The following is a 253,218-nucleotide window of genomic DNA, read 5'->3' as shown; positions in this document are numbered from 1 at the left end:
GATGTTTGTGATTAGAAGTAGTAAGAAAATAGCTCCTCGGTTACAACAGCGCCGTTTTTAATCACTGATCTGTAAATTGCTATTATTTTATTCTGACTTTGTCTATAATTTAGAAGTTCTGAGTTGTATTGAGTGTGTTAAAGATACAAATGTGTGCGTGTATGTGTGTGTTTTTTCTATTCAAAGGCGGTGCAAGAGCGGGACCAGCAGATCAAGCTGCTGTCTGAGCGAGTGGACCAGTACACGGGCGAGATGGAGAAGAATGCCTTGCTCATCGAGGAGCTCAAGAAGCCACTTAAAAGGGATAAAGGTGTAAAATCAAATGCATTTTTCTCATCATCAGTTGCTTTTATTGGAAGATTAGTGACTAGTGAGATTTAAGATACTTTACCGTCTTTGGCAAGCTACTTTCATTCTAGTGTTGATTTAGGAAGGTTTCACCACCATTACAGCTGTATATCATACTCGCTATAATTTTTTTTTTTTAAGGTAATATGTCTATGTCCTGTATACCGCACCGGATATGTGGTGTACCGTCCTGGCCCCACATTAACGACCCACTGTGGATGTTTCCCCACAGGTCCCTGCTCAAACCCGCAGCAGAGGAAACTGGACGATCTGAGCGCCAAACTGCAGGCCGCGGAGAAGAGGGCGGAGCAAGCCGAACGCTCCGCCCATCTGGCCGAGTCTGACGCACACCACAAAGACCAGGAGCTGAGTGAAACCCTGAGCCGCATCCGGCTGTACGAGTCCGTGAGTAGAGTGAACTCATAAGACCTCGAACGTCAGAGCTTTCTGTTAAAGGGCTATAAATATAGTTTACTTTAATCACTATCTACTGCAACCGTAGTGTATGAATGATTACCACAAACACACAACGTGAAGGAAGTCATGTACTGAGGGAAGAAAGAGAAAATCTCTCGATGAGATACTTCATATCATTCAGAAATTTTAACATCTTTATTTGTAAATTGAGCTCTAGATTTTTATAAATCATACCTTTTTTGTTTCCTGCATAATAGACACGTAATACAGAAATCCCTGGTGACAGTTAACCAGGTTGCCATGGTAACAGCCCCTCAGTGACAACCTTTTTCTTTATTGATTTATTTCATGCCAATGATTTATTTCATAGCAGCTATAATAATCTGAATAAACAAGCTATAAAAAGAAAACACTCGCTAAAGAACAAATGTACCAGCTATAGATAAGAATTTAGTAACTGATGATGAAACTTATTAGCTGTAGACAGAATATATTCGCTATATAAAAACTGCACTAACTAAAAATATGAAATGTAAAATGCTTACTATAGGCAAAAGGTATTAGCAAACTGTAAGAAATATACCAACTGTTGATAAAAAAAAACGTAGTTACTATATACAAACTGTACTAGATAAAGACAAAACAACATACAGATACACCAACTATAGACAAAATATTTTAGCTGTTTCAAATTCTGATTATGTTCGTCACATACAGAACAATGAAAAAATTAAATAAAATAGAAACTTGCACTAGAAGAATACAATTAAATTGAAGATTGAATTTACAAATTTAGATGCATGCTGTAAAGAAATAAAAAATATATAGTACAAGACAGACCAGTTTTCAGATTGATCTCCTGGGATTCTCATAAAAATAGAAAGGAGTGAGTGTGACAAAGTGACCAGAAAAACTCATATTTTCCAGCAAGCTCAGTAAAACCTAACAACTGTTCTACTTATAAAACTGCACAAATTTGTGTCTAAAACTCCTGATTTTAAGCAATGAGTTTTCACTTCAAATATTGACTGTTTATTTTTTTGCTCTATATAGAAGTTTCTTTTATGCAGAAATGTTTTTAAAAGCATCTTTTGCTTATGCCATATTTTGTTATATGTCCAAGACTCTTTGCACAGTACTATAAGTAAAATAGTTGTTAGGTTTTAAGGAGTTAAGAGTCCTCAGACTAGGCTACTCTGTGTGTGTATAAATCATTTCTCAGAAGCATGGCATTTCAGTCTGGTCAGAACATGCACGGTTGTGTTCCAGGGCACCGACGGGCTGGTAGCCGCAGTAGCCGAGATCAAAGAAACCAAAAACCAGGTCAGAATCCGTGACCGAGAGATAGAAACCATGACCAAGGAAATAAACCAACTGGAGCTGAAGATCAACGACCTTCTGGACGAGAACGAGGAGCTCAGAGGGCGCCTGGGTCAGCCTCATGCTGTTTATAATTACACGTTCCTTGACTGGAGAGATGAGTTATATTGGCTTCTCTGTTAGCATCGTGTCCCACTGATTTATATCGCTGCTTGTTTATTTTTCTTTAGGTTTAAATCAGAAAGAAGAAGTGGATTTGACCGAGTTCAGGAGATCAAAGGTGTTAAAACAAAGGCAGTACAGAGCGGAGAACCAGGTTCTGCTAAAGGAGGTAGGCTCGCTACAGTAGATGTTCAAATTCTCAAGAAAATTCTTCTTCTAGTTTAATTAGTAAAAAAAAAATCAGCGAGGAAAGCGGGGATCATTTCTATTCTTTTTAACATTTAGGTTTTTCTCTTTACACACACTGGAGACCCACGTGAAAGTCTAAAAATGACTAAATAGGCAAATATTGTGTAACAGGTCCCCTTTAAACCAGGTATGAATGAAAAACTGGTACAACAGGAAAATGTTTGCACCGTAGTCAAGAGACCACATATTGTTACAGAAGTTTATTCATGCTTATTTTTCATATTAACCTCTGTTTCTGATATCCGTTCTTTCAGATTGAACGTCTCGAGGAGGAGAGGATGGAGCTCAAGCAGCGTATCCGTGACCTGGTGAAGGACAAGGGTAAAAAACAAAAAATGAACCTTATTTATTTTTTAAATGATTTTTTCCTTACCAACTAAATATTATTAAAAGGTGTATTCAAATGTGGCTTTTTTCCTGTAATCCTACTATACACCGGCTTGTTAGTTGTTCATTAGTCGTTAAAATAAACATGTTTTATATATAGTGGTTATGATTCGGTGTAAAATATCTTTCCACAGTAGTGGTATAGAAGTGACACTTAATAAATAAAGCTACTCCAGGCAGTGTACAGCTGTTTATCCTGACAGTAGAGTTGTGTTTAAAGGTATCACGGTAATCAGTAGCTCACTGCTGGATGATGAAACCATAGTGGAACCCAGAAGGTCCATCGGGGAGAGATCGACCCTCAGAGCAGCCGATGAAGACGACGTCAAACGAAAGGCAGGTTCAAACATGGCCGGTAACACAAACACATGATCCATGTGTTCACGTATTAGGACTTATCTCTCATATTTACTTACCAGAATGACTTCCTGCAGAAGGAACTGATGAGCAGAGAGAAAGATCTGGAGATGAAGAGAGCAGAATCCTTGCAGTTCAAAGCCAAGCGTGAGTGTGTACGCCCCTGCTTCTCCATTTCAGCTCGAGTCATGATGATTAGCCGTGCTCATCTGCTTTCCGCTGTGGTCTCTGCAGTGAATGAGATGCTGAAGGAGAACCAGCAGCTGGAGCAGGGCATGAAGGAGATCCTGCAGGCCATCCAGGAGGCGCAGAGCAAAGCTCCTAATCAGACGGCCATCAGCGCGCCCAGTCTGGAGAGACTCGTCAGGGTGCGTGATTTGAGCATTCGGACGTCTTAAAGCAGTAAAGTAAAAGTGGTTGTCAGGATATGAAAAGTGATTCAATAAGGTAAAAAAGGGATTAATTGAAAAAAACATGAATTAATAAGGTAAAAAGTTATTTAGTAAGTTAATAAGCTAACGTTGGATAGTACAAAATGCATTAGCTAAGTAAAAATCTTTTTTTTTTTTTTTTTAGAATTTTAATAAAGTAAATAACAAAGGAAAAGGAAATGGGTACAAAAAATTAATTCATTGTGGAAATATAGTGATAAGGAAAAGGTAAGAAAAGGATTTCAGTAAGGTAAAAAAAAGATTCAGTAAGTAAAACATGAATCAGTAAGGTAATAAAGTGATTCACTATTAAGGTAAAGTTATTCAATAAGATAAAGTGATTTGTTAAATGGACAAAGTGCATTAATACAGTTAATACGGTTAAGCAATAATTCAGTAATGTAAAAAGTGATTGAGTAAGGGAAAGGGAATATGTAGTATAAGTAAATCAACAAGGAAAACTATTTTGATATGGAATTGATTCAGAAAGTAATTAATTTATTTAGTAGGAAAAACATGAATAAATAAATAAATAAATTGATTACTTATGGTTGTAAAGTGATTTGGCAAGGTAATAAAGTGTAGTTTTTTAGAAACCATTCTGTAAGGTTATAAAGTGACCCAGTGAGATATTGATGTGATGCAGTTAGGTGAAATAATTTAGGAACATACTAAAGTGATGCAATAAGGTACTAGAGTAATTCCATAAGGTAAAAAGTAATTACAGTTAAACCTTGGATTGCGAGCGTAATTCTTTCCAGAAGTGCACTTGTAATCCAAAGCACTCGTATATCAAAGCAAATTGCATCCATAAGAAATAATGGAAACTGAGATGATGCATTCCACAATCCAAAAATATTCATGTAAAAATAATGAATACAAAATATAAAGTAAAAATTAAACAAGTGAACCTGCACTTTACCTTTGAAAACAATTATGGCGGAAGTAAGACAAGAGTTAAAATGTTAAACAGTACGCGCGTGCACAGATGTTGACTATACAAGTGAAGCACTGAGACTGAGCATGGGAAACGATTATGCACAATCCCACAGTGCGGGAGAGAGAAGAACCATTGGCTCATTAGTGATCACATGACGCTCAGCAGCTATAACGCATACGTACTGCTCGTATATCAAGACCTCAGTCCCCCCTCCCCCCAAAAAATAAAATTGATATGAAATTTTTGCTCGTCTCGCAAAATGTTCTCAGACCAAGTTACACGCACTGTGAGAGAGATCCCTCTAGAACGCATTTTGAAGCAGTGACTACTGTATGGGTTTATGTCCAGGTCTTGGAGATAAAACACTCGGAGGGCAAGGTTGATGTAATTACCCATCTGAGAGCACAGCTGGATCAGCTGACCGGCAGAAACGAGGAACTGAGGCAGGAGATGAAGGCAGCTCGAGAAGAGGCAGCCAACACACTGACTCAGCTAATGAAAGCTAACGAAAAGGTTTGTTGTGCAAGCTTCTTTTTCTTAAACACATTACAACATTTCCAACAACAAATTGAAGCGATTCAATCCATCAAACCACGAAATGAGGAAAAGTTCATGGGGTGAATATTTATGCACTTGTCATTTCTGATCTCGGATCTCCTTCGGTCAGGTCGCACATTTCGCCAGTGAGGTTGAGGCTTTAAGGCAATCAGCAGGCACTCCTGTAGCTCCTAAACCTCTCCTGCTGCCTGAAGAGATGACACCAACCAGCGTGCAAGCCATCAATTCGCTTAACGAGTACCTGATCCAGCTGTTACAGGTAAGCCGCGCATAAAACCTGGACAACCCTGCGCACTATTACACCAAATCTGCAACCTGTCTCAACTCTTTCCTATTTCCTGTTTTTTAGGAGATTAAAAATAAAGAAGAGTCAAGCAAGCAGCAAGGTCTGGCTTTGGAAGAGTACAAGAGGAAATTCGCCGTCATGCGACATCAACAGGGACTGCTCTACCAAGAGTACCAAAGGTTAATAATGAAGCTGAATCCTGATCCTTCTTAAGCATTACTTGCTCTACTAAATCTGCTTAATGTAAATTCAGATAAAAATGTTAATTTAGCTGATCAGTTACATTAAGTGTGCTAGGAGCTAAGGAAACACTGGAATGGTTTGGGCAGCGGTCCTCCAGGACCTCGTGTGAGGGCCACTGTTCCATCAGTTATCTTCTGTTTTCAGTGAAAAAGAGGCCTGGAGAAAGGAGAAAAGCGGCTTTGCAGAGTTGAAATCCAGAATGGAGGAGCAGAAGGAGCTGGATGCAGTGAAAATCCAAGAGTATAACGTAAGACAGATTCCCATCTTTTGTTTCAGCATCAAAGGTCACGAATTGAGGTTTTCATCAGTGGTTAATTACTTCATCTGAAATGCTTAAACAGGCCTTAGAACTCCCCTAAAGTGTGTGTGTGTGTGTGTGTGTGTGTGTGTGTGTGTGTGTGTGTGTGTGTGTGTGTGTGGTATCGCTCAAACTAAAATACTGCTTCTTCCTTCTGAGAACTATAGAGTTAAACAACAAGCTGGGGGGAGGGGCTTGTCTTATATGATGTCACAGCAGGAGATAACTCATCAGCTCATTTAGTCCCCCTCCTCATGTTCTTTGTTTAGTCAGATAGTGATGTCACTCAATGAGCTCTGTTTTTTTCATATGGTGTTTCTTTTTTTTTTTTTTTTTTTTGCCATTTCATGTGGTGCTGCATCGTTCATTCATGTATAGGTTTTTTTTCAGAAACAATAATTTATACATTTAGAAAACAACACAATTAAGGTGTTTGAAATCTCATGCCATAAAATCCGATTACTTTACCGAAGATGTTTTCATAACGCCAGGTTTAAATGTGGAGTTTAAACATAATTTGAATAGATTTTCCCACTGTGTGTGTGTCTGTGTGTGTATGTGTGGATTCTCAGTTCTGGCTGGAGGCTTTGCAGCAGGATCCGGCTGAGATCAGGAGGCAAGTGGCCGAGGCGTCCCGTAAGATGACGTTACTGCGGGTGAACGAGAGGTCCCTGACGCGCCGCTTCACCACCCTGATGGAGCAGGAGCAGCACCTGAGGAAGGAGAACAACAAGCTGAAGGACGACTCCGTGCAGATGGAAGCTGCCGTTACAGAGAGAATCGGCTACCTCCAGAGATTTAAGGTGCAGCTTTTATTTGTGTCTGACCTCTGAGCTCTTTCAATGATGTCTTTAAGTTGGTTTCAGGTCCATTGGTGGATTTTGCACTTTTTTTTTTGTTGGGACAAATATATCACTTTTTCCCTCGAGGTGGGCGTGGCTGTATGTGTCACTTAAGTGAGCCAATCTGTGCGATAGTTTACCGTGTACTCACAGAGCATGTAGAAGACAGAAACAACTGTGACGCATCTACAAGCCACACCGCAATCCTGTGAATTTTAATGTGTTTTAATACAAAACTTCATCTCTGTCCGATCTACTTTTTCAATTTTTCCTCTGTGATTTACTCTCCGATTACCAAATAGGGAGTGTATTTTATTAGACTGACGACGAAAGAAGTACAACATAGTGTAAACAAGGTGGAAGTGCTGTACAATTCTAACCCTAGCTGCAGACACAGAAACAGACAATAAAAAGAAACGATAACGATAAAATAAATTCTAAATAAAACAATATACAAAAATAAAAAGTCCACCTTCATTATGTAAAATAAGCAAATGAAACAGTAAAACAATCAATAAATAATAAATAAGCACGTAAATAAAAACTGGAAGAAGGACACCTCACCACTCTGTATTTGTATCTGGAGCTGCTACTAAAAAGGCCGTACTCCGAGATCATAAACTCATGTACGTGGGCTTTAACCTGAAATAATAATAATATCATCACTGATAACATTAAAGCTCATCAGATTATATTTAGCTTTAACCTTTGAACTCTTTCTACAAATTCTTTAACCATTAAAGATGGGTACTTACATTAGTAACCTGATAAACCTGAGAATCGTTTCTGCAGGAGATGGCGGCGTTTAAAATGGCGGCCCTCCAGAAAGTTCTCGACGACAGCGTCCCGTCTTCAGAGCTGGACAGAGCGAACAAGCAGTACGCCGAGCTCACGATGAAATACAGAGACCTGCTCCAGAAAGACAACCGCCTCGTTCAGAGAACCACCACGCTGGAGCATTTGGAGGTTCTTTTAATACCTTTTATTTTTCCTTTGGTTTTTATATTACTGGTAATGAGATGAGATAAATTTATCCCTGAGTCCCTGAATCGGGTTTCTGCTTTGACAGGGTGAGAACGCGTCTCTCCGTGAGCACATCGGGTCCATCAACAAGGAGCTGGAGATCACGAAGGAGAAGCTGCACACGCTAGAGCAGGCCTGGGAACACATGAACACAGCGGGTAAGTCCCTGCACACATTGGGTGTGGATTGCGTAAATATTTACCCCTTTTTAAAAAGTTATACTTTTTTTTTTTTGTAACTTAAAACCTTATATACAGTAAGGTTACCAGGCGCTTAATTAAATATCTTTTGATTAATATGAGTGTTTTGTTCTGGAGGAGAGAGCGGTACGGATAAGGCCGCGAAAGCTCTAGCGAACTCCGAGATCGTGTCCATCTCTAAGCGCATCACAACCCTGGAGATGAAGGAGCTGAACGAGAGGCAACGAGCCGAGCACGCTCAGAAGATGTACGAGCACATGAGGAGCTCCCTCAAACAGGTGGAGGAGCGGAACTTCGAGCTCGAGGCCAAGTTCACGGAGGTGTGTGTGTGTGTTTCTACATCATGCGGAACATTCCGGGATTAGCGTCATTCCAGAGGTGATGTAAATCCTGTGCGTGTATTCAGATGGCAAAGCAGAATCTGGAGGCACAGCGGATCGAGCGCGAGCTGCGAGACGAGCTGGCCGACAGCGTCAGCAAGGAAGTGAGCGACGCCGACCGACGCCGCGTCGCCGAACTGGAGAAGAGCGAAGCCCAGCTCAGGGTAGAGGTGTCTCAGTAAGTCCCCAACCGTTTTTTTTTTCGTCTCTTTTATTAGAAATCCTCCATCGGATTCTGATTAAGCGTGACGTGTTCAGGTTGCGTGAGGTTTCAGACGTCGCAAAAATGCAGGTGTTCGCTCTGGAAGCCAGGCAGCAGTCCCGGGAAAAGGAGGTGGAGTGTCTCCGGAGGCAGGTGCTTGATTATCAGGTGAGGTCATCGTTTGTTAGTGAAAAAAAAGGGGGGGGTTTGTGTACAAATATTTGTGGAAAAAAAAAACCTTGTCCCTCAGTCTCAGAGTGACGAGAAGGCCCTGATCGCCAAGCTCCATCAACACATCGTGGCTCTGCAGCTGAGCGAGACGGCAGCCGTCAGCAGGATGGAGGCCTACACCGACCGCTTTCAGCGCCTGGAGGCTCAGAGGCTGCGGGCGGAGCAGCAGCTGGACGCCCAGCAGCAGGCGCTCTGGCAGGCGAGGCAGGAGGGGCGACAACGCGCTCGGCACCTCCGGCAGGCCTTACACGCCCTGCGCAGACGGTTCTCCGGAGCGCTGCCTCTCAGCCAGCAGGAGAAGTTCTCCAGCACCATGCTGCAGCTGCAGGAGGACAGGACCAGGGCGCGGGAGGAGGCGCGCCGGGCGCAGGAGGAGCGCAGAGCAGCCGAGGGGAAGGCGCAGGAGCTGGAGCTCCGACTGAAGGGTCTGGAGGAGCTCACGGCCACGCTGAAGGACGTTAAAGGCGCTCAGAAGGTATGGCATGAGAGAGATATTAATATTTCAGTCTCAGATCTTAGAACTTGGTCTTCAGATCTGCTCTCCGACCCATAAAGGTGAGCGAGTGGCATAAGAAGCTGGAAGAGGCTCGTCTGCAGGAGCTGAGGAAGAACAGGGAGCTGGTGGCTCAGCGTGAGGAGATCAAGTATCTGAAAAACATGGTGGCCGAGCAGGAGAGCTCCATCAGCAGATTGGAGGAGGAACTGGTGCAGCAGAACAACGTAGATGATGATTTTTGTTTCATTATTAGACACAGAATATTAATAAAAGCTGTAGTTAGAAAGCTTTGTGTGTGTGTGTGTGTGTGTGTGTGTGTGTGTGCCACAGCTGTTGGAGGAGCAGCAGCTCTCGTGGGATCAGAGAGAGGTAGAGTTGGAGCGACAGCTGGACGTTTATGAGAAACAGCAGAACCAAATCATCGGATCCGCTCAGAAGGTCCCGTCAATACTCATCCTACATGGAACAGAACACTGACATAAAGATTTTATCCAGCTTTATATTTTTAATAACTTCTTTTATTGTTTTAGTTTACATCAGTGTTTTTATTTTTTTCAGTTTGAAGAAGCCACGGGTTCTCTGCCAGACCCACATCAGCCATTGGCTCATCAGCTGGACCATGCTCTGAGCAAAATAAAGGAGCACGTTCGCACCATTCTGGAGACTCAAGCCTCCTGCAGAACTCTGGAGGAGGTAAAGCTTTCTGTCATTAAAGGAAAAAAACGCCAACAAAGAATGAAATGGTTAAATTGAAACAGAAATTCAGTCGTTGCGTTGTGTTGCACTCGAACAGAAGCTGAAGGAAAAGGAGGCGGCGCTGTGGCAGGCCGAGCAGAACGTCCTGTCGCGCGATCGAGTCATCAACGAGCTCCGCCTCCGTCTCCCGGCCGCCGCCGACAGGGAAAAGCTCCTCGCCGACCTGAGCAGGCAGGACGACACAAGCAGCCAGCACGCGGTGAAGATCGCTCACCAGACCATCAGCAACCTGCAGTGTCTTCTCGACCAGAAAGAGGAGGTCCTTAAGAAGTACCAGAACCTCCTGGCCAAGGCTAGACAGGTACATAGAGAAAGGTTGTATAAGAGGAATAAAACACTTCAGGACGGCACATCATCGAGTTACAGTACTTAGATATTTAATAAGAGGTTAGTTTTGCTGTTTCTTGTTTTACAGGAACAGGAAGAAGCAGTAAAAAAGCACGAGGAGCAAGTGAGGAACCTGCACCAGCAGCTGGACCTTCACACAGACTCGTCCCTGGACCGCTTCAGACAGACGACCCTGGTGAGGTCACGCCATCTGTCTTGAGGACGATGGTCAGAGGGGCGGGGTGCACATACTTTTTTGAGTTTTTGTTGGGTTATATATGTCATATACAAAGATTTTCTCAAATATACAAGAAGAATAAAAGCAAAAGTACAGGCTACGTACATGTTATGGTCATGTGATTTGATTCCCCACATCTCGATACAGTGCGTCGGAATTTGCATACATTATGAAGACAAACGTCTTTACGTTTCCTATCTGCAGGAGCTGATGAAGAAACCCACCCTGAACATCCCGACCACGAAGCAGATGGAGCGTCTAGCTGAAATGGAGCAGATAGTGGCGGAGCAGGACACGTCTCTGTCATCACTAACGCACAGCCTGAAGGTGCTGAGATCCGAGCTGGAGACACAGAGACACGTCACAGCTTCTCAGGCCAAAGAGCACGCTGCGCAAACGGCGAAGTAAGTCTGACGGATGCTGTGCCACGCCCGGTGACACGAGAGGACTAGAGAAACGAGTTGTTTTTGTAAATGTGTCCTGAAAATGTCTAAAGTGTATTACCAAAAGAATACAGGTAGTGCCCGACTTACGAACATTCGAGGTACGAATTTGGACGGACAGTGGGAACAAATCACAGAAGTAGTTAACGAATATTGTACAAAAAATAGACACTGCATTGCACCAGATACCAATATTTACAAGTATATACAAGTTTTTTAGAGTGTAAATGCATGTATAAAATGTCTAAAGTCAGGTATATTGTATATGTGTGGGGGGAGGGGTGCGATAGAAATGAGTCTGCCTCATCAGTTTCAATGAATCAGTCCTGGAGCACGATGATAGAAAATGTCTATACTGTAAAGCTGTCCTAATGGTGAATAATCATAATTTCAGAAAATCCTCAGTTCACAGTGAAAAACAGCTCTGAGACAAAATAGCGTCCGGAATTCCTTTCAAGATTTAAAGGCCCAGAGACAACACTGTTACATTTGACATGTGTGAGATTTGTTTTCTTAGGGAACAGAGATTTAGTCTATGTACTATACTCTAGAGATTTAGTTTAGATTGGTATGATTTACATTGTTTATTCGTGTCAAAGGCTTATAAGGTTCATTTTGTCTGGCTTAAGAACAAATCTGACTTACGAACGTGCTCCAGGAATGGAACTTTTTTTTTTTTTTTTAAATATCGCGAACAATATATTGAGAAAAGTTCATTTAGAGTTACCAGCCTCAGAAATGACCAGTTAAAAAAACGTCTCAGTTTAGAGACATTATGAAGCTTCACAGAGTAGCAGATACATAAGCCTTTTGGAAGTTAAAGTAAAAATATTTTTAGCTTACTAATGAACTAGTACTTGGTCACACATAATCTGTAACAGCGTATTACTCCAAAGGTCGTACACTAACCAGAAGTAGGCGTGGTCTTGAAAGGAATGTTGTTGTTTTTTTTGGTTTGTTTGTTTGCGTGTGCTTTGTGCAAGACTTTTGGAACCATGTTCGATTTCTGCTCTTATTTACACCAGGTTCGTTTGGAATATTGGAGCAAATCTCTCACAATCGACGTAGGCCACATTCACATTACGAGCCACGTCATTCAATTCAGATTTTTTTTTGTTTGTTTGTTTTTGGTCAGATCGGATTTGCGTGTTATGACAGATCACACTCATAATTACTTATTATTCAGAACAAGTGACGCATATAATGTGGACGTGTCTGTCCTCACGCGTGCGACATCTGCTTTAAACATGTCACATTTGTGTAACCACTCATTCATTAAAAAAAATGGATGCGATGTTGGGGGGGAAAAAATCTGCTTGGGGGTTTTGCTCTGGAGGACGGCGAGCAGTTAGTCAGCTGTATGTGTCGAGGCCAGACACCTCACTTTAGCTGTTGTAGCATCAACTGCTAGCACTGCTATGAAATCCTGATGACATCAGCGAGCGCCCCACGCATGTGCAAAGGCAAGAATCACATGAAATCTGACCCCGTTCTCATGGCTCAAGTTTTGAGCCCAGTCTTGAGTCTCAAACTGATGTCCTGTGAACCTTTCTAGGAAGATTTCTACCGGGATAGAAAATAAATAAATAATTAAATAAACAAATAATACCACACCTACATTTTGCATGTCTGTTCGTCCATGTATTGGTTTAGAAATCTGAAGAAAAGAAAAAAAAAAAGAAGAAAAAACTCGGTTTACGCTGTAGCTGAGTTTATGGGACAATCTGATCCTTTTGATTCATCCATAATTCATCACAAATTTCATACACATTTCCATAATTTTTATTTCTGTAAATTTGCCTTGCAACAATGACTATTGTAAACAGCGCTATATAAGAAATACATTTTAATTTAATTGCAATTTTTCTCTATTGTTGCCCTCTAGTGGATCATCAGAGACCAGCTCTTTTTATTTTAACCTTTTAATTCTATTCCTGTCAGATTTTAATTTAGTTTAAAGCCAGGTTCCGCAGTTTTCCGAAGTGTGTGTGTGTGTTAAGTCAATGACAATCTGGGAGAACTGTAGCTGCATACGATTTGAATTTAAGCAGAAGTGACTATAAAGCGAAGCAGGAATCTGGTGTTGTGTCAGAAACCCCGCTGATTTCCTCCTCGCTGTTTTTATTTAGGCTGGAGGAAAGGCACGCATCGCAGATGAAGGCCGTGTCTAAGGAATCCGAGGAGCTGAGGTCGCAGCTGTCGCAGATGGAGAAAGAGCTGCAGTACCTCAGCACCGAGCTGGAGGCGCAGAAAGAAGCCAACGTTCGCTCGCCAAGCAACACCATGAAGAACCTGGTTGAGCGTCTGAAGGCCCAGCTGGCCCTCAAAGAGAAGCAGCTCAAGGTGGGTTCCGGAAAAGCACTCGTAATCGATTCCGTCTCCTGAGAAACTGCTGTTATGTGTCCCAACGTGTTTGTTCTGATCGTTCTGCAGGCACTGAGTAAAGCCATGCTCGAGTTTCGGGCACAGATGATGTCACAGGCCGAGCAGCAGGTCATCGCCAACGCGGCCCAGAAAGAGGAGGAGCTCAACGTTCAGCAGATTGTCGACAAGCAAACCAAAGAGCTTAAGGTCAGAGGTCGGACACACGTACACAGAGGTGCAGAGGGGCCCAGATGTATGTTTGTTAGCATATATAAGAGGAAACCCGGATTGATTAATGAACATCAGTGAACATCAGGTTCTGTATGAGAAGCAGCGGCTTATAAAATTGTTTTATTAGCACAAACCATCATTAATTACTTACTTTTTTTAACTAATTCGTATATTTTGAATAACTTGGATAAAAAATACCTGTATTAGTGTGTGATGAATTATATATCCAGAAATTTGCTAAGAGACTAAATATTATTGTACACAATAGTCTAATATTTATTATACACATACATTTTTATAAAGATATGTATTAATATTAATATAACTTTATTAAAGTCGTTTTAGAAGAGATACTTGAATACACATTAGTAAGGGTGTTAATACCTTTCTACAAAAAAGAAGAAGAAAAACTCTAGAAGAAGAACATCCTCTAACTTGTTTTAAACCTAAACTAGTGCTGCTCTTGTGCTAAAGGCTTGTGTTTAGACACAGTACACACTGAGGTTGTTTTAATAGTAGTCATACAGTACAACCCGAGGGAATCCTGGGGTACCAATAGTTTTATCATAGTGAGGCTAGAGGAAATGCAGCTCCTTTTATTTCAGATGCTTTTTTTTTTTTTTTGCACCATACAAGGACATCAGAAAACTGTCATGGTTTAGATGAAATATATATATATATATATAACTAAGCGTACTTACTTGTTGTATTATAAGATCAGTATAGCGTTTTCAAAATTGTCGCTGTGGGTCCCCTAGTGGGCCGTTAAGGTACTGCATGTGAGCAGTTAGAGGTCATTTAAAAATGTAAAAGTTTTTACTTGCTTTCATGAGTACATATTTTAAAACATAAAAAAAATTATCAGACCCAAATAAAACATAAAAAAAATTATCAGACGCAAATAAAACAAAGCAATATATTAAAACCAATGTGATTCATGTTGTTCTGTGTGTCGTCGTCATCATCAGGCCCGCGTCAAGGATCTGAGCGACGAGCTGCAGAGCTGGAAGGAGAACGTGAAATCATGCAAAGCCCGAGAGAACTCTCTGAAGCAGGAGATGGAGAGCCTAAGGCGTGAGCTCCAGAGGAGCCAGAAGCTCCAGAGCAAACTGCAAATCGAGAAAGACGATCAGGAAGAACAGCTGGACGAGCTGAAGCAGAAGGTGAAGAGACTCAGCAGCAGTTTACAGGTACAGACACACACGGGCCACACTGACGAGGTCCAATACTGAGACACGGTAAAATGCACGAGGAGCACCACCAGGGGGCACCGTCATCAATTACAAATACAGTACCGTGAAATCATTTAGATAATTCATTAAAAGATATTTACAATAAAATGTATAATACTCTTTCCGTGGAGGTCAGATATTACATTATGATTCAAGGAAGAATTTCTACACTACGTGGTGTGTATCACGTTTATCAGTTTGCTCACTAACTGTCAGCAGTACAAGAGTTAAATAGTTTGATGACGTATTAAGTGCCTACATTTTTTAGATTTAAGAATATAATTTTTAAATAAATATATAGAGAAAAATAAACACTGAAAAATAAAGAAAACTCAGTACAAAATTTTAACACCACATCAGCACATTCCAATCAGCTAATCATCAAAATCAGTAGTTTCTTACGTAACACAAGCACAAAGAGTGAAGTCGAGACTTTTCTCTAGATATTCTGGCTCCTTGATGATTTCTGGTAAAGTAATAAAGATACATTTTTAATTAATAAAAATAAGTCCAGTTATTTCCTTTCATAGATGAATCAAGGTGTTAAGGTGCCCATGTGTCATCTTGCTATTTTTGTAAAATTCTATTTTATTTATATAGCGCTTTTAACAATAGTCATCGTCACAAAGCTACTTTACCGAATAAATAAATATGATAATATTTACATAAATGAATATATACTATAATTATCAACTAATCAGTTTGTCCCTGGTGAGCAGGCCGGGGGTGACGGTGGCAAGGAAAAACTCCCTGAGATAACAATAGGAAGAAACCTTGAGAGGAAACAGACTCAACAGAGAACCCATTTCATCTGGTTGAAATCAGATCGTATAACCATAAATCACTCATAAAAGGTGCTTAACTTAATATTTAGTCCATGTTTGTTGTTAAAGACTCAGGTAAAAAAATATATATATATGTTCATGGGAATTTCAGCCCTAAACTATTAAATGACTGCAGTCACAAACCATCACAGAAAAAAACTGCCTGCATCAAGGCTATCTTCATTGTTATCAAGTGGAACCGTCCTCAGTCACCACACGGAACCCAAACAGAGGATTCTTCCATTCTACAAGTCAGGGATCGCTGGCAACTCAGGAGGGCCATGTGTAGCTTGACCGAGAGAGAGAAGAGTTAGGTACGCTATTAGTCACATAATATATAACTTGAATGTATGTTTTGTGCAGAGCGCAAGCAGGGTCTCCGGCAGGACTAACTATGACAGCATAACTAAAAGGAAGAGCAAGAAGGAAACACAGACATGAGGAAAGTAAGGCAACCAGTCACTCCACCGTCAACAAATCTGAGTGATCAATGAGAGTGGGGAAGACAGCATCTAAACATACCAGTTCACCGTAATACTCTATGTCCATAAGTCGCCCAGCCCACATCTGCTTCTTTACCTTAGTCAAACGTTTAGCAAACTGCTTGGCTGAATAAATATGTTTTCAGCCTAGATTTAAATGCTGAAACTGTGTGGAGGCTTGAAAATTAATTGGAAGGCTATTCCATAACAGAAGCTGTAGTTTATAATAATACAGGGTACCAACAAGAAGCCTGCATCCTTTCATTAAAGTAGGTCTGGCGCATCATAAAACACCAGTCTTTCACCCGGGTCCCAAGGTGCAAGACCATTCAGTGCTTTATAAGTTAATCGTAATATTTTATAATTAATGTTAAATTACAATAGGATATAGAGGTGATCTGCTCAAATCTTGTGGTTCTAGTGAAGATTCTCGCTGCTGGACTGACTGAAACAGCATGGCCATCCTTGCATCCATTCTAGCTACATGTGATCCTAATACCAGTACTTTTGTCAGAAGGAAGTTAATAAGCATCCAGTGTTTAATGTCTTTCACACCCTACCTCAACTCTATTAGGTTGTTTTTTCTTATCTGGCTTTGCTGAGACATATCATTAGCATAATAGCGGAAACCAATACCATGGTTACCAATTTTGTTCCCAGAAAAAGCAGAGAAAAGAAAAAATGGCAATGGACCTAAAACAGAACCTTGTGGAACACCAAACTTCGGTTGAGTACATGTACTGTAGAAAGTCATCATTTACATCTATAAATTGATAACGATCTGTCAAACAAGACCTAATCCAGGAAAGGGCTATTATATTGACATTTTCTAAATTATCATGGAGAATAGTATGATCAAGGTCAAGTAAGACAAGCAAGCAACACAAGTATGTTATTTACCACTTTAACCTGCACTGTGTGTGTGTGTTGTAGGCTCAGACTGAAGATGAAGTTAAAGGGCCTTTAGTAGAGGCTTTACAGAAGAAGATACGCAGGCTGGAGTCAGAACTGGACAAGAAAAGCATGTCTGTGTCGGAGCCAGTGGAGAAAAAAACAGTGGTAAAGGATGACAAGGTGAGCAAGGAGACGAGTTACCGTTGAAGTGAGTGATTATGTTTAAAGAATTACATTCCTTTAAATCTACTACAACACCATCTAAGAAGAGATCCTGAAAAGTGTGTGTTACATCACAGTGCCGTCAGATTTTCAGTCTGATTGGATGTTACATTTGAATATTATATACAGGTAGACCCCAAACGGACCACGTAAATGCAAATAAATCACGGAAGTAGCTCACATATATTGTACAAAAAATAGACACTGCAGTGCACCGATTTCAATGAATTAGTCCAAGAGCACAATGATAAAAAATGTCTGTCCTGTAAAGCTGTCCTAATAATGAATAATCCTATATTTGGAAAATCTCCTCGCGATTTAAAGGCGCAGAGAAAACACAGTTACATTGTGTGAAATTCATTTAGTTTTTGGCCACATAATGGCAATGTGGGGAAAGGGGACAGAGATTTAGTCAAGTGGATTGGTGTGCTTTACATCGTATATTCGTGTCAGAGGCGTATAAGACACACTTTGTCTGACATGAGAGCAAATTCAACTTATGAACAAGCTCCCTAAACTGAACTTGTTCATAAGTCGGGAGTACCTATAATTGTAATTTAAATAAATTTAAATAAATCTAAACAAATAAACCTCATTGATTTGGTGACTTTTTTTCTTTTTTCTTTATAAAAGGATATAAAAATAATGAGTTTTGTAGAAAATGGTTAGCTGTTTAAAAACTATTAAGCTGTTACACTTAAATATGTAATAATGTGTTTTAATTGTTCTTTATTATTTGTCGTGAATGATTGCAACGAGAGTCCTCTGTCCTTGCAGCCTAATAAAGAAGAACTAGTGAGGTGGGAAGAGGGTAAGAAGTGGCAGGCGAGGATGGAGAAAATCCGCAATCTTTTAAAAGACAAAGAGAAAGAGACGGAATCTCTTTCCAAACAGCTGACCACCCTGAAGGAGCTCTACGGAAGGTCAGACAGCGCACAACACCCCATGCCACGTCACGCTTTAAATAAGAGATTAAGTACGTTTATTTATGTGAGGTTTGATCTCACAACCTGCGCAGGCTGGAACAGGAGAAGCTGGGCCTGCAGAGAAAGCTGAAGAGTCGAGGCGTGACGGTGGATCAGGTGGTGGGCACGCGGGCCACCCTCGAGGCTGACAAGGAGATCGAGGAGCTGAAGAATAGGAACCGTGAGCTGGAGCAACAGATCGAGATCGTAAAGTACGCCTGAATTCTTAAATACTGACTCAGCATCATCATTGATTATAATACTGAATTGTGGATTTTTTTTTTTCCCTTTTCAGGCAGCAGCAGGCTTTACCTCGGGACGCTGCGATGGAGGACATGAACACCAGGAACCGCTACCTAGAGGAACGACTTCACTCTCTGGAAAGCCAGCTTGCAAAAGAGCCCTTGTCCAGGCCATCAGTACGTATCTGTTTTTTGTGTTCTGTTCCGAGAAGGCTCACACATCAGGAGCATAATGGCACTTATGAAATAATTACAAGCCTTAATCGTTCACTTTAGAATCTTTTTTTTAAATGAATAAACAATGTGTTAATAATGAATAGTAAGAATTTAATAATTAAGCACACTGGATGTGCGTTGGCGTTTCTTTTCTTGCTTAAACTGTTTTTCCCTTCTACCTTATCACCTTTTTCATCTTCCTTCCATTTGCTTACAAGGATAAAGCCATGGTTTCGTCTTCTACCGTGTCTCTTTTATTTCCTAAACCCCATCTCTCTATGACTTTTGAGGTCACAAATGACATTGAAGATGAAAAAGCACAGCTTTCCACATCAAGCAAAGACCAAAGATCCTATCAGGATGGAGATCACAAAGATACGTTGACTAAAACCCAGACTGAAACTGATACAGTATGTGAAGAAGGTGGACATCATGCAATGGAAGATACATCCATCGGTGGTCAGGAATTTGATTTAGGAAACAAGCCTGAACAGGAAACGCCGCCCAAGAGTCAAGATTCAGGAGAAGTGACAGAAGGAAAGGACGAGCTCCATGAAGGGGAGGTGGAAATCAGCAAAATGGCGTCTGTAACTTCTCAGACAAAGCTAGGACTGTTTGATGGATCAAAGGTCACCTTGAAAGAACACGAGGAACCAAATGAACAAGAATGTGAGGAGAAGGATCAGCAAAATGAGGGAGCAGACAAAGAACCAGCGTCTCCTAGAGATAAGTCTGAGCTGACTGATCAGGAAAAAAGTAAGGATGGAGAGACATCTAAAGAAGAGAAAGTTCTCCTGAAACTAAGTGCCAAACACCATGAGCTTGGACAGTTGGCATCACCATCTTCTACAGCAGATAAGAATGAACAGGAGAGACAAGACGAGGTACCCGACCCTAACGAGAAAGATAGCGCTGCAAGGCATCGTACAGTACCTCCGTAGTCTTCCCGCTTGTGCTCGTTTCTCAGTGCTTGGCCCCCCTCGCTGTAACTTACCAAACCCTGTTTTGTATGTCTGTACCAAATCTTACTCAGGTAGTGTCAACTGTTCGCTGTTGTTTTTTTAATTTCGCACTGCTTAGAAATGTCAATCTCTGCGCAGACGTCTGGCCGGGGCTCGGCAGGGACGCCGACACAGAGGGAGCACGACCTGCAGAAAGAGAACCTCAAGCTCTCCAGCGAGAACCTGGAGCTGCGCTTTCAGCTGGAGCAGGCTAACAAAGACCTGCCACGACTGAGGGTAGGCCAAGATCCTTCTCCTATCCAGAAAAGTAGATAAAAAAAAGAAATGTTTTATCTATTAAATGATAAATGTGCCGCGACATTTAAACAGGAATTGTAGTATAATTGTACTGTACTGTACATTACACTGATGAATACGAGAGAAAGAATTCTGTACTTCTGGAGCTCGGGAATGGTAAACTCTCTGTAATGTGATGTTTTCTTTAAGGGGTCACTTAGGCAGTTTTAAAAAATACTTAGGATGTCACTTAGGCAGCTTTGAAAAAAAATCTTGCAAGGGAAGATAAGGTAAGAAGGAATTGATCAACAAAAAAATTAATTTATGACATTATTTTATTTCTCCCTAGGCTCAGGTATCTGACCTGAAAGAAATGTGCGATGCTCTGAAAAAGGAGAAAGTGGAGGTGGAAAAGAAGCTGGGGAATGTCCGTGGGGTAAGACGTGACCGTTTTGGGGGTTTCTGGTTTTCATAACTGGGATGCATGTTGATGGAGTATTTTGTGTTCACTTCTATGCCGTCAGTGTGATTAACATTATATAGCATGTTGTTAAAGAAAACTACGATGATTTTTCTGTCTAAAAGTGTTTTATTTCACTTTATACACCACAGTAATTTGCCAAACTTTTTATTTATTTTAAAGAACATTGTTAGAAAGAACATGTTCTTAAAACTAAGTGCAGTGAAAGTTTTGTGTATCACACACATACACTACCGCTCAAAAGTTTGGGATCACTTGCAAAAAATTTTTTTGTGATTTATTTTCTACATGCTATTTTCTATATTATATATTTTTATGGAGCTATATGTTATATATTATTATACTAATAACACTATTGATCATATGACAGCAGTAACAAGTTGTAACTTAAAAGACTTACAAATCTCCAAGTCGTAAGACTCATGTTTCATTCAGACAGTGCTATGTACATGGTCCCTAACTAAGTGTCATCATCTGCAGGGTAACTGCTCATTTTAGTTAAATGTCTATTAAATAAATATACATTTTACTTTTTAAATCACCACGTCTTTAATGATTTGGAGCACAACTTGGTCCCTGATATCACTGACATTATAGCAGTCTTATCCTCTCTGTTTCTCTTTCTCTTTACAGCCAGCGCAGACCATACGAGGCGGAAAGAGCGTCCCTGAGCTGGAGAAGACCATCACACTGATGAAGAAGGTGGTGGAGCGGGTGCAGCGTGAGAACGAGACTCTGAAAAAGAGCTCGGGGACAGCGATCCAAGAGCAGCTCACCGCTCTACAACACGAGCACCAGCAACTCAAGGTCACTAAACCGTACAGCCGGACCAGAACAACGCTCCTGCGCTCATGTGTGTGTGCTTTCTGAATGGCAGGGAACTCTGGTTTTGTTTTTGTTTTTCTCAGGCTGAATACAACAGGATGAAGGAGAGGAATCAGCTGATGTCCAAACTCGAGTCACAGGCTAAAGGAATGGAGAAAATAGCGATGGAGAACGAGCGGCTGCGCAGGGACATCAGAAAGGTGACAGGACCGGACCGAGCTGAGACATGGTTCTCGTCTCTATTTATTATCTTACAAAAGAATGGGAGACATTTTATTATGACAGTAGTCTGAGATTTTTTTTCTTTTATACACGAATGTACAGGTAGTCTCTGACAAGTTATGAATTTTCGCAGATACGAACGTACAACGGTCCTACGAACATGCATAGATGCGAACAAATCATGGAAGTAGCTCACATGTATTGTATAAAGAATTTACACCGCAGTGCACCAGATACCAATATGCACAATTATATACGATATATTCAGTGTGTAAGTGAATGTAAAAAGGTCTTTCCTGTAAAGCCTGTCCTGATAGTGAATAATCCTTAACAAAACAGTGTTTACAGTCCAATACAGTGGAAAACAGCTCTGAGACAAAATGACGTCCGGGATTCCCCTCACGCTTTAAAGCCACAGTCATTTTCATAGATGCAGTTCCGGTGTTTGGCCACATGATGGCAGTGTGGGGAAAGGAGATAGAGATTTAGTCAAGTGGATTGTAATGCTTTATATTGTATATTTCTGTGAAAGGCATTGAAGACTCAGTTTGTTGGACTTACGAACGTGCTCCTGAAACAGAGCTTGTTCATAAGTTGGGGACTGACTGTATTATCGTTCTCAGCTTCTATCTATCTACATACACTCACCAGTAGCATCAAGGAGTCTCTGTCCTTGCCATTTTAGTGCTTAATTAGCAGATTACGGCTGTTAATTAGCAGATTAGTTAAATCTGGTGTGCTGGAAGCTGAGAAAACACTAACATGTGTTTAAAAAGCCTCTCCTGATGAGCAAGCAGTTCATTTCTCGAAGGAAACACATCTTAGCCTTCGCCCTCCATGGTTTGTGTTGCCTTGGTGGGGGAGCGCCATAACGACAGGCACTGTGGGAATCAGCCAAGATAACATGAGGGAGAAAATCTGAATGTTCCTGAGAAAAAAACTGATAAAAAAAAAAGTGAGGCGAGATTTAAGCCCACACCCTGGAGGTGCAAGGCAACAGTGCCAACCACTAAGCCACCCTGCCACCATTCTTGGCATTTATAGAAAACAAATGCATAAATCATGCAGAACTGAAATTAGATTTTATTTAACTCCTCCCACTTGGATAGAGATGAGTAAAGTTTAGCCAGAAGTGTATTTCAGGCTAGATAAGTATGTGTAGGTATTAAGATCTTGAGGAACAGACATGGCATAATTACCAAACCATAAGTACAGTGTATTTACCTTAATTAAATAATGTTGTGGTGTCAAAGCGTTTTAGAAGACAAATCAATTTAAAAAAAAACCTGATCCCCTCTCGTTTTTATCGTATTGATTCCGGCTTTCGGAATTTAGCTACATGTGATGCTTTTCTTAGAGCACCAGACATTTATATGCGGACGAGTATTAAAGTTTAATTAAACACTCCTCGGTTTTGCCGAATAACTGGAGATCAACACAGGGTCACATGTTCTGATTCAGGAATCAGAGGCTGCGGAGAAGCTGCGAGTAGAGAAAAGCAGCCTGGAGGTAAGAAATGAAAAGCTGAAGCTGGAGCTCAAAGATACCAACCAGAAGCTCCTGCTGGCTCAATCGAAGGGTCCACCTATAGACGGCGCCGACAGCAAGGCCTGGAAATCCAAAGTTGTGGCGAGGTACAAAACTAGCTACTCGTATCATCCACAAATACATCGATAACAATGTTATGTTGTTCAGTTGAAATCTTTTTCTGCAGGTTGTTTGAAAATAAAATGAAAGCGCTCGAGAACGAACTCTCCAAGAAGAACACGAGTCTCTCGGAGCTCAAAGTGCAGCTCGCAGAATCTCACGAGAGAGAGCAGACATCACGGCAAACCGTCACACAGCTGAAGGAACAAGTGGGTTCACATAAACATTACTGCCCGCTCGGGTTCGGTCTCTGATTTGTCAGTGATTGATTTGTCAGTTCTCTCTCTCTCTTTATTGTGTAGGTGGAGCTTCTGAAAAATCTTCCCAGTGATGATCTCGCTAAGGAGTTTAAGTCAGTAAGGTATCTACATCATATTTATTAACTTGGTTTTAAACTCACAACCTTCTCTTGACATGAGGGAACGGTAAAATTAATATAGAGGTCCGTAAACACGTTAAAGTCGCTTAGTGTGACATTCATCATTCAAGGTTGGCGAACCACCAGCTGGAGAAGGAGAAGCTTCGCCTAAATGAGAGGATCCAGAAATATGAAAAGCAGTTCGGATCCCATCTGGACGGACCAGGTAAGATCGACCAGGGATAAGAAACATATTGATAAACCAGCACTAAAGCTGAAGCACTTTTTTTTTTTTTTTTTTAATTAAAAGTCTTTAGAGGTCATAAGGTTATTTTTGCACTCTAGTGCACTATGTAGGGTATACAATCCCTTTTTCCAACAAGTAGTGACCTTGATCAGGGGTTAGAGAGGATTTTTTTTTTAATTCAGCTGTGTGTTAGACGCTATTTAGCTTTGTAGCTAACGTTAGCCGCAAACAGAACGACACGGGCGGTTCAGAGGCAATTCGGAACGACTTAGAAGTGATGAGTGCAGAAACTGCATGTTGTTTAAGACGACGTAACGTTATCAGATGTGTGTTCTCGCTAAAGTGCTTCTGTGACTGGTTGTGAATGTGGATCCGGCAGGCAGCCGCTCTCTCCTCAGTACTGCAGACCGTACAGACCTACTCTCATTTATACACACTTATCTGTATGATATTACATCATTCCAAATTGTTCAGAAACATCATTTCTAGCATCCCTGTGTGATCTCTCTCTAGGATACACAGAACTCCAGGCGCAAATCGAGGCATCAAGTGCTGAGAAGAGCCAGCTGCAGGTACGTGCACTTTTTAAAAATATCTCCAGATGTGTCCAAGTTACTTAAAGTAACTTGGACACATCTGGAGATATTTTTAAAGATTCCTCGTCAGATTATTATTATTTTTTTTAAAGGATGAAATTTTGGACTTGTTACTAAAGAACAATTTACCATAAAGACATTTTGTGAATAGCTGAGATTATGGCCCTAATTTTATTGCTTCATTTCCTGTAACAATACGCTTTTTTTTTTCTTTTTTTTTTATTATTAAAAGGATGAGATCAAAAGGATGACCAAAGAGCTGTCCAACTTCGACCCGACGTTCTTCGAGGAACTTGAAGATCTCAAGTTCAATTATAACGTAGAGGTAAAGAAGAACATCATCCTGGAGGAGCAGCTGAAAAAACTGTCTGAGCGCTTCGGTGTAGAAGTGGACATCCCGACTGACAGGTCGCTGAGTTAACACACACACACACACACACACATTCAAGAGCTAGTGATGTAAAGGTGTCCATGAGCTCTGGTAAAACTGAACCGAAGGACGAGTTTCATCAGACTTGAACGTGTGTCTACATTCTGTACAAGGTGTGTTCAAGTCAAACCGAGACTGTTTGTTTGCCAATTTTTTTTGCGGTGTATATATAGTGTACAAAGTATATTTATGAACAGTGTATAGTAAATGTTTTGACATTACTGCCTCAATAGTGATCTTTTTTTTTTTTAAGTGACAAAAATATATGTTCAAACCGTTAAACGTTTATTATGACAGCAATGTGTATGGTGCTTACACTTTTGTCTAAATAAATCACATTTACATCAATTACCTCCCATAAAATCGAGAGCAAGTCCGTCCATCATTTTCGTCTCATCATCAGGACCGTGATTAAGCGCTACAGTACAGACATAAGTTAAAGTTTTATAGAGAGAGTACTCAGATGAATGCTGTTGTTAAGCAGATAAAGAGGAATGTAGTGTAATTGATCATGCTTCGAGCCGGATGTCTTTAGCGGAGCTAAAACGGCGTCCGGTGAGGACGGACAGAGCGGCGAACAGGTTCCTCCGCGAGTCAGGTGAAGCATCGGGATCTAACGGGAGCCGGTCCACGTGAACCACCACGGGCCGGGAGTTTAAGAAGGTCTCGCCGGCGGGCCACTTCAGGCCGAAGTGATGTCGATGAACCTGCAACGAGAAGTAACAGATCAGGAGTGATGTGTATGAAGTGTAGGAACGAACAGAGAGCTGATTGTACAAGTACAAGATCTGTGAAAAAGTAATTCTGTTCAGTTTTTTTTTTTTGCATATTTGTCACACTTAAAAGACTGTTTAAAGTTACAATTTGTTTGATGATTAAAAAAAAAAAGGAAATACAGTGAAACCTCGGATTGCGAGTAATACAGTTTGCGAGTGTTCCGCAAGACGACCAAAGATTTTTAATCAATTTTGACTTGGAAAACGAACAAGTCTTGGTTTACGAGTACAGAGCATCATGTATCACGCATGCGCTTCTTGTTTTGACGCAGAGCATCACGTTATCACAACTGAACCAACGGTTTTTCTCTCTCTTGCGGAATTGTTACGTCAGCATTACGTCTTAGTGCACGTTTCTTACTGGTATGATCAACATCCGTGCACGCATGTACTGTTTACTACAACACTGTGACCACGTCTGTGTCTCTCACACACACACACACCTCTCCTACTTTTGCTTTCACAGACACACACACAAACACTCTTTCTCTCTGCTCTACACAGAAACACTGCTCTGTCTTCTGTTTTTGGGACTGTGAAATGAATAATTTAAGTTTCCATTATTTCTTATGAGAAAAAACAATTCTGCTCGTAATCCAAGGTTCCACTTTATAGTTGCAAGCAACAATGAGCGTGCCGAAGCACCCTGCACAAGCACTACTCAAGCACACTAGAAAAAACAGTGAGGCACACTGGGCACGTGCATTTATAGGCAACATTATGACAATTTTAGAAAAGGGGGGATTTTATGTTTAGCTTAATGATAACTTTTTCAAACTTGACACTGGAGACCCCTTTCACTTCTCCTTACAAAAGCATCAGTACACTACAGCATATCAATAACAACATCCCTGTTAATGAACAGAAACACTAAGAGGCTAAGAGATGGAAGACGTTACCTTGACAAGCGTACCGTCCTTACAGTGCCACACTATTCCTTCCACTCGGCCCTCATCACTTTCCAGAAACCAAGAGCGAAGCCGATGGTACTCCACCGCAGGAGCGTCCCGAACGCGCAGGATCCCATGCGGCACCAGGACGTGAAGCGGATTCTTCTTACTGCCCAAACCTGAGATTAAAACCAGTTACAACTAATAGTCAATAGTTGTAGTAGCAGAATTCCCACTACAAATACTACAGACCACTGTGGTGATATAATGCAACACCAGAATTGTAGTACAAGTACAGATGTTTGCTGTATTTTAAATGGAGTAAAAGTAAAAAGTAGTCTTCAGTGACACTACTCGAGCTGTTCCCTCTCACCTCTGGTTATGACTTCTTACAAAAATCTCTTTAATGTTTTAAAAGTTCAGACACACCAGAGCGATGTGTCAGGAACATCCTGTCATGATACTTGAAGATATTTATACATTACATGACCTTTTAATACACGCTTTGAATGTATTTTTATACTTTTTTTTTTTTTTTCATTTAATATCCACAAACTACTATAGAACAATTTAAATGTCCTATTATACTTAAAATGATCAAAACCTTTGTGGTATATTAAAAATTATTTTCCACGTAAGAAAAAAATCCACCTCAGAAATATGTCTAAGGACATGTATTGTGAGAATTTATCACCATTCTGGTACCGTATCATACGGTACATGATGTAGCCTTGGTGCTTACTCGAAAACCGCACAACAACAACAACTTTGTCTTTCGGCTGTTCCCTTTCAGGGGTCGCCACAGCAAATCATCTGCCTCCATCTAACCCTATCCTCTGCATCCTCTTCTCTCACACCAACTAACTTCATGTCCTCTCTCACTGCATCCATAAATCTCCTCTTTGGTCTTCCTCTAGACCTCCTGCCTGGCAGTTCCAACCTCAGCATCCTTCTACCGATATATTCACCATCTCTCCTCTGAACATGTCCAAACCACCTCAATCTGGCCTCTCTGACTTTATCTCCAAAACATCTAACATGGGTTGTCCCTCTGATGAACTTATTCTTGATCCTATCCATCCGCGTCACTCCCAAAGAGAACCTCAACATTTTCAGCTCTGCTACCCCCAACTCTGCCTCCTTCTTCAGCGCCACTGTCTCTAAGCTGTAGAGCATCGCTGGTCTCACCACTGTCCTGTACACCTTTCCTTTCATTATTGCTAAAAACCGCACACCTGAACACTAAAAATAAAGAACAAAGCATAAAAGAAGTTAATGGCGTTACAGACGATCCGGCGATATCCCTTACCGTACGGGTTCCCGTTCACGTTGGTCCCGATGAGCTCCAGCGTTTGTTCCATCAGCCCGCTCAAAGGAACGCTGGCGATTTCCAGAGAGTCTTCATCCTCGACGCTCGGCCTCAGAACGAGAGCCTCTCCGGCGTCGTAATCAACCACAGACGCGTGCCAGCAGTACTGCTTGTTAGAACCGTCCACAGGAACCCAGCCTTTAAAATAAAAGCAAAAATTTCAGGTCTCAATATTGCTCACTGCAAGATTTAGTGAAGATAAGCCCCGCCCACTACATCTAAAATGTTTTGACATTAAAGGTTTGTGCACAAAAAGCGTTTGTGTACAAATATATGAGATATAATACATGAAAGGATATAGCTGCGTCACTGAAACACACACATTTATAAGCTCCATCTATAATTGAATTATTTTGCAGCGTTTTTTTTTTCCTCGCGGTACGAGTGTGCGATTACAATTAAATGTTCAACTCTCCAGACTTGCGAACCTCAAATTTTTCAGTTTGTGCCTCGAGTTGCGTTACTCAAAGGTTACTTACGTGTGCAGATACTGACGCCCCTGTGCTACCATTAGCTGCGAATTGAGTGCACGGTTTACTCGCTCCTGCTTGTCACGCTGCTCCAACGTGTCAGGAGAAATATCATTACCTCACAGTATGACATAAAAGGTGATGATGATGCTGCTGCCTACAGTTAGACAATGCGGATCACACAATACCACCTGCTACACCACTCACCGGCCCGTGGCAGGCCAAACAGAATTTCAGTTTACAATACAGATTACTTAGAAGTAAATTTTGACCAATTTTAGATAAAGGTCCGACTGAGAATGAATGCGGGTTTAAAAGTGATTCGCTTGAGTAGATCAAATCAATTCTGAATCGAGTCAAAGGGCAGAGCGGTAGCACCGCAGCAATTCTGTTCTGCAGGTCTAGACAGACGAGATAAAAAAAAAAATAAAAAATGAGCAGGATGTGACAGACAAAATGTTTTAAGGCTAGTTATGTATTCATATAAGAATCTATTATAATTATTACCACAGATTAGCGATACGCAATATAAAAATTAAAAAACAAAAGAATAAATATGACTCTGATCTAAAAAGTCCCCACTGATTTATACAGAGCTTTAGGATGACATGCAGTCGGTCTTGTACAGAACATAAGGGTCGTTTACCCGGGATGTGTCCCTGTTCATCGGGTACCGGGTGTCCGCTCTCATACTGAACCCGACGGGCGGGAATCCAGGATTCAGGCACGGTCCGGAAATCTTCTCCCACATTCCATGTGAAACCTGTAGACAAAAAAGCACACGAAACGGACATCCTTCATGGCCGAACCGTAACACTCAACAAACCGAGTGATTCGAAAAAAAATAAATACCTTTACAGGTCTTCTGAGAGTATTGATATTTCTTAAACCTCTTGTCCGCCTGCTTGGTGGGTTTCCGATCCAGACGAGCCCAGAGGTACACTTCTCCTGTAACGCAAACCAAAGCAACAAGGTAAGATATTGTGTGTGGACTGAAAAACAAAAAGCATGCAGATGTGCACCACCTCTGTACGGCGTGACGTAGCAGCACGTGCCGTCCAGCTTCTCGGTGGCGAGCGCATGGTGGACGTCCGACTCGAGAGCCACGGGATTCACCGTTTCCGTAGCAACCACCTGAAAATTCTGATCACATGAAAGCGAAATCAGATAAAATCAGGAGATATAAAATTAAATCATCAGCTTTACCCAATTATCTTGTAACTTAGGGTGCACCCTGCAAGGGCACAAAAACAAACAAACATACACACAAATCATATAAAAGGTAGGGGGAATAAGGAGAAAAGCCAAGAATAGGCAAAGCATGCAGAGCAGAGCATGCAAACTTCTCTCTCTCTCTCTCTCACACACACACACACACACACACACACACGATTCAAACCCACAACCATGGAAGTGCAAGGCATACATATATAAGCTACTGTAAAATTGATGCAGTTAGTCTGTATTTAAAGGAAGAAAACATGAAAGACTGATGGAGGCATAAAAGGATGTTTATAATAACAATTACTGTCTCTAATGTACCTTTAATCTTTGAGCTCATAAACCACTTGAGAAATAACCTGAATAAATGATTAAACACTGTGTATACTGATGTTTGCTAATTAAAAGTAAAACATATGAATATAAGAGGTGAAAGCTGTCCATAAATCCCTTAATAAACAATAGAGGGCTAATAATCAGTGAGACAGTATCTGGGCGTGGCTGTGTCCCAATCCGCAGCGCCCTCACTACACGGTGCTCTACACACTGCTCTGGGAGCGCGCTGGTTTAGCGCCTACCGAGTGGACTCGCGCGCGGTTTGGGACCAGGCGCGCTCTCCTGTCTAGCTCACCTGGCCATCCCGCTTTCTGGAAGCTGCTTCTTCTCTCACCTCGGTGAGAAACACACACGGGATCTTCTGCTGCACGGACCCGAGACGCCTCATGGCTCACACACACACTCCGACAGTGTGACACTCAGATCCCTACACACTCCACACACCGCTCCGACATTTCAGCCGCGGGTTTAAACATTAGCATGTCTGCAGAGAGCTGTTTATCTGCGCCGAGAGGAGAAGGAACGGTGAGCTCTCTGCTGCCACCTACTGGACCGGAGTGTTAACTGCCCGAGACCTGTACTCCGACTGCGTTCCATTCCGAAGTGTACTTCACAGGGTGCTCCCTACTTCCTGCTACGTTTGTAGGGAATGTCGGTGAAGGGAACTTCCCTCGAAAAAAACTCTATACATAGCATGGTTACATAAGCACCTCAGATACATGTTGCTGCTGCTGTGGAAGTTTTACACAAATTTACAACATTAAATATTGAATATTTATTGACACAAAAACTGATACCGTTATAGAACATACAATTGAAATTTGTATTAATTGTAAATAGATTATTGATTAATAATAATAATAATAATTAATTAAAGATGTACAGAGATGTATTTCTTTGTACAGATTACTAGCCTATATAATACTAAGGATTTCCTGATTCAAGTAAAATTGACATTTTTGTGTTTTTTTAATATGATCTCATCCTCGATAATAATGATATGTATATAAATCCTTTTTATAAGTCCAGTTTTTCTTGACATTTTATTTTAATCTGGAAATCTTAGTATTATTTATGCTAGTAAACTCATAAAAAATATATAAAATCTCTACTTTTTTAATCAATTATTATTATTAATTAATAATTTATTTACAAGTTATACACATTTCAATAGTTTGTTTTATAATAAATATTCAGTATTCAATGGGCGTAGTGTAAAATGTTACCATGGTGACGCACGGAGAAAGTGACGTCTGCGCTGGTAACTTCGCGGGGTGACTTCCCAATGGTGGAGTTTTGTCGAGTGAATTTCCCTTTACTGACATTCCCTACAAACGGAGCAGGGAGTAGGGGACACCCTGTAAAGTACACTTTGGAATGGAACGCAGCCAATGATTCAATGAAGGAGAAAAGTGAATCAGTGAGTGGGGTAAAGTGGTTTAGTGATTTAGGGAGGGGGGTAAAGTGATTCAGTGAGTCAGTGAGAGGGGTAAAGTGGTTCAGTGAGTCAGTGAGGGGGGTGAAGTGGTTCAGTGAGTCAGTGAGGGGGTAAAGTGGTTCTGTGGTTTAGTGAGGGGGTAAAGTGGTTCAGTGAGTCAGTGAGGGGGTAAAGTGGTTTAGTGAGTTAGTGAGGGGGGTGAAGTGGTTCAGTGAGTCAGTGAGGGGGTAAAGTGGTTCAGTAAGTCAGTAAGGGGGGTAAAGTGATTCAGTGAGTCAGTGAGGGGGGTAAAGTGGTTCAGTGAGTCAGTGAGGGGGTAAAGTGGTTCAGTGAGTCAGTGAGGGGGGTAAAGTGGTTCAGTGAGTCAGTAAGGGGGGTAAAGTGGTTCAGTGAGTCGGTGAGGGGGTAAAGTGATTCAGTGAGTCGGTAAGGGGGGTAAAGTGGTTTAGTGAGTCAGTGAGGGGGTAAAGTGATTCAGTGAGTCGGTGAGGGGGGTAAAGTGGTTCAGTGAGTCAGTGAGGGGGTAAAATGGTTTAGTGAGTCAGTGAGGGGGTAAAGTGGTTTAGTGAGTCAGTGAGGGGGTAAAGTGAGTCAGTGAGGGGGTAAAGTGAGTCAGTGAGGGGGTAAAGTGGTTCAGTGAGTCAGTGAGGGGGTAAAGTGGTTAAGTGAGTCAGTGAGGGGGTAAAGTGGTTCAGTGAGTCAGTGAGGGGGTAAAGTGGTTCAGTGAGTCAGTGAGGGGGTAAAGTGGTTCAGTGAGTCAGTAAGGGAGTAAAGTGATTCAGTGAGTCAGTGAGGAGGTAAAGTGATTCAGTGAGTCAGTGAGGAGGTAAAGTGGTTCAGTGAGTCAGTGAGGGGGTAAAGTGGTTCAGTGAGTCAGTGAGGGGGTAAAGTGATTCAGTGAGTCAGTGAGGGGGTAAAGTGGTTCAGTGAGTCAGTGAGGGGGGTAAAGTGGTTCAGTGAGTCAGTGAGGGGGTAAAGTGGTTCAGTGAGTCAGTAAGGGGGGTAAAGTGGTTCAGTGATTTAGGGAGGGGGGTAAAGTGGTTCAGTGAGTCAGTAAGGCGGTAAAGTGGTTCAGTAAGTCAGTGAGGGGCAAACGTGGACAAGTAGTGTAATCAGGGGGAAAAAGTGCATTATTAGGAGAAAGTGCTCAGATACAGTTCTTACTAAAGATGGGGGAATAAATTGTTATGTCTTGTGATAATTTTTTGCGGCAATTCATGTATCGACACACTGACACTAAAACCATTTTTTTACATTTATTTTTTAAGTTATATATTTTTTCTATTTAATGTGGTTAAATAGTGCAGTTCCTCTCTAATCCTGCAGGTGGTGCTGTAAACGATTCACACTTTGGCAGGCAGCACAGCCTCCTGCATGGAAGGAGTTTGAGAATAATTTGCCAAGTTTGTTTAGAGCTGTAACAAAACAGATATCAGAAAACTGCTGGATATTAATGGGAGTGAGGAAAAGAAGAATAATTTCCACAATATTATAATTATTATATTATTATAATCAGCCCACATAAAGTACTACTACTCATGAATTCCTACTCTCAGTATCTAAACTTACAGCTATAGGTTTATAGAAAGACAAAGTCAGTGTGTGAGGAGGACAGCGTGTCTTTATGGTGTATTTGTGTGAATAAGGTTTAACCGTATCAACAAACACTGACATGCAGGAGAGATTTAAACACAAACATCAAACTGTGCTTTTTTATTTCCACTTCCTTTAATAAGAATCTGAAGCGCAATCAGTAACCCGGTTCACGCTTTAGACATCGCGAGCTGCAGAGAAGCGAGCGCTGATGTGTGAACGTACCAAAAAAACGTGACAGCTGTGGATGAGTAACATCAGATCCATTAGAGCAGTGAGTGCAAAATATCGCGACGTGCCTTTTAGAGACGCTCTGAAGCAGCACTGTTGAATACCTGTAAAATTCACGAGGTTTGTATTTACAGGGGAATTTAATAACGCTAAGCTGCGCACGTTCAGTCTCTGACTCTACATACACACACACACCCCGCTCTCTACTCAGGCTTCATGCTGAACGGCTCGAGGCGCTCGCTCTCGGGCAGCAGGTTGTTGAGGCGCTCCATCAGAGGCACGGTCTGGTCGATGCCCATCTGGATCCGCCGCAGGATCATCGACATCTCGTTTACCTTCTGGATCTGCTCGGCGTATTTAGCGTAGCGCTTCTGCCGGTCCTGCATGATGCTGAAGAGCGCCTCTACCGACAGGTCCATCTGCAACACACACACACACACTTTAAAATGCTCTCTAACATTAAAATGTTACATTCTCACATCTGCTTTGTCAGAACTTGTGCTTCTTTTTTCCAGACAGCAGTTTAGCCTCTAACCTTATTCACAGATTAGTCTTAATGCACTCATTCAGTTATCTTATCATTTTTATAGCAACAGAGAAAGAGAGATGGAGGGGGAACGCAGACAAGAAGAAAAGGAGACAGAGGGAGTGATGGACTGAGATTGTGAGAAAGAGAGAGAGAGAGAGAGAGAGAGAGAGAGGCAAACAGACAAAAGAGAGAGACAGAGACCCTGACAGAATAATAATAAAGTGAAAGAGAGACAGAGAAGTGTAAAGATAGAAAGAGAAGCCATACAGACAGATATAGGATAAATGTGACCAAATGAAAGAGAGATGGAGACCCAGACAGAGTGAGAGAGACAGAAAGACAGAGCAAGCGAGAGAGAGACAAACAGGAAGGAGTGAATATGAAGGAGAGACAGAACTAGACATTCAATTCTTTAACAGATTTTATCTACAAATTATTCAAATAAAGCTGTTTTTGAATTTGAATGATAGAGAGAGGGGCCGGTGAAGGAGCTCTTTATGAATGAGGACTCCACCGGTTTCGCTCAGTTTCTGTAAAACAGTTTCTCGGATTCGTGACGCACCTCTTTGATCCTCTTGACGAGAGCGTTCTGGTCGAAGGCCACGGCCTCTGCGCACTGGTGCAGGTGCTCCTGGTAACGCACACACAGCTGCAGCACCTGCACCGAGTCCAGCTTCTCCACGGACCCCGTGCTGGGGGACGTCTGTCCACTCAGGACACCTACAGCCAGTCCCAGCATACAGAGAGAGAGAGAGAGAGTAAACTGCAGAACTAAATGACTGTTAAATGTACAGGTAGTGCCTGACTTATGAACATTTGAGTTACAGATTTCCGCAGACATGAACGGACTGCGGTTCTAAGAACATCCGTAAATGCGAACAAATCACGGAAGTAGCTCACGTGTATTGTAAAAAAAATAAACACTGCAGTGCACCAGATACCAATAGTTAAATTATATACAATATTTTCAGTCTTTAAGTGAATGTATAAAAGGTCTAAAGTCTTGTATAATGTGCGTGTGTGTGTATGGGGGGGCGGGCAATGAGTGGGCCTCACCGATTTCACTAATCAGTCCAGGAGGAACGATGATAGAAACTGTCTGTCCTATAAAACTGTCCTGATGGTGAATAATCCTAATTTCACAGTCAAATACAGTGAAAAACAGCTCTAAGACAAAATGGTGTCCAGGATTCCTCTCACGATTTAAAGGTGCAGAGACAACACTCTTACACCTTATACCAATAAAATCTTGAATTGCGAGTAATTTAGTTCGCGATTGTTTTGCAAGACAAGCTAAATTTTAAATAAAGAAGAGGTGTGGTGTGGGGAAAGGAGACAGAGAACAAATCTGACTTACAAACACACTCGATCTTAAGTCAGAGATGAGCTGTATTTCTTTGTGGTTGGGTGTAAGAGCAAAAGGCCGAGAGGGAGAAGAAAAGAGATTGAAAAGGGAGAAAGCGAGAGCTGGTAAGAGAGAACGAGAGAGGGAAAGGTGGAAATAGAGAGCAGAAGGGAGAGACGGAAAAAGAGATAAAGGGAAGAGTGAAACACACTCTTACCCTTTAGCAGGGGCTGGAAGGTGGGGATCTCCTGCAGCTTGATGACGTCGGGGTCGTTGTGGATGTTCCGTAAAGACTGCGTTCCTTGAGCGACGACCACGATGTCGTCCATTTTCGCCCGGTGTTTCGCTGGCGAGGGCGCGACTACGAGGAACACACGACATTTACAGGACAAGTCGATCATTAAGTAGGTGAGACCCCTGAGGGTTCATGTGGATTCGTACCTGAGGCGCTGCTGTGGTCTGAATGCTTGTGCTCAGCATCGCCGCTCTGTTCCGCTCCCATCGTCTACTGCTGGTTTCTGTGTTTAATAAATAAGAGAAAGAGATCTCTGAACTGATTCACTTTCATAAAGACTTCATTATACCTGCATTAATGTAAAGAACTTCAGGCTGCATTTTAACTTTAACTTTAGGTTCTAGTTACTATTATGGATAAATGATTTCAAGTAAAACAACCTGACATGACAGAACGAATAAAACTCTAACTTACCGTAAATATGTAAAGATGTTATTTACTGTTTTTACAAAACACAAACACGCTAACTACCTAGCATTAGCTCGCTATATTTCATTATTATTGTTATTTATTTTAGTATAATAAATCTGACTGGAGGCATTTTGAATCCATAAACACGTCTGCTACTGAACAAATCACATAAAACTCAGATTTAACCCTAAAACCCATCAAGTTCCGTAAATGTTTTGGAAAGAAACCGCTAGCATCTTCCCATGTCAGATGACAAGCCGCGCGGGATGATGACGCAAGCGGCTGACGTATGACGCAAATACCCGGCGACGATAATACTCCTGTTAGAGTTCCATTTAGTTCTTTTTTATCTATTTTTTTTTTTGTTGTTATTTTGTTTGTTTGTTGAGTTATTCATGTTTGTTTATACTGTATATCTTGTACGGATATTTTTATCAATCAGTTTTTATTGTTCTCATAGTTAATTGTATAATTACTATTTTTGCACATGAATCTTGCATTTTATACTTTTATTCTTTCAATTTTGTAATTGCTATTCTTCTTTTTTTTTTTTTTAAATGCTCCTGCTAGAGGTTTATATTATACACTACCGTTCAAAAGTTTGGGGTCACTTGCAAATTTCTTTGTTTTTGTTTAGTGATTTATTTTCTACATTCTACAACAATACTGAGGATTTCAAAACTATAAAATAACACGTATGGAATTAGGTAATTACGTTACAACAACAAAAACAACAGTTAGTTGTTATTTTAACAGTATTGTCAAGTGGGTTTGCAAAATCCGTCAAGCACCATAATGAAACTGGCTCTTATGAAGGCCATCCCAGGAGGGCGAGACCAAAACCTACCTCTGCCGCAGACGAGAAGTTATTTTAGAGTTATCAGCCTGAAAAATGACTAATTAACAGCATCTCAGATTAGAGGCGTTATGAAGTCTTTACAGAGCAGAAGTAGCAAAAACATCTCACCATTAACTGTTCAAAGAAGATTAATGCATTTTTTGGATGACTTTAGCATTCCTTTACAATGTAGAAAGAAATAAAAATCAGGAACCATCATGGAGTAGGAAAGTAACCCCAAACTTTCAAGTATTATTTCTTATTATATTATATATTATTATATTATCTTATTCTTATATATATATATATATATATATATATATAAATATATATATATGCCTATCCCAAGAGATTTAGGGCATGAGGCGGGGTACACCATGGACACAGTGCCAATCCATCGCAGGCACGCACACAGACATTGCAGGCAATTTGGGAACACTAGTTGCCTTAATATACATGTCTTTGGGCTGTGGGAGGAAACCGGAGTACCCAGAGGAAACCTGTCACGCACGGGTGTGGGGACCTGAAAACTCCACATACACAGATCACCCCTGGAGGTGCGAGGTCACAGTGCTAACCACTATGCCACTGTGCCACCATATATTATATTACATTATATATTAATTTTTTACAGTTTGTCTTTTTTTATCCAATTAAATGGAGAGACACAAACCTTGTTTTAAACTTTCTAATGTAGCCAGGTATATGATTTGAAATGAATAACACATGCAAGTTTGTGAAGTTTATCCCAGGAACACCCTGGTGTGAGGTGCCAGCCAGAAACAGCCAGCTCATTCACCAAGCACTTCTGGACTCTATACTATACATTTATAGAAGCTAATTATATGTAATCATGCTTTCCGGTGTCACCCAGACAAGTTCCCTTTTGAGTCTGGTTTATTCCTTACATTGCCCAAATGAGCTTTTCCTTGCTACAATCACCTCTTGCTTATTCGGGATTAATCTACTGTATATATCTATATACAGTGGATTATATAATAATAGACTGTATAAATATAATACATTTCGGTTAAATTCACGCCTGAGGCAGTTTATTATATCTAGTCCACCTACTCTTATATTTTTGGAAGATGTGGGAGGAAAACCAGATACCCACATGAACATGTGTGAGAGAATGTGTGAAATGTTACACACACAGGAGCTCAGGATCGAATCGTGAAGTTAAAGTCTTTGTTAAAGTCAATCTTTGTTTAAGACAGTCATTATACACAATGGCACTAAATAAAAGAAGCGGAAAAGAAACAAATAGCGACAACTTATTAATTATAAAGAACAAGTTGGTAAATAATTACATGTTTATTACCTCCATGGTGTTTATTTCTAGGACTTTTTCTTTACTTCCAACTCCCATAGAAAATCACAAGAAAAAAATTCAGCCCTGAAGACAGACAGGAGAACATGTAAATATGCAAACATTACATAACAGTCAATGTGGTATTATACTTTATGTACAAGTTATGTGTTATTGTGCATATAACTATACGGTGAGACATTCATGAATTCAGACCTCTTGTATTGCAGAACCGTACAGGAAGTGCACACAGGGTGCAATCCATCTGATGACCCCAAACCACAAATCAGGCCTTATCACATCCAGTAAAACTTACACTCAAAGCAAAAGTTTACACCCCCTCAGGATTTCTGGGTGAACAGTTTATCATGGTAAATAGATAAAGGCAGATTTTTCCAATAGATTTTCAACTCTACATGTGACTATAAGGTGCTGACTGAAATGGCTGAGTATGGAACCGATGCCTGGAGAATGTGATAAGATGAGGTATTAATTTAACATTAATTGATTTTTTCATGGAGCCTGCAGGACATCAGGAAAGTTTTCAAGACCAAGGAGTTTCCATTTATAACAAACAAGAGTGTCTGATGAAGAAACGACGGTTTCTCGCTGCTATACTGCAAGAAGCAAGACAGTTTCATAGACGTCCACAACATTAAATCATGTGTCTTTCGTCAATGAAGTAAATTTCAAATGGTGTAAGATGAATATAAAACCTTAGAATGCACTATTATTAAAAGTGACTCTATTTTGCATGCGGCTGTATCATGCTACATTGTGATGTGAATGAGGATGGGTTTTCTGTTCAGTCTGGTCCCTCTCAAGGTTTCTGTCTATCGAGATTTCCCCCTGAGCACTGTCACCTACGGCTTGCTCATCAGGGACAAGACTCTGTGTTCAACTCCTGTCTCGTGTCTGTGCATGTCTGGATTGTGCATGTTGTCCCTGTGCTTGGTGGGTTTCCTCTGGGTACCGTGGTTTCCTCCCACAGTCCAAAGACATGTAGGACAGGTCTCCATAATTGGCGTCTCCAAAACTGCCCATGTGCTTGCGGCAAACTGTGGGCACGGCTTAAATCGACCGCTGGACAGAATTTAATTGATTTTTGCAGTGAAATAAAAATGTTTGAGTAAAGGCGACAGTTATGTGTTGGATTTAATAATCTACTTTAAAATAATCTACTTATGCGCTACTGTCTCAATGGAACCAAACACCTGCATCAAAAGACATTAATTAAAAAAAATAAACTGAATATTTTTACTGGGATTAGTTCATATTTTCACTTTGGCTGAAATAACAGCGCTGAAGTGGTATAAGTTAATTTTTACGAGTCGTTATGAGAGAAAACTTCAAAATCTTTATCCGATCTACATTTTCTTATCTGTGATTCACTCTCCGATTACCGAACAGGGGGTGTATTCGGCTGACGACAAAAGAAGGACAACTTAGTGTAAACAAGGCGTAAAGTTTTCTTTGTGTTAATAAGTCAGATAGAGAGTTGTGCCGTGTACGTGGGCTTCGGCGTGAAATAATAATAATATCATCACTGATTACATACAGACTATTTTAAGCTTTAAACTTTTAACTATTTCTTTGAACTCCTTCATACTTCAGCTCCTTTTCTTTAGTACTTCAGTTAGTGCACTACATAAATAAGTAAGATTAATATTTCATTTCCTTTTCCTTTCTGTTTGTGTGTTTGCTTAAGGCTCATTTCTTTGACTATCCCTATCATGACAATTTATAACAGTAAGACTTCTATATTTTTATATATTACAATCTAATAAAAATGTTATATCTCTCAAAAATCTTTTTTTCTTCTTCTGTAACTGCTGCTACTGTTTGCTGGAACCAACAGCCATTTCTTTTTTAACTGTCAGGCCCAGCCCTGTGCTCTGATTGGCCAAGACGCGCGTCAGTCATACGCTCGCGGTTCGGAAGCCGGGTGTGATTGGTGCACGGCGGTGCACGCGGGCTTCCGGACACGCGATTGGGTGAAAAATGTAGGTCAGTGGCCCGACGGAAGCAGAAAAGTAGAGCAGCGACTGTGTTTATGTCACAGCGCGTTCTGAGCCAGGGCTAGCCGGAGCGGCGCTTAGCACAGCCCGAGTGTGATGCTGTTTCACGGCTGGGGTGAGCTGGGTGAGTACCCTGAGTCTGGGCTGGGGTTATTATGTTTGGTTATGGGGTGTATTTTGTCTGAGAGTGGTGCAGATGTGTGTTTTTGAGCAGCAGGAGGAGGAGTTTTAGTGACATTTGTCTGGCAAGCATTACCTAAGCACACACACACACACACACACACAGCTTTCTTACTGATTTATTTTTGGCTTAGAGAAAGATATAACAGTCTGTTTCTATGTCTGATGGGAAAGTATAAATGTACAACAGCAGGACAATCTCATGAGGATGAAGGAAGGTGAAGTGAAGCCGGTGGATCTTCTGCGCTTGCTCTGGGTTCATACCAAAATTATTTATTTTTACTAAGATTATAACATCACGCACGGTACCGTGCACAAGTCTTAAACCTCTTCGTTCAAAAAAAAAAAAAAGAAAAAATTGCTTGGGTTTTACATAACATAACAACGTCAGCAGCGACCTCGTTTCCCCTCTCGTCTGGTCCAACATTCAGCATCAGGAGTTCGGTAAGTCCCCTACATACGAACATTGGAGGACGAGAACATGCGTTCAAGTTATATCGCATGTTCAGCGGACGTCGTCAAGATGTTAAAGTCAATCTTTGTTTAAGACGGTCATTATACACAGTGGCACTAAACAAAAGAAGCGGAAAAGAAACACAAGAAAATAGCGACAACTTATTAATTGTAAAGAACAAGTTGGTAAATAATTACATTTTTATTACCTCCGTGGTGTTTACTCCTAGGACTTTTTCTTCATTCCCAACTCCCAAGCGAGTGTAAAAGCTGGTACTGCAAAAAAGCACCGAACAAAGTTTATTGAAAAATTTAGTGAACATCCTTTGATGTGAATTGTTCAATTAATCATGTTAGCATTCTAGTACTGAGATAATGTTTGTTGCACTTATGAACAAATTTGACTTACGAATGAGCTCTCGGAACGGAACTCGTTTGTATGTTGGGGACTTACTGTATCAAACATTCTGCACCTGTTCTTCTTCTTTTTTGTTGTTTAATGGCAGTTTGAATTCTGGTAGGTGGATTAGATAAACTTTAGGTCTCCTTCTCCCTCTTTACACCCGACTTCTCACACAACAGCCTGACTTAATGTGTAATGCAATGCCTTCTTTCCTGAAATTGTCTTGTCTTATTCTGTGTCTTGAACTCTACGTCTGAACTCTTTTAACTTCCACACATTCTTTCTTCTCAACACATTTTCCTTTTAGTAGCACACAGCATCTTTTTCAGTTCTGTGAGTTGCATCACCATCACCTCTATCTACACTATATGGGCAAAAGTATTTGGCCAAACCTTCAATGACATTGTTTCCAAATACATATACTTCAGTATGGAGATGGTCCCACTATAACAGCTTCCACTTTTCTTGGAATGGAGGCTGTCCACAAGTTTTTAAAAATGTTTGTGAGAATTTGTGCCCATTCATTCTGTAGAGCATTTTTGAGGTCAGGCACTGATTGATGTTGGATGAGAAGGCCTGGCGTTTCCCAAATCCACCAGTTTATCTCAAAGGTGCTTGATGGGGTTGAGGTCAGGGCTTTGTGTAAGCCCCGGTCAACTTCCACACCTTGTTCACACCTTCAGTCACATGATTTTGAATGATTTGAGGTCATTGTGTGGCTTAACAAACAAACACAAAAAACATCCATCTGAGATTGCTCAGGTACAGTGAATGAGCGACAAAAACGTCCTTCAGGAAGCCTGGAGAGTCTTGGGAGATGTTTCTGGTTCTGTAGGGGTCAGGAGACCCAAAGTGCTCCAAGGATCTGAGGACAGGGTCATGGGCGAGGAAGGATCACTGATGTGTGCGGGTGCCCATCAGAACTGGAACACGGAGTAATGGGGAAAGGTGTCCTGGTCTGATGGATCACGGCTTGTTTTTACATCACGTGGCGTATTTGAGCAGGATAACGCACCCTGACACACTACACAGGTTGTTCAGGAACTGTTTGAGGAACATAAGTTTGAGCTTAAGGTGTTGACTCTGTCTCCAAATTCTTCACATCTCAATTCAATAGAGCGTTTGTTGGATGTGATGAAAGAACAGATGCTTGTAATGCTTTTAAAATTTCTTCTTGATTAAAGTTTACTTAAAAGGAAAAATGTTTTTGACAAAGTATTTTCCTTTTTAAAAAGTGTTCTATACGAAATGTAGCATTTGTTTTGTTTGTATTATTCAAAAATTAGTTATTAGTGCTAGGATGTTTTTGTTTGTTTGTTTTTTAAAGAAATATTGACATTTTTGTTCCTTGTTTTTGTCTTCTTGACCATGAAAAATGCATTAGTTTTACTTACATTTTAAAAACGGATCACTCATACACTTTGAATGTTTAGGGAACGAAAGTAAAAACAAGTTATTATATAAGCAGTTCTGAGTAATTGGGTTAATAGGTCGAGTTAATCAGTATAAGAGAGAGCTCATGTTCAGAGGTACTTCTGCTTTATTTTAAATGGGAAAAACATTTAATTAACTTTTAAAAGTTAAGTATAAAAATAGAAGTTTTACTCCGGCTGAATAAACTATATTTTGAAAAAAAAAAGAAGCAAATATTACAGTTATGTTTTCTGTTCTATTTCTCCTAATTATTTTAAGAAGTCCTAACACACACACTAGGTGACTTATTTATTGTAGGATTTTTTTTCCTTCTGATAGTAAAATGCTGTTTTTTTTTTTTTTTACTTTTCTCTAAAGTAAACCTATTAACAAATGACGCACAACAGTAAGAAAACTGCACTAAACCTTTTTTTCCCTTCATTTTGTTTATAGTAGTCGCATCATGACTAGAACGCCATGTTCGTGGTTATAATCTCTGACGCCAGCGCGCTCCGTCATCCAGTCAGCAGAATTTCTCTTTATTTACTGAAGGAGTTAAAATGAAAATATGGACTTCATCGATTTTTATTTTTTTTATTTAACAAAGAAAATCACAAGTAGATTTTAGTTCTTTACTGGAGAAATTAGGGAATGTCTACATTACACACACACACTTCCATACATAGTACGACATGCACTGAATGCTGTGACCAGAGAATTAAATTTAATAAAAATTTACACTGAACATAAATATTTAAAGCCAAAATTTAACCTTTTCGTGACATAACCAGGTGAACTCCAGTAGCGACGCCGATTTTAAACTTAGTTAGCTGTACTTTGTTAGCATTCCCTGATAACTGGATAACTGCATTATCTGATCGATTCACCTGAGAACTTTCACTGTTCGACTCGGACTCTGTGTCGTCGGCTTCTGATGTAGACGAGGCAGTGAATTAGGAAAAAAGTCATAAAATTATACTTTGGCCATTTAGTTTTATTGTTAATTGACTAACTTTAGCTAACCTTGGCTAGCTAGTTGGTTAAGCTACATCACATTATGTTAGTTAGCACCAGGGATCACCTGATAAAATATTAGATGCTGATTTAATTTGTATTGTTACAATTCTAAATACAAACAAACTAACAAACACAAAAAAAAAAGCAAATAATTTGCCCCTACTTACACAGGAAACTGTGCTGCCTGACCATGAGTGCACCCCCTGCAGGATTGTAGAGGAACAGCAATGTTTTGCCATCTGTAATGGAAATGTACTGTGTATGTAAATTTAAAATAACAAAAAATATATTTTGGAGTCGTTGTGGTGAAACGTAACTGAATAATAAGGTAATACAGCGGAACCTTGGCATACAGATTTAATTTGTTCAGGGGGCAAGTTCTTAAGGCGTAAACTATGAAAGATCACATACGTAGCTTTTGAACACCTGCTAAAGGCAACGTTGATATTGTGGGTTGACACTTTCCAAACAATTTTCACTGACTTAATACAATATATATAATATAAAAATAATAAAAATAAAAAAAACGTAAACTCTCTTTGCTTGGCTTTCAACTGATGCAACCAAGTTTTAAACGGCTCCCAAACATAAACACATTATGTCCCGCGGTCGGTTCAGTTCATTCATTAGTATAACATAAACGCCTCGAATGCCGATGGACAATTTCAGTCCTTAAGGGGAAAATTTTAAAGTATGTCGAGGTTCAACTGTAATTGTTTTTTCATCTCTAGTTCGAGAATAAATTGAGAAATTATTAACAACATTAAAACTAATTTCACATACTATTTTTAGAAAATACTATTAAATTAAATGTTTAAATGTATTTCTTTTGTTGTTTTGGAGTTCACATCACGAACTGCAATACTGCAAGTATTGTTAAATATTTTTTTGCACATTTATTTCTTCGTCGTCGAATAGTTTGACTTGTTAAATAATTAAAGCGAGCAACGAACATTTACAACCAACCAGCATTTTTAAATATTGTATTGAATTTTTTTTTTTCTGCAAAAAGGACACGTGATATGAAATAAAATTTTATAACACATTTCATATACGAGAGAAAAAACATTATGTAAAACCTTTGGGTGTACAAACTTTTGCATTAGATCGTCGTTTGTAGATGTTTAGTGGAACAGAGTTCTCCGTAGTGGGAAACTTTAGTATCTGTGGTCGTCATTAGAGGTTTAAAGCAGGAGGTGTGACGTCCCGGGAGTGGTGTGTGTGTGTGTGTGTGTCACTGTGACCTCTGAGCGCTGGAGGGTTATTAAAGGACCTGGAAATCACAGCTGTTTTTTGGATACAGGTGTGTGTGTGTGTGTGCATGCATGCAGTACTGGCTTGAGGGGACACAATGTTCTTGAGGCTTTGCCCATGTTAAAGGTGCAGCAGAGAGAGAGAGAGCGAGAGTGAGTGTGTGTGTGTGTGTGTGTGTGCACATTTATGTGCTGTAAAGAGCTTCAGAGTGAGAGTTTGGAGTGTAGCTCTGAGGGATTAGTGAGATTAGGAACGTACCGAATCTGCGGTTTGAAGTTTCACGTTAGCGAGTCTCCTTAGACATCATGAATTTATACAAACCCGAGGGCAATCCGAAACGTAATTCCAACTAATTGTGTTTTCAAAAACTTCCTAAAATCATTTGTTCATTTATGGATACTCAAAACCTTCCTTCAAACAGTGAAAATGATGTAAAATTGTTTAAGCAGTTTTTTAAAATTTTAAAAGTTATAAAAAATAATTCAGTTCTAAAAAGATCTCACGATAATCAGAAATGCATTTTGCGACTTTATCGCGATGTTCCGTGTATCAATATATTACTCAGCCATGGAGCTTTTTCTTCACCTTGTCCGTGCTTTAAACAAAACCTTACCAACTCTGTGCAGTCTCTGGATCTGATTCGTTTTCTTGATTTTTTTTTAAGAACAAGCAGGCCTATAGAGCGGAAAGAATGCGCCTTTATTTGTGTCTAAAGTTTAAACACATGTAGGTGGAACACGTGTTGGGGAGAACGCAGCAATCCTGACTTTGGGGAAGTTTTGCTTTTCCACAGTGTCTGAAATTTCTATTTAATTGTACGTTAATATATCAGGTTGCGTACTTGTTTTAGAATTTGCACCAGCAGATGGCGCCAATGCGTAACCGATGTGGATCGTTCAGGCCATTGCTCTGTTTTGTTACAATCTAGATCTAGTTTCCCAGTCTGAGATTTGTTCTAAACACTTACAGTGTAGGATGAGTTTCATTTTAATTTAAAACAATTAAAAAGCTAGTTGCTAGATCTGATAAAAGGTGACGAGTAGTGATACCACGACTTTTCCTTTTCCAGTAGCGCCATCGAAACGCTGCGTATCATCCGATATCACTCCTGATAATTCTCTCATAACTTTCAGTTTTCCACAGAAAATCAATAATTTGGCAAATACAGTATATTTACCCCCTCCCCCCTTATGAGTAAGGACACAGATATATTGACTACTGTGTTTATTTTTTTTGTCCCGTTAGCGTAAATGAAGTTACACTCATGTACAGCCTTTTAGCTAGCTGACTAGCTAACATATCCGTTCAAGGCGCTTCAAGTTGAATTCACTTCATATATTTTTTTTTATGCATTGTCTGGAATTTTTTGTATATTTAAGTAATTCGTGAGGTGATGAATAAATATTGGCACCCTAATGATAGTGTCTGTCCAGTTGTTTGGTGTTAGCCGAGATAAATAAATAAAAAAAATCAAATCTGTATGTTTTAATAATGAAAGATCGCAGTTTAAATTCGCAAAGTGAAGCGTCCCAGTTTTAAAGTTTCATATTTTTCCTTCTGATTCAGGACGCTGCTGCCGGAGCTGTTGGGGAACCAGCGTGGGTGTTCATGAGGTGAGTGTGTACAGGCGTGAGCGCATCCCTCACGTGATTGTCTCAACTATTACCTCAGCAATGAGTTAAAAAACAAAACAAATGTAAGGTCAAACATTGTGAGGATTTTATCTTCGGGTTTAGTTTATCTCCATGGCAACCGAAGCTGATGATCTTGTTTGTTTGCTAAGGGGTGGTGCCACCAAGGGGTGGTGCTTGGCCCCATTAGTTGCTTTTGATGCGAAACTAAAGTGATTTGGTCTTTTCTGTCTCTGTGTCTCAGATTATCTAATGGCGGACCAAAGAATGGACATCTCCTCCACGATAAACGACTTCATGTCCCCGGGCTCCACAGAGCTGATCAGTAGTTCTGTAGGCACGCCGGGCATGGACTACACGCGCAAGAGGAAGGGCAGTGCCACCGAGTACCAGTGAGCACGCACACACACACAGATTTTTCCCTCTGCGTTACTTAGGAGCTAAACTCGTCCGGTTAATTGCGTATCCTGTGTGGATGGAACACAATATTATTCAACATACAAAACCGTTAAACACGAACGTATCGCAGGCAAATTCGCAGATCATGTATTTAATGTAGTGTGTTTCTAAATATCATCTCCTAGCTAATGTTTTTATATATATATATTTTTTTTAACTTTGCACTTAGTACAATTTCCAGGTGGGAGGGGCATACCAATAGCATCATGTATGTAGAAGAGGGCAGATAGCACTGTTGTTAACGTACTTAACATTTTTTTTACATTTATTTACCCGGAACTTTCTTTTCAATCATTTGTTTTTCCAGAATCTATGGTTTTTTTTTATTTGAGTACATATAAATTACGTGTTTAGTTTTTTTTTTTTATAATAACCTGTACATCTAAGACTCGGTTGTTACCTGATTGTATCTCTGTGCTGTTCAACCCCCAGTGACGGCATGGACACGGATATGGAGAAACAGCTCGGAAGGTGTGGGAGACGTTTCCTTATTAATTCTGTCTCTCTCTCTCTCTCTCTCTCTCACCGTCCTTCTTCATCTCCTTCTCTCTCATCTTTAGACCACGTATCTCTCTAATCCTCACCCGCAAACATCTGTCACACATTCATTTGGTTTCCGTCACTCCCTCTCTCCATCTCTTTCCATCTGTCTGTCTGTCCTGGTCTCTCACCATTCACCATGTCTCCTCACATACAAGTCTGTCCGTCTCTTTCGACATCTCTCCCCATGTATCCATCTATCTGTCGTTCATACACGCTTTATCTCTGTCCATCACTCTCTCCATCTCCTGCTTTTGCTATTTTCTTCTTTCTTTCTCTCTTCATTTTCCCCCTCCACATCTGTCTCTCTCGTTCTCATTCACACATATTCCATCTCTTTCTTCTTTTCTTTCTCTCTCTGACAGACACTTTCTCTTTGTCTCTCTCTTGCTGTCTCTCCATCTCCTCTCTTTATCTTTGTGTCCTTTTCACTCTTTCTATCTCCACGTGTATCCATATCTCGCTCTCTTTTCCTTTTTTTAATAATAAATAATTTATAATAAAAATGAATTGACATGACGACGATGCTTTTCAGAGAAGACCAGCCGGGCCGGATAAAAAACGCCAGGTAGTAAAAATAAATTAATAATAAATAAAAAAGACAAATGGTACTGCAATTTCTGTTTAATATTACTTAATGTTATTTAAAAAAAAAAAAAAAAAAAAAAAAAACAATTACAGCAGCTTGTTTTAAAGCGGCGTTCTGTGTTTTCCAGGGAAGCTCACAGCCAGATCGAAAAGCGGCGCCGAGACAAGATGAACAGCTTTATAGACGAACTGGCCTCGTTAGTGCCTACGTGTAACGCGATGTCACGCAAACTGGACAAGCTCACGGTCCTGCGCATGGCTGTACAACACATGAAGACATTACGAGGTAAATTACTTTAAACCCTAACACACACACACACACTGCGTCCTGATTGGCATTAACCTCGGGCATCTCCTTCCCCTCTCAGGAGCGACAAACCCGTACACCGAGGCCAACTACAAGCCCGCGTTTTTATCCGACGACGAACTCAAGCATCTGATACTGAAAGTAGGATTTATCTATTTTTTCTTAAATCTCCTGCAGTGAAATCCCGTGGTGAATATTTTGTTAAGTGATGTGTCGTTCTCCTCGGCAGGCGGCCGACGGTTTCCTGTTCGTCGTGGGATGCGATCGGGGCAAAATTCTCTTCGTCTCCGAGTCCGTGTATAAAATTCTCAACTACAGCCAGGTAGCGTTTGGTTTCTCCACAGGGTTTTTTTTTCTCCTGTTCACACACGCCCGAGACTCTCACGGTTTCTTTTCTGCAGAACGACCTGATCGGTCAGAGCCTGTTCGACTACCTGCACCCGAAGGACATCGCCAAAGTGAAGGAGCAGCTCTCGTCCTCCGACACGGCCCCGAGGGAGAGACTCATCGATGCCAAAAGTACGACTTCACACGCAGTCACGTCACAACGTCAAAACACTCCTTCAGCTTCGATTGATCTCCCTTTCACCATTTTTTCTTTCTCTCTTTTTTTTTTCTGTCTTTTCCTTTTGCCTCTTTTTCCCCATGTGTCCGTTTCTGTCTTTCTTTCTCTCTCTCTTTTCTGTTTTTCTCTCTCCCTCTCTTCTTTTTTGTCTCCCCTGTCCCTCTCTCTTTCTTCCTGTTTACGTCTCTCTCTCCCTCTCCTTACACACGTCTCTTGTCTCTCTTGCTCCCTTTCCCTCCTCCCCCCTTCTGACTGTATGTGTCTCTCTCCCTCTTTCACTCATGTGCTCCCTCCATCATTCATTCTTTTTCTTCTTCTGTCTTCTGCCTGTTTGTCTGTCTTTCATTTTGTCTTTCTCTGGATCTAACCATCTTTCTCCTTTTTCCAACTCTGTCCATATATCTCTCTCTCTCGTCCACAGCTGGTTTGCCTGTAAAGACGGACATCACCCCCGGTCCCTCCAGACTTTGCTCGGGAGCACGTCGCTCCTTCTTCTGCAGGATGAAGTGCAATCGGCCGTCTGTCAAAATGGAGGACAAGGACTTCCCGTCCACCTGCTCTAAGAAGAAAGGTAGCTCAGTTCAGCGTTGGTCTAGAGAATCATATTTAATAATTAGACGTGATGGACGTTCTCTCTTTCACACACGTGATTGTTCTCTTCTAACAGCAGACAGGAAGAGCTTCTGCACCATCCACAGCACGGGCTACCTGAAGAGCTGGCCTCCTACCAAGATGGGTCTGGACGAGGACAACGAGCCCGATAACGAGGGCTGCAACCTGAGCTGTCTGGTGGCCATCGGGCGTCTGCATCCCCACATCGTCCTCCAGCCGGTCAACGGGGACATCCGCGTCAAACCCACAGAGTACGTCTCCCGCCACACCATCGACGGCAAGTTCGTCTTCGTCGACCAGAGGTGAGAGTCCGACCTCGTCCCCTTCACCGTCACCGTATACAGTAGATTAGATATTGTTTGTTCTGACACTTTGTCATGTGACCGTTGCATTTCCGTATTCGATAATATTCATTAGTGTCTGCCAAAGGTCACAGGGTCGGCCTTGTCTGTATTCAGTTATTTCTATATTTATTCAACACATTGCTGTAGTGACTTTATTGAATTATTTAACACACATCTTAGATATGTTTTAGACGTGTAAATTGTTGAATTATGTATAGTTTAAATCGATCTTTAAAAATGTATATGCAGGTGGATTTATATTTTCTTTCTTTGAAGAATGCGATGCTTCTAAAAGCTGCTGGTTTTATTGGATTTTTAATGGACCGTCCGATTGTTAACGTATCGCTCCTTTAAGACGTATCGATTCTCGGGCATTAAATACTCGTCTGATGTTCGTTTCCTTCCAGAGCGACGGCCATTCTAGCGTATTTACCTCAAGAGCTTCTGGGAACGTCCTTCTACGAGTATTTCCATCAGGACGACATCGGACATCTGGCCGAATGCCACAGACAAGGTTTGATTCCATCTAGTCTCCCGTCACACGTTAGGTTTGTTTCTGTCTAGTCTTCCGTCACAGACTAGGTTTGAGTCTCATCAAAGACAAGGTTCAGTTATGCATATTTTCCTGTCTAGCTTTTTGTCTAGATGAAAAGCTAGACAGGAAGACCCCCTTGTCTTCTGCCTAGTCTTCCATCACAAACGAGTTTTTGTCTAGTCTCCTGTCACAGACAAGGTGTACTTCTGTCTAGCCTTTTGTCTAGATCTCCATCACAGACTAGGTTTGATTTCGTCTAGCCTTTCATTTAGTCTCCCATCCCAGACAAGGTTCAGTTATAGTTATTTTTCTGTCTAGCTTTTTGTCTAGTCTACCATCACAAACTGGGTTTATTTTTGTTTAGCCTTCTGTCTAGTTTCCCGTTTAGTTTTCCATCACAGACAAGGTTTCATCCCATCTAGCCTAGTGTCTAGCCTTCTGTCTAGTCTCCCGTCTAGTTCTTCCATCACAAACTAGGTTTGATTTCCTTTCGTTTAGTCTCCCATCACTGACAGTGTTTGATTCTGTCGAGCCTTCTGCCTAGTACCCTGTCACAGACGTGGTTTGATTCCATTTTTATTTCTGTCTAGTATTACTTCACAAACTAGGTTTAATTCCGTCCAGCCCTCCGTCAAGTTTCCCGTCTAGTCCTCCATCACCGACACGTTTTGATAGTGTCTATCCTCACCTCTGCCTAGTCTCCTCTCTAACCTCTATCAGTGTAAAGCTCATTAAGGTGGTAACTCTGACTTCTTCTCAGTTCTGCAGATGAGAGAAAAGATCACCACAAACTGTTACAAGTTTAAGATCAAAGACGGGTCCTTCATCACCCTGAGGAGCCGCTGGTTCAGCTTCATGAACCCCTGGACCAAAGAGGTGGAGTACATCGTCTCCACCAACACCGTGGTCTCGTAAGATCCCTCCCCTTCTCCACAGACCTTTCAGTCATCATTAAATCTGCTACTCTCGCTGTGTCTGTAGGTCACACAGGAGGTGGTTAATTACCGCCTGTACGTAGAGACAGATGGGCTATAAAGTATTGGCTCCCCCCCCCGTTTCTGTAATGTAAATCAGTGGGCGGGAGATTTTGGGTGGTGCTTCGTTCTCAGCACAGACACGCGATCTCAACCGAATCATTGCTAGAACTTATCGTTCACATCTTAACTATTAGACGCCGGCCTCCCGGGAACCCTGGAACGGCCTTTTCCTTCAATAGTCGTTTTTCTCTCCAAAAGACACTTTCGTTTTCTTTCCCCTCTCTCTCTCTCTCTCTCCACCCCCGCTCTTCACCACAGGAGTACTCCAACAGATAGACTAATGGAATGATAAATTAGGAACACACTCGCGCTCCTGATCCCGCGCCAGCCGACAGGAGCGTCTCTGACGGAGCGATTGATTAAACACGGTTTAAAAGCTGCTATTAAACTCGTATCAGACGACTGAGTGCGTCTGAAATTTCACAAAGCGTTCCGTGGAGGACCAGCAGCCGACGAGCTGAAGACAGAATATTATTATCACTGAACATGACGGTGAATGGAGCACCACCCTAAGAATCAGAGAGAGAGGAGATGATGATGATGATGAGGTCACCACAGTATGCGTGTGTGTAATAATCTGTCAGCTTTGTGTAGCGAGTCTTGTAAACACAATGTTTTTTTTTTCTTTTTCTCAGAGGGAGCGTGCCAGAGGGGACGGACGCCGGGTATCCTCAATCCGCCTCCTCGCCTCAGAGCATGGACAGCGTGCTGACATCCGGAGACGGTCAGATCCCTCACTCTCTCACTCGCTCGCTTTAAACCTGAGAAGTTTGTTTAGATTAATTAGACAGAGAAAAAAGGTAAAAAGTCAAAACCATCAGCTGGAAAATTCATCAATGCCTACAGTTTTCTGAGGTTCTCAAGGGCCAGAAGTATTGGAACACGATCAGGAAAAAAAGGTTCAACAGTCAGCAGCGCTCGTTACAGTGAGACGCTTACTGAAGAGCTGAAGCCCGTCCACACTCTGAGGTGTTAAAGTGTCCTCGCTATAGTCCTGATCTCACTCCATCAGACTTTCACCCGTTTGGTCTCCTTCAAGCAGGATGGAGATTTGATTCTGATCGCTGCCTGTATTTTCATTAATCATGAATTTAATGAAGTCCAAGTGTTTTTGCTTGCTTGCGTGTGTGTGTGTGTGAGATTTAACCGATTCTGTTTTTGCAGGTGGAGGGAAACGTGCTCTCCAGACGGTCCCGGGCATCCCGGGAGGGACGCGAGCCGGAGCGGGCAAAATTGGCCGCATGATTGCCGAGGAGGTGATGGAGATCCAGAGGTGAGGGACGTCTCTCAGGACGCGTCTCGCAACATCTCTCAGTTTCCCGACCTCTCTTTCTCTCTCTGACTCGTCTTTCTCTTATTTTTCCCGTCCAGGATTCGAGGCTCGTCTCCGTCCAGCTGCGGTTCCAGCCCGCTCAACATCACCAGCACCCCCCCGCCCGACACCTGCTCGCCGGGGGGCAAAAAAGTGAGAGGAAATGGATTTCTCTTTCCTTTTCTCTGTCGCTCTATTCTGAGCGTCTGACCCAGATTCTCAGAGGAGAGAGCAGAGAGTCTTTTCTAACATGATGGTACATGTGAACCTGAGATCTGTGTCCTCTATTTAAAAAGTCTAAAAAAAAAAAAAAAAAAACCTTCAGGTTATACTCACAGACAACGTTTTACCTTTTCATTTGATTGTATTTTTTTTTTTTTAAATATTTCCTTATACCTCCTTTTTTTTTGTGTACTCGTTTAGTAATAACAGCAGGAGCAGTATTAGTAGTAATAGTGATAGCAGCAGTAGTAATAGTAGTAGCTGCAGTAATTAATACTACTAAGAGTAGTAGTATTAATAGCATGAATAATAGTAACAGTAATAGCAGGAGTGGTAGTTGTAATATTAATAGCAGGAACAGTAATATTAGTAATGGTAGCAGTAAATGCTGCCCTATAGCTGATTTAACGAGCCACAACTTTTTTTCCTTCCTCTTCATGTAGATTCAGAACGGCGGAACCCCGGACCTTCCCTCCAGCGGACTCGGCCCCGGCCCGGACTCCATAGGATACCCGTACTCCAACAACTCCATCATGAGTGAGCGTCTTGTTTAACGTCACCTCTGATTATTTAGCGAGTGAAGTGAGCTCCTGTAGCAGAGCGCAGCTAATCGGATCCACGGCGGGTCCTGTTTAACTACAGAGACCTGCGTCTCCCTAAACGCTCCTGTCCGTCAGATCCGGGACAAACTTACTTATTTATAAATGAAAAGAAAAAACATTATGACTTTCAGGAAGGGAAAACTAAAGGTGGATGAAGAGAGAAATAAAAAAAAAAAAAGGTGAGGGGACAAGGATAAATTGGGGGAAAGAAGATAAGTGGGTTGGATCAAGAAAATTAAAGTAGATAAGGTGAAAAACAGATTGGAGGGGTGAGAAATAAGGAATCAATAAAAAAAAGCGGTGGGGAGTAATAAAGAAGGGGTAACAGAATAAACAGAAATGTACATAGATAATGAAAGTAAGCCAGGCTGAAAAGGGATGAAGAGAGAGACTAAAGGGGATGTAGGAAAGACTGGGGGGAGGCGTCTGAAGTAAAGAATAAAAAAAAAAAAAGGGAATTAACATGTATAAGACAAAAACAAAAAGTGGATGAAAAAAAGTAGAAGCAAAGGGAATAAAAGATGATGTCAGAAGAAAAAGAATGAAAAAGTGGATACAAGGAAAGTGAAAGAAAAAAGAAGGAGATGAAACAGGATCGGAGAAAAAAAAAGAAAAACTGGATTAAATGGGGGAATAAAGAAAAGGGATGAAGGGATTTTACTGTTGAATACTTCAATCTGATTAGTTTTCTAGGACAGCGCATGTTTATTTTAACACCTGACTCCTAATAGTATTTTAAAATTGAGGTCGTCCACTAGAGGGCGCATCGGAGCCCAGAAGCTACTGTGCGTGTCGTGTTCGTGTTAAGAGTCGCACCATTACAGTAGGGAGGTTGTTCCACTATGACGAGCACCGTAGTGTGTGAGAGTGTGTAATAAATCTCGCTCTTCTCCTCCGCAGGCGATAACTCCCACCTGAGCATCGACATCATGGACGAGCCCGGCTCCAGCAGCCCGAGTAACGACGAGGCAGCCATGGCCGTCATCATGAGCCTGCTGGAGGCCGACGCCGGTCTCGGGGGCCCCGTGGACTTCAGTGACCTGCCCTGGCCCCTGTGAGAGACACGGACTCTGTGACCTCCTACCAGGGACATCACATTAAAAAAAGAAAAATGCTTTTGTGTAGTGGAGAACTTGCATCGCTGCTACTGCTGTAGATCCTCAACACACACACACACTCTTCATGTTTCTCTGTACATAGTGATTTCATCCTCATACAAAGAGACAGCTCTAAATCTTTTGTGGTTCATGTTTTTACACTACAGACCGGCATAAGTGTTAAATATTCTGCACACGGACTGACGCTGTAATTCTCTCTATCAGAAGTATAAACGGTAACGTGTATTGTAACAGCAGTGGATATTTTTAAAATACAAAATCACTCTCTGCTCGTCTCAGCGTGTCGCTTTATCTCAGGAGGCCGGGCCGGGCCGGGCGAGGTCACGTCTGGTCAGACGAGGGGCCGGAGTTCACTCTGATCCTGAGCCGCAGGGGGACTTCAGAAACTCAGACCTGAGTCACAGTGTGACGCCGCACGTCTCACTCGCGTCCTTTACCGTCTCGTCATTGGACGAGATATTTCTGTTCTGTTACCATCCAGAGAGCGGAGAGAAAGAATTAATAATGCATCACGGCACCAGAGGCTTTCTGCTTCACATAAAGGAAAGAAAGGGGACGAAGAAAAGAGAAAGAGACGGAATTGGAAAAACATGAAATGGGAACAAAAGGGATGATAGGAGAGAAAATGAAGAAAAGGAAGGATGAAGGAAGAAAAAAAGTTTTGGGAAAAATTGGGATGATAAAAATTAATACAAAAGGGGAAATAAAAGAGAAACACATATCCAACATGACAGCAGCAGCTTTCTACTTCATATAAAAGGAAAAAAGGGAGATGTTTAAAAATAAACATAACAAAAGAGTGAAGAATATTTTAAGAAAAAACTAAATGGGGAATAAGAAAAAAAGCAGAAAAAAGGGGCTGAACCAGAAAAACAAAAGCAGATAAAAGAAAAAGGGATAAAAAGATAATAAATTTAATAATAATAATAATAATGAAGTGGGGGGAAATAAGTTGAAGGGAATGAAGAGAAAGAAGCTGGGAAAAAAATATGAAAATAAAAAAAAAATTAAAAGGGAGGAAAAAGTAGATGAGGAGAAAGAAAAAAGGAAATAAAGAAAGAAATGAATGATGGAAAAGAAATAAAGGGGTGAAAAGGAAGGGGGTTAAAGGGGAGTAGAAAAAAGAAAGAAAAATGATGAAACAAAAATACGGGATGATGACAGAAAGAAAGAGACGTCCACCGTGACAGATTGACAAACCACAGCAATTTGTAGCTTTATTAAAATCCACACAGCTATAAAAACGAGGTGGAGTTTGCGACCGTGGGGTCACAACAGATCAGAGAGGTACAATTACAGGAAGTGACATCACGTGTAGGGGTTTAGATCTGACTGAGGATCTGTGAGGAGGAGGAGCGGCTCAGATCATCGCGTCGCTGCTTTCACTCGGTCCGATCTACATCACGCCTTTAGAGTTCATCGGACGAGTGACATCAGACTGTAACGCCTGGAGAGTCTGGAAAAGAATCGATCTGTAGTCTCCTTCACCGGATGAACAACACTCTGTGTGTTTGTGTGTGTGTGTGTGTGTGTTACATTATACCTGGTGAAACAGATTGTGCTGCGCTTGATGTCTTAACGTTTTGAGGCGTCTGGTTTGTGTTTGTGTGCTTGAACTCTGTGTGTGTGTGTGTGTGTGAGAGAGAGAGAGCAGTGACACACCAAGCCAACCGTAGGGGTTTTTCGTGGTGTATAGCCGCCACCGCTGGTGCTACACCTCAGGTTGCTGGAAGACGATGCGCGGTGAATCGGTGAAGAAGAAAAGTACAGCTACACCCGAATCCTGAGCGTTTACACTAAAATCCATGACTAGCGGTATAGCTATACAAGCGCAAGCCTAGATCAGACAACAGGCTACGTCATTTTTCCAGCTAACTAACGTCTGAGACAGTAAAGTTCAGAGTCAGAGATTTAACATTAATGTTTCTGTGCGCTAATTAACACTAAACGCTGGTGTTTCTTTTATGACTAGTTTAGCCATGTTTGCTTGGACTCTTTGAAGACGAATTTTTCGTCTTTGGCTTCGTTAAACCATGTAGCGCGGATAGCTGAGCGCTAGCTAGCTAGTTAATATGTTACAAAAACTTTAGTACGATTGCTAACAAACTTATGATTTGTCGAGCCTTGGGATTGCACCAGGCTTGGTGTGTCAGGGCTCTGAAACTCGCACGTCCTTATCAGTAGATGATCGTGGCGTGTTCCGAGGAGCGGTGTTCCGCGGCGTGCTGCCTGCGTCCAGACTCGTGTGCTTGCGTTTGTATTAAAAACTCATACGGCCGGAGGGGGAGCGTCTGGGTCGGGCTGATGGTGGTTTGGCAGGATGTCCAGTTCGTCCACCTGAGGCCCGGCGTGCAGCGCCACCAGCTGGTCGTGAGGCGTGTCCGCCGCCGCCGCCGCCAGGTTGCTGATGGATTTGCTCTTAACGCATTGGAAGTCGACGTGCCGGCTCTTCCCCTCCTCTTTCTCCCAGGACATGCGGATGAACGGTCTCTGCACGTAGTTGTAGATTACCTCGGGCCGGCCGCCGGGACGCTTCTTCACCTTCTCCTTGTAGGTCGGGTAACCTGAGAGAGGAGGAGGAGAGGAAGATGATGATCTCACACACACATCTAACTTCCTGTAGAACGTGCTAATGATTTGAACTCTTGTATTAATTGAGCAGACCTCCGTTTCATGACGGTTAAAAAAAAAAAAGAAAAAACTTTTTGGTGTTGAGTTTCAATAACGCACTGTTAAGAGAATTAACCCTGTAGCACAGAGAACTCTCTTTCCACTTCCTCGTAACTCGAGCTCTTACCTTCGATGCCTAATCGGATCTTCTTCAGTCCTCTTTCCTTTAACACGGACTTGGCGACGTCTCGGTTCTCAATGTATTTGAAGAAGCGATAGAGTTTGGTGCTGTAGATGACTACAGAGAAAAGATGGGTGTAAAGGTTAACGTGCCAACATAGCAGAGATTTCCCGTTAAACATTAATTACGTAATAAATACAGCAGTACCTCAGCATTAAAAAATTTAATCTATCCTGTGCCGGAGGCGAGTTCTTAAGGTGAGAATTTCCTATAGTGAAACACGTTTTCCCATAGGGAATAATGTAAATACAGATAATCCGTTCCAGCCACCCAGAAATATTACCAATATTACCAATTTCTAAAACTATAAATCATATTCTTCCATATGAAAAACAAATACATTTAGAAAAGACATGTAAATGAAGTAAAATATAAAATAAATAAACATTAAACCTCACTTAACCTTAATTTATGATTCCTCTTGGCACCGAAACTGAAAGTGGCTCCCTTTTTTTCTTGCTACGCACAGATTCATGACGCAGGGCATTCGTATGCTAAATTACCATGTGTAAATTATATACACACCACTAAATTGCCAAAAGTATTCGCCCTCACAGACATACAAACTTGGGTAAAACCTAGTTCTTAATCCATAGGGTTTAATATGATGTTGGCCCCGCCCCCTTTGCAGCTATAACAGGTTCAACTCTTCTGTGAAGGCTTTCCTAAAGGTTTAGGTTTAATGTTTATGGGAATTTCTGACCGTTCTTCCAGAAGCGCATGTGTGGGATCAGACATTGATGATGGACGAGACAGTCTCCGCCCGTAATTCATCCCAAAGGTGTTCTATAGGGTTGGGGTCAGGCCTCAACCCCATCGAGCACCTATGGGATAAACTGGAACGGAGATTGCAAGCCGGGCCTTCTCATCCAACATCAGTGTCTGACCTCATAAACAGCCTACAGAATGAATGGACACGAATTCCCACAGAAACATGTAAAAAATCTTCCAAGTAAAGAGGAAGCTGTTTTAGCTGCAATACTAGATATTGAGGTGTATGTACTGTATGTGGACACGATGTCATTGCAGGTTTAGCTAAATACTTTTGTGTATAGTGTATATAAATACACACATCGATAAAATTCACAAGATCAAGATTGATGATGATGCGTCGCTGGATTTCCGGCTAGCTATGTAACCCTGCTAGCTCTGCGCCAACACTTTTTTTGTATTTATGCTCATTAGAGTCAGCTAGCGAACTTGGATATGTGCGCTAGAAGCAGAAAAACAATAATAATAAAAATAATAATAATAATAAACTGGACTAAACTGGGCTCCTTCGACTTGAATCACCAAATCAATCATGAGTCAATGCGAATCTAAACTTGTGCGTGTTCACTTTCTTGACTTTTATTGTTCCGCTCTGACTCAGGAGGACCTTAATGATGCCGAGAAACCAGCAAAGGAGAAGTGTGTGTATTTCTTTTTTTTTTTTATTGCTGCGACTCATCTACACATCTTATCTAATTTGGATGACTTCATAACAGTAACTGTGTGTGTGTGAGAATAAGATACTGACTCTGAGAATACTCCTCGCCCATCTGCGGCGGATACTCTTCGTCCCAGTCCACCACGTCATCGTCGGTCAGCACCACCACGTGACACTCCCTCTCTCCGCTCTGAGCGCTCGCCACCATCAGTGGCAGCACCATCTCCTCCAGGTACGACTCGAACTGCCGCCGTGCCCCGTCGTTCGACAGCTCGTGCATCAGTGCGCCTGATTACATGGGGGAAAAAAAAAAAAAGGAATCATGTACTTGTACGAGGTCTGTCTAAAAAGTATTCAGGGATTAACGACTGAATTACATCTGATAAACTCCTGAAGACGCTTCTAGCTCTCGCACTTTTTGTTGGTTGCGGCCCGTACGCTTGGACACTACATGAAACGGGCAAATGATACAGATACATGATACAGTCAAAATGATCTGCACTCCGGTTATATTAAAACTTGTGTTGTAGCAGAAACAGATACCCCACTTGTGATGTGCTTGAAAGTAGAGCAGCGTGCAGCGGTTCGTTTTTGCTGGTTTTGTTTGTACCTGGTGCCGTTATTTATAGCAGACTTTGTGCGCAGTATGGAGAAAGTGTCCGGTAATCAGTCCGAATTTAGTTTGCAGATTTCTAAACCCTTCTGTGAGGTGTTTCGGCACCGGATACACACACGCACACAAAATAATATATATTTATAATTAATTAAAAATCACGAATCCCTGCACGCTGCTCTTCTTTCGTGCAAACCACAAGTTGGGCGTCCATTTTTTTGGTCCATTTCTGATAATGTTTACATTACTATTCCACTACTGCACTTTAAAGGTGGACAATATCGCTGCTGCTCATTTTCATTTCACACTCCATGACCTCTCTGTACTGCTGCTGGCTGCACATTCCACAGACTTTTAGCATTTTGCCTCCTTTTTTCCTTTCAAGGTCACAAACGGTCGTGTAAGCATTTCATGCAAAGCGCTGATAAGACGGTGCGGCCAACAGACATTTTTAATTACTCGTATATACATCTTAAAAAGAACAACTATATTTCCAAACCCAATTCTTATCCTCTATATTAGACATTCTTTTTTTTCTCTCTGATATCTGATTCACATTTTTTCCCCCCTTCTGAATACTGGATCGGTGCCATCTCGACATCTAGAGACTTGAATGTTATTTTTGTTTTTGTCGTCAAGACGTTTGTGCTGTCTGTATTAACACACACGCGCTTTACATTTAAAATCCTTGCAATTAACAAATGGCATAAGGGGGTTTTCCATTTAAAGTTTTAAAGTAGCATATCTTCTCTCCCCGTGGGTCGATTACGATGAAACAAAGCCTATATGTTACCTCAAGCTCAACCAAATAAACTTGTGAAAAACCTATTAAAATTTGTTCAGTAGTTTTTACGTGATGCGTGCACAGACAGACAGACAAACAGACAGGTGAAAATTTCAAAAACCATCTTGATGTGTTTTATTACTCATCTTGTGTCACTACAATTTTTTTCGCAAATATTAAATTTTTTTGCAAATATCTTTAAATGTACAGACACGCCCACTTTACAGTTTTATTATACGTGTATAGATTATCTCGACTCGAAATGGAAATTTCCGAAATGGAAATAATTTTGATTTAACTGAATAATAGAAAATCTGCAGTTTTGTTCAAGTTGCATATTTTTCTTCATGGTTATCGGTTCATGTGCAACGTTCCAGCATCGGTATCGGAATCTTGAATAAAAAAGTGTTATTGTGCCATATCTAATCTGAGCAGTTCACCGAGGCTGTTCCAATTAGCATTTGAATGCAGCGTCGATAACAAGCTCACACGGAAACGAGCATAAATTAACACCCGACTCGATGGCAACTGTGGCCGCTGACCCTTATCCGCCTCGCGCGCCAGAAACTATTGACCCACTTCCGTTCACTCCAGGAGCCGTCAATCAATCAGTCTCTCTCTCGCACTCTCACACAGATACCCGACACGCTCTGTTAACAATCCGATCCGCCCATCTTCTTTGCACATCGAGCAAACGTTTTTTTTTGTTTTTGCTTTTTTAAATCGACGCTTGTTAAATACTCACTCAGATCTCTGCACTTGATGGTGCTGTAGTCGAAAGAGATGCAGAGGTAGTCACATGCCTCCCTCAGCTCGGGAATGGAGATCCCATCGGGGCAGCGGATTATCCCTGATTTGTAATAATCCTGCCGTGAAGAGAGAGAGAGAGAGAGAGGGAGGGAGAGAATGAGTGAGAGATGCAGGAGAACAACAAACCGGCAGCCATTACTGCAGCAGCTCTGCAAAAACACGCACACAAATACCTCGCCAGCTACACGGCCCTGACCAGCTGATATAATTAAATCCTGCCCTGTGTGGAGTGCATGGCTGAACAACGCTCTGCTTTTCAAAAGGCGGCAGATGCCCCTCTGAGCGCGTCACACATCCGGGGTTTTATCCTCTGGTGCGAGAGGTGGTTTTTTTTTTTTTTTTTACGTCGCCATCCAAAGGATCTAATCATACTGCTATGGTGATAAAATCCTCCCTGCGACGCCTGGGCCTTAAATAAAAAGCTCAGTAGTGACTAAATATCTGTATATGTTCCATAATATCCAGGAAAGCCTGACTAATACTGAACGACAACAGTGGAGCTGATAAAAGGAAGTGAGAGAGAGAGAGAGAGAGAGAGAGAAAAGAGAGCAGTTATTCTCCTGCGCACTCTCTCCCCGCTCCATACTCACACAGTCCACAAACAAAAATCCACCAATATAATAATACAAGTAAATAATCAAATACAGGTCATCCCCGACTTACCAACAAGTTCTGTTCCTAGAGCATGTTCGTAAGTCAGATTTGTTCTGAAGTCTGACAATGTAAGTCTTGTACGTCTTTTCCTTTGACACGAACATACTGTACAATGTAAGGCAATCCAATCTGCTTAACTACATCTCTGGCCCCCTTTCCCACACTGCCATCATGTGGCCAAAAGTTGTAACCATGCCTAAGGAAATTAATCTCACAGTACAAGGTAATGCAAGTGTTGTCTCTGCGCCTTTAAATCGTGTTTTGTCTCACAGCTGTTTTCCATGAGGGCTCCGAGTGGCGCGGAGGTACTTAGTGCTCCCACATTAATCACTGCTCTACAGCCAATCAGGCTGTGAGCTCACGCAAGCGGAAGAAGCGGAAAGCGCTGTCCTCAGAGTGTGTTACGCCGCCCAAATTAGTACAGATTTACAGGAGAGACATTTTCTATCATGATTCATTGAGGCCGACAAAATTTTTCCCGCACACACACATACAATATACCGGACCTTAGACATTTTATACATTCACTTACATACTGAAAATATTGTATATAATTGATAATGTACAAGTGATTTATATTATATATATATATATATATATATATATACACACACACACACACATACACACACACAGATACGCTGTATATTATATATAAATAAGAAACCAAATCTAAAATCATTTACGCTTACTTCTAGACAAATTTCACAATTTCTTTTGAAGCGTAAACTTCTTGTTCTATAATTTAATCTAGATTCTAGCTAATATAGATTTAAACATTTATTTAATGAAAAGAAAAACTACTGGACAATATAAGTAAAAATCTACATTTAAAACATTTAGTGAAATTATAACTAGTATAAGATTGTTGTAATCATATATTAGGAAGATTCTGATAAATTCAACCATAGTCGAGATAGTTCCACTCGCTAAAAATTACTTTTTGCAGTGTAGAAGAACAAAAATACAAAATACTTTACAATACAAACTTTTGTGAAATTTCACAAAGCGCCATGTTCCACATATTGTATCACGTTTAGTAGTGTACATATTTCGTGTGTCCCTTTAGGGCTTCCATACAATCACAAAAATTATTCTATATAAAAAACAAAAAATACCATTAAAAAGAGATCCTTCAAAACATCAGAACCTGAGAAGTCGAGAGGAAACGCGAGCTCTCAGACGCGACTGAACCGCTGAACCTTCTGTACCAAATCTCGAATACTGCAGTTGAATTCAAAACCTAATCAATAATCTCTAAACGCAGCTCGTCTGTGATATATAAACCTCGTATAAGGGAAGGTTTTTCTGAAGTGCGGTGCACTCACCAGGATGGCTCTAAACACGGTGGAGCTGATGCCCTCGGCCACCTCGTACTCGCCCTTCTCGTTTGGCCGAGTAAAGTTGTACTCCCTGCCGGCTCCGAACATCCTAAAACACACAAAGGGTACACAGTGCACTTCAGTTCTGTTTAAAATACACCGTTAATGCTACACACAATCCCTTACAATTACAAATCACTGAGAGCCGCAGTGATCGTTGTCCTTCTAAAAGTCACTCCCGTCTCCACAGGGGTACTCAGGATCTTATTTATACTGACTCTTACATTCCTGCTTCTCTCTTCATCCTCGATTGCTCAGTTTGGTTGGGAGATCAGATCTGTGTAGACTGTTGGTTGTTCTAAATCCCCTTCATCTGAGAATGATGGATGCTACCGTGCTCTTAGGTATCCTTCCCCAGATCTGATACAGATGATTCTCTCGACCTTATGGATTTGTTTTCGCTCTGACACACTGAACACCATCTACCGTGAGACCTCATTTAGACAGGTACGTGCGTTTCCTAATTACATCTGATAAAGTCAATTAGTCACAGCTGGACTCCAGTCAAATTGTGGACGCATCTCAAGGACCACTGATAAGTGTAAGATGCACAAGAGACACCAGAACTCAATTGCATCATCACAAAGCGTCTGAATACTTGTGTACATGGGATATTTTTGTCTTTATTTTTGAATTAATTAATAAAAAAAAACTACAAAACAGATATAACACCTCTTTTTACTTGAGCGTTGCGCGTAGAATGATGAGGAAAAATGTGCAAAACTTTAAAGATTGAAAAACATGGCTCTCAAAAATGTAATTACATGTAAGAATGTGTGTTAAAATGAAGAGGAAAAAAAATAAAGTCACTAGAGCAAATACAATGTGTATTTGAAATAATAAACAGAGACGAGAGGTTGGAAACCCAAACGAGTGATGATTTTTTTTGGCGAATTCCATAACATTTTTTAAAAGTTAGCATTGTGTCTGGTTTGCTTTAAGGAAAATTATAATGTGGTCTCAGGTCATGTGATCTCAATGCTACGGGAATGGGGATGGGCCTAATTATCATAGTAAAAGTACAAGCTGCACAAAACTATTTTCAAGATTCGTTTTTTATCGAAAGACGTGCAAGGCTAAGACAATAAGAGTGTCGCTCGTCATTTTTATAATTATTTTCCTATTTATTGTATATGGTCCCTCATCCCTTTCTCTGCACTCAACATGCCAAGTTCCTAAAACATTACTCTTATTTATTAACATAATCATTCAGGAAACTTGTGTTTAAAAGAAAAACTGAAATGCCGAACTCGAATTGAAACACTGACCTGCCGAGCATGGTGTTGGGCTGAGCGGTGAAGACCGTGGGGTCGACGACGAAGCGTGTGTTATCCACGATGAGCGTCACCCTTTCGGCCGTCCTCACGCTCCGAGAGCCCTCCTTCGCGTTCTCGTGCACGTAGATCATGTCAGAGCTGTGAGGTTTCCCGTGGAGATCCGCACAGAAGGGGCTGGAGACTTTCTGAGGCCTGGGACTCGCTGACCTTGACCAAGACCCTGCCTCTCTCTCTCGATCTGTCATGTAATGATGAGATACGTTAAAGTGTACTGTATATACACAGAAAGGTGTGTAAGACAAGTGGATGAAGTGGCAACAACACGTATATATCATGATATATAGAGAGATTTGTATTATTGGTCCAAATATGTTATATGTTTCTATAGTAACAACTCTGTTACATGCTGTAACTGCAGTACACCAGTACCTCGGCATACGAATTAATTTTCGCCTTAAAAAACAAAATTTTGCAATAAATTTACCTCAGCATTTTCGACATACAAGCAAACGAACGCTCTTTAGCAAGAAGAAAAGAGATTCACTTTCTTCGGATTCGGTGCTAAGGGGGAATCATACATTAAGGTTAAGTGAGGTTTAGTGTCTATTTATTTCAAATTTTACCTAATTTACATGTTTTTTTTTAAATGCTTTAATTGTTGGAAATTGATAATATTAGTAATATTTTCAGGTGGCTGGAACGAATTATCTGCATTTACATTATTTCCTATAGGAAAATGCGTTTCACAATACGACATTTCACCTTAAGAACTCGCCTCAGGAACAGAACGTATTAAATCCGAATGCCAAGGTACCATTGTATTGATATTTTCCTTATTTATTAAAATCTGCTGATCCTAAGGAGCCACTGCTTTGGTTTAAGACTAGAGATTAAAACACTCTAACAGAGGTGTCGTGCGGTGTTGTTTCTCACCGCTGAGCTGCTGACGTGTGGGTGAGGTGACGTTCCTGATGCAGGGCGTGAGCTGGCCCTCGACCCGTTCGTGAGACGAGTCCCTGGAGCGATCTCCGGAGCGACGCCTCTCCCTGCAGTGTTCAGCTCCGTGCAAACTCATCCTTGCCACGCCGCTGAGCAGCTGAGAACCGCGCAGCCGACTGCCGCTGCTGGGGTGAAACACGCGAGAACGTGAGACACGTGCAGCAAATGTTAACACAGCTTTTTAAGTCTTTGGCATTTTAAACACTACGACCAGGTTGTCTCTGCTCAGTTCTTGATTCTGATTGGTCAGAGAGTTGCGGCTGGTACACGACCTCTCTGGCTAATAATAAACAGATGTAAAACTTTGTTACCTGAAGGAAATTAAGAAAATGAACAATACATACAAATATTAGGTTTGATAAGGTTTTCAGAAATTAAAATTTTTCATTTAATGCTCATGTAAGGAGTGTTCAGTGTCAGGTAGAGTAACAGTCAGGGCAAACACATTTTTCTAAAAACTTTAAAACTGTGGATTTTCTTGTTTTGGATTGACACACTTGGATTAGTCAAAAATGTCGACAGAATGAAACAAGTTCCTCACAAGAGTAGAAGAAATACAGTCGAATAAAATATGTTTGAAGAACATAAAAGGGTTTTACATGACAATGAACACTGTGCAAGTTTTCTTTTGATAGTAAAAATTTGTTTGTAGCTTTTTGAATGTCCTATTCTGCATGACTTGATCCCAACTATTGTTAATTAAAAGGAAATATATATATTATATATTGCTTCTTTGGCGGTTTTGTCTGCTTGCACTGTAAAACCGTGACTTCCTTGTTTCTCTTTAAATATCTTCGCTCTCAAATACCTCAATCTGTGTTTTTAGGATCCAGGGAGGGGACCCAGACCCCCAAATGACCCCTGTAGCCTTAGTGAAAGTGAAGCTTTTGATAAGGATGACAAACCATGCACTTAACAAAGTCGTTGTAACACAAAAAAGAATGCTGTAAGGTGAGAAAAGTAGCAAAAAAAAAAAAAGGCCAAGAGCAAACCAGATCTTTAGATAGGAGAGAATTTGCTCCTGAAAGCAACCACACCTTGTTCGCGGAGCACGTATCCTTTTAATAAAATGTCTCTCCATCTTCAGGGATTGCATTACCCGATATGATGACGCTGAAGTAAAGCCTCAGGGCGCACGCGAGAGAGAGTATCGGGGAGAGAGAGAGAGAATGAGACGAATCATGCTGGCGTTGTGGTTTGAGCCTTATCATCCTCACACAGAGTGATGATACGCAATACGTTCTGCCCTGGACGTACAGGCCTGCCGCAAACCCAGTGGAGCGTTCACATTCTCCCCCTCAGGGTTAAATAAGTGATGAATCAGCTGAAAATAGTGCTTGTGTTAGTTGGAAGTCTTTGTAAGCTCTGTAAAGATGAATAGCTTCCTCTCAGGTCGAACGTTACCTAACCTCACAGGGAGCCATCGGCTAGAAATTTAAAGCAAGACACAAAACCTAGCAACTAAAAACTTAGTGACGGGGCGAGACACACTCGTACACACAATGGACACGGTAACAGTGAGAGAGAAAGCACACACACTGCAAAAATATTCACAATACAAAAGTAACATATTACTGAATCTAGCCAAGATTATCAATAATTTCTTAAAATAATTTCACAACAAATTAAACATAAAATGATTAATCGATTCTGGTACAACGTTACAAAAATATGTATACTAAAGTTTCTTGTTCAATTGCTAGAGAACTTTGCTTATTTTAGGAAAAGACATCCTAAAACTAGCTAAATTATCTGAAAATTTCTACTTATTAATTTAGTCAAATTTTATGAGGAAAAAAAGCTTAATAATCTTATATTTGTTTTTATGTTTGTTTTAAACTTATTCTAAGTATAGACAAATTTAATTACACTAAAACTTGTTATATAAGTATACATACTTAACCTTTTTTTTTTTTTTTTGCAGTGCAGGTGAACCCTGATGATGTTGTTTCTTTTAGAGGTCAGGAATCTGTCTTTAGGTTATTAAAAGATGATAATCAAAATAAAATTCATCAAAGTGAAGCTACATCGAATCAAAGCGGATTTATCGGTACAGTCGAACATTGAATCAAATTATTTACGATATCAGATTCATCATTATCAATTTATCCAATATTAAATTGTTACCTTAAGAACTTTTTTTGGTACTCTATTAGATTCAGTAGCGTGATCCAAGTATCGGATTGTTCCCGTAAGAAGTGGAATAATAGCCACCGTATCAAATTCACCGGCATCGTCAGGCATCAAACTCTTCCTAAAGGATCGGTTTCATTGTTCAAGTCTAGAGTTGTGCAAGTTAATCGATCTTTTTTTTAAGGTCAGTTTTTAAACAGAAATGATTCACACTTTTTAAAATTAATTGGACAAACTTACAACCATTAAACAATCTAAAATTAATTAATTTCTTGAAACAGCTTTTTTTCAACAACCCGCTTCCATCATATCTGTGAACCCTTTGGAATCGACATGAGTCACAGCACAAATTTATTATTATTATTATTTTTTTTTTATATCCAGTCATAGGATTTCAAATTCATTAGTAATGTTACTTTTATACAATTCTAATACCTTAATTTTATTATCAGAAGAAGAAAAATTATATATATATATATATATATATATTGTTCACCTAGAAAAAAATTTCATCATAAATAAAGTGCGAGATGATTCATGGAATATCGACTTGAGTTCTAAACCAAAGTTATTTCCTCAACCCATAACTTGATACCTCCTGATCCACAGCATCGTGTTTCTTAGTTAGCGAGACAACAAAATACTGAAAACTAGGAATAACAAAAACTATAAATTTCTGTATTGTTCTGAACAAGATCGATCCCTCTGTTCCGGCTCGAGGGTTCCACCCTGCACTTTAGTTTGAGTCTGAAATATAAGAGAGGTTAATAAATGTTCTGTATGTATATTGTATATTGTAGCCTGCACCGAGGCTTCACTTACAACATAAAATCAATAGAGTGCATTTAACCAGAAATGTCAATTTATTTATTTATTTATTTATTTGAATGTTTTAAACATTCTCATACTGTGAAGAATTTTAGGCAACATTTTGATTTTCCTGCTGTTTGGTTTCACCTTGCTCAAAAACCTGGCTATAAAAAGTCAAATCATGTGATTAATCCTGGCCAGGAATTAAGAAATGGTTTAAAAGTAAAGCCTAAACATTTTTAGTTTAAGTTTTATACAAGTTGTATGAACTTTTTAATTTGTGAATTTACTTATAATAATAATAATTAATTATTATTATTAAAGTGAACTGAAAAAGGAATTTTGACACACAAAATGTTTTGTTTGTAAGACACGATGCATTATACATAATCATACGCAAATATCATACGATCGAAAACGCGGAATAATAATTTTTAAGATGAGTTACATTATATATCTCAAACACAGACTCACGGCAATTCCCGACCAGGCTCAATTCCTGTCTCCGTGTGCATGGAGTTTGCATGTTTTCCCCGTGCTTGGTGGGTTTCCTCTGGGTACTCCGGTTTCCTCCCACAGTCCAAAGACATGCAGGTTAGCCTAACTGGCGCTCCCAAATTGAGTGTCTGTGTGTGTGCCCTGTGATGGATCGGCACCCTGTCCAGAGTGTACCCTGCCTCGTGCCCTAAGCCTCCTGGGATAGGCTCCAGGTGCCTGCGACCCTGAATGCAGGATAAAGCGGTATAGAAAATGAGTGAGACTCTGTAGACACCTGACAGACCCAGGCTAGCTGTCTAATAAATATATGAAGGTGCTTTAGATCGGACGTGTCATGCTGCCTCTATTGTTCCTCTTTCCACAAGGTGTCAAACACACACATACACACACTAACAGCATCAGGTATCCTCCAGTGAAAGGTGCTCTGTGTGTGTGTGTGTGAAAAAGAAAGAGAGAGAGAGAGAGACTAAAAAAAAACGTTTAAAGCCAGGTAATGGGGTGCCATTATTTATGTCACAAGCCCTTCTTCTATCTTTGTGTGTCCGATAGAAAGAGAGCGAGAGAGCGCGCGAGAGCAAGCACGAGTATGCGAGAGAGAGAGAGAGAGCGCGAGAGGTGTACAATAGCAACACAGCTCCTTTGTTCTCCTTACCGGCGCGGCGTCTCGTGCGGCTCTGTGAAGACAAAGCAGCGCGGCAGGATGTGCGTGATGTGCGGGACGACGTGCAGGATGCACGCGCAGAGCAGCGCGTGTGCACCTTCACCGCACGCAGGCTTTCGGCACGACTCCGCATCCTCGGGCATTCCTATCCGACTCCAACTCCAGCATCGTTCCCGACCGAGAGAGGTTCTTCTTTCTCTGTGTGTGTGTGTGTGTGTGTGTGTGTGTTTGCTCCTATCTTTGTTTTCTTTTGTTTAGGTTGTGTGGCTGCTGCGTCGGGGGCGAGTCATTCACCGGAGGATGACAAGAACAAGGAGAAAGAGAAGGGGGGGGAGAGAGGGAAGGAGGGAGGGAGAGCGCGTGCGAGGCATGAATGGCTGCTCGGTGCCTTGCTGACGTAGCACGAGCGTTCTGTTAAAAAAAAAAAAGGAAACGACAGACAACACGTGCCACCGGAGAGTACGGTGACGGCTGATTCACTCGGCAGATGGATCGAAGCTTTTCTTACTGAATCGACTCCTTTTTTTTGATAGGAGAATAAATTTGATGTGTCAGAGCCTCATCACATCACCAGATTCTGTGTTTAATTACAATTAAAGCCTTAATAAAAAAATACTCAAGTCATTTTGTTTTTAGTATTATTTTAATTTATTTTGTGTCCTCATAAGACACTCACGTGCCCCGCCCACTATGACAACTCAGCCATTTTAAACTTAAACCGGACTTTAAAAAATAAAATGTTAATGTTAGTCTGACTAAAATCGTTAAAGCGGTTGCGATTCTAACCTCTCCAAACCCTTGGTCATCGCCATGTTGGCAGGAGTCGACTCTGCCTAAACACCGCTAATCAATAAAAGGGCAAATGGGCGGGGATAAGCTGTTGTTTAGAACCTGACTGCGTAACCCGGGTACCTCCCACATCCTGCATTTGATCGACCTTCTGTAAACGTTTCATTGTTTTTTAGAAACCGGAGGTTTAGACAGAAAAACAGACCCGGTCCCCACAATGGGCTTTGTCCTAGAAGTTGAACCAAACGCATAACAGCGGAAAGAAGTCGCTAACTATGCGACGATGTGGTCTGCACTCTGATAAAACTATAACCACGAGAGATAGCGTGTATGTCATTTGAACAAAAATTAAAACTGTAAACTTGCCCGGGTTTTTACCACATGATGTTCTACCAGGTTGCCGCTAGCTAACTTTTGTCGATTGTTTTGGTGTGTGACGTAATAAGTCACCCGGGAAATACCATACCAACAGTTTAAAGGGGGCATAGCGCCACCTATCGTAGCGGTGTTGGACATATTTTGATCAATAAATGTGCTTGGACAGTAGTCCGATTAAATGGCCAAGTGAGTGCACATACTTTTCACCACATAATGTACCTGATATAGTCCTTCCTGAAAAAGAAGTCTGGATTGTCTGTCATGTCTGGATTGTCTGTACAAGCTCACGGTGGTCTGTGTTACCATCTCTAACAAAGACAATTCTAACAAATGTACATCTTGTCTTTGTTCTACAACTGACCTTCGAACCGTGTGTATGGGAACGGATGCACGGCGTCCACCTGATGACGTCACTGATGGATGAAACTAAGGGAGGATAAATCTCTGGGTGACCGTTCTGTTCGAGTGTGTGGAGAAATGTAAGAATAACGAGTGGGCAGCGTGACAGACAAGTGATGAAACATTAGGGCTTATTGTAGTCGGCGAGACAAGACAGCGCAGACACACACACACAACCACACACGACTGGTAGGCAACAGAGGGTAAAAATAGCCTGGCTAAAAATAGCTCCATTCTTAATTTTAAGAGTATAAATGAAAACAGTTTTGCTGTGAATTTCATCTGTTTTTTCTTTCAGCTTTTATGTTGTATCTTGAGTTAGGAAGCATAAACAAGACAGAATTCAAATCCTACTTGCTCAATTTATTAAAACATCTGAAACGTCCTTAAGCCCTTTGGCTGCAACCGTTTATTGAACACATTAACATTCAATTATTAATTATTCCTTAATAATTAGTGGCGACAAGCAGGCAAATTTTTTCTTTTTACTTCAATCTTAATTTTATTTAAACTGTTCTAGTGGCACAGTCACAACTAATTATTATTACTAATGTGTGAGACAAAATAATAGCCGATAATGATAATAAATCATAATCAATAAAACACTGCTCTTGTCTTCATTCCAAAAACGAGGCAGCTAAAAATACAACTTCTAGAACTACGAGTGCACCCTCTTGTGGTGTACACTACCAGTAAAAAGTGTGGACACGCCTTCTAAGCTGCTGTTTTTTACTAAACAAATGAGAACACATCCAAATTATGAAAATAGCTCCTACCGAGTGATCTGATTGGATAAGAGGTGTTCCATAAATGACGACAATGGACACTAACAGCACTAGGACATAAAACTATACGCAACTGTCAGTTGCAGCATGGGTAAAAGTAGGTCTGTTCGTTCCGCAGTACTGAGTAGAGAGCAGCTACCTGCCAAAACCCACATTCAAACACAGTCACAGAAGAACTTTCAGCAAGAACATACAACATCTGAACATACAGTCAACCCCTAAAATTGGCGGGAGGAAAAATTTTTGAATGACTGAAGCCGTGAACTATGAACCTCAACTTCGTGGGGGGTCGAAAGTGCTTAATAACTGCTTCTAAATTGTTCCGGATTAATTTATACAATTCTAACTAATTTAAATCCCAAATCCCTCTCTAACCCTTGATTAAAGGCACCACTTGGTGTGTGGAACAAGTGATTGTTCACCCTACATAGTGCACTAGCTTTCCATTTAACACTATTCAGGATTTAATCCCAGAACCTGGAAGTTGATGGAGCTGATATTCTAAGGCGAATGAGTGGAAATATAAACGGAAACTTACAAGATTTACAGGACTGTCCATCACGTCCATGGTTTACTCTCCTCACCTTTTGACTACATACAGTAGTACCGATAAGAATTTATTTTTTTCTTTCTTTCTTTTGTAACGCAACAGCTTCTATTGCTATATTCATGGCGAAAGTCAGTTTTTGTTATTTAATATTAAAACTAGACAAAATGTTTAAAATTAGGGATGCACCGAAATGAAAATTCTGGGCCGAAAACGAAACCGAAATTTTTGGATGCACTTGGCGAAAACCGATACCGAAACTGAAAATGGTTTTATTAAAAAACATGTTTAAAATATTTTCTTTTTGTTTGTATTAAAAAAATGTTGCATATTGCAACTTTGCTGTCCTCATCTGAAACTTTGAAGTGCTTCCAAACCGCCGACATACTCCGTGTTTGATGCGTAATGACAGCGCGAACGAGACGGGAGGATGGGAGAGGCGTGGCGACAATTTCGGCTTTTATTTTCGGCGCTTTCTTACGTTTCGGCCAAAACCGATAATGCTATTTCGGCCGAAAATTTTCGGCGGCCGAAATTTCGGTGCATCCCTATTTAAAATTATTTTTTTCTAAGAACTTTAAAATTACATTTGGATTTACTTGTTTAAAAACTTTTTTGTCAACAGAATAAAACAAGTTTCTTAAAGGAGTAAAAGTGAGTAAAAGAGTTACAGTAAAATAAAATATGTTTGTTGGACAGCTGGGATCCTCATGATAAACATCGTGGGAAATTTTCTCTAGACAGTAAAAATGTGTGTGTAGTTATTTTGTCTCCTATCCTGCATTCAATAAGTATTTAAAATCCTTTCACCCCTGTTACGCTAACTGTCGGTCGCTGTTTGACGGTTAATTCCTCCAGGCATAGAAAGATTTGTTATAAAACTGGTTAAATAAAGAAACAAATTATAATCTGTTAATAATCAATGGTGTTTGTGGAATGGAATGCTGTTGTGTAAACTTAAGCAGTATCTCATTAGAGGGAGTGCTGTTGTGTTGAATATCAGCACGGCCGCAATGAGAGCGAGAGAAACAGTCCATCCAGGACATAAGGCTCGGTCCATCCGTGCAGGATCACTGAATCTACAGTATCTTCAAGTTCAGTCACGAATAAAAGAATTAAACTGGCTCTCATAAGGATCGTCCCAAAATAGCTAGAACTAGACTTTGACCTGCTTCGAACCAAAGAAGAAGTTGATTTAAAGTTCCCAAGCTTAGAAATCACCAATTAACAAACAGCTCCTCAGATTAGATCCTACATGAACAGATCTAAATCTCTCAACAGTTTAGAGAAGATTGTTTCCTATTTTGGAACGCTTTCAGTTCTACAGTGAAGAAAATATTACAAATAAAAAACGGTTCACGTCTCAAATGTTAGTTAAAGCCCTGTTCGGGTTGGATTAGCTTATCTCGTGATTATCTGTAATACATTGATATTAGTTGTTATATATGGAAAAATATATAAGTAGACTAGGGCTAAACCGATTCCTCGAGTAATTTGATTACAAAAAATGATCAAGGCAAAATCTTCTGCCTCTAAGCTTCATTTAATTAATTTTAAAAGCTAAAAAAGAAAGAAAAGAAAACCAATTAATCTTTGTTTCTCTTATATATTTTACATTGCTGTTTAATTAAGTAAAAGTAAATTTTATTCAATTACTCGATTAATCTATAATCTACTAAAATATTCGATAACTACAGCCCTAAAGTAGACCATATTGTACTTAAATATAAATATAAAATTCCTCCAAAACAGACTACATACATGCTAATATCTATTATGTTTTTCAATCATTCTCTTTATTTTTAGAAAATGTTTTTGCTTAATCAAGTGTGCTTGGGGGATTTTGTTTTATACAAATGCTACACTTACTTACATTTTAGAAACCAGTGAATTTTAGACGTTTCTACATGCAGCTCAAGTGTCCAAATGCTTTTATGAGGCACTATATGAATAAGGTATTAATAATTAAAAACTTGACATCCAACAGCTGGAACTATTCTAAGACTGAGAATATTTACCAGTAGAGACAAGAAACTGTTAACCCAGCTGATCGCTAAAGGTTTGAGAGCAGTGAACAGATTCTCTGTAACGTCTGATTAAAGAAATCCCCTTTCTTACCTGGAGTGTCTGCAAACGCGGCGGGGTCGGGTGCTGGATCTCTGCTCGCAGTTTTCCGTGTCGCTCGAGTTGCTGTCATAAGAAAGCGGCCGTGCAGCCATGTCCTCTAAATCCTACTGGGTTAAGCGACAACGATCTGTCTGTAACTCTCATACCCTGTCCAAGAATGGAGAAAAAAACAATTCAGAAAAACTACAAATGATGAAACTGTTTGGTAATCGTACAAGGGGGGTCTAAGTCAAAGTGGTTGCCGCACCGCTTACACAGTCCTGACCTCGCTCCAAGGCATTTCCACATGTTTGGGCCATTAGAGGAGTTCCTCTTTTGAGAAAACTTTATACCCCGATTGTATACCAAGCAACAGTGAACACTGGAATAAGTGCATTAGTGAAGGAGGAGATTATATAGAAAAAAGAGTTTTTACTCTCATAAGTGTGTTCTGTACAATCAAAAGCAAAATTTTCTGCCTCGAAGCTTCGTTTAATTAATTTTAAAAGCTTGCGTCATGTTTTTTTGCAATTATCTGTTGACAGCGCGCTTTTGACAAAGTGCGCTTCTGAATGTAAGCCGCCAGTAAACACCAATGAAGAAAAAGCGCTTACGTCACCCACAAAGCGGAAGGAGACGAAAACAGTTAGCTGTCGCGGCTACAAAATGGAAAGGAGCGATAAAATTACCAGCGAGCCAAAAGAAGAAGAAACCAGCAAGAGAAAATGACAGAAATTGTCAGTAAAAGCTTATGTTATGCCTGAGATGTAAATTTTAAAACTTTTAGTTTTGAAAGTTTGGTTACACACCTTGGTGTCTTTGTATAAATATTTATTGCAATGTGTGCCTTAGTTTTTTTGATCCTTAAAGTCATTTGAAATACCTTTTTTTTTTTGTTTTTGCATCCAAGAAAAGGCTTTAAAATTATGTATGGCACTGTAATGCGCTTAATTCATCTTAGTCAACTTTAATACCCCTATCTTATCTACGGGGTTTTGTGCGGTGGCTGAAAGCACCATGCATCATGATTCATCGCGAGTTTTGGCGCTGTGATTACATTTCCGTCTTTTCTGGCAAAAAAATAATAAAACATGCTTAGGCCGCCTTAAAAACATGTTTAATTTTTTTGGCGGACCTTGCAGAAGGCAGGCGAGCAGTCGCGGAGACTCACGGTGCCTAACACCGCATCTCACCACGAGTCAAACCACATAGGTGAGATAGGGGTATAAGGTATTCCTTGTATTGTAAATAATGACAATGTTAATTTTTGATAAAATGCTGTATGCAGTTAATAAATAAAAGTTGATTTTTCTAAAAAGAAAACCAATTCATTTTTGTTTCTCTTATATATTTTACATTGCTGTTTAATTAAGCAAAAGTACTTTTTATCCAATTACTCAATTAATCGATTACATTTTTGGTAGAATAATTGATTACTAAAATATTCAATAGCTACAGCCCTAAAATACATTGTTTACTATTGGCCTCCACGATTTCTGGTTGGACACTATGGATGGATGGATTATGCTATAAAACTGTCCTTACAAGAGTGTGTGATAGGACAAAAATATCACATCACAATTCTAGAAAACGTGTATCATGTATCAGGATGTCCGAGTTTATCCTGTATTTCTAATACATTTAAGCATTTGGCAGACGCCCATATATTACAACACTTTGTTAGGGACTTTTTTCTATGTTGATATCTAGTAAAAAAATTTTTTTATAAATTTATCCAACACATCATTCTGTTCTACTCAAATTTACTGCGCTTTTAAATAGCAAAAACGCATATACAAACGCCACTTCTGCCATCAGCTTGTGGGTTGATGCTTAGTATTGACAGTTTTTATTATTATTATTATTATTATAATAACTGTTTTAACTCACATATTACTCACAGATTTAATTTGATTTGCATAGCTGATTTAACAGTCAACTTGTGTCAGAAAGCGCTACCAGTGTTAAATCTATAGAGATTACACACTCACAATGTTAAAAACTTGGCACAAAGTGCTAGCAGGATGTCAGAAAATGCTACCTACTGTTAACTTACTATTCTTATAAAAAAAATAAAAATAAAAAAATAAACTGTATGTTGGAAATATTGATAAAGTAGTACAGAATGGCTAATTTCTTCTGGTAGCAAATTTTGACAGGGTAGGAGATGATGATAAAACACCGGAAACACTCCTAGCGTTTAAAGACTGCATTTAATTTGCATAATAACAATAATGATAACAAAATAATAATAATAATAATAATAATAATAGTAGTAGTAGTAGTAGTAGTTGGTATTTCCCCATAGCTGCAATATATATGATGTAGCTGGGTAAATAATGAACCTTATTTCTTCTTGACGCATTTCTGTTTATAGGAAAATTTTTTTCATTAATCACACACACACACACACACACACACACACACATATAGTTGATTAATTCCCTTTGAGCAGCACGTCTAGAAATGTTGAAACTTAATATCCAGTAAACCTACATGACTAGCTAATGATTAGCTTTAACGGTTAGCATTGCACAGCTTCAGACAAAACAAACAGAGCAAGCATATATAAATAGGTATGTAAGTAATTTCATAAACTTCTCACCAGTTTGCAGTTAAAATAAATTAAATCATCGTTGGAGTTTTCTTACTGTCTCAGTAACTCAGACTTAATCAGAATCGGATTTAGAGCGCTAATATCTTTGCTAACGCTAATTTGAATCCTCGGTAAACGAGAAGGCCCTGGCGCTGTCTCAAATAACTCTATCACCCCCTTCCTCACGCGCACTATTTAGGGATGTGAAATAAAAATCTGTCATAAAGCCTAGGCAACCTATCTAGTTGACATACCGTCCAATAGGAAACCAGCCAGGCTCTTGCAGAGCGCATGCGTGTTGGTAGCGTAACCGTGTCTATCTAAATTCAGCCATGTTTGAAAGTCTGTTAAAATATAATCGTTTTTAAGAAGTTTTTTAAAGCTTTATTTTTTTTTTTTATAAAAGTGAAATGCATATTATATGTTCTTAAGTTCTCTTTTAGTGTTGCAAAGTGTATATGAACCAATACTCTAGGTCTTATAATAACGTTGAGATCTAAATAAAATAAAATGAAAAATCAAACAAGTCAAAAATAAAATATGACAATGCTTTTAATATTACTCCTAAACTAAAAACATACAACATATATCAACATACATTTTCACAATCATTTCTGTTCAAAAAATATATATTTTTTATTTCTTTTTTTTCTTCCTTTTTTGCATTGCTTTAGGAAAAAAGAAATTGGTCCTGTTTTACAATATTTTTGGTTTCAGTAAACAGTATTTCAGCTTATAAATTAAAAACAGCGGAACCTCGGCATACGAATTTAATTCGTTCCGGAAGGGAGTTCTTAAGGTGAAAAGGTGTATCGTGAAATAATGCCACCTAAATGTAGTACTCATATTACCAATTTTTAACACTATACTCATAACTTTTTATATAAAAACATTTTATAAATTAACATATCAACATTCAACCTCACGTAACCTTTCACGCGATCCAAAATTTCTGACAAAATATATTATTTATGATTAAAGAATTAGTTTTTTCCACAGATGCAAACCAGTTTTGAATGGCTCTCAGATGTACGTGCATGCCGTTTCAAATTTCTTGCAAAAATTTTAATTCTTAAGGCAACAATTCTTAAGAAAGGGCATTCATATGCCGAAGTCTCGCTGTAAAAGAAGTAAAGGTGCTTTTTTATACAGCTACTTTTCTAAAGCAAAAGTACTACAAAATGTATATAAAATATTTATAAGACATTTATAACAAGCAGAAGTATTTTCTAACAATCAGAGTCCAAAAATCTATAAATCTATACAAATGCTTAAATATATAAATAGAAAAAAATAAATAGCAATATATTTAGGATGAATGTGATAAAGATGAGAAGTTGGAACGTTATGCAGGTCGCTCTCGTAAGCGTCCGTGTTTTATTGCGTATCCAGATTCTCCACTAAATCTCCGTTTTCTGAGTCTGAAGCAAAATCTTTGGATAACAAGTGCTCCAGGATGACGCGCTCGCTGCTCATTTTCCCATAATGCCGTGGGGCGGTGTGAATGTCCTGCATGTGCTCCTGCAGCCAGTCCTGTCTCTGCTGGATGTGTTTACGCAGGCCGACGCTGTGCATCAGCTGGACCTCGCTGATGGCCCTCCGGCTGTTGAGAAAGCATCGGAGGAGATGAATACACGTTAAAAGTGAAACAACAGAGTGTTCTTGGCATGTAATATTAGAGAACACAATATACAGTTACGTTATCAATAAATATTATTAACAATGTCCTTTTCTGATGCTGAGCAATTTCATGTTTTATATAAAGCAGGAGTTTCCGAATTAATGTGATCCAACGACTCGGAAACCAGAATGAAATAAAAGTGACTGAAGTTTTTGCAGTCTAACTAGAATGTTAAACATCATAAAACTAATGCTGTTGTTTAACAAGAAGCTATCTTGATGTGTCAGGATATTATCCAACAGTTTTAAATAAAAATTAAGTAAATCTGAAGGACCAAAGCAATCTAATCTATACAATATTTTCAAACATGTTTGACATTGGGAGAAAACCGGAGGACCCAGAGGAAACCCACCAAGTACGAGAGGAACATGCTCACAGACCCAAGGTGGGAATCGAACCCAGACCCTAGAGGTGTGAGGCCGCTGTGCTAACTACTAAGCCACCATACACAGGGCACAGGCATGGGTGTCACTCACACACTTACACACACACATTGAGTGTGTGAGTGACATGGGTGTCACTCACACACTCACTGTTTACCCAACCATACTCACTTATGGTTGGTAAAACAAATTCACTAGAATTTGTTTTACCAACCATAAGGAGAACTCGCAAATTCCACACACACACACACAGACCCTACAGGTGCGAGGCCGTTACCCAACTGTAAAACAATTTCCTTTACTAATTACTTTTTAAAAAATACAAATAGAAAAAAAAGGGGGAAAATAAAACGAAAGCAGCGATAAAATGCATAAATGTTAGGATGAAGTCTGATCACTAACCTCAGTGGTTTGCTGTCGGCCCTCATGCTGTTGTACAGAACACACACGCACAGAAACACAATGGTTTTATGCAAAGCTCTGATGGAAACCATGGTTTGTTTTTATTCTTTATACCTGTAATAAAAAAAAAAACAGGGTTAAAACTTTAGACTGAACCTGGACTTTCTCTTATGAGAAAAAAACTCAAGAGGAAGACAACAAACATCCTGCATCATAATGTATTTATTATACAGGTATAATGATTAATTATTATTTATTATAAAGTTACTCACTTGTTGCGGGGTCCAGTCCTGCAGTGTGTGTGTGTGTGTGTGGAGAGAGAGAGAGAGAGAGAGAGAGAGAGTGTGTGTGTGTGTAAGAGTCCAGGTTGTAAAGCAGAGATATCAGTGCTGGAGCAGACACTCGCTCCTTTTATACCAGCGGCTCATTGATGCGCGCCTTCATTAAAGAGCTCCGCATGGTCGTGATTGGAGCGCGCATGCGCAGTGCAAGCCCGGCCACTTATAGCGCGGGCGCGCGCGCACGAACGCACGCACACACAAACACACACACGCGCGCTTAACCCCGCTTTCGTCATTTTTTTTTTCGTCACCTGATTATTAATTAGGCTTTAAATCTAAACTTTAGCAAACTGAGTGAGGGCCGGAATAAAGCAAGAGAGAGAGAGAGAAAAGAGAATTATTATTATTATTAACCTTGCTTCAATCTTACTTTTCTTTTTTTAATAATGTTTACGTGTCTATTTATTATTGACTGCAGAGCTAAAATGTCTATACTCATATTTTATATACTTTTATATATAAATACTTTTATGCTATTATACTGTTTTTATCTTTTCTTTTTATTTTTGAATCTTGAGAGAGAGAGAGAGAGAAGGCAGGAAGAAATAGTAAGAGAGTCAAACAGACAGGTGGATAGATAGATAGATAGATAGATAGATAGATGTAAAGGAAGAATGTGTGTGAAAGAGATAATTAAAGGTTAAGATTTATCATTATTATTATCATTATTATTAAAATTAAAGGTTGCTTGTCCATACTTTCTGTGTCTGTCTTACTTATAACCTTCTCCGACATTACAATCCAGTTAACATAAAGCGCAGATCCTGACATCACAGCCTTATTAGTAGAATCAGACACGACCACACCACTCATCCCTGCGCCCTCCTGCTACAGCTCCAGGTGTCAAGGCAGCAGAAAAAAAAACACCCCTGTCCTACTTTTACAGAGTTGAGATGACTCAGGAGCTAACTGTGAGAGAAGTTTTCTAAATGCGGCGCAGGAATGACTGTCATGACAGACAGAGGAACCAAACAGCTCCAACCCATAGATCTTCCCTCATGGTCCGGTCAGGGTTTCTAGGGTTTCTCTCCAAGCATGAGAAGATGACGACAGAAACCTGGCAGTCCAGGGATGTCGTCTGCTGTGAATCCTATCACTGAGGGTTGATCTGATGGTGCTCATCCCGCTTTGCGGAGATGTAGCTTTCTGAATCTTGGCCACGGCACCTGTACTTGCACTTACACAGTGGTTTACAAGCATTCCATGAAACAAACTTTACAACTGTTGAGTAATTTAAGTTGTTCTTACATGCCTTATTAAGATGATTTACGAGCCAGCACATCACACGGCGCTGACAGACCCTCTGCAGACCCCCTGGTGGTTTTTTTCTTTTCTTGTTTAGGGCCTCATGCGGTCATGGCTTGTTTAGAAGACACCCACAAAGATATTGACCTTTGCCCTTGACATCAGATCCTAAACCTTTTCAGCATGCTGGTGAGCAGGATAGAGAAACTGTAGTTCTCATTACCTCATGCTTGACCAATGCGAGCCCCATCATTTCAGGTATGTATGTGTGTGTGTGTGTGTGTGTCATTCCTGTGTGAGTGGAATTAAAATAGGAGATGCATACACTTAAATTTGGGCATTGACCTGTGTCATCACAACAACTCCACAGATGTAATAATCTGCTTAATCAGTACCTTCAAGGTCATTCTGGTACATTCTATTAGAACCAGCATTAATCTTTTCAGGAACTTGAGCTACAGTCGGTCTTCTACCATCTGACTATCTGACCATTTTGATTCATACACATTCACATTCCATGCAAACTTAAATAATTCTTTTGATTGTGTAAAGCTGCTTTGCGACAATGACAATTGTTAAAGGCGCTATACAAATAAAATTGAATAGAATTTAACTGAATTCTATTGGATCAGACTAGACTACACAGGCCGGTCTTCACATCAGTCCCACATGCATCAGTGAGACTTGACCGCACATGACCCTGTCGCCGGTTCACTGGTTTTCCTTGCTTGAGTTCTGATAGAAAGGTGTCAGAACAGAACACACAGTACATTACAGATCTGCCAGCAAAAGGGGTGCGGGGGGGGGGGGGGATGTGTCACCATGATCTCTTTGAGTAAAAGCAATTTCAATAAAAGGGATAATTCATAATTCCAGAACAGTTGTTCATTAACAGCAACATGAACAACAAAAACGACAAAGTCAGTTGTTTTATAAGAACAGTATTGTGTCGAGTGCGTTTGTAAAACCCATCAAGCTCCATGATGGAAACTGTCTCTCATGAAGACCTTCCTAGGAAAACAAGTCCAAACCTGAGCTCTGCTGCAGAGGAGAAGTTCATTTAGAGTCACCTGCCTCAGAAATCAGCAATTAACAACCAGCACCTCAGATTAGAGCCGTTATGAAGCATTACAGAGCAGAAGGAGCAGATATACATCTCAATATCAACTGTTCTAAGAGGATTATTGTCCTGTATATTTTGGATAAACGCCTTCAGTATTGGTTTAAAATGTACGACATAAACAGACACACAGGGTTTTATGTAACACAAAGTACATAAACGAAAATATGTTACATATTAACAGTAAGTGAGAACTGTTTAGCTATTAATGTGTTATTAATGCTATGTTGAGTTTTCTTTAGTGATCTTATAGGCAACAACTGATCTAGGGATATAAGGAAGAGAGAGGCATTCTTCTCAACAGATTTAATTTTATTTCGATTACATATTATTTATTTAACGCTTTTAACAATGATCATTGTCACAAAGCAGCATCACACGTCACTCACTCATCATCTGAACCACTTTATCCTGTATTCATGATAGGAGCCTATCCCAGGACACTTAGGGCATGAGGCAGGGCACACACATACACGCACTCATTTACACACTATGGGAAAAAACTGGAGTACCCGGAGGAAATCCACCCAGCACATGCAAACTTCATGCACACCGAGACAGGAATCGATCCTGGACGTGCAGGGCGACAGTGCTAACCACTACACCACTGTGCCACCCAAACAAATTCAAAGAATCCAAAAAGGATGAAAATCATATTGAAAAGTATATATAAGATATGATAATTATATTTTTCCCTGACATCCTTTACAATAAGCAGCTTGACCACCCCGTGACTCTGCTGAATTTTTTTTCACCTTTACTTTAATTTTAAGATTTCAGGATTTGGACTCCACTTTATATAAACTGTATAAGGCACTAAGAATTTGCAAATTATCATGGATCAAGAGAAGTAAGCACAAGAGCAATCATACATGACAAAACCACCTGCAAACAGAATAAGCTTTGTCTGTAAAGCTTTAAACATTCCTACCCAGTTGGCAAAGAGGTATAAATAAAACATAATTTTCCTACATAATACTGCAGTTAGTTAAAATTTAACATATATTATAATATATAATGATAATATAATATGATATAATATAATATAATATAATATAATATAATATAATATAATATAATATAATATAATATAATATAATATAATAGGAAATCTCTCTCTCTCTCACCCACACACACATGTGTGTGTATATACTGTATACTGTATATATTGGCTGGTAAAGAATATTTCTAGACATTACTACTGATTTTAAGCTTAAAATTAAATTTTTTATTGACAGATCAGAATATCAGCATAAAGTGATATTGGACAAATTATATTTCTACCAGACCCGTTGTTCACAAAGCCAACATTTTTAGTAATAACACACATCTGACTTCCCTGAACTCTGAGCTTACTCACCAACATAAAAAAAAAACTTCTTGTGCTTTAGGTGAGGATATAAAATTACGAAGCATGGCTAGCAAAGAAATCGAAAGGATTCGTGCGTAAGCAAGAAGAAATAACATTATCGTGTCTGGAAACTTTCATTGCAGCTCCATTGCCTCTGAGTCAGCTCGGAATTGTTTTGTTTGTCCCAGACGATGTCAGCTCTAATGTGGAAAGACTTGTATACCGACGTGGTCTTAGTGTTTAACACACTACATAAAGCCCGGTGCCCAGTTACAACTTTAAGGTTAACTTTATCTGGCCTGTGAGTATAATTTTGGCACAGGTTTTACATCAGATGCCCTTCTTGATGCCATCCCTTTTCAGACTGGCACTAATTGTGCCCTGCACCATTGGCTGAGTTTGTCCTTAGCTGGGAGGTGAGCCCAGGTCTTCCACTGAGCCACCAACCCAAATGTAAGTTTTTTTTAAACCTATTTCTAAACACTTATTAGAGAATAGTTTCGTCCTATCCTTTAAATTGTCTAAATTGTCAAAAATAGTGATGCACTGTGTGTTCTGATACCTTTCTATTAGAAACAGCAATTTACCATTTTCAACAATTTAAGCTACAATTAGTATTGGATCGGGCCACACAGGCCAGTCTTCACTCTCCACGTGAATCAGTGAGCCTTAGCTGGCCATGACCCTGTCACCGGTTCACCGGTTTTCCTTCCTTGGAGCACTTTTGGTAAGTCCTGACCACTGCAGACTAGGAACATCCCACACAAGCTGCATTTTTAGTTCCAGTTGTCTAGACATTCGATACAATTGAATACAATACATACAAAAATACATAAAATCTGGCCCTTATCACAGTAGCACTAACCAGGAGACAATGCAACAATGTCCTCAGGCTAAAACACAATTCTTTATAAATAGTTTAAAACATAAATGGTAACAAACATTAAAAGTTTAAAATATTAATGGAAGCATGGTACACCAGGTTTACCTTATTTAGGAACTGGTTTCAGTATGTGGGTTTGTTTCAACTACATTAGAAACAAGCCTATAATTCTGACACAACTCCTACCACAGTATTGTGCACTGATTCACTTAATTGTTAAAATTGTTATACATTTTGTGAATAAACAACTGAAATCCTTTGGCTGGTTATTAAATAAAGAAACTCATTACATGTTTTTGTTATTAATAATAATAATAATAATAATGATAATAAGTAAAAAACTTTTTTTAAGTGAAAAGGAAAGGTCTTGCTGGGGCTCTCTCCTGGCTGGCTCGCCTGTTGTTATCAAAAAATAGGCCTTTTCAAACTTCAGCCACAACGATATTTATTGCAAAAGTATTTTTGATTTCTACAATTTTTTAAATATAAAATACATTTTTTTATATAAATAAAAAAAGTATGTTTTTATGTTATTCCCAATCCTCCTCATTTGAATTGAATAGCCTAATTTCAGTGTGAAAGTGAGGCAAGCTGTTAAAACCCTTTCTTTGTGAATGTGATGATTTTTCTGCCATGGCATACGAAGGAGGAACTCCAAGTTTAAAATTGTCCTTGAAAAGATATAATAGGCTTTTAGAAACTGAGCGCTGAAATGATGTTGTCTTTTAACTTTGCTTTTGGGAAATCTGGGTGGAGGCACATGTTCTTGCAGCTGCAAAGCTAAGGATGATATCATTCCTTTAAGTCTTTAGAACCGTTCACACTGAGGAGGAGTTCACTATTTCAAGTCTATGAGAAATTGGGTTTTTCTGTGAGGCTAAAGGTGCAGAGGTCCTAAAATTTAGCATGGTTTATGTTTGTGCATGATGGTGAGTAGCATGGAATAGCTCAAGATTTCATTCTCTTCTCCATGGGCCATTCCCTGGGAATCTAAATCTACATCCAAATCTTTATACCTTCTTTGAGATGAAGCCTATTGGTATATCTGTGACCCTCATAACAGTGTGTGTGGCCTGCTTCGAGAAGAGTGTAATCAAAAAGGAGTATGGAAATTAAAATGAGTTGCTGAAACAACGTCACAACGTCACCTTATAAGGGAACATTTTAACGGTCAACAGCAAAAATGGCATTTCTTTTTTTTTCCCATGTCTTCTGGGGGTTTCCTTTCAATAACAATTTAACAACCACTTGGAGGCAACTATGACGTTACACAGGCTGTAACCTTAAATCTTCCCGACATCACACACACACACACACACACACACACACACACACACACACACACACACAAAGCACCATGGCGATGTCCACCAACTGCATGGCATGAAGCCAGTGTGCTCCCAATAACCCGTTCACAATTCACACTTTTATCTATTATTATCTATTTTATGACTCACACAATTATCTATTAAGTTGTCTGTTAATTATGATTATAATCTAACTTCAGCTGCTATTTAATTTAAATTTTAACAAAAATTTAGTCTTTGAGTCAAATGTAATTTATTGCGGTAATCAAGATTAGAGTATTATGATTTCAAAGAGCTATATTTTCAATGTTTTATTGCTGATGTTTTTGTTTACTGGAAACAAAAAACAGTTTAAAGTACTTTTACAACCAAGAGCATTAAAAATGTAAGTTCGCTTTCTTGTCATTACTGAATAATGGTAATAAAAATTTTATATGTGATTTCTTTAACATAATAATTTGCTTACATTTTTATAATCCATGTTTGTTTTACAAGATTAGTTAATTTTCACTTGTGATGATTTCCATGGTATTTTTATGTGATTATTTTTTATTTATGTTTAAATATATATTATATTATTGTTATTTAATTTTTTTTAATTCATTAATTATAATTAAACACTGCTATATTAACAACATTACATAATGAGTTTTTCATGTGTAAGTCAGTAAGTCTTTTTTTCTCTCTGACTTTCACTTAAATTGTTTTTATGTGTAATTTTCACGTAATTAGTTCATTTACAAGTCTGACTAGTTTTTCATGCGTGATTTATAACTTGATATTCACACTGTTGTTTTGTTTATGTCTGATTTGCATGCAACTACTTAAGTTTGGTGTTTTTTTTTCTCCATGATTAGTTAATTTTTAACCTGTTAGTTATTCATGTATGGGTTTTACATGTGACGTTTACACTATTTATTTATTTTTCTATTAGTTTTTTTTTAGTATTCATTTATTTTAATAGATTTTTATATGATTGGTTTAATTTCCTCGCCATTTTCACAATTCTTTAAAGATTTTTTATTCATTTTTACATGTGATTGACATCTTTTGGACATACAATTTTATTTTCACACACAACTTATGCATTTTTATATGACGGCATACTGTGCGCATGATGCAAACAAGTTTACTCAAGGTCACATTTTTAACTTTAGGGCATGGCATTCTAAAAATTCACTTTTAAATTCTTATCTTAATATTAATCACATGATCACATGTTATTTTTTAAATTGGAATTAGAGAGTCTCACTATCATGTGAAATCTGAATTGATCTAATAGTGGAACCTTAAACAAATAAAAGTAGAGTTTATGAAATTACTGTACACACAGCTCTTAGAGTGTCTGCTCTATCTAATGTTTTCTCTAGCATTAAAGGTTTAGAAAAACAGATTATCATGAGAGCTGTTTCCACAAACCACAATCTCCCAGATGCCTGACAGGAACGGCAGTGGAAATCATGTCAGCTATTGTGGGTTGACGTGATACGACTTTAAGCTTTAAGACAGAACACACCACAACAAAGAGGTGAGTGCCCCCTTTTGTAAGAAAGTCACGTCTGAGCCTGAACTCAGTGACGCAGAGAGGAGGAGGAGAGAGAGACAGAGAGACAGAGATAGAGAGACTGACTCATAGGACTAAATGGAGATCATTTTGTCACCGGTCATTTCCATGCCAACTCTGCTTACCTAGAGACATGCAATTGAGCATAAAAGTTTTAAACCCTAAAAAAAAAAGTGGGGAAAAAAAGAATGTGACGTCAGTCAAAAAAAAGTGGCCTTTCAGAAAATTCACACACATTCAACACATTCTGATTTGTGTTTATGTGATTAATACGTTTAAAGATATGAAAAACTTGTGAATGTATTTTTTTTAACAGATTATATTGTAGGGCCATGTGAACTCATTATGTACTGTATAGTAAGATATGTGTTATATCAAGTATCATTAAGCTGTTTATCAATATAAAAAAGAAGGCAATAAAAAAGAGATATAAATAATGTTATTATTTCTGAAAGTATTGGTACTGCTGAGGCAGCATGGGGATCCATTTGTAAGAGAATCTGTGTAAAGAAAAGAAAGGTTTTGTCTGTACATTGGTCAAAAATTCAAACAGTCTCAGAAAATTGTTCTGTCTGTATGTCTGAAAAACTGTCTGGACAGAATTTAATGAAACTTTTGCAGTCCTTAGATCTTTGCCTGAAGTTTACCCTGCACCATAAGTTAAATCAAAATGTTGAGGAAAATCGATGTTATGAACAGTTATTTGTCAGATTTAATAATCTACTAATGCGCTACTGTCTCAATGTAAACAAACACGTGCACCAATAAATATTAATTAGAAAAGATAAAGTGAATATTTTTACTGGGATTAGTTCATATTTTCACTTTGGCTGAAATAACAGCGCTAAAGTGGGTTAAGTGAATTTTAACGCTCTGGAGTCGTTTTAAGACAAAACTTTATCCGATCTACTTTTTATTAGCTCAACAGCTTTTTTATTTAGTTTTAATCTTTCTTTAATCTTTAATCTTTTCCTGTCAACGACGGGTTTTTCCACTAGTGATAAATACAACAGGGCTAAAACAATAAGGGCTGACACCTGAAAAGAATACAAACAACCAGAAATCAGATATAAACTCAAAACCAAGTGACAAGACAAAGGTAATGTAAGGTCATTTACAGAATTATTATCAATAAAGTTGATCGGCAAACTGTAAAGATTCTCAATGACAAAAAGTGACCAAAAGTGAACATCGGCGCTAACGCAGTGGGCTGGGTATGACCTATCCAGTCTATACAGTATAAGATATCCATGGTCCATGTGTTTTTTTTATTGAGGAACAAGCAGGAAATTATTGAAATAATCAATGAAGTGGTTCAAAACATAGAAAAGTGCACCCCCTGTTGGTGTGGAGGGGACATGTCCAGAGTGTGAAGGGCGATCAAGTCCAACCAGGGCTTGTGATGAAATTTCTCATGAATGAAGGCATAAAAGTGAAGGCATAAAAATGTTTTAACATTTTAAAGAAGACAGTACGTCCGCAAATGATAATCCGGGCCAGGATGGCTCAGACCCCACTGAAGTTGTTCCTTGATCTTTATACCTTGATGGTACCCAAGCACCAGGGATAAGTGCATTAGTGTAGCAGCGGATTACAGTAGATAGAGGAATAAAGGGAGTTTTTAACTCTTATAAGTGTGTTCAGTTATTCTGCATAATCAAAAGTCTTGGTTTAACTTAAATGTCCCTGAAATATTGTGTTTTACTGCTGCACACCATCAACAAAACGTAAGAGGTAGACACGTATCAGGACTTGCACCCAGGTAGTAGGAAGAACTTGAATCGTTGTCACGGTCTGTTTTTACCCATCAACTGCATTAGCTACTGTACTTACATTACTTAAAATAAAATCCATTTCTTGTTTTTCCTCAGCCGGGTATTTAACCAGGCACTGAGCTGGAGTTTTTTAAGGTAGCTGTTCTGTAAATCACCCTGGATAAAAGAGCTTACAATATGCTGTAAATGTCTCTAGAGTTTCGGTTTTAAATCCCACACCTTACTTTACTTTTTGTTAATGGTTCTATATTATGTACATTTCTGTATACCTTTTCACTCTTGATAATGATCTCCTTAAAACACTTTAACTTTTTAGATGCTTATTCAGCTCTTTGAAAAATCAGCTTTTCGGTTTTTGTGCTGAGATTGCTGTTTATTTTTTTTTTACTTGAAGCTAACTGCCTGTTTAGGCTTTAAAAAAAATCTTCAAAGCAACATTTCAATCGCTTTAATGAGGCCCTGCGTCCTCCATCGATCTGTTGGCACAGTAGCGTGGACGTGAGTCTCGATTGGATGTGAGCCATAATCAATCCCACGGAGAGTTATGGTGGCCGTGAGAGGAACTTGATGTCAGTTTCTGAATAACTCAAAGCCTGGGCCACTTGTCCAATATAGTGACCTATTTAGATCCCAAACTATTGGCATCCCTGGTAAAACATTCTTCCTGGCTTCTGTTCTAAAAAAATTTTCTTCTTCTATTCTTGCTGATCTTCACATTGCGATATAGTTTTAAGTTTCTTCACTGTTATATTCAATTTTGTATATCCCCGTCCCCATCAGTTATCATGATATATTAAAAAAATTAGAAATTAAACAAAGTGTCCAGATTTATTTGTCTAAATCGACTGAAGTCGCTAAACTCGACCCATATCTTGAAGAGCATATCTAGAACACCTCATTTTCTCCCTAAGGAAGCTGAGCTAACCTACCACGCCACCTTCTGGACACTTTCTAATGTAACACTTTGGAAAGCATCCTGACTATAATGTATCTCACTGCTGCTTACTGGAGAGCATAACTTACAGCACACTTTATGTATACAGCATTATGTATACTTGCACTGAGTTAGCATTCTGCACCAATGGATCAGTTGCACCATCTGCCATCTTGTACAGAACTGGTATCCCTGATATACTATACAATACATAAATACACCACTACTGTAATCAATGTTGTGTTTACAGTACAGTCATTTCACTACTCTGCCTGCCAGATAGTGTAAATGGCAGAAAAGGTATACCAGTTACACTACAACTGTACTTATATCCTTATTTATTATGTACAAAAGTAAACATATCCATCTGTGAGAACTGTACACACAATCATTCATCAACACCACTTGCAAATTATAGGAGCTTGGCTGGGAGTTATTTCCACATTCCCTCTACAGTCCTGACCTCGCTCCAAGCCATTCACACATCTTTGGGCTATTAAAGGAGTTCCTGGGAGGCCAGTGTTTCAGACATGATTTAGACAGGCAGTCTGATCATGGCTCTGATGTACTGATAAAACTTTCTACCATGATGGTATTAAAGCACCAGTGAAATGCTGGGATAAGTGCATAAGTGTGGCAGGAGATTATATAGAGGAACAAAGGAAGTTTTACCTCCCAGAACTCTGTTCTGTTATTCTGGACAGTGAAACGTCCCTGTTTGACTTAAACACTGTTATTATTTTTATCGCATAACTGCAGTCATTGTTTCTTTTTCCTGCAAGATTCCATAAAACTCCCAAGACCTAAAACGCCTTGTGTAAAACTGAAGTGTAGTTTAACGAATTTCAGACAAAATTTCCATTGCTCTAAATAAAAATGTCTTGTTGCATGGTTGCCATAGGAAACAATAAACAGCTTGCATAATAAACAAAAAATAATAATAAAAAAAGATAATATCCTCATATAACAAATTTAATTCTGATTCACATTCAAATGATTAAAAGATAAATTTGGCAAAAAAAAAGCAATTTTGAATGCAACAACAACAACAACAAAAAAAAATCCTACATTAATTAGGTATAATATTAATAATTATATGGAAATAATATAATATAATAAGAAAAAATTATAATAAACAACAACAACAACAACAATAATAAGGTAACAATATAATAATTATATAATACCAATATAATATATTATTATTTATAATAAAAACATAATAATAATAATAATAATAATAATAATAATAATAGTAGTAGTAATAATAGTAATAATAATAAGGTAACAATATAATAATTATATAATAACAATATACTATATTATTGTTTATAATAAAAACATAATAATAATAATAATAATAATAATAATAATAATAATAATGCAAGTTTTAATATCCTTCAATCAAGGAACCTTTTTTTTGAGGGGGGGAGCGAGTGATGGGGTCCAAAAACTTTTGCACACGTGTCCTCTCGTTGACTCGACTGGGCATGCGCAATGACTGAGCCCCGCGCGCATGAGTGAAGCTGGTAAATTTATTTCCGTTTTTCCCGCGTTTAAACTCTGTTGCTGCTACTGTAGCGGTTTAGTCAAACTGTCTCATAAGGGACGTGTTTAATGACTTACACGTGGTTTTATATTTAGTGTAAACGTGTAAAAATAATAATAATAATAACAATAAGTAATTGTTCAACTTGCCAATCTTTATATCCGGGAAGAGGTGAGGTGTTGCGCTCGCGCCAAAATGTAATTCGTGTCAGACGGTTAAGAGGCAATTAAGTGTTAATTGTTAATTAATTAATTGATTAATGGATGAATTAATTATCAGATTCAGACGTCAAAGTTACAACCTGGCGTTACAATGTGTGTGTGTGTGTGTGTTACAAAAAGTTACACTAAACTATAAGTGTATAACTATATAAACTTTTCCCACTAGTTACTTTTTTTTTAATACCTTTATAAGGTTTTTTAATCTATAGAGATGCCTAATCATATATTTTTAAAGTAAAACCCCAGTTTGAAACTTGTTTATATTGTAATATTAATATTATATTGTGAAATTGAAGTGTATAGTGATGTCTTTTACCACTGGATATTAATTACATCCAGGTTTGCTGCTGTGTTTATCGTCAGTCCCGAGAGAAATCAGAGGAGTTTAAGAGATGGAGAGAGCGCTCTGATCACCACATGATCACGTCCTTTCAGGGAGAGCCTGCTGCCGATACCAAGAAACAGGAACCGTTAAGTGAGTGATATACTGTACCAATATGTTAAAGAACTGAATGTCATTTTAATCAACTACACCAACAAAAAATAAAACAAAAGACAAATGGGCAAAGAAATAGCACAGATTCATAAGATCAAATGCTTTATGGTTGTTTCGGGTTGTTTGTGAGTTTTATGTCATTCTCATATTCCAGTAGCAGCACAATTTACGTAAGTAATTAAGTACATAAGTAACGATAATTTTGTGTTTACATGACATTCACAAAACCCAAACTACACCTTGTGATGTCTGAAGCCTTCTCCATCGACACACATCAATAAGGACTTCCATATGATAATTTAGTTTTTAGTTTTATTGATCTGGGCTGTGATTCCAACACAGATCCGATTAAGGGTTAATCCTTTTGGATATTTCGAAGAAGAACCCGTTCACAGTGTGAAACTGTGTTTCTCTGCATAGCATGTTCAACCGTCAATACGCCCTTCTTATTCTTTTTTACGGCAGCTGGAATCCACTGCATTCACTGCCATTTAGGATACCGAATAAATCTGTGATCCCTCTGTATTGTGTCTTGGCTCACGCTAAGAGCTGGGCTTCATATGGTATACATCAGGCCCCCTGTCACACTCTGACAAAGACCATGAAGTTCCCACTGCATCCGAAAAGTATCGAAGTATCGTCTCTGTCAGGTTCTCACGTCACAAACTTTCAAAAGGTCTAAACATCAAAGCGGGGAAACTTACACACATGTAAAAGCAGAAAATACAACATGCTGTAGATGTTTAATTAAGTCAGTGTGGTTTTGTCTTTTGTACAGAAAGGAGATGGCTTCTATGAAGGTGTTCCGGAGCATCCCGTTAGCCGATACCTTTTTAGATGATCCCAAAAAACGCAAGAAGAAAAAGACTAAGAAAGCGAAAAAGGAAAAGTCGGATAATCAGAAATCGGGGCCAAAAGTTGGACAGAGAGTAAAGGATCATGCTGACATCGGTGACCTGAACCCCTATGAACAGTGGTCAGAGCTCAAGAAGAAGAAAAGGAAAAAGAAACAAGATGTCGGTTTGAATGAGGAGATCTCCCTGACGCAGAATAAAAATCTCAAACTCTCAAAGAAACAAGAGAACAACCAAAACAGTTATCACGCTTTGGAGACAGGTGCCATTGGGCGTGGTGTCCGATCATGTCCTGGTGCTCGGGAAGTGCTGCAGCCGATTTTAAGCTCGGTACAAAAAGAGAAGAAACATAAAAAGAGAGTCGTTTTTAACCTGTCACCAGTGTTGCTTGAACCTAAACGGCTTCAAACCCCTTATGCAGTGAGAAAAGTCCTTCAAGCACAACGCATTGACAAAAAGCCGTCGTTCAACGCAGGTGTACATCACAGCAAGCCAGCCGTGGAAGAACATGGCATGGAGTCTCAGAGTACGTCCGACGACATCAACAGCCAAGATCTATTCATCACGCAGAAGACCTTCTCAGATCCTTACATAGACCTCTGCAGCAGCACGAGTGCTGAGGAAGCTCCAGAACCTCAGGGTTATACAGAGACATCTCCAGAACCTCAGTCCAATTCAGTGTCATCAGGAAAGAAAGAGACATCTTCAGAACCTCCGTCTTATACAGTACCATCACAAAGTCCCGAACATCAATATTATACAGCATCGGGTCCAGAACCTCAGTCAATCCCGAAGAAGCCATCGTCATCATTAAATCAACCATCACACCATCCCAAACTCGACGCCTCTACACAGACGGAAAACTTCTTCACCTCTCCGGTCCTCGCTACGTCTCTCAGGTTCCGTCACTGGAGCATGTGCATCGAAGCGCCAATGGACCTCAGCCTGCCCAAAAGATCAAGACTTCATCAGCAGGGAATCGTCAGTAAGGTCTGTGAAGATCAGAACGTAACAGATCAGACGCAGAGCGACGACAGCGACTCGCATTTAAAGAGCAAAGCCGATCTGTCGCAGCTGAAAGTGGTTCAGATGCGGCTCAACGAGTCCTTCTTCTTCAAACTGAAGGGAGACCCGGATTCACCTAAACCCAGGTCACCACTTATGAAGTTGGCAGGAAGCGTTGAGAAGAAGAAGCCCTGAGGAAAAAAAATCTCAAAACATTCAATTTGTTGTTTAGACTTGAACGTTTAGACAAAAGTTCAGTTTGTTCTGGTTCAGTGTTCGGAGCACAACAGGAAACGTGTTTCAGGTTAGATGATAAAAAGTGAATATTCTTAAAAAGCGAAAATGTTCATTGGATTGACCGTTGTTTAAACTTGTTTAAAATATTAATCTTGATATATTTATCATTTCCAGGTAACTATTGTGTGTATTTTATCTGTAGGCTTAAGATCTTTAAATATTAAAATCTCAAAAACTCCTTCCTACGTTTCTCCTTCCTGCCGTTTTGTTTAGTCATTATTCAGCTGTAACACAAAGATCAGAACCTTTTACCAGACAGTGTATCTTGTATGTGTGTTTTTGTGGATTATATTAATTATACATTATTATATCATGATACACAGTTTGACTTTGAGTTTTAAAGCGTTTGCCTCTTTATTGTTTTTTTCATCCTTATTGTTTCTGTGCACTGAGATTGGAACAAACTTTATACTATATAATACTTATGTGAAACTTTTGCAGAAAAAAAAATAGTTTTCATCAATTCTTTAGCCAAATAAATTCAAGATACATCTGTGTTTTGGGAAAGAAAGCAAAATAGTAGAGATGAGGGGTGGGGCTGGGGGTTATACTGTAGGTACATCGTGATTTTTTTGGTGTGGCAAAACATGCATCAAAATACTGAGTGCAATTTTTCTCCTTTTTTTAAAACACATTTTTCATTTATGTTGCCATTTGTAGTAAATTGTTGCAGTTTTTTTTACAGTCCTACAGGTGGCAGTATTAACTTCACAAACTACTCACTAAATCGTGTGTAGTAAAAGCGAATTATTTGTGAAAATTGTTTAGAATCGTAACAAAACGTAAGAAACAAATCAAATTAGGACATTTATAAAATCATGATATTTATGAAAATTTGTGTACTGTGTGGGTTTTCTTGTATTATTTTGAATTGTATTTTGTTACAATTCTAAATAAACTTCACAAATAATTCGCTTATGCTGTATAGGAAGCTGCCTGTCAATGTATGAATAGTTTAGAGCAGTAGTTTAGACGCCTGCAGGATTATATAGGAACTGCACCATTTTACCATATCAAATGCAAATATATATATAAAAGTTATTTAAAAAAATAATAATTTGGATTAAGAGAATTGCAACACAAAAGAATTGTGATACTTTACTAAATTGATTACCCCCTGTCTTTAATATGTATGTACTCTGAAACATTCCATACAGACTGCACCAGTGTTAGGACTTCCTCTCACATTTGTCTCATCGTGACACCAGTTTGAAATTTATGACATACAGAAAGATTATTGGTGGATCTTCATTTTATTCAGTTATTTTCTCAGTACAAAATGTAAGGAAAAGTCTAATGTCACCCTCAAACACACACTACTGTAAAAGCCTGTGTTAGACCAGATTAAAGCATAATCACTACAAACCAGCTAAAAATATTTTAATTATTAGGTTTTAAACACATCAGGATGTGAGCAAGAATGCATGTTTAAATGTCTTTCATGTCAGACTTTATTCACATATCTCTAGTTGTGCCGGAACAGCTTGAGTCCCATCCACTTCCACAGATGGAAAAAGACGTACACAGGAATAGTGACGGGCAGCAACAGGCTGTAAAAGCACACGCTGGTGGTGTCGGTGCATCCCTGCGGGAAGTTCTTATCCACAGCCGAGGAGTACAGGAGGCCGCATAAGGACAGCACCGGGATTAGGACAGTGACTGTAGACAGAGGAAACGGCATTGTGGGTAATCTCGAATGTAGGGGGAAAACGCTCTAAGACTCGGGCGGTTTTTCAGTTTCTTCGGTTTTCTTGATCAGACGAGCATCCTGAGGAATCATATTCGGGATGCCGTCTAGTATGGGATAAGCGATACCAAGCTCTTCGTTGATTAGTTCGTTTGTTGTTTTCTCATATCTAAAAAAACAAACAAAAAAAACAAGATAAATAAAGTACAGTAGAGGTGTAGTTGAAAAGCATGTTATGGTATATTATGACTGAAATACAGATCAGCATCCTTTAGCTTTTAAATACATGCTGAGAAATATGATGTCAAAATTAATATCTGATTGTTATGACAGACTCAAAACTATGTGCACATCTGAATACCGAACATTCTCTTCATTCCAGTGAAGCTCTAAAGCTAAGACATTCAATGCAATTCTCTGCTTCATGGCAGCAATCTGGGACAAAACCATGAGAATAAACAAACTCCACTTTACCATGAGTACAACATACCAAAAAAAAAACCCGACAGATCATATACCAAAGGACTTCAAATGTTCTGAACCATGATCCCAAACACTTTCTGAATGAATGAATGATTTGGGTCATGGCACTGGAAGAGTATATTCTTTCCTCGGCCACTAGATGGCGGTAATGTACAATTAAATACAGAAGATAAATAAGCATTTTATTATTACGTTTTCAGATTTTCTGCTACTACGCATAATTTCTACCTCGACCTTAAATCAGACAGTTTATCTCAGACGTTATGTTGCGGCTCTAACTCGTACCTGAGAGGTTTCTTGGACAGAGGACACACGAGAAACTCGAGTAAAGAAACGTCGAAGTGTTTCTCACCCGCGTCCTTCACTCCACCGGAACCTGACAGACTTCTCACCGCAACCTGAAGCGGTCGCATAAACGTCCTGTTAAGACTACAACATCCTGTAGCTAACCTCGTCAGTGCATTCTGAGACATATCCGAAAAGAAAACGGCTAAAAACGAGTTCAACCTGTTTCTGGTTGTGTTTGTCCGTCTGCTGCTTCCGGTCGGTCCGTCTGAGAAATAGTTCCGGGTGAGAAACACCGCGCATAATAACGTTCCTAGATAGAGAGAGAGAGAGAGAGATAGAGAGATCAGTTTTATGCAATATAATATAAATATAAAAATATACATAAAACAAACAACTCAAACAATTCACTAAATATTAATATTGCGCATCTGTTTGTTAAATAGCAATTGTATATAAATGCTTATTTACAGACATTTACATCTTTTTGGATTGATTAAGTAAGTGAAAATGCTGCATGCATAATTTTAGCTAATTACTAAAATCCAGTACAAACAAATAAACACGCTATTCAAACTAATTTATTTATCTTTATCTTTAAGCGGCAGTTCCCTCTGTGACCGCTAGACGGCAGTGCTGCATATGTTAAAAAAAATACATTGTTGCCAAAGCAATTACAGAAGGTAGATTACATTATAAATAGCATCTACATGCATTTATAAACATATTTAATTTAAAAGACAAACATAGCAGGTAAACAATTAAAACAATAACAAAAATGAGCCTCAATATTAATAACAGTTACTAAACAGTATTGAAATTAAATTCTGACTATTTGGGTTTAGAAATATTTAATCTGTTTTACACTGTATGTTCTTTTAAACTACAACATAGGCACACTACAGAACCAAGGTGGGATTTGAACCTAGACCCTGAAGGGGAAAGGCCACAGTGCTAACCACTAAATCCACTGCACCACTCAGTAATGCTGAACTTGAATTGTTTTTGTTCACCAAAAAAAAAACAACAACCTAAGATTATGTTTTAAAATTGTTTTAAATTTTAGGCTTTTGTTTGAATGTAGTATATAATATATTAATACAGTTTTCTTTGTTAAAATTTTTGTCTTTCAAGGCCTTCCAGGTTTGTGTTTTCATATAAATAAATCACATGATTTGATTGTCTAAAATTCTTTTTAATCCGACACATCCACAACTTTATAACTAAATCCAATAGCTATAAACATAATAAACCTAATAAACCTGTCATTAGACTTTTTGGGAACGTGTGTTGTGTGTTTCGTCTGCTCTTTATGAAACTTTGCGGTGTGAAAGAGAAAATCATTTTCCAATCCTTGAAGTTGTTTTCCTTTGAGCCCAGAAAGAACACCAATAATAATGAAGATGTTCCCTTCAATAATTCACTCGAACGCCTCAGGGTATAGTAAGAAGTACAATTTACAAATATTTCCCAACCTGGGTTCATCTAACTAGTGCAGACAGACCCGTGGGCTCAGAGGAGAAGCTTTCACATACAGCTTGGAGGTATAAGTAAATGGGTCTGGAGCGTTATTAGATTGCACTCGGTGGGCCGTGGACGTGACAAGAACACTAGAGAAACTGAGTTCATATAAAAGTTTTCTGAGCATCTTCTTGATCTGGTTCTTGGTTTGCTTTTGTACCCACGGAGACATAATGAAGGCGTTGTATTGATATACAGCTCTGAGAAACGGCACGAAAGACACGAATGCTGTAAAGCAAAGAAAGTTGCAATAACGAAAGGAAATATTTTCTATATTTAAAAAGAATCTACTATAAAGCAAATTTGACCTTTAAAATACATTAGCATGTAATCTTTGCTTCACTTCATGCAGTTTGATGAGAACTCTGTCTGGGAAATGTTTCTGAGCATCATGGAGAGTCAGCCACATTCCTCCTGGAGATGTTTCCTCTCACACATGCTTCTGCTTTATGTAGATAATCCCTGATATTCATATTAGTGACTCAAGAGTGATCGATTATGTAATAAATTTTTATATATATGTTGACATTAAATCACATTTGATTTGTTGTTAATTTGTTACATGAGGCCGGTTTAACAGTGGCTCGTTGGTCTAGGGGTATGATTCTCGCTTCGGGTGCGAGAGGTCCCGGGTTCAAATCCCGGACGAGCCCAGATTTTAGGGCACTAGCGGCTCAAAAGGTTACTTCTCAGTGTGTTATTGATCGGATGGTTGGAGGTTCTATCCCAGGGACGCTGTATTCTGGCTGATCATTCACTCTGATCCCAGCTTCATAAGTGGAACATGTGGGGGAATAATAATATTAGTAATTTAATAAAATGTCTGTGAACTGTAACATAGTAAAATCTGGGTATTTATGTTTCTTTGTTGTATATACAGTACACTAAGTGGATTGTAGTAGGAAGTATTAAGGCAAAATGCAACCTCGGATGAACAACAATGTCCTATGGACAGATGAGATCACAGTGGAGTTTTTTGACCTTAATGTCCAGAACCTTGTTTGACGAAGACCAAACAACATTTCAGCAGAAACACCTCATACCCAGTGTTAAGCATGGTAGTAGAGGGCTGATGGTTCGGGCTTGTTTTTGCAGCCACAGGACCTGGGCACCTTGTAGTCACTGAGTCGACCACAAACTCCTCTGTATAGCAGGGAATAACTGGAGACAAAGTTGAGGCCATCTGTCTGAAAGCTACAGTTTGGTCAAAATTGGGTCATGCAACAGGACAAAGATCTGAAGCACATCAATAAATCTACAACAGAATGTCTAAATTATAAGTTAATCAAGGTTTTGGGATGGCCGAGTCCAAGTCCAGATCTCAATTCAGCTGAAATGCTGTGGCTGGATCTTAGCGAATGCTAATGAACCTCAGTGAAGTGAAGCAATTCTCTAAGGACAAATGAATTCTTTTTAGTAATAAAAAAAAAAGAAATCTAATCTTTAATTGATCATGACCGAGGACTTAAGTTTAGATTTTTTTGCTGTTAATATGTTTTATGCTGCTGGTTCACAGTGGCTGGTTGGTCTAGGAGTATGATTCCTGCTTCGGGTGCAAGAGGTCCTGGGTTCAAATCCCGAGTGAGCCTAGTTTTTGGGGCACTAATGGCTCAAAAGGTTGGAGTTCAAGCCCCAGCATCACCATTTCTTGATCAGAACCTCTAATCTCATCTGCACCAGGGGCGCTGTATCCTGGCCATAATGGCATGATGAAAAAAGTGCAAAGTTCATGTGAGGTTATATTTGCCTATAAATAAGACTTATGATCAGATTATTTGTATCATGTCTGAATTAAAAGAAGGGGCACTTACTTCTACACAGGACTGTGCATGTATGTATGTATTTCTCTTAGATTAGAAAGGACTGAAATTTGTCTTGAAATGATTCCAGATTGGAAAAATGAATAAACACCAGGACTGGATACACAGAATGTGTCACGTCAGAAAGTCAAATAAACAAGCCACGTTTTAATCTCAAAGTCTTCACGACTGTCCTGTTTTTTTTTTTTTTTACCAGCCTATAAAAAACCAAGCCAAATGGAGGCGCCTTTATTCTCGGGTTAATGTGATTTATGACTAGGCTCAGGATTAACGAGGCTGGCACGTAAATGAAATCTCTTGGTTAGTCATCAGTAAAACGCAACCTGGCGTGGAAACAGTTTACCACCATCATCCTGAGGGCCGTCAGGTGCGCTTTAGAGCACATTCATCACTAATGATGCACAGTAAAACAAATAACCTTGTCTACAGGAGGTGTTTCCGGGAATTAACCCTGAAGTGTTAAGAAAATAATAAGAAAGAAAAAAAAAAAAAATGACAGACTCTCTGGGACTGTCAGATGTCACCTTGAGGACCAATGAGGTAGGAAAAAGAACAATGATGTTTTAATGGGAAGGAAAGATTGAAATAGGGGATAATGGTGTCAGTTTGATGATAATGGTGATCATAGTGGAGCACTTATCAGTCGAATGAATAAAACAACTCCAGGGTTTTTTCGATACAGGGAGATTTGTATGTTCACTATTTAAGCAAAGAAAAATTGACTGCAGCTCGTGCTGTACAGTTCATGGTGTGGTGAGGAGTTCATGTATAAAAATGCCTCCTCGTGCTCCACAGTTCTGGTTTATGAGAGTCTTGGAGTACGTCGTACCCTCGTGGATGAAAAACTCCATAGATGTGATAACCTGGTGGTTCAGTACATTCAGGTCGTCAACTGACTTCATTTTCATAACGTTGCTGAGTCTCGACCTGAGTAACTGAGCAACCCCAGATCATAACACTGTCTCCAGAGGCCTGTACAGTGGAGACTATGCATGATGGGAGCATCGCTTCATGCTCTTCCCTTCTCACCCTGACACGCCCATCACTCTGGGAAAGGGTCAGTCTGGACTCATCAGATTGAAGCTGTAGACTTTTTTTTTTCTGATGAGTTTCACTAACAAGGGACTATTTGACCATTTTGATTCATACACATTCCATACTAACTTAAATAACTCTTTTGATTGTGTAAAGCTGCTTTGCGACAACGACAATTGTTAAAATATACAAATAAAATTTAATTAAATTGAATAGAAGATGAGTGATTGAGTGAATTAAATTGAAATCCTATGATTTCTCATCACAGTGTGTGTGTGTGTGTGTGTGTGCGCGCGTGTATGGAAATGCTCTTACTTGCACTATTAAACATAGCTCTGATTTCTACCCTCCACTTTTTACCATGCAACTTCACCAAGTGTTTAAGTGATTCAGTATTTTATTTTATTTTTTACTTGATGCAGGAAAATAATCAAACATTTTTTTAAAGTGCCATCTTTCTTTGGTCGGGCAGTGTACTATACAATTAGAAAATCAAAGAAAGAAATACACACTACCGTGATCGATCCTGATTTTTATTTCTTTCTACATTGTAAAGGAATGCTGAAGGCGTCCAAAAAATGCATTAATCTCCTTTGAACAGTTAATGGTGAGATGTTTCTGCTACTTCTGCTCTGTAAAGACTTCATAACGCCTCTAATCTGAGGTGCTGGTTGTTAATTGGTCATTTTTCAGGCTGATAACTCTAAATGAACTTCTGGTCTGCGGCAGAGGTAGGTTTTGGTCTCGCCCTCCTGGGACGGCCTTCATGAGAGCCAGTTTCATTATGTTGCTGGACGGATTTTGCAGATGCACTTGACAATACTGTTCTGGCAAGAACTATTACAGAAAGGCCGACCTCTGTGTCTTAAACTAACAACTAACTGTTGTTTTTCTTGTTGTTATTAGTAGTAGTAGTATTTTGTCTCAGACTGCCTCAAAGGTGATCGTATGTTGTTTGGAAGTTATAATAAAAAGCTGTTTGCTTATCACTACTTATTTTGGACCTTTGATCCCCCCCCCAGATTTTCTCCCTAATTTAGTCGTGTCCAATTCCTCCCTGCCACTAGGGGGCTCCCACATTAAGGCTACTACTACCACTTAGTCAGGAGCGCCAAAGACTATCACATGTTTCCTCCGAACCACGTGACACCAGCCGACCGCATCTTTTTGAACTGCTCGCTCACGCACGCACCGTTGGGGGCGGAGTAACACACTCAGAGGACAGCGCTATCCGCTCCTTCCTCTTGCGTGAGATCACAGACGCCCCTGATTGGCTGTAGAGCCGTGATTAACGTGGCTGTGGAGCCGTAAGAGAGCTCGGCCAATCAGATCTCTCTAGACCTCCAGCTGCGAGAGGTTACAGCATCACCAGGGAACCGAACTCGCGATCTCCGGATGATAGGGTGAGCACTTTACCACTGCGCCACTCAGAGGCCCCTTTGGACCTTTTCGACCTTTTGGACCTTTTGGACCTTTTGGATCCGATCTTATAATATTAAGTTTGAGTAACTTATGATCTTACAGTAAACATATGATCTCACAGTTATGTACAGTCTCACTGCAACTTACAATGTTAAATAGTAAACAATGCTCACAATCTTACAGTATTACGATAAGTAAAAAAAAAAAAAAAAAAAATTCCCTTTAACCCTCAACTGCTTAGTTGCTTAAATTAGATAAATATAAGTTGCTCCGGAGAAGCGACTTCAATCGGCATAAATGTAAATGTAGCAGCAAATACAGCATCATGGGAACTTATGACCTCATGGAATTTAACGGTTTCTCAGTAACTTACATTCCTACAGTAACTTATGGTCTCATGGTGGCTAATTGTCTCTCGTTATTTACTTTATCAAACACATGCACTTAGCTGTAGTAGTTGAAGTTCTCATTCAGATTCCTTAAATACAAATATGGGACACTTATTTTATGACTGACAGCCTTATCAATTTTCAGCCTTCACCTCACACACCTTCTGCCTACCGATAATTCATTCGGTCGCAAATTTGGTATAAACTGACTGGAAGGGTTAAACATTTGGGGCCAAAGCCACCCAAGACTCATCTTAGCTTTTTTTTTTTTTTAGAGGGAGTGCAAAAATTCATTTTCACGATCCTTGCTTCTATAACGATCTTTATGCTAGGCCGCGCTTGGGGAAGGCAGGTCGCGTTAAGCATACGTGCCGTGAGTAGATTTTGATTAATGCGGAGGAGTTTTCGCGTCCCTGAGAGAGAGAATGCGGTACTGGGAGGACGAGGAGAAGGAGGAGGAGGAGGAGGCTGGTGTTTTCACTGAACGCGAAATGACTTTGTTGGTGCAGTTAAGGAGGATCTTTAATCTTTGAAAAGAATAAACTTCCTTCTTGCAGCCGTCGACATGGAAACGTGTTCCAGGCTGGCTGAGCGGAGAAAGGAGCTTTCTGGATGACTCTATAATGGGCTCTAACAGCTGTCTCTGCCTGCCACACCCCACTATAAAGGCTTCATCTTTAAATATATTAATTTAAATACCTTAACCATATTAGTGTATGAATATTTAGAATATTATGAATATTAAACGTGCATGTTAATTCATTCACTTAAACAGAGAAAGTTGCATCATCCAAGATCATGGGAAGAAGAAAAGCAATTTCTCTTTTTGAATTCTGCCCCTTATTGTCTGTGATATTGACTGTGCTTTGGGTCATTGTCATGTTGGAGACCCAGCCACGACCCATCTTTAATGCTCTGACTGAGGGAAGGAGGTTTTTGCCCAATATGTTACAATACTGTACATGGCTCCGTTCATCCTCTTCTTAATACAGTGCAGACGTCCTGTCCCCTGTGCAGAAAAACACCCCCAGAGCATGATGCTTCCAGCCCCATGCTTCAATGTATGTATGGTATTATTGGGATGATACTTATCAATCTTCTTCCTCCAAACACGGCGAATGGAGTTAAGACCTAAATGTTCCACTTTGGTCTCATCTGACCACAGGACTTTCTCCCATGACTCCTCTGGATCATCCAGATGGTCCCTGGCAAACTTCAGATGGGCCTGGACATGGGCTGACTTAAGCAGAGGAACCTTTCACGCGATGCAAGATTTTAAATCTTGCATTGGAAGCCTTGGAAACGATGGTCCCAGCTCTCTTCACGGCATTGACCAGCTCCTCCTGTGTAGTTCTGGGCTGATTCTTCACCATTCTTAGCATCATCGATACCCCATGTATCTAGACTTTGGCTGATTGTGGGGGACACAGGTGTCTTTATGACAGCTAACAACCTCAAACAGGTGCTACTAATTTAGAATCATGTAGCTTGACTATTTAAAGCACAATAACACATCTTTGAGGGTCAGAAATCTGGCTGATAAGCAAGTAATCAAATACTTATTTGACACAGTAATTCACAAATAAATTGTTAAAAAATCATACAATGTGATTTCCAGATTTTTCTTTTTAGATTCTGTCTCTCACAGTGGAAATGCACCTATGCTGAAAATTGTAGACCCTCTATGATTTCTAAGTAAGAGAACTTGCCAAATCACAGGGTGATTAAATACTTATTGACCTCACTGTATAAAAATAAAGTAAATTTTTCATTGCATTTGTTACCTTTTTTGAAATAAATTTTGTGTTTTTGCTAATTCTTTTAATTTTTCTTTTTACAAACTATTAAATTATTTAATGCAATTAAAATCATATGAACAAATAAATAAATACATAAAAATTACTGTAAGTCAATACTGTAATTTTTTCAAAATAAGTTTCAAAAATGAAATGGCACTGTACTTTACTTTCACTGCACTGTACTTGTACTTCATTACTGAATACCATTTTCGCATTTCTTTCAATATTTTTATTAAAACCTTCTTATAAATACTGTTTTGCATTGACAAAATATCATTTCATGTCTTAAGATCATAAAAATGTTTTAACTTAGTATGCATCGAACAGAGACCTGAGACACACAAGAAGGAAAAAATCAGGGGAAATGAACTGAAAACGTACACATACATGCTACATAGTAGCAAAAAGATTCATTAATAAATACAATCATGATACAATCTAAAACCGATCAGCCATTACATTAGCACCCTGTACCATTAACATTGATTATCAGTTATATACCAGTACGCTGGTTACAGGATCATGGCCACCCAAGGCTCATTTATGCCCATGGGGTCCGAAGACCAGCCCGTCCGGTCCGATCCCACAGAAAAGCTAATGTATCATTGATGCTGATCCACGGAGACCCCACCCTGGGTAACGGTGCTCCCTGATGGCAGTGGCCTCCTTCAGCAGGAGAATGTGCTCCGGCACACTGCACACACCCTTCAGGAACGGTTTAAGGAACATGACAAAGACTTTAAAATGTTGACTCGGCCTCCAAATTCTTCTGATCTCAATCTGATCGAGCATCTGTGGGATGTGTTGGAAAAACACGTCTGATCCATGGATCGTAAGAGACTTAAAGGATCTGCTGCTCCCCGTCTGCGGTGCCAGACGCCACTGCACCCCCCCCCCCCCCAGAGGTCTTGTGAGTCAGAGCTGAGGCCGACACCATATTGAGCTTAATGTTTTCAGGTTTTAATATTATGGCTGATCGGGGTATAATGGAGTCAATATTTGAGAGACTATTTGAAGAACTCAAAGTGTAAATGTTGTCAATTTGCAGTTTTTTAAAGCCTTTGAGACACTACAGTGTTCTGTAAAATCCTAACAGAACAAACACTTTGTAAGGTTTTTTTTTTATGTTAAATAGAATTAAAACCTGTAAAAGTCTAGAGAGCCCACATTAAGTAACTTTGCTAAAACAAACCCGATGTCTCAAAAACCACTTCATCATCACTCAGACACGGCAAGGGCAAAACATTTAAAAAAGAGCAAAACATGGCCTCGTTGCTGCGGAAACAGAGTAAAGAAATGAAAAATGTAATCATCATTGTTATGGTAGTTTAGTGAATTGAATTGAACTCCTGCCACGATCCTCCGTTCTGGAGTTACACCGTCCTCCTGTCCCTTCACTTTCATTATTACCTCCTGTCCTCGTGTCCTATTGATGTCTTCAGCTTTGAAATGTTGAGCCGAATAAATTACTAAAGCAGACTTCAAATATTAACTGATAACTTACACACTCCAACTTTTTTTTACTGTTCTTTTCAGATTTTTGTCACATTAGGTGAGATCTCAGTAAAATCTTGCTAATCACCAGGGACGTCCCGGTACAATACTGTATTATCACAGTACCTCGGTGCTGATCTGATTTGTATTGTGATTCTGTAAGTATCACGATTTTATAAATGTGCCAATTTGATACAACTTTTTTTTTTTTCTGATTTTGTTACAATTCTAATCAAGCTTAGGTAATAATTTGCTCACATTAAGCTGTACTTTGCTGTCTGAATAGTTCAGAGTGCACCACCTGCTGGATTATAGAGGAATGGCAAGATTTTATCACTTGAAATGCAAACAAACATAAATTAAAAAAACGAAACAAAAAAAAAACCTCAATTTGGCGATACATGTATTGAGACACAAAAAGATCACGATACTTAACTAAATAGATTTTTTACGACCATTTCTACTTATTAGCCCTCTCTTCAGGTCTAAGGGAGGAAACCAGGGTACCCAGAGGGAAACCACCAAGCATGGAGAGAACAAGCAAACTCCATGCACGCAGGTCAGAATCGTATAAGATAAGACCCAATTATGGTTTAGTATGCAAATACAGGTGCACTTTTTTATCACCGAATAACTCTCTTTTTTTGTGGACGTTAAGAAAATTTTTGATGAGGACAGACTAACTATATTTAAACAATCTGAACACCGAGAATGCACCAATTATCAGCTTCATGTCTTTAACACAGATGATAATAGATAACATGGGAAAACTAAATAAAATAACATTAAAAAAGAAAAAAAACAAACTAAATGGACGGGTTTTAGTTAACACGCTATGGTGTAGTTTGTACACATGATTAGCATCCTCACAGCTATAGAGACTTTAACTGCTGAACATCTAAATCGTTATATGCACTGCATATAAGTAAAAAATGTCTAAATACAGCCTTTGGATATAAAGGCAGAGTTTCTTAGGGAGCAAAAAAAACATCCTCATGTGCAGTCCCGCAGGTGTCAGCGCCCCTCAGAGAGCTTTGGTAGTCAGTACGTTCGTAATCGCCCACTTCTGGGTCGTGCACGTCTGAAGGACGAGCTGGTAGCCGACCTCTACGCTCCTGCTCTGGACGAGCTCGAGACAGGAGCCTGACTCAGTGTTCTGGATCGATCCTCCCTGTGAGTGAGAGAGAAACAAAGAGGGAGGGATGTTAACATGCACGAACATCAATTCCTTATTACATTTACAGAATACCAAGGGATTAAAAAAAACAAAAGGACAAAATCAGACAGATTAACATGATACATGCCACTGTCAGGATGTCACTCCAGCTGCACGAATTGAAATGAGAGCAGTTTATATAAGGAAGGCTGATACAATTATCTATCCGACCATTTTGGTTCATACACATTTACATTCCATACAAACTCAAATAATTCTTTTGATTGTGTAAAGCTGCTTTGCGACAATGACAATTGTTAAAAGCACTATACAAATGAAATTGAATTGAATTGTGATATAATTACGATGGGTGTTCAAGTCAAACCGGGACTTGTGATGAAAACTGATTGACATTTCCAGAAGACTTCAAGCACAGTACGGTTTGGGCCATTGAAGGGGTTCCTGGGAGGCCAGCGCTTTATATGTGAAGCAGGCAGTCTGATCATGGCTTAAGCGTACTAAGAAAACTTTCTACCTTGATGGTGTCCAAGCACTAGTGAAACACTGGGATGAGTGCATTAAATAGAGAAATAAAGGGAGTTTAACTTGAAGCACCTTCGAGTTGAATCTGAGTGTAAAAAAAACCCTGAGATATTGTGCTGACTCAAATAAAGTGACTCAGACAGGAAATATTCCATGGAAGAAGTTTGCTTCACTGAGCTTTACAGCTAAAGAACGAGGTCAAAAGTCAAATTCAACTGGAGCTTGAAGTCATCCGGTGTTTAAGTTAAAGGCTGAAAATCGATGAAAGCAGAAACTTGAGATGAAACCTCTCCCTGATATGGAATTCAAAACCTGACACTGAGGTCTTTCTCCTGTTCTACTGTTTCAAGGACAAACAGGCTTCATTTAAACCTAACGCTCTGTACTGTGGCTGATTGTTTGATCCATTTGAAAAGTGAACCATTTCGCAAGTTTTGATTAGTTTGATACGGCAGGCATACAGTATGAAGGTGATCAGTTTCTCCTCTACGATTACGCGTCTTACACGATGATCTTTACAGAAGCCACACTTAGTTTTAAACTATTGTAATTGAAATTTTATACACAGGAATGTGGCTTTTCCGTCAGTACTGATGTTTATAATCTGTCTAAACTTTGTGATAAGTAGATTTCATGCGTCATGCAAGTGAAGTGATTGGAGCTAAAGAGAAAAAAAAAAACAAGCGAGGGGAAGAATGTTCACCGTACGACTTCATGCTTCATGAGATATGGGTCTAAACTGGAGACAGCTCTCATCTATTACCCAGTATCAGTACGGCGTGGAGTGAATAACGAGGATGGAAAGGATATCAGATCCCGTATCAAAGGGCAAAGATTGGAATCGGATTCGGAAAAAGTATTTAATTTTTCGAACTAAAAATGTTTAGATCTAAAAAAAAGTTGAGAGATTTTTTTTTATATTATGATCAATTGTATTTTATTTACACTTAAAAAATTTTTTTTCTTTTTTATTATTGTACAGATGTTGAGACACTGTTAGCTTTGGGTTAATTTTGAAAGTTTGAATGACTTTAGTGAAATGACGTTGAAACAACGTCGACGACATGACAATAAGATAACGTCCAAAGCACACTGTTTCAAAAATGATGTCATGAGCAGGATTCAAACTGTGGTCACTGCGGCAGGAGATTTGCATGTTTAGCACTGGACCACTAGGGGGCATGCTGTTGATGCTTGTAAAGTGTAAACAGAAAAATGTGCACCACAAACACAATATTACAGTCAAGAGGCACCGCATGGTAATATTTCTGAAAGAAAATGAAAATGAGAGCAGTAGTACGACACTATGAGATGCGTCACGTGAGACACGCGCTGTGTGTGGAAAGCTGTTGTGCCCGTCCCAATCTCTGTTTGGAATTCTAAACCGTGTTACAATCTTAAGGGACCATGGATGTGCTGGGATGTGGTGTGAACGCATGTTAAACGACAGAAACGCTCCAAATAAATGTTAGAAGTTGAGGTTGTATTTGTATAAGTTATGTTTGGTTTGTTCTTTCTTTTGGTTTGTTTCTTTTCTAACATTACCTCGAAATTATTTTATTAACGTCATTCTAACTTTTAAAAACAACATGCTTCAGATGATGGACGTCATCACATTCATAATGTCGATACAACTATATCATAACATCTATAAAAAAAAATTTAAAGAAAAAAAATATGGGCTTATATCATTCTCAAGGCTTCAATATTAATATCAGAAGTAAAAAAAATGCAACTGAATTATACTATCCATCTAGGAACCTCTGCAGTCCAACTAGGGACCGTGGAGGCCAATAGTGACTAGTGTATTTGTCAACATACACTGGTCAAAATTGCATTTTGGGAACACCCACTCACTCGTGGGGGGCCTGGAGCCTATCACAGGAGACTTGGGGCATAAGGTGGGGTACACCAGGGACAGGGTGGCAATCCATCACAGGGCACACACGCATACCCATTCACACGCTATCAGCAATTTGGGAACGTCAATTACCCTTATCTACATGTCTTTGGAATGTGGGAGGAAACCGGAGTACCCAAGCACGGAGAGAACATGCAAACTCCATGCACACAGAGACCGGAATCCTACCCAGACCCTGGAGGTGCACTTGGGCCTTTGGAACACTGTGGGACTGTGGGAGGAAACCAGTGAACCTGGAGGAAACCCACCAAGCAAAGGGGGTACATGCACACAGACCCGACGCAGGAATCGAACCCAGGACCTGGAGGTGCAAGATGATGATGATGCTAACCACTAAGCCACTATCTCTTTTTCCTGACTAGTTAAATAAGGTACTAGCTACACTTTGTACATTTTATATTTGTACAGGACTTGTTTAAAGGTTCCGGTTCGATCAGCTTCAGCGCTTTCATGTTATGTATAATAAAGTGCTTGTACTTGAACGTCAAAAAAAAAAAAGAAAACGTCAATCAAATGCTGCAAACAGCCAAGAAAATCAATTCATATGGAGTATTTTAACTTAACACATGTTCACAGGTTCATTGAAAGTGAACGCCCTGCCTCGGAGACAGAAGCATCTCTCAAATGGTGAAAGGAGCGTTGGGAGATATTCACACCACGCACAGAGGACACGTGCTGCAAGACCTCTATTACAGACAAGATTTAAATTTTCAGTGCGGGGCGGGGTGGGGGATGGGGGGTGGGGGGAGCTGAAACTCTTGTCCACGTTCGTCACATGTTAGACAGATAAAAAGATGAAAAGCAGCCTGGAGGTAACACCTGCTCACACGGACACGGACCTACTTCCTAATAACGTCTGAACTGCTCTGAAACAAGAAAAGCCTTTAATTAGAGCAGATGTGTTCAGAGACACCAGCGACAGGAAGCAGGATAAAATCCAAAATCTTAATATACAGCGGTTTAAACATCCGTGTAAGAAACATACAGGATTCCTCCACACAGGAAACTCGAAAAAAGAAAACTCACAAAGCTTTGGCCAGGTTTGGACGTTTACTAAGATTGATGAAGGCGGCGGTGTAATAATGAGCCGGCTCGGGGAAAAGCAGCGTTTAATGAGGCACCGGACTCGAGAAAAATAACGGCCTTTAACGTGCATTGGGTGCTGATGACCCTCTCGAATAAAAATAATGACTGCAGAGGACTGCAAAGTCTCACCGTTCACACCAAATCACGGACGCTGCATTCACTCGGGGCTATGGTTAAAAAATTAATTGCACTTCTTTAATCATAAGGGTTGGTGTAATAAGACGTAGGGTTAATTCTTACTCGAGTAATATTTGTATATTTAAAAATGTGTGCGGAAATTCTAACGCTGAAAAAATAAGGCATTCAAAAAAAAAACTTGGGCAATTTTACACACAAAAGAAATGAGAAGGATTACGTGACTGCTACAAACTCTGTACTAAATTAATGAAAGTATATAAAATAAGTGTCTAAAACCCAAAACATACGTTCAACCCCAACAGAAATGTCGTCATAACGCTCCCATATAAAAGATACACATGTAGCGGAATATAGACGATTATTTACTTTACTGTTATGTGATTTCTTAAATTGGATTAATTAGCATAACTAAAACTATATTTAAACAATATCACACACGAGAGGGAGTGCTGTTGTGCTGATTATCAGTGATTAGTTCGTAGACACGAAGGCGCAGCCCAAGTACAGAGAATGTCACAACCGTGCTAATATTCAGTACAACAGCACATACTGGCACAAACCTAGACATCTGTGTGTTTTCTTCTTTTTTATATTATTGGTTTATCTAAAGAAAATAAGTGCACCTTTTTGTGCGTTCTTCATGTGTTCCAGAAAATACGACCCGTTTGTCTCTGTTTACAAGTTTTATAAAAGTTTATATGTTTACATAAGTTACATTACTTATTCATTTATTTATCTTCTATACCGCTTTACAGGTTTACGGGGGCCTGGAGCTCATTCCCGGAAACTTAGGGTTCAGGGCAGGGTACATTTGGGAACGCCAATTAGCCTAATCTGCATGTCTTCGGACTGTGGGAGGGAACCGTATTTTATATATTAACCAATTTTATGTCTTTACTTTAAACTTTACTAAACTGAAAAGTTTAAAACTCATAAATCAAGACTGCGGTATCATATACAGGGAAAGAAAAGAAAATAGCATGATGTATATTATATTAATATAAGATTCATAATATCATCTTATTATCATATTATTACCGTATACAGTGTATCAATATATAACGCATAGCAATAAATTAAGGATTATTAACATTTATGTAAGTTTTTCTTTTCCTGAAGTGTGTATAAATTATTTTTGGGTTGACTCTGTATATATAAGCCTATATATTATAATGAACTTACAAGATAATAGGTCCAACTTTTACTTCTAAACTTTTTTAATTTTTTTTACTTTTTCAAGCTCTTCTATGTCAAAGAAAAAAATCCGTTTTTAAAAATGTCTTCTCATTCACTTGCCTTGTGGCCACGTCTCGCAGAATCACACAGAAAAAAAGTGTGAACCCTTCTTCCTTCCTCCTTTGTTCTTTGTACGTCTCTAATGTATACTCGCTGTGTCAGACAGATGTGTCAGCGCTGCTAACAAGAACATTCTAACAGGCAGGCAGAAAACAGAAAGCAGAATTTCCAAACCACTTAAACACTAGTGTGTGTGTGTGTGTGTGTGTCAGAGCATGAGATGACTCTTTTGTTCCTTCCAGATGTGAGTCGACGCAGGAGTCTCAGCTCAGATGAATTATAAGGAGAGGCTTTACTGAGCGAAGAGGCCACAGGTGAGCTCACCTGTTTGTTATATATTATTGTTTCATATGTTGTATCTCATTCATATGTGGATGAAGTTCAGTGAATTGTCTTTTCTGACTCGACCAGACTTTTTCTTTTTCTAAGACAACCAATCACACCTTCTCGAACCCTCCCTTATGCGGCGTAACAGCTGGAAGAAAGCGCTGTTTGCCCTCTTCCACATACACGAGCTCCAAGATGTCTAAAACTAGCAATTGTCATTGTGATTGACAGATGAGTGTGACTATGCCCCTCCCACACAGAATGCATGGGCATATTTTGCTCCCTCTGTGTGTTCAGCCCACTAAAGCCTAGTTTCGCCAAAATCATAAATGCTACAGCTAGACAAGACGTAGAATCCTTACTGATGTGTTGTATAAAATAATGCAGTTATGCGCACAATATCACATTTAAAATGGATTCTGGGTAATGAGCAGACCTGAGTGAAGAGCCAGGAGAGCTTCATGTGCTTGTTCCCGGCGTAGCTGCACTCCAGCAGGCGCGGACGCCCATTCACGTCGACCAGGCACTTGTTATCGTTGTCATCGATAGTTGGGCTCAAGACGCCGACGCGCAACTGCCCCGAGCTGGTGTAGTACACGTTCTGAAATGATATTATGAAGCATTTATTGAATCTACAGCTTAGAGCCACGACTACAGTACGCACAGAAAAGAAAGAAAATATGAGACAGAGATGCATTTTTTGGATTTGTTCCAGAAGGCATGAAATAAGCCAAGCACGTCTAGAAAAGCCTAAATACAGACTGCGTAAGAAGCTTATAGTTTTATAAAGTGACATCCGTTCTCAAGTATTTATTATTATTCCGTCTTTTCTTACAGCGCATAATACGCACATGCAGTGTCTTTCGAGATTTGTACTTTTATACATTAATTATATATGTATACTTTTTTCTAGGAGAAATCTTCATGCAATACAGAAAAAAGAAAAAAAAACTGGAGTTACATGACGAATTATTTCCTTTTGGCTGCACTTTAATGAAAGCTGTGTGCTGATTGAAAGCATTCTGTAAGGGAGAGAGAGAGAAAAAAGAGAAAACCAAATCCTCCAGCATTTGCTGCGGGTTTGATCAGGATCAGTAACGCATGTGTCTTTGTCCTGCTAAGCCCAGAATCGATGCTAAGACTTTAATCCACAGCTCTGGTGGAAAATTAGGCCTTTTTGGAACACTTTGTGTGAATGTATTTTACAGACACCTGTCCTGGCTGTGAAAGCTGTGTTGTCAGGTTGGCTAGATAAGTTTACATAAAACCTTTAAGCAGTTTTTGCATTCTTTAGATAGCCGTCATTTAAGCCACCACTGTCCCACTCACTCACTCACTCACTCACTCACTCACCTTCTCTACCACTGGACATGGAGCCTATCCCAGGAGGCTTAGGGCATGAGGCAGGGTACATCCTGGACAGGATGCCAATCTATCGCAGGGCACACACACACATACACACACTCACACACCCATTCACACATTACGGGCATTTCGGGAACGCCAATCAGCCTAATTTACATATCTTTGGACTGTGGGAGGAAACCGAAGTACCCAGAGGAAACCCACCAAGCACGGGGAGAACATGCAAACTCTATGCACACAGAGACGGGAATCGAACCTGGCCAGCGCAATCGAACCCGAACCCTGGAGGTGCAAGGTGGCAGTGCTAATCTATTAATAGAATAAGTTCTTGTTTCGACATATATTTAATCATCCAAAATACACTATCGGTGCTGATAATTTTTTTATGTTATACTTATAAAAACAGAAAATGTGTGGGGCCAAAGAAGCTTCTTTTGAAGTTTTTGCAACAATGAAGTGACCAAAATAAAAAAAAATATTTTAGCTTTAGCTGTTTTGGAGAGATGATGTGGCCCAAAAGTGGCCATTTAAGCATTATACGGTCTCGCTTTGAACAATAACCATTTAAAATGCTAATGATTCATATTTCTTTATGAGTATTGATACTAAAATTGGTGTAAGCTTCTAGAAGCATATAAACTGTAAAATTCTTGCTTAAATTAAAGCATTCCATGCAAAAATTTAGATTTTTTTCACTAAAAAACTCCTGTAGTGTCCGTAACCACGTTAAATTTATGTTGCAAAATCTTAACAATTTAGCATTTTAGAATAATACACTTTTTCAGGTTTATGTCTTTTTATGTGAAATCTAAATTGGCCAAGTTTCATCTGAATGACAGTTAAGACCGTTGAAAGATTTGAATTTAAAAAAGTAACTGACACTACAGACATAAAAGGGCATGAAATGGTATTGTATTTAGCCACGATATTTCTATTTAATGATAAAAATATAAACGTGTAGTATATTTACAAAAAACGAAGCATGGATCGGAAGATAAGAAACATTAAATATTATGAAAAATTATATGATCCTATCTGAAAATACAATTTTTCACCTAGGTTAGACACTTTTTAGCAGCAATACCATGTTTTAGCCAAAAATCTTATTTTAGGTACCTGAGGTTTTTTCCTTTTTCCTTAGCAGGGTAACGTTTTAAGGAAGTGATGTTAGCGCTGGTGATGTCTTGGGGTATTTTCGAATAGACAGATCTTGTCCCTTAACTGACACCCCCTCAACAGGGAGCAGAGAGTACTGGTTAAAGTGGAACAGAATGCAGCCAAAGACTTGGTACAGTCAGTCAGATGCGCAAACAGTAATTGTGTGAACTTGAGCATGTGAACTAGGAATTGGAGTCCATTATAGTCATCATGTTTGAGGACTGAGGTACACTCCGGGAGATGGAGTCAGACATTTGGCAGGCATGCTTATGCAGAGCGACTTACAATTATCGAATTATACATCTGAGCAGCTTGGTGGTGCTGGGGTTTAAAAATTTGACTTTCCAATGAGCGGTCCAATGTCTTAACCACTGAGCATGACGGAATGTTTCCTTGTTAACTATTCTTGGCTGGTTTAATCGTTTGTTCATTCACCAAAATTTGTTCAGAAGAGATTTTCTAGTCACAAAGATTATTTGTACCCTGGTTTTCTGTATTTTGTACACTAATGTACCAATCAAGCATGACATTAAAACCTCCTCGGTTTTGTGTTCCCCTTGTGCCCCCGGGGCAGCTCTGCCCCCCCTCGCAGGGTCTCTGTGGTGTACGTTCGTGTCTGGAATCAGGATGTTGCCGGTGAATTCTTGGGTGCTATGAGTTGTAGAAATATATATATAAGAAATGAAATATATAAGAAAAACAGCTGTACAAGGTAGATATAGATTTATGGCATTCTTGGGTGGAATGAAGTTAGATATAAATGGTAATAAAAATGGTAATGTCTAGGGTTGTGCAATCCACATATTTAAAGTGTCTTGTGCGTGCAAATATGCTTAAAAGTGATTTATTTTAAGTAGCTTGTGATAGATTTAACTAATGACCACAAAGTGTAGTTGTGCAGTGGCCACTAGTGTAAATGAAAGTCCAGAATGTCCAGAGTGAGTGCAAAAACCATATGTGTGGGTCAGTACCATGGCCATCAGTCATGGCCAGCATTGACTTTTGTCAGAGATTTGTGCTACATTGGCTTTTCTGTGCGATTAGACTGGACAGGCTCCATGAGTAAGCCTTGGATGTCCATGATCCTATCACCAGTTTGCTGGAATATAGTTGGTGATTAATGTGGTTTAGTTCACCTTGAAGTGGTGTTGATGTCATAGCTAACTGCTGTAAATTGGACTTGTTGGTATTAGCAGTAATTAATAAACGGTTTGAAAAATGTAATTAGGGTTTCAAATGGTTACTTGAAATATCATCATTTCGGGTTATACCACCAGTATTATCAAAATAACCATGGAAGGTATATCTCCACTAATCTTCACCAGGGAGCACTGAGGTCGTCCTTACTAACACATCATGTTGGTGTTTTTTTTTTTTTACATTTCCATAACAGTTAAAAACTTGCTTTATGCATCCTGTGTGAGGTACAGTAATTTGCAACGCAAAAACAAAGCCGGCCATGACGTTTCACCGTCATCAGTCTACAGGCTTTACTGAAATAAACTCTATCATTCTCACTGTAGAAGAGAGAAACGTTGTAACTGATACTGCCTCTGCTGCAATATTTATCAGGATGGTTTTTAGAGCTAAGTATCAAAGACACAAAGGTAAAAGGAAAAAAAAAGTGTGCTTACTAAAAATACAAAGAGTTATGTTAAGGCGCTGCTTTCTATATTCGGGTGCAGCACAGTTCCTGGTGAGAGCTCCCTGGTTTGACAGATCCGAGTCGATATTGATCTCGGGGTCGGGCGCGTTCTGTCATTCTCGCAGTAATACGCGAGAAATTTTCCAGTTATGACACGTTCAAATGTAGTCAATAACCAGGCTGTGAAAAAGAGACTTGAAGTTCACTTGACGTTTCCAATTTGAAACTTCACTTTTTGCCGACACAAAGGTTGAAAGGATAATTCAGAGGCAGAGCGACAACAGAAACTCCTTAAAGGCTGAAATAGTGTGTAAGAACTCCTGAGAAAATGCACACGGTTAATGGATGTGTTATAGGTGTTTTATAAGTGTGCAGTTTTATAAATGTGCAGTTCATTAAATGGCCACTAGGACATACTGACTCCAAAAGTGAGCCACTCCCCGTGTTAAAACCCCCCTACTTTACAACAGGAATAAACACTTTTGCAGCCAGGTAAAAAAAATAGATTTCATATTCATGACACCTGTACGGGGATGAATTTTTATGTCACTTGTTAGTTCAAAATTATATTAAGACATAAATTCTGTCTGTAATACATCATTGTAGCTAACCAGCTAGCTGAAATCATGGTAGTTTAACGCGACACAGGATGATGTGTAGGTGTCACGTACTGTTAGATGTTGGACTGTGGGCTGAGGTGTGGCAAGGCATAGACGCAAAGGGGGACGAGGTGAAAACAGGCTTTTTATGGTTAACAAAACATAAACGGGAACGGGAGTTGGCTTTACCTTGGAGCGTGCTATAAACAGAACTCTATATAACTCTATGTAACTAATATACAATACAGACAAGGGGTATAAATCTGACAGGACTAGACAAACTAAACTACCTTGGGGACTAAACACAAAGGACTATACATGCAAGGGGATAAACACACAAGACAGGCTTGGCCTACTAGCTGTTTTTCACATTAGCTGCTAAGCTAGATAGTAGCTAAACAGATTAATTGCTAAACAGTCTAGTAGCCAGAGACCCAAGAGACGGACAGACTAGGTATGAAAAACTGAGAACTCTAAAGGTTAGTGGCTAAACAGACTAGTACCTAAACAGACAAGAGGGGACTAAACAGACTAAACACATCTAAGCAGGTTAGTTGTGCACTGGTTAGTATTTACTGTATACAGACTAAGAACTAAACATGCAAAGGAGGTTACTTATAGGGTAAATATACAAGAGGCTAATTCTCCTAGAGGCTAATCCTGCTAGGAGACACAGAAACCAAAGAAACATAAACTAAACTAAATCAAGACAGATGCAAACTTAAAGAGCTCCAGAAACCAAATGCCAACTATAACTAAACAAACTAAAACAGACCATAACCAGACAAAACAAATACCCACTTAACAGAACTGAAATTAATGCTCGACCCAGTTTCCCAGAACAAACAGCTATTTATAACGAGACTAACGAGCTACCTTGGTTCAGGTGAACTCCCGCATCACCTAACCGAGGTGCCTTCTGGGAAACTGAGTCAAGCTACAAACCAAAAACAGTGCCCTCTAGTGGTGAACCCTTGCAGTAGGGTGATGGAGCTGTATCAAATGCAAATTAACATCAGCAAGTAAATGAATGTTAGACACCTTAGCATTTTAGCATTTTTAAATTGTGCTAACTGAGTGTTAAAAAAACAACAGCCAGGCGCTGGGTTCACTCCACCCATTTGCTCATTTATGGATTAACCAGGGTTTAGGTCGGAGTCAGCTCCTGCCACAATGCAATGACCCAAGATCCTACAGTTTCAAAACTGATCTTTAGAAATCCTATGGATGATGTCATCACAAGTTTGTCCAGTTATTTTTATGCAGTCTTTACTTTGTGCACACAGTTTTTCTAATTGTGGTTATGTTAGTTTCACTTTGAAATACGTTCGCTGTAAGTGTTACAATTACACAACTACATTTTTTTTTGCAAACATAAAATAAAACTTTTTTAATGTTATGATTCACACTGAATTTGACTCAATCGAAGATAGTGTAATTTTAAAAATAATCTAACCATATGACAAAACATAGTTACAGATTATGATGCATGTCTGGCTTGCTCATTAGGGATAATCTTTTTATTTTGATTCATACATATTCACATTTCGTAGAAACTTCCATAATTTCTTTTGATTGTGTAAAGCTGCTTTGCGACAATGACAACTGTTGAAAGCACTATATGAATAAAATAAAATTAAACTGAATATATACAGATTTTTATTTTTTATTTTATTTATCTACAGAAATGCAGTAGCTAAATAAGAATTTGATTTGTTATAAAGCATGGCAAACATTTATTCCAAACCAACTTTCTTTTTTTAAATTATTATTTTGTTTTTATAGACGGTTGTTTATATTATTTATATAGTATTGGCACCCGTCCGTTAAAATTTGTCGAAAAATAAAAGCGAATGAAGAGAAGGAGAAACATCTTGTACATTTTGAATTAGAAATAAAAAAAACTTATTTGAGTATATTTTATTGCACAGATTAGTTTCAGCCTGTTCTTTCTTATTCGTGAAGACAGAAAAAAAAAAACATCCAGTAGGCAAAAAGAATAAAAAAATGGAGAGGAAAAAACATTTACAGTAAGAGAGCTTTCACCACACAAACAGCTCTTTCCATCCTTCTGGCAGGTGCAGAGGAAAACGTTGGGCAAAGAAGCAAAACAGAACGAAATGAGCTAAAACAGAAGGCTGTGCAGAGACGGGGTTCAGTTCTGCTTCAGGGAAAGGGTTTAGTGCTCAGTGCTTTGCAGCTTTTTTGCAGGAAAGTAAGTGACACTGAGTGGGTGAAAGCTAGCTTCCTATTCACTGACAGAAGAAATCGAGATTAAACACGTTACACAGTGTCGCCCACAATTATTGGCCCCATCTAAAAAAAAAAAAAAGTATAAGAAATGATTGAAAATAAAATATTAATATTCAGACATCAGACATGCACATTACAGGCGGCTAGGTGGGATTTGTGTGTGTGTGTGTGTGTGTGTGTGGGGGGGGGGGTCGGGGTAACATTACCTGGTTTATCTACTGATAGCTAACTGATTTGCTTTTCTGCCGTTTTGTGTAAAAGTCTAATAAACAATGCAATAATAAAAGGGATTATAGCGCTATATTAAAACTTAGTTCATCCAAGTAAGGAATAGAAACTTAGAGTGTATTAAAGGAAAGTAAAATACAACATTAAGGGGAGTTGTTTTTATTATTATTATTATTATTATTATTATAGATTGACTCATCAGGTATTATATAGTTGTATAACATCAGGATTAACAACTGGGGGTCCACACACTGGCTGTGGATGTAAGGTAGTTGGAATTAAATATGCATGTTTAATATGATCATAATTACACACTTACAGTATTATATATATATATATATATATATATATATATATATATGTTTTTTTAATGCATATGGCCGGAGTGGGGCTAGGCTCAGGTGGGGTGTGTTGGTGCAGGAGTGGAAGGCGGGTTGATGCGGGGTAGGAGGTCCTTCAGGGTAAAGCTTGGGAATTACTGGTATAATATATATTTACATCGAACGTTATGCAGCAACTTCAGAACAAATTTCGTTCTCTGTCTCGTTCATGCAGCTTGTCATGTTACAGAGAAACTGCAAAGCGTAAACTCCTCTGTCCTGAAGATGTTAGAAAAGTCAAAGTTAAAGTTTACATTTACATTTACGATATCAGGCAAACTTGACCTACAAAATGCTTTTCCATCAATAAAAAAACTTCCTTACACTGGTTCACTGATGTGACTGTACCGTCAGTCAAACTCTTGGGGAGGTTTTCTTTTCTCACTTAAACCAAATACCTAAGTAACAGATAGGTCTTTAGTTATCACGTAAAGATTTCCAGTGCCTCGGCTGTACGGACGTCTAAAGGAAGCTCGATCCACCACCTTGGAGCCAGAACAGAAAACAGCCTGGATGCATGTCTTCCTCGATCCCTGAGAGACGGTGTGACCAGCTTCATCTCTGACTGTTACAAAACCCTGACACTCTAGATTCCTTCCATAATGTTAAAAAAACATCTTCTTACATAAAAGGTTAAATCTGTTTATGAGTAGTTAGTGCAGCTTGCTATACAAGTTCCCTTAAAATGAAATAATTTGAACGAGCATGTGATTTGCAGCTGAACTTCTGTAAGTTTTTAATGAGATAATTTTATTAAAAAAACAATCAGAAATAAAAAAAAAAGACATACATAAGAATAACAGATGGCAAAGGAAATGAAATGCACAGCTGACTAATGATGATGAAGAGGGATTCACTTATAGTAAGGGCAGATTTAGTGTTAATGTGACCTGTGCAGAAGGCTGTGATTTCAAATCCCATAAGACCCTAATGATCCACTCTCAATGGTCTCCTTGTTTTTTTTTTTTTTTTTTTTAAACCTAAATCAAACATATGAACAATGTGTTACTGTAGTTCACAAGAAAAGGCAGTTTATTACATTACTCTGAGACTGTGCAAAATGTTGCTGCAAAGCGTCAGCAGAAACGTTCCGGTATAACACTTGGCACCGGTATGTCTCCTCCTTTGAGAGTACCTAGTTATGATGTTAGCAGATGTGAGCGTTTCTGCTAACCTGAACAAAATGCTAATGAACGGTGCCAACTCAGATGCTTCACGTCTTGCTGATATTTTTTATGCTCAGCGTACTAGTGGATCACCGCATCAGTATGAGTACAGAGAGAGAAAGAGACTTTTTATTTTCAGATTGATGAAGATGATGATGTGGTGTGGATAAAGCATCATGCCAGAATTAAATCTACTCTAATTAAAACTTATGATAAAATCCATTTCATATTTTTAGAATTCATTTTCAGATTATTACGCACCACAAAACCGACAGACCCGAGCTCTCCGGATAAGCTGAGTCAAGGTTTATGCATTTAATATTTGGGAGGGTTTTGTGTTTTCTTCCCCCTGCAAATTTTTCTGAAACACGGCAATCATCCGTTTCGCAGAAACGCCAGCGCAGCATAATACAGAGCGATAAAGCTGTTAAGTCTTCACACCCAACACAATGGAGGGGAAAAAGCACCACATGACATGCAATTAAAGATTTTTCCATGAAACTACAGTATGAAGAAGAGGAGGATGCTGAGTCGTTTCTTTTATTGTTGGTCCGAATGACAGACTGTAGATTATTTAAAGGGCACGAAACACAAACGAGATTTACGCCCACATTCAGCTAGTTTTGGAAGGGAGCTTTTATTTCGACTGACTTATGAGTGCGACAGAATTACAGTCAGAGTCGCAGTATCAAATCTTAAAGACTTTGTTTACGGGCCAAGAGTCATAGTAGTAACAATAACAACACCATAAACCGCAGTCTCGCTCAAATTACAGTAATTAGCATTTTCTCCAGCAGCAGCTCTGACAATAGTGCAGCTGCAAATCACGGGTTTATATTAACCGTGCCTTATGGTTTCCATAGTAACAGCTTATATATAAGGAGTTGTACAGTACGTCCGATCCTTCACGTCTCCAACGTTCGATCCAAGACTGTGATTTTTTTTTTCTGTAAAAAGATGTTTATTGGAATGTATGGAAGGAGTCTCCAGTATCAAAAAAAAACAACTATGATTATGGTGTTGAAAATTGGTAATATTGGTAATAATTTTGGGTGGCTGGAACGGATTATCAGCAATTCCATTATTTCCTATGGGAACATGCGTTTCACATTACTAACGGATTTGCTTTTCTGCTGTTTTATGAAAATGTCTAATAAATGATGCGATAAAAAAAGGAATTATAGTGCTATATTAATAATCTATTCATTCAAGTAAGGAATAAAACACTTGATAGTGTATTAAAGGAAAATAATGAACACAAAGTGGAGTTGTTTTTATTATTATTATTATTATTATTATAGAATGACTCATCAGGCATTTTATAATTGTATAACATCAAGTTTACTCCTAACTATTAAGAAATTAGGAGGTGAGTTCAGCACCTTAAATACTCGTCTCCTAATTTAACCCCTTATTCAATTCGTATACAGAGGTTTCACTGCATATATAAATTAGTGAAGCAATTTCTCAAGTTTTTCTTAACTGACAGTCGAACACGATATCAATCAGTAATGGGTAGATGATTAATAATTAATGATAACCAGATGCACGTTCGCCCTCTTTATGTTTTATTTAAACAGTTCTAGCAGCACAATTTCGTGTTTCTCCCCACACACTGATTTATTTCTAGACGTCTGCCTCAGTATCGATGCTGACCTCCACATATTCATTTTGTATTTTTTTTAATTATTTAAAATGGATAAAATCTTATTTAATTTCTTACAGAGCATTGATTTGCTCTCACATCACATCTGTAGCCGCGCCTTCCGGTTTCACTCAAATGTACAATGTGTTCCCTTTTCAATCTGGTTCCTCTCAACGTTTCTTCATCATGGCACTTCAGGGAGTTTTTCCTTGGCACTGTCACCTCTAGCTTTCTCATTATGGAGCGATTGATAAAGCTATGCATTTACAAATCTTTACATTTCTTCAATTTAACTTTAAATATACAGTATAAATGATGTGCAGAAGTTTTGAGCCAGCCCTTCATTTCATCATATTGTGCTTCCAAAGAGCAAGACTTTCTTTGATGTTTTATGTAGTCTTGAGGAACAGTTCTCCAGGCTTCATAAAGGCTTTCATTTTCAATTCAGTCCCTGTACCTGAGCAGGTTCAGAGGAATGTTTTTGTGTTTGTTAGGTCACACAGTGACTTAGCAAGTGACACAAGCATAAAAAGCATCTAACTTATTGCATGAACCAGTGAGAAACAGGTGCAGATGATGACAGACGATCAGGCTGGTGATTAGTTAGACTGGTGATGCTGAATGGTGAGGGGTTGGAACAGATAAGAGGGGAAATGAGGTCGCTGCTGAAGTTGTTACATAAACAATACATCTTTAAGTTGTATCTTTAGGCACATTGCAGCCTGTTGTAGTAAAACATTTGTTCCAATTTCTTTTATTTTATCTACATCATTTCATTTAATATGAAAAAAAATGAAAAAATTCAAGCCTTTACACAGTACTGAATATCTAGATTATCTAGTACACCACTCGGTGGACATCATGGTACAGTCACTCACGGACACCACTCGGTGGACACCATGGTACTGTCACTCACGGACACCACTGGGTGGACACCATGGTACAGTCACTCACGGACACCACTCAATGGACACCTTGATATGGTCATTCATGGACACCACTCAATAGACACCTTGATATGGTCATTCATGGACACCACTCAATGGACACTTTGATATGGTCATTCATGGACACCACTCAGTGGACACCATGGTACAGTCACTCACGGACACCACTCGGTGGACACCATGGTACTGTCACTCACGGACACCACTGGGTGGACACCATGGTACAGTCACTCACGGACACCACTCAATGGACACCTTGATATGGTCATTCATGGACACCACTCGGTGGACACCATGGTACTGTCACTCACGGACACCACTGGGTGGACACCATGGTACAGTCACTCACGGACACCACTCGGTGGACACCATGGTACTGTCACTCACGGACACCACTCGGTGGACACCATGGTACTGTCACTCACGGACACCACTCAGTGGACACTATGGTACAGTCACTTACGGACACCACTCAGTGGACAGTCATGAGGAAGAGAAGAGCGGGAGCGCTAACCTGAGGCGTCATTCCGTGACACAGGTACAGGGTGGGGATGTTGTCCAAGTCTGGCCCCTGATCCACGCACAGGTCCGGCCTAAAGCTATTCCTCAGCTGTAGGATGCAGAACAGTTTAAAAAAAGATGAGAAAGAATTATATTATGCATTCAGAATGTGCTTTACTTTATTCGCTCTGCTTGCTAATGGACGCTACGCTTTCCTGTACACCCTGCAGCTCAGCTCGGCTATGTCCATAAAGCAGAGCTCTTAATCACGCTAATCCATAAACGAACAGCAATTAGTAAATTTCTCCACCAGCCTCTTGTTGTAACAAATTAAAAAAAGAGAGCAATGTTTATTTCTTTTATTAACATTAATAGTAATACAGTATAAGCTTCCTGGAGAGGGGAATGGAATATTTGTAGCGTCTTTAACAAAAGCACAGGAGACGGAAAAAACAAGTAAAACAAGCAATGAGGGGAAAATCTTTAAAGTATTAAAGGGAAAATTCACCCTGACCTGCTTGTGTAATAATCTGTAATAATTAGCACATGATCTTCAGATGTGTCCAAGATACTGTAGATTTTGTAATTAAATGCTGTTATTTGTGCTTCCTTCATTAAGTTTTCATTTATTTATTTTTCACTTCCATCGTCCACAGCTAAAGAGAGCACTGGAGCGGCGCTTAAGTCCTTTACTGTCTCAAGCTTCCTCACCAACTCATCATGTTCTCTGCAAAACTGATCAGCTCACGGCTTTCTAATTTATCAGGCCTTGACTCTTCACTAATTTACTGCCGTGCTTTTCGGGATTTTGACTCTGGCTTCTGTGTTGACATCCATTTCCACGACATCTACGATGGATTTCTTCTTAACACGACATCGAGTGCTTGGGTTGTTCACTAACCCTGATCCCTCACACCCTCATGTATAAGATAATACTTTTTTTTTCCCATTAAAACGCCAACATTCCAATAACAGAAAAGATAACGGAAAAGATCTTCTGAACGATTAGGGGTTCAGGAGCATGACGTGTGCGTGTTTACCTCCCCATAAGCGATGGTGTCAGCGTATGTTCGCATTTCAGTGTAAATATTCCTCAGGAACCAGCGGAAGGGCCGACACCGCAGCCTCTCCCTCAGGAGCTTCCTCTCGCTGATGTCTCCAATATCGATCCCTGAGTTCTATACACACACACACACACACATACACATATACAGTGAGAAAACTTTTGCCACTAAGATGCGAGAACATTCAACATTACTGATCTCAGAAAGATGATGTCATCACTATGATGTCATCAAGGTCGTCAGTGGCAAGAAGTTCCAATAAACTGGAGAACCCAAACCCTGAAATGATGAAACTTTCTCCAACGTTCTTCCACTATGAAACACTTTCTGTTATAACACAGGTTTAATTTTAATACTGTACGGTATGTGGTTGCTGTACCTGCAGTGGAACATTCCAGGCCATGTATACATGGTTCCTGAACTCGTCCATCCAGACCTCGGCCACTCGGAACGCGTTCCTTCGCACGTGACCTGCCAGGTCGTCCGTGTACGGCTTGTGTGCGCGCTCGATGTGAGCTATTCTGGAACAGGGGAGAACCTCTACACTACCCCCACACAGCCACACCTGAGAATGCACACACAGGAAAGTTTATTTTTTAAATCAGATTTTTTTTTTTTTTGCCTCAGTGATCACATTACACTTAATGCAGAATGTCTGAAACCGGAGAGGAGAAGATTAGATAAAGATTAGGTGATGTCTTTCCCATATTCAGCTGTCTGTTTTCAGTAAGCCTCTGCCTCAGACTCAGTTCTTGGCCGACAGGAGAGGAACCCGAAATGGTGTTCTGCTCTTGTAGTTCATCCACTTTATGCTTCACACTTCATCTTCAGATGCTTTTACACCACGGTTGTAAAGAGTACTTATTAAAGATCCCATATTTTACTATTTATATACCAAGTTAAAACAAGTCTCAGAGCTCCATTAAAGTGTGGGAAAGACCTCACATAATGTATTTTTACACAGCGCTACCTCTGCATATGAATGTATGCGCTCTTAAGGCGTAATTTCCCCATAGGAAATAATGTAAATGCAGATAATGCGTTCCAGCCGACCAAAAATATTAGCGATATCACCGATTTCCAACACGATAATCATATTTTTGCATATTTAAACATTTATAAAAGACATGCAAACAAAGTAAATCATGATATAAATAAACATTAAACCTCACTTAACTTTAATTGACGTTTTCTCTTGGCATCGGCTGCTTAAAAAAACAAACTGAAAGTGGCTCAGTTTTCCTAATAATCTCGGCACTGCTAACTTTCTTGGGACATATTGCCCTATGTCTTTGCGAAATCTTGCACAAAATATTAAAACTCACTTTACTTGGCTTTACACTGATAAAAACAAGTTTTGATTGGCTACCTTTAAGTATGTCTAACCGGAAGTATTAGTGCGACCGGCTCAGGCGCTCGTATGCCGAAAATGCTTCGTATGTTGTATAAAAAATTAAGGTCTTAAGGCAAAAATTTTCTCAAACTCCCTCTCGTTCACTCCTCTTCTGAACACCCCATTTTAGTGTTTATGTAAATGAGGTACTGCTAAGCCACGCCCCTGCAGAGCTGAGTAGCATGCCAGGGCATGAGGGCACTTTAGGGGAGGGAGGGGGTGGGGGGGACCTAATGTTGTTTAAAACCCCAATCCAAAAATGTAAAAAGGGACAAAAAAAGAACAAGCTATTTGATCAGAACGAAATCTTACAACAATGTCAGAAAAGAAATTGTAGGATTGTACGAGTAAGGGAAAACAATCCCACCCATCCCCCTCTTGATGTCATTATGTCGGTGGTTGTTTTACCTCTCTGAATGCAAAAAATCCAGGGTTGCTGCAGTAAAGTTTAAAACAAGGTGGTGAAGGAAGCATAAATCAGGCTCAACGGTAATACGGAGCATTGTAAGGTTGTCGTTTTGGCATTAACCTAGAGGAGATATCCATCTCACTAAAGAACTGAAGGTGCCAATTGCTCTAAATGTCACGAGTCGGAAAAAAACGCCCCGCGGTGGTCATTTATCACAGTTTATTAAGCTGCACAGACGAGATTAAAGCCTTTCGAGAAGGCTGTGAGCTCGGGCTACAAGAGAGGTAGACCATCAGGAGTGAAAGGAAAGATCAAAGTCATGTGTGGGATACACTCAACCACCCGCGCACGCTGTTCCTGGGATAAACACAGGATTCACGGACAATAAGCTAAGTCTTATTAAGAGTTTAATTAAGTATAAAGGTTCTATTTTGAACTTGAACTTAAGAACAGACTTCTTGCATAAACACAGAGCGGTACTGAGTCCAGCGCCACCCTCTGGCAGGCTGACGTCACTGCATTAAGTCATGCTAAAAGCTACGGAATGGAAATTTAAGGACAATATTAAAAACATACAGTATGACTATTTGTTACTTTTATTGTCCGTTTAAAGGAGGAGGAGTAGCAGCTTGTGTGTGTGCTGGGGTGTGTAGGTGTGTGTGTGTGTGTGAGTGTGTTCTAGGGTGTCTAGGTGTGTGTGCTGTGGTGTAATGGTATGTGTATGCTTGGGTGTGTTGGTGTGTGTGTGCTTGGGTGTGTTGGTGTGTGCTGGGGTGTGTTTGTGTTGGTGTGTGTGTGTGTGTGTGCTGGGTTGTGTTGGTGTGTGTGTGTACTGGGGTGTGTTTGTGTTGGTGTGTGTGTGCTTGCATGTGTTGGGGGGGTGTTTCCTTGCGTGTGTTTGTATTTGTGTGCTGGAGTGTGTTGCAGTGTGTGCGATAGTGTGTTGCAGTGTGTACCGGAGTGTGTTGGTGTTTGCTGGAGTGTGTTCCAGTGTGTAGCTAAGTGCAGTGTGAGCTCACATATTAAGGCATGTTTGAACAGGAAGGTTCTGAATTAGTATAGAGATGACTATTCTATAGAACACAATAGAAAAAAATTGTGTGTGTGTGTGTGTGTGTTCTGCATTTCTCTGATTTCCTTTCATCCACCCACTGCACTCCTCCTGAGTGTCACCACCAACATCCATCTTCCTTTCAATCTCTCTCTCTCTCTCTCTCTCTCACACACACACACACACACACATTTTCATTCTATCTCTATTTATCTCTTATTCTCTCTCATCCTCTTTCTCTTCTCCTAATTTTAAAAATTGTCCTTCTTTCACCCTCTGACTCTCTCTCCTCTCTATCTTCTCCTGTCTCTTTCACTCTCACTCCTCCTCTCTCTCTCTTTCACTCCTCCCGCTTTCTGTCTCTTTCATTCTTTCACTCTGTCTCTCTCCCTCTCCACATTATGTGTTGTATAAATGGAAGAGAAAAGACGCAGCAGAGGTTTGCGCTCTCTCACTCAGGGGCTTTTATTCACAGTGATGCACTCGTGTGCCGTCGATAGCTGGTGAGTCGAGAGAGCTGTGTAGAAGACTACCGACTAAAAAAGCGGCGGTATAAAAGATTAGGAAAGTTCACCCACCTCGGACATGCAAGTTGTGAAAAACTGGAATTAATGAGTGAATAAATACCTCACCAGTCACACACATACTGAACATGAATAGATGTGTCAATGATGGATGTCTGCACAGATGTGCACAGATCTTCCCTGGCAGATAAATGGAGTTCATCAATAATCCATCCATCCATCCATCCATCCATCCATCCATCCATCCATCCATCCATTCATTCATAAATCCATCTTTCTACCCATTTAGCCATTCATTCTTACATTTATGATTTCATTGATCCATCCATCCATCCATCCATCCAAATAGCCATGTATCTATCCATCCATGAATTGCTCTACCTACCCTTCTATACATTCAAAACTTCTGACTTCTAATGTGCATTGAAAACTACGGATCAACCTTACTTGTGGCATCCATCCATCCATCCATCCATCCAGCTAACCACCAATTCTAACCATTCATCAATATCTACTTAGCCATTCATATATCCCTCTATCTTTTTCTCCCTTACTCAATATTGTGTTCATTGTGCCATCCATCCATCTATCCATTTAGCCCTCCATTCAGCCATCCACCCACCAACCCATAAAGATCTAAAACGTCTAATTGCTAAATGTCTATATTGGAAAGTACAGATGACCCTCACTCATTACATCCATCCTTCTATTTATTCATTTATTACTTAATTCATCCACATTCCCATCTAACCTTCATTGTCTATTCATTTATCATTTAGCCATCCATACTTTTATGTATGATTTTATTCATCCATGCTTTAATGCATTCAATTCTCCCTCTATCCGTACCTCTACCCACATCCTTCTATAGCTCCAAAACTTCTAATATTGTATGCATTGCAAACTACAAATCAACTTTCTTTGTGACATCCATCCATTTATCTGTCCATGGTTTAATCTTTCCAAGCATCTATATATCCATTCATCCAGCCACAACATTTATTACTTTATTTATCCATATTTCCATTCATTCAGTATCTATCTATCTATCTATCTATCTATCTATCTATCTATCTATCTATCTATCTATCTATCTATCTACAGTATCTGTCCATCCATCCATCCATCCATCCAATAATATATATTCATCAATGTATCGAAAAGTACAGATGACCCCCCCTCATTACATTCATGCTTCTATTTATTCATTTATTACTTTCATACATTCATCCATATTTCCATCTGACATTCAATGTCTATTCATCAATCTATCTACATATATAGATATCTACATAGATAGATATTTCTATCGATTAATATCTATTTATTCATCCCTTCATCCATCCATCAATATCTATTCATCCATCTACCCATCTACACACTCATCGAGAGATTAAAAGCATCAGATAGCTAGATAGTGTCCATCGCAAAATACAAAAGAACTTCACTTTACTTGTAGCATCCATCCATGAATCCATTCAATTATCATCTATCCATATTTTTATCCATTCCATATCTTTTCATTAATTCATCAATAATAAATGTATCTATCCTTTTAACACTTCTGATTGCTGGTGTTTATTGCCAACTACAGCTCAACATTTATCATGTCATCCATTTATCCATTTTTTCTATCCATCCACCCACCCATTCAACAGCCTGTCCATCCATCATTAATCTTATATTACAGCCTCAAAATGTTATTCTTATAAAACTGTGATCCACTTTTTATCCATCATCACCTTCTTATTAAAGCAGTGGTCTTTTTTCTTGAAAATGTACTGTATGTAAGAATTATTATTAATTCCAAACAGTTTTCACATCTGCTTTAGAACCCGTTAACGCACAACGTAATCTTATCCAAAGACCAAACTCTCTAGAGAATTAATTGTGTTAAGAAAAGTTTTTTTTTTTTTTTTAATTGGCAGCTACAAGCAATTACAAGCATAATTATGATTCTCCAGTGCATCGTGAAATGCCTTTGCACAACTATTCAGTCAGCAATCTGTTCTTATCTATCTATAAAAGACACCAGCTTTGAGTTCGGAATCAGTGATCACAAAAGCATGTGTTGGTCATCTCCAACGTCTCCAACGATGGTGTCCTGTGCCACAGACCAACAGTCGGCCCATACAATAAATAGTGCCGCATCACATTTCCTCATTTTCACATGTGTTGAATAAAAGAACGGTTCCACCTGAAGACAGACAGCTGTTAAAGTTGTATATGACTGGACATGCATGTTATCATTTGGGACAAAGTTGCCGTCCACTGCTCTCTCCCTGTGAATGAATGATTTGCTAGACACTCCCTTTCTGTATATGCTGGTTTACTGAACCAATTCTTTTCTGCTCAGGGATAGAAGATGATGTGATAACTGACCATATGACCAGATGTCCTTATTCGAGACAGTGGATTCTGGTTGCCTGGCAATAGGAGCAGAGGACTGTTAGGGACGGATACACCATGCCAGGAGGAGTTACTTTAGTATGATGTAAGGGATAACATCAAATGCAATATAGATGTAGGAAGGAATAGACTCAATGAAATCATGATGAACGAACAAAAATAACTGTATCATAACTAATGTCTAAATTTGTCTAAGCGTTTGTTTCCCAGTGTGGGCCCCCTAGTGGTACTAGTAGGGGTGTTGCCGGTGGGTCACGAGTATATAATAAAACTATAAAGTTGGCGTGTCTGCACATTAAAGCTATTTAAGAAAAATAATTTGTGCGGATGTAAGATGAGTAATCCACATATAGTTTATTATTTTGCCTGTTTGCTTGTACACGCGTCACATAAAAACTACTGAACGAATTTTATTGGGTGACAATTTAATATTTTTTGTTGCATTTTGTGCAAGATTTAGTGAAGACGAAGCACTAGGGGTCCCAAAAATATTTACAAGGACAGTAGCAAGAAGAAAAGGAAGCCACTTTCAATTTGGTTTTTAAAGTAGCCGGTGCCAAGAGGACTCATAAATCATTAAGGTTACAGTAAGTAGGATTAAATGTCTATCTATTTCATATTTTACTTCATATGCATGTCTTTTCCAAACATTTAAATTGTTTTAATATGCAAAAATATGATGATATTGTTGGAAATTGGTAATATTCGTAATATTTTTGGGTGGCTGGAACGGATTATCTGCATTTACTAAGTTTCACCTTAAGAACTTGCCTCCAGAACGGATTAAATTCATATGCGATGTATTATTATTGTTATTATTATTATTATTATTATTATTATTGTTGTTGTTTTATGTCAGACTAGCCCTAAGCTTCAACAAAAGGATTACTGCCATAGAAAAGAATTTTTCCATGTGAGCGAGTTGTCTTTGTGTGTCTCTCTGTGTTGTATCTGCAGTCAGCACATGGCTTTGTGTTTCCTCAGGAGAACCCAGCCTGACAGCGAGAATCCACATTAACTCCAAAACAATGATCATTATGCAAAAAGCAAACAGGGAGGGGACGTATGTGCGGCGCTCTGATTCGCCAGCAGAATGGTTCGTTTGCATAATTATTGACAACAGTGCAGATGATCCGTGAATGAATGATATCTGTTTTTCCTCCAGCAGCCGGAAGCCTGTCTGGTTTTTTTTATGCAGATCTGCAGTCAGAGCCCTTTAATGCAAAAATAATCTGCTAGCTAAAGTGCGGCTTTGTTTTCTTCCTCACTGCATTTAAAACAAACAAACAAACAAACAAAAACGATACTCATATGCTAATTCTGTTTACACGGTTATACCTTTTTTCTCTAAGTATGCTTTAATATACTATAACTATGCTCTTGTAAGCACCGTTCTCTTATACACCCCTTTTATATATAGGCGGTATACCCCTACTGTTTGTACACTGTTATACACTGTACCTGTTTATAAGATACCTCTCTCAAAGACCTGAGCCCCGGTACAGCTGTACTGATCTGAGACTGTAATCAATCTGTGACACATGAAACTAATTTGAAGAATCTTCTATCCTGTTCTCTTAAAAGCTTTCGATGCCACTTTCTGCACCCGCGCTGCTTATATCATGTGGGAGGACAACAGAAATCAATAAAATTTTATCAAGTCCTCACTAAAACACAGATCTTTAAAAAAAAGGAGCTTTCTTTGATTTTTATCTCAAATCAGGAATACAAAAAAAAAAAAAACTTAAAATGTGTTATGTTTAGCAGCAAATAGATGTTCAGAGTTGAGTTTTTTCTCAAATCTGCAATGTCTCTGCTTTCCATTACGGGCTTTTCAGTAAGGTTATGACACTGATAACCAGTATGTGGTGAACCGGTAACCGGTAACTATATATACATACAGTGGAACATCGGATTGCAAGTAACGTGGTTTGCGAGTGTTCCGCAAGACGAGCAAAGATTTTTAATCAATTTTGACTTAAAAAACGAGCTAGTCTTGGTTTACGAGCACTAAGTATTATGCATCAAGCATGCGATTCTTGTTCTGGTACAGAGCGCAAAGTGATCACAACTGAGCCAACGTTTTTTTTCTCTCTTGCGCTGCGGAATTGTGGGTAACCGTCTTCCCTACTGGGTCTTAGTGCGCGTCTCATCAACATTCGTGCACGCGTGTTAAAATACTTAAAAATACTATTACACTGTGACCACATGTGTGTGCGTAAAACATATTTTATTTTGTGTTTGTAAGTGCGTGTGTACAGCTTATGTGCACTGTTTCTTATAACACGTGTGTGTGCACGCGTGTAAAGCAAATCTCATTAGAGAGGGTAAAGGGTTCATTTTCTCTCTCTCCCTGGGTCAGTATGCTGTTGTGTGTGTTCGTATACAGTATGTCAGGTAGAACAAAAGCCATAATTACTTTTATAACGTGTAAATTTGATTACTACCAGAATATGGAAATAATATAAAAAAATGTAGAACTCTCAAAATGAGCTTATTGTATATTTATATTTTTTATTAAAATAACAGCAAAACCAAACAAAAAATCTTACAAAAACAAAAAACTTACAAAAAATCTTTTTTAAAAATCTTACAAAAAAAAACGTACAAAAAAAATCTTACTGAATGCTTTAGAAAACCTTATAGAAATTTTGTTGCTACAATGTGACCAAAAGTATTGAGACAATAAAATTGAATAATAAAGAATGCTGCTATACAACAATCAAAATTTAGTATGAACCTACAATACGCTATAATACACAATATGTTGTCTTAATACTTTGGGCCATCACTGAAAATTTAAATATTGTTTATGGTTACACCTTTCATTCTTTTATATGTATTGTATGCTTGTGAAATTTATCATATACGTACTACAGAAGTTGCTACAAAATAGTTTGCATACAAATGTTTTTTTTTCCATTTTCTTAAATCTCTTCTAACTCTGTATTTTAATTATTTCCTTTTTCATAACTCAGTTAACACTTGGTGTGGCCTTTAGTGACTTTTAAAAAATTCTGACCTGCTGATTCCGCTCACTCTCCCATTCTCTCCAGCGCTTATCCTGTACAGGGTCAGCAGTGGCCTGGAGCATATCCCAGGGGACTCAGGGCACGAGGCAGGACACAATCTGGACGAGCTGCCAGTTCAACACAGGGCACAATCGCACACTCACTCACACACTACAGGCAATTTAGGAAGACCAATTAGCTCAATCTTTATGCATTTAAAATATAGGAGGAAACCAGTGTACCTGGAGGAAACCTACCAAGCACCGGAGAACATTAAAAAACACTGATTAGTAAACAAAGGTCCAATTGAAGGTCCTTTTACATCTTTTCCAAAACTGCATGACTTTCTCTAGGTTACTGCTCAGAGACTTGTTTTTGTACAAATAAAACCCAACTGAAAATTAGTACTCTCATGGTCAAGGCTATCACGTGTTTCCTCCAAAACATGCGCTTCCTGAACTGCTGCGTGTTCTCCAGAGGCGGGAATAAAGCACAGACACATATGATCGGCAATGACAGGAATGCACCTGTTCCGTTGAGAGAACCCAGCTAGACATGGGTCAAGATTAAATCCCCAAGTGACACAGAAAATGTGTTTCTGTTTTGCCACTTGAGCACAAAATTGGTTCTCTATAAGACTGCATAGCCAAGCACCGGTCATGGCCAATTAAGCGAAAAATGGACCGATTCCAATCACGGCCAATTCATCGATCGGCTCATCTCTACTTCATATACAACTTTAAGATGTGTTATAATTTAATTGTAAGCACTTAAGTCATGTGACATCTTGTGTCTCCTTTGATTCACATGCTCTGAGTGCTCACGATTGATGTTGAATGACACAAGTTATTTAATATATATAAAATAATGCGTGTCAGTTGTGTGTGCTCATGTGTGAAAGACAAAACCCCTGCGCGTGTCTGTGTCTGATACAGCAGAGTGATCAGATTTGATGCGCGGTGTTGTCTCACTTCATGGCAACCTTATCACTATGGTCTTCTGCTACTGTATGTATATCATGCCACATAGGTGTTGGATTGTGTACTGAGGTCAGGTAAAAATGTTTGCACCCCCTTACGAATCGTTTCCTACCTATATGAAGAAATTATTTTCCAGAGTTTGAGCACTCAGCTCAAAATTCACATTTTGTGAATGTGACATATCACAAGAAAAAATTTATTACAGAAACAATATTGAATAAAAAAAAAGTGTAGTTCTTATAATCGTTTTATTTTATTGCGTTGTTATTCATCACCTGCGATTTTTTTTACAAGAACGTGCCCTCTTTTCCTTCATATTTGCTTACTAGTGGCCAACAGTGGTACTGCACTACCACACAGTAAAACATGTAACCATGATGGTTATAAAAGGAAAGCCTCTGGAGTGGGGAAAAAAACAGAATAAATCATGTTAATGTTTTTAAATTTGTTAAACAATCCCTATTTATTGCAAGTGTTAACATCTTAATTTCGCAAGCCATAATGTACCTCTGTTAGACTCAGTGTAGTGCCATATTTCAGCCACTAGGTGGAGGGAGCAAAGCCCCGCCTTCCTCCTCGCAAACTCCTGCTATTGTGATTATCTCTTATTATTATGTTATAAGGCAACAGTCACCGATAGTCATTAATAGCTAGCAATTTAACATGGGTTAGCTTACCACATCGAGTATTTTTTTACATGCTACTGTAGCTATCTAGTTGGTTAGCCATCAAGCTTCCTGATTTCAGTGAAATCAACAAGGAGATGTAAGAAAGTTGGCAAATTGAAAAAAATATATACATTCAATTAACATAAAATTCCCTCCGGGGTTCTGTGTCCATTTTTTTGTTTCATGATTTTTTATCTTCTTCATTTTTTCCCTTTATAATGCTATAAAGATAGTCACCTACATTTAATTAAATAAATTGCCGTTTGTTTTAGTTAGCTCATAGTGACGGCCTGATATTTCCTTTTTTTTTCGCCAAATGAGCTTTTTTAAATACCTCTTTAAAAATCCTGGCCCTTAATACAGCTCATAGCAAGAAACGGCTAAGTATCTTACTCTGTTATAGCTAAACATACTCAGGTATTACTCTGTGCTCCTTGCTGTCAATATATTTGTAATGTTAAAACTATATCTATACAAATACAAAGCATTTACACTCACCTAAAGGATTATTAGAAACACCTGTTCAATTTCTCATTAATGCAATTATCTAATCAACCAATCACATGGCAGTTGCTTCAATGCATTTAGGGGTGTGGTCCTGGTCAAGACAATCTCCTGAACTCCAAACTGAATGTCAGAATGGGAAAGAAAGGTGATTTAAGCAATTTTGAGCGTGGCATGGTTGTTGGTGCCAGACGGGCCGGTCTGAGTATTTCACAATCTGCTCAGTTACTGGGATTTACAAAGAATGGTGTGAAAGGGGAAAAACATCCAGTATGCGGCAGTCCTGTGGGCGAAAATGCCTTGTTGATGCTAGAGGTCAGAGGAGAATGGGCCAACTTTGACTGAAATAACCACTCGTTCCAACCGAGGTATGCAGCAAAGCATTTGTGAAGCCACAACACACACAACCTTGAGGCAGATGGGCTACAACAGCAGAAGACCCCACCGGGTACCACTCATCTTTACTACAAGTAGGAAAAAGAGGCTACAATTCGCTCACCAAAATTGGACAGTTGAAGACTGGAAAAATGTTGCCTGGTCTGTTGAGTCTCGATTTCTGTTGACACATTCTAATGGTAGAGTCAGAATTTGGCGTAAACAGAATGAGAACATGGATCCATCATGCCTTGTTACCACTGTGCAGGCTGGTGGTGTAATACTGTGGGGGATGTTTTCTTGGCACACTTTAAGCCCCTTAGTGCCAATTGGGCATCATTTAAATTCCACGGGCTACCTGAGCATTGTTTCTGACCATGTCCATCCCTTTATGTCCACCATGTCCCCATCCTCTGATGGCTACTTCCAGCAGGATAATTCACCATGTCGCAAAGCTCGAATCATTTCAAATTGGTTTCTTGAACGTGACAATGAGTTCACTGTACTAAAATGGCCCCCACAGTCACCAGATCTCAACCCAATAGAGCATCTTTGGGATGTGATGGAATGGGAGCTTCGTGCCCTGGATGTGCATATCCTATTCTATCAATATGGGCCAACATTTCTAAAGAATGCTTTCAGCACCTTGTTGAATCAATGCCACGTAGAATTAAGGCAGTTCTGAAGGCGAAAGGGGGTCAAACACCGTATTAGTATGGTGTTCCTAATAATCCTTCAGGTGAGTGTACAACTGAATGAACCGAGACGAACCAAACGCCTGCTAAGTTGCTTGTACAGTATGTCCGGGAGCAGCCGGTGCCAAGGGGAATCATAAATTATGGTTAAGTGGAGTGTATCTATTTGTCTACATGTCTTTTATAAATGTTTTGATTGTTGACTAACATTCGGAACAGATTAAATTAGTCTACCGAGGCACCACTGTATTAATAATGTATATTTATCTTCTTTTATAACTCTAACTATATGTTGGTAGCTTACAAGCTTGAGCTTTATGAACTGATAAATTGTTGCTTCATGACAGTAATTGTCGCACTACCGTAATGAAATGTTCATATTCATGAGTTTCGTCTCAGACGTGCATTTGCAGTATCAGTATCAATAAGAGGTTTATTACTCCGTTGCCATTTCAGGCGAGTCACACTGCAGAGGGAGGGGTGAAAAAGAAGGAGTGAAAGTCTCTGTGCATTAGCGTTAATCAGTGGAAAGAGAAAGAGGGGTTTAGTGACACGCTCAGTTCCACCACAGCGAGAAACAGCCTTTAACTCAAGAGCTATAGGATGAAGACAGCAGATGCAGCTGGAGGCTTCCGCTGCCAAGGGTCATTATCCTCTGACTGCGCTAAACCCCTCCACACACACACACACACACACACACACACACACACACACACACAGAATTATATGCTTCATCAAAAATAAGCAATGCAGACACATTTGTGTGTGTGTGTATCCAAGACGTGTTTGTCTTTCACACAAAATGCCACATACTGAACCATTCCAAAGTCTCAGCATGTGTTAGATAAAATTTAAACAAAAACATTTGTAATTCTTTGAATCCGCTTCATTAGGTTGGAACTGCAGAGCAAAATTTCAGCCATATTTAGTCAGATTTTTCGTTAGAAAATTTGATTAAAACATTGAATTTCATTTTGTCTCAATACTTTTGGCCATTACTGTAAATTACAAGTTTGCCATTCAATACAAACACGTTCAGAACATTAGTGTGGAATTTGAACGTTCGTTTGGGTTACCCCTCTACGAGTGGCTTGGAGAAATGCGATTTTATCACGCCTCATTAACAGACCTCGCTCCGTGCTTCTGCAAAACTGATAGCAACAGCCTGCAGCGACCAGATGGCAGTTCTTTGTGCAGCATGATGTGTGTGTGTGTGTGTGTGTATTCATACTATTCAGACTGTGTTTGGTAATTATAGGGTCGGCAGGATGGATCAGCGATGCTCAACGTGTGTGCTAAAGGTTGGGAACGAGTTAGGTGCAATCACACCTCGCTCTAATCCATCCACGCACACAGAGAAAAAAAAAAAACCTTATAAGTCCTGATTTTGGTGCATTTCACTTGTACAACTCTGTCCACCTACACTTATTAGTAAAACATGTGTCCTTGAGTTGGAAAAATATATAAACTAAGTGCTGACAACCTACAGGGTGAGCTAAAAAAAATGTATACACACTTTAGGAAAATAAAAATAGTATGATTTATATTATATTATTATAAAATTAATACTATTATTATAGTATTTTCATATAGATCAATATTCAACATATAGCAATACAATTTAAGTAAAGTATTAAAATATTTGAAAAAGTTTTTTTTTTCCTGTATATAAATTGAATTCCCTTAAATTCTGTTCAGACAGTTCCCCCCCACCCCCATATCACATGACACCTACTGTACCTACCGAGCAGAAAGGGCTAATGCTTCATCTAAATCATGCTCAGCCAACAGACTGTATGTTTCTAAACTGCTCACTGCTTACACAATATTGTGGTGATGTAACACACGCTATGAAAAGCGCTATTCACCCACTTACGCCTGGGTGAGCTTAAAGACTCGCACCAGTGGCTAGTGTGGAAACGGATTCGGGAGTGAGTGTGTGTCACATCTCACGCCCTGAGAGCCTGGCCAATTTTGCTCCCTTAATTCCTAGCCATGGGAAGCTGTGTGGTCTCTGCATGATAGCGCTTTTCAGATGCAGCATTCAAAGTTAAAAAAAAAAAATAATAAATAAAAAAATCAAAGCACCACTTTAAGATGAGGAAGTAAAACTGATCCATTAAAACATTAGGATCTTTTTATGATCAAATCAGCAACAGTTCTGCAAACATCATAATCAAACTTACAAAAACAGCATGGTGGGTGGAAGCTGAGTCGCTGATACTACCCTGAAGCTGATTATTTCCTTATAACAGCACATGTCAGTGATTTATATTTATTAAAAAAAAATTATTTATTTCTACATTGTAAAGGAATGCTGAAGGCGTCCAAAAAATGCATTAATCTCCCTTGAACAGTTAATGGTGAGATGTTTCTGCTACTTCTGCTCTGTAAAGACTTCATAACGCCTCTAATCTGAGGTGCTGTTAATTGGTCATTTTTCAGGCTGATAACTCTAAATGAACTCCTCGTCTGCGGCAGAGGTAGGTTTTGGTCTCGCCCTCCTGGGACGGCCTTCATGAGAGACAGTTTCATTATGGTGCTTGACGGATTTTGCAAATGCACTTGACAATACTGTTCTTGCAAGAACTATTACAGAAAGGCTGACCTCTGTGTCTTAAAATAACAACTAACTGTTGTTTTTCTTGTTGTTACGTAATTACCTAATCCCATATGTGTTATTTTATAGTTTTTAAATCCCCAGTATTGTTGTAGAATGTAGAAAATAAATCACTAAACAAAAACAAAGAAATTTGCAAGTGTTTTAAAACTTTTAAACGGTAGTGTGTGTATACATACACAGTAAGTTCCTGACCTCCGAACGAGTTCCATTCCAGGAGCACGTTTGTATGTTGGATTCGTTAATAAGTCAGACAAAGTAATTCCTATACACCTTTGATACAAATATACAATGTAAAGTTAAAAAAACAAACAAAAAAAAAACAAGTTTGGTATTTTTGTTCCGCATAATACGCAGCATGATCAGCTGACCTCGTTTAAAGGGAGCCCGGGAAGACATCGGGGGAGGACAACGCTACATGGTGTTTACTGCATGCTTGAATGGACACCATTCTCTTTTCCACTGTATTGGACTGTAACCTCTGTTTTGCTGAGGGTTTTTCCGAACTTAGTATCATTCATCATCAGGACAGCTTGTACAATACACGTGAACTACTTCCGCGATTAAACTACAGTCCGTTCGTATCTCGAAATTCGTTACTCGAAAGTGTGTGATGCTACACTGCTACAGATGTAAACATCAGCAGTAATAATACACTGAATTGCTGGGATGTTTTACAGCTGTTTTCTATTTGTGTAAACCATTATGGGTGTTCTCTTAGCACAAAGATATATCTTACCCTGATTCCCAGCTCTACATTCTCGCCTCCGTACACCTCCATGCCTTCATCCAGCAGTCCGATCTCCTCAAAGTACCGCCGGTCCACAACAAAGCAGCCAATCAGAGCGGGGCTTCTGTTACAGACATTAAGATAAAAATAAAATGACAATATGTCTCTTTATGACAAGGAAAAATTTCATTATTGATGAACACCATCATGTCAACATCCTGAAACAAGCACTTCTGAATGTCTGCCTGAGAAAGACGATGCATTCACATCAGACTGCAACAAACATGATTCTGATCTTTTTTTTCTTTCTAAAACATACTGATTGATTATCGTCATAAAGTCTCAGTTAATCTACACTTTTGTACAGTTTTCTGGCCACAACCTTCAGCTTCAGGCTGCAATCAGAGTAATTAGTGTGCTTCTAAAAAAGTTATGACAGAGTGTTCGCTGGTACTATAGAAACAATAATGCATTATATTACACGCTATAGATTTTAAAGTGGGATTTTAACAGAAGTTACGGGAGTAAAACCTGAGCCATAATTAGACAGCTTGCTTAATGCCTGAAACCCTTACCTCCCAGGAACTCAGTAGAACATCAATAGAACTTTTCCTTTAATAGACTTATCAATAGATGTATTTGCAGGTCAGTGTAAGACCTCAAACTGGCCACTGTACCACTTTTACAGGAACTGGAAATAACTGGGAGCTATTGCTACTGTATGTCCCCCTACAGTCTTGACCTCACTCCAAGCTATTTCCACACGTTTTGAGCCATTGGCTCCAGCATACTGAGAAAACTTTCTACTCTGATAGTATGCAAGCACTAGTGAAACACTAGGATAAGTCCATTAGTGTAGCAGGGGATTATATAGAGAAATAAGGGGACACTCGTAACTGTGTTCTGTTATTCTGCACAATCAAAAGTCCCCTTGTGAATTGAACACCCCATTTATTATAGCCACAATAGGTAACTATTATAATCAAGACCTTCTCATGAATCTCCAAGAACCTCCAAGCACTTTAAATTTTTGTTAAACATAAGCGTTATATAAGACATACTGTATATACATTCTCTGCTGATCCTGTGGTACCTGATGGGCGCTGTGTGGTTCTTCTGACTCCACCAGCTTCTGGGCGGGTTTAGGTAGCGACACCAGAGCTCCCAGTCGAAGCCATGCGCTGAGAGAGGATACTCTTCCACCTCGAACGTGTCGTATTTAATGTTGTCGAAAGAGGGAGATATGATGCGCCGCCGGTCCTCCTGGATCCTGTGCAGGATGGGTTCAGCCCTAGAAAAATTCCAACAGACACGCACTACTATTTATATTTAAGGCGTTCGGCACAGGCAACTTACATTTATTCCATTATGCATCTGAGCAGTTGAAGGTTGAGGGCCTTGCTCAAGGGTATGGCACTACAGTTCACAAACATGGATCTATTTGGAAAGGCAGGATGTACAGTAGATGTGGAAGGTCAGCAGCATTTTTATTTTTAATCAGAGTCCTAGGTCGAATAGCCAAAGAATCACACAAAGAACTCAGACACGGTCAAAGCACAAAAGTAAACAGAATGCAGAATTATAGAAACAGAAAGTGATGAACATTAAACAATGATGAGACTTTGCAACGAAACAAAGAAACAAAAAAGTAAAATTAATACATAATATTATTTAAAAAAATGCACTCATTGAACACAAATGAACTCATAAATCGCAAGCAAAAACGATCAGGTGATCAAACATGGGTGGAGTCACGATTTACACAAAAACAAAAACTAAGATGAGCAGACTCCAACAAATGAAGGAAATCCCTGACGGTTTTTATTGCACGCCGTTGTGTTGTTTCATCCCCATCAATCATCTTCAGTAAGTGTTTTATCCTGGACATCTGTCTGAATCCCGAGCCGATCCCAGTTCCACTGAGCATCATTCTATTACCGGGACACCGGTTCATTACCGGACACTTTCACGTTCACACCCAGGGCCAATTTCAAGTCTTAAAGCCACCGGCTGCATGTTTTTGCATGAGCAGAACACAACAAGGGGAAGATAAGAAGAGTGAGAAACTCTGCACAGACAGCTTTTACAGTTCATTTGAGTCTAACTGGAAGTACATAAACGTTATATGGTGTTCGTTCGACACTCGAGGTGTTAATTGAATCCTGGGGATTTTGCCGTATAACCTGAGCTCAGGATTGAACGGAGGACCTTGGAGCTCTGAGGCAGCGATGCGACACACTGCATCATCGTGACACCCCGTCCTTAGTCTTGACCACCACAACATCGACTGTGCATACACGCCGAAAATAAAAGATAGACTGCAAGCTGAGGCTGGAAGCTTCTCATCGTCTCGTTTTGGATCCCGTTTTACACATTCACAGTTTTTTTTAGCAAACAAAGAAAATAATTACATACACGAGCCAGTAATCCTGAACAGTGACCAATTTAAACCACAATAAGCCATAAGAGAGTGAGACAGAGTGTCAGAGCTGATGCGTGTCTTTATGCTTCATTCCAATACCAGCCTGAAGACTGTTGTCTTAACATGTGCTGACAGCAAATCAAATTATCCTCTGTGTGTGTAAACATAAATTCATTCCTCAGCCTGTTTAATTTATTTACAAACCAGAAGTGTAACGACGTCCTGCTGAGTTGCAGATATCCTGCACCCACAGATAAGACTAGCAGGAATGTTAAGCTGTCACAAGAGATCTGCTTGCGTAGTATAAATGCTGTTCAGACTACATCATATCTTACAGCCACTCACCATCCTACATTAAACTCCACGTGGGCATCAAACAGAGCCACGACCGGCGCGCTGGCTGCTCTCCAACCGCTCACGCGGGCACGGATCAGACCCTCCTGCCTGGTGTGACGCACCATCTTAATGAAGTCAGGGTGCCGCTGGTTAATCTCCTCCACAAACTTCTTTAGGTTTTCCCTCAGTTCAGCTACAGAAGAAAAAAGAGAAAGAGAAAAAGAGAGAGAGAGATAATGAGAAAGAAGGAAATGAGATACAGACAGGGAGAGCTACAAAGGAATTAAACTGAAAATCAGGTAAGTTAATTAGCTTGAACGCATAACACAGCCCAGGAAATATCCAACACGAAGCCATCTCATGATTTTAACCACACACTCTATTTTATGTCTAAAATGATTCCTCATGCTGGGATTTTCCTTCAGGTCATTTTATTGCCCCATAACGTTGCTGAGTCCAGACCTGAGCAACCCCGGACACTACTGTATGCATGATGGGTGCATCACTTCATGCACTTCCCTTCTTACCCTAACACGCCCATCACTCTGGAATAGACCTTATCTGTCTAATCTTTATGCTCTGTAGCAAACTTGAGTTTTTCCTGATGAGTGTCCCATATCAAAGGTTTTTTTTTATTATAAACAAACAGCTGTTTAGTTCCAATCCCGTGAGTTCTCGTCACACCGTGTGTGTACGGAAATGCTTTTACTGTCACTATCTGGTTTCTACTGTGCATTTTTTAACCAAGCTACTTCATCAACCGTTTAAGTGATCCTTGATCATGCTCATTCATATATTTTTTTCAAGAAGTTAACAGTTCCAGTTCTTAACCCATTTCGTGACATTTTAATGTTTTCTTTGCCTGATACAGGCTTGGACTTTTCTGAAATGGTGCCTTTTTTGGCCATGTTGTGCAAAAACACCACATCCAAAGTGTGTTAATTTCTTACTTTTTTTTTTTGTTATTCCTTACTAATGTCTTCCCCCCAAAAAGATCAGTTTCTTTCCAAAACTTTTTCCTTCTCTCGTACAGAAGCATTAAAAAGCTAAGATTCAAGAATCATTAGCTGAATGAACTGTATGAACATAATTTAGTAATTTTTTTGGTCTGTCAGTGTATTGAATGTAATAACTGGCCAAATAAAATGACACCATATAAAGTGACTAGCTGAACTACAAGTTAATAAACTCGGTTCATTCTCAGAGGTGGCGTCAAAGAGAACGAAAATGATTCCAAAGTTTTTCTCATTCTTCTATTCACATCACTGCGGAAGTTTCCTCTCTGCACTTCCACAGTGACAGCAGCCTGTCTGAACGCTTTTATTACATTTTTAATTTAATTCCCAGTCACTCCCCTCAGTGCACCAGAGCAGTGTTTACCGCAATAAAGACCACATCACTCAGCCCTGTCTGTGACGCCGTATTGGTCTCTAGGTGAAGGCCGGTGATGGTTTCCCTCCTGTCTGCTCGCCGCACTGCTCATCTTTCTTCATTAGACAAGTGCCTATTATCCTGAAGCACAATGGCATGAAGATTCAGCAGCACGCGTTTAGCAAAAAGTAAGATATAAAACCCAGCCATGTGTCCTGAGATAATACCAGGGGAGACGAGGCGGAAGCAAAGTACGCGGCAATCTGTAGGTTATTTCCTTTTATACCACAGCGATCTCTCAAATTCTTTCTGCACTGCCAAGTTCTTTAAACTGATCGTTCAGATTGTTTAGGTTGATAGATGGAGTCTCCAGACTCGGTGCTTTGTAAGAGTCAGAGGGAAAGCTATAACTTTATTCTCAGGACACACGAGTCTAACATGACAAGATGCATTTTTCCGACTTAATACCTTCTAGAGAGATGATAAAAAAAAAAAAACAGGAACGACTTTTTATATCTGCTGAAATAAATTTCTCTTGTGTATATGCCACAATATTAAATGGAAATATAAACAAACAAAAAACAATATGGCATGACATTATTTAATAACTAAAAAAAAATGTAAGAGTTGTCACAAAGAGAGTCAGGAAGTTTGGAAGAGGGGTTACCACAGTGAACCGACTAATTTGCATAACAACCTGCCACAGGTTTTATGTTGGATGCCCTTCCTGACGTAACCCTGCCTTTTTATCCGGACTTGGGACCGGTACTGTATTCAGTGGCTGGGGTTTGGACACTGGCTGGGAATCGAACCCGCGCCTTCCGCATAATAGGCGAGAAGCCTATAAATGAGCCACTAATACTCTGACAAAGGATAACATATCATGTCAAAAACTGACAATTCATTGCATTTGTTAAGTTTAGTAGGTACTTTGTAGGTAAATAATTTAAGTTTGTAGACAGTTTGAATGGGTCAGCAAGAGTTAGAGAATGACACAGATATTATTTTTCACAAAGTCTGCTGCTTGAGTTTTTATGATGCCAATTTGCATACACTCTAGAATGTTACGAAGAGTTATCAGATAAATTGATCATTGCCATAAAAAAATGCTTAATAAAAAAAAAAAAATCCCATTAGTCATTGCATCTCGCTAGAGCGTGAAAAAAACAACAACCCTGGAACCCGAAGTCATTTGTTATCAGGGATGACTTCATATTAATAGAACACAATAATTAAAATTTTAATGTAATCATAGTATTATATAGGCTAGTAATCTGAAAAAATATATTCAAAATCTCTGTAAATCTTGTAAGTTATTTACGAGTTATACAATCTTGAATAGTAAATGTTTTATAATGGGATCAGTTTTTGTTTAAAAAAAATTCAATATTTAATTTCCACAGTGTGAAATTTCTGCAGCAGCTGCTACAGGTATACAGGTGTTCCAAATAGAAAACTTTTGGCGAGAGAAATTTTGGCGAGGGAAGTACGCTTAACTGACATTCCCTGCACAAGGAGCAGGGAGTATGGAGCACCTTGTAAAGTACCCACAGAACGAAGAAGGCTTCAAGTGCCAGAACTGTTTCCTAAAGTTGATTCAGCTGTCAGGTCGGTGCACCACCAGTGCAGAGCTTGCTCAGGAATGGGCAGCAGTGAGGTGAAGACTTTTGGATGTACGGGTGTCAAGAAGGGCAGACACATCTTTCCAAGAAAAACATCAGAGACAGATTAATGTTCTGCAAAAGGTACAGGCATTGGACTACTGATGACTTTCCCCAACCCAATTGTGAAGGGGCATCAGGAAAAAGGTTGCCACAGGTTGGTCCTGTGTCATGCCAACAGTAAAGCATCCTGAGGTCATCCATGTGTGGGGATGCTTCTCAGCCAAGGGAGTCGGCTAACTTACAACTTTGCCTTAGAACACAGCCATAAATAAAGAATAGTACAAATACATCCTCTGAGAACAACCATCCAATAACAGTTTGCTGCCGAACAATGCCTTTCCAGCATGATGGAGTGATAACTAAGTGGCTCTGGGAACTAAAAATGAAAATTTGGGGTCGATAGCCAGGAAACTCCCCAGACTTTAATCCCACTGAGAATTTGTGGTCAATTGTCAAGATGCTGGTGGACGAACAAAACCCCACAAATCTCGACAAACTCATCATCAGTCAGGATGTGGCCCAGAAGTTGATTGACAGCATGCCAGGGCGAATTGCAGATCTCTTGAAAAAGAAGGGTCAACAATGCAAATATTGACTTTTTGCATAAACCTAATGTAATTGTCAATAAAATCCATTGACACTTATGAAATGCTTGTAATAATACTCCCATATACAGTACTAGTGTAACATCTGACAAAAAGATTGTGAAAAATGTATATTTGTGTCTTTCTCAAAACCTTTGGCCACGGCTATAGTTCAGAGCTAATGCATAGCCAATTTGTAGGTGACTGAGCGACAGAGAGCCTTTAATTATTTCAGGAATGTGGGAAAGCCCTTTAGATTTTTTGCTTCACAGTCATTGATTCATTTCCATCACCATATGTACTGTCTGCTATTCTATTACAGTTGCTGTGGTCGTTTCTGCACACCACAGCCTATAAATAATCCTCTTATGCATAATATATTAAAAGTGACAAAATTGATTAAAGTTGACTGTTACGGTTGAAGTTACACTCCATGATAAAAATAGGTGTAAATGAACTTTAATATGAATCTAATTATTTTTCTTGTAAGAACATTCTGCCTAAACCATTATTTATGCTTGTTGCCATGGTTACACTCCAGCATGAGCACATAGGATCAAGAGCACTGATTTAAGACTGTGATTAAGTCAGACCTTTTAAGTTTTAAGACATGTTTTCTTATTTCCAGGAGTAGATTATAGAAGTATACAGTTAACCACACTGTATTTAGCTAATCTTACTTTTCATGGTTGCTAGCATGCTTGCCAAAAATTTACTAAATTGTACTCTGTGTAAACAAGTAGTCAAGGCTGCTTAACAAGCTAACTAACACAACATTATTTTTTACATTGTATAAGTAGTCATAGTTGCTAGTATGCTAGCTAACACTACACTAATTATTACATTGTGCTAGCATGCAGCTTGCTAACAGTACAACTACTGTACATTCATGTTGAATGAACTAGCTACAGTACAGTATAGCTACATTAGCAAGCTAGCTAAAGCTGACAGTAATGGTTGTTAGCAAGCGAGCTAACACTACACTAAGCATTGTTTTGTGTAAAACCAGTAGTCATTGTTATTAGCAAGGCAGAAAACATTACACTGAATATTATTTTCTGTACATAAGTAATCAAGGCTAGCACGGTATGCTAAGTATTACTATTTAATAGTTAAAGTTGCTAGCAAGCTAGTAAACATTGTGCCTAGTATTTTAGTATGTAAAAAAGTAGTCAGGGTTGCTAGTAAGTAAGTGAGCACCATGCTAAGTATTTCTGTTAAAGTTTCTTTCAATCAAACTACTGTAGTAAACACTATTTTAAAGATTAGTTTTACTATTAATACCCAATGTTGCTAGCAAATTTGTAAACACTATGCTTACTATTATTCTATGTAAAGAAATAGTCGAAGTTCCTAGCAAGCTAGTAAACACTATGCTGACTATTATAATATGTTAAGTATAATAATATTTAGAATGTAATGCTATTTTATGGTATATTCTTTGTAGAATGAATCTTAAATGAGCTATATGTAATAAATAAATAAAATAGCATGTATGTTGTTAAAATGTCACTCAATATTGCTATATTGATTTTTGTGATACAACTTACAGCCTCAAGACCTTAAAACCACACCTCAAACTTACACACACACACACACACATACAGACATACACACACATCTTGGCTCTCCTCATTTTTCATCTCACTGACAGATTGGGGAGAAAATTAAACTCCGCAAACTCGACTTGAGTTCATTTAGAAAGCTCAAGAGACAGCGGAGAACATAGAGCGGAGCAGATCCCGATTTCTCGTTACCTGATACTCACATACTGGGATTTTACATTCATACTACCGACAAGGAGCTCGGGGCTCACAGCATCACAGCAATTTGGAAATGCCAAACGACCTACTGTGCTTGTATTTGGACTGGAGTTCCTGGAGGAAACCCATACAACACATGCAAAATCCACACACGAATACACATACACACACGCACAAATACACACGCACACAAAGTGAAAACAAGATACAGACTTTAGAAAGTAAGTCGACAGGACAGTGCTAACCACTAAATCCCTGTTCAACCCACACCTAACATAACACCTCCTAATTATAGTTTATTAAGTCTAATTCCACATGTTTATCAGAAAATATGAAAATATTCTCCTTTATTTTTTGCTGCTGGCTTAATTTTTCAATGAAGAAAAGATCAAGGATTACAGTCTATTTGCAATTAAAAAGTAAACAAATATTCCATAGGGATGTCTGTTATTTAGAAAGGGTTGTATTATCAGCGCACATGGTGGCGTAGTGTTTAGCACAGCAGGCCCCAGTTTATGTGCGTGGAGCTTTAATGTTCTCCCTATGTCTCCAGGTATATCGGTTTATAGGGTTTTGTCCAGGTATATCGTTTTTCTCCCAAATACATGCAGATTATGCTAACTGGAATTCCCAGTTCGAGTGTGATTGCGTGTCTGTGTATGTGCCCTGTGATGGACTGGCACCCTGTCCAAGATGTACACCGCCTAGTGCCCGAAGCTTTCTGGGATAGGCTCCAGGTTTTCTGCGGTATAGAAGATAACTAAATGTCATATCATCAAATCAAAAATATAAATCAAATATGAATAATGCTGTATGTTTAAATAATTCTGGACAACGGCTTTATATGCCAAAGGATTTAAATAATCAATCAATCAATTAATCTATCTATCTATCTATCTATCTATCTATCTATCTATCTATCTATCTATCTATCTATCCACAGTATCTATATGGAGCACTGTTTTGGTCTGAATTTCAGTCTAAAACTAATAAGGATGAGTAAATACACATGTAGGATTTGAAAGACAAACATTTCTTCATTTCTTCATTACTTTTAAGTCCTTGAGCCTTTTCATGAAAATTGAAGACCATCTCGAGCATTTCCGCCTCCTCACAGCAGCTTTTAAACCATTTCCTATCTACACTGGAACCTCAGGTTTGTGAGTGTTCCGCTAGACGAGCAAAGATTTTAAATAAATTTTGACTTTAAAAAAACGAGCAAGTCTTGGTTTACGAGTACCGAGTATTATGTATCACGCATGCACTTCTTGTTTTGACGCTGAGTGTCACGTGATCACAACTGAGCCAATGGCTTTTCTCTCTCTTGCGCTGCTGAATTGTGGTTAAATCGTCTCCCCTACTGGGTCTTAGTCTCGAGTGTACTGTTTACTATAACACTGTGACCACGTGTGTGCGTAAAACATATTTTATTTTGTGTTTGTAAGCGTGTGTGTACAGCTCGCATGTACGGTTTATTATAACACGTGTGTGCGTGCGTGTAAAGCAAAAGAAAGTCTCATTAGAGAGTTTTTCTCTTTCTCTGTTGTTATGTGTGTACACGCACGTAATTTGACACCATGCCCTCTCACACACACACTCTCGTCTTTTCTCTCACCCACCCCTTCTCGGCTTCAGACACACACACACACGCACGCACGCACACACACACACACATCACACTCTGCTCTACACAAAAACACTGTTTTGTCGCAATTCTTTTTAAAGGTAAAGTGCAGGTTCATTTGTTTGTTTGTTTTACTTTATAGCAGTGATTCTGTTAGGTTGTGCTCACGCGAGTGTCATTAGCGATGTTTCTTGCAAATTTTTCAGACAAAACAGTCTTTCCGTTAATGTGTGTGTTTGTTTGTGTGAAATTCAAATGAGAGAGGAGAAAGGTTTACTCTGTAAGATGAGAAGGGGAGTCTGATTCCTCCTCTTACGCGCCTGCACGCATAAACGGAACCACCTATCTCTCAGGATTTATTTTTACCTCTTTTAAAGGTAAAGTGCAGGTTAATTTGTTCCATTTTTACTTTATATTTTGTATTTATTATTTTTATGTATTAATTTTTTGAAGCTGTGGAACAAATAATTTAAGTTTCCATTATTTCTTATAGGAAGATTTGCTTTGATGTACGAGTGTTTTGGAATACAAGACCACTTCTGGAATAAATTATGCTCGTAATCCAAGGTTCCACTGTATCTTTAAGTGAGTTTGATGAGGCCCTGATGAGGCCCCCATGTACGTCTCGACCATAACAGTTTCATAATACTGCATTAATTGAGTTCCTGATAGATAATAGAATTACCTTTAGCTTTCCTATTCAATATCTGGTTGAAACCTACAAAAAAATTACAACATTTATTTCTCTTTAAAACTTTTTGCCATCATCATAAACATTTAAAAGAAAATACATAAGACTGGTATTTAAGACTAAGCTTTAAACACAGAACACATCTATTTCAAACACTAATATAGTTGAAAAAGTGTTAATAACCTCCAATAGTATGTAAGTGCGATTAATGACACAACGTTTTTAAAGTTTGTGCGGTTAGTTTGGTGCTGTACTGTCTCTATTATTTTTCCTGGTATTGCGACGCGTAGATGTTTTGTGTCAATTTCTAAGAATGTGCACAAAGGATGCACACGGGAGCCATTTTGCACATGCATATTCATAACTAACAGCAGGTATAAATCAGTCTTTATAGTGCTTGTTTACACACTGCATTTCTTTTGTGGTGTCATGCAATGTTAGTAAATAACTGATGTAAGTTGAGAAATGTGACAGTCAGTGTTACCTAAAAATACTTTGCAATTAATTTGTGTACTGTATTTTCCCGAAATGTGGCAAACAATAACTTCCAGGACAGCTAGGGTCACTAACCTGCACTGACAACTTGATAATCCAATGCTAAGTGGAATTGATTCACTTGTGTATGTTTTTTTTTCTTGAGTGCTGCGTCATTTAAATCTATTTTTAACATCTAGTCCCTCGCTGTAACTTTACATCGAGACGTGTGCAATTAATCACTCGATATGCATCTGAAGGTGATGTAGAGAATGCAAATATGTACGTGTACGGCAAATCTCTATGCAGCGCGATCGGCAGAAAACACACTTCATCCTGCCACACTTGTCATCCTGATCCAACAGCACTGCAGAAGGATCCACATACGTCCTTGTGATGTGCGGCATTATAACACCTGTCAGACAAACACACCGCCCTACAGCATAGCAATGAGTTTGTGTGTGTGTCTAATATATGCACCGTTGCTGCTGCTGTCATCCACCAGGATGATCTCCCTTAGCAGGTGCGAGGGCGTCCGGCGCATTGCCGAATGGACAGAGCGAAGGATCACCGACAGGGCCTCGTCCACGAAGATGAAGACGATGCTGACCTGAGGCAAGCTGCCATGGTAGGAGATGTTTTTGCACCTGACGAGGAACAAAAGTAAAGAAGAATAAAGGTGGAATTCAATTTCAAGGGACACAGATGAAGCTTCAAAATTATTGGCACCCTTTATAAATATGAACATAGAGTATGAGATGCATAATCTATGATTATTTAACAATAACAGCAAGTTTCAAAGTTTCTTTTATTATACCACAGGAGTGTATTCAACTTTTTTATGGGTTAAAGAACAACGCAAGGTACTTTTTACAGCTTAGTTTCACATTTAATGCTTTGGAACATCGGTAAAACAGGTTAGTGCCTGTTATCTTTTATGTTAAAACATCATTCTCTCAGCAGACTCTCTTGTTTTTTCTCCCTTGAAGTAAATGAGAAAATAAAAGCAGTTTGTCATGTTACTAAGAAACCACAAAAACTTAAACTTCTGTCCAGAAAGACTTGCCTGCATCAGAAAATGTAATGTAGACCTACTACGAAAATAAATTTTAAAGTAATTTTTAGACATTCAGATGGGTCTCCAGTATGCATTCCCAGCTTTATGCCCTTTTTTCATTGTCTGGGGCTTAAACCCCAGACAATAGGGTCACAATTTCCCCTATTGTGACCTCATATAAGAAAAGTCCCTCCCCTGGTTTGTTCCTCTCTTGCTCTCAGCAAGAGCTCATTTACATACACACTGAAATGGTGCATTTGGAGGAGCAGTAAAGCAAAGGGATAAGAAGTACAATATGCATAATACAAGCAGTATTTCAACTGGATAAATAGCACATACACTTTGAGAAACTCTGAGACCTGTGTTGATTTGTTAAATAATAAAATATGGAACGATAAAATCTCTGATGCCGGGGACTTCTATACGAATTAACTTTCACGATTCCAGACCCCACGAAGTATATTTTGTATAAATTCCGGAAATTTGGTTCTGAAATCAATGTTTTATGTCTTAACAATACTGAATTTCCTTTTGAGGTTCAAATGGCAAATAACTATTGCTTTTATGTTTGTTTTTCATATTCAGAGAATGTTTCATAACATTCTAAAACATTGTGGAACATTAGAACACTATGGCATGGACAAATCAATTTTACGTAACTGGATTGTAATTTAGTGACTTTCACTGTAAAAAAAAGTTGTAAAAGTTTTCTTTAGAGATTTCTGTAGTTAGTTTAAATATATTTACTGATCTCTTTAGTTTAATTTTATTTGATGATTTTTACAGTTTAGATTTATTCAATGATTCTCGTAGTTTAGATTTATTTAATTAGATTTAATATAGATTTACTTAGTGATTTTTGTAGTAAATTTAGTTTCCTTTAGTGATAACCATGGTTAGTTAATTTTAGTCATCTCTGTAAATAAGATATCATGTAATTTCTGTACTTTGTTCAATTTATTGATTCTGTAATCAATAAATTTAGAAAAATGGCAACAATACATACATTCTATATATTTATTTAATGCTAAATTATCTACATGACTGTTGACTTCAAATTAATTGTATTGTATTTTACTGTATATTATTGTATAAACCCAGTGGGCACAACACATGTAATCCACGTGGATTTCTGGTGGATATTTGGTGAAGTGGTGGATCCACCAATTTTCACCTGATATCCACGTTGATTCCACGTGGTTTTAGGTACGTGGAAAACCTGTTCTAAATTAATGTGGAATCCACATGGAGTTTTAGTTCTACATTATTCTTCGTGCATTTCCACGTGGATATCACGTGGAAAATAATTTCGTACCACCTATTGATGGTTGCTTGATCTAATTTTGAATGCATATTTTGTATGTTTTTACATAAATGTGGAAATCATTAATTAAAAAACACACTCTAAAATAAAATGACGCATATGACGCGTCCAATGTGTTCTAAAGTTGAACACATGAGCCAAAATGTGTTCTAAAATGGCATTTTCAAAATGTGTTACTGATCGCCTAAATGCCACATCTGACTACAACGTACACTGGATTTGCAGACTAAAAAGAAGTTTAGAACACCGATGTGCTATCAGAGGCGACACATAGGCGTCGCTGCGCAGAGTGACTTTGCAGTCTAGCGAGTGGTACTGAGCATGCGCAGTGATCAGCCTTTCCTGGATCCCGTTTTTTTTAAGTGGAAGCGCGAAACATTTATAGCTTATAAAAAGAAATTAGAAACTTCGAAATTTGTTTAAATTTGTGGTCTGTTGAAGTTACAAAGTACCCGTGGCAATTGTCTTTCATTCAGAGAACAATTGTGTGGGTTGTTACAGGGTGAGCACTGAGGTAAGCAGTAATATTCTAGTATGTTCTGTGGCAGTTTGTGTAGGTTCTAACCGACGCGGTTAGCTTGATTATGAATCTATGTATGTAGCTAACGTAGGATTCGAAGCATAACAGGCAATTGCAAACGTTAATTTGTCAAAAATCATAAAAACAGGCTAGTATTTGATGAACAGGTATAATTTGTCATAAATGCAGCACCATCACCATGTATAATATATTATATGCACTGAGGAGTTCTGACAGTGAACACTAACATTTACTTGCAGAATATGTTTTATTGAATTTCTAAGAATAGAAGTAGGAACTTTTCAGTGTAACTTATGTGGTTACTCTACCCATTTATTTCTTTGAAGATAAATAGATAAGTTTGTTTACTTCTAGATTCCTTACCAATTCACTTATGTTTCAACTAAACATGAAGGGATCACGAGGGGATAAAACATCATTTGACAGCGCTGTGCAAATTAATAACTGGTAAGTAATTGAATAGTGCCTTGTGGTCGTGTCTTTTTTATATTAAAACAATGATTGTATCGATAAATTGCAGTCCATGCATCTAAATTATACTAAACATTTTTGTCCTTTGACAGACAGTGTAGTAAAGGCGCATGATGTTACAGAAGCCTTTGCCCTCAGCACCATTGCCAATAATCCTTGCACCTAAGAGGAAAGAAAGGCTGGATGCAGTGTCATTTATTAAGTGTTAAGTAAATGTTTTTGTAATTTTGTTTCTTTTGCTGTTTGAGACAGTTTTTTATCTTCTCTTAGATGTTTTGTTGGTTTAATTAGTCATTTAAGTATTCACATTTTTATGGTATTTTAGTATTATGCACTACACCCAGTTTTTATGTGCATTTTGTATTGTTTGTTTTGAAATATGAATAAATTATTGGTTATTACAACTTTTATGTAATTTGTGTCTGCTTTACACTTGATGTTGTAGACATTTTAAACTTTGCAGAATTTACGTTGAACACATGACGTATTTTCCATGGGCTTATATCCATGTCTTTTCCAAGTGGTAAAAAACACGTGGATTCCATGTGTCAAATCCACGTGGAATTGGACTTGCCTTTTACGCCTAAATTACCCGGCTTTTCCACGTGGTGAAAACACGTCTTCTTTACGTGGTTTCCACGAGTTTGTGCCCACTGGGAATAAAGTTATGTTTTATTTAATGAATTATGCAATAAAATTACAAATTGGTTGCTTATTTTTAAAAAATAATTATCCAAACATTGAAAGTACTGCAATTGTTTTGAGAAAATGCTTTCCAAAATTAGTTCCACCCCTGGAAAGAGTGACAGTACTGAGCACCGTCACCAAATAAACCTTATCAGACAACCCTAAGTTAAAAAGGGTGAAGGTAACTACTGATTTTCTTTGAATTACACTCATAGCTGCTGGGCTTTGGGCCTGGTATTACACACATGGTGACACACTGATCACAAGACATGGTAAGTTTGTTACAGTGACATCTAGGAGACTATGACAGGCCAGAGGTGACAATACGTCAGTTTCTTTGTTTTCAGTTTCTTAGTGACAACAGACAGAATTTTGAGTGCAAACTCTGTCACATCTCTACCAGAGCTCATATCCGTCACAGCTTGACAGAACAAGAACAGAAAGAAAGAAAGAAAGAAAGAGAGAAATCATCTCCACCGTGAACAGAATGGTGAAGCGCTTGTGTTGTTTTCTGAACAAAAGCTTTGGTTACTGTTTGAAAATACTGGCTGTGGTTTTCTTTTCTAAAATGACATCAGACGATAGCAATAGACCCATCACTGTGCTGCTGTTTTTAAAATCCAATGCTTAAAGTGGACCCACTTTATTATTAAACCATTTAAAGTCTTGGCATTTATCCCAAATCGCTTTCATCATGTTTCCTTAATCCCATATTCTGTAACCTTAATAACCTTATTCCTTAGTTTCATCATCACTGTGAATTAGCATGATTTCAATGAAATGATGGCAAACTATTTTGTAGTGAAGGGTGAAGTCTGGAACTATTACCAGGTTTTATTTATTACAAGTTGGCAGCAGATCAGTTATACGTAACAAGAAGTAAAAAACAATAATCTTAATGAGAATTGGTACAAAAAACAAAAAACAAAAAAAAAAAAAAAAATTAAAACTTCTCCATCCTGAGGATAAACATATATTTAAAAAGTTTTAAATCAATATGTGCATTTAGCTTATGAACTCTTTTATCAAATCACAATTTTACAGTTTTATCCCCTTATAATTATGTTTAATGTTTATAATTAGACAGAGGTTATATTAAGAGCCCATAATACAAGTCATTGTATAATTCATATTAGATTACTGCTGCATTACTGTCCTGTTACAAAAAAAATAATCAACAGCAAAATTTATGTGCGGCCGTAAAAGACCAAGGTGTGGTTATTGATTCCTTACACACTGCATTGGCTTCTAATGAAATTTCACAATGACTTTAAAATACTATTACTGACCTATAAAGCACTAAATGGTCTTGCAACACATCACCTTAAAGAGCTGCTTGTATTTTATGATCTGCCTCACCTGCTTTGATCTGAAGTTGCAGGCTATTTGTTGGTGCCTCGTAAAATGAAAACCACAGCAGGGGACATATATATATATATTTTTTTTACTACAAAGTTATGGAAAAGCATTTCACTTAACATTCAGGACACGGTCTCTGTTTACATCTGGGTTGAAAATGTGTTTGTTTAGTCATTTGTGTATATATTTTTTTTTACCTAAATAAAGGTGCGGATCTTTAGGACTAATGGATATAGCGTATTATATTCAACTGGTATGTTTGAATGCTGTCTTTCCCCACTGTTATTAATCAGTGGGGACGGTGTCCTTTATAGACCTTATGTCTGTATTTCCTTTTGGCCCTCCCTTTTAGTTATGCTGTCATAGTTGATCCTGTGGCGGCTTTGAGACAATTGTCCCTTGTTAAAATTGGTATACAGATTCAACTTTAATTGAACTAAAATAAATAAAACAGCAACAACTTAAAAAAGCCTAACTTTTGAGCTGTAAGCTGACACATAAATACTTATAAGCATCTGAGCTTTTTTCTTTATTAATTTTAATGACCTCATTTTAATCATTTTAAGTATATTCACTTATACTGTATAAAGTATATGGACTATACATTTAAAAATGTTATTTCCTGTATAGGGTGCTGAAGATATGTTTATGCATGAGGATTATTTACACAAACTGTTTAAATATAATAATATTAGTAACATAATGCCGTTATGTATATGTTATTCAGTAAGCTGGATAGATTTTTTTATTATTTCATTTTAAATGCCTTGTGCATTTGTAAATGTGCATTCTGACCAGCTAGAACCAAGTGCTCATGTTTACTTACATGCTTGTGTACTTACTGTATATATATATATTCCTTTCTGTTTTTTTTCCCTTCCTGTTTTGCTCAACCCTGTTAATCTGTGGCGTATTATTCAGTTATTCATCCGAAGGCATGCTATTCAGTAACGGCTATAAATAATTCAGACTTGACAGGTCTTGCGAGATTTATGTCGCGAGATATCAAATGAATTCTGCTTGCTTGACATCGCAGAGACGTCCGTGTACAAAAAAGGAGAGTTATGAAGTAAAGAAAAGAGAATCGGAGCTGCAGGAGTTCAGTGAAGCAAATGGTCATGAGTTTATTTCCAGCTGATAGCATGCGCTTTTTCACAGCGTTCCCTTGTGAAGCAAACTTAAGATCCTCAGAGGTAGAGAGTGTGAGCGCATCATCCATAAGTCAGTTAAATGGCATGACACCTGAGTGATTGAGAGAGACGGAGTGTTATGTGAATGAGTGCGTGATAAAAAGGATAGAGAGAATGAGTTCTGCGGTTCGCTTACCCGTCTGGCCTGAGGTCAGGGATGGCTCTGTGCAGTGAGAGACGGTCACTGAGGTAGGCATTGTATCCGTAGTGCTGGAACTTGTGCAGAGCGACGCGGCGGCTCTCGGGCCCCAGGTCACGGCCCCAACGCGAGAAGAGAGGAGAGTCTGAGAGAGAAAGATCAGCTGCATCGTCCCTGTCCTTCTGGGGCCTCTCTATACACGGGACAAGCAAAAACGGAAGCTGTTTATTGCTTTTTGTATTAGGAGATGCCATTTTGGTTATTAAGTGATTTTTAACATGAACGGTCCTTTGCTTTAAAAAATGCATCAGAAAATCAAGTAGAATACCAGTACAATGGTAAAAACAGTATAAAAAAACTGTAAATGTTTCATTTCTAATATTTCAAATGTTATGATCATCAAGAACCGCATGGCTGTTTGATGGATAATTGGAGTAATGTACTGTGTATTCACTCATCATTAATGCTTACCACCAAATAATTAACAATAAGTGCTGAATATGGTTATTGGGAAGAAAATGTCAGTAAACTGGCAAACAAATCTACAAACATAAACTAGGAAATCAATTAACTAGGATATAAAATAAGAAGCAACAATAAAGGATTACAACAGATAGATGATTACAGTAATGGCTTGGGCATGTCAGTAGATAACTATATTCTGAGTGCTGCTTTGCATTGGGTTTAAGTTTAAGTAGTGTGCGTGTGTGTGTGCTGTTTTTGGAGTAAAAGTGATTGTGTCCAAGATGGTAGCTGAAAGTGGCAGCTTGTATGTGCAGTGATTTGTAATTTGTGGAAGTCATGTGCAAAGCCACTGAGCAGACTGGGAACTGTGCCTGGTAATGCCATGTTTATAGACCATGACACATTCTGAGAGTTGTAGTGGTGCACCGAATCCAACACTCATATAACATTCATATGCAAAACTAATGAGTCAAACTTGAGAGACTGAAAAGATCTTGATGTCTTCACAACATAAGGATTGTATGGTAACATGCACTAGATGATTAAAAAATTTTAAAACCAGTTTATATACTGTATACGGATATAAAGAGTGTGAATTGATTCTGAATCAAAATCTGGTTCGTCAAATCAATTCATCCAAACGACTTACATACGGTAGGATTATCGGAATCACATAAACGGTTTAATTACACACCTCTAATATAAATGTGTTTCAAACATAATTTTGACTTGTTTAACTCAAGACACATCTTGTCCTGTAGCTCAGGATTGCCCGAGACACTAGTCAGCCCTGGAGCACCTCTGAAGCAAAATCAAACCTCAAGTCAACCTGACTCTGCAGAATAACAGAACACAGTTATGATAGTTAAAAAACTCCCTTTATTTCCCTATATAATTCCCTGCGACACCATCAAGGAAGAAATTTGATCAGACTTCCTGCTTCACGTCTGAAACACTGGCCTCCCAAGAACTCCTTAAATGTGAAAACGGCTTGGATGGAGGTCAGGACTGTACAGGGGATGTGAAATAACATATATAATAGCAGAGTTCCTGTAATGTGCGAGTGGTGTTGGTATATAATAGTGTGTGTTCAGTTCCCACAGACAGACGCGTCTCTTTCTTCACTCGCTAGAAGGAATGACTTCAGTGGGCTCCGTGCCACCTCGGACACACGGACGTGCAGCCATCTTTAAAACGTTACCCCCTTTAAATGTTTTTCTGTGGCTAAGAGTCTCATCACCGTACTGTGCTCGAAGTCTTCCGTAAATGTCAATGACTTTTCTGACTTCATTCACCAGAAATTTCATCACAAGTCCCTGTTTGATTTGAACACCCCTTGTGCTGTTGCTGAATGCTTACTAGATCTGTATTGTGGACACCTGAAAACCTTTGTGCTGTTTTCAAAGAAGCGCCATAGAAGGATAAAATTCACCTGTTCACTGATGCAGAACAGACTCTCATTTGCTTTTTCGGTACTGGTTACTTTCGGCTGAAAAAGGCTTTATACTGAAGTCAGCCAGTACTCTTTCTGGGCACAAAAAGCATTAATGGATGAGCTGTTTCTCATTAAATAGATCCGGACCTTTGCCTACTGTTTTCTCTACTGTTGCTTGAGTCACATTTAAAAGAAAGAAAGAAAAAAGAAAAAAAAGAATGAATGAATGAATAAGCCATCTCATCCATTAAAATTCAGATTTTTTTTCCCAAAGATTTTTTTGTTCTGCGGTGTTTTAGCACCTCAGCATCAACTGCATCCACACCTCCCCTGCTTAACTTCGTATTCCCAAAGCCAGCTGTCCATCCATTTGTTGCTTTTTTTTCTGTTCTGCTTCTTTTTCATTGCGATGTTCCTTCCGAATCATAATTAGGTAAATGAAGCTGTAATTTTCGCCGCCTCTGCAATCAGGGCTGAATTCTAAAGGGAAAGAGACAGTAACTAGTCCGGCGCTAGTCACCGTGATTATCTCACAGCATTTACAGAATAAATCCCACAAGAGCGGAGGGAGCCAAAGGGCGCTAACAGACAGCAGCGCATATCTGAAATCAGAGGCTCTAAGCGCTGCTGTTTGTGCTACGCTGGCAAAGGACTTTTACTGTATTGCTTTTGAGTGTGTGCAGGAGAAAGAATTTATTCCCAAGACTTTTTTGGGTCGTTTTTGTTTTTTCTTGCCAAGCCCTTAACTTTATTCAGCGACTTTAAACTCACATTAGAATTCACACAATGGAAAGAAAAATGATTGCTGTATTCGGCTGGCTGCACTGATTTAACTTGTGTGTGCGTGCACGTGTGTATGTGTGTGTGTGTGTGTATGCATAAATACACATGCACACTGATTTGTTAACACATCCACATTCCACTGGACTGGAAAATCAGTTTTAGTGACCTCACTGTGGCTTGGAGATTAAAGGTACACTAGTCATGATGATTACCAGGAATATTAAAAAGAGTCATGACATCACTTTCAAGGAACGGAGTACATGTACCACATTATAATGAAATTCTGCTAACGTTAATAATACTCACTACTTATTATAGCCAGACCCTTATTCAACTACTTGTTATCTGGCGTAAAACACTATAACGTTAAACTCAGCTCACAAACCGTTTGCTCAAGAGTGCTTTCGCTATCCTGTATTTCTTTGTAATGAACTCTCATGAGGTTTTCAGCTCACTATCACTACCAATGTTAGCTAGTTATCACCCTTAACACTAGGGATGTTAATAATTCATTAAAATAATACTTTCAATTAATTGCTGCGAAGAATTAAACGATAATTTTTTTTTGAGGTATAGTTTTTGGTTTGCATAATATTTCTCCATAGCTTATGTTTTAATAACTTGTACACCACAAGAGGGCGCACTTGCAGGGCAGGAGGCGTGCAGAATTTAACATTGCATTTTTAGTGCGGGGTTTCTAAACGAGGACAGGGAAACGAGCAGTATTTTCGACATCCTAATTGTTTTATTATTGTTTGTTAAAACTATGTGTGCTTCATTGTCTCTCTCTCACACATAAATTTATCATCATATATAGATCAAATATACTGTGCTTTGCTGTAGGATTAACCCGATTACATTCTGAAATATTGCATTGGTGCTGAGAGCGCAGACGAACAATACAGCAGCAATCAGGCTTTTGACAGTCACTGCTAGTCATCTGGGTTTATATCCATTCTTTGATAATTATCATCACATCACATTGGATGCAACAAATCGATCACATGGAACCAATGTAGTCACTTGAATCACCCCAGACAGCACACGCACGTCTGGCTGGCGTACGTCTCAGAGCGACACATCAGCCTCCTATTTATAATGTCTGACAAGCATCAGCGGATCTACTGATGTGTAGCGCTGCATATTCGAAGCTCATCAAACATCTCGGCTAGGTCGGCGTTGGGTCAGCCCACTACCGGAAATTGTTATCGCGAATATCTGTTATCTGTTTGGGCTGATTAATGGCTTTGCGTCTAGCGTAAGTTGGACGTGAGGTTTTATACCGTACTGTATGCCACTATACTGAGTCTTTTTGCCACTCTCTCGTGAGTTTAATTTAAAATGCCAGTGGGCTGAACTTTACTATCGCCACTATATTCAACACGCGTATTGGCGATTATTTCTGTACTGAAATATACTTTAATATTAATAGACTGTTTAAGTAACATTATATGTACAATTAAGGTTAACATAAAATCACACAAACATGAAAAAAAAAAAACTTCTATACTCTATTCAAGATTGTACACTAACCGCAAGATCCCACTAGTAGCAGCATGGATTTATGGTCGTTCCGCGAAATTAGAGAAAGATGCGAAAACTTTTGTTTGCGAATGCGCAAGTGAGCGAATGTAGAACAGATTCACAGGTAGGATGAATTTATAGAACACCGGATGAAGGTTTTTTTCCCTACTATGCCGCCTGACCTGATTGGTCAAACGGAGTCATGTGATTATTGTTGCTGCGTCTGATTGGTGAAGCGGTCATGTGGTAGATCCACCGGCTGCATGTGTCGAATAAAAGTTTAGAAAAGTAACAAGTCGAGTGGAGCCGAATGTAGCGGTAAAACTACTCATAAAAGTAATTTTTTTTCAAAAAGTAAATGTATCCGAGGAAACGTAACTTGTTACTACCCACCTCTGATTATGTATCAGTTAAACAAGTTGCTAGTGAAGCATGACTGGGTGTAAAAAAATGCACAGATGCCATCATTACCAACTTTCCTTAGCTAGCTAGATTAGCTAAGTCGTGGCATGAAAAATTATTTTAACCAGTTAAGGTATATATATATTTTTTTATTTTTATTTTTTCCAATTTTCTCCCCTAATTTAGTGGTATCCAATTCCACCCCGTCACTGGAGGCTCCCACATTTAGCATCTACCGCCAATCAGTCGGGAGGGCCGCAGACCGACCCACGTGTTTCCTCCAATTCATGTGGCGTCACCGACCATTTCTTTTCGAACTGCTCGTTCACGCACCGTTAGGGGCGTAACACACTCAGAGGAACAGCGCTATCCACTCCCTCCGCCTGCGCGAACTCACAGACGCCCCTGATTGGCTTGTAGAGCCGTCATCGATGTGGGTAAATTAAACTAAGTACCTCTCATCCCTCCCCCCTAAAAAAGCTCAGCCAATCAGCTTTCTCTAGGCCTCCAGCTGTGAGAGGTTAACAGCATCACCCGGATGATAGGGCGAGCGCTTTACCACTGCGCCACTCGGAGGCTAAGGTTTAAGCTAGCCATACAGTAACTGACGCGTTTCCAGCATATGAACAGAAATTGTAATGTAATTGCAAATGTAATTAATCTGGCTAAAAGAACCACTTCAAAAAATAACGATCTGGATTTGTTTCTGAAAGTAATGTGCTTGTTGCTTTTCTCCCATTTCAGGAAGAGAACAAAGAGAAGAGACAGTGTGCCGTCTGGGCCAGACTGTATTGTTTACTGTTTACTGTTCCTCTGTTTACTCGTACTGTTTCTGTGCTCCTTCTTGTCTTGAAGGCATTCAGTCTGACGTTAAAGTTTCTTAACTTGGATCATGTCTCTTCATCATACACGCACGACATTAGGAAGCTAGTTTTGGATGTCGTTTGTATCGTTTTTCACATTGAATAATATATTATATATCAATATCGATATATATATCAATATATATATAATTCCTACAAGTCTACCTGAGCCTCCAATAACTACCTGGACTCCATGTTAACATCAATTTACATCAACTGTTATGCTGAACTGCCTGCCAACTAACACACAGTATAAATGCAGATCAATTCCTGCTATCCGTTATCACCCAAATGAGGATGGGTTCTATAATGGGTTCTATAATGGTGGCTCTTCCATTAGAACACCTTTATTTGATGCAACCATTATAGAAAACCAACCTTTCGAAGAGTTTCTCACTTTACACAGATTGCATTTGAAGGTCTGTCAAGAAGCATCATCAGATACAGTATGCTGCATCCTCCATTCTGCATATTTTCTGCTAGGAGCAGTTTTTTTTTTTTTTTTTAAATCATGTTCTATATAGTGGCGCGGCACAGGGGTGTAGTGGTTAGCACTGTCGTCTTGCACCTCCAGGATCGGTGTTCGATTCCTGTCTCATGGAGTTGCATGGAGTTTGCATGTTCTCCCCGTGCTTGGTGGGTACTTTGGTTTCCTTCCACAATCCAAAGACACACAGATTAGTCTAATTTGCGTTCCCTCATAGTGTGTGTGCCCTGCGATAGATTGGCACCTTGTCCAGGCTTAAAATATTGCAATGCACACAACATTATGGAGTTCAAAAGAGGACAAATTGTTGGTCCCCGTCTCTTGTGATGCGTCTTTGTGATGTATCAAGAGCCACAGTATCCAGAGTAATGTCAGCATACCACCAAGGACAAACCACATCCAACAGGAGTAACTGTGGACGCAAGGGCAAGCTGTCTGAAAGGGATGTCTGGGTGCTAACCCGAATTGAATCCAAAAAACATTAAACCACACCAACTCACTGAAGCACTGAATGTGCACCTCAACTCTCCAAAATAATTCGTCGGAGCTCTACAGGGTCAATGTACACGGCCGGGCTGCTATAGCCAAACCTTTGGTTACTCGTGCCAATGCCAAACGTTGGTTTCAATGGTGCCAGCAGCAAAAATCTTGGGCTGTGGACAATGTGAAACATGTATTATTCTCTGATGAGTCCACCTTCACCACATCTGGGAAAGTTACGGTGTGGACAAGCCCCAAAGACGTGTACCACTCAGACTGTTGCATGCCCGGAGTAAAGAATGGGGGTGGATCAGTGATGGTTTGAGCTGCAATATCATGACATTCCCTAGGCTCAATACTTGTGCTAGATGGGCCTAGATGGCTTAAAATCCCACTGGCCACTGTGCGGGTCTTGTATCTGTCATTCCCAAGACAGATTGATGCTGTATTGGCTGCAAAAGGATGCCCTACACCACACTAATGAATTATTGCGGTCTAAAACCAGACATTTCAGTTTCATTGTCCCACCCCTGTGTGTGTGTATATACTATATAATATACTGTATGTATATATATATATATATATATATAATCAGCTATTGCATTACTTTAACTCAGCTAAGAAACAAGCTGGACTTGTTTGGAACAGAAATAGACACAGTAGAGGAAACGTCAGTGAAAAACCCAGCGTGAGTCTGTTGCTTTTGCAGAAAACTTGCTCCAGCAAAAGTAAAATACGCCTCTGCAGATGCAGGTGAGCCAGGAGTGGAAAAGGTCAAACTACGTGGGTGATTAACGGCGTACGTTTATCACGACCTACAAAAGACTGTCACAAATTGCACAAAATACTGCATTTAAAGCAAAGTGCATTCAAAGCTTCATGATTTCATCAGAAAACTAAGACGTACAGATGAAGCGTGTGAGTTTTTGAGTGTGTGTGTGTGTATATGTATCTGTGTGTGTATTGGAGAAATGAGACTGCAGACTGAACTTGTGATGGATGTCACTTGAAACATACACAGGTGCGAGAAGCTTGCATGAAATAACATCAGCGTCTCTTTTCCTTGAGGAAATAAGCAACATCTATTTCCACACACACAACTTGTACATATTGCATAATTCCAGAGGTAAGGAATAAAACTGGTTATACTGTAGGAAAATAAATCAGCGATATGATGTGATAAGGGCGAGTTGCTGTTACCATGGGAATTTAGCAGCAAATTTTTGCATAATAATATACAAGACATCATACTTTTTTTTTTATCTACTTAAACTTACATTTCATGTTGTAAAACAGGTTTTGTTACTGCATCATTTATACCTTATCTTTTTTTTTGTTTTTGCTTAACCTTAATAAAAAAATCAAGAAACTGCAAAAAAAATTGTCAGGCCCTTCGTCCTGTAAATTTGTCCTGCAAAACTTAAAGTTATAGCTTTGAAAATGTACTGTGACCTGACACATTTAGGGTCAAGGGGGCTCGATTTCCACCTGCGTGTGTGTGTGTGTGTGTGTGTGTGCAGTTTGCATGTTCTCCTCGTGCTTGCTGGGTTTCTTTGGGTACTCGGGTTTCCTCGCACAGTCCAAACACATGCAGATCAGGCTGATTGGCCTAATCAATTGACTGGCCATCTCAGTTTGTCCTCTGCCACATGTCCATATAAGGTTCTCCTGCTATCTCTATAGGCCGGTAACTTAAGTGTATTGAGTCGTGACTTTAATTTATTTTTAACCTAACACACATCAGTTGCTTGTTAGACCTTTGAAACATCCTGTTAATTAAAACATAAAATAAAATGAGCATAACGAAACAGCATAAATGAAGAGTTAGTTATTACAACCAATTAATTAAAAAACAGACAAAGACAGTTTTTTTTTTGTTTCCAGGCAAGAAACCATGTAAGTGTTTTTATTCCAGTGCGCTGCCGAATAAATCGCTGTGCTTATTTACTGCATGAGATGTATTACGCTGTAATATTGCCATTTTTATAAACATAATTGGTTGGATGGAGATGAAAATAACTTATTTTCAGCAATTTCTACAGTACTAATACTATGACGGAAATTGCTTCTCATTTGACTACTAATTATAATAATGTTAATAATGTTGTAGTGCTACTTGAGCTGTCAATATTACCGCATTAACGCATGTGATTTATCTAGAAATGTTAACGCCTTACTATTTATTTAATGCAAATAAATCATATGACTAAGTTTGACCCTAATGGCTTGCTATAATAATGTTATAATGATATGTTTAACTCGGATTTCATTATAAAAAGCTTCTAGATGGAGGTTTGGATAAAGCCAAAGTAGTGTGCTCGAACTACCTTTAAGGGGAACTAATTTTACCAGAACAAATGAACCATAACACGTGTAAGGGGTGGCTCAGACGGCTAAGGCACTAGGTTGTTGCTTTTCCGATCTGAGGATCTGGGTTCGAGCCCTGCTGTCGGCGGGTTGCCCGCCATACTACGCAGCCATTGTATGCTGTCCCATTCGAGAGTTTAAGTTAAGTTTCCTCTAACCAGCATTTGTTTGTTCCAACATTGCATGATTATATTACAAGTAAATTTGAGAATTTTAAAATCGTGACTATTATTGTCATTAACTAGATAAAAAAATTTAGCTGCACTAAATGCTAATCTACTGTACGTGGTCAAGACGTGTGACTATCAAAAAAAAGCCACACAATCAAAGATTTTATTAAGCTTTGATTACAACACACAATCCGGTGACTGCTCGCAGAACCACTCTTTTACAATTTGAGTCCTGGAATATGGCTGTGTTTTTTATGTACATATGATTCCGGTCAATCTTGTGCCCAATACTGCAATACTCACTTGCTCTCGGTTGACGTCTCAGCACTATCCTTCCATAAGTTCATAATGTGCTCAAGGGTCTGTAACCCAGATCCAGTCATTCACGCAGCTCTCCTTGTCTTTACTTGATGCATCCCAATAATTTGACCCTAATTTCACCCCTCTGTAATCACGTCCACTGGAGATAGTTGTCCTTTCGTAAAATATTATCAGAATATGGTACAAACTGCTGCCGTTTTAAAACAATGCGACACTTCAGGCTGGCACGCTAAAAGATATCTCACTGTCTTCTGACAAGAGACTCACTAGAGCCTGAAGTCACACAGCTGGCATCAGTGACTTCGAGCTAAACACCGCTGTTCAGTGCACAGTGCCATCAAACTCTGTTATATAACACACACACACACACACACACAAAATCTGTGACCCGGAGCATTGCGTTCAAGAGCTTATTCAAGACAACATTACATAAATGCCACCATGGTCATCGTGTTTTTGACAGAAAAGTGTGTGTGTGTGTGTGCTGTGTTTGAGAGTGTGTGACAGAGTAATAGATGTTGGAATCGCTACAATACAATGAGATTTCGATTCACTGTGTCACGATGCGAATATAAAACGATTCTCAGTTCTTTACTCCATTCATAATGGCTTTTTTTTTTTTTTTTTTTACTGCATGAATAATTTTTATTTTAAAAACACAAAAGAAAACGCCGACCTCGGCTCCAGCGTGCGTAACACTGAACGAAACCGTGACAATGGAAAGGTTTTACAATATATTTGCTTCTGTGTTGGTCTAAAACAGATTTAATTAAAAATATACTATATATTGGGTAAACATGCAGTCCTGGTGCAGTACTTATTTCTTTTTATTTTGCTTCCGAAGCTCCAGGTTCACAGCTCCATGTATTTTTAATGTATTTTTGACTTTTAAATTGTATCTTTTGGCACTTTGCAGCCTGTCTTATTTCTTTAGTTTAATTTGTGTCACTTAATTAAATTAAATTAATAGGAACAAATGTGGATTTGTGGAGACTCGAGACTTTTGCATGGTGCAGTAACTGATTGTCGGTGGATTGTCGATTCGATTCAGTTCAGTCTTTCAATTCGGGTCAAGAGCGCTTACGTTTATTGTCCGATTCGTCACAAGCAGCTAGATTTCTTATGAGTTTAAAAAACTTCCTAAAGTATTTATACTATTTGAGTTGTTGACTGTTTAAATGTTCTGTCTTTTACAAAGCGATAAACCTTCTTTCCTGGAAATGTTCTCTTCATGGTCCAGAGAATCATGGGATTCTAATTGTAAAGTGAGAAGCACTATATTGTATTTAAGTATTAAGAAGCTTTAATACAATAAATATTCTTAAGGGGTTCTTAAGGGCAAGATTTCGTACTGTGAAACGCATTTTTCCATAGAAAATAATGTAAATGCAGATAATTTGTTTCAGCCACCCAAAAATTATTATAAATTCTAAATATATAAAAAAAAGTAATATATATAAATATTTATAAATATATATATATATTATTTTATATATATATATATATATATTATATTTTATGTTTATGATATAATATAATATTATCCATATAATTTTATAAAAAAATTCTAACACTATAATCATATTTTTGCATTTAAAAACAATTAAAACATTTAGAAAAGATATGTAAATTAAGTAAAATATTAAATAAACAAACATTTAACCTCACCTCATAATAATTTATGATTCCTCTTGGCACCAGCTGATTTAAAAACCAACCTTGGCACCAACAATTTCTCAATTTTAGACCCTTTAATATCTGTAGGTTTACCTTAGTAATTATAAATATAAACTGTCGCATTAAAAAAACACTATTTAATTAACTGAACCGTATAAATAAAGTTTATTTATTATATATTTATTTATTGAAATTATTACTATTATTTGAATTGTATTTTTTTGATAAACAATGCAGAATATTTTAACCAGATATCTGAGAAAATAAATTTTTCACACCTCTAGAGAGACAGTGTAAGAAATAATCATTCCGTGTGCTTTGTTTGTGTGTGACGGAGAAGAGCGCAGAGGAAAACCAGGATACGTGCTGCAATCCTGATCAGGCTCATTGCTGATCAAACGTCTCTCCCTCACTCAGAATGACTCGAGACGCCTCTAGACAGGAACGGAGTAAACACAGTCAGCGGTGTCATTCCCTAAAAACTGCACAATCTTGTGCTGGGACACGGATTCGATTTCGAACAGTTCTGTGCCTCGCGTGATGAAATGATCTGATGCTGTCACAGGTTAATGCTATACAAAGTCGACTGTGTGCGAAAACAAAACTTTACTCCACTTTAATACACACATTTAGAGTTTCTTGAGTTTAACAGGATTTGGGGTAATTAGATGGTGACCGTTTGTGCTCGTTAAGCCATTCTAAATCACACTCGGAGTGGGAGTAGCACGACGGTATACAATCTCCCGAACACTACGCTGGCACACATATAGAGCCATGTACTACTGAAGTCAAAAAGCCGCTAAATAAATCTCATCATCTTCAGAAATAACCTTGTAATTACTAAGATACTTGAAGTACTACAAGACCTGTGTTATTGTCTGAAGGATAAAACCTGTCTGAAACTAGGAATTACTCACAGTCAAGTGATGGTTGTTGTGATATTAGATACCAGACAAATAGTTATTAATAAATCAACTATTAATCTATAAATGGAACTACAGGTTTTAATAAATGATCTAATTCGAAATGTAAAAGTGAGAAGTAGGGGGATCAGGTGGTTGAGGCTCTGGGTTGCTGATTTAAGAGCCACAGGTTTGAACCTACTTTTTGCCACTGTTGGTCCCTATGGTAAGGCCCTAACCCAATGCCCATACAGGCATCACAAGGGGAAGTGCAAAAGGGTTCACAAGACAGTGAAAGGAAAGACTGTGATCACTTACAAAGCCAACCATTCGGTCCATGGCCTACCCTCTCGCCCTATTATTCTGCTGTGGCGGATTGGCACCCCATCCAGGCTGTACCCCATGTCGTGCCTTAAGACTGGGATAGGCTCGAGGCTGATTATTGTGATACAGTATATTAAATAAGAAGTAGAAACTGGTGAGGACATACAGTAATGTTGTCTCTCTTGACGTGGATCTGCAACGTGTTCAAGCCTGAAGCAGTTAGATATTACTGTAGTGATGATGATTAGGGTCTTCATTGACGTACTACAGTACACGCATGACACAGATGGGAAAGACTGAATGGTGTTCTGACTGAGAGATGTGATTGGGACGTCACTGCATTGTTGCAGTGTTAATGCAGTTCTCACAACAATGTCTTTTTGGCTTGCTATGATCATGGAAGGTCCAGGCCACGTTGTAGAAGACCACATTAAGTTCATATTGCATTCTTCTCATGCTCACCATGTTTATGTTGCGCATGTATGTCATGTTTAGAAAATTTTCTATAAATACTGGATCCAATTTCCCACACCGGGACTTTGCGTTGAAAAGCACTGCACGTCCCACAGTATTTACATCAACCCACCGGGAACAAGGACAACATGATAAGCGCTTGTTAAAAGCATTGGGTAATCTGATTGGACATAGTAATAAGCTGGCGATAGGAAATTAGTGACAACATGATAGATGCATCGAGAACATGACAGGCATGTGGTAAGAAAGTAGCATGAACTTGATATCAATGCACATTTTCCTGTTTTGACCCCACTTTAAATGTATTCCTCGATATTTTTTAGGGCACCTTGGGAACTTCATGGTCTTCCTCGAAGTGTCACAGGAGCTAAAGCAAAGACTTGAAACATTAAAACATCCCTATCAGGTGAGGCACTTTGATAATGTACAGATGGAAAAAACCCAAAAGACACAAGGTAACACTCAACGACCAATGATAAAGAGGATAAGATACAAAAAAAGGACGTCCTAAAAGGGACAAAGTGCAATGCAATCGTCTCTGTTCCTAAAAGCTTTTTAACAAATTAAACTTGTCCGGAACAGGATACTCTGGTGAGACAAAATGAAAAAAGAACTCAATAGACTATACCAATACCAATGTTCTTTGTTTATGTTGATATTTATTCCCTCTTTTGTGCCAACAAAACTAAGAAATCTTTATTATAAAAATAACTAAACTGTTTTAAAGTCTTTAAATACTTCATTACGGTATCTCTGAATCACCACGAATTCAATTCTTTAGTTTATTTAAACATCCTTTACTATAATGTTTTTCAGATTATTATGACGGATTATTTAAAAAAAAAAAAAAAACTATTTAAAAAAAAAAACTCCTGTAAAGCTTGCTACCCAATAAAAAGAATTCAGTACTTACAGTACATAGCACATCAAAAACTTGTTTCCATCAAAAACAGAAATTAAATGCAAAAGCCAATAAAAAATTAAACTCTTGCTTGTAGTTTCTCCTCTTGAAATGTTTCTGGAACATGTTTTACAAACTTCATGAAACTGATCTTTCAAGTCTATAATTGGTGTTTTATTGGAAACACCCCTCACTTGTGTTAGACCTGTAGGAGGAAATACACTACCTGGAGGAAATCCTAAAGCCTATCTACACTATATGGACAAACGTACAGTATTTGTCCAAACCTGCAGTAACATTTTATCCTAATATATACAGAGCTGTACCCCCTTAAAATTATATCAGTTTCCACTCTTCTTGGAAGGCTGTTCACAAGATTTTGGAGTGTTTTGTTAGAGGGAAATTCGTGCCCATTTATTCTGTAGAGAGTTTTTGGGATCAGGCACTGATGTTGGACGAGAAGCCCTGGCTCACAATTTCTGTTTGAGTTGGTCCCAAAGGTGCTCGATGGGGTTGAGGTCAGGGCTCTGTGTTGGGGCCAGTCAAGTTCTTCCACACCGAACTTATTAAACCATGTCTTTATAGTCCTTGCTTTGTGCACTGGGGCTCAGTCATGTTGTAATAGAAAAGGGCCTTTAACAAACTGTTGCATTGTCTAAAATGTCTTGGTACAGTATGCTGAAGCATTAAGATTGCCCTTTACTGGGGATAAGAGGCCTGGTTGAAAAACACCTGAACACAGTAACTAACAGGTTTGGCCAAATACTTTTGTCCATTTAGTGTTTCTTGATTTGCTGCATTTAGCATCTTAGAGCAGAGGTTTCCAGGGATCATTTGGTCGCCTATGATGTATACCAGTGGAGGTGAAGTGGACATATTGGCATATAAATAAATTAGCTACAGTATACTCCAGCGGGAATTCTTATAATCATTGTAGAGGTCCTCCAAAGGTAACCACTACATTTACTCTTTCCTGTTCAAATAGGTTTCTCTGCTCTATTCCGGTGTGGATCAGCTCTCTGCACACAGCCCACATTATCCATCATGCCCAGGGATTTAGCCTGAAGGCTAGTCAATAGCTGCCAGAAAGGCTCACGGTCCAGAGAGGGCTCCTGCCCACGTACAAACCCACAATGCACCTGAGGACAGCCTGAGATCCTCCTCGACTCAAGTGGATTTAAAGGATATAACATGATTTCAGCTCCCCAAAATCACACTGTGCTGTTCGGAGACACTTATAGTCTTAAATTTATTGCATCTTTATTAAATAGATTTGAAACCTTCGCTGTTTATCACCAGGTTCATAACTGGTACTCCGCTACTTGTGGTGTTTAATAGCAAAATATAGCATTTTTCAAAACTCAAAACAGTTTATTTATTAAACCGTTCTTGATGAACTGCCTCCATACAGTTAGATGTTTGTACTTATTATGCGTATTTAATATTAAGGATAAAAAAATTATATTTGTTGGTTATTTAGTGTCTGGCAATATGACAGAAATCCAAAATTTTAAGTTTTGATTCAAATTTAAGTAAAACAACAAAAAAAATCTTCAATATTTTTAAACAATTACATTTTCTAATTATTGGCACCCCAAACATTTACGGTAATATATTGTATTTGTTAAAGCTGTAAGTAATAACAGGACTACCTGGACGTTCCACAGTATACCATATCATTACCAGTGTTGGGGGACAATACTTTTTAAAGTAACTAATTAGTTACAAAATTACTGTCATTAAAAAGTAATCAGTTACATTACAGCGTTACCTTCTGTTAAAAGTAAGTAGTTAGAGTACTTTTCAGTAAAAAGTTTTCCAAGTACTATAACGCGTTACACCCAACATTGATCATCACATACACTATGTCCTTTCTTAAGAAGTACAAATGTACAGCAAATGTTTGTAAAGTGTTGTGATACAAGAGAAATAAAACCCTGTTGGAGCAAACATATTGTAATCAGCTGTATGGAGGAAAAAAAAAAGGAAAAATCTTTCCAATAACAACGCAACACCGATTCCTTAAGTGAGCATAAAATGATGGTGAGAGTTTTAAACCATGCTTCATGCTTGATTTGTTTTTCCAAACCGCTGTTAAATATCATAAACAGCTTTACATTTATGATTGCTTTTGCACAAGTTATGTTATAAACGGTCTTTTATCATGACAAATTGCTCTGGCGGAAATCAAAAGTCCTGCAATCACCAAGAAAAAAAAAAGCACCTCAGGGGCTGAATTTAGAGCTTCTCGCTCTACAATTAGAATCCCATGATTCTCTGCTGCACAGTTAAAAAGTGCAGACCCATAAACATAAACCATAGCCTGCATTTCTGGGATAATTGGTGTTTCTGATTCTTTTGTTATCACAGCTGCTGGATTGTTCTTTGCACAGCAACACCAAATCACATTTAATTGTTGCCTCGTTAAACTTAGAGGCGAAAGAACAACACAAAACCCGAACAAAAACGTCTGTGTGCGAAGTGCGCCTTTGGAAAGGAACAGCGATTCGTTAGCAGCTCATGACGCTAAGTAAAGCTGAAAGACGCTGCGGAACGTGCGCTGAAACTTCTGGCTTAATAATAACACTGAAGGGTGTGAAGAGCAAAGTGAATGGGATTGCTTTTCTCAGCATTTCAGTCAGTACATCCTGAGTGAGGCCCGGAAGTTCACCACCAAGGACAATCACTCCCCTGGCAGTGATAGAGTAGCAATAGATGAGTCAGTGTGGGTGAAGCACAGACCGAGACTTACTGAAATCCTCCCTCATCAAGTGTGTGAGTGTGTAACAGAAGAGTGTGCTCTCGTAAAAAATGGATAGGTGACATAGGAATAGCTAATATACAGCAACCTATATATGGTATAAAAATGTAATAAATGTACGCTTATCCTTCCATTGCCTGTATACTACAGTACAGCTGTATCTCAGCGGCATAAGAATTTAATCCGTTCCGGCGGCAAGTCCCTAAGGCAACTTCTTAAGGTGAAATTTCGTATTGTGAAATGCATTTTCCCATAGGAAATAATGTGAATGCACATAATCCGCTCCAGCCACCCAAACATATTACCAATATTACCAATTTCCTACATTAAAATCATATTTTTACATATAAAAACAATCAAAATATTTAGTAAAGATATGTAAATCTAAAATAAATAGACATTAAACCTCATTTAACCTTAATTTATGATTCCTCTTGGCACCGGCTGTTTTAAAAACCAAACTGAAAGTGGCTCCCTTTTCTTCTTGGTACCGTCCTTGATAATATTTTTGAGACGCATGGTGCTATGTCTTCACTAAATCTTGCCCAAAATGCAAAAAAAAAAAAAAAAACACACACACAGACAAAAAAAGTAAACTCGCTTCGCTTGGCTTTCCACTGATGCTAAGTGGAATATATATGTTGTAGATAAATATATGTTATATATATTTATACTGTGTGTATTATTTTTCTATAATAGTACAGCAAAGTTTTTTTTCTTTTATATTTTGTTCTTATCCTTTATAGCTACATATATCTTCCATAGCTAAAGTTTTCTATATTTTATTTCTTATTTTATTCCATATTTATTTCTTATTGCTAAACTTTTTTAAACGTCATTGGCCCTTTTGAATTTTATGTTAAATTAGAAGACGTTTTTGACGAGCTCCCAGACACATGCTCAACTTAGCCGGCATTTTGGCTCAGCTTCGTTCGTTTGCTCGCATGTGAATATATATGTATGTTCGCTCTATGTATATATTAATATATATTACTCAAATTGATTAGATTAGCATATATTGCTATAATATATATTTTTAAAAGGCATGGCATTAAGTTCCTTGCATTTTCTGCTCATGTTTCTCTATATTAGGATTTATTTATTTTTGCTAATGAGAGTTTTGTACTAACATCAATTAGAGCTAGCATAATGTGATAGGCTACGTCAGCAACTAGCTAATGGTGATAATTTCTTAGACTGAGTAATGATTTCATACAAAATGGAGTTTTGCTTTTCACATATAAACACAATATAAAGAATTAATTACATTTGATAAAAAACTTTTTTTTTTACTTAAAAAAAAACACATATGCTTACTAACAACCTTTTGAACATATCCACCTTTACCTGACTAAGATTAAATGGTGTTTTATTTTTTACATTTTCATGTCGATTAATGATAAAGTCTGAGTGGAAAAACAAGCACTTTCTTCTGCAAAGAAAATCTTTATTTTTTAAATCCTCACATCCTTTCTTAAAAAATAAAAAATAAACCAAGGTTTCAAACATAGACATGAATAATGAATAATTTTTTTTTTTTTTTTTTTATAAAAATATTGTTTGCTAAACCAGGAACAAGAAGTTCCACTTTCCAATACTGCGGAATTATTGAAATCTCCATTGTCAATAACTCAGAGTACACAAGTGGCCATTTGCCAAGTAAGAAGAGGAGCAGACCTCATTCACATTAATACACTATGCTTTGTACATTTTTGTGCACAAGCTTCAGAATCGTTGTTGCTTATTCACAGTTGTGACTCAATGTGTTTTAGTGCAAGAGTTCATTACACCTCCGTGGGTGTAGGCAGGGGTGCAGGTGCAGGCAGGGGTGCCTTTACTTTGTTACTGTAATTAATTACATACATTAAGTACATCAAAAATCTCTCCAAAACAGTTATCAACTTTTTAGGGAAGCAAGATTGGTCACTTCCATCTCATATAAACTTCAGAAGTAGCTTCTTTGGCACACACATTTTCTGTATTATATGTATAATATAAAAAATAAATCAGCACTAATACTGTTTTTTGGCCGTAGGATTTAAAGGCATCATCATTTTTAATACTTAATTAAACATTAAGGTGAGCACTTTTGTACTTGTACTTTTAAAAGTCAAATTAAAGTTCTACTTTTACCGAAGTAATACTTCACGTGTGGTATCTCTACTTTAACTCAAGAAAAGGTTGGTGCAGGTAGGAATGAATGGCATCTTCAGGATCATATAAACTACAGACCTATTGGGGACATCTTCAGCACCACAGACGTCTTTAGAACTAATTTTAAGCGTCAAACTAAAGTCGTATTTATAACGACATTACAGAGTAATTAGTAATATTTTTATTTTTTTGTGAAGACTATGTACAGACTGCTTAAGAAGGGGCTAGTCTACATGTTCACTGGGAAGACTGAAAATATTTCCTATAAACCTGTTAAATTGGCAAAAATAAGCCTTGAGAAAATGAGATAACCATTGGGGTCTGCAGTCTCAGTCAAATTATCACTTTAGCAAGAAATCAGGTGATTCTTGGCAACATTTATGTAAAAAAAAAATGTCCAAGGACTGTAGAACAATAAATTAATTCACAATAGTAGAATATACAGTAGAAAATCCTAGCACAGCAACTTCAGTTTATAAAAGCTTGTTAAAGTTCTCATGTTTATTCTTGGCCTTTTCAGATTAATAGTATGGCGATAGTTGTCAAAAATGACTGTGCAAAAGTCTTGAGACTGAAAACGAGAGGCCAAAATTAGAGCCAAATAAGTCCATTTGGAAGCCTGGAGAACTATTCCTCGAGACTACATTAAAAATACAGTACAAGAAAGTCTGGCTCGCACCACTTCGGCACAGTACTGTATGTGCTGCTGCAACCTCTATGTACAGTATATGCAGCTGATTTTTATTCTGCACGTATAAAACTAAACTTCTATGAATTATACAACTATAAAAAAAGTAATGCTAATGCAGACGCATTTATAGATTTTATATAAAGTAGCTCCTTATATCATACCGAAGGTGTGAGATTTCTCATGTTTGAAGTTTGACATTCCCACTGGAACAGAAAAATAATCCATGGATTTGCTGAGTATGACAAAAAAATGACAGATTTAGAGCATATTTTGGGATTGCTGGGAACAAGACAAGAACGAACACACACACACATGCACACACACATATACTCACGCGCACAGAGAGATACCTAGCAGCAGCTTCATTACAAAAAAAGAAATCTTAGCAAGTGAAAATATCTTACATCTAAACAAATTTATCTACTGTATCTCATTAAAAGATTATTAAGCCAAATAATTTTGCTGTATTTTAGAAATTAATGCTTAACATCTTGAGACGCAAATGGCCTTGTATGAGGACATGACATTTTCTCCCAACTTCATTGTATCTCTCTCTCTCTCTCTCTCTCTCTCTCTATATATATATATATATATATATATATAAATTTATATATATCCTTGTACCATCTTGTTATGAGGATTGTTGGGTATACCTCTTTTGCCAAACTTCTTTCCCGGTTGAAGACACTAATTGAAATTATAGTTATCAGCTATGAATTTACATTTCTCATATACTCATATCCAGAGCGACTTACAAAAGTGCTTAAGTTTCCGTCATTGGATAGATCACTGGGTTACTAGGTTATTAACTAAGTACTATTAGTCAAACACTGTCGAGAAAGTAATTTTTTTTGGCAGGGGTTAATGGCACGCTCTCAGCAATTTCGTGCTGATCAAAGACCGCTTCCGCCTCTTGACATTTCCGTTCCAACGCTGTCATGCTCTTCACCACACGGGCTTGTTTTCCCATGCTGTTGCGTCACGTCCAACGCCCCCGGACCGCCCCGTCTGCACACCGGTTTCTCTTCCGGCTTTCTTTGAGTTTATAAGGAAGTGCAGCACGCCATTGCCTCGCCAGATTATTGAGTGCCCTAACCCGAATTTCCCGCGTTTATTTTGATAGTTTTCACGTTGCAAAGTTTATCTTGTTTCTCCTTTTTCCCTTTGCACACACCTGTTCATACGACCAGAGAACAGTAAGCGCCCTGCTTCTGCACCTGCGTCTGGACCCACCTTTACAGCCAAGTCAAGGAATCATTTTGAGAAGTTTTTTTTGTTATCAATAAATCACACGCTGCTCTGGTCCTAGGTCTCCCATGGGTATTGTCCCCAGATTGACTGGATCAAGCATGTTATCACGGGTTGGAGCCCCTCTTGCGCCACGTCGTGCCTTCACTCTGCGCTTCCTACACTCCCCACTCCAGCCAAACCTGAGTACACCCCGCATATCTCCAATGTTCCCTCTCACTATTATGATCTCCAGCAGGTTCTCTGCAAAACCTGAGCCATGTCACTTCCACTGTATCGACCATATGACTGCCCTATTGACCTCCTCCCAGACACCCCTCCGCCTAAGGACTGACTGTACTCTTTGTCTCGCCAAGAGAGAGAGGCCATAGACACATACGTCACCGAAGCTCTCGCCGCTGGAATCACCCGCCCATCCTTCTCCCCTGCAGGGGCAGGGTTTTCCTTCGTGAAGAAAAAAGATGGGTCCCTTCGTCCCTGTATTGACTGCAGGGGGTTAACAAAATCACCATTAGGAACCGCTACTCACTCCCACTCATGGCCACTGCCTTTGAGCTGCTCCAGGGGGCCACGAAACTAGATCTGCGAAACTCTTATCACCGTGTCCGTATCCATAAGGGTAATAAGTGAAAGACAGACATCAACCAACGCCCCCGCCGTCTTCTAATCCCTCATTAATGACTTCCTCTGTGACTTCCTTAATTCCTTCGTGTTCGTATACTTAGACGACATTTTAATATTTTCTTGAGGCCAGCACCATGTTTCGTTAGGTTCTTCAAAGGCTCTTGAAAAATAATTTCTACATCAAGCCAGAGAAGTGTGAGTTCCACACATCCTTCACTACCTTCCTGCGTTTTGTCATTTCCCTGACTGGCCCACACCAGACTTATGGCGATACGTCTAACGGTTCCTGGGTTTTGCCAACTTCTATCGCCACTTCATTTGGGGATACAGCTCTGTCGCCACCCACAAACCCTGCTACCCGTCTCCTCTTACAAGAATACCCCAGATACCGCGTAGGAGACAGAGTCATGCTTGCCACAAGGGACATTCCCCTAAAGACACTATCATGCAAGCTCTCCCCTTCACAAGCCCTCAGCCCCTTCACAATAACCAAGATAACCAACCCGTGCGCTGTCTTACTCTTACTTCCCTCTTCCATGCGACGCGTTCACCTTACCTTCCACGTGTCCCAGCTACGACGCATCATAAATTGTCCTCTGAGACAAGATGGTGGGACCAGCTGAACAGTGCAGAAGGATTGGAGAGAACGTGATGCGGTGTGTGTGTGTGTGTGTGTGTGTGTGTGTGATGAGAGCTAAGGGGTATGTGGGTGTTCGGCCGAATAAAGAGAAACAGTCAGTAGAAATTGCAATGTACACAACAGAGCCCAGGTCTCAGAAGGTTAAAATAACAAAATTATTTACCAATAGAAAAATTTTATTTTTAATTTTTAAAGCCTTTTCTCTTGCTTTTGCAAGGACATAGAAGATTCTGAAGGCAAAACCTTGAGCTAAGAAACATTCAAATCTGTCTTTCTGCAATAACATTTTTAGTCACTCCACTCTAACCTGTGTGCCTTTCCGGAACCAATCAGACCATATGAGGAAAAAAAAATCTTTAAAATGAGTCACACACCAAAAATGGACAACTTTAAAACTCAACTTGATTCGTAAGTCCCCCGACCCCGTCTCTCTCTCTCTCTCTCTCTCTGAACATTAGAACATGACAGAGAACATGACCAGACTGTGAAACGAACCTTTCGTCAGAGGAGAAGGTCACGCTCTCAGTAAGAGCTGTTATGTAAGCACCAGACCCGAGCTACAGAAATGAAAAAGACATCTGAAGGCTCTGCCCTTTTTAGAAGGAAATCAGAGGGTCGTTACAGAGTCCGCAAAGCACATAGTGGATGTTATGTGTCAGGGGTCAGAAAAGTTACAGGACTTTAGACATTTCAAATAAAACAACTTATTTCACCTGGGATATAAAAGGTCACAAAGAGAAAGCCTTCAGCATTTAAATGTGTTTTAATTGCACTCCCAGGTTCCGGCTTCTTTTTAATTAAATAAACAGACAGGCAGTCTGATCATGGCTCTGGCGTACTGAGAAAACTTTATATCTTGATGGTGTCCAAGCACCAGTGAGACACTGGAATAAGTGCATTAGTGTAGCAGGGGATTATCAAAAGTACTTGTTTGACTTGAACGCCCCTTATATAATAATAATTAAATGACATCCCACAGTCTTTTATGTGTATATTTGTCTGAAAACATATGTTACAAAAGGACATATTGTGGTGAGATTGGAAGATGCGGCTGGATTTCACACCGCTCCACACAATATCATGCAAGCTTGATGCTGGGATCCATTATCCTTAAAAAAATGCAAGAGGAATTTTAATGGTCATTAAATCCAGAATTCCAAGAACTGTTCCAGAACAGCTGACCTTAATGTCTTTAAATAACTGAGTGTTACTGTTGTTGTTACTTAATTACCTGATGCCATATTTGTTATTTCATAATTAAAAAAAAAAATCCAGTATTTTTCTAGAATGTAAAAAAATAAATCCAAACTTTTAACTGGTACTGTATAATTTATTGTTTGCCTGCTGCAAAATTCTATAGTTGCCGTAATTTATATTTAATAAGGGTCCATGAACAAGCACTATTAGGAAACTTTGGATGATCGTGTCAAATGCCATCCTGTTCAAACTTCATATTTCACAGGGTGTTGTCACTCCATCTGAACATGATTTCGGTGTAAGGAAGAAAATAAAAAAAAGCAAGACACTCCGACCCTGACAGATCTCATTCTGTCAATCGCACAGCGCGCTTTCTGACAACTCTTCTGAGAAGCACTCGAGCTGAAGCTGTCTGACCCGGGTTCATTAAAGCTCAGCAGAATCAGCAGGTAATCTGCAAAGAGCCTTGGGTGAGCAGCAGGAGGCTTTAACAAGCATCGGTTATATATTTTTTTCATGATTGAATTAAGCGAGTCAAGTCAGCCAGGGGCAAAGCTCGAGTTTATTTTATGCTGCTTTTGTCAAATATGTGGTGAGGAAGCTGTTTATTAATACACCATTAACGTGAAATAATACATAAACAAGCTCATACAGTTCTTGCTTAAAAGGATGGGTGATAATACAATGATGTATCACAATAAATTATAAGTGTAACCAACGAGGACAAAAAAAGAGAAATAAAAAAAAATGCCAAATTGAGTCATTAATCTTGTGACAAGACATTAAAGGACCCCAACTTTATTAAGTGTAAGGGTGTGACGGAGATATTTATTAATTCGTGTTGTGGTATAACTGGAGACAGGGATTACACGGAACGTGAGGTGGAATTACAACCTGGATGGGACACCATTCATCAAAGGACACAACACACACACACCTGAAGGAAATTAGACTCATGGTTACACCAACTGACATGTTTCTTAAAGGAACCCAAACAAGGAACCCAAAAGAACGCTATATAAGGCATAGGGAGAACCTACAAAACTCTAGACCTTAATGAAAATAAAAAACTTTAGATGTTGAACTCGGGCAACACTTCACTCCAACTCAAAGCAGAGGCAGGAAGTGTCAAAGCAAAGACAGAAGGACAAGGAGAACACCGATATCCTGAAGCAAGACTCTGACACGTCTCCGGAAATAATAGAGAACTGAGATGACAGACAGGTAGGCTGGGAGATGCTTTTTATTAACCGTGATTCAGAGAGAATGCCAAGAATGTTATATTAAAAAGTGAGCAACGATCATCGATCTCTCTTGCTTAAGCTTTCCCAAACAGCTTATGTAGATTTTGGTTTCTGTTTTCTTCACCCTGACCACCAGGATTCTTCCTTCAGTCCAAATCCTCCTCCGTCTCCTCCAGGCTTCATACGCTCTCTCACTCAGTGTGTCGGTCCTCAGAGAGAAGACTCTCAGTCCTCAGAGAAAAGCCAGGGAACTTTCAACCTTGTTTCAGAGCTTTTTTTTCAAAGCTGGGTTTGTAAATGTGGCCAGGGATGGAACCTCACTGTTCCTGGTCTGTTCCTTTGTTTCAGATTCTTCATATACTTTGGATTCACCTGAGCACATTTCCAATGGTATTGGCACCCTTAATGATAATGAGCAGAAAGTATTTATGTATTTTCCACCGCTTGGTTGAGCATGAAGGTGAATATATATGTGTATATAATATATATATATATATATATATATATATATATATATATATATTAGTGCTGTGAATCGATTAAAAAATTAACTAATTAATCGCACATTTTTTTGCAATTAATCGCGATTAATCACAATTAAAAGACTGAAACTTTTTGGATATGTAAATGTCAAGACAATAAAACTATTTAAATTAAAATATGATTGTTTATTGGAATTTTTGTTTAACTTGTAACACAGATTTTCTCATGTAAACAACATACCTGCAATAAACCATTAATATCCTCCAAATTAACTGTTGGCTTAAAAGCCATATTTATTACAGAAATAAAAACACAGGTATGTGCCATTTGTGTCATTTGAATTTCAAAACAATCAATGCAATTTACATTGGCGAGGCCCTGTAGAGATTGTTTCGGTGGGGTGTTTTGCTTTTAAGTGATATGTCAAAGACGAATTACTTCTGTGGTATTTAAATTCGGCTTTGCAAAATGTACAGATTGCTTTTGTTTTATCCACAGAACCATCCGGCAGAGTTTTATACTGAAACTTTCCATCTAAAAGTCCTTCCTTGGTCTTATCCATACTTCTTTGCACGTTGAACACACGTCGGCCACAACAGGAAATAAAAAAAACTGCAACCGCGTTAATTGCGTTAAATTTTTTTAATGCGTTAAATATTTCAAATTAATCGCATGCGTTAACGCACTAATTTTGACAGCACTAATATATATATATTTACTCAGGCCAGGAGTAGCTCAGTGGTTAAGGCAGTGGACTACGGCTCGGAAGATCCCAGGTTCAAACCCCACAACCACCAAGTTGCCGCTGTTGGGCCCTTGAGCAAGGCCCTTAACCCTCAACTGCTCTGATGTATAATGGAATTAAAAAAAAAATTGTAAGTCGCCCTGGATAAGGTCGTCTGCCAAATGCCTAAATGTAAATGTACTCATGCAACAAAGGGGCGGGGCCTGGACGGAAGTAGAACAGCTCTTACCATCCTAGTATCAACAACCAACTCCAGGCTGGTAAGTAAAATATTCTAGATGTGAGACTCAAAGTTCTTCTTCTCTGCACTCTCTCTCTTAGACCTGGGGATTTTTTTCAACCCAGGGCAAATTGCCAAAAAGAGTTCTGCACCTCAGCCTTGTTGTTTCCTCCTGCCCTGTCCGACGATTGCAAGACCGTTGTTTATGCATTTACAATGGTTACACCATTCAAATGTTTTACTGTGGTTAAGAGTCTCATCACTGTACTTTTATTGTCAATTAGTTATACATCTTCATTCACCAGAAAGTTCATCACAAGTCCCAGTTTCTATTTATGTATATATACAGTCAATCTATATATAAAGCCTGTAATTAGCTTTTCTGCTGGTTGTGAAGTTCTTCTCCTCTTTCCGTTTGTTGTTATTTGGCTCTGAAAGCAGGTCTACTTTATTTAAAATCTTACAACATGAGTAATAAATGAACTCTCTTAAACTCACTAAGCCTAATAAGTGAGTGCAGCTGCAGATTGACAGCTTTTTATAAAAAAAATAATAAATAAAATAGGTCAGTTTGGCTTACCAAATTGATTTGCGGATATTTGTGGTTACCGGGTCAGGAACGGGTTTCTAAAATTGGGCTCGCGCAGGAATCTGCTCCATTTACAACAAACTCTAGGGCTGTGTTCGCATTACACGTCCGAGGTGATTGTACGTGAGAGCGTTCATTAGGGTAACAGTGCATGGTGTGCATAGTCACACTGTTTGTAAGATATTCCCAGGCTGCATACGCTGTACAGTAGGAAACAATGAGATCAAACTTTATTAAAACAAAACAAAAAAAAAAAAGCACCTTAAGAAGTGCAGGTTTAAAGTGGACCCAGTCAAAGTACCTGAAACGAATAGGGAAAAATAATGGCACTAAAGAATAAAAACAAGCACGAATAAAAGTGTTTGGGGAGGTTTCCATGGTGCTGAAGCTGGACACTGAAATGACTACACATGATGTAGAAAAGTGGATAGCACTTCAGCTTTGTATTTTCACGTTTTTGTGGATCTCATACAGGTTCTTTAGTCTCCTTCCACCTTCAAAAACATGCCAAGAGATACTCTAGACTGATGACTTTGAATTGTCCCTTAAGGGTTTGTGCATGGTGTCTCACTGGCGTCTCAATCAGTGTTTATTCCCAAACTTGCTCTCTGTGTTCCTGGGAAAGGAGTCTGGATCCATCATGACCCTAACCAGGATGTCACATTTTTTAGTCTAACACTGTTTCAAGCTGAGTGGCTATCTATCAATCTGGATATTTAGATAAGATATATTTGTAACGAACGTTTTGTTGAAATGGTGAAGGCGTAAAAGAGGTTGACATTTACAGAAGACAGGATGAGACTCTAAGCCGCAGTAAAATCTGTGTGGTGCAAACACTTTAGAGAATGATGATCCTGATCAAGGTGGCTTGGAGACCACTCCCATGACCATTCTGAGAGTGGAATGCCTGATTCTTGAAAACTGATCCATAAATGAAATTGATAATTTAGGTAGTGATAGGTTTTAAATGAAGCTGTGTGTGTCTGAGCTAAGTTTTAAGCTTAGAGAAGAAGAGTTTTAGCTTGTTGTGTCCGCCGCACCTTGATACACTTACCGGTCCGGGGCCAATCGACCGGGAGAGACAAACACACACACAGGCATGATGTCTGAAGATCTCTGTTTATTCTCAGCAAAGAGAGCACATTTAAACGGTGCTACGTCCCGAACATCAAAAGAACCAGTCATTAACATGTCAGTCATAGAGGGACCCGGAGACAGACAGGTGAGAGGAGATACATTTGCATTCTCCTGATTAAACAAAAGGATTCTAGCAGACAGGAGCCATTTGGATGTCTCCTCGTCTGGATACAGGATATAGAAGGTGTTACCACAGAAGGCATGAGGAAGCACAGTGAGGGGTCTGTTCTCAGAGCACAGGAACCTTCTTATTAGATTACATTGTCTTACTACTTTATAAAACCTTACAGTTAGTAATTGATATTTGTTGCCAACGTCCTGACCTCAATCCGAACCATTTCCACATGTTTGGGCCATTAAAGGAGTTCCTAGGAGGCCAGCGTTTCCAGCTCCAGGGTATACTGAGAAAGCTTTTTATTTTGATGGTATTCAAGCACTAAGTGAATGCTGGGATAAGTGCTTTAGTGTATCAGGGGATTTTATAGAGAAATAAAGGGAGTTTTTACTCGGTGTTTAATTATTTAGCACAATCACAAGTCCTGTTTTGACTTGAATGCCCCTCTTATTTGAATAACTTCTCACATCCCTACGAGACCTCAAGAGAAGTGCAGTTTAAGAGATTTCATTTAATTTCTCTCCATCCTCATTAACTGTTTAAAATGGCTCCCTTTCGGATATGACTTTATTCCTTTCTTTTATAAATGTTTAGGAAAGGAAGCAGATACACACAGCCCTCGTCTTTAGGTCTCTAAATTCCTAAACGACACTTCCTATTTGTCACTTTACAATTTCTGATTGATCAGATGTGAAGTCTTCCTGAACACATGTAAGTTCAGATTAATGACTTAAACTGGAAAAAAAAAAAAGTTGAGACAATTTTTTGGACCATTATGTCCCTAAGGACACTGTATGTGCATGACAATGATATACAGTAATATATATATAGGGAATAACACGCTTGATCAAAGGTGTTAACACACGACTATTTGCCTGAAGTTGATTATTTTCCATTCACCGCATGTCCCTGCGTCCCATTTCTGCATGGACACAGCGCAGTGCAAGAGGCATAATACTCTGTAATTGATATTTAAATGTTTTGACTATATTCTTCGTAGGAAGTTTCCTCCTTGTGCCGTAGTGTGTATGTTTTATTTGTGCACAAGTATTATTTGGTTTTTAGGAGACAAAAAAAGGTTTAGTTACATGCCAGACCAAAAGTATATGGACACAACAGATTAGAACGACATGACTTTGAAATGAATAGCTTTCTCATGCCTCACAGACCCGACGTGCTCAGTGAAGCAGGAGTTACAGTACACTTCAGTGCCTCTAATTACTCCAGCTGATAATGCTGGAAAAAAGCTGATAATTACAGTTCAGTACAGTTCAAGCCTCATCTCAGGAGAATAACTCATGATGAGAACGCAGCAGTCCTTTGAACTGCAATCACTAGAGGAATTAAAGAAAAGATCTCGTGACTCAGTTATGCAGCGCGGGACATTTCCAAAGTTTGCAAAGAAGCGCAAGGTTCATCTGACTGAGCATCTTTATTCTATGATGAAACGTTACTATTCAAAAGGGCAACCTCGGGGAAAACTGTCAATCAAATAAAAGTTCATGTATTTCATATAAACTAGAACTGTGCGATTTAATAGATTATGCAGTTTAACCAATCTTTCGTTTACCAATTCAATTTATTTAAATGGATCAATGGATCTTTTCTTTTATTAGAATTGGTTCAAAGTTCTAAAATGCATGATTTTTAAAAAAAATATACCACAGGTGCAACATCGCCACCTGCTGGACTGGAGTGTGGTGCAGAAGTTTGCTCATAGACTGTATAAGAACTGAACAGACCCTCCGGGATGTAACCAAAAGGTTATCTGAAAAGCATTCTGAAACTCAAGTGTGGACGCTCCGATCATTGCCATCTTGGCAGGACAGGACTCTGCCTAAACCTCGGGTAACAGTAAGTCCCTGACTTACGAACAAGAACAATGACTCAAGAACATTACGGGAGCACGTTTGTAAGTCCGATTTGGTCTTAAGTCTGGCAAATTGAGTCTTATACACCTGTGACATGAATATACAATGTAAAGCATAGCAATCCACTTAACTAAATCTCTGTCCCCTTTCCCCACACTGCCATCATGTGGCCAAGAACATGGCATGGCGCCTAAGGAATAAATATCACACGTGAAATGTAACAGTGTTGTCTCTTTGCCTTTAAATCACGAGGGGAGTCCCAGACACCATTTTTGTCTCAGAGCTGTTTTCCACTGTATTGGACTGTGAACTCTGTTTTGTTAATGAATTTCCGAAATTAGCATAATTCTCCATCAGAATTATCAGGTTTACAGGACAGACATATAGATTCCCCCCATCTCTAGTTCTCTAGTGGGGATTGACTCAGTTTTGGAGCCTAGTGGTCATTTGATGAACTGCATGTTTTAATTCATTAGACACTTTTGCTAGTATTTAATACTCTAAGGTATATTTCTGCTTGAGACTAATCAAACAATGAACATTAGTGCTATTGATTCAAGTAAAATTGAAAATCGCAATGCTGCAAAACTGAATGGATGCAAATCGACAGCCTGCCTATGATTCACAGCTCTTACGTGAACGTTGTAGAGATACGCCAGCGCAAGGTTTTAAAGGTAACCTAAATAAAGAACGTGAGCATGATGTGTTGGTGAAATCTATTCATGCTTTCGTAAAGTAAATATAGACAAAGATTTAGTATATACAGTAACGAGGAGAAAAAAAAATCTTAATTTGGTTAAAATACAGATTTTTTAAATAATTTCTGGCTGTTTTCCAGACTTCAGCCATAGCAATAGCCAACAATGTTTTTTTTTTTTATTCACTCCTCGCTCTTGTTTGTGTTCCTGTCTCTCAGTGTTTAGATCTCAGCCTCTCTGTCTCCTTCCTCCCTTCATGGTGTGACATTCCACACTGCAGAGGCGGTGTGTTAAAATGCCACCATCTGTGATCCCATTTAGCTCTTTATGTACTATGCTAATAAATGCCCCTCCTTCGGCCCAGCTGAGACGATGCCAAACAGTCACAAACATGCCAGCAGCGCAAGAAGTTTCACCACTAAACCAGCAGGAGGATTTCAAGTTTTGGGTTCTCGACGTTTATGTTTAGGCTGGTAGGGAAAATCAGACGAGAGAATCATTTCTAACAGCCTTGCCATATGGTGCGTGAGTTTATTACAAACACTTTAACATTGAAAGCAATACAATTTAAAATGCTAACGCTTTCATCAGCTAATCAACCAAGTCATGTTTGGGGTCTAGAGGCAGGGTTTGCTTATTAAGTTTTTGTACTGAAACTAAATTTTTATCTGAATCACTTCAAACATTAAATCAGGTTATCTCTGCTTTGTTCTGGTTTTTTTTTCACTTTTTTAAAATAATTGCTTTGTTTCTGCTTTGAACTTTCAGTATACTGCGACGTGTCTATGATGCCAGATGTTTCACGTGAATTGAGCATATTAAAGACTTTTCATGCCTCAATCCCACTTATAAAACATGAAAGCAATAAATAAGAATCAGCCTCAGTGGTGTCACCTGTTTAAATCACATCGACATAAATTCTCATCATAAAGGGGTTTACAAGTGATTTGAGAATTATTATTATTATTATTAAGAATTATAAGTATTATTATTTATTTATTTATTTTCATATTCCCTGTTTAAAGTGTTGCCAAAACCAAAAGGCATACTTATCATTGTTATTCATTCTGAGCATGGACTTAATAGCTTTTTTTCGTTTTGCGCTATGCACTCTAGCCAGAAGCGGTATGAAATGCAGCACCACTGCGACGCAAACTAGATGCCATTAACGTCGTCGAAATAAATAAATAAATAAACGGTATTACGGGATCATTAATCATAGGGACTGTCCACAATTCTGCTGATCCCTGTGAGAGTTTTCTTATATGATCTTTTTAAAAAAAAATTATTTTGAAGCCTAGAGATGGAGTCTAACTCTGAGACATCTCGTACCTATCTGGCTCCTCCGGTAAAGATCGCATTTTATCCAACAAATGGGCTGAGATGAGCTCAGCCTTTCAGTAAGGTAATTAACCTATGGATATTTTTACCTTTAAAGGTCCCATATTTTACTACTTCTATAGCTCTTTTAGCATTATAGCATTTACGCCATTGTTTTGCTGTTTTTTTTTTTTAAGTAAACGTATATATAGCTCAGGATTGTGGAGTATACAGTGACATATCCTTTCTTTCCAGCACAACCTAGGCAATATGATGACCTTAACTTTAGTTCATTTTAACCAACTATACAAACATGACTGAGCAAAAAAAAATAGACGGATAGACATGGTCAGATGTTTTTCTGGTTGTTTTCGGTTGTTTATATGACTCAAATAATATTAAAACTAATATGCCCATTTTAAGAGTTGACATAAGTCATTCCTATATTCCAGTAGTGGTAAAATTCACATATTATTTACACCTATAAAGACAGTTTGATGTTTGAAGCCTCTTCGTTAACACACACATCAGCAAGGCTTCCATATAAGCACATATAATTATTTTAGTCGTCATTGTACCACATGAGTTTTAACTTTAAGGTTAACAAGTTTTTCTTTTCATGCCGCAAACTCCCTATTTCACTCCTCTCCCGAACGAAATGTTTCAGGGTCTATGTAAATAAGCTACTGCTGAGCAACACCGCTAACAGAGCAGCAGAGCTGGGCGAGGGTATCTTCAGCCCATCTTCGTGTATCTAGGTCAAATTAGGGGAGGTGGAATCTAACTGATTGATAACTTGGAGATTCGGATGTCTAAAAATGACTATAAAGGGAAATTTGCGTAATTGGTCCTCATTATATTACACAAATTTGTAGGATTGTCTTGTTTCGTGGCCCCCGAGTGGTGCAGTGATAAAGTACTCGCCCCATCATCCAAAGATCGCTGGTTTGATCCCCGGATGATGCTGTTACCTCTCACAGCTGGAGGTCTAGAGAGAGCTGATTGGCTGAGCCCTCATTCTTAACATTCTTAATGTACCTCTTAATGCAATTTGCACCTAGATAAATAGGTTTAAATACAAGATGGTACATTTAATAGTTAGCAGTAGTAGGCAAGACAAAAAAACAACAACAACAATGTTGCAGACAAGGGTTTAAAACTAGGACGTAACAAAAGTAAGGAAAACGGAAGGACGTAGCTAAAATTTAATGAGATTTTACAATGTGACAGTAAAAAAGGAAAAAAGAGACTTAGGAGAGCTTAAATTGATAAGCTAGTTATGAACGTACTATGTAACCGTGGTACCATAGAGATGAATTAAGAATAGATGAGTTTAATGGCAACGAGCTCAGACTGGTCTCATGACAAAATATTGATAGACACCAAAAATGATCAATTACATAAAAAAAATTAATTCATTAACCAGTGGGAAGTTGAAAAACTAACATTGATCTTGCAGGTCCAGCTCAACTACAGGAGCGTTTCAGCTAACACGGGTAGAGGAAAATGCTATACAGCATACAAACCATGGCTGTCAATCGATTAAAATTTTTAATCTAGTTAATCACAGTAATAATCTGGGATTAATCGCGATTAATCACAATTTTAAAAATACTCCGATTTACTTGCATTATAAATGTGCAGTGTTGGAATAAAGAGATGCATAAGAAACTGGTTAGAGGAAACATATTACAGTATGCATTAAATATCTCAAAAACATTAACATTTTAGCAAATGTTTAATTGAAATCTACTTCCACTTGAAGGTAGCTTGGACACATAACTTTGGTTTTATCCAAGCTTTCATCTAGAAGCTTTTTGGCAGTTTCCTTTCTCATCGTATTAGCCGTGCCAAACGTGCCATTATCACATACAGCCGCGTAACCGTGCTGCGATTACGGAAAGCCATTAGGGCCAAACTTGGTTTGCGTTAAAACTTTTAGAATAATCACATGCTTTAACAGCCCTTGTACAAACCTTCAACCTCTTGACCGCATCAACAATTAAGTGTTAGTGTGGTGTAGTGCCAGCACTATTGTCTGTTTTAGAAAATTAATCAACACCTTCTGACCAATCAGATTCAAGAAGTACATTCTCAGGACAGAGAACTTCATCCAAAACCTCCATTATAAAACCAGTCGCACCCTATACTGTATTTACTGTTACAGTGATTTATTTTCCATGGCATAAAGCATTATTTTTGATCGTATTATTTCCAATTTTAGTATTTCAGCCTCATGCAGAGACGCAACAATAAGTCAAAGTCAAACACGAACTCTACAAGGTTATCAGTGGCAGCCACTCGAGCCTCGAATTGACGTTTGCTCCGTTACACACACTCCTGCCGCTAAGAAGTAATTATACTGATCAATACCTCGGCAAGCGTCGGTGTTAGGATCGGGAGAATGAGGAATGAAAATAGAAAGCTAAACTACATCGGTGAGTTTCTTTTTAGGTGACCCCATTAAAGTATTTAGGAGGAATATGTGTGTGTGTGTGTGTGTGTGTGTGTCAGTGAAAACACAATTATCTTCCAGTGAACTCATGTGTAATATTCATCTGTGTGAGTGTAAGCAGATAGCTCCGGCCAAAGCCCTTCGCAATTTTCTCCCTGAAAGCACCCGAGTGCTTTAACACATATGGCAAGTCTGAATAGAAATCTTAACACACGTGAAGGGTTAATGCCGAGTTTTTTTCAGAGTCTCGTATTAATGCACTCGGTCTATTACATTTCTGTTTCTATAGCAACAACTAATTCACCACATAATCTAAGACTAATAACAAAAAACACTTTGAAAATGTGCAGGAGTAGTCTCTAGAGTCTCTAAATTGTTAAATGGAAAGAAACGTATAATGTGCTGCTCTTCATTAAGTAAATAAATTGATGGAAAATAACTATTGTATCAGAGGAGTAACGCATAATTAATAACTTTTGATTAATACCAGTGACTTGGCTTTATCCCGCTACTGTAGAGTTGATTATTTTCTTATACAAACCCATTCCTCATGTCACAAACAGTGCTGAGGTGGCATGTACAGGTCAACCACTCACTCACTCACTCATCAACTATACCGCTTTATCCTGTATTCTGGGTCGCAAGGGGCTTAGAGCCTATGCCTGGACAGGGTGCCAATATATCGCACATACACACAGTCACACACTACGGGGCAATTTGGGAACGCCAATTAGCCTAATCTGCATGACTTTGGACTGTGGGAGGAAACTGGAGTACCAGGAGGAAACCCACCAAGCACAGGGAGAAACTTCAAACTCCATGCACACAGATGGGGAATCGAGCCTGGACCCTGGAGGTGCAAGGTGACAGTGCTAGCCACTACACCACCGTGCCGACAGGTCAACCAAATGTTAACAAATGTTAAACGCAGTGAAGCAAAACATGAAACAAACCATTGTCACATGATCAGCAAAAATACAACATGGAGGACAGGTTCAAGTCAAAGCAAGACTTTACAGAATAACAGAACTCAGTTCTTAGAGTAGGAACTCCCTTTATTTCTCTATATAATCCCAGGCTACACTAATGCACTTATTCCAGTGTTTCGCTAGTGTTTGGACACCATCAAGGTAGAAAGTTTTCTCAGTACACCAGAGCCATGATCAGACTGTCTGCAACATTAACGTATGGCGACTCCAAGCCACCTCGGCGCGGATCGTCATTCATGCATGTGCACCCTTCTTTAAAACATTTGCACATTTGATTCCGATGTTTTACTGCGGCTAAGCGTTTCACACCGTACTGTACTGCACAGTAATGAAACTGCACTGTTCTGTTTTTATGCCCCCAATAACCAGAAATTTAATCACAAGTCCCTGTTTGACTTGAACACAAGAACCGATAAAAAAAAGTTTATGTTTTTGACATCACTTGGTGGCTGTGGGGTTTAAACCTGGGACCTTCCAAACTGTAGTCAAATGTCTTAACCCCTGAGCTAAACCTGACGTTACATAAGTACAGGATCATTATCAGCAAACTGACAAGCAGTTTATTTTTCACAAACTGTGCGCGTGTGTGTGTGTGTGTGTGTGGTGTCCTTTCCTGCTGTGGCTGTGTGGTTAAGTGCAGGTGCTTGTAATCAGTAATCAGGTGAGTTAGCGTGTGTGTGTGTGTGTGTGTGTGTGTGTGTGTGTGTTGGGAATTGGAGTCCTTGGCAGCCATGTAGGTCATGCTGTATTCTGGGAATCATCATCATTGTAGACTCGCTGTTATTTCTTTGAATTCAGGCTGAGCAACATACGATATCATCATTCGAGTATCATGATGAAGCACGCCCCAACAACACACTTTGCTGAGATTTTGCCAATATCATGCCTTTTTCCTGTCTTCCTGTAAAGGCGCCCCAATATGCAAGAATTCACAAACCAAAAATGTGTGAAAAAAAACACTGCCTGTTTGCCTTTTTTTCCTTTTTCTATTTTTGCATTGACCAGGGTTTAAAACTTCTAGTAAGAATTTGACTGTGGTAGGAAACAATACATTATCTGAGATGTATTTTAGCTGGAGAGTTAACACACCCGTGTTAACCTGACAAAGAATTTGTCAAATATTGAACCTTTAAATTCTGACTTGTTGAAAATGTTATCACATACACGTTCAGAATTAATATATATATATATTTTTGTAAATTCTTCCTCTGGATTTTTTCCATAATTTACTCGGAGCCAATTCCTACCTGTCATTATACCTGTTCTGGGTCTGATTCCCCTTAAGGTTTCTTCCTATTGCCATCTCAGGGAGTTTTTCCTTGCCACTGTTGCCATCACCCTTGGCTGACAATCTCATTCTTATCTAGTCACATTTTTCTCACACATACACACTTCCATAAATTTTCTTTTAATTTTTGTGAAGCTGCTTTGAGACAATTTCCATTGTTAAGATGCCCATAATTGTCTAGAGCTGCGATTGATGTAAGAGAGCCACAGTAGAGCACCTCCCATTCCTTCTCCTTGCCCAAAGCCGCATTATGCCACTCAAGTACTCAATCGATTTATATTCTAAGCTTTAAAAATAAGATTAATCAAACCCTCACTCATTCAGGCCTGAAGCCTTTCTGAGGGTACTTGGGGTGCTAGGTACATCCTGAACTGGGTGCCAGTCCATTACAGGGCACGAACCCTCGAGCACCCACACTAGGGGCAATGTAAAAATGGAAATTAGTCTAATCTGTCTGTCTTTGGACTGTAGAAGGAAACCACAAAACTCAGAGTAAATCAATTAAGCCCAGGGAGAACATGCCAACTTAACACACTCACACACACACAGACCCAAAAACAGGACACATCGCCTAAAAATAGATAATTTAGTTTTTTAATGCAATACTGCTTTGTTTTCGGCAAACTGAATACACTGAAGCTGTGTAAATCATATTGCGATGTGGCATTTGTTAATATGTCTCTCATTCCTACCCTTCAATCAAGAAGGACACTGGCTTTAGGGTTCTTGGCACATATCCCCCAATTTCTTTATTTGTGCCATCTCAAATTAGTAATATATACCAGATATAAAACTATCATCTGCTCTGTAGGCTGCATCAGATTGAAGCATCATATGATCTGCGCTGATTAAACCCAATCATGGGTGGTCACATGGGAAACGATTATCAGACCACCAATCTGATTACACACCTATCCTTCCTCTCTGGAGATCAGACGTGAGCCAGATAGAACCCCCTAAGTGAGTGTACGCTGTACACCTAATGAATATCAGCACTGTGTCTTCTGGATGTGATCCAATTTCACTTGGAGTCTCCTCAGCTAAACGCTTCATTAGACAGCAATTAATTGGAATTTTAAACAGGTTCAGACCTCCGTTAAATAGACAAGACGGGTTCCAAAGTGGTAGAAGACAGATCCCGGGTGGTATGAAGTTAATCGCTGGTAATAAGATCAACTTAAGAAACTTAAGAAGAAAAAAAGAATTCTGATAACTTCCCCACAGGCACGAGTCGTAGTTAGTGAACAGATGGTTTTAGTTTTTAACAAATGCCAAAGAATCTCTGTGGATCCTTCAAGCAGGATCCGTAACCTTCAACAGGTCAGCTAGATGCCTGGATGGGATTTAGCGTAACTTGATGAAGTTCAGCTGATAAGACTGTCTGCAACGCGTCTACATTTATTTTCTGTGATTCATGTTTAGTCAAACTCCAGAGTAATCGCTGACCAAACTAAAATTTTGATTTTTTTTCCTGAAGATTTATACGGGTCGTCATCCTGTCATTGGTGGCGCAGGGGTAGGTTTCTCACATGCCGTACAGGAGGCCTGGGTTCGAGTCCCACCTGATGCCTAAACCCCAGACCATGGATACATTGCTGGTCCCAAGCCCAGATAAAATGGGAGGAATGTGTCAGAAAAGGCATCTGGCAAGTTTTTCTTTGGCAACCTCACAGCAAAGGCCGTCGAGAGACCACCAACAACATGCAGGTTATCGTACTGACGGAAGAAATTCCCTTTCATGAATCTCAATTATTAGTGCAGTCACCTGCCCAAGCAACAGGACAAAACCACGCCCTCTTTATTTACACACACACACACACACACACTTATCGGACTCACAGACTATAGAAGTGCTTCTATCTATGGAACCATGTGGGCTAAGAATGAGCAGTTTTCCCAGGAAGAACCGTGCATCATTTCATCCCTACTTTATATTTTCTCTAGGAATTGTTTTGCACTGTCGCAGTACCTTTACATTTAGAAGACACCCTTATCCAAAGCGCATTACATTTTTATTTTATTATATAATAACATATAATAGGAAAGCAGCACTGCGGTTAGTGCTTTCCTAGCACTAGCACTTGTTTCTAGAACTATTTCAAATGTTATGCCTGGAAAATTCCACAAGACATCAATTTATACATGATGTACTGCAGAGAACGAGAAATAATTTATGGAATACTGGTGACTTTTCACACTGTATAGGGAGCAGCCTGCTGTACTTAGCAGAAGGGGTGGAGCCACCAGGGAGTCCTGAGCCTTAATTACTCCTGACACACCAAGCATGGATGTTTAATCTAAGGCGTGACTATGTCACAGAAGTCATGTGTGCAAGGTGTAACACACAACACAAGACCAAATGCTTTTCTTATGTGCACGCGTGAAAAATTCCCCCGTGACAATTTTCCTCGAACAAAAATTCTACAAAGCACAACGTTGTGTAGAAATCTGCTCAGCTGTGCAGATACAGTGGTAATAAATGAAAGCGCTAGTTGGCCGCTTGGCACAAGCATGAATAGGCAGGCCCATATTTTTTGCTGCAACTGATTACCTGGAGCAGGTGCGTAGAAAAGAAAAATGAGCACCAGCCTTGAGGACCTTGAGGGAGGAACCGCAGATCTCGGAGTTTAAGAGACCATACATATTAGATATGCTCGAGCAAGACATACAGCGCTTCTGCCCAGCAGGTCACCTCTGCACCATAGCTTTAGAGGATGGGAGGTTTAATATTAACCCTGGGTTCATTATACTGTAGCAACCAAACCTTGATGAGGATGATGATGATGATGATGATGATCATATTGGATGATCTAAAACACATTTATTTACCACCATCTGATTCAGCAAAAACTTTGGCATCGACGATGCATTGCTCAAACGGACTGAGGATGTTACTAAAGGAAAAAACGATTAGCAAAGGGGTGATGTGATAACGCAGAGTCACTCCTACCACCCTGAGGTTGATCACTTTCCATTAACAGCAGTACCTGTAACAGAAAGTGTTTAATTCCACAACAGGAATTTCTTAATTAGATGTTGTTAAAGAACAAAACATTGTACTTTTTTTTTCAAATCAGTTTCTAGTGTAAATATTTATTGTTGTGGAAAGTCAAAGAAACTATTTTTTCTCCCTGTTCTCACATACTGTATATTATAGAAGATATAAACATCTGTTCTCTCACTCTTAGGCTGCGTTCACATTACCAGCTTAAAGAGACTTAAATCAGATTTTTTTAACCCTATTGTGACACAGATCAGATTTTTTGGGCTGTCTGAACGCACAAATCTGATGTTTGTCTGATCAGATCGAAGTCACTTCTGTATGTGGTCCTAGATCGGATACATATCCAATACACGGTCATGCAACCTGAACGATAACAGGCCGATCGGAATCCATGTGACGCATACGTAGTGCTCCCGCTGACATCCGTTAGCAACGTTAGCAAGGGGATTTTATAGCAGTGCTAGAAATAGTGGCTAAAACTGCTAAAGTGAGGCGTTTGACATGCAGTGTGGGATAATTGGTGTTTCCAAAGTGCCCGTAGTGTATGACTGGGTGTGTGAGTGTGTCCTCTGCCCCCTATCCAAACCAAAACAATCAATACACATTTTCTTTTAATTCAAAGCCTTAATCAATCAATCAATCAATCAATTAATCAATCAATCAATTAATAATTTATTTACATAGCACTTATTAACAACTTCAAGTTGACCAAAGTGAAGAAAACAATAGGAAAAAAAATATGAAACTAGAAGAAGATTAAGAAATAGATACGGACCGACATTAAAACAGAAAGCATAAAACAGTATATTAAGAATATGGCTCAGTCAGAATTAGGAATATAGATCAACATAGAATAAAAAAAACATTCATTATACAGAGACAGCCAAAACAATGTATACACACTTCAGGAAAAGATTATCTTTTAAAAATATTTCAATAATAAATTTATTACTTTACATTATATATTAATATATTGTATATTTTTCTTTCCTGAAATGTGTATAAATTTTTTTGCCTGAATCTGTAATTCCATGCGAACAGGTGATCACTATAGATGCAATAACGACCGATTGAACGAGCGAATTAATATAAACCTGTAACACGGAGCTGCACTACTGCAATAAACAATTAGAATTTAAAAATTTTCTAAAAAATAAATATTCTAGTTATTATAGTTAATGGTTGTCATGAAGTTCCCCACGCTATGCCTGAGCGTGTTAGGTGACTCAGCCATAATCAGGCGCTATAGTAGGTACTGTACTTATTCGCATACTGTTTCTGACTCAGCTCAGTCATTAAAGCGTTTCCAGACAGAGCAGCAGAACCAATGCACCAGGTGAGCTGCACCGAATGGTTCTGTCCTGCTTTCTGAAATAAAGATTTATTCATTACTGTTGAAGCAAAAATAAATTTTGGTTTTCTGGCAGTTTTTTTGTGGACGATTTTATTTTCTCTAACCATCGTGCCTTGACTGTGAATAACCACAAGAGGTGCGAGTTTCCAGCACTTTTCACTAGATAGTTTTGTTATGATCTATTAGATTCCTTAACAGCTTTTGCTTTATGCACACTGAGGTCAAAGCACTTCTACTAGACGACTTCTACTAGAGCACAACTCATGAACAGCGTCACAAATGGTTCATACTGGCAGAAATCATATAAATAAAGCAAGTGGGTTTTATTGGTTCATGTTCGAGACACTTTACTATAAGCATATACACCAATCAGCCAAAAAATATACTAAATAAATTCAAACCACTGATACATAAATAAAAACATAAACATAAATAAGATTGTTTATCTTATTGTTACACGTTGAGGACTGGGAGACACTGTATTGGACACCAAGTGAACAGTTAGTTCTTGTTGATGTGCTGGAAAAGTTGATGTGCTGAAGTTAGAAAAAATGGGCAAGTGCAAGGATCTGGGTAACTTTGACGAGGGCCGAATTGTGATGCCTAGAAGACCGGGTCAAACCAAACCCAAAACTGCAGCTCCAGTTGGGTGTTCCTGGTTCGCAGTGGTTAGAACCTACTGAAAGTGCTCCAAAAGAAGGAGAACCAGTGAACCAGTGAGATGGTCATGGGAAACCAAAGCTGACAGTACGTTGCAGTTCATTGTGTATTGGCAGCATATCCACCCATGCTGACCCGTGTGCACCGCTGAAAGCTGCTAATGGAAGAAGGTGGCCGGACATGTTTTCTTTTACATCATGTGGCTGGAAGGATGTGGGTGTGTAAGTGCATCACTTACCTGAGGAAGAGATGAAACCAGGATGCACTATGAGAAGAAGCTGAGCTGGCGGAGGAAGTGAGATGCTCTGAGCGATGTTCTGCTAGTAAACTTGGGTTCTGACATTCACGTGGATGTTACTTTGATATGTACAGTACCACCTACCTAAACACTGCCGCCGACCGAGTTCCATCCCTTCAAATGATGTCCCATGATGGCAGTGGTCTCCTTCAGCAGAATAATGCACACACTGTTCATGACAAAGAGTTGAAAGTGTTGACTCGGCCTTCAACTTCTTCAGATCTCAAACTGATCAAGCATCTGTAGGATGTGGTGGATCCATGGAGGCCTCACTTACAGGATTTAAAGGATTTGCTGCTAACAGCTTGGTGCCAGATACCACACACACCTTCAGAGTGGTGGTGCGGTCCAGGTCTTGATGGTTCGGAGATGTTTTGGTGGCACAGGTGGGACCTGTACAATATTAACCAGGTTGGTAATGATATGGTTGATTGGTGACGTCCTTTTTACATTTTAAGCACGATCCTCAGTCGACCATGCTGGACGGATAGACGGATGGATGGATGGATGGATGTACTGTATTGACACCCTGTACTTTACTGTACTGTTACTCTACTTTATCAACACCCTAGTGGAAAGAAGGAAAGAAAGAAATAGTGTGATGAGGGCAGTCTGTTTTTATTTCTAAGTTATAAACCACTATATTGGACTAATTTATCTGCCTTTTTATCTCTTAGGAATCAAAGTCTTTCTCTTCGTAGTCATATAATTTTCTTCCTCGCTCCTTTTCGACATTTCCCAATTAAAAAAAAAATTGAACAGAAAAAAAAAAAAACACCCAACCCTAACACTGTTGAGCTTCAGCGTGCTTGTTGTTAGCACCGTGACCCTCCATCCACCGCTAGTGACTCGCACTAATGAGGCTTTGTCACACTGCGAGCGAGAGCAAATGGAGAAATGATGTAGCTATTAACATGCTTCACTTCGTCTCCCTAGCAAAACCACTTCGGCCTTTTTGTAGAAGTGGACGGTCTCCTTCCGCGACGATCTAATCAGGCGGTTCAGATGAGCGTGAAGACCAGACTCGGTGACTTTTAATACGTTCTGGGGGAATAAGCGTCACTCTGGCGTAATCCTGCACTCTTCTGCTGTCTGGAAACTGCATTACGGAGTTACACTCATCCCCTCTCTATTATAGAGATCTACCTGAGCGCATGTGTGTACGTGAGTGTGTGTGTGTGAGTGTGCGCGTGAGTGCTATGAGCTTTAGTAAAAGCCGGAACATTCAGGCACAATAAGGATGTACAGCCCGTGGCAGAACATAATTTATTCTACAAGACAAAAACAAAACATTTAAACAGTTTGTGCAACAAATTACGAATACGATATGATGAAAGATTTAAATCCAGCAACATCAGGCTTTACACGCAAATGCCTTCTAAACCCATGACTCAATCATCACTGCATATTTTCATGCTTTAACTCCATTCTTCTCTGGATGCAGCAGGCAGGAACGGAGGACTTACATTTGTGTCATTATATCACGTTATATTTTATTGTACTTGGATTATACATATAATTTCATTTGTCTGTTGAATAAGTGCTCTATCGTATGAACACTGAGCCACACATACTCACACACAGGTTGACACACACATTTCACCCAGTATTACACAAATTGCATAAAAAATATATCTGAAGAATGTTACTGTCATAGTAACTGTTATTCTGCTCATTTGTTTAACATAAAAGAACACATTTCTTGAACAAAGACCTCAGATGAGTACAAACAGTCGCTCTGGATGCGGAACAGATAATGAGTTTGTTCCACTAGGATGGCCATCCCTACTGCTGCCTTTATACAGTCTACTAAAATATGAAAAAAATAAAAAAGTGCACAGCTAAATCCGGGTAACTTCATCTGTCACTAAGGGACACCAGTACAGGTTTGTTAATGAGCTAATGCAAGAGCTCTGACAAATTAGTGGCCAAATTAACACAGCAATAAGAGATAAGCACATTTCAGTCTGAAAGTTAATTACTATAATACTCAATGGATTATTTATAGTGGAGATTGGGCAACGCTCGATTAAGTTGTGTATCACGATTCATTTGTGTGGCGATTCATCTATCGCCACACTGAATACCAAATTATTATCATTATTATTACATTTTATTTAATGTGTTTATTCGGCATACAAACCGAACTCGTTCCGGAGGCGAGATCTTAAGGCGAAATTTCGTATAGTGAAACACATTTTCTCATAGGAAACAATGTAAATGCAGATAATCCGTTCTAGTCACTAAAAATATTTCCAATACCAATTTCGATCACTATATTCATATTTTTAAATATAATCATATAAAATCCAATCAAATAATTGCTGAAAAGACATGTAAATTTAAATATGAAATGAATAGACAATAAACACTCACACCTCACTTATTTACACTTATTTATGATTCCTTTTGGCACAGATTGCATTAAAAATTAAACTGAAAGTGTCTCCCTTTTCTTCTTGCTACCGTATTTGCTAACATTTCTGGGACCCATGGCGTTATGTCTTCACTAAATCTTGCTTAAAAAAATTTTCAACTTGCTTCACTTGGCTTCTACTGATGCAAACATGTTTTGAACGACTCCTGGACGTACGCGCAACTTAGCCGGCATTTGGTTTGGCTTGGTTTGCTCACTCATATGCTAAAAATGGCTCATATGCTAAGGCAAATTTCTTGCAAAATATCAGTTCTTAAGTCGAAAAAATTCTTAAGGCTCATTATTAAGTTCGTATGGCGAGGTACCACTGTAGATGTTTGCATTTCAGGTTATACAATATTGCAGTTCTTCAATGATCCTACAGGTGGTGCACTCTAAACTATCCACACATTTACGGGCAGCACAGCCTCCTGTGTGGTAGGAAGAAATTGTAGCCCAATTATGCAGTTACTGAATTAGTCGATAATGTGTTGGAAGTGCGATGCATAAAACCATGGAGATCCAGGCCAAGAGCGCCAATTAGGGGGCTTTCCCACATTCCTGAAGAGAACAAAAGAAATCCTATGGAGATCATTAGGATGAAGAGAAATCTCAGGCATGGAAATAAAGAAATCTAAGAAAAGCAGTTTGTTGGTGGCTTATACCTCTTAGTAATGAATTGTAGAGTCCAAAAAAATACAGAATTCCATGTTTAGTGGACCTGTCACTACCGGAGCAATTAGGGGTACAGGCAAACAGGGGTGGAGCACATCCACTTTAATTAGCTCAATTCAACCCTGTGCACTAAACTAGTAAATACAGTACTACACTCTAATAGGTACTAAATCCAGGGCTAAATCCCAACCCGAACTAAACTACTAAATAGATATTACCCATGTGTTACACTTTGTGTGCATCAGCTGCATAGCTTCTATAGGCACAAGTTGAAGCACCTAAAGGGACAAGTGTACTGTAGCCAATATAAAAAATGTACATTGATATTAAAAACATATAAATATGAAAAATATAGACATGCACATATTCTAGTACACAGGATTTCTGATGCACACAAGAGACTACAAGCTGTCAGTGTGTGCAAAATCCTTTTTTGTGTGCCAAAAACAGGACCTTGAGTTGTTGTTTTTTTTTTTACTTTTACACATCCAACCCTGCACATCAAATTATTAAATAGTATGCTTTAATGGATACTACACTCTGTATGAAGATGTTTTTTACAGACGTTTATGGTGCAAGCACCTAATGTGACATGTAGTAAACAAACTAACAAACAAACAAACAAACAAATAAACTCTTTACAAGAGCATTTGGATTTGATTGTTGTGGATTTGTCCTGATCTTGGATTGCTTCGTTCATCTCGCATTTGCTGTCATAGCAACATATCCGTAAGCTTGAACCTGCTCGGTAGCAGGTTTATTTCATGTAAACAGGATTTAGGCTCCTGGCGGGTTATGATTGGCTGAAATGGCGAGGTCACACCTGATTGGTTAAAGAGCACGACTGCACGGACTGACTCACGTGGGAAAAGAAAAGTATCTTACACACACATAATCGCTATCAAATACTATATTAGAACATAAATTCATAGGTTTATTATTATCAAATATGATATTACTATTATAATAAACCCTAGGCACGTGACAGCCGTCAAGACCATTAATTTGAATACTTGTATAATGTTTATTTTGTGACACATTTATTTTTCAGGGTGTTGTCATGAATATGCAAAAAAAAATATTTATATATAATAAAAATAAATATTTTTTATAATGAAAACTTGGACTAAACTAATTTTATAAAATAAACAATATAAAAGTATACATGTATTTAAAAATATATATATTTTTATTTTTTTCATATACAACGTATTTATTTTCATATTGCTTATTTTATTTTATTGTCTCATGTAATTTGTAAACCAATAACCTATGAATTTATGTTCTAATATAATATTTAATAGCGATTATGTGGGGGGGCAATCCATGGCAGGGGGGCATTTCAGCGCATAACACGTGTTACAAAAAAAAAATTAAGCTCGCTCTTTTGCCATTTCATCAACCAATCAAAGGGCTTGTGATCAGTGTTTCTACTGTCGATGCATATCGCCTTTTAAACCAACGCACAAGCGCGCAATAATCCTAGACAACTCAATCCAGCTATACTAATCATCAACAACAGATGAGCTCGAAGAACCAACTTAGCCAGATCGGAATTAGCACGATGATCTCATCTTAGATGTGTCAGTTCATCTCGGATGCGTCAAGCGACGTGTGAAGAACGGACCCCAGTTCATGTACATTAAATAAATATATTCACGTTCATACTGTAGTTCACAAGTCCCAAAAATTAACTAGTTCATGATTTCTGCACTTTCTTTTAAATTACTATTTATTTTATTTTTCAGCAGTAGCTCCTTCTATCCATCCCAGCCCACTTGCACTGCAAGTACTAGATTTGCACACTACATTACTAAACATTACCCTCTAATCGATACTGGCACTGGCTGGGAATCGAACCCGGGCCTTCCGCATGGTAGGGGAAACACCTACCACTGAGCCACCAGTGCCCTCTCAGCGCTACCAGATAATATCAGTACGGATTTTTAACCATTTCAAGTCTATACCACACAATTGTGCAGACTTGACACATTGCAAGTGACCTTGAACAGGTAGAGTATCCAGACTGAGAGACATCTTTTAAAACCTACTCTGGATATTGTTTAAATCAGATTTTTAAAAATCAGAATTAGTGTAGTTTTATAAGGTTCAGTCTACACTAAAGCAATCTGACTCCAAACTGGATATGATAGAATGTGGACTTGAGCTGACAGTCTGACCAAGGCTATAGAACAAGAAATTAAACATGGAACAGGACAATTCTGCATGCTCTAGTCAAAAGTTCTGGAAGGTGGGAGAACAATGCAGAAAACATGCAAACAAAAAATCCAGTTCTTTGGATAGAAAAAATAAAATGCCGTGTTCATGAGATATTTCAGAAGAGAATGGTCAGAGCTGACAGGAAGGCTAACTGAAGCAACAATGTCCATGCTGAGAAAAAATGGACATATACTACACCCCTGAGGCGGATGAGCTCGGGTTTGACCGGATATGGATATAATAAGTTTTCTCCAGTGACTTTAACACAGGTGAGGGATGTACTGTAGATAAAGCTGGGCGGAGTACATACAATAAAAGAAAGGTTTTGTCTATACATTGGTCAGAACTCGCTCTTTCAAATGGATGTTTTTACATTTCATATATTGTCTCAGAAATTTTACTGTCTGTATGTATGTTTGTCTGTCCAGCCAGATTTTGTCTCAGCATCACACTGAAGTCAAACCTGCAAAATGACAGTAAAATTTCCACAAAATGTAATGTAGGGGCATTGGTGGTTTCACCTGCCATGTGGAAGGCCTGGGTTCGATTCCCAGCCAGTGCCCAAACCCCAGCCACTGGATGCAGTGCCGGTCCCAAGTCCAGGTAAAATGGGAGGGTTGCGTCAGGAAGGGCATCCGTCTGTAATGTCATGTTGTCACTTGTTTGCCTGTGCACTTTATGTTGTCTCTTTTGTTTAAAAATGTAGATAGTTCTCTGTTAACTTAAAATGTCAATCTGTCTTGTCCCAGCTAGCCAGCTAATTAGGTCTCTAAATTAGCTAGTTAGTTTTTGTTAACTTATGTTGTTAATTTATGTTGTATGTAGCACCTTGGTCCTAGAGGAACATTGTTTTGTTTTACTGTGTACTAACTGTATATGGTTGCCATGTAATGCCAACAAAAGCATATTTGACATGACAGTGTTATGCGCTCAAACCAAAATGTTGAGTAAAAGTGATGTTATGAACAGTTATGTGTCGGATTTAATAAACTACTTTAAAATAATCTACTAATGCGCTACTGTCTCAATGTAAACAAACACCTGCACCAATAGATATTAATTAGAAAAGATAAAGTGAATATTTTTACTGGGTTTAGTTTATATTTTTACTTTGGCTGAAATAACAGCGCTGAAGTGGTATAAGTAAATTTTAACACGATTTTAATCCGATCTACTTTTTCCATTTCTCATCTGTGATTCACTCTCCGATTACCGAACAGGGAGTGTATTTGTCTGGTGACAAAAAAAGTACAACTTAACCTTACAAATTTTTATTTCTTTAAATTAATAAGTTAGACCTGAAACCTTCAACTTGAAATAATAATAATAATAATAATAATAATAATAATAATATCACTGATTACATCAGATTATATTTAGCTTCAATCTTTTAACTCTCTCTACAAACTCTTTTTACTTTACTTACACTAGTAATTAATAATTAAAATAAATAATGTGGTGTATAAAAGTTGGAGAACCCAGCCATGTACTGTATCAGTATTACTGTATTACTCACAGTGTGTCAAGTGGATGCTGCAGAACATCTGGAGTCAGGGATCAGACATCAGAGGAGATTTTTTTTTTTTTTCTTTTTGCACTGAAAGTTTTGAACCCTCAGACACACTGCATGTGACACACTCGGGTACCTTGTATGTGTGAGTTGATGACGGTCTCCAGCCGCTCCAGTCTCTCCAGGATGCGCAGCGTCTCTCCTCTGTCCTCCTCCAACTTTCTCTCCGGATCTTTCTCGCTCATGAAGTCGGTGATCCAGCCGACGTACAGCAGGCACGCGATGTTGGTCATGCCGCTGAGGATCACGCAGGTCGACGCCAAAGTTTTCATCCGCCTCGCGCACGCCATCGCCGCCGCATCCCCGCACGAGCGCGCGCGCACGTCTCTCTGAGAGTGTCTACAGTATGTGTGTGCGCGCGCGTGTGTGTATGTGTGTGTGTGTGTGCGCGCGCGCAGAATCCTGCCCTCACGCGCGCATGTGACAGACAGAAGACACCGGTGGAATTCCGTTACGAGCCATCACCGCTGCTCCGGTGTGTGTGTGTGTGTGTGAGCGTGCTTTATAAACTCTCTCTCTCTCTCTCTCTCAGTCCCTCTGTCTCTTAAGGTTCAAAGGTTTCTTTGAAATAGTAACATTTTAACAAATTGTAACCGAGGCTTGGATTCATACTTTGAGAACAAAGCAGAAAATTGTTACATAAATAACAATAAATGTACAGTCAATAGTACCTTCAAAAACAACAACAACAACAACAACAACAACAATAAAATTCCTTTTTCAGGAGACTTAGGGTACGAGGTGGGGTACACATTGAACCCAATCCATCACTCATGGATACACACACGCATGTTCTTTCCCACACTACAGGCTACTGGCAATTTGGGTACACCAATTAGTATTACCATCTAATCTGCATGTGGGAGGAAACCGGAGTACACAGAGGAAACCCACCAAGCAAGGGGGAAACATGCAAATGCTACGCACACAGACCTTAAGTTGGTAATCAAACCCCGACCCTGGAGGTGCGAGGCGACAGTGCTAAACACTAAGTAAACGTGCCGCCAAAATGCCCAATTTTACAAAAGAAAGAAACGTTTGCATCCTAGTATCGGTTAAAAAAACTGTTTTTATCACCAGTGCTTGTTTTTTCCCATTTATAACAACTGTAGGGAAGTGATTTTTTTTATGTAACTCATCAGTTAAAATTACATTACAGTAAGTCGTGAAATTATGTATAATTTCCAATAGGCATGGTCGATTTAAGTAACAGCTCCATTGCAGGCAGACATTGCTAGCTGTCTGCTATGCATCACTCTAACTAACCACCTAATTTTTTTTTTATTCATTATGAAAATATAAATGCAGTCAAAATGAAACATTGGTGATAAAACTATATAAATATATATATATATATATATATATATATATATATATTAATTACTGATTACTATACGATTTTTGGACCGTACTTTATATTCCAGGAACTTCTTTAAAGGCCCAAACATGTGGAAATGGCTTGGAGTGAGGTCAGAACTGTACTGTACAGGTGATGTAGCAATAACTCCCAGCCGAGTTCCTGTAACGTGCAAGTGGTGTTGGTGGACTGGAGCAATAAAAATGCATAAATAATAATCAAATCAATGATTTCATTAAAACTAAAATAAAAAAATCATAAAATAAAATTACAGTCCAAAAGATACACATCGAGTCTGTGCTTTTAGTGTGCTACTCTTTTTGAGCTCCCCAGGAGGTGGAGAAGGTCATTAGGGTTGGAGAGGCAGATACATCTAGAGATGATTTTGTTCATTTGGTTCAAGAATGCAGTTATATTTAGTGCATTCTGTGAGGAAGTGCAGCTAGGTCTCTATTTTATTCTGTGTGCATTGCTGGTGCTGGCACACTCCCATCTCTCAGGCAGCAAGACAGGCTGTGTCGGCTGTCTCGATGGCCAAGCCGTGCTCCCAGAGTCTGTTCTTCATCTCTCGCTCTCTCTCTCTTTCTCTCTCTCTCTTCCTCTGTAGTCCCTCTCTCATACTGTAAGCTGCTGACACTCCAGGACTTTCAGATTGGTCTTGACAAATGTTAACAATCCAGCTTGGAGATGTAGTATTGAGGGATACAAAATGGACATTTTGACCAATTAGGCCATGATGCAGTACGCTCTTCTTTAGTATCAATTATAATTTTATGCATATTAGATTTTTACATAAAAAAAATTATTTAAGCACTTAATTTGTTTGTGAACGCAGTATAAGGAATGTTATTAACATTTAACAATAATGCCAAATACTTAAGTACATAGTTGATCATTTTCACCTTGTGTCCAAAAACATGAATTTATTTATTACAGTCATTTTAATGCTACATGAAAGCTGTAATTTACCATGTTGCCTTTTCTTCGCGAAAAATAACAGGTGGCAAGTAGTAAAATAATAGTTATTATTCATTTTGACATTTTTCAATTAATTTTATTTTACTTTTTAACATTCTTATACAACTGAATATATATATGAAGTATGAAATGTACTCATTAATAGCATTTATCACTAATCAGCACTTTTTTAACGTGAAGAATACAAACACAAAACCTAGACGTCGAAACCATGTATCACTCCGTACACTCTCAGGTAGCGAGCCGTCGCTCGTCACTGCGGCGGTCCCCTTGAAGCTACATCATTTTTGCCTTGTACTCTGAGCTCAGCAGGAGGTCTGAGTCAGATCTAAATGTGGATCTTATCTCTGATGCTAGTCACGCATCAGAAACCAGCACAGCGATGAGAGAATGCTCCCAATTAAGCCACCTCATCTACAGATGCACAATGACTGGCGGAATAGTTGATTTTATGGCTACAGTACTTGCGTGTAAGAACTGATTAATATTGATGAAAACGATTGAATAATTCAGTTAGTTTTGGTATTCACTCCTGAAAATCTTTTAAAATGGTTGGAGGGTTTACTCATGTTACAAACTCAAGCGCGTTGTGTTTTTGAAAACTTTACAGCTACAGTAACTGGTATCAAGATTCAGGCAATACAGTAACTTATTTGACATTTTTATTATTATCTTAGACTTTAATAAAGATTAAGATATAGCTCAGCAAAGGATGTGTTGGCTGAGTTACAACACATACTGTATAACACATATCAAAATCAGGTATGCAAAGAGGCATTTCTACAGGCAGAAAAGTGACTGGAAAGAATGAGATGAATATGTAAATCACCTTTGCATTGTTAATTGTTTAACATACACAATGTGGCTGTTTTGTTTATTGTTAAATGGAAAACACACACCAAATAATACACTCCCATTAGCATATGTAATCACTGGGGTGATTTATTAGGAATAATTTAATTAATTATATTTTGGGCAAATTAGGGGTGGATAATTACATGTAAATGCTTTTTTAAAAATCTTCCTGGCTGCATTTTTTTTTCTATCTAAAAAAAAAAATCTCTCTGAAAGGTGTTCAGTAATTTTTTTTTTTTTTAGGAAACTAACCATGTTTGTGTGTCAAAAGCGATGTCTTGACAATTAAATGCAATGAAATGTCTAAGGAAATGAAAAGGCGTGCATCAGAATCAGAATCAGACAGAGTTTTATTGCCAAGTGGTTTGTTTGCACGTACAACAACACGACAAAAAAACAAACAAACAAAGAAAAAGTGGTCGTGAGCATGTGTAGGAAGAAGCGGGCTACAAGTGATTCACATAAAAGGAGGTGCAAACTTTTGCCGTCTTTCATTCAGGTTACTCAGTTATCTGTATCTAAGCTGAGACTTGTGGTATAATCTTGTAGACGAGTATTAGACGAGTCAGTTGCTTTGATTTCCTACTTTAAGACATCTCCAGGTCCCAAAGCTCGACTGCTGAACCCTTTAGACAAGCAGTTCATGCTGGGCAAACAGAGCGAGAGAGAGAGAGAGAGAGAGAGAGATGTTTCTCGATTCTGCTGCAGCTTTGATCTTTGTCTTTGCTTCTGTAATTGTCTAATAAACTTGCTCCTGGGCGGCACAGGATCCTCTTTGACAAAAGGGCATGTGGGATGGAACAGCTGAAATCATGAAATATGAATGTGAAGCACTGAAATATTAAAGGGGAGGAAGATTTTCTCAGTGGGGATTTGGAGCCAGTAATTTGCTACTGAGAGTCGCAGCAGTTCCTACGACGAAGCCATGAATGATTGATCCTAAATGGGGGGAAAATAGCAACGTGCCGTAATAACCTTTGAAATGCAAGTGCGAATTTTAAGTGTGACTTTTTCATGACTGTGATAAATCTAAAACAGAGACTTTCTGAGTGCTGTGTATACCAGAGTCTGCCGCATGAAGCCTTTATGTGGCGTGTCTGCCGTGAAAGTCTCTATGAATGAGCCACTTTCTGTATGGAAACCATAACGTAGCCAAACGAGCGCACAAATATCAACCTGTAATTTGCAGCTGCTCCACTGTCAGAGTTGCCATAATAGAAAATCCATCAACACCTTCTTACTGAATAGACCTGAGATTTCAACAGTGTGCCGGTATAGTATACAGTACATATACGTATACAGCAAGACAGACTGGAAAGAATCGTAACACAATCTTGATCTCAAACTTAAATAAAGCTGTGGTTTTTGACAGCTGAAGCTTGTTGCAAGATGCCTTAGAAGTATTTATGAAGGTTTATGTCAGTTGTCAAGAAGGTGTCGGATACAAATGAATAGAAAAACATACAGTAGGTGTACTGGCCTATTATAAATAAATGAGTTCCTGGGAGGCCCGCATTTCAGATGTGAAGCAAGGCAGTCCGATCATGGCTCTGGAGTACTGAGAAAACGTTCTACCTTGATGGAATCCAAGCACTAGTGAAACACTGGGACAAGTGCACTAGTGTAGCAGGGGATTACTGTATATAGAGAATTAAAGAGAGTTTTTACTCCCATAACTGTGTTCTGCTATTCTGCACAATCTGAAGAAACGGTTTAACGTGAACGTCCTCTCATACTTTGAAACTGATTTATTCCAGTTCTGCTGCATTCAGCTTATTTCCCCACAACAGAATTTTATTTTTTCAGCCCAGTTGAATGTTGAATGTGAGACAAAATGTGGATGTGGAGAAACTGCAGGGAGTTTAGCAAACAGTCTGGCAGGGCACATTCGTAAAATCATAATAATTATAATAATAATTCAGTCCAAATGCAAATAGGCAGCAAGGTCAAAACCAGGGAGTGAGCATACAAAACACACTGGGACCAACACCAGTCCGGATAAAACAAATCCAAATATGGAAACAGAGACAGTCAAATACCCTCATGGCAAGCAAACGTATTGACATTATATTCAGGCATGGCAGTGGTGGCTCAGACAGTTGAGACTCTCGGCTGCTGATCAGATGGTTGGTGGTTCGAGCCCACCACCGCTGGGTTACCACTTTGGGGCCCCTGTACAAGTGCCTTAACCAAATCCCAGATAGTATGTCCTATGCCTACAGTATATCATCCCTCCACAAATGTGCAGGATGCCCTCAGTGCCAGTCCCAAGCCTAGAGAAATAGGTGGGTTGCAGCAGGAAGGGTAAAACCTCATCTTACAGATGACCCGGTGTGGCAGTCCAGAGAAAGAAGAAAAAAATCCCAAGGAGAAAAAAATTCAGATTAACTTGAAGCAAGGTCTATAATTAGGAGGGGAGGAGACTGGGGTGTTGGAAAGGTCTTCCCAAAGATGGTACTTTTACATTTAGTCATTTACACATCAGATTCAGATTCAACAGGAGCATTCGCATTGCTCAGGCAGTTTCTACAGATAAACACCAATATCTCCAGCAAATCCATAATCTGGCTTTTCTGGACATTGATCATGCCAGTCTTCTTATATGGATCAGAAACATGGACCCTGCTCAAACCACAGCTTAATAAACTTGAGGTGTTATAAATGCGATGTCTGCTACAGATCTTTTGGTTTTCTCTCTGACTTCATAAGGAGACCATTCGCAAAACCAGCTGAAAGCAAAACAGTCAACATGGCTGTGGTGGTTTGGACTGATGTACTAAATAATTCCATACCAGTTTCCCTGGTATTAACATCCAAAGGGCTGTGAAGTGCAAAGATCTGCACCTTAAAAGACACGGCCCATGCAAAATAAAGATAACATGAAAAACAAGCGACACATTGGACATTGCCATGGATTGTAAAGCAAGGAGAAATGTTATGAGTGAAGCTTCAAATCCAGAGACACCCACAGATAGAGACATTGTCCTGTCCCCAGGTAGGGATCAGAGTCTGGGGAAAAACAAAACAAAACAAAACATAATGACGAAACAGAAATACCAATAAATAAAAAAATAACATCAACATACTGTATAGGGACCCTGAAAAAAATATAGAAATATAGCAATAACTATAAATCTGTTTTACCAAATAACAAGGACATGTTTTATACTTTTGGCTTTTTAATCTTACCTTACAGTCAGTCTATATAAAGAGGTCAAAAACCTTGTGTGCTAAAAAAAAATACAATAATCAACATGAAGGTGTCTATTACAGTTATTTATTTATTTATTTTTATTGCTGAGACAAACAGCAAAGTTTTTCAAACACCATTATTTCTTTTTTAGTCTATATCCTCACCATTTTTTAAGTTTCCAAGCTTGCTTAGGTTTAAACAGGACCTATTATGTAAAAGCCTTTTTTAATTGTTTTAAACTAAAAACTTTGATGGGTCTCCAGTCTGCATCTACAAACACAACTACATGAAGAAACTCTGTCTGCCTTTGGTCCTTTTTTTTTTTTTATTTTTGCAGTTACATAACCTACTAGATTTTCACCCTATTGGGCGTCCTATAAGAAGAGCCCCTCCCCCGCTTGTTAGCTTGAAGGGGTGTGGCTTGGTAGTAGCTCATTTACATAAACAATGAAATGCTGCATTTGGAGGAGGAGCGAAAGGGGTTTGAAGTATAAATAAATGCATTATGCATTAAGGGGTATTTTAGTTGGAAAAGTAACAAACTGACTTCGGGGGAAGCGTTAAGACCTGTGTTAAAAGGTAAAGGGAATAGTAAAATATGGGACCTTTAAAAGCAGTAAGTCTTCTGTTCAAGAAAAAAATCTGTCAACCTAGGAGGCATGTACTACATCCTTTATGAAGCCAAATGCTCCACCTAGAAAGTTGACAGACCAAAATGATCTATTCTATATAGTGTTTAAAGAAAAACTGCTTTGGGGACGGAACAGAGACCCTGCCCCTTTTAGAGATGTAGATTGACATGCTACTGTTTCTTTAATTTACATGGACTTGTGTAAATCACTCGGACTAAACGAGAGCCCCATGTATGACGCTGAACTCTGAAAGTGCTCTGTTTCCCGTACACACACATACGAGAAGAAATACGTCTCTGTACTTAAGCGTGGTGCCTGTGTCTCAGCAGTTCATAAGATCAATGAGCGAGCCCAGCGTGTGCTCTAAACAGCCCCCTCCTCGCCACAGAGCCGAATTATTGGGCTGTAATTTATACGCCGAGCTTGAAGATATTTCAGCGCTGTAGCAGAGGCGACGTCTGGAATATCAATACCTGGAGGCTTTCTCTCAACAGAGGCATTACCTCAACAGAAATCTACTTAATCAGATTACTTACACAAAACACAATGCATTAATCTGATTAGGTTTAAAATTAGATCTAGTGTGGATTTGCGAAGTGCAGAATTCACCTACCATGGTGTGTAACCAAATAAGCCAAGAAGCCAATCAGTTACCGGGTCTGTATTATACATTATTATGGAAATATTACAATCCGTATTACTTATGAGATTAGATTTTTTTTTTATTTTTTTTATTTTTTTTTTTTTTTACAAATGAACATTTATTAAATGTTATGTCAAATGGTTAAGTAAATGGTAATAATTTTAATGATGCCATATAATATACTGTAAGCATAAAACAGTACATCTTGTACATAGAAAGGGATAATAAAACACACTTTCCCCCAATTTCCTCAATTTATATATAGAGTATGATATAGTACTAGAGTCTCTGCGCTGGTTTTCTTTATGTTTTTAGAAAGCGTTTGTCTTGAAAAAGTGCAGGCAGGCTGTTTGAGTACATTGGTAAATTGCACCTATGTGTAAATAAGTGTGCAAAATGTGTGTACACTGTGCTCTGACATTCAGAGTGGATTCATGCCCAATGTTCTGGATATAATTGGACCCTGACCAGAACAAATCATTTGTTGGAATTAAATTATGAATGACTGATCATTTATATGCTTTTAAACCAAACACAGAAGAAAACTATGCAGGTTTTTAGCTAATATACACAAATCATCCGTAATAATTCAAATTCAAATTTAATTTGTCACATACACAGTCATACACAGTACGATATGCAGTGAAATGCTCGTACGACCGCCGGTGACCTTCAAAAGAGAATAAAAACTATATATAAATAAAAAGAAATGAAATACGAAAGAAAATAAATGTAACTAGTAAAATAAACAAACAGTACAAATAAGGGCATAATAAAAATATTACAAAATATAGGAATATAGGGGTATATATATATATAAAATTTTAAGTGTTTTAAAGTGGCAATGGCTGTGCAAATATGCATGAAAAGTGACTTGTGAAAATGACTAATATTAAAACCAATAACACGTAGACCACTGAGCCTTTGGGTTTCCCTTGTGCCAACATGGCAGGTGTGCTGTGGTGTCTGGCACCAGGATGTTGGCTGCAGATCCTTTGGGTGGGGTGGTGGGGTTGTGGGGTGGGACCTCTCTTGATCGGACTTTTCTGTCTGGTGCATCCCATGGGTGCTTAATTGATTTGGGATCCGAGAAATTTGGAGATCAAGTCTGTGGCCTTTCCCTGCTGGGCACAGTGCAGTGGGCTGTGGTATACTGGTGACTTTCTATTATAGCCAACATTGACAATAGCTTTTCTGTGGGATTAGACAGTACACTGTGATCTGCAGTCACTGCAAATCAATCCCTGCTGTAACTATCCATTATCACCTAAATGAGGATGGGTTCCCTGTTGAGTCCGGTTCCTCTCAAGGTTCCTTCCATTTGTCATCTTAGGGAGTTTTTTTTTTATTGATAACCAATGTTATTTAGTTCACCAGTGGTGGTTTTTATGTTATTCCTCCACTCACCTTCTATACCGCTTTATCCTGTATTCAGGGTTGCGAGTACATCCTGGAGAGGGCACACACACGTACACTACGGGCAATTTGGGAATGCCAGTTAGCCTAACCTGCATAGGAAACACACCAAACACGGGGATCGAGCCTGGCTGGGGAATCGAACCCAGACAGTGGAGGTACAAGGCAACAGTGCTAACCACTACACCACCGTACGGCCGTTTCATACAGTTATGGGTGGGTGCAGAGAGCAATAAGGGCAGTTGAGCTGAGGTTTGAACCCCTGACCATCTGATCAAGCATTGAGCCACCAAGTTTAGTGCTTTATGCAGCATATTCAGTGTTCATTCACTCACACATCATAAGAAACTGCTTGTTGAAGGTCACAGGAACCAGTAATACTGTACCAACTAGTTTGTTGATATTTTTTAGGAAAACACATTTTCATTTGTGATGGTTTAGCTGATGCAGGCAATTTTATCTCTGATGGCTTGCGATTACAGTCGCTCAATAGTTCAGGACTGAAAATCGCACAAACAGTTTTGTACCTGAGCCCTCAGCAACGAAAGTGGACTTCATATTAACTTAAAAACGTTTCCCATTATACCAAACTTAAAGCCTCAAAGCTCACAGTACGACTGCAAATCAATCCCTGCTGTAACTATCCGTTATCACCCAAATGAGGATGGGTTCCCTGTTGAGTCCGGTTCCTCTCAAGGTTCCTTCCATTTGTCATCTTAGGGAGTTTTTCCTTCAGGGACAAACTGATCATTATAATTCATTATATATATATATATATATATATATATATATATATATATATATATATATATATTTCAGACCTCCTTAAATGTTTCACTCTTTGTTATATTGCATTAATGTGCACACAGCACCCTGTATTGACAGAAAAACACAGAATTGTGGCAGATTTATTAAAAAAGAAAAACTAAAATATCACATGGTCTTAAGTATTTAGACCCTTTGCTGTGACACTTATATATTTAACTCAGGTGCTGTCCATTTCTTCTGATCATCCTTGAGATGGTTCTAAACCTTCATTTGAATCCAGCTGTGTCTGATTATACTGATTGGACTTAATTAGGAAAGCCACACACCTGTCTATATAAGACCTTACAGCTCACAATGCATGTTAGAGCCAATGAGAATCATGAAGTCAAAGGAACTGCCTGAAGAGCTCAGAGACAGAATTGTAGCAAAGACCAGATCTGGCCAAGGTTACAAAAAAAAAATCTGCTGAACTTAAGGTTCCTATAAGCACAGTGGTCTCCATAATCCTAAAATGGAAGATGTTTAAGATGACCAGAACCCTTCCTAGAGCTGGGCGTCTGGCCAAACTGAGCTATAGTGGAAGAAGAGCCTTGGTGAGAGAGATAAAGAAGAACCCAAAGATCACTGTGACTGAGCTCCAGAGATGCAGTTGGGAGATGAGATTTCCTCAGTGCAAGACACATTTAAAAAACACCTGAAGGACTCCAAGATGGTGAGAAATAAAATTTTCTGGTCTGATGAGATGAGAACTTTTTGGCCTTAATTCTAAGGGGTATGTGTGAAGAAAACCAGGCACTGCTCATCACCTGTCCAATACAGTCCCAACAGTAAAGCATGGTGGTGGCAGCATCATGCTTTGGGGGTGTTTTTCAGCTGCAGGGACAGAACAACTGGTTGCAATCAGGGAAAGGTGAATGCGGCCAAGTACGAGGATTTCCTGGACGAAAACCTTCTGCAGAGTGCTCAGGACCTCAGACTGGGCCGAAGGTTTACCTTCCAACAAGACAATGACCCCTAAGCACACAGCTAAAATAACGAAGGAGTGGCTTCACAACAACTCTGTGACTGTTCTTGAATGGCCCAGCCAGAGCCCTGACTTAAACCTAATTGAGCATCTCTGGAGAGACCTAAAAATGTTTACCATCCAACCTGAAAGAACTGAAGAGGATCTGGAAGGAGGAATGGCAGAGGATCCCCAAATCCCGGTGTGAACAACTTGTATCTTTCCCAAAAACACTCATGGCTGTATTAAATCAAAAGGATGCTTTTACTAAATACTGAGCAACGGGTCCGAATACTTAGGCCCATGTGATATTTCAGTTTTTCTTTTTTTCTGAAAAAATGTCAACAACTCTGTGTTTTTCTGTCAATACACATGATACTGTAATACAATACTGTGTACACATGAACCAAAAAATTAACCTAAATGATCTTAAATGATATATAAATATATTAGGACTGGCAATATTAACATGTTAACACACGTGTTTAATTTACGCATTACTATTTAATATCAATATTTAATAATTATGTTTTTTAATGCAAATTAGGCATATAACTAAATTGTACTCTAACTGCTTCCCATAATAGCATCGCGGTTACCCGGCTGTGTGTAATAATGACACGTTTAGCACATATAATAAGATGACTGAGGAAACATCACCAGGTGTGCTGAACAGCAATTCTCATTATTAAACGCTTTTGGATGGAAGTTTGGATAAAACCAAAGTTGTGTACTCGAGTTATTCTCAAGAGGAACTTTTATTTAATAAATGTTATACTTTTACAAGAATACCATTTATTAAATGTTAATGTTTGAGATATTATGAAACTGCATAATGTTTCCTCTAACCAGTTTTTCATGCATTTCTTATTTTTGTCATTGCACAATTAAAAAAAAAAATTTGTGATTAATTATGATTAATCACAGACTATGCATGTGGTTAACTAGTTAAAAGAATAATCGAATATATTTGATTCTGTAAAGCTAAAGCCAGCTACAATATCAGCACATCCTGGGACTTCAGGTTTTATCTTTATATCATTCTGTACAGCGTTTCTGTAGGTGTGCTGTTGTGATTTAGGTTTTTTTAGTTTCCTGTAATCTGCTTATTTCTGTTCTGAATGAATAAAGCCAACATTGTACACATTTAAGTTGTCTGTTAAAATCCAAGAAAAAGCTGAGCATGCACACGCAGTAGGTTTCTGTCAGCAGAACGACAGAGGATTATCCCAAAGTGACGGTTATTACCTCAGAACATGGGAGAAGGCATAGAGTCTGGTTTTCACGCTCATCTGAGCAGTCTGATTAGATTGCCATTTGAGGAGACAGGCTCTCTTTTCCCATGATGCTCTAGGACATGCGTCAGTCTGTGACTGCCTGTTTACTGGAGACGAAATGACTTTTACAAAATTTGTCACTCTTACTCGACTCGAGTCAGGCGTTACAGAAAACTTCTGGGATCAGCCGAATTGTTCTCAAAGCTAATTAAGAGTATAGAGGTGTACTTTTATTATTATTAGCTAATAATGCCCTCTAAATCTGTCCAGTTACATTCCCAAGTGCTTTGCTTCTTTTATACCACAGCATTTTTAACCCAGTGGTTAAGTTATTTATTAATGCACCACAACTTTTATTAAGCAATGTACTCACAGGACACTCTTTTCACTCTCTTGAAGTTGTCATGTTACAGAAGAAAAATGGAAAACAACCTCCTGAAGACTTTCCTTTGAAGTAAAAGCAAGGGGCAACCTTACAGTTCTAGAAAACAAGTCTAACATACAGTAGAAGCACCAAAACTTGCAATTCCCAGAATGACCACTAGTCTCCTAAAGAGAGTCGATCCCTATAGAGACTCACGATAACAGAATTATGTTTACAGCCTGGTACGAAAATGGTTTTAGTCCATAAAACTAGACTTCCTATTTATAACAACAAATTTTTTTTAAAATATATAACCCCATCGTATAAACTGCATAATTCGGGGCGTGGCTAATTGGAATGACCACTAGCTGCTGCCATGCATCATTTTAGCTAACTAGTAGTTCAATCCCAGTAAGGTTAGCGTATTAATTAGCATTAGCCACCTTTTAGCATTTTTGCTCGGCTAAAGCTAAGCTAGCTTATGGTAACTGAGGTAAGTAGGCGTGTCCCAACCAACATCCTGCCTATTTACCCGTTTATAGATTAAGCGGAGTTTAGGCGGAGTCAGCTCCTGCCAATCCAGTTGAGCTTCAAAACCGCTCTTCAGAAAAAACCTATAGGTGACGTGGAGGAATTGTCAAAAATCACTGAAACTAGAGACTCCTTCCATAACTGATACAGAAAATTTACCCATATCATATCACTGGTATATTACAGCATTAAAGCTTTAAAGTGTCAATCATTTTTTATACAAGTACCAGCGAATGAGCCGTTACTATAGAAACGTTCGCATTGTTATTAAAGTAACAAGCACATTAGAATCAATCTGTGATTTGCTCTGCAACCTGTTAATGCTACTCTTAAAGAAAATTAATTAACACTTCTGACTGATCAGATACAGAGTATTCAGCATCACAGTGGTGTAAAGCATTTTATTATCTTCTGTCTTTATATTAGGATCGAGGATGTATTTTCATAATTTTGTGCACTAAAATGGACAACCGGCTTCCTATGTTATTATAATAATAATATTTTAAAGCTCTAGGTGCTCAGCTTGGGTTCAGGTTAAACTTATCATTCATTCCTTGCTGCAGGGATGTTGACTGAAAGCCCGAAAAGCAGCACATTTCGAATAACAGAGTAACAGAGCAACAATCCAGTACGTCATTTCAGAAAGATGAGAATCCAATAACAGCAACCGAGGAACCGAAATTAAATGTTTCCTGAGTGTAATCTTGAAACTCAGGTGAATTATCTTGCAGTAATGAAATGAAGCGCACCATCTTATTAACATAACGCCTCATTTTCTTACCAGATTACACCGTAATGAGCACCTAGGAAGTCCCTGCTGCTTTATTCATTATAAACTCTTTTTCATCAGTGGACGCGTTCCCTCTGGATCAGTAAGCTGCAAAAAAATAATAATAACAATAATAATAATAATAAAAATAATAATAATCCTTTCGAACCAAAAAGCTTGCATCATAATGTTGCATTAGCTATTTTAGAGACAGGACTTGCTTATAAAACTGAATTCCTTTTACTGTTATCCAGACAGCAGTGTTATTTTTTATTTTTTATTTTAAGGGATGTTCAAGTCAAAGTGGGACTTTTGATTGTACAGAATAACAGAACACAGTTTTCAAGAGTAAAAACTTCTTTTACTTCTCAATATAACCCCCTGATACACTAATACACTTATCCAAGTGTTCTACTAGTGCTTGGACACCTTTAAGTTAGATAGTTTTCTCAGTACACCGGAGACATGATCTGAAACGCTGGCCTTCCAGTAACTCTATAATGGCCCAAACATGTGGAAATTTATTTGGAGGACTGTATAGGGGACATGACAATAACCTAAAGCTTGTGTAAGAGTTCTTGCATCGTGCAAGCGGTGTTGCGGAATGATTGTCTGTACAGTTTCCTTAGACAGATGTGTCTCTTTCCACAAGCTAGCTATATGATTTCCGCAGATTTTCAAACGTCAGGCATTCCACTCGCTGAATGTTCACGGGAACGACTGCAGTGGGCCATGGGCCACCTCGGCCGAGAACGCCATTCACAGACATACGGTCATCTTTAAAAACGTTTACACGATTTAAATGTTTTGCTGCGGCTTAAAAACTCATCAACGTACTGTGTTCTGGAAATGTCAATCGCTTTTACGCCTTCATTCACGAGACATTCCATCACAAGTCCCGGTTTCACTTGAACGTCCCTCGTATATAATATCACAATTGTGGTTTTTTTTTTCAATGATTAACAAAAGTTTCTGATCTTAGGATCAATTTAGATCTTTAAGGTAAATGTAGGTTCTTCAAACAGGACCATCTTTCCTCCTGAAACAACAAAATACCTTCTTTAAAAAATAAAAAAAATTATCCTTCTGTAGGTGATTTATCTTTTGCGATCATCTTCATTAATCTGTAAATGGTCCAATTATTTACAGTGAAAGTGTTCAAAAAGCTTTAGAAGCTTTAGGCCTGTGTGTATTATATACTGTATTACATCAGAACCTACACTTCCTGTTAGACTTCCTGTAAAGAAGTTCATAGTAACATCACTCTTTGGGAAAGTTCTTTAACAGCATTGACTGAGAGCGTGAAAAGACGAAAATGCCCGAACCGTCTTGATTTTTTTCCAGAGCAATGTCCAATATATACAACACGGGAGCATCTTCAGGACTATTGGAGTCTGGTCCTGAACCGCTCATCTTCTTCTTCTCACCTTGCCTCTGGAATCTGTTGTTCCATTTTGTACATAATCCTCAAAACCCATAACCTGAAATGTAGGACATTGTTAACTTACTCACAAACATTTGTGTTTTTTTATGTGGCTCATTTCAAACATGAGCTAAAGCAACAAGACAAAGAGGATCTTCTGACTACAGAGAAGCTGGAGTGTGATAACCCTTGAAGGATAAAAGATGTTGTGGGAGAAGTAATGTGTGTTCTCATTATTCACTCTTAAATGCCAGAACCGTGCGTGGAAAACCATTTGAAATGATGCATTAAAAAGATCTAGTCTTTAGCCTTTCAGCATATTAAATGAGAGCTTTGTAGTGGCGCTTAGCATGAGCTTTAAATGGCTGTGACTGCCTGATCAAAAATTCAGCACCATTAGCGACTGGCATTGCAGACGACTGTCAAGCTTGTGCATTCGGCTCCGGATACTTCTTGTTTTTAGTATTATCTGTGAGTTTGTATGAGTATCCATACAGTGTGTGTGTTTACATGATTATAAATGCTACCCCAGAGCCGGCTGAATCCCTTATAGGGAAGCTGGTTTGACGGAGATGCTCACTGATGCACTAAGTAAAGCTCTGAGCTGTACGCTTGAATATTTTATTACAAAGGCATTAAAAGTTGTAGAGAGAGAGAGTACTTGCCTTACCTATGGAAGACATAGTTACAGGAAAAGTACTGAGAAGAAACAGACTGCCTTGTTAAGGAAGGGACTCTAGGAAAGCTTTATCTCCACCCCAAAAAGCAAACCGAATCCATTTAGAAGAAACAACGTTAGCATGAAAGACCGTTGTTCTGACTAGCCCGCATCCGTCTCTACCAGCGTCTCAGTGTCTTTAATCTTAGAGCTGAGAGAGCTATCGCTAGCGTTAAGAGTTTTGTCTGACGAAACCCTCAACAATAAACACAGTGATGAAATTTCTCCCTGAAGAGTTGTTGTTGTTAGCACTTTCCTCAATGAATCTTCAAGTTATCTCTGGATTAGAGGACCTCTCGGGCAGTTCGGGATCGCTAGCGTCGCACAAACAATCGGTTTCTTTAGCATCAAGGGAATCGAAGCATGTCGTACATTGTGAGATGCATTCCTCCTCACCATGTTTGTAAGGAAGGGTTGTTTGAGTTACCCTATGTTAGCCAAATGTTAGTATGTAAAAATCCCATTAGTTTCTGAAAAAGTCACCCCAAGCTCTCGCACCAATAATCACACTACGGTTACAATCATAGCAATTTATCTCTTTTTTGATATGTGATAAAGATACCCGGAAGACCTGTATCCGCATGATTTTCCACATTTGACTGCTATCACAGTGCTGCCACTATTGGCTATATATGCAGTTCCATAAATGATCACTAGGAGCTGGTTCCAAAATTGAGTCAATCCCCATAGAGCACCATGTTAAAATGCCCAATTTACTCACTCACTCACCCATCATCTATACCGTTTTTCCTGTATACAGGGTTGAAGGGGGTCCTGGAGCCTATCCCAGGAGATTTAAGGTGGGGTACACCCTGAATGTGGTGCCTGTCCATTGCAGGGCACACACATACACACACTCACACACTACAGTACAGGCAATTTGAAACGCTAGTTAACCTGCATGTATTTGGACTGTGGGAGGAACCCGGAGTACCCAGAGGAAACCCACCAAGCATGGGGAGAACATGCAAACTTCATTAAGACAGACTCAGAAGTGGGGAATTGAACCTGGACCCTGGAGGTGCAAGGAGACAGCGCTAACCACTTACCAAGTATGTGTAATTTTGAATGGACATGGCCAATGTCAGCTGTCTGCTATGCATCACCCTAGCTAACCAGCTAACTTGAATTGTTACCACAAGAAATGAAGGCGTTGACACAAGATGAAGTGTGGGTATGAATAATGGAGTTCATCCATGGAGTTTAAGCAAATGCGAAATAACGTTAGGTTAGTATATACAGTAAATGAACGTTGGAGTATTTTAGATAAGCTAAAGCTATAAGGTATCTTATAGCATGGGTAACTGAGGTAAGTATGCAAGTTCGTTCCGCTCATTTGCCCAGTAATGGATTAACCATGGTTTAGGCGGAGTCTGTACCTGTCAAGATGGCGACGATCGACCAGAGCTTCCACAGTTGAGCTTCAACACCTCTCTAAAGAACACCAATTGGTGATGTCATAGAAGAGTTTTCCGGTACAGTCTATGGTTATACAGTCTATTAAGTTCCTTATAAAATAGACAGTTGGTAGTTTGCTACAGAAATGTCGAAGATAATGAGTAGAATATGATTGATGAGCCTTGCTCAGATTCGAAACACATTTGCTGGCGATGGATTCGAAATTATGAGACAAAATGACTCAGACTTCTAATAAAATGAGCAACAAAAAAAAAATCTCCCTCTGATGAGATCCAGTAGAGAAAGAGGGAACCCTTTTTTTTTCACGATGAGCCGTGAGTCTGGCCAATCTTTCCACATTTGAGATGAGTTGCCCTGGCAGCTTTCATTAAATAAATGAGCGCCTGATTTAGCGCATGGGAAAACAGTCCAACTGTAGGTTATTATGAAACATCAATAAAGACATTTATTTGACAGATGCTTTTATCCAAAGTGACTTAAGAAGCAAGGACGAACGAATCCAATCAAAGTTTATAAAATATAAAACACACATAGCAAGGGTCATTAACGTGCTTCGTTCTATTCACTATGCAATTTCAGAGTGGTAACTCCACTTTAGATGCCTCCACAGCACCCAGGCATACATTATTTTCCAAACACTGCATAAACCTCGTGTGCTTTATTCCTCTAACCACAGAGAGCTGCCAATGGTTAGTATTTTTATTTATTAAAGAATGATTCATCATGCATTTTATTATCATTATTATTTTATTACAATAATGTTGTAGAAGATTTGTTAGTTCACTTCAGCTCTCTGTCAGTCATACCACAGGTTTTCTCTTGAAACTCTTGCTGGACACTTAGTTAGTTTGCTGTGAAAGTCTCCTCCCTTGTCTTTCGGCTGTTCCCTTGAGCGAATCATTTCACTTCCATCTAACCCTATCCTCTGCATCCTCTTCTCTCACACCAACTAACTTCATGTCCTCTCTCACTGCATCCATAAATCTCCTCTTTGGTCTTCCTCTAGACCTCCTGCCTGGCAGTTCCAACCTCAGCATCCTTCTACCGATATATTCACCATCTCTCCCCTGAACATGTCCAAACCACCTCAAACTGGCCTCTCTGACTTTATCTCCAAAACATCTAACATGGGTTGTCCGTCTGATGAACTCATTCTTGATCCTATCTATCCTTGTCACTCCCAAAGAGAACCTAAACATCATCATCTCTGCTACCTCCAACTCTGCCTCCTGTCTTCTCTTCCGTGCCACTGTCTCTAAGCCGTAGAGCATCGCTGGTTTTTGCTGTAAAAGTAAAAAATACAGTGATGTGCAAAACTTATAAATAACAAACAAAAATAAAACAATGGTGGCTAAAGGTATTGAGAAGTATTTAATGACATTCCCAATTTTTTTAAATAATGACAATTGAATTACATTGCTATTTAATAATTAAAGTAAATTTCTCTTTAAAACCTGCTGGAGTCCAAAAGATACTCAGGTGTCACTCGCTCAAAAAAATTTTTCTTCTTCTGTCCAAAAGGTTTCTATTGGACAGCGTGGGCCTGGAGCGAGACAGAGAGAGAGAGATTGTGTCACTCCACAATTAACAAACCTAATTAATAAACCTAAACATACCACTTCGCCATAATACTGTACGCCAACGAGCTTCCCAGATCTGCTCCTTTACCTGAGGCAAATCTATTCACAAAATGCTTGGCTAAATACGTAGGTTTTCAGCCCAGACTTAAACACTGAGACTGTGTCTGAGTCTTGAACATTAACTGGAAGGCTATTCCATAATTTTGGGGCTTTGTAAGAAAATGCTCCGCCCCCTGCTATAGTTTTCATGATACAAGGTACTGACAAGCAGCCTGCATCTTTTGATTAAAAAAGTAGGTGTGGCGGACAATAGCAGTTCACTCAGATACTGTGACTCAAGACCATTTAATACTTTGGAGCTTGTTTATGCACTTAGTTGGACAGCCAGACAGTAAGGCATTAGAATTACACCACAATTTGCGCTAATTACACCACGCTCTGCGCTAATTACACCACGCACTGCACCACGTTCCCTCCGATCCTCCAGCACTGCTCGCCTCATTCCACCATCTCTCAGGGATCGAGGGCGGCATTCATCCAGGCTCTTTCCTGTTCTGGCACCTAGGTGGTGGAATGAACTTCCTCTAGATGTCCGTACATCAGAGACTTTGACTATCTTTAAACGACGACTTAAGACGCATCTGTTTCTCCAGTACTTGGACTAACCCCCCCCCCCCCCCCCCCCCCCCAAAAAAAAAAAAAAAAACTCTTCTCAGTTGTGTTGGACTAATGGTACTTAGTTATTAACCTAGTTAACCCAGTGTAAGTATGTATCCAATGTTGTAAACATTAAAGCACTTTTTGTAAGTCGCTCTGGATAAGAGCGTCTGCCAAATGCCTAAATGTAAATGTAAATGTAAATGTAAATAGTCTAACCTAGAGATGATAAAAGCCTGAACTAGATTTTCTCTATTGTGTAGTGACAATATATTCCTCATCTTGGCAATATTTCTGAGATGAAAGAATGCTATCCTGGCAACATTATCTACACGAGCTTCAGATTAAAGATTGGAATCTATAATCACACCAAGGTCTTTTACTCCTGCACATGATGAAACAGAAAGACCATCTGGACTTACTGTGTGATCAAAAAGCTTGTTTATTAATTTTGCTAGAGTATTAAATAAGAGTGAGTTCTATAAGAGTGGAGCAGCACTAAGCAACTCTAAGAGCTTTTTTTATGGTTAAAGACGTTCTCCTTCCATGCTCTTTGAAATTCTACCAATTTAGATTGATGCCATTTACCTTCTAGTTTTTAGACGGTATGTTTAAAGATGTGTGCGTGCGAAAAATTCTATTATACCAGGAAGCAAGTTTTTTTTGTTTTAACTTTTTTTTGCTAAATATTCAGTTGCCTGATGGTGTTCTGTGGGGTCAGATGGTGATCCAATCGTAGTTGATAACTCTGGGAGATTACTGATAGCGCAAGCTCTGTGCGCTAGTTGATGTCAATGTACATTTAGCGCAGCACTGTATGCAATTACTAAGACACGCTTGAAATAATATGAGATAACATCAGGGAAACTTTAGTCTGTGGAAATGTCACTATATTTTCTATATTTAATCTGAAGGTTGGTATTAAATCTAGACTGTGACCTGCCTTATGAGTGGGTCCTGCTACACATTGATTTACCCCTACTGAGTAAAGAACATAAACAGCACCATAACCAACCAGATCATTTTTTCTTTTTTTTTTGTACATTTTTAATAGAAATTAATCAAACAGCACTAGTAATTTAGACGGATCTTTGGTGCTAAAGACACCAAAAAACAGCAAACTCTGGTGCTAGAATCAGATTCATTAATATTAAGGTGACAGTAAAATATAAAGAATTCTTTTGTATTTTGATATGCAATCATTTTATATATAGAAAAAGTTAAACTATATAGAAATGCATGGAATATAAAGTTTATTCTGCCTATCCCTGCTCTGCATCATTAACAAGCTCTCTGAATCAGGACCAGATGAAAGCATCTAATGCAAGCATACTACACACACACACACACACACACACACATATATATATATATACTGTATATTGCTATCCTTGTTATCGGGTACTTGAGCTGTCTGGCTGTGGATGACCTGAGCTGAGTGCTTTGGAAATGATCACAGATCACTTTGACGCTCTGTCAGAGTTTTCTGTAGTTCTTTGATCAGAAGATCGACCTTGAATTTAATGCAGCTGTAACTCATATTAGAAGCCATGTTTTAATTCACAGATGGGAACTGGCAGAATGGACACACATTCAAATGAATATGCAAGATTTGGTTATGAACTTCACATATTTTAAATATATACATCATTTTTTTTCCCGCGGCAGAATAATATGTTAAGATTTCTGTGGATTTTTTTTTTCTTCTTCTGCTTTTTTTTTTTTTACTCTCCAGGTGGTTAAGATTTGCTATAGATTTGGCCAAAGCTTAAACACTCAGGAATCCTGAGGATTAATGTTGGAGCAGAAAAACCTATATACTGATCAGCCATAATATTATGACTACTGAGATGTGCCCTAAACAACATTTATCACCAACTATGCCCCGAGAGGCCCTGCGGAGCCACGTCTGGATGGGCCACAGTTTTCTTGTAATAATGTAAATACAGATAATCTGTTCCAGCCATCCAAAAATATGACCCATATTACCAATTATTCCAACTATATAACAATATTTTTTTTTCCATATAAAAACACTAAAAACATTTAGAAAAGACATGTAAATGAGGTAAAATTTGAAATAAATAGACATGGAACCACATTTAACCTTAATTTATGATTTCTCTTGGCACCAGCTGCTTTAAAAATATAACTGAAACCATTCTATCATCCTTGCTAACATTCTTGGGACCCATGGTGCTACTGTATGTCTTCACTAAATCTTGCACAAAGAAATACATAAACTTGTTTCGGTCGCTCATATCCTGAAAATATTTGACAAATTTCTTGCACAATTTCAGTACTTAAAGCAAAACTTCTTAAGGCTGCTGTATGCTGAGCTACCACTGTACTGTAGCTATATTGTTTATTGTTTTATTACTGATCTGTGTAAGCATGATCGACTTCAAACGTCTCCTAAAATGTTTCCTGGGAGTGCAGGATGCTTCACTTTTTTCACTTTTTAATCTACATCGTCTGAATTTTATCCATTATTTAAAATTCTCAAATGCATAACATGCAATAATGAATTATGCTTTAGATATAATATTAAAAGTTAATTAAATGTGACGTGTATAATTGAAATATATGGAAATTAAAAAATTTTAAAATACCTTTCGCAAGCTTAATGCTCCAATAACTGTAGCTCTGTACAGGTACAACACATCCCCCCTGCCCACACACACGACCTGCTCCGTGTCGTCTCTCTGCAGGCTGATTAATTGCTTTTCCATCCACTTCAGTTCCAGTGCAGATTGATTGCGCGCATGCAGATGAGGCACCTCTCAGCATTAGCCTCTGCTCTCCTGTTGCTCCTCAAACAACAACGTCAGAATCCAGATCTTGTGGCTCGCACCATTATGTCCTATATTGCCCTCAGGCCGGTGCTGGCTTTCCCTTTTAATTATGCTGTCATAGTCGAACCTGACAACAAGCAGCAATGCAGCAAATCATCCCTGCTTAGAACCTATAAATAGATCGTTACCAAGAGGTTTATTTCAGTCTAATGTAGTAATAGAGTTAAATTAGTTCGCTAATATTGGTTAACCCTTATGATGTATGACCTTTCTGCAAGGTTATTAACATTCTCTATATATAAAGTAAATTATGCTCCAAATATGGCGACCAGTACAGATATAATTCTCTCAGGGAAGTTGTCCCCATCACTGTCCTCTGTGCATTGTTCACTAGGCATCTTATTCATTTTATTCTATTAAAATATTTACACAATACCATTAATCTCAGCCTCAGGGTCCAGTCGCATCTCCAGGTCACAACTTCGGCAGCGCTTGAACCGCTGAGCAGGTCGTAGCTCCTGCTTTGTTTATAACAACTGGGAACTCTTGGGGCAACCTCCTTCACACCTCATAACGCCACGGTCACATCCAGGGTGCTATAGACTTAAGGCGGTTAATCTGCAGAGCTCTGCACCGGTCATGATTGCTCTGTCTAAGACTCGAAGCATTTGCCCTTTGCTTGGGATTTACACCAACGATTTAAGACCGAGGAGACAACATGAGGACAACATCACAAATCACACAAGCCTGCCAGGCTTCGGAGGCTGAATCATCAGTGAAGTGGAGACAGATTATAAAGCATTGCTTTATAATCCTAGAAAATAACACTAGCAAATCCAGCGTGGGAGAACAAGCAAAGACAGCTCGGTTTTTATAAAACTTGTGACAAGATTTTGCGTTTCGAAAATCCCAGGCGTACAAGAGAAAGGCTGCTGGACCCTCGGGCAAAAGCCTTAAAATCCACATGAATCTGATTCTCACGGATCACGGTTCAAGATTGAAAGATTCTCTACAGTATGTTTATGTAGTATGTCCTTTTGAAAGTCAGTGTATGAAAATACGTGACTCATTTACTCAACATTAATAGTGTTAGAGATATGGCACTAGATCAGCACACTAAATCAAGGATTTCCCAATAATGTACCACCTTTTCCCAGGACTGTCCACTTTAACCCAAGCGGTACCCTACACCAGGGATCCATAACCCCTTCAGGGATCCTCAATTCCTTAACGAACAGTTTGTTTGTTAACACATCCCCTGAATCAGCTGTGCTTGAGCAGAAGAATCACCAAACTGTTGTGTTGGCCACTGGTCTTCAGGCCTGGAGTTGAAGATCCCGATCCTACATGATAATATGATGTGTCAGCGTGGCATACTTGATATTCTCCCATAGCGATCACAGCTCACAACTTATAGCCAATCACGGTGAGCATGTGCAAGCGGAAGTGGGCGGATAGCTCTTTCCGAAGAGCGTGTTACACCACTCCCTAATATTACACAAGCGGCAGCTCACCCTTCTCCTTCGGTAGGGGACATAAGGGGTCCTATGAAGAATAGGAATTTGCAACAACTAAAACAATAACAGATTTTAAAAAAAGCAGGAGGAAAAACATGTGAAGCTGTAAAGTTAATATATTTGTTTTTCTCTGGATATAAAATCAAACTTGGGAACATAACACTAAAAATCAGGAGCACTTTAACACACACTCAGCTCAGCTCTAAATCTTTGATTGCATTCTGCCAAGTGAAAATGAATGCTAGCTACTGCGTGTCCTTTTACAAATCATGTCTTGGGTACAAACAGTAGTTTGCACAAATACAGTATAAATGGTTTTAACAGTAGCCACCACGGGGGGTGGCGGGTGATCAGTGGCCGAGCTGCTGCTTCTCTGGTGGTTATTATAAAACCCTGTATATACAGTACTTACAGCATGCTGTTTGAACATGGCTATGCAGAGCAAGCAATTTTTTTTTCCCCAGCCATTTTTGGACCGGCGTCACACAAGATTGATTATCAGCATCCTCAAACATATTTTATTTCTCGTCTACATATAAAGTATAAACACAAAACATTTTCCTTTTATCTGGAAAGGAAAAGCTTTGTACAGTAAGTGCTTCTTTCATGTGGGAGAGCTGAGAGACTATTATTAATGTGAGATATGAAGAAGGGGCGGAGCTTCTAGGGTGTCCGGTAATATTGGAGAATCTGGCAGTCATGTTGGACTCACGTGGTGATTGGGTCATTGAATAGGGCGGATAAGAGGACTGATCGCTGTGAGTATTTTAAGTGATACAGTAAGTCCTCAACTTACAAACAAATTCCGTTCTGAGAACTTTCATTGATAATGCTCGCTGTTTCTTAGCAGTATCCACCTTCATCGCCACTTGCTTTTACAGTATGCTTGCTTTTAAAGATCCTAGGATGCACGCTGCATGCACGTGATGATATACGCTGCACATGTGATCTAACGCCTGCGAATTAACATGTGCAAACGCTTATTCGTATCTTAGAAAGTTTGTAACTCGAATGTTTGTATGTAGGAGACTTACTGTACTGTACTTCCTACTGTATGTACTTAAATTCTAGCCCAATGTTATACTTCTACACATAATTTATAAAAGGTGGCGAGTCTGTTGTGTGTATGAAAAAATATCTTAGCAAAAAAATTATTTTTTTTTGATGAAAAAGTCTTTTTTTTTTTGCAAGTTCTTTATGACTGAGATGTGTGCGAATCTGAATTTCCCTTTAGTTTTTTTATTTTTAACACTTTTCCAATCTCTATATTGTAGAAACTTTCAAAATGGGTAAAAAGTAAAGGGTTTTCCCAGGCTGCCTCACATTTTAAGTGTAGTGTCGAATCTATGGTATGTTTATAAGGCGCCACGGCACTAAGCCTGTCCTTGATCGCCATCATTCGTCTCTCCAATCTCATCTCCTGGAAATGTGGCACTCGGAATAAATCAGGGATCTCGGGAATCGCTTCATCATTATAGATTACCTTTTTATTCGCTAGAGTTTATGAGGGGTCTGGGACATCTGTCCATGAAAAGTACAAATATCTGTGTGTATGTGTGTGTGTGTGTGTAGCATCTCGTTTAGTGACAAGTACAAACACACATAAACACACACTCACACACACACGCACAATTCATCTGCTGGATAATAATGACTGGATGACATCCAGCAGAGGTGAGACAGAGTGAAATATGAGGCGGGTTTTAATAGATAAACACACGCCGATGATCCGCGTCTCACTCTGCTGATGATGCACCGTACGTCTGGGATAACGAATGCTGCTTTGTTCGACCCTGACAGCTAATTCCTCTCAGAGCGTGATGACATTTAGCACTTTCATTCTGCGGCGTCTGAGTGTGAAACAGTCTGCTTACCATTACGTTTACACTTATTATTAACGAACTGGAATAAAGTCGATCGCGAGAATGATAACCTTGTCATGCGTTTATGATTATTAAGACGGACAAGCTCTGTATGAGCCGTTTAGTTTGATTCTGTAGTGGTGTGATTTCTATAATGCAAAATGCAAAATAAAAACATTAAGGTTTTGATTTGACGCTTTGACACTTGGACATAAGCCCAGGGACATCTGTCTTCATACCTGTTTACACGGAACGTAGGTGTAAACGGCAGAGTAAGGAACGGAAACATCCTCAAAAGTCAACCATGTTTCGTCCCCTGAAAGCAGCCCTACGAGGATGAAGATTCACTTCTGATGGAAAAGCAGTTTAGGCTAATTGGTGCTCGTGAATCACCTATAGAGCGCCTTGCGATGTATTAGCAACCCGTCCACGGTGTACCCCGCCTTGCGCCAGCCTCCTCCTGACCCTGTACAAGATAAGCGATAACGAATAAATGAATGAATAGATATTAATTATGAAATAATAAATCAAACGTAACCTTTTAAGGCATCCTCAACCGATCCAGAACTAGAATAAAGTACAAGGCCACATATTTATCCTGAACCTATCTGTATAGAGTAGGTCATTTACCAGATTCCTATAGTCCTGTGACTCCTCCACTCCCTCCACAAACTCTCGACTCCACTTTACGGACTTCTGGTATTCAGTACGAGTGCTGTTATTCTTCACCACACTTCAGCAGGTGTTAATTACTCGAGTTTGGTTCACTCCAGTGAGGCTTACATAATCAGAAAAGTGCCTGCGTGTCCTCAGTCAGGAGAAGAAATTCATTTCTGTGGATTTCGAGTTGTGTATGGGTCCACTCAAGAACACTATAAGACCTTTGGTTTCTTTCTTTTCTTTCTTTTTTTTTTCCGAATCATTTTCAACTTGATTTTCGACATTGTTCGGTGAAGTAAGGTTGATTCCACTTCGCCGCCTGCATAATTACAGTCGGCGTTGAAGCAAATGACATCTAACCTGCCTTTGTGAAGGGCAGGTGGTGGTCTCTTACTCGCTCTCATTATTTTGCTCTGTTTCTTTCTCTCTCTCATATATATATATATATATATAACCACACTCACACACACACACACACACACACAGCAGTGCATTTCAGCACCGTGAGCGTACTTCATCATGAGTCATAGCATAAGCACAGGAACAAACACCTTCCTTTTCGCAGGAAATGAATTCCCATCATGCAGTTTGTTTCTCCAAGTGACAAAATATCGCTGAATAGCTCATGGGTGCTGTTTAAGTTTATTTTTTCAGCTCAGGTTTTATGATAGTGCAGCAGGTAGCATTGCTGTCTCGCACCTCTAGGATTCATGGTTCAGTCCTGAGCTTGGGTTACAGGATTATGTTCTGCTTGGGTCCATGTGGTTTAACGCTGTGCTATTTAGTTTCCTATCGTCTATGTGTGTGTGTGTGTGTTGGCCATGCTAAAATACACCTAGCTGTAAACATGTGTCTGGAACCTGAGATTGACTGATGTCCCATCCAGGATGTATTCCTGCCAGTGTTCCTGTGATTAAGTCTGTACTGAAGATGAATGAACTACAACGTTGATGCAAGATCTCATCAGACATGCGTTTGGAAAGTGGTGTGTCCTGTGTGTGTACTGTATGTGTGAGTGTGTCTATAGAAAAGCAGGATGTCTCCTCACCGCTCCTTTCCATTTCATTTTGCTCAGTCCTTGCTCATGCAGTGTCTATTAACCAGCAAAAACAGGAAATATGAAGAAGACTGGTGAGTGGGTTATGATGGAATTCACAACATCAGCACGGTCACCAGGTGAAAAGGAAAGGTGTAGATCACCCAACAGAGAACAGAAGAGCTGAGCAACAAGCAGGGAAGGGATATTTTTATATGAGGTCACAACAAAGGGAAAATCGAATTGGTTTGTTTTTTACTTGCACACACAACTACACACACACACGCACACACATTGGAGACCCGTCTGAACCTCTAAAATGACTAAATAGTACATTTTGCATAATACAAGCCCTTTGAAGGTTCTATGTAGACCCTACTACAGATAACTAACTAAATGCTCTAGACAATTAGTTGACATAAACAAAAGTTTCCATCCCCCCTTTGGTTGTTCAAGAAAAAACTGTTATTCGCTCATTCATTGTCTATACCGCATATCCTGTATACAGGGTTGCTGGGGGCCTGGAGCCTATCCCAGGAGACTTAGGGCATGAAAAGCACAAGTAACTGTGAGTGTGTGTGTATCTTGTTTAGTGGCAAACGAGAAGAATTGGAGAGGTATGCAAGGGCAGACCTTCTTTAATACATATTGTGGAACAAAACAAACAGGAACAGGAACTAAACTACAGTATGAACAATAATCAGAACTAGGTTTAAGTAAGCACAAATACATAATAAACACAACAGCATTGTAAAAGCACATTGAACACTTGTGTTGATGAACTTATGAACTGACAAAACGCAGGTGCATGAAATAATAAGATGTCAAAACATGAACATGTGGTGTGATGTACAGGGGTGAAGGGAGGTGAAGTTCTGGTGCTTCCATAAAATGAAAACAAGGCCAGAGGCGTCCTGGATACTTATTAGAAACCAAGGTGCCTGATCCCACAAAAAGGGATGTTCTCCATCCCACAAGAGAGGAAACAAAGTCATCATTTTGTTGGTCCTCAGCATTGGCTTGGCAGGACAGGCTGTCCCCTTGGACTCTAACTTGATCTGCCACTTCATCTGCTGCTGCCGTGGTCTTGGTGAAAGAGGTTGTCTTTAGTCCTTTGGATTGACACAATGACATAATGAGTAGTTCCAAAATAGGGAGAACCTGAAAAATCTTTACTTATAAAATAAGTCAAGTTCAGGATTTAACCAGGAACCAAAGAGACCAGTATTTGCCTCACAGAGAACAGCTGTCATATCGATATGGCCTCTAATAACATTCAGAAAACTTTTAACTGACTTTAACCTTTATAGAGCATTCATTTCCCCTAAAGTTCTTGGCCTGTATTTGTTCTGGCCCGGCTAAAGGTTTCCCAGCATGCACAGCAGCACGCCCACAGGACGCTCGCCTACACCTCTGCTTAGTGGTTTTCCAACAGCCTGAAGGTTCTCATCTGTTCTGGTTCATGTTTTTCCCTATAGACACCTCACCTCTGTGAAAAGGAGCCATCTCTCCAATAAACATCACACGTCCTGAACCTTCTCTTGATTTCTTTTACAGCAGGACGAGGTGAAGCTCCATCACAAGTCCTTTTGCTGTTTTTACAACCCAAGTTTAGGTTTAGAGCTGAAGGAAACAATGGTTTAGCATATTGTCTTTAAATTGGTTCTGATTTTAGGTTAAGGATGTGATTAAATTTCCTGATTTAAGACTAAAACTTGAATCTGAACAGTTTTATATATAACAGGCAAGATTTCTGATGAGAAAACAACTCCTCACTTCAATTTACTGATAAAAGTTTATCCAAAATTCACATTTAGCCTTATTGGAAATGTTTTTGAATATCCGCAGGCTTTAAATGTGTATAATGCTAAACAGGTGGCTTTCAGTAGTTTACGTTTTTGTTACCTATCAGGATGATCAGCTACATTTGGGCTTAGTAGAAATTTGGGTTATTTCAAAATCATTGGGTTGTACAATAAAAAATCTTTATTAGTTTTATAGATTTTAAACATAATTGTTGCTCTTATTGCTAAATTAATTATTGTTAGAATCAGTTTAAAGTACTTTTACCACAATTTCTCATTTACTATTTGACATTAAATGTTTAATGTCACATATATAACACAGTGGTTTAGTGGTTAGCACTGTGCGTCTTGCACCTCTAGTTCCTTGGGCTAACTGCTATTCCCAAATTGCCCATCATTTGTGTCCAACCATGAGAATAAATACAATGATCAGCATTGTCCTCAACGGTCTCTATTTGGACTTGGAGGTTCCTAGATGGATATGGATGGAATATAATTTCTAAACCTTTGCCACAATAGTTTTCTTGTTAAGTTAGGAAAACATTAACCAAAACAGAAGTCACAATATTTAAGTGACATTTTTACTCACTACACACAGACATTAAAAGGTTAATCAGTAAAAATGTATTTCATGATAAAAATCTTTAAGCATGCGTGAAAATTAAGATTCAAAAAGGGTGGATTGTGGGTCTCAGGGTGGACTGTTCCAGAGACAAATAGCTAGGATTCTTGAACTTTCCTCATTTTTTTTATGTCACTGCTGTAGTACGACAAAATGTTATGAGGGGTGTTCAAACCGGAACTTGTGCTAAACATTTGGCAAATGAAGGCATAAAACGGAATGACACTTGCAGAAGACTTCGCGCACAGTATGGTGATAAAACTCTTAGCCACAATAAAACATTTGAACGGTGCAAACATTTTAAAGAACAGCCGTACATCTGTAAGTAACGATCCTATTGCAGTCGTTCCTCTGAACCTTTAGCGAGTGGAACGCCTGATCCATGAAAAAAATGGATGGATAACTTGCGGAAGAGATGCATCTGTTTATGGGAACTGTGCACACAATCATTCACCAACACCACTTGCATGTTACAGGAACTCGGCTGGGAGTTATTGCCACAGTCCTGAACTCGCTTCAAGCTATTTCAACATGTTTGGGCCATTAAAGGAGTTCCTGGCAGGCCGGCAAGCAAACAGTCCGATCATGGCTCTGGTGTACTGAGAGAACTTACATGTTGATGGTATCCAGGCTTAGTGAAACACTGGCATTAGTGCATTAGTGTAGCAGAATAAAAAAATAAAGAAATAAAGCAAGTTTTGAACATGTATGAACATGTTTTGAATGTATGTGGCATTCCTTAAGGTATATAGTTCAAATGAATGCATAAAACAAATCATCTTTTTAGTTTCAAGTTTTAGTTATTTTTAAATATATGTTCTAATTATGTTAATCAAGTTCCTCAATGTAGACAAAAACTATCAAGAATTGTGCTAATTCTCATGCTATACTGTACAATGTAGTTAGCGCTAACCAGTGCTTCAGTGAAGTGTTTCATTATGCAGTAATTAGCAAAGATACATAGATAATGACGTGTCTCTTTTGCCTCTAGTATCTAATGTGAAAAATCATGCTGAGGTACGTTATGCTAATTCGTTAACAATAACCAGCTATTTATAACTATATTTTAGATTAGCATCAATCTTAAATATATTATATAAATATATTTTATATCTATTATAACTATATTCTAACACCAGTGTAAATATTGTCACTGACAGGTAAAGTAGCTAAAAGGTTAAAGCTAAATATAATCTGCTGATCTTTAATGTAATTAGTGATATTATTATTATTATTATTATTATTATTTTATTTTTTTTTAGGTTGAAGCCCACGTACATGTCTGTCTGTCTTTCTGTACGGCAGAACTCTCTGTCTAACTTATTATTAAAAAGAAATAAAATTTTTTAAGGTTAAATATCTTACATTCATGCTAAGTTGTACTTCTTTCCATGCTTTCACGATGCTTTCCATTGTGTTTCGTAAGAAATGTGGCGCCTTTAGGTGCATTATTGTACGTTTCTGTGTTCTCGGAAAACTTAGTGTATAAACTAATGCTCTGTTGAATGATGCGTATAGCCACACCCACTTCCAGGGAAAATTATTCGTAAATTTTTGTATTCGTTCAAAAAAGAGCTAGTATTGTGATGGGACCTCTCACCTGACCCGGGGTTACTAATTAATATGGCTTGAAATAGCCATGATTTTGAGGTAGTCCTTTGTTTTGTTAAACTGTTTTGTTTTGTTTATGTTTAAAATGTTATTTTGTTGTACTGTGGATTCCGTCTGTTAGAATGCTGTTCTGTTTTGTTAATCTGTTTGAGTCATAGCTTCCTGTTTAGTTTATTCATGCTTGTTTGTTTTCCTTATATTATTAAAATACCTTAAAATCCTAACCTCTGCGATTACGCCTCATCTGCAAATAAAATATAGACTGAATTTCAGAGACACCATGAAATACTGTACGTGTGACTTATTAGTATTGATTCTCATTTAATATAACATACTGTACTGTATGTTTACACTTGTCTTTGACTTATCTGTGACTATTTCTAAAAACGAAAAAAATCCATGTATTTGCAGAATATTTAACAACGACCGTAGTTAGCATTTTACTACAGTTAGCATTTTAGCTTCTTATCGGCAAGATTCAGAACCTCCATTAAGCTGATAAGCTTACTCCGAGTGTCAGTTTTTTTGGAAGGGGGTTTAGCGCTGCAAAAATAGAACCATTCACTTAATAAATGTGCCTTTTAAGTAGACTTTTCAATCACACACACACACACACACACACACATACACTTTGGCAATTTGAGATCTGGGCAAAAATTCTGGAGATAAGAGTCGCTGCACATCAGTCGTTTGATGAAATATTCATTTTGTGCTCGTGTGATTTTATTGCTCTGTAAAGAGAATGAATAGAATGTAAATAAGCATGAGAGACACCCAATTAAATAATTCGCTTTTTGCGGGAGCCATGAAATTCATTAATTTCTTGCTAAATTCATAGGAATAGCCTTTGTCCAATTAAATATTACACTATCAAAAATGTCTCGTATTAGTGCTTTTTTTTTTTGAAGGAAATGAATAAAAATACCAATCCATTATTGAAACATCATCCACACAGCAGCCTGAGCTCCATTTGACTGACAGGACTGTTTTGACAGGCAGCACAAATCTCCCAGGGATGTTCTTGATTCAAGTTAAAAATAAATAAATAAATAAAAAGTTTACTCCCAGCATATTCAGATTCCGATTATCTGCTGGATAAGACGGTTGGTGCTCCTCAAAGTACAGATGTCTTACAAGAGCCTCGTCTGAAGGTCAGTGTGATTTTAATGAGCCTAAATTGCTTAATGTGGCTTTGTGTGCATTTGTAGAACACTAACTAGGAAAGCAGTGAGTGTGTGTGTTTATTTTTACGGTGTGGTCAGGATCGAGGTGTATCCACACTGAAGTTCGACAGAACACTTGGGCCTGCTTCACTTCATCATTATTACTAAACACTGGCCTCCCAGGAACTCCTTTAATGGAAAAATAGTCTGGTTTGATCACCAAAGACGCTCTGTTTTTGGAGGAACTTAAATGGGAGTTATTGCCACATCCCACCATACAGTCCTGACCTCGCTTCAAGTAATTTCCACATGTTTGAGCCATTAGAGGAGTTCCTGGGAGGCCGGCGTTTCAGACATGAAGCTGGCAAACCAGTCATGTCTCCATCGTCCTGAGAAAACGTGATGGTGTCCCAGCACTACAGTGGGATAAGGGGATTGATGTACCAGAGGATTATATAGAGAAGTAAAGTTTTTAGTCTCAGAACTCTGTTCTGTTATCCTGCACATCCTGGTTTGACTTAAACACCCCTCATATCTTTCCCAAATAAAGCTGAGCAGATTTCCCAATGGTGCAGACCAAAACTTCAATCAGTATTTTGCAATTCAAACAAACACACTTCACCTCCAACATACCCCCTGAGACCCCCAATCCTGTACAACATCTGTGTAATTGGGGCAACGAATGCTGAAATGTAAGCCTGACTTTGTTAGCTCTGTGTACAGAGACACAACTCAGTGATGTCTGGTGGTACAGTATTTGATGTGAGAGGTATGAGATTAATATCTAATACCTATCAAAAACTGTAATAACACTACAAACGATTAGGATTGAGTAATGCATTGTATTTATATCAGCCACTGCTTCTGCTAGAGAAAAAAAAACAAGAGACAGGAGGAAATCTCATGTATTACAACAGGAAGTTATAGATGGCATTGGGATTTGGCTCAGGATTCACTCCTCATTGGCTTTTTTAGCAGTTCTGCTGAGTGCTTGGGAATTCCCCTGCGCTTAAACACTATGTGACTGATTTGACATCCGGAGGTGTAAATTGTGGTTAAAGCGCTGGGGTAAAGATGTCAAGATGGTATTGTAAGTGGATGATAAATGGTGTCATGGACCTCTGCATCTGTTCAGGGATAGTGTTCCCGTTTCATATAGCTTGCTTTACTCGTTTTTTTTTTGTTTGTTTTTAAAAAAAAATTGTCTTTTCTATACAGAATGTTTCCCATTTAGTTTTTAGACTTCTTCCCCACACAATCATTCCCAATTCACTCCCTCTACGACTTACTTTAAATAGCCCAGATTTTCATTACAACCGTGTAAAGCCTTCTGCTTTTCTGAGATTTCAAGACTGATATTTTAAGACTGCTTTTCTAGCTGGACATCTAATTTAAACTCCTTTTAAACAGATTGGGGTTTTAAGTTTTCTGCTCACTGTATTTAACTAACCTTGGGTTTGCTTCTAAACCTGTGAGCCTATGGTCTAACACGATGCACCACAAGGTTCTCATTTGGGCCCTTTTATATAGTCTCTTGCACAGAGATTCACTTTCATTTATTTATCCACAGTGAAAATCTAAGCCATATAGTATTTTCTGTAATGTACAATTTTATTTCCTGAACTACGATCTCTATATGCACCACAAGTTATGACACATTTTAAAGTGGAAACTGCAGTGAAACCCAAATTCAAGTGTGTTTTTAACTAATTCGTCTTAGCTTTAAAGTTAGAATTTACATTCTGCTCATGGAACACGCTGCTTTACAGATCTCAATGATCTTGGTATACAGTATCTTGCTGACCTTCTAAAAAAAGTTTTATTATTTTATCCTTTTAATATCTTTTTTACCTTAAAAAGTAATATGCAAAACTGTAATATATAGTACACTAAAAGCACTGCAGGAATTTGACACAAATTGCGCTTTCATTGAGTTTGCACGATCTTGAATTCTTTTCAGTCTTAAGCACTTCACTAAGTTATGCCCAGTTCCCACTTTCCTGATTTTCATTAAAATTGCAACAATTTCAAAAAAAATTTGGTTTACTGTACCATAGCTCCAGCATGCGCTCATTAAAAGCTCACTAAAGCACTACTAAGGTGTAATGTGGTGACGCATTGTAAAGGCACGGAAGTTCATTGTTTGGTACAACAGGGCCGTGGATAATGACAGTTAGTTAGGAGTAAACATTTACTTATAATAATGCTAAGGTGTAATAATCAATAAAATTACTTAAAAATACTGCCACTTTGCAAGCTGCCATAGCAACTTATAGTACGCATAACTCCTTTGGTTGACCTTACATAAATACATACATACATACATACATACATACATATATATATATATATATATATATATATATACATACATATATATTCCGCCTTCAGGTCTGTGTGTGGAAATTGCATGTTCTCCGGTTTCCACCCACAGTCCAAAAATCTTTCAGATTAGGCTAATTGGCATTTCAAAATCGCCTGTATCGTGAGGGTGAGCCCCGTGCCCTGTGATGGATTGGCACCTCATCCGGGGTGTACTTGTGTACCTTGTGCCCTGAGTCCCCTGTAAATGGATCCAGGCCTTCCGTGACTCTGTACAGGATAAGAGCTAAAGAGAATAAGTAACAAAGTAAGAGATTGATGTCAGGCATTTTCACTTAAGAATCTTAAGAATTTTATTCGCTATTTTTTAATATTACTTGAAATTTCTTGTATGTCATGGCCATCGTTTCACTTAAAACACTTTTTCAAGTTTAAAGAAAGGCTTTCATATGCTCTTACTGAAGAGTGTGTGGGTGTGTGTGTTCCTAAGTCAAGGCCGCTCCTCACTCAGCTGCTCTCGTAACCCGTTTTTCATTCATATCCACGCTTTAAATACCTTGTCCTTTTGCATTAAACTGACCAGCGACTGTCTTCCTGTATTGATCATTCCTGAGTGCTAATTACATTAAAATCTCGTCCAGGGCTAATCTGTTCCTGAATTTCTTTCAAACGCTATTCATTAGAAACGCGCGGCTGTGTGTCGTTCCTACTAACCTTTTGCAGAGATGATCAAGCTCTCGGCACTGTCTGAAAGAACAAAGTTGGCCCTGATATGTCCATCACCTTGAGCTTCCGCACAGTCACAGTTTCACTTCACTTCAAACAACAGAGCCGGAAAGAAAGAGCGAGTGAGAGTGATAGAGAGAAAGATGTTTTAATGGCTTTCCTGCAGTCCTGAGATATGAAATATTAATTAATAGAAGCAGATTCATGCCAGTTATCCCACAGCCCCGGGCATGCGGCGGGGTTTGAGCAAGAGACAGCGTTTGTTCTGCACTTCCTTACTGCAAGGGCAGAAGTATGCAGAGTTTCTGGGCAGTACCACAAAATGATCAAAAGCCTTCGCTGGATGTCAAAATCACTGTTAAAGCTGGACCTTATGTAAAAACTCAGAACAAGATTTTGTCAGCTTGGTGATGCCAGTTCTCTATTACACCACTATTTCAGTAATTAACTACTGCACCTTTAACATATGTATAAATAAGTTACACAATGCTACTTTGTGTATCGGATGTGTAAAGCACTCCAAAATGCATATCTTTATTTAATTTTTTGTTTTAAAAAGATAGCGGGTAAAAGACAAGCTAGTTGGTTAACACAATTATTGCCACTTATGGCCCAATGTGCAAAAACTAAAAATGATAAATCCCAGGTAAAATATTACTCAAGTAAACGTCCTCTATTTGCATATCTACTTGAGAAAAAGTGAAAAAAAAGTACTCAATTTAATCCATTTCAGAGGTGAGTGAAATTTCGTATTGCGAAACGTATTTTCCCATAGGAAATAATAAAAACGCAGGTTTTCCGTTCCAGTCATGCAAAACTCTTACCAATATTCCATATAAAAAACAATCAAAACATTTAGAAAAAACATGTAAATTAAGTACAATATGAAATAAATAGAACCTAGAAATTAAACTTTACTTACCTTAATTTATGATTCCTCTTGGCAACAGCTGTTTTAAAAAAAGAACTGAAAGTGGCTCCCTTTTGTTCTTGCTACTGACTTTGCTGACATTCTTGGGACCCATGGGGCTATGTCTTCACTACATCTTGCACAAAATGCAAAAAAAATTTAATAAATAAATAAATACACAAAAACACAGTAAATATAATTACTTTATTCATTAATGTTTTATTTGGCAATAATATTCTTTAAAGCCTAACTGATGCAGTGAGTAGCTTCTCATTTCTTAAACAACCATGTTGGAAGATGTTTCCTGTGGTTGTGGAAAAGATTGTGTTTCAGAGGGGCCTGCATCAAGCAAAGAAAACAACTAAGGAAATTACTGAAACTGCATCACAAAAAAAAACTTGCTAGGGAGCATAAAGATTGGAATTTGGAGGAATGGAAAAGGGTCATGTGATCTGATGAGTCCAGAGTGAGCCTATATCAGAATGATGGGCATGTCAGGGTAAGAAGGGAAGGGACATGATGCACCCATCATGCATAGAACCCACCATTTTGTGGCAATAAAATAAAGTCAGCTGGCGACCTGAATCTACCGAACGACCAGGTTTCACATCTACAGAGTTTTTCTTTCCCTAAAGCATGGACTCAAATAGTAAAACAGTGGTTCTGAAAGCATGACGAATCATTTTTACACATTAACTAGACTGATCCTATCCCCATTAAAAGTCTTTATGATGTGCTGGAATAGACTTCATGGAGTGTTTAAACTCTCCCATCACCAATAAAGCACTAATTTAGGACAAACCTTAATGCACCTCTGGACCGAAATAAACATTGTAATGTTGCATAAGGTTGAAACAATGCCATCACAAACACTGTTGATCTAACCTAAAGGAGTTCTAGTGAAATATTAGAGTGTGCAACCTTTGTTTTGTTCTTGGTCAGGCAGTGTGTGCATGTTTAATATTGGATTAAATGTCCAAGAAAGTATCCATATCGCTAAACCAATCAGTTATAGGAAACACATTTCTGCCCCACATGCCAGCTGTGCCACAACCGTCTGTCCTTCGCACAGGAGAAAGCTGCTCAGGAAAAAAGGTTTTAAGGAATCAATCTGTCTTTGCGGGCCCCCTCTCCTTCAAACACAGTTTCATTATCCTAACGTGCTGTGAATGGTGAGTCATAGGCAGAGCTTTTTCATTGCCCTCTCTCTCTCTCTCTCTTTCTGTAGGAGAAAACCGCAGCATGTGGTGCTGAAAATGGTTATGTTGGGTCAGTTGCCTCTTTGTCTAAGAGTGAAACCCATAGGAATCCAATAACTTGCCACAGCGTGATAATCAGGACTTTGAAGTGAAATGAGACAGCATGGAATCTGGACTCGGACATTAGGCGCTTTATTTTATCACATTTGCAGGCTTGTCAGGGGAATAAGAAGTTCATCATGAATAAATGTAAAAGCAAACCTAATTTCCAGACCAGGCGTAGTTTCTTTCTCAGACTCATGGCTCATTGTCTGTGTGATATCTAATAATCGTATATACACTTTTATGGCCACAGGCTTAAGAATCCTTTGTGTTGCCTTCTGGTTGGCTCTTGGCACTTTGGCATATCTGAACACTTTCTCCACTGGAAAATGCTAAATAGGAAGTTTGCAATAGAAAGTAAAACTTATTTAAAAAAAAAAAAATGTCTAGCAAAACGGAAAGGTTCAAATTCCAAATCTAGCAGCTTTTTGCAATTTTACATCAACTAATGGCGCAAAGTTTTAATCCTTTCCCACTAAACCTTTCTTTATCTTCACTCTCATAATAGAGTAAAGGAAATAACCACAGTAACGTTTCTTTACTTGATTCGTGTCTCTAGAGGTTAGGGCTCCGCCACTGCTGGGTCGACACAGGGCAAAGCCCATAACCTGATGCCCGTTTTAGTGTTGCAAGGGAAAGCGGGACCCACTACTATAAAGGATGATCTATGAGAACGGTATCGAGTGGACATGAAAGAGGAGGGAAAAAAATTAAATTAGGAAGGTATTTTTGGATGTCAGCATCGTTTTTTCACATTGGACTGGTCATCTGGTGGATCTTTTTGATAAAACTCAGATGTCGTTGCAACAAATCACAGATTAGCGAATGCTCTACGTGCTACAGTACATCTTGCCGATTCAACTTTATATATAGGGTCGACATTGGCCAGACCAGGCATGTGCACTATAAGAGAAGTGTACAACACACTGCTGAAACTTTATCCAAAACTTGCACATATACTGTACTTCAGTTGCATAATCCAACATAAATATGTTTCAGGTAAATACAGCGGTCAGCAGGGTGACTGTTCGAGGCTAATCGTTGTCAGGGGTCGAAAAGGGTTCCTGTAGTAACAGCTTGACGCTCTCCAGCCCACTCGTTGTGAATTATTCATGAAATTCTGCATAAAGTTTTACATTTGGTAACCCAGCTCAGTACCGTGCCCTTAGGGAATCCTCTGCACATGATGTTCGGCAGTAACCAGATTTATTACTGCTGACCTCTTCTGTTCTGCACATACTGTAGATGGGGAAAGAGATTTCATCGTATCTGGCCAGGAGCGACCGAGCTGACATTTATTGTTTTTCTTTTACAAGCCTCATACAATAAGATGTCGGGAGAATTTTATTCAGTCCCACAGAGTTTATGTGGAACTCCATTTGCCTCCACAGAACCTAGTGCAATTTAATGCTCCATTAGTGCAGTGTTTTTATAACAGGGCTCAAGGGCCACAAAATTAGGCAAAAAAAAAATGACATCAATTAATCTAGCTAAGACTGTTTAAACAAGTATTGGAAAGCCACATTCTTTTTAAAATGATTATGCCGGGCTTTGCTTTTCGTTGTGTAATTTAATAGCAGGTTTGTTGTTTTTATCAGCATTGTGTTCTTTATTTGAGAAATCTGAATTAGTATTCATGGCATGCAAGTGTTCTAATTTAATAAAATATACTGTATAAAAACCTTTGATCTTCTGATCTGCAAAAACCACCATCGCAACATACAGAAACCTTCAAGCTCAGAGTTATGGACCATATTTGTGTTATTTCGTTTCTGTTTGTGTGTTAGATTTTGTCTACAAATTCACTTCAGTATCTATAAATATATAAATTTCTCTCTCTCTCTCTCTCTCTCTCTCTCTCTCTCTACATTTACATTTAGGCATTTGGCAGACGCTCTTATCCAGAGCGACTTACAAAAAGTGCTTTAATGTTTACAACATTGGATACATACTTACACTGGGTTAACTAGGTTAATAACTAAGTACCATTAGTCCAACACATCTGATTTTTTTATTTAGTACAAGTACTGGAGAAACAGATGCGTCTTGAGTCGTCGTTTAAAGATAGTCAAAGTCTATCTCTACCTACATTGTCCCTGTTTGAAACCATCTCCGCTTCTAATTTCTAACACCTGCTGCATTAATGGTAAGCTGGTACATGGCACAATGCACAAATATAGTGAAGTAGAAAGTACAGATATTGTTAGTAGGATGTAGTGGATTAATAGTCAAAAGTATCCTTTGTTTGGGAAACCTAAGGAAAGCATGAACTTTGCTTAGGGTACAGTGATAAGGTCAAGAACAAAACATTTGACTGCAAATAAGAAGCTGTCTGAAGAAAACTGGTTCTTACTGGTTCCAAAGCCATGAACAAACAGCAGAAGGGTAAAAGAGGCGACTGCTCAGGTGTTTGTAATGTCATTAGATCTGCAGGTGACACAGTGGCCAATTGGTAACACTGTCACCTTGCACCTCCAGGTTCTGGGTTCTGGGTTCTGTATGAAGTTTGCATGTTCTCCCCATGCTTGGTGCGTTTCCTCCAGGTAATCTGGTTTCCTCCCACAGTCCAAAGGCATGCAGATTAGGCTAACTGGTGTTCACAAACTGTCCATTGTGTGTGTGTATGGCTTTATTCGTTTAAACAATTTCCCTCTCGGATTAAAACATTTCTTCAAAAGAATGTGTGCCATGTGATGGATTGGCACCCTGTCCAAGGTGTACCCTGCTCCAGGCCCCCCCACAAGCGTGTATACAGGATTAAGCAGTATAGACAATTAGTGAGAGAGTACTGTAAATCATTAGATCTTTAGCTTTATCCATTCAAGGCAGTTTACACTGTTAAGAACATGTGTTACACGTCATCCTTGACATCTTTGTTATTACATGTGTCAGGTGTTCAACGTCAACTACACTTCATATCTTGTTGTTGGATCCAAAAATGTTCTTCTTTATTTTATCAGAAGGGTGTGCAAACTTTGGCACTCGACTGTACAGTAGGTTCACGCTATATATCGAGTTCGCAGACACACACAGGAATGCCGGCAGTGAGCTCTCCAAGCTCTTCAAGTCTGAACAAAATGATAGATTGACCGGTTGTCAGAAAAGAAAACACAATCATCTGCCTCCACTGTTGTGCAAGAGGAAGCAATCTGGAGTAAACACGCTGCGGCTTGGCGCTCTATTCGACTTTAATATCCGGGAAGCTATCTGTGGACACACACACACACACAAACAAGACCAATTTCATCTCTTTATCTTTCTCTTTTTTTTTAAACTAAACATTCTCTGCATTTAAAAAAAAAAAAAGCATTGTTGCATCCATGCCCTCCCGAGACAGATGTTAAACATTAAGCTCTGTGAAAAGATAAGAACCGTGTAAGCTGCTTCAAAAATAGTCCTCCTTATTAACGACTACTTGAGACAAAAAAAAAAAAACAAAAACAAAAAAAAAACACAGGGCATGTTTATAACCAGTGGCAGCTATTAATATTAATTGGATCATTTGAGAGGAAAAAATATTCTGAAATTCCGGCTGAACTTTATTATGCATGACAGTGGAATTGCTACTCAAATGCAAAATTAATAAGCCTCATTTATAAAATGCCATATTTTATGCAGTAGCACAGTTTTAGTTCGAGTGATCCACTGAGAATTGTACCTGAAGTCAGTGGTTTTAAAAAAAACTGAATATAGTAAAAACAATCCCAGTAATAAAAATATCCTCCGTCTCAGTACAGTGTGCTCATTGCTCTGCAGAAACATGCGAGAAGCTGGTGACTGAAACAAACCAGTTCCCTTTTGAATTATTTTTTTTTTTTTTTCAAAGCAAGATGAAAATGTCAGATCTGGATAGAAGCCTAATTATTTTGTTCATATTTCTGGCTTGGGGGTGATCATTTGTCTTAGAGAGCTGTCATGTTGCCAGAGTGGGAAAATTACCACTCGATTTTGCTTGATTAAGTTGATAAAAGTGCATTTAATAAGAATTGTTAATTATTGTGGCAGCACGCCTTGCACCTCCAGGGCCCGGGTTCAATTCCCAGCCCGTGTGCATGGAGTTTGCACTGTCTCCGGGTGCTTTGGTCTCCTCCCACAGTCCAAAGACATGCCGATTAGGCTAATTGGCATTCCCAAATTGCCCGTTTTGTGTGAATGCATGTGTTAATGTTGACTGAAGGTCCTACCACTGTTGGAAAATGGGAATAAATACAGTCAATGGTGACCACTGTATTTATTCCCATTTTCCATGGGTGGATGGATGTTAATTAACGTGTACATTAATGTTGAGGTTTAGGACGGATATGATGTTTTGACTTCATCACCGTTTACGTGTACCCAAAACCAGCTTGAGATTAGGTTGAATCCCGAGCGAAAATGTTATAATAAACAAGGACAATGACATCAGAAATCAGTGACGGCTCTTCCTAGAACAGCTACACAGAATGTGAGTCACTGACCAGTCAGTGCGGTGTGCTGGTGTGAAATGTACATTCATCAATTACTTTTTACTTGGCATTGATGTGGTATATGTAACACTGTCATAAATTTAATTAGTTTTAATATGATTTTAAAATACAAAAAAATTTTCTTATATCCCTTAATTCCTTTGCATTTATATCTGCTACATTTTAAAAATCCAGAAATGAAAACATAAGCTCATGATTCTAACCAGATTTCAGCCTCATGCGGTGTAGGTGAGAAATATTAACGAGGCAGTGTGGAAAGCAGGAACGGACCTGAGACCTGAATCTCCATTGAAATTCAACAAGATACAGGAAATGAAAGGAGCTGTTAGTGAAAGGACACAATGCTATCTGGCAACCCCTTAGATAGAACTGCTTTTATGCTGAGAATGTGTTTCATTAGTGCTTTTGGTGCATGCTTGTTGAGCAGCACTCAAGGTTTCGGTTTAATTACCTTCTTCCATCCTAAAGGGCACCTATTATGCAAAATTCACTTTTTAGCCATTTTTAGACATTTAGATGGTGCATTTAGCAGTGACATTTATCAGTGCGCATTAAAAAAAAATAAATAAAGAAAAAAAATCCCTTGCTTTTAAATCATCTTTCAATTTTTGTATTGACTGTGTCTTAAACAAACCCATTAGAATTTCCCACTACTGTGACCTCATATATGAAGATCCCCTCTGCCCAGCTCCGCTGTTCTCTAAAGGGGCGTGGCTCAGCAGTAGCTCATTTACATAGACACTGAAACAGGGTGTTGGGAAGAGGAGTGACACAGAGGTAGAAAATCTAGAAAAGTACTATCTGAGAATTTCAGCTGGTGCATTAACACACACACTTTGGGGGAGCTCTGAGGCCTGTGTTGAAGTCACATATAGGACCTTTAAAGGGGCACAGCAACCTGAAAGAATGTGTAAAAAGAAACATCTGTTGTTGTTTTGGTTGATGATGCAAATTAATGGTTGTTTCACTCTGACATAACAAAGAGACATTTTTATTGTTAATATTACGGTTATGGATATGAATATGGATATGGATTGTTACCGGGTGATGGCTGTTATGGCATGGCTTAGGCATTAGCAGGCTATTATAAAGATTAATATGCAAGTCGTTTACGGTGGAGCTTTCCTTTAATTATCATAGTGCAGAGTTATATCACTCGCTGAGAAATGTTCTTTAATATCCGAAAGAGCCAAAAGCATGATTCATAGAGTTTGGTTATAATGCATAAAAATATTTACATAGTGCATAGACTGTTAGCATTTTAATGTCATTTTGCAGTAATGTACTGTAGAGTTTTTAAACCCCTTTTTTTTTTTTTTTAAGATAACTTCAAACTCAATATTTCTTTATTTTGAAATATTCACTAGGATTCTAATAATTAAAAATAAAAAAATATATATTAATAAACTTTAAAAAAATGTGTATTTTATTTAATTTTTTTTTTACTTTTTGTAATTTGTGTCTAAATCTTACTCTAATGTTTAAAGTCCAAACTGGGTCAGTTTGTGCACAAGACTTATCTTGTATTATTATTTTTTTTAGTTTTGTTTTGTTTTTTACAGCTGTTGCCTCACATGTTCAGGGTTGGGGGTTTGAATCTCATTGCCATTCTCTGTATGCTTTCTGGGTTGTCCTCTGGGTACTCTGGTCTCCCCTCATAAAGACATCCGGTTTAGACTGATATCCCAAATTGCCCATAGTATGGTTGGATATGTGTGTGTGTGTGTGTGCCTGTGCTCTGCGATGGGTTGGCACCTCACCCTTCTGCCCTGAGCTCCCTGTGATGGTCTCCAGGCTCCATTTCCCCCCCTCCTCTGGCCTTCTGCACTTTTTGTGTCAGGAAACACCAGGTTTTCTAAACATTACTTTTCCAACAGAATGAAATGCAATTCCCTTATAAAACCACGCAAGTGGACCTAAGATTTCTAATGCATTTTTATAGGTGAAGCAATTTCACGCCAAATATCGACTTTATATTACATTTTTATCACCTATACAATAGTAGCCTGGGGTCAGAGCACAGGGTCAGCCATTATACGGCACCCCTGGAGCAGACTGGGTTAAGGGCCTTGCTCAAGGTCCCAACAGCAGCAATCTGGCGAAGCTGGGGCTTGAACCACCAACCTTCTGATCAGTAACTGAAAGCCTTAACAGACTGATCCACCACTGCCCACATACAGTACACAGCATTTATAGTATCATGGGTACTACAAGAACATTTAGAATGATTTTTTAGTTGTAGATATAATCAACTTCCATGATGCAACATTTATTACGATGGTGCAGTCTGTCTCTGGGTATGCATGTAGTACCCGATTAAAATGCAGGAAAGATCCTATGTACAACAGAGATAATAAGGTTTATTCAGAGCTAACAAGCATCTGGGAGGAAGAGCTCAATGTTTTTTGGATGCCGCTGTGTGCTTTGACATCCGCAAGGTCTTTGCTGTGAGAGCAGAGAAATAACCGAGCCGGCACAAATCCATTATCCTGTGCTCTTTTCACTTTTTTTGAATAATGGGTACAATAAATAAATCCAAATGCAGCTTCAATTTACACTGTAAAGAAGCAAAACCAAGAAACGTTGAGTGTTAATGGTCACTGGTTTGTATTTATACTGCAATTAGGTTAGGTAATGATGACAATGTGACACCATTCAACTGCAAATGAGAGCTCTGGGAGTCCCGCTCTGACCACGACAGTAAACTAGCTGCGCAGATCCACGGATGGTTTAAATGCTATGAAACTAAATTGTAGAACAGTATAACAGAGCATGTTTTAAATCTGATTGCTCATGTAATTGATTAGTTTTCTATAACTCTAGCGCTGACAGATTTTTATTAATGCACTGGTCATATACATTCATATTATTTCTACAGTAACTGCTTATACATGGTAGATACTAGATATACTGTAAAACCTTTAATATAAGATTACAGATGTGGCAACATGGTAGCTTGATATCAAGAGGATACAGTGGTACATCGGCATACGAATGCCCCGCCCTGCACATGTTCACCTTAAGAACTAAGATTTTGCAAGAAATTTGCCTGCCTGGATTCAATTTGTATGCCGAGGTTCCGCTGTATTATAAAATCACACTACTTACAGAAATGCAAAAAAATTAATTACCATCTAGGTATCATGATAATATAATATAATATAATATAATATTGTATCGTGTGGTCTCTGGTGATTCCCATTCATATTTAATACAACCGCAAATGGTTTAAAGTGTGACATTCAAAAATTAAAACTCGTTTTTAGTACACATTGTTGTACAATAGTACAAAAAGCAACAAAACACGTTGATTACTTTCCTATAACAGCACAACTCCGGGAACAGTAACTGTGGCATCCTCATCTCTGATAATTTTCCTATAACTAAATGCACAGCCATGTTTTACTCGTCATGGATCTGTGCAGAGAATGCATTATAATTTTTTTCAGCTCCTAACTAAGCGAAGGTATATGGTAAATGCCAAATATAAGAAGGTCATGACGATGACTAAAACTTAAACAAGTGCCTGCTGTGTACCTCACTGGAAATATGTGGTCCATAAATACAGACAGCTACCCTGGACCTGCGACCTTCCACTTCATTGATGGCAGCAACAATTTAAACAATGTGCTGTTGGGAGTTGACAAATTCCCACAAACCTTTAAATCAGATAATGTATCTTCTGTAAAAGCCTATTTCATGGAGGAGTGAGAAATTCAGGACAAGGTCTTGTGCGTTGTGACTGATGCTGCTCTG

General features: G+C 38.9%; 8 protein-coding genes, 1 long non-coding RNA gene and 1 other non-coding gene across 22 annotated transcripts in view; 4 read left to right on the top strand and 6 right to left on the bottom strand.

Annotated features, from left to right (window-relative positions):
- The window catches only part of cep290 (centrosomal protein 290), a 33,200-nt gene extending 8,214 nt beyond the window's left edge, over positions 1-24,986 (top strand). For 4 of the 8 annotated variants that reach the window (XM_053505700.1, XM_053505703.1, XM_053505702.1 and 1 more), the window contains 43 exons: positions 187-310; positions 581-753; positions 2,035-2,197; positions 2,316-2,416; positions 2,751-2,817; positions 3,104-3,219; positions 3,303-3,387; positions 3,475-3,608; positions 4,960-5,124; positions 5,279-5,428; positions 5,519-5,634; positions 5,843-5,945; positions 6,569-6,799; positions 7,631-7,804; positions 7,908-8,019; positions 8,179-8,381; positions 8,468-8,619; positions 8,700-8,811; positions 8,894-9,349; positions 9,430-9,594; positions 9,701-9,808; positions 9,929-10,063; positions 10,164-10,427; positions 10,542-10,649; positions 10,896-11,095; positions 13,264-13,477; positions 13,568-13,705; positions 14,698-14,919; positions 17,201-17,341; positions 18,161-18,306; positions 18,402-18,560; positions 18,644-18,767; positions 19,025-19,690; positions 19,907-20,044; positions 20,394-20,480; positions 21,159-21,332; positions 21,434-21,550; positions 23,034-23,206; positions 23,287-23,428; positions 23,522-23,580; positions 23,709-23,803; positions 24,338-24,396; positions 24,653-24,986. In XM_053505700.1, coding sequence (XP_053361675.1) covers positions 187-310; positions 581-753; positions 2,035-2,197; positions 2,316-2,416; positions 2,751-2,817; positions 3,104-3,219; positions 3,303-3,387; positions 3,475-3,608; positions 4,960-5,124; positions 5,279-5,428; positions 5,519-5,634; positions 5,843-5,945; positions 6,569-6,799; positions 7,631-7,804; positions 7,908-8,019; positions 8,179-8,381; positions 8,468-8,619; positions 8,700-8,811; positions 8,894-9,349; positions 9,430-9,594; positions 9,701-9,808; positions 9,929-10,063; positions 10,164-10,427; positions 10,542-10,649; positions 10,896-11,095; positions 13,264-13,477; positions 13,568-13,705; positions 14,698-14,919; positions 17,201-17,341; positions 18,161-18,306; positions 18,402-18,560; positions 18,644-18,767; positions 19,025-19,690; positions 19,907-20,044; positions 20,394-20,480; positions 21,159-21,332; positions 21,434-21,550; positions 23,034-23,206; positions 23,287-23,428; positions 23,522-23,580; positions 23,709-23,803; positions 24,338-24,396; positions 24,653-24,841 — 6,960 coding nt within the window. In that variant the 3' untranslated portion in view covers positions 24,842-24,986. Of the gene's footprint in view, positions 1-186; positions 311-580; positions 754-2,034; positions 2,198-2,315; positions 2,417-2,750; positions 2,818-3,103; positions 3,220-3,302; positions 3,388-3,474; positions 3,609-4,959; positions 5,125-5,278; positions 5,429-5,518; positions 5,635-5,842; positions 5,946-6,568; positions 6,800-7,630; positions 7,805-7,907; positions 8,020-8,178; positions 8,382-8,467; positions 8,620-8,699; positions 8,812-8,893; positions 9,350-9,429; positions 9,595-9,700; positions 9,809-9,928; positions 10,064-10,163; positions 10,428-10,541; positions 10,650-10,895; positions 11,096-13,263; positions 13,478-13,567; positions 13,706-14,697; positions 14,920-17,200; positions 17,342-18,160; positions 18,307-18,401; positions 18,561-18,643; positions 18,768-19,024; positions 19,691-19,886; positions 20,045-20,393; positions 20,481-21,158; positions 21,333-21,433; positions 21,551-23,033; positions 23,207-23,286; positions 23,429-23,521; positions 23,581-23,708; positions 23,804-24,337; positions 24,397-24,652 lie in introns of those variants that run through there. The other 4 variants (XM_053505705.1, XM_053505706.1, XM_053505701.1 and 1 more) reach the window with 3 other exon arrangements.
- Positions 24,987-25,118: 132 nt separating this feature from the next.
- c10h12orf29 (chromosome 10 C12orf29 homolog) lies at positions 25,119-30,445 on the bottom strand. Its single transcript, XM_053505707.1, has 7 exons — positions 30,208-30,445; positions 29,381-29,498; positions 29,208-29,303; positions 29,002-29,118; positions 27,826-28,023; positions 26,526-26,695; positions 25,119-25,557 (listed from the first exon to the last, which is right to left on the bottom strand). The coding sequence occupies exons 1-7, from the start codon at positions 30,298-30,300 to the stop codon at positions 25,360-25,362; spliced, it is 990 nt and encodes a 329-aa protein (XP_053361682.1). The 5' UTR covers positions 30,301-30,445; the 3' UTR covers positions 25,119-25,359.
- A 2,603-nt stretch (positions 30,446-33,048) lies between these two features.
- borcs5 (BLOC-1 related complex subunit 5) lies at positions 33,049-36,022 on the bottom strand. Its single transcript, XM_053506121.1, has 5 exons — positions 35,758-36,022; positions 35,490-35,566; positions 35,266-35,409; positions 34,266-34,423; positions 33,049-33,593 (listed from the first exon to the last, which is right to left on the bottom strand). Exons 2-5 carry the CDS (start codon positions 35,548-35,550, stop codon positions 33,378-33,380), a joined length of 579 nt encoding a protein of 192 aa, XP_053362096.1. The 5' UTR covers positions 35,551-35,566; positions 35,758-36,022; the 3' UTR covers positions 33,049-33,377.
- A 3,902-nt stretch (positions 36,023-39,924) lies between these two features.
- bmal1a (basic helix-loop-helix ARNT like 1a) lies at positions 39,925-54,782 on the top strand. Of its 3 annotated transcripts, none has more exons than XM_053505880.1 (18): positions 39,925-40,046; positions 46,209-46,255; positions 46,518-46,665; positions 47,165-47,203; positions 47,808-47,840; positions 47,989-48,146; positions 48,229-48,308; positions 48,397-48,489; positions 48,569-48,686; positions 49,154-49,303; positions 49,403-49,646; positions 50,096-50,202; positions 50,984-51,134; positions 51,896-51,984; positions 52,425-52,533; positions 52,632-52,725; positions 53,238-53,331; positions 54,297-54,782. In XM_053505880.1, exons 3-18 carry the CDS (start codon positions 46,526-46,528, stop codon positions 54,452-54,454), a joined length of 1,857 nt encoding a protein of 618 aa, XP_053361855.1. In that variant the 5' UTR covers positions 39,925-40,046; positions 46,209-46,255; positions 46,518-46,525; the 3' UTR covers positions 54,455-54,782. The 3 variants fall into 3 exon arrangements, with proteins under 3 accessions (XP_053361855.1, XP_053361854.1, XP_053361856.1); XM_053505879.1 differs by having other exon boundaries at positions 49,400-49,646; XM_053505881.1 differs by lacking the exon at positions 47,808-47,840 and having other exon boundaries at positions 49,400-49,646.
- A 923-nt stretch (positions 54,783-55,705) lies between these two features.
- btbd10a (BTB (POZ) domain containing 10a) lies at positions 55,706-77,169 on the bottom strand. 3 transcript variants are annotated; one of them, XM_053506541.1, is made up of 9 exons: positions 77,025-77,169; positions 74,432-74,587; positions 65,248-65,438; positions 64,306-64,552; positions 62,984-63,086; positions 60,937-61,057; positions 58,885-59,082; positions 57,312-57,422; positions 55,706-57,078 (listed from the first exon to the last, which is right to left on the bottom strand). In XM_053506541.1, the coding sequence occupies exons 2-9, from the start codon at positions 74,530-74,532 to the stop codon at positions 56,783-56,785; spliced, it is 1,368 nt and encodes a 455-aa protein (XP_053362516.1). In that variant the 5' UTR covers positions 74,533-74,587; positions 77,025-77,169; the 3' UTR covers positions 55,706-56,782. The 3 variants fall into 3 exon arrangements, with proteins under 3 accessions (XP_053362516.1, XP_053362517.1, XP_053362518.1); XM_053506542.1 differs by having other exon boundaries at positions 65,248-65,435; XM_053506543.1 differs by lacking the exons at positions 74,432-74,587; positions 77,025-77,169 and adding an exon at positions 69,407-69,731.
- Positions 77,170-77,672: 503 nt separating this feature from the next.
- On the bottom strand, positions 77,673-79,816 carry pth1a (parathyroid hormone 1a). Its single transcript, XM_053506529.1, has 3 exons — positions 79,754-79,816; positions 79,482-79,595; positions 77,673-78,618 (listed from the first exon to the last, which is right to left on the bottom strand). Exons 2-3 carry the CDS (start codon positions 79,571-79,573, stop codon positions 78,393-78,395), a joined length of 318 nt encoding a protein of 105 aa, XP_053362504.1. The 5' UTR covers positions 79,574-79,595; positions 79,754-79,816; the 3' UTR covers positions 77,673-78,392.
- Positions 79,817-95,515: 15,699 nt separating this feature from the next.
- Positions 95,516-97,179, bottom strand: zgc:162634 (uncharacterized protein LOC555881 homolog). Of its 2 annotated transcripts, none has more exons than XM_053506129.1 (2): positions 97,101-97,179; positions 95,516-96,279 (listed from the first exon to the last, which is right to left on the bottom strand). In XM_053506129.1, exon 2 carries the CDS (start codon positions 96,102-96,104, stop codon positions 95,889-95,891), a length of 216 nt encoding a protein of 71 aa, XP_053362104.1. In that variant the 5' UTR covers positions 96,105-96,279; positions 97,101-97,179; the 3' UTR covers positions 95,516-95,888. The 2 variants fall into 2 exon arrangements, with proteins under 2 accessions (XP_053362104.1, XP_053362103.1); XM_053506128.1 differs by having other exon boundaries at positions 95,942-96,279; positions 96,879-97,156.
- A 1,801-nt stretch (positions 97,180-98,980) lies between these two features.
- On the top strand, positions 98,981-99,052 carry trnap-cgg (transfer RNA proline (anticodon CGG)). The gene has a single exon. It is a non-coding gene; the product is annotated as a tRNA-Pro (tRNA).
- A 6,057-nt stretch (positions 99,053-105,109) lies between these two features.
- On the bottom strand, positions 105,110-207,411 carry galnt18a (UDP-N-acetyl-alpha-D-galactosamine:polypeptide N-acetylgalactosaminyltransferase 18a). Its single transcript, XM_053506482.1, has 11 exons — positions 207,160-207,411; positions 158,840-159,035; positions 152,555-152,721; positions 143,913-144,096; positions 142,239-142,436; positions 141,155-141,269; positions 126,156-126,341; positions 125,753-125,890; positions 124,726-124,821; positions 113,262-113,426; positions 105,110-107,529 (listed from the first exon to the last, which is right to left on the bottom strand). Exons 1-11 carry the CDS (start codon positions 207,371-207,373, stop codon positions 107,383-107,385), a joined length of 1,806 nt encoding a protein of 601 aa, XP_053362457.1. The 5' UTR covers positions 207,374-207,411; the 3' UTR covers positions 105,110-107,382.
- LOC128532244 (uncharacterized) lies at positions 154,535-155,698 on the top strand. The gene is made up of 3 exons (XR_008361276.1): positions 154,535-154,969; positions 155,351-155,443; positions 155,560-155,698. It is a non-coding gene; the product is annotated as an uncharacterized LOC128532244 (long non-coding RNA).
- Positions 207,412-253,218: the final 45,807 nt, after the last annotated feature.

This window comes from Clarias gariepinus, chromosome 10 (assembly GCF_024256425.1).
Source record: "Clarias gariepinus isolate MV-2021 ecotype Netherlands chromosome 10, CGAR_prim_01v2, whole genome shotgun sequence".
Lineage (NCBI taxonomy): Eukaryota > Metazoa > Chordata > Actinopteri > Siluriformes > Clariidae > Clarias > Clarias gariepinus.
The sequence above is the reverse complement of the archived record's forward strand: the minus strand, read 5'-3'. Positions and strand labels throughout refer to the sequence as shown.

Excerpts from the sequence above, each read along its gene's own strand:
- c10h12orf29 (XM_053505707.1), bottom strand. The coding sequence starts at position 30,300 with ATGAGGCGTCTCGGGTCCGTGCAGCAGAAGATCCCGTGTGTGTTTCTC. Across the intron at positions 29,304-29,380 it reads CTACGTCACGCCGTACAGAG|GAGAAGTGTACCTCTGGGCT; the intron begins GTGGTGCACATC and ends TTTGCGTTACAG. Across the intron at positions 28,024-29,001 it reads TGAACAGGGACACATCCCGG|GCTGGGTTCCTGTGGACGGT; the intron begins GTAAACGACCCT and ends TTTATTTTAAAG.
- borcs5 (XM_053506121.1), bottom strand. The coding sequence starts at position 35,550 with ATGGGAGCGGAACAGAGCGGCGATGCTGAGCACAAGCATTCAGACCAC. Across the intron at positions 34,424-35,265 it reads CTTCCAGCCCCTGCTAAAGG|GTGTCCTGAGTGGACAGACG; the intron begins GTAAGAGTGTGT and ends GACTGGCTGTAG. Across the intron at positions 33,594-34,265 it reads TCGTCAAGAGGATCAAAGAG|ATGGACCTGTCGGTAGAGGC; the intron begins GTGCGTCACGAA and ends TGTGTGTTGCAG.
- bmal1a (XM_053505879.1), top strand. The coding sequence starts at position 46,526 with ATGGCGGACCAAAGAATGGACATCTCCTCCACGATAAACGACTTCATG. Across the intron at positions 48,147-48,228 it reads ACACATGAAGACATTACGAG|GAGCGACAAACCCGTACACC; the intron begins GTAAATTACTTT and ends TTCCCCTCTCAG. Across the intron at positions 50,203-50,983 it reads GGCCGAATGCCACAGACAAG|TTCTGCAGATGAGAGAAAAG; the intron begins GTTTGATTCCAT and ends ACTTCTTCTCAG.
- btbd10a (XM_053506543.1), bottom strand. The coding sequence starts at position 69,558 with ATGCCCGAGGATGCGGAGTCGTGCCGAAAGCCTGCGTGCGGTGAAGGT. Across the intron at positions 57,423-58,884 it reads GGGCGAGGAGTATTCTCAGA|TCATCTACAGCACCAAACTC; the intron begins GTCAGTATCTTA and ends TTTTCTCTGTAG. Across the intron at positions 57,079-57,311 it reads GATCCGATTAGGCATCGAAG|GTTACCCGACCTACAAGGAG; the intron begins GTAAGAGCTCGA and ends CTCCTCTCTCAG.
- pth1a (XM_053506529.1), bottom strand. The coding sequence starts at position 79,573 with ATGGTTTCCATCAGAGCTTTGCATAAAACCATTGTGTTTCTGTGCGTG. Across the intron at positions 78,619-79,481 it reads GCCGACAGCAAACCACTGAG|CCGGAGGGCCATCAGCGAGG; the intron begins GTTAGTGATCAG and ends CTTTCTCAACAG.
- zgc:162634 (XM_053506128.1), bottom strand. The coding sequence starts at position 97,066 with ATGTCTCAGAATGCACTGACGAGGTTAGCTACAGGATGTTGTAGTCTT. Across the intron at positions 96,280-96,878 it reads CTGTCCAAGAAACCTCTCAG|ATATGAGAAAACAACAAACG; the intron begins GTACGAGTTAGA and ends TTGTTTTTTTAG.
- galnt18a (XM_053506482.1), bottom strand. The coding sequence starts at position 207,373 with ATGGCGTGCGCGAGGCGGATGAAAACTTTGGCGTCGACCTGCGTGATC. Across the intron at positions 159,036-207,159 it reads CATCAACTCACACATACAAG|AGAGGCCCCAGAAGGACAGG; the intron begins GTACCCGAGTGT and ends TCCCGTGTATAG. Across the intron at positions 144,097-152,554 it reads GGATGACAGCAGCAGCAACG|CTGAACTGAGGGAAAACCTA; the intron begins GTGCATATATTA and ends TTTCTTCTGTAG.